Source organism: Pleurodeles waltl, chromosome 11, assembly GCF_031143425.1.
Source record: "Pleurodeles waltl isolate 20211129_DDA chromosome 11, aPleWal1.hap1.20221129, whole genome shotgun sequence".
In the NCBI taxonomy this organism is placed as follows: Eukaryota; Metazoa; Chordata; class Amphibia; order Caudata; family Salamandridae; genus Pleurodeles; species Pleurodeles waltl.
Genome location: NC_090450.1, coordinates 77,935,968 through 78,143,424, shown reverse-complemented (window position 1 = coordinate 78,143,424; position 207,457 = coordinate 77,935,968). Strand labels below are relative to the sequence as shown.

At 44.7% G+C, this 207,457-nt stretch overlaps 1 protein-coding gene and 1 long non-coding RNA gene across 3 annotated transcripts; one reads left to right on the top strand and one right to left on the bottom strand.

Annotated features, from left to right (window-relative positions):
• Window positions 1–53,452: 53,452 nt before the first annotated feature.
• Window positions 53,453–58,197, bottom strand: LOC138265409 (uncharacterized). 2 transcript variants are annotated; one of them, XR_011199358.1, is made up of 4 exons: window positions 58,074–58,197; window positions 57,651–57,760; window positions 56,628–56,698; window positions 53,453–56,169 (listed from the first exon to the last, which is right to left on the bottom strand). It is a non-coding gene; the product is annotated as an uncharacterized lncRNA (long non-coding RNA). The 2 variants fall into 2 exon arrangements; XR_011199359.1 differs by lacking the exon at window positions 58,074–58,197 and adding an exon at window positions 57,946–58,041 and having other exon boundaries at window positions 57,651–57,764.
• A 152-nt stretch (window positions 58,198–58,349) lies between these two features.
• On the top strand, window positions 58,350–199,343 carry DCUN1D1 (defective in cullin neddylation 1 domain containing 1). Its single transcript, XM_069213102.1, has 7 exons — window positions 58,350–58,506; window positions 79,979–80,195; window positions 117,586–117,754; window positions 119,338–119,468; window positions 135,450–135,532; window positions 182,505–182,601; window positions 194,708–199,343. Exons 1-7 carry the CDS (start codon window positions 58,504–58,506, stop codon window positions 194,785–194,787), a joined length of 780 nt encoding a protein of 259 aa, XP_069069203.1. The 5' UTR covers window positions 58,350–58,503; the 3' UTR covers window positions 194,788–199,343.
• The last annotated feature ends 8,114 nt before the right edge of the window (window positions 199,344–207,457 follow it).

The following is a 207,457-nucleotide window of genomic DNA, read 5'->3' as shown; positions in this document are numbered from 1 at the left end:
TTGAATAGTTTGTATGTTTGCTGGCCCCACACAGAGTATAATTTAACCAAGAGGCATCCTGATACAGTTATTGTAAAGTTTGTGGTCCCATAGTAGCATTCTGTACATTTCAGCTCGTACCTCGCATGTATGGAATACTTACATAAACTAAACCTACGTAAACTATCTGATGATGATAAGAAGACACTAGTCAAACCATTCTCTACAAAGGAAATCACTGAAGCAAGTAGCACACTAAAGGACAATAAGGCTCTGGGACCAGATGGCTTCAATGCCAAATTCTATAAAACATTCACAAAATCCCTCCACCCCTCTCTCTTAAAACTATTCAACACATACGCCTCCTCTGGGAAAATTTCCGGCACTTCTGCTGATGCAAATATTCTCGTCATTCCCAAGGAAAGTAAAGACTCCTTACTACCAAAGAATTATAGACCAATCTCCCTAATAAATCTTGACTGTAAAATTTATGCAAAAATTCTAGACAAAAGACTTAATCCCTTTCTACCTCAGCTAATTAGCAACTCACAAGTAGGGTTCTTGAAAAACAGTATGGCCATCGACAATACACGCCTTCTCTGCCATGCCATAGAGAGAGCCAAGACCCTATCCTCACCATCAATGGCCATAGCCTTGGACGCAGAGAAAGCTTTTGACAAAGTCTCTTGGACATTCCTAGAACAAACTCTCAAATAGTTTAACCTTGGAGATGTTTTTATAAAAATGATCATGGCACTATATAGTAACCCTAGGGCTGCTATCTCTATAAACGGAATGGTTTCTATGCCCTTTAATCTCGAAAAAGGTACGAGATAAGGGTGCCCACTCTCACCCTCCCTCTTCCTGCTAGCCCTCGAACCGCTAATCTCAGATATTAATAATAACCCAAAGATATCAGGTATAGACTTCCATAATAAAAAAAATCAAACTGTTAGCCTACTCTGACGACATATTAATCTTATCTGATGACCCTCCATTCAGGCTCTAATAGACACAATCGAACAATACTCCCATGTATCTGGTTATAAATTAAACAGAGATAAATGAGAAGTGAAATCACTAAACCCATTAGGCCCCCAAGCTCTGTTAGGGGATTCAGGACTAATCTGGCAACCAAATTATATAAAGTACTTAGGTTTAGAGTTTGGCTCGGATCTAATTGACAAGCTACTTCATAATGAACACCTAACTCTTCAAAAAGTCAAACAGCTGTTAGAGGGTTGGTCTCCAAAATTCCTCACCTGGTGGGATTGAGTCGAAACAATTAAAAAATATGATATCCCCCATAGTGAGTTACTTAGTAAGTATGCTCCCCTTGTATCTCACTGATCACTTCCACCACAAAATAGATAAAATAATCAACAACTTTTTATGGCAAGGTGAGAAACCCAGAATAGCCTTACACAAACTAAAACTCCCCAAAGTTCTGTGAGGACTTAACTAACTTTAGATCCTACCAGTCAGTATTTCTTGCCAAACAAGGACCGTACTGGCTCTCACCACTCTCAAACTATACTCCTCTATTACTTGAGTACAAAAAGCAATGCTGGGAAACTTAGACCCAGCAACTCTCCTTTCTTCAACTGACAAACATATACCATACTCCAAATATATATTCAGAAACACTAAACGTGCACTACTCTCCATTAATAATAAACTACAAGTTAAATTGAAATCCTGTAATATCTCTTCCCTTTGGCACAATCCAAATATCAAGTACAAAGGCCAGACTCTCCATTGGCAATCGTGGATAAACAAGGGCATTTATTACCCTAAACAACTAGGTACACCCTCCAACCCTCTCACCGGTCACCCTTATTCTTTTGCAAACCAAATTCTGGACACAACATAATATTTTTTGGACACCTTCTTGCCTACACACAGTACACATAGCGGATACTCCTACTTGTTGGAATTGCCAGAAAGAGATTGGAGACCTTCCTCATCTGCTCTTTTTTTGTACACAGGTCCAAACAGTTTGGTCTGAAGTCTTCCTTTTTTATCTCCAAACTGTTCCATATTAATCCAAAAAACAATTTTAAATACTTAATTATTGGCTTCCTAGATACCGATATCAAGTCAGAATCAGATTACCTCCTTTTTGACCTTATGCTCACTGCAGCAATCAAGTCTGTTACCATAAACTGGAAAGCCACACACAAAACCAATTTTAAATCTTGGCGGAACTGGTTAGCTCAAATACGCAGCGCTGACAACACTGCTCTCCAACACTCCCCATGGAAATCTCACTCACATAATATATGGGACACCTTGGATAACTTTTTTGCTTCCAGTAAAGCTCCATGAATATCTTTTTCTTGATGCTTTATTCCTAATACCAATAGTTCAAACCTCAACCCTTCCAACACACCAAATTATCTACTCCCCACAGCGACAAGGCCTACATCTTACTCTATTTCTCATTTTCTCCCTTATTTCTTTTATTCTTTTCTACACTAATTTTTCCTTGCACTTAATTATCCAACCTATAAGTATTGTCTATGTATGTTTATAGTGCCTTGTTCTCACCTATTCATTATTCTATTGTGGGTTAAGAGAAGCAAATTATGGGGGTCATTCTGACCCCGGCGGGCGGCGGTCGCCGCCCGCCTGGCGGGAACCGCCAATTGCCCGCTCTGCGGTCAAAAGACCGCTGCAGCCATTCCGACCTTCCCGCTGGGCCGGCGGGCGCTAACAATGTTAGCGCCCGCCGGCCCAGCGGGAAGGGGGCCTGCAACACTGAAGCCGGCTCCGAATGGAGCCGGCGGTGTTTCAGGTGTGCGATGGGTGCAGTTGCACCCGTCGCGCTTTTCACTGTCTGCTAGGCAGACAGTGAAAAGCAGGCTGGGGCCCTGTTAGGGGGCCCCTAGTCACCCGTTACCGCCAGCCTCTTCCTGGCGGTGTAAACCGCCAGAAACAGGCTGGCGGTAAGGGGGTCAGAATCCCCATGGTGGCGCTGCTTGCAGCGCCGCCATGGCGGATTTGCCCAGCCGGGGGAAATCCGGCGGGAAACCGCCGGACCCGGTTTTCTGACCGCGGCTTTACTGCCGCGGTCAGAATGGGCAGGGAAGCACCGCCAGCATGTTGCCGGTACTTCCGTCATCCGCGGCCCTGGCGGCCTTTGACCGCCAGGGTCGGAATGACCCCCTATGTATGTAATTCTGTATTATTACCTATCAATTCTCTTCTTTGTTTGTTTTCCTTTCCGGTAATATAAAATAATAAAATATATTTTCTGAAATGAAAAGAGATTTTTAGTTTGGGTGGTGAGAGAAACCTAGAAAGGCTTTAATCATAATAGTTTGGGAATTATCTACATAGGTTTAGAATGATATGAGGTTTTTCATGGAAGGTGATATATATTCTTTAAAATATTTCTTGATTTAGTTTAAATATTGAAAGACAGATAATTCTTTTTACTGATATTCTGTAGTGTATTGCCTAATGTACCTTGTAGGCTCCAATACAGGATAAAATATATTAATATAGAAGTAACACCTGTGTTAAATAATTGCGTTTGCAGGATTATTCCTTTGTGTCTTATATTTTTTGATATAACATCTCAACATATGCTAACAAAAAAAAAACTAAAGAGCACTGACATTTCCAAGTTATCATTCATAACCAGTAACACAGCAATTTAAAACATAACTCTCACACCAGGTTGAATGCTTATGACCACTCATATATACACCAATAAATAACACCTAAAATCATCAAAATGTAATTAACACATATACCAACTAATAAATAATAGTACATTCATTCTAGTCTCTTCCATAGTGTCACAGGTAATGGAATATGTAATCTCATCTGTAACTTGATTTATAATTCAGTCTGTCACATGAAGATTGAGGTCATGAGCATTGCATTTGGTGTGTGTTTTGAATTGTACTTCTAACAACTTGCAGTTTCAATGGTTTTTCAGTTTTAATTGGTAAATATAATTACACTTTTAGTGTATTTTTCCTCAGTGAAGGTTTGTGTTTTTTAAAACCTAAATTTATGTGTTAAAAGCAAAACTAACTATAGCTTCAATTTGACATTTGTTTTTTACTGATTATATGTATGCTAAATTGCTTCTGATGTTGCATCATCTCCAGCTGGCCCAATGCTTGGCAGTAGTTGTGAGCAAGTGACTTGCATAAATTCATATAAAATGTCTTCCTGCTCCAACTGAGCAATAAAGTGCCAGCACTTGGAATAGGTTTCAGCAAAACAACTAATTTTAATCCATCAGAAAATCACCCAAAAGCACATTGCTATTGTCTCTCTCTCTCTCTCTCTCTCTCTCTCTCTCTCTCTCTCTCTCTCTCTCTCTCTCTCTCTCTCTCTCTCTCTCTCTCTCTCTATATATATATATATATATATATATATATATATATATATATATATCTATATGTTCGATGGCATGTGTAGCTGCAGATACACATGCTGTGCATTATCCTGCCATCTAGTGTTGGGCTCGGAGTGTTACAAGTTGTTTTTCTTCGAAGAAGTCTTTTCGAGTCACAAGACAGAGGGACTCCTCCCTTTCGGCTCCATTGCGCATGGGCGTCAACTCCATCTTAGATTGTTTTCTTTCCGCCATCGGGTTCGGACATGTTCCTCTTCGCTCTGTATTTCGAATCGGAAAAGTTAGCTATTTATCGGAAAACTCAACGGTATTGTTCGCGCTCGGTACCGGTCTAGTGTTAGTACATCGACACCGAAAGAAGAAGCGCTCCGGCGGCCCTTCGGGGCTTCCACTCTTCAGCGGGGCCTGGTCGGCCCGACTGCGTCCATCGTCGAAACTCATGGACCGGACCCCCTTCCGCTTCTGCCCGAATTGCCACGCAAAGTATCCTTATACAGACCAACACTTGGTCTGTAATCTGTGTCTATCACCAGAACACAGGGAGCATACTTGCGAGGCCTGTCGGGCATTTCGATCAAAGAAGACCCTACGCGATCGAAGAGCCAGAAGACTTCAGATGGCATCGACACCGGCCGAACAGATCGACGTCGAGGAAGAGGAGAGATTCTCATTCACAAATCGGACCCGGACGACTCTGAAACTGAGCAGCCGAAGGCGTAGCCAAAAACTGTGAGCCAATCTGCCCCGGCCAAGACTCACTCCCAAATTATAAAGGCCAAGGGGATGCCACTGCCAACAGGCCATGGCTTAACCTGAAAACACGGTGACCAAACATCGGCACCGAAAAAGGCCTCACAAGAGCCGAAGACATCCGACTCCGGTCGAGATACCGGCTCCGAACCATCTCGGCAACGAGAAAGCGACACACCCAAGATAAAAAAAGGTTTCCTCAGAGCCGAAAAAGACTGGTCCAAAACCTTCGGTGCCGAAAAAGGCAGCCTTGGAGCCGAAAATAGGTTCCTACACAGAAGAGCACGGACTTTCCAGCCAAATGCAAGGGCACAGATTTGAGCAGGAATTAGGTATGGGAGAGCCAGACCATACTCAAAGGAGGCTGCACATCCAGAAAGAGACTGGTAAAATTCAAACTCTTCCTCCAATAAAAATTAAAAGAAAGCTAGCATTCCAGGAGGCCGAAATGCAGCCAAAAGCAAAAGTGGCAAGAGACAAAACACCACCAAGGTTTTCGCCACAGACTTCACCACTGCACTCACCACATCTGTCCCCGGTAGCAACACCCCCAATGCAGTCGCCAACACACACGGGGATGACACAAGATGACCCGGATGTATGGGACTTATATGATGCACCGGTCTCAGACAACAGTCCTGATTGCTACCCGGCAAGGCTGTCACCACCAGAGGACAGCACTGCATATATGCAGGCGTTATCAAGGGCAGCTACTTTCCATAATGTAGCTATACATGCGGAGCCGATAGAAGACGACTTCTTATTTAATACCTTGGCATCCACTCACAGCTCTTACCAAAGTTTGCCTATGCTCCCAGGCATGCTAAAGCACGCCAAACGGGTGTTCCAGGACCCAGTGAAAGGCAGAGCCATCACGCCTAGGGTGGAGAAGAAATATAAACCTCCACCAACGGACCCTGTGTTTATAACACAGCAACTGACACCAGATTCGGTGGTCGTAGGAGCAGCCAGAAAAAGGGCAATCTCCCAATCGTCAGGAGACGCACCACCGCCCGACAAGGAAAGTCGGAAGTTCGATGCTGCATGCAAGCGGGTGGCAGCACAGGCAGCCAATCAATGGGCAATTGCCAATTCGCAGGCTCTACTGGCTCGCTACGACAGGGCACACTGGGATGAGATGCAACATATAATACAGCACTTGCCCAAGGAACACCAAAAGCGTGCCCAACAGGTTGTTGAGGAAGGACAAGCGATTTCCAACAACCAAATAAGGTCTGCAATGGACTCAGCAGACACAGCAGCACGGACAGTGAACACTGCAGTAACCATTCGCAGGCACGCATGGTTACGGCGCTCAGGTTTTAAACTAGAAATACAGCAAGCTGTGCTAAATATGCCGTTTAACCAAGAACAATTGTTTGGGCCGGAGGTGGATACGGCAATCGAAAAGCTCAAAAAGGACACGGACACGGCCAAAGCCATGGGCGCGCTCTATTCCCCACTAAACAGAGGCACTTTTAGAAGGCCACAATTTAGAGGGGGGTTTCGTTCCCAAACCACAGAGCCTTCCACCTCACAAGCCAGACCCACATATCGGGGCCAGTACCAAAGAGGTGGTTATCGAGGATCATACAGGGGTGGACAATTCCCAAAGGCAAGGGGGAAATTCCAAAGCCCAAAAACCTCTCAAGCCAAACAGTGACTTCAATGTCACAAACCCCCACCACTCAACACCAGTGGGGGGGAGACTTACCGCATACTACCACAACTGGGCAAACATAACTACGGACGCATGGGTCCTAGCCATTATCCAACATGGTTATTGCATAGAATTCATAAATTTCCCACCAGATGTGCCCCCAAGAGCACACAATATGTCCAAACAACACTTAGACTTGTTACAGCTAGAAGTTCAAGCATTGTTACAAAAACAAGCAATAGAACTAGTGCCCAAACATCAAAAAGGTACAGGTGTCTACTCCCTGTACGTCCTAATTCCAAAGAAAGACAAAACGTTGAGACCCATATTAGACCTCAGAACTCTGAATGTCTACATCAAATCAGATCACTTCCACATGGTAACACCTCAAGACGTGATTCCCTTGCTCAAAACGTTAGATCTCAAGGATGCATATTTCCACATGCCCATACATCCTTCTCACAGAAAATACTTAAGGTTTGTAATACAGGGCGTGCATTACCAATTCAAGGTGTTACCATTCGGGATAACAACAGCCCCAAGGGTATTCACAAAATGCCTTGCAGTAGTAGCCGCTCATATAAGGAGACAGCACATGCACGTATTCCCATACTTAGACGATTGGTTAATAAAAACCAGCACTCAACAACAGTGTCTTCTTCACACACAATACGTTATAGAAACTCTACACAAACTAGGATTTTCTATAAATTACCAAAAATCACATCTACAACCATCCCAAATACAACAATAATTGTGAGCAACACTCGACACACAAAAGGCGATTGCCACTCCAAGTCCGCAAAGGATACAAACTTTCCAAAATATAGCATTAAACATGCAGCCAAACCAACACTACCAGGTGAAGTTTGTAATGAAACTTCTAGGCATGATATCTTCATGCATAGCCATTGTCCCAAACGCAAGACTACACATGCGGCCCTTACAACAGTGCCTAGCAACACAATGGACACAAGCACAGGGTCAACTCCAAGATCTAGTGTTGATAGACCGCCAGAGACACTTCTCGCTTCATTGGTGGAACCCTATAAATTTAAACCAAGGGCGGCCATTCCAAGACCCAGTGCTCAATACGTGATCACAACAGATGCTTCGATGATGGGGTGGGGAGCACACCTCAACCAGCACAGTTTACAGGGACAATGGGACGTTCAACAAAAACAACTGCATATAAATCATTTAGAACTGTTGGCAGTGTTTCTAGCATTGAAAGCATTTCAACCGCTGATAGCCCACAAACACATTCTTGTCAAAACAGACAACATGACGACAATGTATTACCTAAAGAAGCAAGGAGGGACACACTCGTCACAACTCTGTCTCTTAGCACAAAAGATTTGGCATTGGGCAATTCACAATCACATTCGCCTAATAGCACAGTACATCCCAGGGATTTAAAACCAGTTAGCCGACAATCTCAGTCGAGATCATCAACAGACGCACGAATGGGAGATTCATCCCCAGATCCTGCAAGATTACTATCTACGTTGGGGAACACCAAAAATCGACCTATTCGCAACAAAAGAAAACGCAAAATGCCAAAACTTTGCGTCCAGGTACCCACACCCTCTGTCCAAGGGCAATGCGTTATGGATGAGTTGGTCAGGGATATTTGCTTATGCTTTTTCCCCTCTCCCACTCATTCCTTATCTGGTAAACAAACTGAGTCAAAACAGACTCAAACTAATACTCATAGCACCAACTTGGGCTCGCCAACCATGGTACACAACACTGCTGGACCTATCAGTAGTACCTCATGTCAAATTACCAAACAGGCCAGATCTGTTAACTCAACACAAACAACAGATCAGACACCCGAATCCATCATCGCTCAGTCTAGCAATCTGGCTCCTGAAGTCTTAGAATTTGGACACTTAGACCTTACACAAGAATGTATGGAGGTCATTAAACAAGCTAGGAAACCTACTATAAGACATTGTTATGCAAACCAATGGAAAAGATTTGTTTACTACTGCCACAATAATAAAATTCAACCACTACATGCTTCTGCAAAAAACATTGTAAGTTACTTATTACACTTACAAAAATCTAACCTAACATTCTCTTCTATTAAAATACATCTCACAGCAATATCTGCCTATCTGCAGATTAAACATTCAACATCGCTCTTTCGAATCCGTCATCAAAGCATTTATGGAAGGATTAAAAAGAATCATACCCCCGAGAACACCACCAATCCCTTCATGGAACCTCAATATTGTATTAACACGACTCATGGGACCACCATTTGAACCCATGCACTCTTGTGAAATGCAATACTTAACTTGGAAGGTAGCCTTCCTGATAGCTATCACATCTCTTAGAAGAGTAATCGAAATACAAGCATTTACTATACAAGAACCCTTTATACAAATACATAAACATAAAGTGGTTCTCCGTACAAATCCAAAATTTTTACCATAAGTTATATCACCATTCCACCTTAATCAAACAGTGGAACTCCCAGTCTTTTTTCCACAACCAGACTCAGTAGCAGAAAGAGCCTTACATACGTTAGACATCAAAAGAGCACTAATGTATTACATTGACAGAACAAAACAGTTTCGCAAAACAAAACAATTATTTGTAGCCTTCCAAAAGCCTCATGCAGGGAATCCTATATCCAAGCAAGGCATTGCCAGATGGATAGTGAAATGTATTCAAACCTGCTATATTAAAGCAAAAGGGGATCTACCTATTACACCAAAGGCGCATTCCACTAGGAAAAAAGGTGCCACAATGGACTTTTTAGGGAATATACCTATGACAGAAATTTGTACGGCAGCCACATGGTCTACGCCTCATACATTCACAAAACATTACTGTGTAGATTTGTTAACAACACAACAAGCCACAGTAGGACAGGCTGTATTACAAACATTATTTCAGACAACTTCAACTCCTACAGGCTAAGCCACTGCTTTTGGGGAGATTACTGCTTACTAGTCTATGCACAGAATGTGTATCTGCAGCTACACATGCCATCGAACGGAAAATGTCACTTACCCACCCAGTGTACATCTGTTCGTGGCATGAGACGCTGCAGATTCACATACGCCCTCCCACCTCCCTGGGAGCCTGTAGCCGTTATAAGTTGGATGAAACTTGTAAATTTGTAAATAAATACTATTCTTATACACATTATGTACATACATACTTACTCCATTGCATGGGCACATTTACTATATTCACAACTCCTACCTCACCCTCTGTGGGGAAAACAATCTTAGATGGAGTCGACGCCCATGCGCAATGGAGCCGAAAGGGAGGAGTCCCTCGGTCTCGTGACTCAAAAAGACTTCTTCGAAGAAAAACAACTTGTAACACTCCGAGCCCAACACTAGATGGCAGGATAATGCACAGCATGTGAATCTGCAGCGTCTCATGCCACGAACAGATGTACACTGGGTAAGTGACATTTTCCATATATATATATATATATATATATATAATATAAATAAATCAAAGGTTACAGAGACGTTATAGTTGGTTTCAGAGAAAACCATAGAAGTTCAGCAGTTACATTTATCTCAAGAAACTATAACTCGTGCCCTAAGGTAACGATAACTTGCGCGCCCGCCATGCACAGTTTTCTCATCAATAATTTAAGTCTATGAGTGGCTGTATTGGTGTGTGAATGGTTGTGTGGGTGGGGGTATGGGTTGTGTGAGAGGATGGGGGTCTGGCAGGATGTGATAGTGGTTTTGTGGGTCTGAGAGTCTGTGTGTGTGTGATGGGTCTGTGAGTGGGTGCATTACTTTTTTTTAAATTGGGGTCTCGATCCGCGGATCTCTCGTTTACTCACATGGGAGTACCTTAAGGACCTCTCTACCATATCCCGATTCACAAAATGGTGGCCCCACTTTTCTCTCTGGTTGTGGCCAGCCAATCACGGCAGTGAATCCATGTCTCTAGAAATACATAAATGTTTATTTTTTAAATACCTCCAAAACTTCTTAATAGATTTACACCAAATTACAAAAATATCTTTCTGGACCAGATCTAGCTTTCTGCTGCATTTGGTGTAATTCTGGCAAGTGGTTTGGGCTTTTTTTTTTTTTGAAATGTAGCCCGTTTTCCCTAAGGGAAAACGAGCTGCATTTAAAAAAATCCGAAACCTTTTGTTTCGGTTTTTTCAGGGCAGGGAGTGGTCCCTTGGACCACTCCCTGCCCTGAAAAAATATTTTGGGGTCCATTCACAAAGGGGAAGGGGTCCCATGGGGACCCCTTCCTGTTTGCGAATGGGTTACCATCCACTTCAAGTGGATGGTAACTGCGACTCCATTTGCGACCGCATAAGCGGTCACAAATGGAATTCCATACCATTGCGAATCGCAAATAGGAAGGGAACACCCCTTCCTATTTGCGATTCGGAAATGCATTTTGCGAGTTGGTAACGACTCGCAAAATGCATTTCTGCATAGGAAACACGCATTTGCGAGTCGCAAACGGCAAATTTTGCCGTTTGAGACTCGCAAAGTGCTTCCTACATCTGGCCCTAAGCATCTGGTGCCTGAATCATATCATTCATTCTAGAAAAACCTAGCTTATCTGGCCAATGTACATGTATAACAGTAGAAAGGCTGAGCAGTAATGTGTATGTGTGTACGTATAACCTCTTAAGCAATCACAAAAAAGAGCTTGTTTTGTTTAATCTGTTGTGTACTTATATGTAGTATATCGCTGAAAGACAATTGGATATTCTGAAATCCAATAGCTCTGACCAACCCATAAAAATTTGTGAGAACTAAATAAATGCACAAGTTTATCACTAAACCAAGCAATGCAAACAGTTTTAGGGTGTTTCGTCAAGCAGGTCAAAAAACTGCTTTATTGAAAAGCAGGTCGCTAACATGGAGGCCTGCTGACTACAGCAGGCCTCCATGTTAGCGAGTGCCTATACTCGCTATGGGGCCGCAATTTGCGACCCACCTCATGAATATTCATGAGGTGGGTCATTGCGACCCCATAGCGAGTTGCAGTCGGTGTCTGAGACACCGTACTGCATAGCAATTTGCGAGTTGCAAATTGCGAGTCGGAAGGACTCGCAATTTGCAACTCGCAAATTGCTTCCTTTCCTACATCTGGCCCTTAGTGAAGTGTTTTGGGTTGCTGGTGCCAGCTGTTAATTTGGAATCCAGTATTAAACCATTGAAATGCAATACTTTTGGAATGTGTGAGTGACTCGTCACCCTCATGTTAACATTCTTCTGTCAAGAAAACCAAAGTATTTCTACAAACCTACTGAAGATGTCAGGTATCCGCCATCCCACAGGAATCCCCCCTCTAGTGTAGGTCCTGTCAGTACTCCATTTCCTGGCCAGTGGGTCCTTTCAAACAACAGTGGCCATGGCATCAGGGATGTCACAGCCAATGTTCTCTAATATGTTGTCCAGAGTGTTGTCTGCGCTGCTGAAACACATGCGCAGCTACATCGTTTTCCCTCAGGTAGAGGATTTGCCCATAGTGAAAGGTGACTTCTATGCCCTGGGACATATCCCCAACATCATTGGTGCCATTGATGGTACACATGTGACATTTGCCCCCTCCCCCCCCCCCCCACCCACTCCGCAGGAATGAACAGGTGTACAGAAACAGTAAAAGCTACCATTCTATGAATGTGCAGATGGTGTGTTTGGCAGACCAGTCCATCTCCCATGTGAATGCCAAGTATCCTGGCTCAGTGCATAACGCTTACATTTTGAGGAATAGCAGCATCCCTTATGTGATGGGCCAACTCCAGAGGCACCGTGTGTGGCTAATAGGTAAACCCAAGGTCTCAACACAGTTGACATAGGTGTCTGGGTATGGGTGAGTCCCTAAGGGTTGGAGTATGTCTAACAGTTGTCCCTCGATATTTGCAGGTGACTCTGGTTACCCCAACCTGTCATGGCTACTGCCCTCAGTGAGGAATCCCAGGACAAGGGCAGAGGAATGCTACAATAAGGCGTATGGGCGAACTAGGAGGGTAATTGAGCAGACTGTCGGCCTCCTGAAGGCCAGATTCCGGTGCCTCCATCTGACAGGTGGCTCCCTATACTACACACCAAAGGTGTGCCAGATCATCGTGTCATGCTGTATGTTGAACAACCTGGCTTTGCGACGCCAGGTGCCTTTTCTGCAGGAGGATGGGCCTGATGTTGGTCTTGTGGCAGCTGTGGAGCCTGTGGACAGTGAAGAAGAGGAGGCAGAAGAAGAAGATATAGACAACCGAAACAACATCATCATGCAATACTTCCAGTGAGACACAGGTAAGAGACTGGCACTGCTTCTCTCATACCATACTACTGTAGGACATTGCATGAATCTGCCTTTTTACCTCTGTGTATGGACCCTGACTTGTCACTTTGGCTTTCCATTTCACAGATCTGGGTCCCACTTTCTGCCTTCTGCTATGTTTACTGATGCCCAACAACTGTCGTACATTGGTATGTGAACAGGAACATTGACATTGCTATTTTTCTGAGAGGTTGCAATTACACATTTGTGAAAGTACAGACTGACTTCAGATTGATTTGTGATTCAAAGTTGTTTATTTATGTGCTAATAAGTGGAGGGGGCTGTGCAATGGGCTGGGGTGATGATGGAGGAATGTCCATGGTAGAGTCCAGTCTCTTAGTATCACAGGTGCATTGTCCAAGGGGGCATAGGAAGAGGAGTAATGGCAGTTCAAAGTTGTCAGGGTTACATAGTGGGACAAATGGGTGACAATCAAGAGAGTCTTATTTCCTGGCGGGGTCTTGGCAATGTTCTCTGTCTTGTTCCTGGATCTCAGGGACCGTTTGCGGGCTGGTTCTCCTTCTGCAGGTGCTGGGGTGCTGGTGGCCTGTTGGTCATGTGGCGGGACCACCTGCCCACTAGCGCCGGCGGAGGTGGAGGGCTGTTCATCGTTCAGGCTAGTATCAGGGGCCCGTTTGTGTGCCACTGTGTCCCTCATGGCATTGGCCATGTCTGCCAGCACCCCTGCAATGGTGACCAGGGTGGTGTTGATGGACTTCAAGTCCTCCCTGATCCCCAGGTAGTGTTCCTCCTGCGGCCGCTGGGTCTCCTGAAACTTGGCCAGTACCGTGCCCATGGTCTCGTGGGAATGATGGTATTTTCCCATGATGTTCGAAAGTGCCTCGTGGAGAGTGGGTTCCCTGGGCCTGTCCTCCCCCTGTCGCACAGCAGTCCTCCCAGCTTCCCTGTTATCCTGTGCCTCTGTCCCCTGAACCATGTGCCCACTGCCACTGACCCCAGGTCGCTGATTGTCTTGGGTTGGTGGGATTGCCTGGGGTCCCTGTAGTGGTGGACACACTGCTGATTGACGTGTCCTGGGGACAGAGAGATTCACCCGCTGGGTGGGTGCTGTGGTGGTGTTTCTTGAGGGGGGAGGTTCAGTGGTGGTTTGTGACTGTGGCAGGGGAATGGACTGTCCAGAGGTTCCTGATGGGCTGGGCTGGTCATCTTGATCCAAGCGTGTAGAGCTGCTGTCATCACTGTGGGCCTCTTCTGTGGGGGGACTGGATATGTCTGGCACCTCCTGTCCGGTGACGTTGGGTATGGGTCCTGTTGGGGTATAAATGCATGGTTATTGTATCTGTGTGTGCCATCTTGTGCAATGGGTGAGTTACCCTCTACTCCTGTGCTTGCATTATTGTGTTTGCCCTTGTGTGATTAGTGATTTTGGGGCCTGGATGGGTATCTGTACTGGACATGCTTTGGTGATGGGGGTCCATGCATAGGTGTTGCATGCAGGGCTTGGTATTGGGATGGATGGGTTGTGATGGTGGGGCATATGTGAGGTGTTGGAGTGATGGGGGTGAGGGTGGGGGTATGTGATGGCATGCAGGTAGGGGGGTGAAAGTAATAGAGTTGACTTACCAGAGTCCAGTCCTCCTGCTACTCCTGCGAGGCCCTCAGGATGCAGTATTGCCAAGACTTGCCCCTCCCATGTTGTTAGTTGTTGGGGAGGAGGTGGGGTCCACCACCAGTCCTCTGTATTGCTACCTGGTGTCTGGATACCACGGAACGCACCTTCCCCCATAGGTCTTTCCACCTCTTCCTGATGTCATCCCATGTTCTGGGGTGTTGCCCCACTGCGTTGACCCTGTCAACAATTCTCCGCCATAGCTCCATCTTTCTAGCAATGGAGGTCTGCTGCACCTGTGATCCGAAAAGCTGTGGCTCTACCCGGATGATTTCCTCCACCATGACCCTGAGCTCCTCCTCAGAAAACCTGGGGTGTCTCTGAGGTGCCATAATGTGGTGTGGATGATGTGTGAGGTGGTGTTTGTTGTGCTGTGTGATGTGTTGTGTTGGTGTGTGTTCTTTGAGGTGCGTGGATGTTGTATGAGTGATGGTGTTGTGTGCCTGTGGATGCTGGTGTTGTGTTTGCTATTCTCTCTCTCCCTGCTTCTTACAGAAAAGTCATTGAAAGGGGTTGTGGGTAATGTGGGTGGGTGTTTTATAGTGGTGTGAGTGTGTGGGTGTGGTGTGTGTATGTGTATCAGGTGTGTGTATTTGGAATTGTCCAATGTGGTTGTGTTTTGTATGTGTATTTTGAGTATGGCGGTGTGTACCGCCAATGGATTACCGCGGTCGAAAGACCGCTGCATTGATTCGTGGGTCGTGATACTGTGGGCGTAGTTCTGTTGGCGTGACGGTGTAGGTTTTGCTATCGCCAGTTTATCACTGACCTTTGGTGTGGCGGACTTGTGTGGGTGTCTGTATTGTGGAGGATTACGAGATGTGAGTCATAATACCTGTAGCGGATTTCCGCCATAGTATCTTGATGGCTGTCAGCAAGGCGGTAAGCGGGATTTACTGCCAGGGTTGTAATGAGGGCCCTAGAGTGTTGTGCTGAACCTTTCGGTGATGGTCCCATTTTCCTAGGACCACTACAGGCTGATTTATGAGCAAAAATATTTTGGGAAAGTAGTGCCTCTCCTGCTGTGCCAGGAGAGCTACTTTTGCTTTGAGGATTTCTATTTTACATGAAGCATTTACCAATTTTAAGTGTTTTAAGGGGAGAGCCACAAGAAATGACACTGATTAGGTAACTGTGAACAATGTGACCATTGCTCCAATACTGCCGATCGAGTTCATGCTGTTGTGCCTTCTCGCGCTATGAGTGCCATGGCCCCCATACCGCATGAAGGGGAGAGACTAAAGAAAAAAAAAGAGTTCGTCCAAGCTGAAGTATTTTGGCAATTGTGCAATAATTCATGTAACAGCGGCAGTCTGCAAGGCGTGGCGAAAACAGCCTCAAGGTGGGACAAACATAAAGCATTTACCAATGACATCAAGTTATTTTTGAAAGGCCAGCACAAGAATGAATGAAGGTGATGGTTGTGGTTAAAATCCCACAATACTTACAACAGTTCAAAGTGCTTGTGTGCTCGACTTAAAAATGGGGCATAGTTTAAGAACGTTGGTGTTTTTTGTAGAAATCATAGCATGGCCTGGTTTTTACCGGCCCTTTCTGTAGGAAGCTGGCATGGTGTGTGGTGGGTAACTATGGTACTTACACCTTATAGCAGGTCCAGGGTTCCTCTATTAGTGAAGTGTAGGCAGTGTCTAGAAGCCAGGCTCTCTAGAGGTAGCTGTGGATGAGCAGCCAAGGCTTATCTAGGAGACATGCAAAGCTCATGCAGTACCACTGTAGTCACACAGCATTTACACACATGATAGAACCACACAGTGTTACAAAAATAAAGCTACTTTATTTTAGTGAAACACTTACAAAAAAGTACTAGATAGGCAACTCTCAAATAGGAGGTAAGTAAACACACTAAATATGTACACTAGTAATCAGAAATAGGCATAAAAAGTAGTAGAAACCAGTGCAATAGACAATAGTGACCCAGGGGGGAGCCACATTTTTTTTTTTTTTTTAATGGAATGCTAATGCAGGTCACCCAACCAGGTAAGTGGAATCTGTAGAGGGGAGCTGGAGGAACTAGGAACCCCAAAAGGTAAGTACCACAGTGCCCCCTAGCGACCAGGAAGAAAGGAGTAAGTTAAAGGTTTTTCCCCAAACCACCAAAAGGACTGAAAAGAAGGATAATGCACCACGCAGACAAGACTGCAAGAAATCAGCGGCGGATTCTGGAGAAGGAAGACCTGAAAAAGAAGGGGACCACATACAGGACTCTAGGAGAAGAGTCCGGTGGTGGCAGGAGCCACTTCCCACTCGTCTGTGGTTGCAGGAGTTGGTCTACGGTAGGACGAAGAGGGTCATCAAGCAGCCCTGGAGTCGGTGAAGTGTTCTGGAAGATTGCAGTCTGCTGTGGCATGGAAAAGATACCAACAAGCTTTGGCAAAGGCAAGAGTTGCGGCAGGTGAAAAGTGGAGCTGCCGGGGACCAGCAAGGTCCAGGGGGACTCAACCCATGGAAGGGAGTCCCAGGGGACCCTCTCCAATGCAGAGAGTCCACAGAAGAAGTGGCAGCCCCCACAGGAGACCAACTGGAAGAGGACCCAGGAATCGAAGAGGAGCTCACACAGCACAACTGAAGAAGGGTCCCATGCCAAACGGAGAAGCATGCAGAGGGTTGTGTGTCACAGAGAAGAGTGCTGGGGGCTGGGGCTACAAGAAGCCTGAAGATCCCCTGGAGGAGATGCCAACGAGCCTTGGTAGCTGCAAGAGACGCAGTGCACGGATGTACTGTCCTGCGTGGGAAGGCAAGGGCTTACCTTCACCAAAGTTGGAAAGCTGGCAGAGCGGACGAAGGTGACCACTCCAGACCACCACTTGTGATGCAGGATCCAAGCAGCTCAGGATGAGAGGAGATACATGCAGTTGGTCGTCGTTGCTGTTGGTGCCTGCGGATGCAGGGGAGTGACTCCTTCACTCCAAGGGAGATTCCTTCTTGCTTCTTATGCAGGCTGAAGACTGCCACCCACAGAGGATGCACAGCTGGGGAAATGTTGCAGAAGCTGGAAGGAGGTGTAGAAACAATGTTGCAAGCAGAGTTTTCATCACGGATGCAAATTGTCGGCTCATGCGTGGTCAAGTTGCAGTTCCAGTGGCCAGAAGTCGAAGTAAATGATGCAGAGGAATCCTGCTGGAGTCTTGCTCGTCAAATCTGAGAACCCACCCAAGAGGGAGACCCTAAATAGCCCTTAAAGAGGGATTGGTTGCCTAGCCATGTGACCGCCTACTTGGAGGGGGCTCTGACGCCACCTGCCTGACCTGGCCACTCAGATGCTCCCAGAGGCCTCTGCCCACCTTGGATTCAAGATAGCAGAATCAAGGGACCCTCTGGAGGAGCTCTGGACACCATCCCTGGGGTAGTATGGACAGGGGAGTGGTAACTCCCCTTTCCATTGTCTAGTTTCATGTCAGAGCAGGGACTGGAGGTCCCTTAACCGGTGCACACTGTTTTATGCACGGAGGGCACCAAATGTGCTCTTCGAAGCATACCAGTGGTTTGTGGAGGTTACCCCCCTCTCCCAAATGAAATCATTTGTTCTGCCTTCCTGGGCTTGAGCTGGTCAAGCACCAGGAGGGCGGAAACTTGTCTGAGGGGTGGCAGCAGCTTGGGCTGCCCGAAAAAACCCAGAAAGCTGGTAGGAGAAAGCTAATAAGTCTCCAGAGTGCAAGGAATCATACTTCCAAAACTGGCAACAGTATTGGGATATGATTCCAACATGTTTGATACCAAACATGCCTAGGTTCGGAGTTACCATTATGTAGCTGGACATAGGTAGTGACCTATATCCAGTGCACATGTAAAATGGCATCCCCGCACCCACAAAGTCCACGAAAATGGAGCTGGAGTTTCTGGGGACACCTCTGCTCATGCAGGGGTACTCTCACAGACAGGTACCTGCACCCTGCTCTCTAGGAGGGCCTACCATAGGGGAGACTTATAGTGACCTGGTGCAGTGACCTGTAGTGAAAAAGGATGCATGCACACTTTCACGCAGGCTGCAATAGCAGGCCTGAAGATACACTTTGTATGGGCTCCCCGTGGGACATCAGGACACCTTCATCACCACCTGCATATTTTCTGCTTTCGTTAGGACAGGGGTCTTCACACTAGGTGGGGGCCTCAAGTAAGCCCGTTCTTGGTGGGAGGGGGGGTTGCCAGAGCCTGGAAAAAAGAAGCATTCTGCTGGTAGGAGTGCTTTTTCTAAGGGGAAAAAATTAATGACCCTAAACTGCTCTGTAATGAGCCATCACGATTATCTGTTGTCATGTATAACTTGGCTGGGAGTATGTGACAAAAGGGAGGGCCTCCAAATATTCTTCAAAACCCCTACCCCCACTTCTAATAATGACACTACGGAGTTTTTTACATGTTAGTAAGGCCTGCCCGATCAGAATAATATGTTTGGCAATCATGTATTTGATTGCATTTTTAAAAAGGTAACATAACTTAACTGCAATGTTTAAATATTTCTAGAAATATTTCAACATTGCTTATAGAATAATTGTGAAAAATTCTAAGGGGGGGGGGCGTGATTATTTTTTTTCCTGTGGGTGGAGCAGCAACGTTCAGGCTGGGAGGGGGCTCATCAGAGTCCAGGAAGGCCCACAAGAAAAGCAGAAGTTAAGGGGCCCATCAGGCCTCCTTTTGTTAAAGTATCCTGGCTAGGAGCCTCAAGCCTAAATGCAAAGGAGAGGAAACAAAGGCACAGTTTATCACTTCACTGATAAAGAGAGGCACCTTTTGAGTTTGTTGAGCCCCTGTATATGAGACACATGCATGCACTCTAAGAATGTTAGATGTGTTGGTCTGTCCCTGTATGTACATAAATAACATCTTAAAAACCACTATTTGTTTTTTTTCTTTACTCATCCAAATGCCTTGAGTCAGAGCACTTTATATCACATATACACATTGTACATTGACAATAAATCATGTTTGTAAATGAATGTACAAGATGTATTACAGAAGACAGGGTTGTAAGGTGTAGGAGCTACATGCCCCTCTTAGCTCACTGTGCTATATTAGGACTACAATTTATGAACTGCAAGTAACAAAAAGGTCTCTGTTTTAAAAGCAGTAACCCACTTGCATAAAATAAATATCTGTCATCTGCCTGTTCATAATGTGCTTTGCAAGAGACATATTTACCCTCTATGATGGGACTTAACAAAAACAGTTCTCTCCAGGAATTATGATAACTTCCAGAGTTATCTTACTGTTATTATTTGCTGAGGTTTATCGGGCATACAATGATCTCTGCAGCAGGAGTCCTAACCCATAAGCTATTTTAAAAATACTGATTCTGCAAACAATTTTGCAGAACAGATTTACGGCCACCTGTCTCCATAAACCCTGTGTGGCACGGTTTTAAAAAATAAATGTGTAAGTTGAGGCTCAGATTTTGCTTCACTTTTTTGCCCAAATCTCATTTGTTAAATAGTGTAATCCACCCGTGTAACCAATATAGACCTGTTAAACATATGTGCAAGGTCTTAAGATCTGATGTCACTTCCTGTGATGTCACGCACCATGATGTCACTTGCACACTGCCTTAGTTGAATAGTCCCCCAATTCTTTTTGTTAGGACTTGTGCACTGCCAGTATTGATTGATCCCTACCTCGTTGTCTATCAGATGGCATTGTTTTTTATATTTACATTTTAAAAATTACCCAACGATGACGCTCTAACCGAGTCCTATCGGCTTTTCAAGCCCTGGCTGGCGAGCCAATGGCGTGTTATTAGAATGTTTGAGCCAAGTAGGGTTGTGCACATCAATAAAACATTGTACCATCGTAAATTCAGACAGTGGCAGTAAAGGTAAATGGCATGCAGTCAAATTAAGTCAAACATAGACGAATGAAATGGAAAAACACGCTCCACAGGTAAATGGGTGAAAAGAAATGTGAAAGAGGAGAATGGATAACAAACACACTGAGCTGCCCCAGTGTGCCTCGTAGTCATGACGACTGTCTGAATGCGAACAAAGACTCTTGTAGAGCTCCTGCAAGGACACAGAGCATCGCAACTTGGTACGAAAGTACTCAGTCACAACGGCCACTGAAAAAGTAAGCATTGGCAAAGCCAGTATGTCTGGATATTTTATAAGTAAAAGTGCGTCTTCATTGATTCGCAAGTTTGTGTGTGTCATTGAGTTGACCTGATAAAAGAATGAGTTAACGACTGGATGATTGAGTGAGTGCATGGTTAACTTAATCGTTGAGACAGCACATGGATGCAGACAGATTAGCTCAATCTTGCAGGCTGAGACCTCAGACAGTAAGACTGATGATGTTACATAAATGACTCGAATTGACAATAGTAAGTGAGTGCGATCATTAAACCCTATTTGGGGACCATTGTGCCAAGAATGCCCTAAATGTTTCAATAATTCCTACCATTACAAGCATTACACCAAGGGTGACCAGCATCATGCCACATATTCCTATAACTGACCTCCCAAGACTCTTGCATGTTTTCCCCTCTAGGCCAGGTTTCAGAGGAAGGTGTATTATTTGTCATGGTAATGTGCAGGGTGGCAGGGGGGTCCCTGAAATCCAGCGTACAGCCATCGAAGTCAAGACAAATGTCTTGACAGAGGTGCTTCATCCAGAGGTGGGCTCAACTGAACCCATGTATCCCGTTAATAAAGCCCTCACCGACATGCTCCTGGGGGCCAGGGCGATACATTGCACAGGGACTATTGTGCAGCGAATGATTGCCTCCCCCCAGGACACACAGCCTTTCTCTTACAACACCCCTTCCCAGACCCCCTTCGCTGGTGATCCAGGTATCCACTGCAAGGTCAACCCCAGCGCATTCCCTACCATTCCACCAGACAGGGAATCCAAGAGGCTGGGCACCTTTGGGAAGCACATTTTCACATCAACCAGCCTTGCCTTGCAGTTGGCGAACACCCCATGACACTTGAGACGATATTCCCATGCACTGTGGGATTCAATTTGCAGCTGCATCACATGCTGCAAGAGGAAGGCTACGGCACCATCAATCAGGTTTTTGTGGATGGCAGGGATGCAAAGTTCGCTATCCAGTGTTGACTGGACTCCACCGAATCCTGGGTAGAGCCTTGGCTTCTATAGTTGTGCCGCGTCACCATGTCTGATTACAGCCCACTGAGATCTCAGGGGATGTCCAGTCTTCACTGATTGACATGCCCTTCAATTGCACCGGCCTATTTGGGAAGTAGGCTGATGCTGCACTCTAGTGCTTTTGCAAGAGGAGGGTCAATGCCAGATTCTTTGCCCTTTCCCTCTGGATCCAGCCACAACAGTAGTCCTTTTGCCCCTCCGCAGATGGGGCAACTTTTGTATCTGCAGTGTCAGCCCTACCCAGTCCAACAGCCTGCCCAGTCTTTTCGAGAATGGGCTAAGGAGCCCAAAATGAAAGCAGGTGCCGGTACCAGCGTGCTGTCTAGTCCATTGCTCCTCCGGCGGTCGCATCCTCCAAGTCACTTTAGCCTGCCCTCCATCCAGCACAGCTATCATGTTGCCAGCAGGATCATACACCACTGCACCAATAGTGAACTGCTACATCAGACAAACGTGTGCTTCAGATTGTGTGGGAGGGGTGAGCCCTACCAGTTGTGGAAATGCCTCAGCCTCTCTAACCAACCCTTGAAGAGCTGATGGAGGACCACCTTTCCTTGCTTTGTCAGGATGTGCAGGTTATTTTGGACAAATGAGCCATTGAGAGAGTGCCTGTACCAGAAGAAGGGTGTAGTTGCTATTCCCACTTCCTTTAGTTGCTGAAGGACAGAGGCCTCCTCCCTACACTAGTTCTGTGCCCTTCCAATGCCTTCCTGAAAAAAGAGAAATTGAAAATACTCACATTGGCCCAGGTTCTGTCTGGCCTGGACACTGGATGGGTAGTGCTGAGCCAGCAGTATCCATATTTTTACATTCCTGTCCTGCAGGCCCTTGGGTGTTACCTGCAATTCAGAGTGAGCCAGGAGCATTTCAGGTTCGCAGTGCTCCCATTTGGCCTTATCTGTGCCCCTTGGGTGTTCACGAAGGTGATGGCGATGATAATTTACTACCAATATGCTGAGGTTACACCTGACTCCCTCTCAGACACTAGCTTTCATCAGAGCCATTCTAGACAGACTGCAGTTCCACACTTATCCTCTGGAGCGGGAAGAACCTTGGCTCGATCTATTTGCCACCACTAAGAAAATGTGCAAGGTCAGCACATATGTGAGCTGGAGTTTCCAAAGCGGCTCTTGCTCTGAGATGTGTTCCATCTCAAGTGAAACATGGGACTCCTGTATGTGCTGATACCTCACCTATCCAGAATTCTGAAGACTATTAGGACGAACGGGGCCTAAGTGATCCTCGTGGCTCCAGTCTGGGCTCGGAGAGTGTGGTATCCAGAACTCCTAAGTATGAGCATCTATCCTCCGGTCAGGCTGTCCATTCAGGAGTATGTCCTGGCAACAACAGGGGAGGGTCCTCCACTCAAACATGTGCAGGCTGCATCATCATGCATAGAGTTTAAGTGGAGCCAGTAGAAAGTTTTTGATCTCCCGTTTAAAGTCCTTTTGTGATGCTTCAATGGAACCTTAGCTTAGTCCTTACTTTTCTCATGTGTTTTCCCTTTGAGCCCTTGCACAGCTGCCCTCTGCTGCTCTTGACTCTCAAAACAGTGTTCCTGGTGGCCAATACATTGGCCAGGAGGGTCAGTGAGCTTAAGGCTCTAGCACTCCAGCCTCCATAAATCAACTTCTTACCTGAGATTTGCGCCTCTTATCTTCTGAAGATGGTCACACCTTTTCACATGGGCCAGGGCATCACTCTTCTTGTGATCTTAGTTCCACCTCAACTATCCAAGGAGGAAGAAACACTCCATTGTTTGGACCCTAAAAGCGTTCAGTCATTCTATATTGATTGCACCAAAGAACATTGGGTGGAAGATCAGGCCTTCATTGGGTTCACTATAGCAAAGAAGGGCATGGCTGTGCAAAAATGTCCAACTCCAGGTGGGTCATACTCCACATAAAAATCGACTATGCAATGGCGCAAAAGGACACCCCACCCTCCCTGAGGGCTCATGTCACTAGGGCTACCAGGACCAAAGCTCTACTTCTGAGTTAGTGCATGGGGGTACCTATCTTAGGCAAGCTGCCACATAGACATCCCTCCATACATTCACCAAGCACTACTGCTTGGACAGTTGGGTACGTCATGACACGCACCTCAGCCTGAACCAGTTTCTAGACCTGCCTCCAGGGAGGAATTGATTGGGTATCTATTCCATGGTAAGAAATCTGGTGTGAGAAGTCTCGATCAAAAGAAAAAGTTAGTTACCTTCAGTAATACTTTTTCTGATAAGAACTCTATCTTACCGCAGATTCCTCACCGACCCTTACATCCTCCTCACTCTGCAGACTGGGATATATGCCCAAAAAAGCCCTTTAGATACTGCATTTAGGTTTGAAAAGTAGCATTGTTTTTTACATTGCTCTGCATATTTGGCATGAAACTAGTCACAAAAGAAACTGAGGTCAGTGTGCCGGTGTGGCACCTATTTATGCACTGCAGTGTCACTGCTGAAGCAGACGATGCGGAGCCGAACCACTCCACCTACCGGAGTACATAGGTACTGCTCAAGATTTCTGGATCCAGTCTGATGCATGAGGAATATTCTAAGGTGAAGAATTTGCTGTCAAATAGAATCTTTACCAGAACAAAGCATTACAGAAGGTAAGTAACTTGTTTGTCTCTGACCAAGTGGCTGCTACACCTCTGGTAGACCTTACCTGCATATTGCCAGGAGTAGAGAACACCATAGAAGTATAGACTTGAGCTATTGCATATCGAACCCACCTACTTGGGGTTGAACATAAGGGATTTTTTCTATTTATTAGCAGGACTGTAAGATATAAACACGGATTCTGACGCTCTAAATGTTCTTGTCCTTTCAAAATTAGTTAGAAGGGTTCTTCTGATATACAAAACCAAAGGTAAGTCAGATACTCTGTTCAACTGAAGAACACCAAATATTCAGCATCTATGCCATCAAAGTACACACAAACATAAACACATTAAAAACAAATAAAAGACATGTTTTCAAACAAGCCATCAATAAAATGTCATACATACTTAAAATGTACATTCCACAGTATCACATAATACAAGTATAAGTTAAGACCTTTCCATCCAAAAGCTAAAAGAATAAAATAGGGGTGTTACTCAGTTGCAAATAAAACCTTGTTTTACTTTACAAAGGGGCTTAAACTCGTCATAAAGCCATCAACCAATTTCTAATCAGTAGATCATATGGAAATGGGCAGCGTCAACTAGGGCTACTCATTTCCTTTAAGTGGTACTGGCTGAGTGTCTTAACACATCAGATCTAATAACCCAGCACCTATGAAGGAATTTGGCAACTGCAAAACTATATGCTCTTTGGTCTTAGCTCTCCAAATCCTCAGGGCCACCACACATTGCCTATCCCCCAAATAGTCTACAAATTGGCAAGATCCATTCTGACTTCGGTTGGGTGTATTCCAGGCAAAAGAGGAAAAAGTGCAATAAATTCTCCTTACTGTGCTGGCATACCGGACAATCCATATTCTGATCAGATTTCCAGTTCGCACAGAAGGAGTTGAGCTGAAGTGTGCTATGCCTACATTTTACATAAAATGCCCTAGTTAATAGAACCATTATGTAATCAAAAAAGGAATCAGAACTGCATTGAAGTTTTAAATCAAAGAAGGCCGTGGTCAAAGAGCCACATCTACTACTTCTCACCTCCAGGGCCCATTTATACACCCAAAAGGCTTCTTTGATCATGTTCTTAGTAAGATTCAAAGGGTGGCCTGGATCATACTAATAGTTTCCAAGGCCAATTTCAAATAAGGTGTCCCTAATAAAATGTAACCAGCAATCTTTACATTCTTGTCCAGCTCTACCACTTCATTAAGGACATCTTTGACATCTTTGTAAGAGGCCGTGGTCTTAATTGGGCCTTTTCGATAACAGATTTTACCACCAGGTCCCAACCCAGGGATAGCAGCGGCGTACTTTTTGAAAAGCCTACCAAGGAGCTCAAAAATATTTTTTCAGCTTTCCCCAGGAACAACAATTCTGCAGAACCCCAAAGTTCCACTCCATTTAGGGTGCCACCTTCAGCCTTGATACTATGAACTTTAAGTGCAATAGATAACTGGTTGGTTTTTGAAGTTTGCAACATCCTCTGTATCCCTGATACATAGTGGGATAAGTTCAGACTGCTCTTCTTTATCTTCGATGACCACTGCATACTACTTGTCAACCTAATGCCTAAGTAATCAAATTCGGACACTCTTTCGAGTGACTTCCCCTCCAATTTTACTGTTCCTTTAAAAGACTTATGCGGATTAAGGACCAAAAAATTGTTTTTAGAATGCTTTATCAATCCTCTCTCCCTGCAAAAGGGCTCAAACCGGCTAACTAGTTTCTGCAGACCTATGGGGATTTTGGACACCAATAAGGTGTCATCCGCAAACAGATTCAGGAGAATTATTTCACATGGAATTTTCGGAGTACCACTGACGCAATTTCGAAAGGTGGTCACCACATCATTTAGGTATAGGGAGAACAAGCTGGGGTGAGGACACAAACCTGTTGCACCCCTTTGGGTGTTGCTATGCGTCCTAATAATTCTCTTGCGGCACCCCAGTTCACCTGCGCATAGGTAACCAGGTGCAGCCTCATCAGGATACTTAATATATCCCCAGGTACCCAATTATTCTTTAGGACAGCCCACAAGTTGGAACGCAGAACTAGGTCAAATGCAGCCTCTAGGTCAACAAAGACCAACCATAAGTGTGATTTTCGCCAGATTACGATCTTCCAATAGATGGTCAGAAATCTCCAGACCTGGTCAATAGTACTGATGTCTGTCTGACAACCAGCTTGCAAAGTAGATAGGGCACCAGCTGCATCAATCCAACCCTCCAGCCTGTCCAAGATCTACCTACAAAAACTTTCCGAATTACATCAATCAGGCTAATGGGTTTGTAGTTTAGAGGTCTGTCCCTATAACCGTTTTTGTGAATTAGGACAATCTCAGCTGCCTTCCAGCTATCCGGGATCTCAGCCACCCAAAGATTGCATTAGATAGCAAGTTTATATAAGTGGCCCACTTCTCGGATCCTGGCGAGAAAGATCCCCTGGGGCCTCATCCGCCCCAAGGCAACACAGCTAATAGCAGATACCATTTTCTCTCTCTCAAATAATAGTGATGAAGAATATACCTGAAGGCCCAAATCCTCGAGTGCACAGCCTTTGGCGGGAGAGCCTGAAGCCAGCTGGAACAAGTGTGAGAAATGCTTAAACCAAGTTTCTGGCTGGATGGAACTAGAAAGAGAATGTCTGGCACACTTGCCCTTATTGGCTACGAGGTTCCAAAATCATTAAGAGACTCTAGATAAGCCACCTTCATAAAGTTCCTCCCAAATCTGTCTTTCCCAATGGATGCAGGCTTTTGCCTGAATCAGCCTGTAAGCATATCCTCTGCAGCCTAATCCACAGAGGATCCCCAGTCCTCACCGCTAGTCTTAAATTCCGTTTGGCAATCTGGCAATCCCTGGTGAACCACCTAGCAGTAACTGAGGCATTCTCCTATGGCTTGTGTTGGGGGAGTCTCTATACGAAACACTTGCCTAAGAAACAGAAAAGATTCTCATGAATAGCCACAACTCCATGGGATTTGGCTTGCCCAGAGGAATACGTTTCCCAGGTTTCGATGGCGTTTCTAACAGCCCTGTCAATCGCCTCCCCAACTTCTGGCCTGGATGTGATATTATCCCATGTAAGCCTACACCTGTGATTTGATGAATTCATGTTAAAAAAGATAAAGAAACGTGATCTTGGTGCTCCAACAAGTTTATCAGTTTACATACAAAAGCATTCTGATCACTATTGGTCCTGTTTATATTCATACTGTCATCCACATATTTCCAGAGGGCAGAGTGACCAAAATATAATCAATTCTGCTGGAACAATTTGGACGGTTATACGTGTGAGATGCAAGCAAATCAGACCTAGTGCACCCATTACAGCCCTCAACCCATGCACTAATGTAAACAAGAGCATTTGATACGTAGCCTCTGTCCTTTTTGTTTACCAATGGAAGGTCAAGAAAGGGAAGCCTCCTATTCCTCAACCTCCTCCTCGGTCAGTACATGACCATCAGTTTCCATGGGTTTGAAGGTAGTATTAAAATCCCATGCAACAATCACCTTATCATAACAGGCATGTTGCTCTCTGCACCCTCAGTTGCTCGAGGATAATGGTCTTTCTACCACCTCTGAACCCCCTATTAAAAACATTGTACAGTAAGACTCCTGTGTTGTATGCCCCAGTTATTTTGATGCACTGAATATCCGGAGAAGGAAAATGTATAGAACTCGCTACTGCATTAAGGGAAGTACGAGTCCATACCACCAAACCACATGAGGGGCACCCCTTCCCTGCAGTAGTTGCCGGCTCAAAAAAAGCTAGCATGACCAGGTCTGTGGATGGAGTCCATTCTCCATGTCTCTAGCAACAAACAGAAGTCAGATTGGTCCACAAAAGATTCCCACTCTTTGTCACCCATTTTAGAGCTCATCCCTGCTTCGTTCCAGGATAACATACAAGTATCACCTAGGGTCCATGTCTGGGGATCCATTACCACCCTACCCGTCCCTCTTTGTGCACATGGATGGGGGTGTCACATAGGTCGGTGCCACTACCACGGATACATTGCCTGGTGCCTCCATCTAGACGGAGGGTCTTATAGTTTTTAAGTAGGAAACGGGCCTGGCCCTAAGTCAATCAACCTGCAACAGCCCAGAATCTCTTCTAAGCTGCTTTACACCAGTGCCAACACAATAATCACATAGCGGATGGGGTACTTGTGCTGGGTTGACTTTAAACTTAAACTGAATAAATGTACTTTCTGTCTGAACTTTCCACAACTCCAATTCCACAAGCCCTTCCATTAACTTGGGACTTTCCAAGCCTACCTAAATACAATCGGTTTGGCCCTCTGAGTGGGATAGGTCATGATTTTATTTTGCATAAATAATGTCTGCCCTTATAACAGAATAGGAATTCCTAATATGCCTTATGTAGTGGATGCACTTTTGGTTAAGGACGCCTCATCCTCCTTTGTCCCTTGTGCAAGCTTTGGGACATTTAGCAGAACGATGCTGTTCAAACCCTCTTCTGTCCTTGTCCCCCTACCCCTACCCCTGTTGGCCTCCATGTGAAGTTAAATGCCCATCACTAGACCGCTCCCTTTTGTTTTTACCATAATTCTTGCTACCCTCAGATTGAACATGAGCCCTATTAGGACGAGTTGAGGGTTGGCTAGAGAAGAATCGCAGGAAGCATGGATTGGGGTTGGTTTGCATCACCTGGGGTGCATCAGGGTAGATGGGAGATTAGTTGCTGCAGGATAGTCCCTCCTTTTGTTTTGGTCAGCTATCAATTTTGAATATGTGCTATTCACCGGGGGATGGGGAGGGGATCTGCTGTCCACTCCCAACCACTTCAGCTCGTTTCAAGATCTGAACCTCTTAACTCCATTACCTCATCCTGTTGCCACTTAACCAGGGGTATAACTTGATACTGATCCACCCCCTTGTTAGGGCCTGCTTCTGCACCTGGCACTACAGAGTTGCCACAGACCTCATCAGCTGTGCACCCCTCTCCATTGTACCCCTTCATCTGCAGAACTCTGTTGCACGTCAGTCAGAGACGCAAATCTGTTAGAGCAGACAATAATCGTCTCTAAAGGAACGTGGCCGTGATTGGAAGTGCCATTTGTGAAGCCTCCCGGAGTCACCTCCGATAGGGTTGAATGTTTGTTGTTAGGTCTGTTTCATTTTGAGGAAGAGGGCTGGTGATGAATCGCCCGCTCAGGCACAACAATTGGGGCTAATTTCCCATCCACCTCACAATGATTGCCACCTTCCCCACTTTTATCTCGATCTATTCAATTAGAGTGTCAATGTCTTCGAACATTAGACAAAATGTAGGCTTCAAAGCACCTCCAGAAGGAGCAGTATTTGAGATTTTCTATGCCGAGATAACCTCTGTGGAAAAGTAGGCCACCAACTTCAAGCTGCCTATGCACAGGTAATGGTAGTAATCCAGCAATGCCAAAGTTTCAGAGGGTTCCAAGAGGTCAGAGCCAAAGGGGGTGCCCCTGCCCTTCCTCTTCCTGCCCTTTGCCCGCACGCATCCTGCACCACGGGAGGGAAGAATGCGCTTAATAGCGTCAGGTGCTGCTGATGATGAGGGGCCGCCTCCTGGGACCCCACAGTGCAGGTTGGGACTTGCAAGCTGTCCTCATGGTGATACCCAGAATCACAATAATTTTCTGCCCTAAAATCTTCTGTTGCACCCTGAGCAGGAATAGAGAGAAATTGGAGGGAATGCATGCAGAAGTCCTGATGGCCAGGGAATTGACATAGCACCTATCTCCCGTCATTGTTCATTCCATCTCATCAAGAAATATTGAGGAAGGAGAGCACTGGTGGGTGACGCAATTAGATCCAGCCCTGGTTGACCAAAGAATGTTGTGATCTGTCGGAACACCTCTTCCTCAATTGAAGGCTTGCAGAAGATCGAATGTCCCTGGTTAACTGACCACATGGAAGTTGTCCACCTGAAGGATTTACATTGCTTTCAGGAGATGAGGTAGGATTTGGCCCAGGCAACAATTATCTATGCTAGAGTTACCAGAAACAAACCCTTGGTACCCTGACAGTTGATGAACCTCATGGCTACTAAATTGTCTGTCTGACAATCACTGCCATGCCATTCACTTAGAGAGAAAACCCATTCAGCACATTGGCTAGCTCTCTCCACTTCAATGGCTGAAGTGACCAAGGGGCATATTCACATGCCCTTATTGCCACCAGAGCTTCATTTTTAGGAGCGCTTCGGTGGTGTTGTGCACTTCGCCGTATTTACAAGGCAGCACTAAGCTACTTTTTGTGGCTTAACAACGGCCTTGTAAATATGGGCCCCTCCGACACAGTTTTCTGGGTATGTAATGGGTGTTGCTGTGGGCGTTCCACCGCAACACCCGTTACTTTTGATGCTGCCCCAGATTCACAAGGAATCATAAATTTGAGGCATCGCCAAAAATGAATGCCACGCCATGGGTGGCGTTAGCATGGCGCAACGAGGAGAAATACTTTTATTTCTCCTCATTTTTGCTTTTTCTATGTGTGGTGCATTCTGCAACATTCATAGAAAAATCAAAAAGCCATTAATGATTGTTATATGCCGGAAGGTGTTCCTTCCTGCACATAAACAATCATTCAATAATGTCGATTTGCTACTTATATGTGTTCTGCATTCTGCAGCACACATAGAAGTGCCAAATCACCAAAGTCGGTTGCTGTATGTGCAGGAAGGGAAACCTTCCTGCACCTAAACAATCATTTCCTTCAATGCAGACACCCTTGCACTATGGTGCAAGGATGCCTGCGCTGGCACCTAAATTTAGTGCCAGCGCTAGGGGAAGCAGAGGAGTGTGCTGTATTTTTGTAAATATGGCGCATCCCTGCATTTTAGAACTGACTCAGCACGACGCTACCAAATTTGGCGCAGGTCCATGTTGCACCAGTTCCATGTAAATATGCCCCCAATTCTCCTTCAATTCCACCCTTTCTAATGTGGCTTCTTAAATGATAGACTTGTGACTGTTAAGACTGCAGAAATTGGGGTAGTAAGAGACACACTTTAGGGGATCATGTGAAATCAGTCACCAGGAGAGCCCCTGGACCACTGAATGAGACATAGGAATGTGTGATATTTCCAAGATTCTGAAGGCCAGTGGGCTAGGAGGTGGTGAAGGAGTGGCTTCAGGGGCGAGGGAACCCATGGAGCCACTGCTGTTGTTTATGGCATTAATCCCTGGGCTCTGAGCTAAAGGCTCTCTCTGGAGCTTCAGGGGGCGAAAAAGGATGGTGTACATTGTCCTGTAAAGTAACTGCCTTCATTTCTTCAGTCTGGCAAGAACACTCAACCCTTGAGCATGTTGGAGTGGGAACCAGTAAATAGCCTTTGTTTGGATGGATGAAGATTTTATTTTTGAAGATTCAGTACTAATCCCAGTTCTTGGATATTTGCAGACTTTCTTCACATCAATGTATGCATTAGAAAAAGAAGGTGCATATATTAGCCAGTCGTCTAAGTATGGAAACGCACAAATACACTCCAAGTGAAGAAGAGCTATGGCTGGAGTCATAACCTTTGTAAACACCTTCGGTGCGGAAGGGAGACTAAACGGCAGTGCCTGGATCTGGAAGTATTGGTCTTGTACCACAAACCTTTGACCTGTCTGACTTTTGTGGGGAGTGGGGACGTGAAATTACAAGTCTTAGAGGTTTAGCGTTGCCAAGTAATCCTCTTCTTAGATCAATGGTATTACTGTCTGAACGGCGGCCATTTTTCATGATTTCAACCATAACAACCTTCTGGCTGCTATAGAAGTACATAGTGAGGTTACCGAGGACCACAAGAAATAAAAAATCTTATCTGATAAGAACTTCGGTAACAGGTCCGTGTTGCCCAGGATCTGTGCGGGGTTTTCACCCTCTTGCAGGCAATCATATATTAAAAATCTTTTAATTGCATCAGAGCTGCATCTGATCTGGTCTTAATTGCAAAGCTCCCAGCCGCATTTGTCCTTTTCAGAGCACATTCAACATGTTTGTCACACGGGTCCGACAGCAATAACTCTTCCGATGCCAAAAAGGAGGTAGAGGCATGCTGGAAATAACTGAGTCAACATTTTTATACTCAGGAAAACTTTCAAAGTCCTGCAGAGGTTATCTTTATTTAGAAAATAAGGAAACCCAGATTTAGCTCACTCTCGCCATTCTTTCAATAAATATTTTTTTAAATATCCTTGAAGGAAAGGTGTTCAGTATCTCGCAACTCATAGTGGGCACAAAAGCCCCTTTCCAAAGGCTGAGAGACCGTTTCAACTCCGTGGAACTCTAATGTTGGTTAGCATCTCTTGGAATTGTGCACCCTGTACATATTTACCTTTTGCTAATGCTAGTTGGCACAATGTAAATGCATTAAGCTATACTGAAAGAGCAAGCAAATTATCAAGCGTTAGGCTTAGCTAAGAACACCTCAGTGGTGAGTGAGGTGATATTTAATGATTATATGCATGAAGCAAGTATAAACAGGAGGGCTTCGGATAAAAGAACATGAATGAATGGCTACATAACATAAAAGTAGAAGCCCCCAAAGTACTCAAGACTGAGAATTGAGTGTGCTGACTGTACAAAGTATTATCAAATGCATGTGCAATACACGTCCTGAAGAAAACTGGGAGATCCGTGAGTTCACTGAACCACTGTCTCAACAGCCTTCCATTCTCATCACATATAATTCAACAGAATCATTTTTAATATAGTCATAATGAATTTCACGTGAGATGGGAATAAGTGTGTCTTGATGGTTATTCTCTCTCTCTTTTTTTTTTTTTTAAAGTGATTTATGAAATGTGAATTCAGATATTTTTTTTACCAGAAACTTGGAATTTAGTTATTGAACAGAAATAAATGTTATTTTATTTTAAATACAAAATTATAAAAGTGTTGTTCGTAATACACAGCGTATAAAGTTAAAGGAAATCATTCTCTTTCAGATGGATCATTAGTCATACAACATTTTAGGTCGGACAGGAACTATTAGTTGTTGAGTGGCCCTGATGAGCTGGTGGGAGGTTGGGGTTCAGGCATGCCACTGACCTCCTGGATGCAGATTAGTGTATCAGATGAGGACCTTGATAGGCATAGTTTGCTTCCAAGTCCTCCCCCATGTCCCTCCCGAAAGTTGTCTAAGGAGAACATCGACCCCTAGAGAAGAGGATAACTTTCTGCGTATGGAGTGAAAGATGAGTCCCATGTGAGGCCAACCCAGAGGGGATACTAGCAGGCAACATCCTGTGAGGTACAGCTCCTGACAAGTGACTAGCCTCTAGGCAAGGGTCCCTGCGGCATGTAAGTACCAATGCTCAGGTGTAGAGCTGGAGAAGGAGAGATTCAGATAGACTCACCAAGAGACGTCCCAGCTCGAAATGATGACTGGGTACAATCACTGGACACCCCAAAGAGAGAAGGAAGAGGAGGACTTCTAGGAATCTGCTCATTTATCATCAAAGTGGCAAACGATTAGCTCAATCAAAAGCTGCATCAACCCAAATTTGATAAATGCATAAAACCCATAACCATGAGCAGTCACCCACCCAGTAGCTAAGAAGTGGGAATCTAAGGAGCTTACAGCAGTGCTAACATATCGTGGACACTGCAGTGATACTCCAAGCCATTAAAACAGCTGCCATGCTCTAGAATCAGTGAAGTAGGTTTCTCACTCCCGACCAATCAGTGAGAAAAGACTGAATTGTTAGAACAGGAATTCTATCTTTCGGGTAGCAGGAAAGGAAGTATCACTTACTATTCAGCCTGAACACTTGTTTTCCCAGACTTGACTTGTGCAGCAACAGAGTTAGACATATGAGCTGCATTCTAGCTGCATCGCGCCCACAAATGTTGGGGGCGATGCAGCTAGAATGCAGCCCCTAAACCTGGTGAGACATAAAGTCCATCTACAATCGAGAGGAGAGTTTTTAAACATTCAGAAGGCAGCCTGGGAGTGGACAAGAAGCCTGGAAGCCTGGCATAGTCCTGCAAATCAATCTCATCTGGGAAAAACAGAGTCAGAAGAGAAAAGGAGACATGGAGGTTGGCAATGAGACTAAAGTCTGGGTGAGGTGTGAATCAGACGCGGACTCAGCTCATAAAGGCTCCAATAAAGAAAATCCCTCCCCCTCAAATAAGGAAAAGTCATGAACAATATCACGAGGTACAACCGGTGGCAGCCTGAGGTGGTGTCACAGATGGAGGCTCTCCTCCTAAATCTGTAGTCCCTGTACTTCAATTCCTCGGACCCAACACACCAGAACATTGAACACAATAAAACAGTTCTGAAACAAACCCTATTTGGGGTAGAGAGGGCAACTTGGATTACCTCACAGAACTGGAAACAAGCAGGTAAACTATTACAATGGTCATGCAGGCAGGAAGATACAAGCAGCCAGGTCAATCATATACTCGACTCCATGGACGGATGGTACAGGGTAAACAAGCCATTGCTCAGGTTTTATTGAGCTATTACAAAGCGCCATATGATTCTTGCGTCCCACTGGCCTAGTGGGAGATATCAAGGTTTTTTTATGAAACCGCTGAAGCAGCACCTCTTGAGGGAAGATGAAACCGCTGAAGCAGCACCTCTTGAGGGAAGATGAAACCGCTGAAGCAGCACCTCTTGAGGGAAGAGTGGGAGTCAACAGATGTGGAGAGCTCTCAGCAGCTCTGAATCAGCTCCAGAGCAATACTCGGTTGGGCTCAAATTGGTTCCTCAGTGAATTCTTTAAACACGTCCAAAGAAATCCTCTGACCCCGCCGATGGCCATGCTAGGGGAATCACTAATCAGGTTGGAGTTACCGCCGGACTTAAGTAATACATAAACCTGGCAGACCACCAGAGTCGTGTTCCTCTTAGCATAAGATTTCCCTTATTAATATTGAAGCAAAAAGTATAGCAATCTTTTTGGCTAATTAATTGATCTTGTTAACTGGATCAATGTCTCCATGCCCTATCATTCCAACAGTCACAATATCTGGCGTCTTCACAATGCCTTTACAATGACAGCATAGTGCCCCCCTGCCCCTGCTGAAAGATGACTTTTAAACGGCAGGTGAGACTATCTGGCTGCATTTCTATAGAAAATTAATATTGGCCCTAAATTTCTTAAGTGCCTCCTATCTACATATTTGATGGCCAAGGTCTCAATAAACAGCACACTGTTGGATGATTTTTCCAGCGCACGGCGGCACCAGGCAGGAGCTTCTATTATCCTCTCTTGCCATCAAACCACTAGTGGAGATTCCCAGTTAAAGGGTTTGAGAGGCGAGTTGGGCCTGGCGGATGAGGTTTTATAATATTGCAACACAACTGATTGTTGTAAACAAATAGCTTAGTGGCGCACACATAAACCCCCCCTTGCTAGTAAGAGTGGGTGGGACACACCACATAATCATCTTAGGTAAGGATTCTCCCTGACCTCCATCTACCCCCACAACAGTCACACACTGCAGCTGACAGAGGAGACTCTGCGGGTGGTGGGTTGACAAAGCAAGGGTATGAGGGAAACCCCATCCTCGAAGGAAACAATGCTATGCCCGGTGAACGATCTAAATGGCTTTTGAGGTTGGGACACCATCGGAGTTTCTAAGCTGGGCGACTTAAAGTCTGGCAAAGTAATAAGTTAATTTGCAGAACTCCAGTCCATTAATATCAATTATTCCATTGCTTACAACTTAAACACACCATATCCCACAATATTAAAGACTTGACAGGCTTCCTAGACCTCAACCCACTCAACGCAAAACTACTATAGGTGGACCCACTCTCAAGAATGTCTGCGGTTCAGAGGTTACTGGAATAATTTCGGAGCACTGTTATCACACGGTGTCTATAGCCATAAGACTAGAGCCTTCTGAAAAGGAGTAGTTCAAACCTAGGGAATGGTTTAGAGGCGGCAGCTAGAAGATGTTCCAAGTCTAGCCCGCTTAATATCTTTTCTGAGATGGAGACAATATTTAGAGGCTGGTCCTCCATAGCATAGGCCTCATTATTGTTGGAGACTTTTCAAATTTATAGGTGTGACGCAGGGGTTGGATTACTGTATGACCTTAGAGATTATTACATATAAGGCCAGAAGATGTCCCCAGAAACATCACAAAATATGGGGGACTGCATGAAACGCAGGGTATTGAAGGTGTTATGAAAACAATGCAGTAATAGAAGTGCAATGTAAAAAGCCTGACTACCTTTCTGATAATGATGAAGAGGTTTAGATCATATGTTACCATGACTCAACTAACATATGGCATAACTCCGAAGTACTTCATGTTCTTTCATATTGTGAAATGTAATATGTGTACCTATTGTAGTCACTAAATGCCCAACAACTGATTATTTAATAAGCAATGATCACAGGGGACAAAGTGATCTGTGGAGGGCTCAAAATACAGCCATAAAAGAAGACAACATGTATTCCACTTTGCACCATATCCATGTGAGATTTCACAAGATAGTTTGGTCTGCAGACCTACGGTAACTAATGTGAAATACCTGTGCAGAGCACTCTCTAATCATAATCCCATATTACTATGTTGTGAAGATGACTACAGACTGTTATCCCTACGTGGAGTTGCAAGCTCATGCATTTGTGGATGCTGCCTTTACGTGGGTGATTAGAGATGAAATCCTTCATTTCTTCAAAGAAAATAGTAGCACTACATCTAAGTTATGACTGAATGTGGAATAGTAAATGTGGTGATCCAGGGATATTTTTAAAAACGATTTCAGATGTGATCGCTGCACTGACGTAGGAGGAAAAGGCCTTAGAAGATTGGTAAGTGTTAGAAATGGGGTCTCTAGTTGGCAGTCGGTTTGCACCCTGTCCAAGTACGGATCCTCACTCTAGTCAGGATAAGGGAGATACCCGCTCAGATAACCCCTGCTCACCCCCTTGGTAGCTTGGCACAAGCAGTCAGGCTTATCTCAGAAGCGATGTGTAAAGCATTTGCACATAACACACAGTAATAAGTGAAAACACTACAAAAGGACACCACACCAGTTTTAGAAAAATAGCCAATATTTATCTATATAAAACAAGACCAAATACGATAAAAAATCCAACATACAGTAATAAAAATATGAATGCTGCCAGATGTACTTAACAATACAGGTCCTTGATGTCGATAACTCCACCTGGGGCTATCACGGCGTCGTGAACAACAAAACCAACAGTTCAGGCTGGCCTCGGCGTCGCGGGCCAGCTGCGGTGTCGGGAAGACCCACAAACAGTACCTTGGATTCGCAGGGCTTCCTGATCCTCGCGGTGAGCTCTGGAGAGCGGCGGTGCTGGCGTTGGTTCTGGAGTCGGTGCAGGAGTCGTCGGGCCCTTGAAGTCACACACCTCGGGGATCGAACTCTGGGCTGATGAAATCAGGTGCGCTGGCGGGGATGTCGTCGGGGCTGCGGTGGGTGTGAAGCGGGACGATGCGACGTGCAGTGCCCACAGGTCACGGTGCAGGCAACGGCTCGGAGACGGCGTCCAGCAGCGTCAGTGAGACCAGGGCTGAGGTGTGAAGCGGGCGGTGCAATGTGCGGTGTCCACAAGTCACGGTGGAGGCAGCGGCGGCGGCGTTGCGGAAGTGCTGTTGTCTGTAGGCCCAAGCCAGTGGTGCGGGACGGTGCTTCGTGACCATGCGGTGTCCACAGGCCATGGTGCAGGCAAGGATGCCTGGTGACGACACTGGAGCCAATGGTGCTGGCGTCGGAGGATCGGGGCTGCGGGACGGGATGGTGCTTCATGCTCCTCACGAGCGGTGTCCACAGGCTACGGTGTGAGCAGGTGACGCCGGAGTGCAGGGCCCACAGGTCGTGATGCGAGCAGCGGCTCGGTGAAGTCGTCCGATGACGGTGTCGGTGAGACCAGGGTCGCGGTGCGAAGCGAGGCAATGCGACTCCTGTCAGCGTCGGCAGGTCACGGTGCAGGCCAGCAGCATTGTTGGCGGTGTCGCAGTGATTTCTCCTCTTGGACAGCACAAAACACACAGTTCCCAGTGCTGCTGGTCGAGGAAACTGAAGTCTTTGGTGTCCCTGAGACTTCCAACAGGAGGCAAGCTCTACTCCAAGCCCTTGGAGAATTTTCTCAAGCAGGACACACAGCAAAGTTCACCCTTTGCACTCTTTTCAGGCAGAAGCAGCAACTGCAAGTCCAGCAAAGCAACACAGCAAAGGGACAGTACTCCTCCTTCAGCTCTTCTCCTGGGCAGAGGTTCCTCTCGATTCCCGAAAGATTCTAAAAATCTGGGGTTTTGGGTCTTCTTCTTATACCCACTTCTGCCTTTGAAGTTGGCAAAGTGTTTGCAAGATCCTTCCTTGTCCAGGCCTGGCCCCAGACACTCACCAGGGGGCCGGAGACGGCATTGTGTGAGGGCAGGCACAGTCCTTTCAGGTGTGAGTGACCACTCCTCCCCTCCAGCACAGATGGCTAATCAAGATATGTAGGCTACACCCCAGCAACCTTTGTGTCACTGTCTAGAGGAGAGGTGTGAACAGCCCAGCTGTCAAACTGACCCAGACAGGGAATCCACAAACAGGCAGAGTCACAGAATGGATTAAGCAAGAAAATGCCTACTTTCTAAAAGAGGCATTTTCAAACGCACAATCTTAAAATCAACTTTACTAAAAGATGTATTTTTAAATTGTGAGCTCAGAGACCCAAAACTCCACATGTCCATCTGCTCCCAAAGGGAATCTACACTTTAATCAGATTTAAAGATAGCCCCCATGTTAGCCTATGAGAGGGACAGGCCTTGCAACAGTGAAAAACGAATTTAGCAATATTTCACTGTCAGGACATATAAAACACATTACTATATGCCCTACCTTAACCATACACTGCACCCTGCCCTTGGGGCTACCGAAGGCCTACCTTAGGGGTGCCTTACATGTAAGAAAAGGGAGGGTCTAGGCCTGGCAAGTGGGTACACTTGCCAAGACAAAGTTACGGTCAAAACTGCACACACAGACACTGCAGTGGCAGGTCTGAGACATGATTACAGAGCTACTTATGTGGGTGGCACAGCCAGTGCTGCAGGCCCGCTAGTAGCATTTGATTTACAGGCCCTGGGCACCTCTAGTGCACTTTACTAGGGACTTACCAGTAAGTCAAATATGGCAATCATGGATAAATCAATCAACAGTACAATTTCTATAGGGAGCACTTGCACTTTAGCACTGATTAGCAGTGGCAACGTGCGCAGAGACAATAAACCAGGAAAAACCGACCAGAACAAATAGGAGGAAGAAAGCAAAAAGTTTGGGGATAGCCCTGAAAAAAAGGCCATTTCCAACAGTAAGGGAGTTGGAACAGGTTACAGTTGAAGACCTGATTAACCCGAAATATTTACTAGAAGAGAGAGAAGGTTGCTTGTCTCACAAGAGGACTGATTCCTAGATTTTAAGGCATATTTAAGCAATGTATATATTGAAAGGGATTTGTGAGGTGGACTACTAGTATAGAGGAAAATCTCTTACAAGGATACATGCAATAGGGGTGGGGATGTAGTACATTCACAGGAAGAGATTAACCAGGTATTTACTGAGTATTATGTTGACCTATGCAAGTATCACATTGCCAGTGATATAGAAACAGAAGGTTAACCTCATTCTGGCAAATTCACAATTGTTACCCGACCACACGTCTGATAATTAAAAGACCAATCTAACAGCTGAGTATGTTAAAGCAGCTGTTAAAGTCATGGCTGAAGAATGTATCCCAGGCAGGCAGCCTCCAGGTCAATTTCTAATATATTTATTTGGGCATCTTCAAGAGACAGTGGAGATGTACACCAGAGGCCCTTAACAAATGGATGTTATCTACCCCGGCACGAGAAGCATTCAATGTGTGCCTTCATAAGCATATGTGGAATATATTTTAGATATTCTACCACTCATTATCAATGTTGAACATTGACTACAAAATTTTAAGCAAAATCCTATCTGCTGAATTTTAGCAGTACTTCCTTAATTAATAGACTCAGAACAAAATGGCTTCATCCCCAGATGCAATGCCGCACTGAATTTAAACATGTTGGTTCGTGTAATGGATTGAACTTGTACACACTCACAAATCTTGGTGCTACTTACAACAGATTTTAACAAGTCATTCATACTATGTATTGGAAATGGGTACTTACCAATCTAAAACACATCACACTGGGGCCTGGGTTTTTCAAGTGGACATCACTATTTGACTCTGAACCTTCTGCAAGAATCTGCAACCATCATGCTATAACAGTACAAGATTAAAAACGGGGCAAGCCTGTTATAACAGTACAAGATTAAAAATGGGGCATGCCTCTTATCTCCAGGGATCTTTGTCAAGGAACAATTTGCAAGTGTTAATGTCAGATTAGAGGGTAGAGATTGGGGCAGGCGAATCAAGCAAGAAGCACATTTTGTTTTGCTCTGGTCAACACATTGTTATACCTAAATGATATTAGTATCAGGGCAGATCTAGCTGTTGGATGACTACAAGAATTTGGGAAACTGTTGGGCCTATGAAAAAACAGAACTAAATCTTATGCATTGCCCCCAAGGGCTGACTACTCTATAGTTCTCAAGTCAGGTCGAGTTCTCAAGTGGTAACAATTACATTCTGATATATTGGGGCAAGAACCTATAATAGGGATGCAGAAGTAATTTATGGTAACATCAAATCCACACGTGGAGCTCTAAGAAGCAGTGTAATATTTTGCAGGACCTTGCCACTGTCAGTGATCAGGAGAATAGCAGTAACAAAAATGATTACACTTTCAGGTCTACTGTACTATTTTGTTAACTTACTAGTGGAATTATGCATTGCCCCCAAGGGCCGACTAGTCTATTGTTCTCAAGTCAGGTCGAGTTCTCAAGTGGTAACAATTACATTCTGATATGTTGGGGCAAGAACCTATCATAGGGATGCAGAAGTAAATGATGGTAACATCAAATCCACACGTGCAGCTCTAAGAAGCAGTGTAATATTTTGCAGGACCTTGCCACTGTCAGTGATCAGGAGAATAGCAGTAACAAAAATGATTACACTTTCAGGTCTACTGTACTATTTTGTTAACTTACGAGTGGAATTACCAAAGGGATACTTTAAAAAATTGGATTCTATTTAACTAGGCCTAGTACCTAACTCTAAGAGGGACAAGGTGTGGTGGTGTAAAAAGAGATTCCAGGCTGCTGAGGGACCTCCGAGTGTTCTAGACTCTGAGTTACAGTATTTGGCTGCACATCTTAAATAAATATAACTAGAGCGTTGGTGAAACTTAGAGAACAGAAACATAAACTCTCTTAGGGGGCTTTCACAAGGCCAGCAATCCAATTAAGTTATCAGACCCAAGGACTGGTAATTTCAGCTCCCTCATGTAGTGAGGTTTAAATATATTGAAAACAGAATATGTACCGCCTTGGGGATTTATCGCAGTTCAAGAAGGGCGAGACACTTAGAGGTTTGGTGTTCCAAATGAATTAGGATGTGATGAGACTCTTATAAAGATAAAACCATCACAACATTTTAAGCCTTTGTCCACTAATATGAAATCCTAGTAGGTCCGTTCCTAACATGCAGGTCGATAACCAGTATCCCCAAGCTAGTGTTGGTGGAAAGGGACACAGAACTCATAACACATGGAGTTCATTTCTCCAATAATTGTGTACATTGGATCGGGATGGAAAGTGATATCAGGGATGAGGACCTCGTAACACATGGAGCTCTCCAATCGATATTCCCTAATAGAATAGGACAGGGTAGGAAAATAATGCCCTATAACCCGACTCCCTTATAGGCCGTTTTCCTTTCTGGGAAATCTCCGACCCCAGTCTCTAGTGGGAAATCACAAACATTTGAAGAATAAATTGGGAAAACAAACCAATGACTGCCCTTCTTGTCATTAGAGAAAAGTAGAATTACCCCCGTGTTTGTCAAGATTCATTAATCAATGACACTCATTTGTTTGACCAAGTAGCTTTGAATCCTCCAAATTTACACAGCAGTGATCGGGATCACATGATGAGCTTGGTGAGCCTATGGCTCTAGAAGGTCTATTAGTTATTACAAGCCATGCAGAGCATTGTGGAATTGTATTAGTTTTCAAGAAAAACAATATTAAGTATGGAACAATATTATCCATAGTTTATAGCGCAATACCCGTTATACTAGACGCTTCTTTCTGTAGGAGTATTCACAGTTACGCATAACATAAGATGTAATAATCATTCTGTGTACTGGCATCATCCCTTCAGCTTAAACATCTTGATCACAGCTCATTCCCTTCATACTCTACACAATGTTTTGGAACATATTAAGAATCCTTCCCTGGGACTCGTATCTTCTCCCTTTTCTTAGGGCAACTACACACCTTATAGACTTTTTAACACTCACACAACAGTTTGCCTCCTTCTCCAAGTCTCCCTATCCGTAATTACCATATGTTTCCACTCACTCACAACGCCCCCCAGTCCAATACCAGTCCCAGGGTAGATAGATCCTTTCTATACTTCAACAAATCAGTATCACCACACATCTTCAGAATGGCAAGGTATGGGTATTAACTCTATCCCCAGAGCTGCCACCAGCTCCTGGGTTGGACTGTATAGATACTTCTCTGGGATGGACAAGCATCACATCACGTTAGTATCCTTGATGGGCACTGTTAGAAATGGGGTCTTTGGTTGGCAGTCTGGTTACACCCCGTCCAAGCAAGGACCCTCACTCTAGTCAGGGTAAAAGACAATCACCCTCAGCTAACCCCTGCTTACCGCCTTGGTAGCTTGGCACGAGCAGTAGGCTTACCTTCAGAGTGCTAGGTGTAAAGTATTTGTACCAACACACACAGTAACTTAATGGAAACACTACAAAGGTTTAGAAAAATAGAGAATATTTATCTTAACAAAACAAGACCAAAACGGCAAGTTATCACCAAAGATGCAAAAAGAATCTTCATGTAATTTTAAACACAACGCTAACGCTGTTAGCTTGAAAATGTACCTTGGGTGCATCAAAAATAACCCAGCACGGGCGAGTGTGCATTAAAAAGGGCTTGCGATGCGTCGATTTCACTCACGAGTGAGACCTTGTGTTGTTCATCCTTTAGTCGGGTCTGCGTGCGTCATTTCTTCTCTCCGCAGGAGAGCAATGCGTCGATCTGATCAGCACTCGCTGGGCAGGCCTTGCATCGGTTTTGCATGCCCAGCGGTGTTTGCTTCAGAAATTCAGCTGTATGATGGTCCGAAAACCACGCAGCACGGGTTGCGAGCTCACCGGTCTCCATCAGCGATGCTGCGCGTTGTTTCTGCATTGTGTGAGGGCAGGCACAGCCCTTTCAGGTGGAAGTGACCACTCTTCCCCTCCCTCCTGCAGTGGCAGGTCTGAGACATGATTACAGAGCTACTTAGGTGGGTGGCACGACCAGTGCTGCAGGTCCACTAGTAGCATTTGGTTTACAGGCCCTGGGCACCTCTAGAACACTTTACTAGGGACTTACTAGTAAATCAAATATGCCAATCATGGATAAACCAATTACATACACATTTTGTATAGGAGCACTAGCACTTTAGCACTGGTTAGCAGTGGTAAAGTGCCCAGAGAAACAAAAACAGCAAAAACAGAGTCCAGCACACATCAACAACCTGGGAAACAGAGGCAAAAAGTTAAGGGAGACCACGCCAAGGATGAAAAGTCTAACAGGCACCAGGTCAAACTTCCATCGCTCTTTCTTAAACGACTCAGTGGTTCAGCCATGTTACAGACAATAGTAACATTAATTCAAGATGTCCCCCCTTCCACCTGATCTTCCCTGAGAAGTCTAGACCTTGACAAGTCAAAGCATGTCCAGTATGAAGGTATGAATATTGTTCAGTAGGCAGCAGCTGAAAGTCATTTTACAATTCGGTAAAACTCTTTAAATGCAGTTTCCTTCATAAAGTTGCCCACTTTGGATATACATTGCTCCTTATCCCTCCAGCCTAGTGACCTCATTAAGTACCTCTCCAGACCAAAGCGGAGTTTCTTTAGTAATTTTGCTGAGCCACCCCACAAATTTTGTAGCTGCCTACCGAGCTTCAAATGCCATAGCAGTTGCAGTCGGGAGGTGATGTTGCTGTCACAGAAGAAAGAGTGTATGTATAAAGTTCCATGACCAACTTATCCAGCCAAATTGAGGGCTTTACAATGGAGGTTGCGGAAACACTTTTACAACCGCTGTTTGAAAAACCCTATGATAGCTGCACCAATAGGGCAAAGGCATACCACCTTCATGAACTGAGTAAAACTATTTAAGCAGAGAAGGTCCAAGGGCCTTTGGACCCCAGAGTAAAATGCACATCACAGCTTCCACATTCCATACGTATGCCTCAAAGACCCAATAAGAAGGATTCCGTAGGGTGTAGAAGAATATCTGGCGAGAGATCATTATAAATGGAGCTAAATTGCTCAGTAGAGAATGGGGAAGCAACCCTCCAACTCCCAGAAATGCATATATTCCCTGAACCTGTCTAGAAGCATCATGCGTTTGAACTCTAGCACATTGGGAATGTGACCTTGTTAGGAATTGCACAAAAGACTTATGGTCAAATTACTATTTATTTGTTGAATTTTGTACTGCAGGGATCTCTGACCTATTTATTTGTTGAATTTTGTACTGCAGGGATCTCTGACCTATTTATTTGTTGAATTTTGTACTGGAGGGATATCTGACCTGCCAAGAGAAAATGTAAGGTCCTTCATTTCTAAAGATGAAAGCCACGAACTGATAAATTCAGAAGAAATCTGGACTTTCATGCATCTGACCTCAGTGCTATTCCTCAATTATAGAAGGCAGAGAAAGCTCAGGGGCTTTCTAGTCTTGTACAGGAATAAAAGCACCCATAGCTTGACAGTTATGTTTCACTCACTTTCTGTTTTCTAATTGGCTTAGGGTCTTAATTAGAGTTTGACGGATGGGTCACAATAATGCAACCAATGTCCTGTATGCCATATTACACGTGCATTAACGCCTATGGCAATTGAATATGGCAGACAGGATAACTGCCACATTTTGACGAAGTATCCAGTTCACCAAACTCTAAGGGTCACATGTACAAAGCATTTTTCCAGTTGCAAATGGGCAGATTCTGTGAATCAGCCTGTTTCTGATTAGAAAAATGCTTTTTGTTATGTACAAAGCCCAAATTGCGAATCGGTAACGTGTTACCGAATTGCAATTTGGGTTTTACGATTCGGTATTAGGAAGGGGCGTGTTCAGGGCGTCCTTCCTAAAACTGAATCTGAATGGTATGTATGATTGTTTTGTGACTGTGAATGCGGTCGCAAAACAATTGCAGTTAACACCAGTTTCAAAGTGGTGTTCACCTATTCGTAAATGGGAAGGTTTTCCCAAGGGACCCCTTCCCCTTTGTGAATGTAGCGAAATATGTTTTCAGAGCAGGCAATGGTCCCACGGACTACTGCCTACTCTGAAAAAAATGAAAGAAAACTTTTAATTTTTCTTTTTGAAATGCATCCCATTTTCCTTTAAGGAAAACGGACCGCATAAAAAAAAAATGGTTTTACTGAAAAGCAGTCACAGACATGGTGGTCTGCTGAGCCCAGCAGGCCACCATCTCTGTGGGTGCTGGCCATTACCAAAGGGCTTGCAAATTGCGACCTACCTCATGAAAATTAGGGCCATATGTACAAAAGCTTTTTCCCATAGACACAGAATCGGTAAAATCCTTTCCTACATCTGACCCTTAATGAGGTAGGTCATTTGCAACTCCATTGGAAATTGCTAAATGTGTCTGAGACACATTTGTACGTTTTGTTTTGCGAGTCTCTAAGCACGGTTCTCAATGAATCGCAATTAGAGACTCGCAAAATTAAATGGTCATATATTTGGCCCCAAACTTGTCCCATAGCTCTTTCACTTTTACTTTTGGATTTATTTATAAGCATTGATTTAGGTATAGCAATAAGTTATTTTCTACACATAACTCAGAGCAATCACTGACAATATGCTGTACTGTCAAGTTTCCATATCCCCCGCTGGACTGATGCTAATTGTTATTTCAGTAGAATAATTATTTCGTAGCCTCTTAATAGTATTGGTACGATTTCCATACTCCATTAATGACTTTACTACTACCAGTAAAACATATTTCGTAGATAGAACCTCTTGCCTGTAGTATTATAAACTAATTACCCTGTATTATTTAATGGCTTTCAGCTATACAGAAGGAGGGATGGACATTTGCTATTAGGCCAACACTCTGCCTCTGGCACTGAAAGTCAATTTGCTGTTTTAGAATACTCTCTGAATTCTCAATGTCAATCCATCAGAAAAACATTCAAAGCTATTTTCAAAACAAAATTATTGCCTGAGAATAAATGAGCAATCAAAATGTAATATTTCCTGAGGTTTAAAACACATTTGAGGAGTCCATCTCCAGTGCTGCCGCACTTCGGAGTTGTACTCTAGGTTCCACTTCATGACTCTTCAGTCCACCTGCCTACACTTTCCCACTCGTTATCTCACTTTTTGCAACTCATTTTCGTCCCTGCTTTCTCCCTATGTGACTCCCTTTTCTATCTGTCTCCCGCTTCTTCCGGCTTAATGTCTGATGATGAAAAATAGGCCTTACTCACTTACTTAATTTCCCATGCTAAAATAACCTGGAGTAAACAAACTCTTAGCATGTTTTAGAAATATTCAGATAATTTTCCCTAATGAAAAATTACAAGGTTAATTTTTTGAATATAACATTATGTTTATCAACGGATTCTACAAAGATCCATATGTCATTCTGAAAAGCACCGCTCCTTCTATATTCCCGAAAAACGGGTGCATCAGGTTCCTGAAATATGGAGGCATCAGAGGCCGAGCTGAAAAGCACTTTCCAGAGTTTTAAAGGGGGTGATGTGCCTTTATTTAGGGGTAAACTGAATCTGAAGATATGCAGATTTCAAGTCAAGGGTAATGAAATATTAAAAAAATTCTAACATAGACAATAGCTCATGAGTGTGCGGAGCAGATGAATGACAGATTACATCTACTTGCTTGTTGACAGAGCAAGGACAGCACTAATCCCTGGTTCTTTGACTTCTGTAACATGGGCAATCAGTGAACCCCATTCGGCCCATCAGCTGGCTTGATAACTTTACTAAGCCACAAATCATTTAGCATACTACAAATCTCTTTTCTTGCACAAATGGAGCTTTCCGAACTTGTGTCTAATGAAAGTAACCTGTGTCTAATGATCGTAACATCCTTCTTTGATTGGATGTTATGTGAAAACCCCTTTGCTTTGCCAAGTACCTTGCACAATACACCCTTAACTTTAGTAAAATGTTATCTAGCACACCCTCAGTCATAGCCACCCAAATGCAGGAGCTCCTATTCAGACACAAAATAGACAGGATTTTTGGCACTGGGATTCACGGTTATCCCTGTGTTTCTTTGGTAAAGCCTTCCCAGACCATGTTGATTCTTAATGGCTACATGAACATCAATTACAATTCTATCTTGAAAGTCCACAGTCATAACAAAATACTCAATCATGTTGATTTTCTTTCCTCCATCTGCATAAGAAGTATTGATGTTGGATGGAGTTGTTCTTCCATTGCTTCAAAAAGTATTCGTCTGATAGGATGGTGAAAGGAGAGCCTGAGTCTGCCATAACTTCCACAGTTCTTCATCAATGATTCTGCCCCAATTGCGAGATGAATACAGTTCCTAATACCAAGAAACGTGCCTTTACAATCAGTCAGAAACGTACTGTCCTGCTCGTTATTCAATATCCCTTATTTATTTCCAAACTCAAAGACATCTCTTCAAGGCTGACTCAATTAAATGTGTTACTTTCCTCTTTTAGACAAATTTGGTTACCCTGAACAACAGTCGGAATTAAATACATTTTGGAGTTACCAGAATCTAATCTTTCAGGCATCATATCCACTCTAACATTACCTTTTTAAAGCACACACCTGACATATTCAAATTTTTTCCATAATTGAAACATTCTTTATTCAAAGCTGGACATAAATTACTAGCTGTCTTAAGTTTTGATAACCCCCCCCCCCCAAAAAAAACACCAGCACCTATTTTCTATGGCGTTCTCTTTACATTTTTCACTTTTGTATTTGTCATTTTAACACTTGCCACAGATAATTATGTGTTTCATTTTAGCAACACTATCTGTCATGAAATGCTTTAAATGAAGGGACAGACTGTTCACTTTTTGTGATATCAGTTGCTTCTGCTAAAGAGAGATTCCTATGTCTGAGCAATTGCTTTATTAGAGCATTTTATGATAACCTGATCACAAAATCTTAAAACCACAATAATTCCAAAGACAAATTTAGCAGCCAATACTCCCAGATCCACATGTTCATCTGCCATCTGGTGTAGTATATAAAAATTAAATTGTTCCATAACAATATTTAGAACTTATGTGAAATCCAGCTTCAATCTACCTAGTGCCTCAATAAATGAATCACAGTCTCTACCAATAACACAAGCGAGAAGTAGAAGGGGTATAAAATGCTGAAAGGCTTCTTGACCCTCTGCTCCAAGTATATTTAAGTAAAGATCTATTTTCTGTTTAAATCAAAATAGCCCTCATCAATTGCCAACATATAGTTTTTGAATAGTCTACATAACTCTCCACATGCATGCAAGGTTGAACTTGTTCATTTAAAAATGGAAATGGCTGATGCAAATACTGCATCTTGCAATGTGTTTTCTGAAATAGGTCCAGACATTTAACAGGGGAGAGCTTCTCTTATTATAAAATTAGTTTGCAATATGGAACCTCAATAAAATATTAAACATATAATAGCTTCAGGGAGTGTGGCTAGGTGCCAATGGAGTATGTCGAGAGCTGTGTCACACCAGGCCGAACTCCACCATCCGGGGTCACCCATGGTTGCCATAGCCCTAATTTGTTTGAAGTTGTCCTGCATCTCAGGAGGGCACGATTGGATGCACATTATTTGGTAAGTTCCGTGGAGCTTGGGCACAGAGAATGAACAGAGAAGAGGAAAGAAGCTGTGGGCCTAATATGCAAAATGGCGGCGTGACGCTCAGTGCTGTGATCTAGCCGGGCCGCCATAGACGTGGCAATACATGGGCTACTGCAGGAGAATGCAGCGACTGGACTGCAGTAGGGGGATGCCACAATGGACATCGACCGCTGCCTGTGGGGGACCCATCCCCACCGCTGAGCACAGTAGAGTGAGCAGGCGGTCCGAGCCAGATAGCGGAGGGAGGAGGGAGCCAGGAATCTGAAGGCGGAGTGGAGCTTGGGAGCTCCATAAGCACTGCCCGGCACCTGTGGACTTCAGCTGCTGAGCGCTCTGTGACCTGAGGAACAGGGCCCTCCCGGGAATATCACAGCACACCTGGGGAGACTTGTGACACCATTTCACGCCGTGAACGACTGGTGCAATGCTATACGCTAGGACGAGACAAGGTTTTCAGGTACTTCCGCACCTCCATGGCACAGTCCGCAGACCCTTTGGCTTCTATGAGGTAAGCAGGGTCGCTCTTTAAGCCCGCACTGGTACTCCTGCAGTGGGGACCATCCTACTTCTCCTAATAACTAGCTCACCCGGGGATAGAGCAAGACACGAAATCTAAGGCCTCTGGGCAACCCCTATTCCCTTGCCCACCTTCTCACTGCACTGGAAGGAGTGGCAGCCCATATAACCCAGATGGATGGGGGCTGAAGGTGGGGCTGGAAGATCCAGATACTTATCATCACGGACTGTTACCTGACTAGTGTCCATGCTCTTGGGAGTGTAGTGGGAGACACCCTTATGTGGTTGAACAGTGGCGCCTAGTGAACACTAGGAGTGATATGCCCTGAATATTGCTGAGAAGGGGCCATCACAGACTATCACCAGACTGAGCCTGGGTGGGAGACGCCACTGAACATAGAATGACCGGAGAACCCACAACTGACCGGGATGGGCCTGTGAATGTCACCCTGGTCATAACTGGACACAGAGAGATCTGGAGGACACAGGAGGAGCAGGCATTGGGACGAATACAAGTGAAAGCTGGAGGTTTCTTGTTCTTTTTGGCACTATTGGCACTGCAGCTTCGTGGGGGGTTCGTATTTACAGGCATCTCGCCTAGCGGAGGGCCCTTTTTCAATTATACCTCTCCGGCTGGCTTGAGGCCACGTGCGGACCCTTGTGGACAGGGGGGACTTTGTTGGGCTCTACAACTAGTGTTGAGGGCCCAGGGCATTGCCCAGGAGTGTGTCTGGCTCTTCGCTGATGGTGCCACCTTATGGACGGGGGCACTGCTATTTCTAGAAAATTGCGAACTATCTCTCTCTTGCCTATTCCACCTCGGTCGGGGCTGGAGAACCAGAATGGGGAAATACTCAAGGAAAAAAGACATATCCGACCCAGGCCATTCACAAGAATTGACTCAGTCTACCATGGCAGAAACCAGCTCATGAGGAGAACCCCTGGCTGGAGGACTACAGATAGTCATGGCAGACACTATCGTACAGGCCATTACTGCATCCCGGGAGGCACTTGAGCTCAAGATTTACTTAGTGGCTACCAACATTGGGCTCTTGCGTGAGGACCATTGCTGCTTGGCCGAAAGCGCCGCGGCTTCTGAACGCACCTTGAAGAGGCCTCTACTGAATTGACGTCCATGAGAGAAAACTTAATGCAAGTGGAGCACCAAGTTAAAGTACTGGAGGTTAGAGCTGACCTTTGGATAACAGGCTTAGCTGAATGTATTGATGGCTCACCAGGAAATACGATTAGCTTCCTGGAACAGTGACTCTGGTGGCCCTGGAGGGACTACCGCCATTCTTTGCTTTGGAACATGCCCACCCTGTCCCTTTGTGGTCACTGCCCCCGGGGGCAGCCCTCAGGCCAGTTGTGGCCAAGTTACTATATTATAGGGATTGTGGCCATATTCTTGGACAAGCAATACAGTGGGGAGACAGAATGGTGGAAAACCATAAGGTTATGCTCTTCCCGGAATTTACTAGAGCAGACCAAAACAGGAAGCATTGTTTCTCGATGCCAAGAAGCACCTTCGGGAGCTGGGCACAGCATATGCAATGTTGTTCCCTGCATGATTACGTGTAACTCATGAGAATGCAGTACACTTTTTCACCTCTGCTTTGTTGCTCTATAACTTGATTGACCAAATCTCTAACATGGCAAGAGACCCTCCAACCGGCCAACAAAGTTCATCACAGAGACATCTTAGAAAGAAGAAGAGGAGGGTTGGAACTGCTTCATCCAGATCTCAGGCGCTGCATGAAAAGCAGAAGTGGTGGCAATCTTGAGTTGAGCAGCCCCCCCTTCCCTCTCAGAGATGATGCTCAGGGGAACACCGACTCTGACCACGCATCGGCCTCGATCTGTGGCCCTAACCTTTCACTGCCACTAATTACTCCTGGCATCTCAGATGAGAATAGTTAACATTTTCTGTGTGGTTACTGTGCTTCCTGTTTGGATAACTGATATATGTAACATATGCCCCTACTAGATTTATCTTTGCTCACCTACTGGGCGCAGGACGTAGCAGGATCACCTCTATGCAACCTCCTATTTCACCTCTACCTGAAGGGTTCTGAATATGGACTCGCCCTGGTGTGCAATTTCAATTGTCGACTGAATTGATTGACCCCCGAAGGGAAGTATGTGGTAGTAGTGGGCGGCTTAGCGGGCTGAGACTTGACACTAGTAGAAGTCTATGACCTCAATTCTGACCAGGGGAGACTCCTGGCTTCGCTATGTGGAATTATGGTGCTGCATGCACTACACAAGACATTAGTGGGGGGAGACTTTAATTGTGTTGCAATCCAGATTCTGGGCAGATCTCACCCACCACTGAAGGATTCCCCAGTCCACCGCCTGATGCAGAATTTCTCGACTTGGCAACGTAGTTGGGGTTTGCTGGACACCTGGAGTGTCCTTCACGCTGTGACCAAGGACTATTCATTTTATTCTGGTATTCATGGATTACACATGCACCTAGATACTTTCCTGTGCTCCCCTGGGGTTCATAGGGCGGTCCAGAACAGGGAATATCTGTGTTGCATGATATTAGATCATAACCCAGTGCTGCTATCTTTGGATTGGCATAGCGAGCGACCCAAGATACCTGACTGGCGGATGTAAGTGGAGACCCTGTGCATACTACTACATCACCCCTAGTGGAATGGGATGCATTCAAAGCAGTCATCAGGGGATGCTGTACAAAAGAGGTAGTGGGGGTCCGGCTCACATGGTGAGTGAACCTGACACTCAAGAAAGAACATTACCGGCCCTAGAGTTAGCAAGACCCAAAACATAGCATTAAAACATCAGCTTCTGGATGCTAAGGAGCAGTTGACAGTACTCACGGAAAAACTCTGCTGCTTTGATCACAGTTAATACACGGCTCGGGCTCATGCGGAACGCAATAGGACGGGCACCCTACTAGCTTGACTAGCGAATCCAACAACTAAAAGCTCCCTTATCCTAGAAACCAAATAAGAAATGGGGGATCGGCTTTAGGGGGAACAGCTTTATACACAAGAGGGGATTAACAGTATATTTGCCAGATACTGCATCACATTATATACCCCCCAACCACTGTCCCGCTCCTCACAGGTGGATGACTTTCTGGATTCTACGATGCTTCCGATATAAACTAGGGAGGAAGCGGAGACTACAGGAGGAGATGTGACTCTCCAAGAGGTGCGTGGAGCCAATAAAGCTACAGCCTGTGGCAAGGTTCCAAGGACCTATGGCCTGCCGGTGGAATTCTATGCTGCCTACATTGATAAACTGGCACCACAGTTAGCCACCCTTTATGCATCAGCCCAGGAGATGGGACACCTCCCCACGTCCACTTACAAGGCCTTGGTTGTCCCGCTGCCGGAAGCCACCTCCAGGCATGACATGAGGGTGTATTGCCCCTTATCCATGTTGAACATGGATTATAAAATACTCAGTTGCATTTAGGCAACCCATCTCCTCCATCTTCCATCTTATGCCCAAACTAATACATGCGTACCAATCGGGATTTACCCCATGAATATTTGCAGACTTTTTATCAGTACCGGATGTGGAGCTTCCCGATAAACACAGAGCCTTGATCATAGAGATTGACACTGAAAAGGCCTCCAGTGGGACTTTCTGTACCAGACAATGATGAAGTTGGACCTTGGGCAAGATTTTGTTCAATGTACCTAGCTGCTATATTCAGCAACCACTGCCCGAGTCTGGACCGGGAAATATATCTCCGATGCATATGAAATAGAGAGGGGCACTAGACAGGGGTGCCCGCTCTCCCCTTCATTATTTGCCATCACTGTGGAGCCACTTATAAGTAGGGCGAGATCTGGCACCTCATTTTGTGGATTCGAAGTTGAGGGTGAGCTACACTAATCGGCCCTCTATGTGGACAATATAATATTGTTTCTGTGGAGGGCAGAGGAAGACCTTCCGAAGGCAGAGGAACTTCTGGAACATCTTAGAAACATCTTGGGCCTTAGTATAAACTGGCAAAAGTTCCACCTGTTCCCGTTTAGTAGGGACATGCCCTATCCCCTGGATTTCCATGGTGATACATGGGAGGGTTCCTGTCTGAAATACCTGGGAGTTAAAATATATCATGATTTCCCCTCTTGAACTCCTGGGGGGCAATATAGGGGCGTCCCTCAGAGGGTTCCGTACCTCGGTGGATTGTTGGAAAACCCTACCATTGTTGTGGCGGGGAGGATAGCAGTAGCAAAGATACTGGCACTTCCCGGACTTTTTTTGTTACCCTGCCCCTTGTTATACCCCTCCGAATCTTTCAAGATCTGAACTCACTGTTAATAGAATTAGTACGGGAGTCAGGCAGATGCAGGGTGGCACTGGCCAAGCTGCAGCGCCTGACGACAGAAGGAGGCTTAGCAGCTCCGGACCTTGAAGTATATTATTTTGCAGTGCAACTCCAGTGGTTTAACCAGTGGCTCGCCACCAGACTGCGGTCAGAAGGGCAGTGTTATTGGAAACATCCCAAGTTTGCCTGCATTGCTGCAGATCCTGCTGCACCTGAGACGAGTACCGCATGGTGGAAACAGGGCCTTACGGGTCATTCACCGTTGCTGGAGGCATTTTCTCCAGAGCACTCAAACTAATAAGCCCTACCTGATGCAGCTGGCCTCAGGCGCAGCACTGTGGGGTCTTGAAGATTCGTCCCAATACCAGGTCACTTCAGTGGGGGAGCTCCACCGGGATGGCAAACATATGCTCTTTGCAGATTTTCCTTCCACATTTGAAATGCCGGGGGGGGGTCAATTTCTCCTACATAGAGCTGCAACCCTGTGGGCTCACTGGCATTCTGGAACGGCAGAGCCCCCGCTCCACAGGGGTTGCCGGGTACTGTGTACCGTGGGAGACCATATTAAAAAGGTAACTTGTCTCGACCAGGCTTTGCAGCACAGTATGATGCCCCCCCTTGGTAGATGGGAGGAGGACTTAGCACTGCCAATATCAGACACAGACTGGTCCAAGGTAAGGGTTAGCACTTATACAGTTGTTTTGCTTCAATAATGACCGACCTGAAACACTCATGCACTGACAAAAATCTCTGGAATGCGCTTCTTAGTCTAAAGAAGACATTTGTTAATTCACCCTGCAAGGTTCGTAGAGGAGATCAGCATGCTCAAAGTACACGTTCAAAAATGGTCACAGCAATGAAATGAAAACATGTTCAAATGATTCTCCACAGCAATATACACAGCAAATATATGTATCTATATTACAATACCAAGTAAATAAGGAATTAAAAAATGCATCACCATTAGGCAAGCGCAAATCTGCTTCATCTCTCACCTAATCAGCATCAGACCGCCAGATCCCAGAATCGATCATAAAGAGAGAGATCAATTATCCTCACGGGAAGGATGACACACCTCAGCGTCCTGAGTATGTCCGAGATCTGAGTCACTACTGGTCCATCTGGTCTCGGCCTCTTATATATTTTCAGTAAACAAGAGAGGAGAATTCTAGAAACTCCCTCCCACTGCATAAGTTTATTATTTAAAAAATGCTGGTTACTTTAGATCAGCTTTGAAAAGGACATGTCAGGAATTGGCCAAAATCCCAACGTGCCCTCTATCAAAACAAAACCGTTCCCTGCCATTCTAGTACATTCTTATCAGCCTAAGCCCTTGGTGAGAAAGAAAACACAAACACTCAGAGTAAAAACATGAGCAAGGAGCACATTATCATGGAAAAATACTCGCAGCTTTTAACGATGCAGTGGCTAATGCTAAAATAAAGTCAATAGGAAAAATGAAGTTGGTGGTCACTAATGTGACAGTGTGCTGCTAGGCTAAGTGAAACGTGGAGTCAGTGGTCAAAACACAAATATCATTACACTCCACCCTTTTGACCAATGACTAATATACCCTATAGTCCTAAAATCAACTTCTCTTTACATGTTTACTGTGACTGGCAGCAGTCACCAGGTGATAACAAGCCATGGTGTTGGTTCCATTAGATTTGCAATCAAACGGGTTGATAGGACATCCATGTTACTCTGCATTATTCCCATGCAGAACTTTGATCTGTGAAGCACAACTTGCGCCAAATGCATCCATGGGTATTGCCCTTCAAAAGCAGCAGGGGTGTTGCGCAACATGATCAATCAATCAGGTTCAGGTTCAGGTTGGGGGTGCTGTCCCTCCAGACCCAACACGCACAAGCCCGAAGGAAGACCACACAGCACACGCATGGTCAGAGGCAAGTCGTAGAATGATCTGTAAAAGAAACAAGTATGATCTTTCTTGCAAATAACATTTGTCAACATTTGTCAGCTGAAATGTGCTCCCATTTTCCTTTCCTAGTTTTATGATCAGCAGGACTCTGTATCATGCATACTGACGTGGTCAACAAACAAGAATATAATGCTCTTATGATTGAATGATACTATACCAATCTGACTTGGTATGAGGTGTATTGTTTGGTTTAAAAAACCTAATAAAATTTAATTTAAAAAACACATATAATAGCTTCTATTATAACACTGATTAGAAGTTTTGAAAGCAGAAATGAGTACCCAGTGAATTCTCCTGAAAGTGTCTGATTGATAAGCTTCAAACTCAAACTCCTTGAAACTTATCTGGTAGCAAATATGAAATATATTCCAAGGTAGCAACCAGGCATTGCACACAAACCAAGTGGCTCAAGGTAGTACAATGTGCCAAAAGATGCTTACCTGACATAGCAATCATACTTGTGCAAGGCTAATGTGGTGTTCGCTGGAGAAATTTGAGGTGACTGCTGAGCCTGTAACATTGAAATGATACAGGTGATGATTAATGCCACATGTAGTTAGGAACACTTAGCCAGTCAGAGCACAGCAACACATAGTGATCACGTGCCCCTCAGGCCGGACATCTGGACACATTACCGGTTGACCCACATTGTGTCCATGCCAAGTCGAGGCCCACTTGCTTATATTATCACTACCTTATTTGTGACTCCATGACAACTCAGTTTCTGTAAAGGCTCTCCCGGCAGTAATGTTTAATTAAACAAACCGTTCGTCTTTTGCCAAACGCCTCTTGTCTTCTGTTTTATTAAGGTAGATTCACATCTGAGCAACCAGCACTTATTATTAATGTTGCTTTCACCTTATCTGCTGCCTCTATAGATGCTTTAGCTACTTTCACCCACAACTGTTCCACTCTATGCCACTCCAGCCTAACCCCACACCACTCTACACCACAGCACTCTATGCTAAGCTACTCCACTCCACACAATGCCACTCCATTCTATGCCATTACATCCAACTCTATACCACTCTACTGTACAGTACTCTACTCTTCACTATGCCACTCCTCTCAATGCCGTCTACTCTAAGCCACTCTGCGTCACTCCACTCAATGCCACTCTGCCCCATGCCACCATGTTTTAGCCAAGCTAAACAGCAACCACGCTGCTGTATAACATTGCTAAAAGACGTTGACAAAGCCAATAGCTCTCACACAGGCAAGACCAATTGGCTTTGCCAAAGCTTTTTAATTACTGCCAGTGCTCAGAACCAACAGGACCTGGTCTACTTAAAGCCCTGGACACATCCCGTTCCAATAATGAAAATGATTCTTCCACAAATGTGCAACAAAATAACAGCATCCACATCCTGCACAGTGCTGCTTTCTACAGTCTTACAACACCAGCCCATGCACAGCCACAAAAATGACAAACCACATCATAAAAAAACGGCCAATACACTCACCTGTTGGACTGGCCTACCTGGCAGTGTCAGATTGTCCTTTAGGCCAGTCCGACAATGACGCAGAATACAAACCATAGAAAATAAGTCGTTTCGACGTGTACTTATACCACCTAGCTGACAAATAAGAGAGTAAGCTTTATTGCACCAATTATTACAATAATTAAAAATAAACATAAAATCTAACGCCCTTTCAAAATACAATGAGTTCAGGTCAGTAGTTAAAATGCAAGATAAAATCGGTCAACATTAAATAAACCAAATAAATTGAAACTATTACAAACAGCTGTCAATTTACTTTTATGTTATCACTTGACCTCCTCAGGTGCGTCCATGTTAACCTTTTGTCCTGCACTTTTTTTAAGCGTGGCCTGAACTCGTACAGTCACTCCCCACAATTTCCCCCGATTTTTTTTTTTGCTTGACCTGAATTGTTTCAGTCACTCCGGGACAGAATTTGTCTCAGTGCCTAGAGGCTACCGCAGTAGAACATTGAACACTGACTCTCCCGTAGTTCCTCCGGTGGGCTTTTTGTGTGAACGCACAGAATAATTCGGATGTTTTGCAGTCGCAGGGTGCGGGGGCCGCCTGGAAGCCCCGCTGCCCCCGCTGAGGAGGCCCGGGCCCCCGGCGCCGGCTCTGCCTCATATAACGTCCCCCCTCCGGCCGGCGGCTGTGCCGCGCTCTATCCCTTCCCCCGGTCGGGCACGGGTTGCCGGCACACAGTGCGCATGAGCGAGAACCGGAAGAGGCACCGCCAGGAGCCGCCGCCGAGAGAGAGGGAACACTGCCCGTCTCAGCAGCCGCCCGAGCCGGGGAGGAGGTGGAGGTGGAGGAGAGGAGGCCGCGCGGCAACATGGTGAGTGGCCGCCCGCCGCCGGGCCCCCGCGGGCCGCGCGGGAGAGGCCCAGAGGTGGCGGGGTGCATGGGAGCGAGCAGCAGGGGGAAGAGATTCACTGCGACACACCGGCGGCTTGGGCTAGGCCCTCAGCGCTGGGTGCAGGCACCGGGCAGGGAGGGAGGTGGGGGGCCCGGGTCACTGGGTGGGTCCACCTGCTCGGAAGCACACTGTTCGCTGCAGGGGGGCCTGGGGGTGCAGGGGCGTCGTGTCCCCCACCCGAGGGGGGAGATGCCCCAGTCATGCTGCACTGCAGAGGCGGGTTGTTTATTATCAGACCGTATAGGTGGTGGTTCATTCTCTCAGCTTTAACGCAAAAGGGTTACTTGCCCACCTGCCCTAGAAAATACTGCCAGTGCTGGTCCCCATCTCCTCTGCAGCAGGCCACCATTCATCTTAAGACTACCCATGCTGCCATGTTGGACAACCTGTCTACTGTATAATTTACCAGATAGCTCCACATGGCTCCCCAGACATGGTGTTCTACTCCCGGTGTTTAGTTTAACGCATTGCTTTCTGGGAGTTGTAGTCCCGGTTCACTTCACTTGATCCAAGTGTACTAACGTGTCTGAAAAGAACGATCTGTAAAAGACGAGCACAGGACTCGAACATTGCTTTTTGGTGACATGGAAATATCTGGTAATCTTACAGCAGCATATTATAACAGCTATAAACCCAATAGGCAGGGGGGCTGCACCATGCACCTATTGTGGCAGACACTGACCCCATGTTATGAGCACCATGTCTTTTGGTGAGGATTTTTCAGCCAATAACGCTTTCAGTGCTGGGGGGTTGTATTGCTATTTCCATTATAAGTATGGAGATAAAAGTCTCCGCATGCAAAATGTTGTTTGATAAAAAGCAGGGACTGGTTCAAGGTGGCCCTAGTGACAAAGTATAAGTGTGCAGCTGTTAGTAATTGGGTCTCTGATTGGCAGAGGTATGCACCTTGTCTATGTAGGGTTCGGAGTCCTGGTCAGGACAAATCAGTAACGCAACATAAATTAGCCTGTGCTCGCCCTCTGGTAGCTTGGCACAGAGCAGGCAGGCCTAACTTGGAAGGCAATGTGTAAAGTACTTGTGCAACACACACACAATAACCATAGGAGGTACACCACAAAAAGACTACACACAGAAGTACAAAGCTAAAGCCCTTTTATCCGGTTAATTTAACATCAGCATGAGACAGATCCAGTTCGTAAATGGTTAAATATTCGCTTTGCTGACCAAAAATAAAACAACGTTGATATCCAATAATGCAGTCACAGAGCTGATGCCGGTGGCTCCCCGGCACAAGTGCGTGATGATTTTATAGACTACAGTACTGTCCTAGTTGCGCTCCTCTCGGGGAGCATATTAGTGATTTCTGGGCACGGTCACCAGGGAAGCAGGTGGGAAACACAGGAGAATGGTGCGAATGCTGGGTTGAGCTGGGCTGCTCCAGGTGCTAGGAGAAAACTGGCGACGATTGCTACTGGGGTGGCTTCAGCTGAGCAAAGCTTCATGTGGCCAAGTTGGGCAAGGCCGCCCGGTTTGATAGAAGTGACGAGTGGCAAAGTGTCAGCAGGTCCGCTCCAGGTGATCGAATGTGCAAGCAGCAGACTTTGGCAAAGCCACTCGGGGGTGATAGAAGCAGCGAGCGGCAAAGTTTCAGCAGGGATTCTCTGGGTGGTCAAAGTTGCTAGCTGCAGAGTTTTGCAAAGCTGCCTGGGGTTTGATTGAAGTAACAATTGGCAAAGGAAACCAAAAACCCACTAGGAGGTACTGTGGGTTTGGTGAATGAGTCTTGGGCTACTGGGAAGAGATCAGCAGGGCGCCATAGCAAAGCAGTCTTGCAGTTCATTGGAGCAGTCAATCCTGACAGAGTGGCAATCTTTACTCCAGTAGCATTTTCTTGAGGCCAGAAGTGTACTGATTTTAGTGAGTCAGGAACCTGGTACTTATACTAGAAAGTGCTTTTGATGTGGGAGCAAGATTACAAGGAGTTCTTGTGAAGTGCACATGTCCCCCTTTCAGGTCAGCCTTGGCTCTATACTATCAGTGGTAGGCAATCAGGCCCTTTGTGTGGACTATGGTCACTCCCCTAGAGGTGTAAGTGTGAGCACTTTCCAACCTTCTCCCCAGGAAGACCCATCAGTATACAGATGCAGCTGAGTATCTTGTGTTGTGGGTGTTGGAAGGGAATACAGAAGTGTAGCTATCGCGTAGTTCAAGCCAAATGTGTGTTAGAAATAGGCTGTAGGCACACAGGGCAGTGAGTGCAGAGAAATGCACTCTTCCTAAAAGTGGCATTTCTAAAATTGTAATAATCATTTTTATTGGTAAAGTCAGATTTATTATTACCAATCCAATGGTACTAAACACGATGCAGCTACTCCTCTCAGATCAGGCATTACAGCTTAAAGGCAATATAAGGAATTCCTAATGCTGGCCTATCAGGGGGGCAGCCCTCACAGTAATGAAAAACAACTTTGAGAGTCAAAAGTATATGGACTACCTTGAGCCTTCTTTAGGGGTGGCTTACATGTAAGAAAAGGGGAGCTTAAGACTTGGCAAGAGGTTTTAAATGCCAATTCAGGGTAGCAGTGAGACGGCACACACGCCTCTGCCATGTTTACAGGGCTATTCAAGTGGGTGGCACAATCAGCGCTGCAGGCCCATGAGTAGAATTTATTTGAACAGGCCCTGGGTATATGGTATACCACTTTACAAGGGACATACAGATAAATTAAATATGGCAATTGTGGCTATACCAATGTTACTGTGTTTTGGGAGAGAAGCTCATGCACTTTAGCACTGTTCAGCAGTGGTAAAGTGCTCAGGCCAGAAAAAAGATGGTCAGAACAACAGGAGGAGAAAGGCAAAACGTCTGGGGATAACCTTGGAGAGAGGGCAATTTCTAACAGCAGCTATACCTCCATTTCATAAGGGTGCAATTTGCTCCATGCTAACAATCACAATGTAGCGCGGCCCAATAGCCACCACAAAAAAGGCAATAATTCATTCTGCCGAAAAGAGGAGGTAAGGGAGTTTTTCCATGTCCCACATCACATAAAGGAGACTGCCAAGTGCCTCCCTCTGCAGAAAGGCAAAGAGGCTGTTTCATGTGCCTCACCACTGAAGAGGTGGGACTCGCCTGTCTCCCACCGTAGATAAGGGTGGAGAGGTATAACCTTTTTCTCAGCCAATGTGATGTTAAAGGCATAGCCTTGAGTCTCTAAGGGCATAGAGAACAGGGATCCCCCTTGGGGTCTACTACACACCCCCAGGTAGGCAAGTCGGGGTAACTTCCGCACTTTTCGACCTCAGATTCCGTTGGGGCCTCTGCATTCTTCTATGTGAAAGGGATGACTGCCTCATGCAAATGTGGCTGGGCCCAGCATTCCTGCATAGGAGGTTTCTGCCAATCGCTCATGGCAGAGGGTACACTCCTCAAGGCCTGAATCACACCTAAACAGAAAGGGGTTGCAACACTCATTACAACTGGAATATTTGTACTCTGTCCTCTTGCAGAGGGAGCAGTGCTTCTTCCAAACCACTACCAAAGTGACATTGGTTATGCACATACCCTCCACGACAGAAGTGGAAGGGCCCTGTCTTCATACCCATGTGTAAAGGAGAGCTGTCACGTCCTTTTGCTGGCTCCACCATGACAGAGAAGGGCTTACCTGTCCCTGTCACCAGAGAAGGGCATAGTACTGCAGCAGTCTCTTTCATAAATGCTTGTTCCTTTCATTTCTACTTGTCATGTGGGTGCAGAATCGTTCAGCGACCTGCCCTTCCTTGGCTCTAGGTCTTTCAGTCCACACTTTCTTGTGACTTGTGCGCCATGCGAGCTACAACTCATCAGGTGAGCCTTGGAGCAATTTTAACACTTCCCTTTAAACTGACATCCCCTCTCAGTGCTCTTTCCCACCCTGGTGACCCTACTTGGATCTGCCCTCTACCAAAACTATAGTAAAAGCATGAATAAGGCTCAGGTGTACAGGGGTGTGGAATTTATTAAAATATCTACTTGTCCAGGGGACAGGTTGCTTCTCAAATCTACTTGTCCTGTAAAAAGATCTACTTGTCCCTTTGGTGCCATGTAGTGTGGCGACAAATTATGGCAGCAATCTCATTATGTAAGAGCTCTGATAATAGCCTCTCTGATTATGCCAGGGCTACTACCATAGTAGGGCTTGAATACTTGCGTTTCAATCCCTACTGTAGCAATTTCCTTATTTTGCCACCTTTCTGCAGATCTGCATACTGGGGCTGGAGGAAGCAGTAAGCAATAGTTCCAGGGCTGGAATGCCTTTGAGTCTGCAAACCTACTAACCTGCATGTTTTAAAGATTTTCACCAGCTTCTCTCTAATATTTTCCCATAATAAGAAAGGTTGGACATTTACTCCTGACAATGGCAGAATTAGAACTTCTTCCAGGGTTGGGAAGAAAGTGGCTGGAGGGAAAATGAACTGGCAAATGCTCAATAGATTTTCACATGAGCAAATCTACACATGCGTATTTACCCATGCTAAAATACAGTTCACCAATATTTGATAGGGGTACGACATATACCATGGGTGCACTTTTGTGACTTTAAGAATTTGGGGCCACATGTAGGTAGGTTCAGATTTGCGACCCACAAATTGCGAGTCAGAGCGACTCGCAATTTGAGATTTGCAAATCCGAATGTAGGATGGTGTCCCTGACACCATCTGTGATTCGCAAGGGCTTCGCAAATGCCCACCTAATGAATAATCATGAGGTTGGGTCGCATTTTTCGACCCCCTTGTGAATGGCGGCCCTCAAAGGGATAGTGGCCTGCTGGAGACAGCAGACCACCATGTCTGTGACTGCTTTTCAATAAAGCAGTTTTTTGTTGTTGTTTTTTTTGTAATGCAGCCCGTTTTCCTTAAAGGAAAACGAGATGCATTACGAAAACGAAAAATGAAACGTTTTCGTTTCATTTGCCTACTCCGAAAAAATGTTTACAGTGACATTCACAATGGGGAAGGGGTCCCATTGGGACTCCTTCCCTTTTGCGAAAGTGTTAGCACCCATTTGAAATGGGTGCAAACTGCGATTGGTTTGCGCCCGCGTTCGCGGTCACAAAACAATCCTACATTGCACTGCGAGTCGCAATTAGGAAGGGAACACCCCTTCCAAATTGCGAGTCGCAAGCCCGTTTTGCGATTCGGTAACCAGGTTACCGAACCACAAAACTGGGTTTGTGCATCGCAATGTGCTTTTTGCACATCGCAAACAGCGAAAGTCGCTGTTAGCGACATGCAAAAAGCTACCTACATGTGGGTCTTGGTCCCTAATTAGGGCTGGTGTTAACTAAGACATTTTGTTTTTATTAAACTTCTATTTCTCTCTCTTTCGGCTGGCTTTACTATGAGTGATCGCATTCTGCTCTTCCACAAGGAGCATATTGGCACACAAAGTAGTTTTGTTCAGTGTCAGGAACTACAGTGGCAATCAGCGACGTAACGAAACTGGAGGGTGCCCCTTTGCAAAGAACATGGAGGAGCCCCCTCTCCAGACTCACTCAGGGCAGGTGCTGTGCTGAAGGGGCCCCCTGGAGGGCGGCTGCGGGCCGTTGTTATGCCACTGGTGGCAAATTGTGCTTTCAGATTTCAAAAACTTTTTTTTTTTTTTTTTGCCAGTGTTTGTTACAATGTTGAGGGCCTGGTCGCTCCCACAACAATAAAGTGTTACAAAAGCCATGTCAAAACAAGACACGCATTGATGAAACTAAAAGACTTATAAAAATATGTGAGATCAGTTGGCTTTGTCAGTGTTTGTTTATTTTCATGCTTCCCATAATCATGTTGAAAATGGTTACACTGATTTTCCATTAGAAATATTTTTGGGAAATACTAGCATGCATCATTTTACTAAATGACATTTCATTTGCATATAATCAGAGAGCATTCTGGGAGCATTATACTTAGCCTCATAGCCTAAACTTTTCAAACATGTGTATACACGTTTTTTTTTTTTAGTACTGGAACCAACGTCAGTAGTGAAGTGTGACCTTAAAACATTTACTTACAGCACTCACCCTAATAATGAAGGTTTTCAAATAATGAACCATAAATACAAGTTCGAACAGCATTATCTTTTGGTAACACATTACCTCAACTGCAGAGAGTTCCACTCTCTGTAAACAGGCAGCCAAAGGGTTTGTGCTGCAGAGGGTTGGGCCTACTTGTCCCAAGGACAAAGTACACATAAAAACTTGTTGCCCTTGACCCCAAACAAGATGTCCCGGAGGAATTCCACATCCCTGGGTGTATATTATGTTTTCCCCACAACTACACATATACATAGAAGGGTCTCACCAGGAGAGACTGAGTACCATTGGTCACTCTTGATTTTGTTTTTTGGTTGTGTGCTTTTTCTGGGTGTTCGTCAGTCCAGGAACATTCTGGGCTTCTCCCTTTCGGCAGTCCCTCCTGCAGGGACAGGTAGACTCCTCCATTTCTCAGAGGCAGACTTCTAGGCAGTAGACATACCCTCTTCTCTTCCAGCAACAATGGCAGATTTCAGCTGATGGTCCCTCACCTCTAGGAGACTGGCTTTCGGGCAGACATGAGTCCTAGTTATGCAGCAAGCAGTCCATTGAGTACTCTGCAGTGCACTCCTTTCCTTGATCATGAAGAACTCAGAACTGGCACACACCTATTCTATACAGGATGTGATTTCACCCTTTCAGACTTTAGAACTACTTTGGAGCAGTTCTCTTTCCAATGTCCTTGGGCTGTTCTTTAGGCACAGGCTTTGCATAAAGTGGTGCTTCTTACAGCACATTGCACTGGGGCTGCAACACTAACAGAATATACTGAATTAACATAGAGGTTTGTGCACCTTACCTGTCACCAACCTCTATTAGGTAATTGTTGTGGGTAGACAGAAGGGCAGCCTTGACCCAGAAAATTCCCCACCTAGCACATTAGCAACTGCAGTCCCACGTTTGCCAGTATTCTTATTTTTGACGTTTCCTTCCCTGTATTTCTGTGCTCCTGGAAGTGTTTGTATTTCTGTGCTCCTGAGAAAGTCTGAAGGGACGCATTTAAACATCTCCTATATAGGAAGATGGGGAGAGATGATTTTCTAGAGGGTTAACTCCTGTCCTGAAACAACTGGGGAACTCGCAGCTGCCGTGCCTGCTTTGCCGTACTTCCAGCAAACAGGGACCGTGAAATGCTACCATTGGTGCTTGTGCCTGAAAAGGTAGCGCATGTGAATCGGAGACTGGGAGAAAGTTTTTCAGGTTGGGGTATGCCTTTTGAGATTGAACACCAGTACAGCTCTAGACTGTTGCTTGTAATGTGCCTCGTCCAGTCCAGCATTGAGCCCTTTTTCTCCACGCACAGTATTCTGGCATTTGTGGATGGGCTGGAGTGTGGTAGGCAGAGGAAGACAGGGATGTTGTAGCGCAATGATGTCGCACTTTTTTGGCACACCACAGAAAACACCTCTCTTTAGTGAGAGAGCGCACCTCCCATCACTGAGCTGCGGAGGGCAAGCGGGGACAATGAAAATGGTACCGTCGATGCGCACACCTGAAATGGTATCACATGCGCATCAGATACTGGGAGAAACATTTTCAGGTTGGGGTATGCCGGTCCTGATAAATTTGAGCACCAATACTAGACTGTTGCTTTTAATGCGCCTCATCGAGTCCAGCATTGGACACTTTTTCTCCATGCACAGTGGTCTGGTGTTTGCTAGATGGCTGTAATGTGGTAGGCAGAGGAAGACGAGGATGTTGTAGTGCAGTGATGTTGAACTTTTACGGCACAGCACCGAAAACACTTCTCTTCCACGAGAGCACGCCTGCTGTCTCCCATCGGAGCACGACAGCTGGTCTTTTACGGCTTGCGAGGAGGTGGAAGGGATGAATGTTGCAATACAATTCATGCAGCTAGGGGCTAAAGCACCCACAGTGTAACACAAGCATAATAAAAATATTAAAATAGTCCCCCCACAAACAGATAAACTAAACAAATCGTAATGATACTATACTTAGTCCCTGCTTCTTGGGAGGAACGAAAGAGGAAAAAGGCAGGACAAAGGCAGGGCTGGGCATTAGCAAGCAAGGATTTTTAAAGGACACTGAAACAAACAAATGAAAAGCAGGGGTTGGCTCTAAGCCCACAAGAGAAGTATATAAGAGGTTGTGAGCTCCACCCCAAAAGGTCTGATAAACTCCCAAAATACAATAAACCGCCACCATAGCCTTATGAATTCACCCCAAGACAGGGACCACATTTCTTTCTGCTCCAAGGGTGCATTCACTTGGTGCACTCATACAGGTTGCAGAACAGGTCCTAGACCTCACCTTTTCAGAAGAAGACTTGGGCCCCTCTGCGCACACACTATTTTAGGGAGAAGCCAGAGCCAAAAATAAGCCAGGATCCCAGATACGCAGGCAGTTGGGTTCTCGTGGCTGGCTACATGTCCATATACCATGCAGGAACATTTCCGTCCCAGCACTAGCATATGAGGACTACTCAGATGTAGTGTTGAGGTGTTTAATATTCTAGGATTAATACATTTTAATGGCCACTGAATCTAGCTGAAAAAGGGTAGAGGCAGCATTCTGGGGTTCGGGAGTCAGCCATATATCAGATAAATATCCTGTGCAGTTTTTTTTTATAGCGCAAACCTAGCCCAATGGCATTTGAGAACTGTAAAACAGAACCAGACTATGTTATACGTTTGCCTTTTTTTTTTTTTTTTTTTTTTTGGCACATGAGAATAAATGACTTGCCCAAAATCGAAGGATGTTGAGCTGACGGTGGGATTTAAACTTGGGTTCCCCATATTCCAAAGGTGCAGCCACGAAGCCACATATCTTCCCAACATTCTAAGACTTTGATTACGAGGTTCCTTGTTAAAATGGGGGGATAACACACAGTGTTGAGTTTTCCACAACACACTTCATGTCTTTGTAATTACTGAGCTTTTTTCACTTAGTGAATTTCAGCAGATTGAACCTGCTGAAAGTTCTACGGGGAAAAACCCGACTGTTGGATTTTAACGACAGGACTCATAATTCCGAAACCTGTTCAAACAAAAGTTCACAGGCATAGGAATTAAATGAGCCTCTTAAAATCGAGGCCTCACTAATGCAGAGGAGATTTTGACTATCACTAGGAGACATTCAGTCCCTTCATCATAGTGCCGATTTGTTTTGTCTGCTTTCCTGATAAGGGTTCTTTCGGTTCTGTGAGCTAGACCAGCTATCATATTTACACATCACAGGTAGCTGGAATAGCCCCATCATTAGTGACATGCCCCACACTCCTATCACATGGACAAATCCACATCAGCCTTAAAAGTCAGTAAGGTGCACTGCCCTGAAACCTTTGAGCTGTCTTGGCTAAGAACACAAATGGTCAGTAGGCTCGATCTGGCTGTATTTGTCCCCTCTCAAACCTATTAAGTTCTTTCATCACCAGTGTCTTTTTTGTTTTGTTTATAAACATACAAGGAGTCATCATGGCTGGAACTGTATTGAGAGGTGATCTTATAAAACCAATATTCAGTGAACAATTTTCCCACATTTTTTGTGAAACGTTTTAAACCTGTTCTTTGTCTAGTCCACCTGAGATTTTTCACTTTCTGGCCGAAGGTATAATGCCCCTTCTCTTTCTGTATTCCTCGGTTTAGTTCTTCAGGCAATCTGCCATGCTGATGGATTGCCTGCATTTTAATTTGTCAACTTCAAACTAACAATTCAAGGCAGAAGTTAACTTTTTAGAACACCAACGTTCAACCTTGAGGTTCAAAAAAGGATTGTGAATGAGGCCCTGTATGTTTACCTTGTTTGCTACCTTGAACATGTTTCTTACCCACAGTGAATGGTGCTTGCCTAGGGTGTTCATCAATGACAAGGAAGATGAATGCATGAAACAAATGCACGCTTGCTTCCGTAAGTTAGGGGCATAGTGGTCTCTCCGTGTCAGGGAGAGGTGTGTTGTGATGCTTTTTGCGTTCCAATCCTATTTTTTTTTGAGGAGGTGGATATTTTTACAGTCACTGGAAGAAGAAATTCAGCACTGATTCTGTTTGAAATATTTGGTGGGTCAAATGAGGATGTAATTGTCTGTCCGAGCAAGGGACCGTTCGGGCTCGATATGTGACCCGACACAATTAACATTTTGAAATCTGTTTGGGCGCACTTCATTTCCAAAGGCTTTAAAAGGCGCATTCTTAGCACAAGAGGATGCTGTCCCCCTTAACTGGGACATTTGGCAGATGTGTGGAACAGCTATGTGGGTCTTGCTCGCGGGCATACCCGTTCCGACAAAATTGTTAATGTGTCACTACAGCCCTAGACTGCAAGCGATAGAGCAAATATCGAGCAGTGAACCCTGTGTTTGAAACACTGCAGTTCAAATGAGGATACAGCTGTTGCAAGAAAACATTTTAGTCCAAGACACGGGTCGTTCTAAGTCTAAATGTAACATTACTGTCCTCAAACCCTCACTCCTAGAGCATTAGTGAGAGGGCTTCTGAGGTATTACATGAACCGGGTATCAAAATACAGACTAGATGTGCTGAAGGTAAACGTGTCTTGTGGATGTCAGTCAGCAGTCAGTGAGCTGTAGCCGTCCGCTTATTGCAAATATTATTTCCGTGACAAGTGAAAGGAAAAATCTATTTCACTCCATACATGGCATTGTGGCGCACTTACCATTAGAAAAACGTCAGTGTGTTCTTAATGTTATACTTTATATACAGAAACAAAGAGGCTCAAGTTCCTGAAAGTAAGTATAATAATATTTATTATTTCATCTACTGGGAGTGTCTGTATCCTTTCCTCACGTTTATCCCAGTTCTTTTTAACTGTACAAGGCAAATACAGTGAGTAATGCTAGAACATATCTTTGGCATTGCATAGAGGCAAAATAACCCAGTTGTAGCTTCTAGTAAAGTTAGTCTCTGCTAGAACTCGCTTTTATGCAGAAGGTTGAGAGAGAAGACTCTGATCCATTTGTAGAATCTTCAGTTAGACCATGACAGATAAAAATGCCAGGGTTTATAGAAAGGTCCAGTGAGCAGAAGTATGAAAGAGTTACTAACTTGTGAGTTTGAAACTGGTAAGTGGAATGATTCCCAGAGTAGAGAGAACACCAGCATCTAATGGTGTGCCATGCCATGTGAAAATGTTCTTGCTAAGAGAGAGACATCTGGTCGGTGTGAGCAAAGACCTGTGTTTTAGAGACAGAGCCCTTGCATTACCACAAATGTGTTAACGGGCTTCAAAGACCACTCATGCACTTTCTCAAGGATTTCGTTATGGAATTACTTTTTATTGTCTTAAGACCAATACAGTTCCCTTTTATGGAAAGCAGAACAAGGATTTTTATTTTTTATTTTTTTATTATTCTTGGTGTGCCTCCTGAAATGTGGTGCTCCTGGCACCATGTTGTAGTCTGTATATACCAGAAAAACCCTAAACGAGCAGTCGTTGGTTCTTGGGACTGTAGATGGTGCAGAGAAATAACAGGAAAAAAGGGGTGCAGAAGTTTAGAATCCTAAAAGTGCACTTTGATCTCAAAATATGAGCTTTTAATAATGAGATTAGCTACCTGCCTTTGGTTAAAAATATAACGTAGTCCAGATAGTCTTGAATTCATGGTTGACATGCCTCACATTTTTAAAGTTGAGTGATTTAAAAAACGTAAATTTGTGATGTGCAGTTGTTTCTTTGCTCCAAACCATAGTACCACTCGATCCAACAAGAAGGGAGTTGTATGTTCCTCAGAGGTTCCGAGAGACAACGAAGAATTGATAAAAAAAAATGAGCAATAGGACTTGTGTCCTAAGAGGTAAAGGTGATGCTAGTGGTATGTATTCTGCGAGAATACCTGATAATGTCTTCTTCAACTGCAGCCACAATTGCTCATACCTCAATCAGACCTACCTATGTCAGCATTCACCTCTTTTTCTAGATTTTAAGCATGGCCTCCCTGCTCTTGTTTTTGTATTTCCGTAGTATAACAAATGTAATTAGTATTTGTTTAGCGCACACTTTGCCCTTGGTATGAATTGGCACCACTTTTGATAGCCTGGGTCTGACTTTCCAAATAGGTCAAAGCTTTGCATTGGAAGTAAAGTCTGATTCAGCTTCTGAAGGTGTGGTATCAGTAGAGTGTCGAGTGTCCTCTTCATTGAGTTATTGGTGAATATTCTAGCTGTTTGGCTGAAAATAGCTCCACTAAATTGTTTCTGCATCGTCTAATATTGAAGGCATACACACTGTCTGATATAAATGTGCATAAGCCAGCTGGCGCATGTGCAGTCTTTAACAAGTCTAGGTGTAGGCCTAAATAAATACCCTTCCGTTAGACCTTTGGCCTCTTTGACCATCTCTTAAACTTTGTTCCCTAAAGGGGACCATGTTTTGGAGAAGGACAATATGTATCTGTTGGCGCAAGAAGTGGTGCTCCCTAAGTTCCTACTAGTTTGCCTTTGTACTTTAAATATGTAAGCTAAGCATAGCCTCGACTTCAGGTAGTACAATCGTGAGACTTAAAATTGTCTCATCTGTGGTCTGAAACAATACATTTTATATATATCAGCTTTTTTTTTTTTTTTTTGCATCCTGCTAAATAAAAAAAAGTCGGTGTGGTGGTTGTGATGGAAGTGCATCAACAGCAGAATCTATTGGGTTCTTTTACTGCGACCTGATCATCTAGTACTAACTTATTGCCACTTCCCCACCAACAGCACTCTGTCAAAGGCTGGCCGTTTGCCTTCCTATTGGTTTAGGGGAAACTACATGGTCAGACAGGCCCAATGCTGATAAATGTATAAAAAAGACTGACTGAAGGTTACCATTGCAACATGGGGCCAATTTACAACTAGGTGATCCCATTGTTACCTTCGCTCTTGATCTCCAAGAGTCGTTCACAGGGCGACCCTTAAAACTTATCTCTGCTATGCAAGGCAGTATGTTCTATGGAGCATAGTTTCCCCATCTCCCCCATCTACGTAATGCGGCCTATCTTTATCAGGCTTGGACAGCTCAACTTAAACGACCCGTGCAGAGTATGAATATGCCTTACCACAAAAGTACCAAGAACTAGTGTGCTTGAGTTCTTTGTAGAAAACATAGGCTTCTCACTGGTGCCTAAGTAGTCACAGCATTGCCTATGGGGCGTACAGGAAATGACCAAATAATTTTTTAGGTGCACTTTTCTTAATGCATATTTGAAACCTTAACATTTCAAGCACACATTATTAGAAGAAAAATGTTTGAGAACCTAGTTATGGAGTTTTATAACTGTCAGAAGTTGAACCGAATCAACGAGATTTCACCATGTATGTCTGTTATCCCATCTCCAGAGGTTTGTTCTCAGGCTGTACACTTTCATTGTCAAATCGTGCTTTCTAGATTTTAAACAGCATTTTGGAAAAATGGCATTTCAGCCTTTTCATTTTAATGCCTTGGATTTTTTAAGTATGCCTTTATGGATATTACAAAGCAGCATTCACATTCCAAACAATGAACTGTATGCTACCTTAGTTCTTGATGCGTTCTATGCACAGTACGGCCAGTGACTGTGGCAACTGGAGCCCAGAATTATGGGAAAGCAGTCTAGTAGGTTTGCAAAGCCTCATTCCCACCATTAATGACACAGTGCAGTATCTGGGATGTCCACTTACTGCTCCTGATACAGCCAATCTGATATGTCAAGAAGATAGGAAAGAAGAGGGATGTGTGAAGCCAGAGCTACATAAATACCATTATATGCAGACAGTATGTTTTTATGACATTTTATTGGTATTTTATTACAAAAGACATGGCAGCAGTTAAAAACAGTACATAAACAGTCTTGCTACCGATTGGACTATTCACGGTAGTGTCAGAGGGTCTAGCTGATGTAAAACAGTGCACCTACCAATAGTGATTTGGAAAACATGCACCAAGCATCTAAAAACATGTAACATCTGTTAATTGATGGGGATGCTTGAGGGGAGAGGGTGCACAATCTTAACAGAAATGAGGAAATAAGCTGTGGACAGCTGAGGTAGTCACATTAGAAGCAGGAGTTCAGATAGTGCGAAGTGTAGTGTAATATGGGAGGACCCGTTGGCAGGTGCAGTCTCTTGCAGGTGCGCTGATGGGAACATGAGTGAGGGCAGAAGTAGGCACTACAGAGGGGTGTCCCCCACTGGCTTGCTCAGAAGGAACCACTACATTACATCCCCTTCTCGGTGGGGATGGGGGGAGCTAGATTACATCCCCTTCTCAGTGGGGGGACTGGGTGGTTGAGGTTTGCATATCATCCCTGCAAAGGTTTTGAAAGGTGACAAGATATGCGTTCCAACCGTGTGCAAGAGAATGCATTCGCTTTCCTCTGGCCGCCTTCCACATCAGTGCAGTGTTCAGCTCAAGCCCAAATTGACTTATTGTTGCCAAGCAACTACCTGAGGTGGAGCTTGGTCACCAGGGGCCATATGTACGAACACTTTTTCCCATAGACACAGAATGGGTAAAAACCTTTGCTACATCTGGCCCTAAATGCTTAACAAATATAAAGAAAAGGTCTAACATGCAGACTTCCGGTTTCTTTTTCTAAGAGCCACATAAAAAACCTGATGTGCAGACCTCCCACTTGCGGAGAGCATTGTTGCCTGTAAGGCAGCCAATATAAGAGGTGACTGCTTGCTAGTAATATGAAAGGGAGAGAGTGGTCCAGAGCATGTGGAATAAATCAGTATATACAATTGACAGAGTGGACACCAGGCCCATATATCTGGGAGATACTCATTCAGTTTAGCTGGGGTAAGGTAGGCTCTGTGGAGGAGGGAACCTAGCTTTTCTGTTCACCTAAGCAGGGTAAGCCAGAACAAGAATCTACTCCTTCTCTGAGAGAGACAATTTCTGCTTACTCCATAGCCTTCAGGAAATCCCAGGTGTTTTTTTGAGGCCTCTAGCTAGCCAGTGTTTAGGCGTCTACCCTGTCGTGGAGCATGTATGTATTGGAGAGATGCATGTTGTGGCGGCTCCTCCATGTCTATGCCCTATTCCATGTGGAGCTCATGCCTCACACAGGGGTGTGGAATTTATTAAAATATCTACTTGTCCAGGGGACAGGTTGCTTCTCAAATCTACTTGTCCTGTAAAAAGATCTACTTGTCCCTTTGGTGCCATGTAGTGTGGCGACAAATTATGGCAGCAATTAATAGCCTCTCTGATTATGCCAGGGCTACTACCATAGTAGGGCTTGAATACTTGGAGTTTCAATCCCTACTGTAGCAATTTCCTTATTTTGCCACCTTTCTGCAGATCTGCATACTGGGGCTGGAGGAAGCAGTAAGCAATAGTTCCAGGGCTGGAATGCCTTTGAGTCTGCAAACCTACTAACCTGCATGTTTTTAAAGATTTTTACCAGCTTCTCTCTAATATTTTCCCATAATAAGAAAGGTTGGACATTTACTCCTGACAATGGCAGAATTAGAACTTCTTCCAGGGTTGGGAAGAAAGTGGCTGGAGGGAAAATGAACTTGCAGATGCTCAATAGATTTTCACATGAGCAAATCTACACATCGTATTTACCCACGCTAAAATACAGTTCACAAATATTTTATAGGGGTACGACATATACCATGGGTGCACTTTTGTGACTTTCTTTAAGAATTTGGGGCCACAAGTAGGTAGGTTCAGATTTGTGACCTGCAAATTGCGAGTCGCAAATCCGAATGTAGGATGGTGTCCTTGACACCATCTGTGATTCGCAAGGGCTTCGCAAATGCCCACATCATGAATAATCATGAGGTGGGTCGCAATTTGCGACCCCCTCACGAATGGTGGCCTGCTGGAGACCGCAGACCACCATGTCTGTGACTGCTTTTCAATAAAGCAGGTTTTTTTGATTTTTTTTGTAATGCAGCCCGTTTTCCTTAAAGGAAAACGAGATGCATAACAAAAACGAAAAATGAAACGTTTTCGTTTCATTTTTTAGGAGCAGGACCACTGCCTGCTCTGAAAAAATGTTTACAGTGACATTCACAATGGGGAAGGGGTCCCATGGGGATCCCTTCCCTTTTGCGAAAGTGTTAGCACCCATTTGAAATGGGTGCAAACTGCGTTTGGTTTGCGCCCGCGTTCGCGGTCACAAAACAATCCTACATTGCACTGCGAGTTGCAATTAGGAAGGGAACACCCTTACTAATTGCGAGTCGCAAACCTGTTTTGTGATTCGGTAACCAGGTTACTGAATCGCAAAACTGGGTTTTGCATCGCAATGTGCTTTTTGCATGTCGCAAACAGCGAAAGTCGCTGTTTGCGACATGCAAAAAGCTACCTACATGTGGGTCTTGGTCCCTAATTAGGTCTGGTGTTAACAAAGACATTTTGTTTTTATTAAACTTCTATTTCTCTCTCTTTCGGCTGGCTTTACTGTGAGTGATCGCATTCTGCTCTTCCACAAGGAGCATATTGCCACACAAAGTAGTTTTGTTCAGTGTCAGGAACTACAGTGGCAATCAGTGACGTAACGAAACTGGAGGGTGCCCCTTTGCAAAGAACATGGAGGAGCCCCCTCTCCAGACTCACTCAGGGCAGGTGCTGTGCTGACGGGGCCCCCTGGAGGGCGGCTGCGGGGCCTTTGTTATGCCACTGGTGGCAACGTGTGCTTTAAGAGTTCAAAAACTTTTTGGGGAGGTTTTGCCAATGTTTGTTACAATGTTGAGGGCCTGGTAGCTCCCACAACAATAAAGTGTTACAAAAGCCATGTCAAAACAAGACACGCATTGATGAAACTAAAAGACTTATAAAAATATGTCAGATCAGTTGGCTTTGTCAGTGTTTGTTTATTTTCATGCTTCCCATAATCATGTTGAAAATGGTTACACTGATTTTCCATTAGAAATATTTTTGGGAAATGCTAGCATGCATCAACACATTTTACTAAATGACACTTCATTTGCATATAATCAGAGAGCATTCTGGGAGCATTATACTTAGCCTCTTAGCCTAAACTTTTCAAACATGTGTGTACACGTTTTTTTTTTTTGTACTGGAACCAACGTCAGTAGTGAAGTGTGACCTTAAAACATTTATTTACAGCACGCACCCTAATAATGAAGGCTTTCAAATAATGAACCATAAATACAAGTTCGAACAGCATTATCTTTTGGAAACACATTACCTCAACTGCAGAGAGTTCAGCTCTCTGTAAACAGGCAGCCAAAGGGTTTGTGCTGCAGGGGGTTGGGCCTACTTGTCCCAAGGACAAAGTAAACATAAAAACTTGTTGCCCTTGACCCCAAACAAGATGTCCCGGGCGATAGGAATTCCACATCCCTGCTCACAGCAGTGTACATGAGGAAATGACCCAAAGGAATGGCAAATTAGTAAACTATCTCTGCTAAGGGAAGGAGAGCCCCATTGTGAAAGATCTCCAAGAGACGTTACCCCTGTTGCCATCCAGTGGCATAGGTACAGAGCAGCCAGTGTGCTTTGCATACAAGTCATGCTGAAAAGGGTAACGGCTGACGCATAGGGGACGGACCAGGGCATGAGCCGCAGTCCTCTCCGAAAGCACAGGTATGCCACACAAAGCAAACAAGAGTGGGGCAGATAAGCCACGCCATGAGGTGAGAAGAGTACCTGTACTATTTCAAGGGACAGCAGAGACCGCAGTGTAGTCATATCTGCGAGATGGTGTTCGGCAAGCTAGCGTCAAATCCATTGCAGCTAGGGTGCTAGGTAATAATGCTCTAAGTTCAGGGCTCTATGTCCCACCTGATCATTTGGGCACCACCCAGTGGCTACCATTACCTCCGAACTAGTTCACCTAGCAGTGCGTGCAATGTGCGGAAGAAAGACCATGGGAGGAGTAGAGGTAAGTTAGCTAAATAGTATAAGAGCTGGGGTATCATGACCATTTTCGAAAGAGCAACCCTGCTATATACAGAAAATACATTTGCATACACATCTGATGGCGCGGAGATCTCTGTACAAGTTTCATGGCATTATTTGACACAGCCCTGGTAAGATGCTACCATCTGATCAGCTTGTGTAGGTGTCATTTTGTGGCTAGAACACTACAGACTGCACACTGGTCTAGAAAATGTGAATTTTATGCCAGATAAGAACTATATGGCCCCTTATGGTATACCAGTTTCTGCCTACTCTTGAGATGCAGGCACTATATGGTCTCTAGTTTAACTCCACTCATTCAGTACTGCTGGTCTTGTGTGTTTGTCTTGTGCCTGAATGTGTGGAATTTGCAAAAGCAGATGTTTCTGTCATACATTCGCTACTCTGCTTATAGAGCTGAGCCTCTTCCACTAGTTGGGACCTGCATGTTTGCTGAAAAAACTGTTGTACCTCAAGCAATTTTGCTTCCTGTGTTTGAGATCCTAAGTAATGCACTTCTACTCGACCACATACATGGCTGATATAGACCATGCTGTTGACCTGAGCCTGAGTTTCACTCATCAGACAGGCCAGGTTTTGGGTCTGGCATTAGCCAAAACCTTTTGATTTTACTAAAACCATATGTTATATACTAATATAAGCTTTCAGCTAATCCTCTTCATCCAGTAATCTGTTATTGTGTAATTTACATTTTTTCTCTGCCCACTACAGCATACAGCTTGGGCATGGTGCCAGCCCACTTCAGCCATTGGCTAACTTTACTGTGAGTAACAGCATTCTACTATTTCACAAGGAGCACATCCCCACTCAAAGTAGTTTCTTTAAGTACCAGGAACCACTAACACTAAAAAAAATTGTTGCTTTCAGATTAAGGGTCCAACATCGTCCTCAATAGTAAAGTTTTGCAAAAACCAAGACTGTGCAAAAGCAGTTGCATTGTGTTAGTTCATAAATTTCCACCATGTGTATTCTTAAATGAAACATCAGTCAACCATTGTGCACAGCTTCAACAAAAGCATTGACCAATACAAAAGGCAAGTAGACTCTGCAAGACCTATTGGCCTTGCCAGTGTTTGTGAGGCTTTGCTTTATGAATACTGCAAAGCAACATTGATATATGCCAAAACCATGCCAGTGTTACCTAACCTGGGCTTTCTGCCTTTGCAGTTTGTTAATCTTTCGGCATAATTCTTTCGGAACCGATATGTGCTTCTGGCTCTGTTCTTTGACTGTCATTTTCCCTTTTCATAGGTTTGGTGATGCTGGAAAATAAATTTGGTCTTCTCTGAATCTTTCAAATCGGGATGTACATTGTCTCAGTGCAGCAAGAGTCATTCAGCAATCCTCCACCATCATTCACATGTCTAATTGCAATATTTTAATGCAGCATGCTATTTGTGCCTGTAGTGTGGTAACTGAAACTAATTTAGAATATTACCTTAAAACACCTTCTATGCTCAGAACACAGGACACCCACAATATTGGGTATTATACCCATAATAATAGATTTTGCCCCTGTTAGAGATTTCCTCCCCTATTGTGCGCCACCAGTGCACTTATCTGTGTATGACTATTGACCTGTGAAAATTGATGCCTGTATGTTTGTTAGTTAGTGAGAATGGATGTCTGTATCTTTGTTGTTTTTGTGAAAATGGATTTGTAGGTGTAAAATGATTAGGATTTCCTACGAGACATGGATCCATAGTCATCAGTTGATTGAAGGTTGGAAGCTTGGCGAAGAATTTGATGAGATGTTTCTCCGGTGAATGACAGATTTTTCAGTATTCTACTTCTGCATTTTTTTTGTCCACGAATCTCACTTATCATTCCTTTTGCATGTTTAGAGCATACAGGGGTCCGCATGAGCATGCTTATAGAGCAAGGTTTTCTATCTATATGCTCATGCATCTCCCAAAAGCAATCTGACCACATTTTAGACATGCGTCTCTGCGATATCCTCTCACAGTCAAGTTAGAAATGCTGAGAAATTGGGGTCAGATTAAAAAAACAAGATGAGGTTCCAAGTTAGAGAGATTTAAGGCGTCTGCATGAGCCTTGACCATGTTGGAGGCAAATCTACACACAGGGTATGGTTTGTCAGGTAGGCAGGGCAAAGAGTAAAAATACAGCCTGCATTGTTGCCAGCTGCATCAAAGGCCTAAATAGAAATTGGAATCACTGAACAATGTCTTAGCTGCATCTTCAGCAGGCATTTTGTCCATATCCTCACCTCTGAGGAGGAATTCACCAACTAGAAGGGGGTTGCTCAATCAGGCGGCATTGGCATTGCATTTGTAGGGAATATCCTCCACAGATCGTAGCCCTTATGAATGATCTTTGGAACACCATGAATTCAGCTGTAAAAAAGTTCAAAGAGAGCTGTCTTCTTACTGTGTAAATGCTGCAAGGCACTAGGCTGCACCTATTTTTAAACTAATTCACACCTGTTCACAGAAAATGGGACCCATTATTTTCCACATGATATGCTTGTGAAATATAAAAAAGGTTCAGTAATTCATAAATGATTGTGGGACTGCTCCTCCATACCAAACACAATATCCAGACATCCTCCGAATTGGGCACAGTTAGTCTAACGGGCAGGTGTTGCCACGGATCCTCCTGTTCCTTTGTAAAAGAATGATGGTCTGAGACTAAGAACAGTTTTGGGCAGTAGTTACTTCACTACAGAACACAAAGTCGCTAAAATCATCACCTAAAACTACAAAATATACTGCCTATTTTGCATGGCAACAGTGTGCAATAGGAGGAAGATAATTGAGTAGGTCAAGAGGGAGCCTGTACCTGTTCATTTTCTCATAGACATGCCCCAATATTCTACTTCTTTTTCTGGTACTCTTGGCTGTTCTAGGGTTAGTGCTCAGCTGGCACTTCATGCCTGACCTATACTATATAAAACCACCACATAAATTGTTGTATTATTGCACCTGGGACTTATGATTTAAAGACTGTAGTTATGTGTGGGCTCCGGAGAGGTTTGAGACTGCAAGAAGTTCAAAATAATCATCACGTCAAGATACTGCTAAGGTAATCAAAATTTATCCACCATCTCTGCTTTCCGTGGTTGTGCGGTCCTACATATGAGGTTGGTTTGGGATATTTTGATTGACGCAAAACCACTTGCTGTTGATAAGTGGCTGTAACCATTGCTTCAGATTTCTGTTGTTGTTTTTCATGGCTGCACATCCCATGCTCAAGATTTTACACACAAATCTCACTGGGGCTTCCTTTGTACAGTATTTTACACTCAACAGTTGACATGGAGAATTTTATTTGCTATTCTATACCGGTCTTGCTTAATAACTGATGCTGAGTATGAAATTAATATACTATGTCTATAAAGGTGTGCGTGTATAGTTTTCCCTAGAAGGCCCCCTGGAACAAAAGTATTAGTCTAGAATTTTGAAGTATTTGTATTTGCTGGACCAAAGTTCATAAAATTATTTTATTTGGACGACAAGGTAAAAAAAAATTCGACCTTTTTGTAACTTTATCTTTTATTCTAATTCTACTAGAACAAGTTGAAGTCGTCACAGAAGGATAAAGTACGGCAATTTATGGTTTTCACACAATCCAGCGAGAAAACTGCAGTATGTTGTTTGTCACAGAACGACTGGAAGTTGGATGTTGCCACAGACAATTTTTTTCAGAATCCAGAACTTTATTTACGTGACAGCGGTAAAGGAACACTAGACAGAAAAAAGTTAGAACAGCTATACCACCGATATAAAGGTGAGCGCAGTGAATTTCTCCATTTGTTGTTTATTTGTTCCTTCAAATTTGTGGGGGCCTTGTTTAATGGAAGCAGGTACAATAACATGGCCCTTTAAAACATGCCCCCAATTCATAAAATGCAACTGAGTAAGAGAAATAGGTTTGAAGAGATTCTAGTTCGTAGAATTGCTGAATATCAAACAAGTATATCTCTTGGAAGTACATCTGAGAACTGAAAATTAAAAAAGCAAATCTTTTTATTACCAATGTGTTGGGATGCTCTTTGGCTGAAGATGTTACATTTTGTTTTCAGAAATGTGCAATGTGGTTCAAACACATTTGCTTATTTTACTATCTATTGTATTTTAGTTGCATTTACCTAATGCTTCGTACCCTTAACTGACAAGTAGCATGCTACTCAGTTGGACTGCTTTTGATGGAAGTGTGTGTGCCCATCTTGTAGCCTTTATGGGTAATCTTTTGATGCTGTGTTTGAGAAGTGAGGGATAGGAGGATTAATGCATTACATGAAGAGGGTGTGGCCACACTGGCGATGAAGATGGCCGCACGGTGATGAAGGTCTGTGCCTGACCACCCTAATTTGCTGCTGTGTAGGGGGCAAAATGCGTCGCTGCACCAACCAAGGGGGAGTGATGTGGTGAAACCACCCCCCACGGTTGCCGCTGAGCTGCCATTGCGTTGCGGAGGCATTGCAGCTGCCGCCTATGCGCCTGCCGTGAGGTTGGGCAACCCATCTGGCTGAGGTGAGCCTGTTGACGGCCGCACAACCTACCTGGTGTGGGCCTTAACTCGCGGTCCGCTGCACCTGGATTGCCTGGAGTTGGCTGGTGTGTGGCCCTGAGGACGGCAGGGTCAACCACCTAATCATCCAAGGCCCTACCTTGCTCTCTCTCTGCTGGTGGTTCCTGGCCGCGGGGCTCCTACATGTGTGAGCCACCCTCCTTCGCCTATCCGGACCGGGTTGGGCCCCCCTCGTGCTGACCGGGGAGGTGGCCTCTTTTGCCTGGGTCGTCCAGACACCATCCTGATTAAGGGACCCCCTGGAATGACGTCGATCTGCTGTGGTCTCCAGCTTCGTGACTTGCTTTGAGTGGGCTGCCTGGATGGTTGGCCCCTGTGGAGCACGCTGCACCTCATCTATTTGCCTCACCGATAGTGGACATCAGTATGGGCTGCGGGGACCCGAAGCAGCACATGCTGCTGTTTGAGCACACCAGAGACTCTAACCACAGGGACTTTATGGAGAGTGCAGAGGGTGGGGTTTGCGGATGTCCTGGGCAGTACCCCCCCACCGGATAGGACTACCATCATCACTGAGCTGCGGGCAGGATTCCGGACCATTGATACCCGCATTGTCACCCTGACAGCGCGCCTTGACCACACAGGCGAACGGCTTGACCTCTAAAACTGGGTGGAGCTGAGGAATGCATTTCATCCCGCGAGGACAACTTAGGAAACATCTGCAAGTACCTGAACAAGCTGGAGAAAGTCCTCCAGACAGTGGCTATCAAAAACGAAAACCTCGATGCAACAATCTCTGCATCCTGGGCATTGCAGAGACTACAGACACCGGTCGCATGGACCTCTTCATTGAGGCCCTCCTCGCTAACCTCTTTGGCTGCGTCAGTTTTTCCTCGACATGCACTGTGGAGCGTGCACACAGGTCCTTGGGCTCTTGGCTGCCTCCAGGTACCCTGCCTTGGCCAATAATAGCGAGGCTGCTGAACTTTCGAGTCTGTGATACAGTCCTGAGGCTGGCACGTGAGGCATGTAATGTTACTCACCAGGGTACACTGCTTTCCCTTTTCCCTGACTTTACACTTGCTGTTCAAAGTGCTTGTCGCAAATTCAGTGATGCCAAGGGGGCGGTTCGAAAGCTGGGTCTCTCATTTGCCGTGTTGTACCCGACTAGATTATGGGTCCAGGTGGACCTTAAGGCCCGTGTTTTTTTTTTTTTTTTTTAAATACATACTTGACAATGTGCTGGCCTTATGTAAGCTGCATAGGAATCTGGGAGCGGTGGGAGGACCTCTGCCAACCGTGATGCAGCGATTGTCACAAAAGTCTGACCTGGTAAAAAATGACTGCCCATATAGCTGACACTAAGATCCTCTGGTCTACACTGCACTTACTGCACCTTTGACTGTTGAACTACCTGGTTGATATGTTTTTCCCTTCTACAGCTATTATACAATGCCATTTATTACTACATTAGGGCGCGGTTGCACAGCGTTGCCCTCCCCCAGGCGTGTATCACCTCCTGTTAGCAAATTTGTGTTGTGAGGATCAGTTTTGCTCTGTTGTTGCCTTTCGTGTACTATGTGATTCGCTGGGCCTTTAGGGGTCTGGTGTGGGTGGGGATGGGTATGCTTATTTTCAATGTTGGGTCATTTTTGTATTATCACTGCTTTTCCATCTGCTTGAACTTGCCTGATTTTGCTACATTTCAGGTACACCAACCACATACTAGTCTTGACTTTCTTAACCGCAGACATGCAGGGGGCATGACCCCATGATAGAACTCAGGTTAATATCGTGGAACATCAGAGGCATTAATAACCCACGTGAGGGCAAACTGTTACTTCAATATCTTGTCCGGCAGGGGTGAATATTGCTTTTCTACAGGAGACCCATCTGCCCCCTACTGGGTCCTCACACTTCGCTGCACACTGGGGCCCACATAGGTACTTCTCAAACTATAGTACATATTCCCGTAGGGTATGCATACTGATTCATAAATCCCTTCCTTTTCACCCAGTCGCACAGCATATAGATGCTAATGGCCATTATGTGGCTGTCTTGGGAATGCTTGCGGGCCAGACCCTCCTCCTCCTGAATGTATATGTTTGTAACAGGGATAACTCTGACTTCTTCCACCCTATTGGGTCCCTGCTGGACTGGGTAGATGCCACACACAACTATGCAAGGGGATTTCAATCTGCTGTTAGACTCCCAGTTGGACTCCACTTCCCGGGTCCCTCACACCAAGCCCCACTCCCTGCAAGCTCTCCGCTCTCTCGGTGACACTTATGCCTTGCAGGACTCCTGGCGTCTCCTGCATGGCAATACCCCGCCTACACATTTTACTCTGCTCCACATGACACATGGTCTAGAGTTGACTATTGCCACCACTCTTTGGTTGGGGGCTATCAACCACCTCCCGCGCAAACCTTCGGACCATTCCCCTATAAGTTTGGCGATTCGGATCTTAAAGAGTGGAGGACAGTAAAGATATTTGCGCTTTCCGTGCTCAGCCTTGTTGGACACAGCCTTTTGCGCTGAACACAGTACTTCTATCAATGATTATTGTGAGCTGAATAAGAGGTCTGATTCGACACAAGCAGTACGCTGGGAGGCTTTTACAGTCTAGATTAGGAGTATGGTCATTTCCAAGCAGTCTGGTATGCTTTGTGATATCAGGAACTTGCTTACCTATCTAGAAAAATCTTTGCAGACTGGATGGTCCGGATTCAGTCTCGCTCAATGGTCACAAGTAGCACGACGTCTCTCACTTCTAGAAGTTAAGGGAGACAGCAGAGCACAGGGTTCTGTTCCTTGGCAAATACGCTAAAGGTTGGCAGTACGGAGAAGGTGAGAGACTGGGGCGTACCCTTGACGGACTGCTGAGATCCCTGCAGCACCCCACCCCACCACTGGTAGTTCCCATTTCCCGGAGATTCTGGATAGTACCAGTGTTCAACTCACAGACAATAAGGAGATTCTGCCTGAATTGCTCTGTTACTATACTACATTATACAGCACGCAAAAGTCTCTGAAGGGGGAAGTGCGGTTGTGGACTACCTTTGTAAGATCGCCATGGTTCGGCTCTCATACTCGCAACAACAATTTTTGAGTGCCCCCATTTCCTGTGATGAGATTGTGAAGGCGATAGGTGACCTTGGGGGCTCGCAGGCCCCTGGCCTGGACGGCCTCACAGGCTCTTTTTATAAAATGTACAAACAGTTACTTGCCGCACAACTACTTGAGATGTATGCAGAATCTCTGGAGAAGGGTAGTCTCCCTCCCTCCCTGAGGGAAGCAGTCATTATACTTCTCCTCAAGCCTGGCAAAGATCCTCTCCAATGTACGTCCTATCAACCATTGTCATTGATAAATTTTGACACCAAAATCTTGGCAAAGGTATTGGCCTTGCCACACTGAACAAGTTGGGCTTTCCCAATGGTTTTGTATTCCTTATTTAACTTGTATACACAACCGCAGGTGCTCATTTGAGCCAATGGCTCCCTTACCGACTCCTTGCAAGGGGGACCAGGCAGGGCTGCCCTCTCTCACCTCTGCTATTCATCGTGGCCATAGACCCACTGGTCCGACATCTTCAAGAGAAACTCTTCCACTGTGGTTTGCAATTTCGCACAGGACCGCTCCTCCTCTCATTATACGCAGATGATATTCTTCTCTTTGTTCGAAATCCCGTTGACAACATGTGCCCCCTTTTACAAGAATTCATATGATTCGGCCAGGTCTCAGGGCTCTGTATTAACTGGGGTAAGAGGGAAATGATCCCTCTTACTGACTCCACTAAACAATTCATGTGCCCCTACCATCTACTTTGGAACCCGGGCCCCGTTCGCTATCTAGATATTTGGCTCCACATAGACAAGGAGCAGATTATTTGGTTAAATTACAGCCCTGCTAAGGACACCCTGGCCTCACAGATTGAGAGGTGGTACTGACTCCGGCGGGCTGCATAGCCATCATTAAGATAGCGGTCCTCCCATGTTTCTAGTACCGCTTCCAAAATCTGCTGATACCCTCTCACTAATGCCCTTTTTGCTATCCTTCAAACCTTACTTATCCAGTTGATCTCGGTGAACCGCAGGCCCAGGGTGAGCTGGAGCACATTGGTGCTACTTTATGACAGGGGCATATTTGGTGTCTCACATTTTTAGCTGTACGTTTTGGCCGCTCAATGTAATACTCGTACCACTTGTTCCACCCTGATGCCTGGCTCCCATACGATATACCAGAGTGTGATCAAGCAGGCCCCCTGTTCCTCTAGCTTCTATACTTCCACACTGTATCCCTTTGGATCACACTGACATACAACCCCTCTCCACTACTTGCTGGGCATGGCGGCGGCGGCTTCTTCGAGTGCCCTGGGGCGTCATCCTCTACTCTTCAGCCATGCCACTGTACAATAACCAATGATTGCCACCCCCACAGGTCACTTGTACAGCATACACTCATGTCATGAACTTAACACATTTGGGGATCTTTTCCCTGAGGGACATGGTGATGATAACGGATTCGCTAATGCTACAGTTCTAGATCACTTGTCCTTGAGACGTATACACAGTGCTCTGCGAGCCCAGATTCCCTCCCGACCCTTCTGATGATTGTAATAGCTGGCCCCGAAAGTCACCATCTGTTGTCAAAACTATACCACACCTTGATCGCATTGCTTCCGTCCTGCGATACAGGCTTAGGGAGCACTGGGAACTTGTTTTGGGCCGACCACTAACTGTTAAAATATGGCATTTTTGTTGCACACAAACCAAATTGATATCCCTTAACCATGAACACAAACGGTTTCCCTACAAATTCCTCAGACTAACTTGCCTTGCCCTGGCCAGGATAGATGCTATTCGATCCTCCCATTTCCCAAAGTGTAGGGCGCTGGACGCAGACTTCGCACACATGACCTGGAACTGCAGTCACATTGGAGGGTACTGGTGCAAAATATTTACACAGCTATCTGCAATGATGGATACTACTGTTGCGCCTGACCCACTAATTGTCCTACTGGGCTATGTGGCTGTGCTACACCCTGGGATCCATAGATTTACCGCTATAGTGCTACTGTTGGCCAGACTGGAGATAGCGTTGCACTGAAACACCAAGGTGCCCCTCTTCATCCGACTGGATTCGCAGCATGATGCACTGAGATATACTACCTGCGAGGTCTATGTATCACTTCAACCCATAGCCTTCAGGCCCTGTAATATATGGCAACTCCTTTGGAACTATTTGGCATTGTTGGATCCTTCCGATGCAGACTAACACTACTGGACTGGGTTGCCTGTTACCTGGGAATACCCATACCTACCACCCTCCTCTGGTACTGACGTGTAGCATTATACACACATTTTATGTCTCCTGTCGACTCAGATGATCCCACTTAACACCAACTACCTCCCTGCTGTTTTTGGAATGGAATTACTAATGTACCTGATTCAGCATTGCCTTTTGCACATTGTACTATTGTTGATATGTATCTATCAGCTTGCATGCAAGAATTTTAAGTTAAGTAATTGTGTTGTTCTCTCTCTATATATATTTTTTTAATTTTTTTTTATGCAAGACATGATAGAGTATGGGTGGCTAGAAAGAAAAAGAGTACAGTTTGGCCTCTGTGAAATGTGTTTGTATTTACAGGGAGTGCAGAATTATTAGGCAAGTTGTATTTTTGAGGATTAATTTTATTATTGAACAACAACCATGTTCTCAATGAACCCAAAAAACTCATTAATATCAAAGCTGAATATTTTTGGAAGTAGTTTTTAGTTTGTTTTTAGTTTTAGCTATGTTAGGGGGATATCTGTGTGTGCAGGTGACTATTACTGTGCATAATTATTAGGCAACTTAACAAAAAACAAATATATACCCATTTCAATTATTTATTATTACCAGTGAAACCAATATAACATCTCATCATTCACAAATATACATGTCTGACATTCAAAAACAAAACAAAAACAAATCAGTGACCAATATAGCCACCTTTCTTTGCAAGGACACTCAAAAGCCTGCCATCCATGGATTCTGTCAGTGTTTTGATCTGTTCACCATCAACATTGCGTGCAGCAGCAACCACAGCCTCCCAGACACTGTTCAGAGAGGTGTACTGTTTTCCCTCCTTGTAAATCTCACATTTGATGATGGACCACAGGTTCTCAATGGGGTTCAGATCAGGTGAACAAGGAGGCCATGTCATTAGATTTCCTTCTTTTATACCCTTTCTTGCCAGCCACGCTGTGGAGTACTTGGACGCGTGTGATGGAGCATTGTCCTGCATGAAAATCATGTTTTTCTTGAAGGATGCAGACTTCTTCCTGTACCACTGCTTTAAGAAGGTGTCTACCAGGAACTGGCAGTAGGACTGGGAGTTGAGCTTGACTCCATCCTCAACCCGAAAAGGCCCCACAAGCTCATCTTTGATGATACCAGCCCAAACCAGTACTCCACCTCCACCTTGCTGGCGTCTGAGTCGGACTGGAGCTCTCTGCCCTTTACCAATCCAGCCACGGGCCCATCCATCTGGCCCATCAAGACTCACTCTCATTTCATCAGTCCATAAAACCTTAGAAAATCAGTCTTGAGATATTTCTTGGCCCAGTCTTGACGTTTCAGCTTGTGTGTCTTGTTCAGTGGTGGTCGTCTTTCAGCCTTTCTTACCTTGGCCATGTCTCTGAGTATTGCACACCTTGTGCTTTTGGGCACTCCAGTGATGTTGCAGCTCTGAAATATGGCCAAACTGGTGGCAAGTGGCATCGTGGCAGCTGCACGCTTGACTTTTCTCAGTTCATGGGCAGTTATTTTGCGCCTTGGTTTTTCCACACGCTTCTTGCGACCCTGTTGACTATTTTGAATGAAACGCTTGATTGTTCGATGATCACGCTTCAGAAGCTTTGCAATTTTAAGAGTGCTGCATCCCTCTGCAAGATATCTCACTATTTTTGACTTTTCTGAGCCTGTCAAGTCCTTCTTTTGACCCATTTTGCCAAAGGAAAGGAAGTTGCCTAATAATTATGCACACCTGATATAGGGTGGTGATGTCATTAGACCACACCCCTTCTCATTACAGAGATGCACATCACCTAATATGCTTAATTGGTAGTAGGCTTTCGAGCCTATACAGCTTGGAGTAAGACAACATGCATAAAGAGGATGATGTGGTCAAAATACTCATTTGCCTAATAATTCTGCACTCCCTGTATGGCAGAGGTTGCTTGAAACTATGTAGCTGGGCATATGTGTAAAAGAAAGTACGAGAATTGATTTGATCCTATAGGCAGATATCTACAATCTTGAGAGTGAAATGTGTATTGTATGATTCAAAATATGAAGCATAAAATATGCCAGAGGTGAAGGATGCTACATGTGGAGGTATGGTCTTAAATTAATTTTAGAAAATACTCTGGAGTCCACAGAGCAGAGATAGAAGAGGAACCAGAAGAATTAGGCTACATGCCTTGGTATATACTGTGCTAGGTCCACAGTAGAGCAATAAAGGATCACCCATTATACAACCAGTCATGGTACTTGCTCTAAGTTCAATCAGGAACACAATGAACAACCCATAGACGAGCTACTATATTACCACTTATAGTATGTCCTTTGAGGATTTCTCACATGAGTGGCATAGAATAAAATCATTGAATTAACATTATACAGAACTGATAGAGACTTCGAGCTGCAGATTTCTTACCTTAGAATTATCCCAGGTGTCAGACTGAGTCCAGAAGATTTTTCATGAGCAGTACTCCTGCGTGCCGGTAGGTGGCATTGATCGGCTCTGCATGAGTCGTCCATGTCATAAGTGATGTCCGCAGCACCTATATAGGCGCCACCCAGGTGTTCTGACATCATTTCTTTTATTTCCTTGCTAGGCATTGTAGATCTGGGAAGGCTTTCCTCCTGATGTGGCAGGATGTCCTCAAAGAAGGCCTGCGTTAGCCCTAAAGCCCCTGACACTGACCAATATCTTCCTGTGGTACCTTAAACGCGACCATGACCCGAAGTCCTGCTCTGAGTGCCACACAATAAATCCGAAGCTGATAGTGGCCCGTTATGCAACTCCTTGCCGGTCAAGGTCTCAGTAAAGAGAAAGATCCCGGGATCGGTCACGGACCTTGAGGTCGTCATCCCACTTGAAATATTTGGGACACTCTGATAACTTGAGGCACTAGAAGAAAAAGAAGTTTAAGCGGCTTAGACTTCTCCATGTCCATTGGCCGATGAGGTCCCAGAGAATCCGCATTTTAGACATCACCTGGTGGTTGAACCTAGGCCGACTCCATGTTTCCCTAAGTTTCCAGGAGCTGGAGCGACAGATTTTCTTTTGGGTACCTGATCCAAACTCAACACAAGGACTCCTGTGAATAGGACAATCACCGGTAACCACTGCCCTGCCCCAGGGGATCCATATTTCCTCATCCAGCACCCCACCCTTGATAGTTTGGTGGTCCAGGCTTTCTCCTTCAATATCAACCCTGGCGTGTTCCCTACTGCTCACCCAGATAGGAAGTACAAGAGGTTGGAGACACTTGGGAAGAAACAGTTTTCTTCTGCCAACCTGGCATTGCGGTCCATGAACATCGTATTCTTTTTGGGCGGCTACTCTTCCCTCTATGGGATACGGTTGTTGTGCAAGTGCTGCCTATGGTCCAAGAGGAGGCCTGAGCCGTGCTCTTTCAAGCTGTAGCAGATGGAAGAGACGCAGCAAAGTTCACAATTTGCTGTAGACACGACAGACTCGCTGGGCAGAGTGGTTTTGTCGATGGTGGCCCTTGGGCACCATGCCTGGCTTTGTACTACTGGATTTTTGGGGGATGTCATGTCTTCTTTGATGGGCATGCTCTTTGATGGCTCCCGTCTCTTCAGAGACAGAGCAGACTCCATGCTAGAAAGTTTTAAAGACAGTCAGGCAATGGCCCGATCCTGGGCTTATCTTCTGCTTTTCGTGACTATGGACGGTGCTACCAGCCACACCAGTACCCACCCAGCCACCTTGCCATGCATGCTTCACAGCCTCTGTGTGGCTGAGGATGTGGTATACACAGACCTTGTGGATCAGGCAACCAGAGGTCGGGCCCTATCTATCTAATCATCCAGACAAAGTGGTGCTTTGCACACGGGCTTCCTTTCTTCCAAAGGTGGTTGTACCCTTTCATGTAGGACAATCCATCACCTAGCCTACTTTCTATGCTCTATCTCACCCTTTGAAGGATGAGGATCGTCTCTATTGTATGGACACCCAAACTAGTGTTGTTGTTCTACCTTGATCGCACACAGGAATTCCAGGTGGACGATCAACTCTTTGTGGGGTATGTCAAAGCTAAAAAGGGTTGTGCTATTTAGAAAAGGACAATCTCCAGATGGGTCGTGCACTGCATTAAAATCTGCTACGCATTGGCCAAGAAGCACCCACCTGAGGGCTTGCGTGCCTATCCCACTGGATATCGGTCAGGCAGCAACTTGGACGTCCCTGTGCACGTTTATCAAGCATTACTGCCCAGACATTCATGTCTGTTGTGATGGACATTTTGCCCATTCGGTCCGGCAGGACTTCCTCGTCAGAAATTGGTATCTATTCTAAGATACGGAATCTGCAGCTAGAAGTTTATACCAGATGAATAAGTTACCTACCTTCGATTACGCCTTATCTGGTAGGGACTATATCTAGATGCAGATTCCTTACTGGTCCATCCCATCCTCACTCGTCTGCAAACATATTTCTAGGGACAGGGCTGTATGCCTTTCAGGGTCCTAGTTTCCCACACCAGTAGTCCGTGTTGTTCATTGCTCCGTGCTTCTGGCGTGGAAAGTCATGAAAAGAAACTGATGTCAGTGTGCCTGGATGGTGCCTGTATAGGTGCCGCGGACATCACTTCCAGCACAGTCGATGACACACCTAGTGCTGATCGATACCACCTACGGGTGCAGAAGTACTGCTCACAAAAAACATGCAGATCCAGTCTGACGCCTGGGATTATTCTAAGCTAAGGAAATTGCAGCTAAATATAATCTCTACCAGATAAGGCGTTACCAAGGTAAGTAACTTTTTCTTCGTGTATATGCTGTCATGGTCCATGCAGGAGTCCAAAAGGAGCAACCCATGGAAATGGCTGCAATACAACCTATCAAGCTACACACTCATAGTTCAGCCAATATTGCCACAGGAGCACCTATTGTATAACCAGTCATGCATTATCCTCTGAGTATTCAACTAAGGTGGAGATTTGTACAACCCACAAGACTGCTAGCTACTATGGTTAGAGTGAGGATAGGATTGTGGTTAATCCTGTAGATAGATTACTGACATGAAAAGAGATAGTTAAGAGAATGGCATTGAGGTAGTCAATACGTGGACACAAGTGCTAGGATTCTAGTCCAAGCCCTCTCCAGGCCCTGAAATGGCACCATATAAAGTTGCCACACAAACTCACCCCTAAACTTTCTGCCCTTTGTCTGGATTCCCTGGAAGAAGAGTTTAAAGTTGACTGCAGGGAGGGGGAAGACACCAGGTGGGTGTTGAGCTGCAAACAGAAGTTAAACTACAAAAGACCAAGAAATCTCAATAGTTTCAGTAGTCAAGGGAGTGCAGTTAAAACGACTTGAGACGTAAAGCATAGTGAGCACACAAAAGCAGTAAGGTCATTGCAGTTGAAGCACATTTAACAGTGAACATATGGCACTGACATACAGTCATGACCTTTTTGGCACCAGTTGCACTAAACAATTTTTGGGAGATGGTACAGGCCAAGTGAGTAAAATGACAGCAGTGTCTCATGACATACTATGTAGTTCATTCTTTCAGCACAACCAGAAACCTTTGTTTGACCAGAATAATCGATGATAAGTTTGCAGGTGGAATATGCCAGCATTCTTGAAGCCAGTAGGTCTTGCTTTAATGAACTATTGTTTGCAAACACAGGTGTACCAAATGCCTTTTGCATGCTTTGGTAGAAACCTACATTATGACTGCCTGTTACTATGTGTTGCAGTAAACTGCTGTGGTGCTCTAGAGTACCTGTAGTATAATTCTGATATTTCATAAATTAGGCAGTATTTTTACTAGGAAGAACTGGATTCATTGTTTCTATAAATGCACTAAATTTACAGAAGAATGAAAAAGGCAACATGTTATCCGGGCTTCTCCAGTGAGTAGCTCGTGGGGTACTGTTAACTCTCCAGCTACTTGTAAGTAACTCTCCCGTACAGCCAAGCCTACTGAATTACAAGCTTTTATTAGGTTAAATAAATGTGCATAGCAACATTGAAAAATGGGTTTTCTCAGAACTCGTGAGCTGATGTTTGGAGAAAAATGGCTGAATTTCCAGAATATACTGTAAGCTGATATTTGAGTGATAAATCATACTGCACTGAGGAGTCTTAAACCTAATATTATTTTCAGGGGATTTGCAGCTATGGCTGCTATATATTACTTAGTAGATGCATTCCAAAATGACAACCCCTTTAAAAAAAAGAAATGAATGTAATTACTGCTGGAACCCTGCCTTATGCACTGAGGTGAACTCTGCTGAAAATCTTGCATATGGTGGCCACTAATGTAATCTTGTCTGATACAGTCACGACTACAACACTAGTATTATTTGTTGCTCAGGGTGATCTGCACAGGACAGAATACACTCTTAGTACGCTAAAGGTTGGAGACTCTTGATATAATCTGTGATATAGGAGGCCTACCGTGACTCATAAAATCACCACTTTGACGAAGAACCACAATGGCACAAAGAGTGACATTGAAGGAGCATAACAAACAAGCCAACCTTGGGCATAATCAGGGCCTAACTAAAGTAATGATGAAGATTATTAAGACAATTATGTATGTATTATTATTATTAATCATATATTTGTATTTCTCTAAGGATATTATTATACTTGAAATCTCTTCAATGTCTCTTCCAACTCCCTTTCACTGAAATAAATCTGTTGTGAAGGCAGTCTCGCCTCATTCCTCTGTCTCCTGAATGTAGGAGTGACATATGCGTGGCTTTTCATTAAATTTAGCAGTTTCATCAACAGGGGTAATCAGTTCCACAAAGATGTCTTGCTGAAATAAAGCCTTTAACACCATAACTCATCACACCCTGAGCAGAGGACTGCATCACATTAGTGTCCAAGGAAGCAACCTCAAGTGGATCGTCTCCTTCCTCACAGGAAGAACTCAGAAGGTCCACCTACCTCCATTCACCTCGGAACCCAAGAACATCTACGGTCCCTTCAAGGATCCTCCCTCAGCCCTACCCTCTTCAACCCCTACATGGCCCCCTTGGCCAACATCATCAGATCTCACGGACTAAACATCATATCCTACGCAGATGACTGCTACCTCATCCTCTTGCTCTCAGAAGATCCCGCCAATGTTAGAACCAACTTCACCAAGTGCATGACAAGCGTAACCAACTGAATGAAGGAAAAGTGCTTGAAGGAGAACACGGTCAAAGTGCTGATTTTCAGCAACACTCTTCCCCCCCCCCATTTTTGGAACGACTCCTGGTGGCCCTTGAAACTAGGACCATCACCAAAACTGACCACAACAGAAATCTCAGCAAACTCCTGGACAGCAAACCGACCATGAAGTCCAAGATCAACTCAGTCACCTCTGCCTGCTTTTGCACACTTCACATGATATGAAAAGTCTTGAAATGGCCCCCCCTGAACACCAGACGTACCATCACTTGGGCCCTAATCACCAGCCGATTAGTCTACGGGAACTCTATGTACGCTGGGATCAACGCACACCTTCTGCTGAGACTCTAGAGACTCCACTTCCAGACTCATCCCAGATCTCCTTGGACGGACCCACAACACCCCCCACTTCAGAAAACTCCACTTTCTCCCCATACAGAAGAGATTCTAATTCAAGCTGATGATCCACGCTTACAAAGCACTGCACAACCGAGAAGCAGCCTACATCAACCATTGCCTGATCTTCCACCACCTTACTATACTCGTTGCTCTGCCTCCCTCTCACTCGCCTGCATCCACCGAAGCAGCATCGGAGGGCGCTTCTTCTCCCTCTCGGCGAAATCCTGGAACAACCTCCCTCTGCAACTACAGACCTCCACCTCTTTACTGCAATTCCGTAGTGCACTCAGACCTGGCTGTTCGACTTAGTCACCTGAACCATCATGACTCTCCAGCTCCTCTGTACATCATCTCGCACTATATAAAACCACCTGATTGATTGAAATCCTAATTAAGGGTAGACCTTCTTGGGTGAAAAATGTTTAATCGAATAGGTCATAAGTCTAGCAAAAAATATATTCTCTGACTGGTTCCCTGGATGGTTGCCATATCTGCTCTTCAGTGGTGTCTGAAGTGGTTGATGGGTGATGGTAATAATTGTTGTAGTTGTCTGTCTGCTGAGGACAGGGTGTTGTTAAGGGTATTAACTAATCAGGAGAATTCACTGCAAATGACCTTCTTTGAGGTGTTCATGAAGGTACCTGAAATATGAAATTGCGGTCACCCTGGAGCTTGTCAGTGGATGAGGAGGTCCTGGATATGTATTTCTTTGGGGTGTAGAAGACAAAAACAGTGGCAGTGCACATCAGCAATTTAAGGACTGATTTTCCACGACCCATTTTAGGGCTTAAGGGCTTCTCTTCTTTCTTAAACCATATTTTGCTAAATCATGTTCTCCCTTAGAAATCCAGGAATATTTGTGACTGTTATGTTATTGTTTCTGACTGGCTAAGCTATGCTAATAATTTTTTGTTTTTGTTTTTTTTAATCACAGAATTTTCACACTGCTGGTTTTACTGAAACTAATGGTCCAAGAAATTTAGTCCGCCTTACATTCTTTCGAGTTTCATGAAATGCTTACTTTTTGACTTGGGTAGCAATAAGCACCCATTACGTATCTGTAGTGCTAAGTGATTCACTGCACCAACCTTATTGTGGCCATAGTATTATGTTTGTGTAGTGAGATGCATAGGTATTCAGAAAGTAAAACGTCCTAGCATTCGTAAAGAAATGTTTCAGTTCTATTAACTGAGACGAGGATTAAGCTGATCTTTCCATTTTATTTTACTCCAGCAGACTTCAACAAATCAGAAACCAAAAACTACTTTTCCCATGATTCCCAGGGAAAACAACCTCAATTTTTAGCCAGTCCAGTCCTTCATATCGGGCCATTTCTCCTGACTCCTCTTTCAATCCTGCAATAGATGACTATCCTCGAAGAACTTTTAATACACTTTATTAGCATCGGAACCTAAAGAAAACTGACACCAACCATGCAAACTGAGGTGGCATGGTCGGTGAAAAACAATGGATTGGGATGCAACCAAAACGATTGCCAGTCACGGAGATTAAATTAAGCATTCCAACCAACTCCTCCTTGTTGAGGTTGACTACTCCTTCTACCAAAGCATGTGCTTAGACTCTGGGAGTAAGAGCTGACTGTGTACTATCCATGAGGTTATGATCAGTTTGTTCTGCTGCCCCCCGCAGCAACATTTTGTGGGTTCAATAAGGGTGCCAGGAATCCTTGAGGGTCATCTACCAGGTGATAAATATCATTGTGCGCTGAAGGCCAAGGAGCACGTATGCAGACACTATCGGTGAAACTGGGACCATTATGTCTGTAACTGCTCATTATCATGCACCTACCTTTTGAGGGGGGGTCACTCATGGTTTACATATGGGGTGGTTGAAATCTGAGATCCTTAAGGGTTTGGGATGCCATCTGTGCAGTGATAGTCACTGCTAACTTCACCTCCCATCCATGACCTCTGTGCCTTTTCCTACACATGCAATTGACTCCTGCACAAGAGCCTGGACAATTTTCTGATAAAGGGGTGAATGGTTCTTTTGTATGTAGGCCCCACTTTTTGAGTGTGCACATAGGCCTGTACCCCACTTTCAGTGATATCGGCCCAATACTTTTTTTGTCTTTGCTACTTCTACATCTTGAGTTTTCCTAGTAAAAATCATTCTCTTTTTCCAAGCAACACAGAACCTGGCTGTTCATACATTGATAAAATTCCAGATCATTCCACTGAACATTCATAGTGCTTCTTTTCCACAGGCTGTCGAGAGACATGTAAAGCAGAATATATGAACGCCATTGACAAGTCCTCCGAATAGTTACTTTGTAATACCCTAGCCAGGGCTAATACACAATTTGACTGTGCTCTACCTTGCTTTGTATTCCCTCATATCCTACTTTGAGTCTGCTATATTCCAACCTCCTACCATTTAAAAAAATATATATATATTTTATTAACCAATTTTATTGCTTTTGAACAGTGTGCACGGCCATAAAATAAATACTGGTAACAAGCACTAATTAGACCATCTCCACATGTTACGGCCCTTCTATTTTGGCAACCTGTAATAGTTCCACCATTTCCCCCACAATTTGTCATGTTTCTGTGGACAGCCGCAAGATGCATACATAAGCTTTTCTTGTTGTGCACACCAATCAACGTCCACCACACTACTAACGATGGGGGTGTGGGTTGCTTCCACAGGCAGGCTATATCTCTCTTGGCTATTAGGCAGGCCACTCCTATGAAATTGTGGTCCGCTTGTGGGCCTCCCAACTACTACATTAGCCCCAGCAATGCTAATGTAGGGGTCAATACAATCGGGCATCCCAGGACCTCAAATCTCTTCCCACTGCCTCCCAGAAGGGCCTTAGCTACAGGCATTCCCAGGCCACATGAAAGAAATCCCCAGTGGGAAGACTACACCTCGCACAGGTCAGATGGGCCTCTGGGAATATTCGCTGTATGCAGGTGGGGGACAGGAAGGTTTTGTGAAAGTAGTTGAATTGTACCATACGTAATCGTGCAGATATGGCTAGTTCTCTTGGGGCCAAGGATGCTTCCCTCCATTCGTCGTCACCTAATTCACTGACCTAGTTAACCCATTGCTGTCTCAGTTAGTCTAGGCTGCCTGAGACATGAATGAGCAAGGATCAGTAGATTTGGGTTATTGCTTTCTTCCTCAGTTGTCCCATTAGTACTTTTGTCTCTAATGGGCTGTATTTTGGGAGTTGAGCTCCTGGTGGATGTGTGTTCTGAAGTGGAAGAATTGTGTATTTGCTAGAGCATATTGGGCTTTTAAATCCTGAAAGGCCATCAAGTTGTCCCCTTTGTAGATGTCTCCCAGGTATGTAATTCCTATCTGGTCCCACTGGTGGAAGCCTTTTGGTTTTGAGAGTTGCTGTAGCCAACTATGCAGATCTCGATCCAGGGTCGTAGTCAGATTCCGGAAGTTAAGTGGCCATACTGGTTCCGGTAAGTGTGTTATGTGAATCCCCAGATATTTCAATTTCGGGCATCCGCAGTGGCCCTCTGTGTCTCCGGCCACCTCCACCAGGATAGACTTGTTTGCATTAATGCGAAGGCCTGAGGCCTCTCCATAGGATCCAGTAGTTCCAAACATCTAGGAGCTGAGGTTGGAGGATCCCTAGGAATACTAGGACATCGTCCACGTATAGTGCCGCTCTGTCTTCCAGTCCATACCCCTATCTCCATCCCCGCATCAGTCCTACCTCCTAATTTGACTTCATTTGGTAGTCCGGTCCAGGTGATGAGATTAGGGCATAAAAGTAAGCAAATGTTACTTGCATTAACTCCAATACTATTGGTGCATTACCTCTGGCAACATCTTTCTCCATTGCTCAGTCTGTGGCGTATGATGCTGCATATTATGGTTGGCATCAACTTATGTTGTGTGCGTCGTGTGCTTTGTTATGTGACAAGTTGTACAGGCCTTCTCTGAAGCCTCAACCATTTGCTAATGTGAGTAATCCTGTCGATTTACTATTAATTTTCCTCGCTCCTGTTAAATTTCATTCAGTTTGGTATTTGTAAAGTGCAGCACTATAGGTATACTCTCCCATAATGCCTCAGTTTATCTTCAAATGTAGAGGCAGCGCAGCAAACTTTTATTTTTGCGTTTGAGAGCTATTGTAGTTCGTTAACGGGTGGATGTTTGTTCAGCATGTTAAGTAAACTATAAATACCTACCTTTTTGGCTCCCAGAGAGCTAGCAATATCCATGCAATTTCGTATGATACAAATGAATTACTTCCACGCTACCTGCCTGTCCCCAGCACGCTTACAGCGAATGTTCACGGGAACCTGTTCTAGCTGGTGACTTTTTGCACGTTGTATGTGATGGCCTGATGCTACAATCGTTTTGGGAGGGTGAGGGGGAATATCAGAAGTCCTGGGATGCTCAATCGACCTAACTCCCAAGCTAGCGCTGTTGGGGCTGCTGGAGGAATTAGGAGGCCCACAAGCAGATCGTATTTTAATAGGGGTGGTCTGCTTGATAGCCAAAAGATATAGCCCGCACCTGGAAACAGTCTACACCTCTTCGATATGAACGTGGTGGGCGGGAGTTGATTGGTGTGCTCAAGTTAAAGACAATTTATGTATACCGTGGGTGTCCTCAGAAACATGACAAAGTGTGGGTGAAACCGTGGTCATATCATGATTTGCCAATGTAGCATATTTACGTAATGTAGAGACTCACGCTTGCGGAGTCAAATATCTGATTATTGCTTGTTCCCTGAGGATCCGCACTGTTGTAAAAATAAATAAAGTTGGTAATGAGGAGAAAAAAAAACTACCTTGCTAGCTATTCATCCTGTACAGAAACCATTGTACATCTTTTACCTTATTTTGAGAATCTGTGTTAAATAAAAAAAATGTTTATATCTTGGATCAAGCACTTTGATGCTTTTATATTAGATCCTGTCTAAAGACCTGAAATTAATGAGGATCTTGTGTGGAAACGTCTAGAGGAAAGAAGAAAAGCTGCTTAGTAGGAGCTAGCATGGTTTTGTGAAAGAAACAAAGCCAATCAAATATGGTTTATATTAAACGGAAAGTATTTTGAACAGTAAGGAACAGTTAACTTGACCTACCTAACTTTAATGAAGTATTTGCATCTGTGTAACATGACAACCTTACCAGTCAGCATATCCATATGTGTATTGTGGTTTGGTGCAATCTTCTAAAAATGTTCTAAAATTTTTTAAAACAGGAGTGTATCATGGTTATGTGCAATGGGTGATATGTCCTTTTTGTATTTAAAAAAATAATAAACTCCACACAGGTTTGAGAAGTTAACATCTGCCGATTTCAAAACCTTTGTCTAAACCATAGCATAAAACACGATATTTATCAAGGAAAATCACATTTTGTAGTACTGTATGCATTAGTAAGTATAATTGAGCATTCACAGGTGCTGCTGCACCAGAAACCACACACTCAGGCTTCCACAGAGGAGAAACCGCTTCTCTTAATTAATCAATTTTTTTTAACTAAGGTGCTTCACCTTGCTCCGTCATAGTACCATCATTAAGTTCAGAAACAATCAATCGCTAAGCCTGTTTATGATTCCCCCTCCACGATTATTTTTTTTGTTTTATGTTTAAATTGGACAGTTGTGTTTTTTTTTTTTTTTTTTTTTTTTAATATAAAAGATTTTTGCTAGATTTAGACTCATGAACATCTTTTTAAATATAAGGCCAAGCAACAAGGCTCATGCTGTGCCACAGTAAAGTTTGGTGACATTTGAAAATCGGTTTATTTTATTGCTTCGCAGGAGATTCTGTACACTTTACTCCTCCCTTTTGACTTTTTCTAAATATACATTCTTAGGAAATCCATTTTAAAGGCACAACTCTAAGCGTTTGGGTCACTCTTTGAAGACTAGGATGGTTGTGAAATACTAATAAAGTATTCTCTTGGTCTGTGTATTTTGTCTCTTGGTGACTACTTCCAGACTACAAAGCCCTATTTTCCAGAGACTGTGCTGTAGAACATTACCCTGTAGGTGTGTTTCATGCAGTCTGGCCAAAAGCCAGGGGAGCCTTATTCCCCACCACTGTGTTTCTGTGACCCTCTCTGACAGCCCTCAGAGCATTTTAACAAAACAAAAAGCATCATTGCAGCAAATCAAGTTTTTTTAAGAGGATTCTATTCAAAACAGTTTTTACATCAAACATTGTCAACATTAAGTGATATAAATGTTATGCGTGACCTAAAAAGCCCTTCTCAGTAAAACTATCCTGGAGTGCCACTCCTACATCTTCCCCTTTGGTAAAAAGATTCTCCAAAGACAATTACGTGAGTTGGCAGGCATATGTCGAAGAGAGATACTACCCCCCTCCCCAAGATGAAAATGTACTATATCAATAGCCATAATCCTTAGCTCAGAAAAAGAAACTAATATTAACTCTTTGCTGCTACGCCTTTTCCACCTAGAGTGCGGCCCCCTTTTTTGTATATGTGGGGTAGTTGACGCTTTGGCCTCTGGAACAATTTTCCCCAAATTTGCATCCAACATCCTGGGGATACTAGAAGTACCCAGGATTTGTGGAGCCCCTGGAAAGAACCGAGAAAACAGCCAAAATAAAGCTAAATTGTGTCTGTCCTGCCCCCAAAAATGTCTCCCCACCCCCACCAAAAATGGCATTACGAAAGGTTTGCTTTGCTAAAGTCACCATCTTTCCAGCGTTCAGTCACATGCAGAGCTGGATCAAAAAAATGTTACTACAGTTTTGGTATGTTTTAAAGAGAGCCCATTTTTCCTAATTTTTGTGCTTTCTACCTACTTCCAGTTTGTGGTAGGAACAGGTGTGAATCCGATGGAAACCTGTTGAAACCAGGAAATCTTGGATTTCTGAAAGGTACACAAAATTAAATATTTAGCAAGGGGTCATTGGTAGAGAGCCCTCGAGGTTTTGCCAAACAAACTAACTGTTAATATAAACAAATTTTAAATGAGGAGGCAAAAACAGCAGTTTGCGTCGGTTTTGTTTTGTCCTGATGTGCAGTTTACAAAAGCAATATGCTGTTGAGTCACCAAGACCCTTCTAGTCCTGGGGGTATATAAGGTTTGTAGATTTTCCAGTATCCCATGGTACCCAAAGACAATAACTGAGCTACACCCTACCATAGTCTTTCATTGTGCACAGAGTATACAGAAATTCATATGGGAAATTCTAAAGAGTGAAAAATAGGTATAAAGGAAACTAATGCATTTCTGAACTGTACACCAGATACTCAGTTTAGGAGCAATGGTTATTTGTACATCTCGGAATTTTGGGTACCAATACTAGCATGCAATTCTGAGGGTATTGTAAGGAAATGCCTCCTTGGCATGGTTGCCCCCTGACTTTTTGCCTTTGCTGATGCTATGTTTACAATTGAAAGTGTGCTGAGGCCTGCTAACCAGGCCCCAGCACCAGTGTTCTTTCCCTAACCTGTACTTTTGTATCCACAATTGGCAGACCCTGGCATCCAGATAAGTCCCTTGTAACTGGTACTTCTAGTACCAAGGGCCCTGATGCCAAGGAAGGTCTCTAAGGGCTGCAGCATGTCTTATGCCACCCTGGAGACCTCTCACTCAGCACAGACACCCTGCTTGCCAGCTTGTGTGTGCTAGTGAGGACAAAACGAGTAAGTCGACATGGCACTCCCCTCAGGGTGCCATGCCAGCCTCTCACTGCCTATGCAGTATAGGTAAGACACCCCTCTAGCAGGCCTTACAGCCCTAAGGCAGGGTGCACTATACCATAGGTGAGGGTACCAGTGCATGAACATGGTACCCCTACAGTGTCTAAACAAAACCTTAGACATTGTAAGTGCAGGGTAGCCATAAGAGTATATGGTCTGGGAGTTTGTCAAACACGAACTCCACAGCACCATAATGGCTACACTGAAAACTGGGAAGTTTGGTATCAAACTTCTCAGCACAATAAATGCACACTGATGCCAGTGTACATTTTATTGTAAAATACACCCCAGAGGGCACCTTAGAGGTGCCCCCTGAAACTTAACCGACTATCTGTGTAGGCTGACTAGTTTTAGCAGCCTGCCACAAACCGAGACATGTTGCTGGCCCCATGGGGAGAGTGCCTTTGTCACTCTGAGGCCAGTAACAAAGCCTGCACTGGGTGGAGATGCTAACACCTCCCCCAGGCAGGAATTGTCACACCTGGCGGTGAGCCTCAAAGGCTCACCTCCTTTGTGCCAACCCAGCAGGACACTCCAGCTAGTGGAGTTGCCCGCCCCCTCCGGCCAGGCCCCACTTTTGGCGGCAAGGCCGGAGAAAATAATGAGAAAAACAAGGAGGAGTCACTGGCCAGTCAGGACAGCCCCTAAGGTGTCCTGAGCTGAAGTGACTCTAACTTTTAGAAATCCTCCATCTTGCAGATGGAGGATTCCCCCAATAGGGTTAGGATTGTGACCCCCTCCCCTTGGGAGGAGGCACAAAGAGGGTGTACCCACCCTCAGGGCTAGTAGCCATTGGCTACTAACCCCCCAGACCTAAACACGCCCTTAAATTTAGTATTTAAGGGCTACCCTGAACCCTAGAAAATTAGATTCCTGCAACTACAAGAAGAAGGACTGCCCAGCTGAAAACCCCTGCAGCGGAAGACCAGAAGACGACAACTGCCTTGGCTCCACAAACTCACCGGCCTGTCTCCTGCCTTCCAAAGATCCTGCTCCAGCGACGCCTTCCAAAGGGACCAGCGACCTCGACATCCTCTGAGGACTGCCCCTGCTTCGAAAAGACAAGAAACTCCCGAGGACAGCGGACCTGCTCCAAGAAAAGCTGCAACTTTGTTTCCAGCAGCTTTAAAGAACCCTGCAAGCTCCCCGCAAGAAGCGTGAGACTTGCAACACTGCACCCGGCGACCCCGACTCGGCTGGTGGCGATCCAACACCTCAGGAGGGACCCCAGGACTACTCTAAGACTGTGAGTACAAAAACCTGTCCCCCCTGAGCCCCCACAGCGCCGCCTGCAGAGGGAATCCCGAGGCTTCCCCTGACCGCGACTCTTTGAATCCTAAGTCCCGACACCTGGGAGAGACCCTGCACCCGCAGCCCCCAGGACCTGAAGGACCGGACTTTCACTGGAGGAGTGACCCCCAGGAGTCCCTCTCCCTTGATCAAGTGGAGGTTTCCCCGAGGAACCCCCCCCTTGCCTGCCTGCAGCGCTGAAGAGATCCAGAGATCTCTCATAGACTAACATTGCAAACCCGACGCTTGTTTCTACACTGCACCCGGCCGCCCCCGCGCCGCTGAGGGTGAAATTTCTGTGTGGACTTGTGTCCCCCCCGGTGCCCTACAAAACCCCCCTGGTCTGCCCTCCGAAGACGCGGGTACTTACCTGCAAGCAGACCGGAACCGGGGCACCCCCTTCTCTCCATTCTAGCCTATGTGTTTTGGGCACCACTTTGAACTCTGCACCTGACCGGCCCTGAGCTGCTGGTGTGGTGACTTTGGGGTTGCTCTGAACCCCCAACGGTGGGCTACCTTGGACCAAGAACTGAACCCTGTAAGTGTCGTACTTACCTGGTAAAACTAACCAAAACTTACCTCCCCTAGGAACTGTGAAAATTGCACTGTGTCCACTTTTAAAACAGCTATTTGTGAATAACTTGAAAAGTATACATGCAATTTTGATGATTTGAAGTTCCTAAAGTACTTACCTGCAATACCTTTCGAATGAGATATTACATGTAGAATTTGAACCTGTGGTTCTTAAAATAAACTAAGAAAAGATATCTTTCTATACAAAAACCTATTGGCTGGATTTGTCTCTGAGTGTGTGTACCTCATTTATTGTCTATGTGTATGTACAACAAATGCTTAACACTACTCCTTGGATAAGCCTACTGCTCGACCACACTACCACAAAATAGAGCATTAGTATTATCTATTTTTACCACTATTTTACCTCTAAGGGGAACCCTTGGACTCTGTGCATGCTATTCCTTACTTTGAAATAGCACATACAGAGCCAACTTCCTACATTGGTGGATCAGCGGTGGGGTACAAGACTTTGCATTTGCTGGACTACTCAGCCAATACCTGATCACACGACAAATTCCAAAATTGTCATTAGAAATTCATTTTTGCAATTTAAAATTTTTCTAAATTCTTAAAAGTCCTGCTAGGGCCTTGTGTGTTAAGTCCCTGTTTAGCATTGTCTTTTAGAGTTTAAAAGTTTGTTAAAGGTTTGAAATTAGATTCTAGAAACAGTTTTAGATTCTTTAAAAAGTCTTCCAACTTTTAGCAAAATAATGTCTGATACAGAGATGAATGTGGTGGAACTCGACACCACACCTTACCTCCATCTTAAGATGAGGGAGCTAAGGTCTCTCTGTAATATCAAAAAAATAACCATTGGCTCCAGACCTACCAAAATTCAGCTCCAGGAGCTGTTGGCAGAGTTTGAAAAAGCCAACCCCTCTGATGATGACATCACAGAGGAAGAAATTAGTGACTTGGAGGCCAATGTCCCTCCTCCAGTCCTAAATAGGGAGAACAGGACCCCTCAAGTCCTGTCTCCAACTGTGTTAGTCAGAAATAGTGAGTCCCTCACAGGAGGGTCCCACATTTCTGAAATCACTGAGGATGCTCTCAGTAAAGATGACCTCCTGTTAGCCAGGATGGCCAAAAGATTGGCTTTAGAGAGACAGCTCCTAGCCATAGAAAGGGAAAGACAAGAGATGGGCCTAGGACCCATCAATGGTGGCAGCAATATAAATAGGGTCAGAGATTCTCCTGACATGTTAAAAATCCCCAAAGGGATTGTGACAAAATTTGAAGATGGTGATGACATCACCAAGTGGTTCACAGCTTTTGAGAGGGCTTGTGTAACCAGAAAAGTGAACAGATCTCACTGGGGTGCTCTCCTTTGGGAAATGTTCACTGGAAAGTGTAGGGATAGACTCCTCACACTCTCTGGAAAAGATGCAGAATCTTATGACCTCATGAAGGGTACCCTGATTGAGGGCTTTGGATTCTCCACTGAGGAGTACAGGATTAGATTCAGGGGGGCTCAAAAATCCTCGAGCCAGACCTGGGTTGACTTTGTTGACTACTCAGTGAAAACACTAGATGGTTGGATTCAAGGCAGTGGTGTAAGTAATTATGATGGGCTGTACAATTTATTTGTGAAAGAACACCTGTTAAGTAATTGTTTCAATGATAAACTGCATCAGCATCTGGTAGACCTAGGACCAATTTCTCCCCAAGAATTGGGAAAGAAGGCGGACCATTGGGTCAAGACAAGGGTGTCCAAGACTTCAACAGGGGGTGACCAAAAGAAAGGGGTCACAAAGACTCCCCAGGGGAAGGGTGATGAGACAGCCAAAACTAAAAATAGTAAAGAGTCTTCTACAGGCCCCCAAAAACCTGCACAGGAGGGTGGGCCCAGAGCCTCTTCACAAAACAATGGGTACAAGGGTAAAAACTTTGATCCCAAAAAGGCCTGGTGTCATAGCTGTAAACAGCATGGACACCAAACTGGAGACAAGGCCTGTCCCAAGAAAGGTTCCACTCCAAACTCCCATCCAGGTAACACTGGTATGGCTAGTCTCCAAGTGGGATCAACAGTGTGCCCAGAGCAAATCAGGGTCCACACTGAAGCTATTCTAGTTTCTGAGGGTGGGGTGGATTTAGCCACACTAGCTGTCTGGCCGCCTAACATGCAAAAATACAGACAGCAACTCTTAATTAATGGGACTAGAATAGAGGGCCTGAGGGATACAGGTGCCAGTGTCACCATGGTGACAGAGAAACTGGTTTCCCCTGGCCAATACCTGACTGGAAAAACTTACACAGTCACCAACGCTGACAATCAGAGAAAAGTACATCCCATGGCAATGGTTACTTTAGAATGGGGAGGGGTCAATGGCCTGAAACAGGTGGTGGTCTCCTCAAATATCCCAGTGGACTGTCTGCTTGGAAATGACCTGGAGTCCTCAGCATGGGCTGAGGTAGAACTAAAAACCCATGCAGCAATGCTGGGTATCCCTGAACTGGTGTGTGTGAAAACAAGAGCACAATGCAAGGCACAGGGTGAACAAGTAGAGCTGGAGTCTGGAAGAATGGCCCAGCCTACCAAGAGAACAGGAAAGTCAGTTGGGAAACCAACTACAACACAGCAAAAGAAAGGGAACCTCTCTTCTCAGGAAGAAGTTCTGCCCTCTGAGGGAACTGAGCCTTTGGAGCTTGAACCTTATCAGGTTGAGCTCTTAGGCCCAGGGGGACCCTCAAGGGAGGAGCTGTGTAAGGGACAAGAAACCTGTCCCTCTCTTGAAGGCCTTAGGCAGCAAGCTGCTGAAGAGTCCAAAGGCAAGAAAAATGGAACGCATAGGGTCTATTGGGAAGATGGACTCCTGTACACTGAGGCCAGAGACCCCAAACCTGGTGCCACTAGGAGAGTGGTAGTGCCTCAGCTGTTCAGGAAGTTCATCCTAACATTGGCCCATGACATTCCCCTTGCTGGACATTTGGGACAAACCAAGACGTGGGAGAGGTTAGTCAACCACTTCTACTGGCCCAATATGTCCAACATGGTTAAGGAGTTTTGCCTCTCCTGCCCCACCTGTCAAGCCAGTGGTAAGACAGGTGGACATCCAAAGGCCCCCCTCATTCCACTTCCAGTGGTGGGGGTTCCCTTTGAAAGAGTGGGTGTGGACATAGTTGGTCCACTGGAACCTCCCACAGCCTCAGGAAATATGTATATCCTGGTAGTAGTGGATCATGCTACCAGGTATCCTGAAGCTATTCCCCTTAGGTCGACTACTGCCCCTGCAGTAGCCAAGGCCCTCATTGGTATCTTTACCAGAGTGGGTTTCCCTAAGGAGGTGGTGTCTGACAGAGGTACCAACTTCATGTCAGCATACCTAAAGCACATGTGGAATGAGTGTGGGGTGACTTATAAATTCACTACACCATACCATCCACAAACTAATGGCTTAGTTGAGAGATTCAACAAGACATTAAAGGGCATGATCATGGGGCTCCCAGAAAAACTCAAAAGGAGATGGGATGTCCTCTTGCCATGCCTGCTTTTCGCTTACAGAGAGGTGCCACAGAAGGGAGTAGGATTCTCACCCTTTGAACTTCTGTTTGGTCATCCTGTAAGGGGACCACTTGCCCTTGTTAAAGAAGGCTGGGAGAGACCTCTCCATGAGCCTAAACAGGACATAGTGGACTATGTACTTGGCCTTCGCTCTAGAATGGCAGAGTACATGGAAAAGGCAACCAAAAACCTTGAGGCCAGCCAACAGCTCCAGAAGTTTTGGTATGACCAAAAGGCTGCACTGGTTGAGTTCCAACCAGGGCAGAAAGTCTGGGTTCTGGAGCCTGTGGCTCCCAGGGCACTCCAGGACAAATGGAGTGGCCCTTACCCAGTACTAGAAAGGAAGAGTCAGGTCACCTACCTGGTGGACCTGGGCACAAGCAGGAGCCCCAAGAGGGTGATCCATGTGAACCGCCTTAAGCTCTTCCATGACCGGGCTGATGTCAATCTGTTGATGGTAACAGATGAGGATCAGGAGGCAGAGAGTGAACCTCTCCCTGATCTTCTGTCATCAGACCCAAAAGATGGCACAGTAGATGGAGTGATCTACTCAGACACCCTCTCTGGCCAACAGCAAGCTGATTGTAGGAGAGTCCTACAACAGTTTCCTGAACTCTTCTCCTTAACCCCTGGTCAGACACACCTGTGTACCCATGATGTGGACACAGGAGACAGCATGCCTGTCAAGAACAAAATCTTTAGACAATCTGACCATGTTAAAGAAAGCATCAAGGTGGAAGTCCACAAGATGCTGGAATTGGGAGTAATTGAGCGCTCTGACAGCCCCTGGGCTAGCCCAGTGGTCTTAGTCCCCAAACCTCACACCAAAGATGGAAAGAAAGAGATGAGGTTTTGTGTGGACTACAGAGGGCTCAATTCTGTCACCAAGACAGATGCTCATCCAATTCCAAGAGCTGATGAGCTCATAGACAAATTAGGTGCTGCCAAATTCTTAAGTACCTTTGACTTGACAGCAGGGTACTGGCAAATAAAAATGGCACCTGGAGCAAAAGAGAAAACAGCATTCTCCACACCTGATGGGCATTATCAGTTTACTGTTATGCCCTTTGGTTTAAAGAATGCCCCTGCCACCTTCCAAAGGTTGGTGAATCAAGTCCTTGCTGGCTTGGAGTCCTTTAGCACAGCTTATCTTGATGATATTGCTGTCTTTAGCTCCACCTGGCAGGATCACCTGGTCCACCTGAAGAAGGTTTTGAAGGCTCTGCAATCTGCAGGCCTCTCTATCAAGGCATCCAAATGCCAGATAGGGCAGGGAACTGTGGTTTACTTGGGACACCTTGTAGGTGGAGGCCAAGTTCAGCCACTCCAACCCAAGATCCAGACTATTCTGGACTGGGTAGCTCCAAAAACCCAGACTCAAGTCAGGGCATTCCTTGGCTTGACTGGGTATTACAGGAGGTTTGTGAAGGGATATGGATCCATTGTGACAGCCCTCACTGAACACACCTCCAAGAAAATGCCCAAGAAAGTGAACTGGACTGTGGAATGCCAACAGGCCTTTGACACCCTGAAACAAGCAATGTGCTCAGCACCAGTTCTAAAAGCTCCAGATTATTCTAAGCAGTTCATTGTGCAGACTGATGCCTCTGAACATGGGATAGGGGCAGTTTTGTCCCAAACAAATGATGATGGCCTTGACCAGCCTGTTGCTTTCATTAGCAGGAGGTTACTCCCCAGGGAGCAGCGTTGGAGTGCCATTGAGAGGGAGGCCTTTGCTGTGGTTTGGTCCCTGAAGAAGCTGAGACCATACCTCTTTGGGACTCACTTCCTAGTTCAAACTGACCACAGACCTCTCAAATGGCTGATGCAAATGAAAGGTGAAAATCCTAAACTGTTGAGGTGGTCCATCTCCCTACAGGGAATGGACTTTATAGTGGAACACAGACCTGGGACTGCCCATGCCAATGCAGATGGCCTTTCCAGGTTCTTCCACTTAGAAAATGAAGACTCTCTTGGGAAAGGTTAGTCTCATCCTCTTTCGTTTGGGGGGGGGGTTGTGTAAGGAAATGCCTCCTTGGCATGGTTGCCCCCTGACTTTTTGCCTTTGCTGATGCTATGTTTACAATTGAAAGTGTGCTGAGGCCTGCTAACCAGGCCCCAGCACCAGTGTTCTTTCCCTAACCTGTACTTTTGTATCCACAATTGGCAGACCCTGGCATCCAGATAAGTCCCTTGTAACTGGTACTTCTAGTACCAAGGGCCCTGATGCCAAGGAAGGTCTCTAAGGGCTGCAGCATGTCTTATGCCACCCTGGAGACCTCTCACTCAGCACAGACACCCTGCTTGCCAGCTTGTGTGTGCTAGTGAGGACAAAACGAGTAAGTCGACATGGCACTCCCCTCAGGGTGCCATGCCAGCCTCTCACTGCCTATGCAGTATAGGTAAGACACCCCTCTAGCAGGCCTTACAGCCCTAAGGCAGGGTGCACTATACCATAGGTGAGGGTACCAGTGCATGAACATGGTACCCCTACAGTGTCTAAACAAAACCTTAGACATTGTAAGTGCAGGGTAGCCATAAGAGTATATGGTCTGGGAGTTTGTCAAACACGAACTCCACAGCACCATAATGGCTACACTGAAAACTGGGAAGTTTGGTATCAAACTTCTCAGCACAATAAATGCACACTGATGCCAGTGTACATTTTATTGTAAAATACACCCCAGAGGGCACCTTAGAGGTGCCCCCTGAAACTTAACCGACTATCTGTGTAGGCTGACTAGTTTTAGCAGCCTGCCACAAACCGAGACATGTTGCTGGCCCCATGGGGAGAGTGCCTTTGTCACTCTGAGGCCAGTAACAAAGCCTGCGCTGGGTGGAGATGCTAACACCTCCCCCAGGCAGGAATTGTCACACCTGGCGGTGAGCCTCAAAGGCTCACCTCCTTTGTGCCAACCCAGCAGGACACTCCAGCTAGTGGAGTTGCCCGCCCCCTCCGGCCAGATGGAGGATTCCCCCAATAGGGTAAGGATTGTGACCCCCTCCCCTTGGGAGGAGGCACAAAGAGGGTGTACCCACCCTCAGGGCTAGTAGCCATTGGCTACTAACCCCCCAGACCTAAACACGCCCTTAAATTTAGTATTTAAGGGCTACCCTGAACCCTAGAAAATTAGATTCCTGCAACTACAAGAAGAAGGACTGCCCAGCTGAAAACCCCTGCAGCGGAAGACCAGAAGACGACAACTGCCTTGGCTCCAGAAACTCACCGGCCTGTCTCCTGCCTTCCAAAGATCCTGCTCCAGCGACGCCTTCCAAAGGGACCAGCGACCTCGACATCCTCTGAGGACTGCCCCTGCTTCGAAAAGACAAGAAACTCCAGAGGACAGCGGACCTGCTCCAAGAAAAGCTGCAACTTTGTTTCCAGCAGCTTTAAAGAACCCTGCAAGCTCCCCGCAAGAAGCGTGAGACTTGCAACACTGCACCCGGCGACCCCGACTCGGCTGGTGGCGATCCAACACCTCAGGAGGGACCCCAGGACTACTCTAAGACTGTGAGTACAAAAACCTGTCCCCCCTGAGCCCCCACAGCGCCGCCTGCAGAGGGAATCCCGAGGCTTCCCCTGACCGCGACTCTTTGAATCCTAAGTCCCGACACCTGGGAGAGACCCTGCACCCGCAGCCCCCAGGACCTGAAGGACCGGACTTTCACTGGAGGAGTGACCCCCAGGAGTCCCTCTCCCTTGATCAAGTGGAGGTTTCCCCGAGGAACCCCCCCCTTGCCTGCCTGCAGCGCTGAAGAGATCCCGAGATCTCTCATAGACTAACATTGCAAACCCGACGCTTGTTTCTACACTGCACCCGGCCGCCCCCGCGCCGCTGAGGGTGAAATTTCTGTGTGGGCTTGTGTCCCCCCCCGGTGCCCTACAAAACCCCCCTGGTCTGCCCTCCGAAGACGCGGGTACTTACCTGCAAGCAGACCGGAACCGGGGCACCCCCTTCTCTCCATTCTAGCCTATGTGTTTTGGGCACCACTTTGAACTCTGCACCTGACCGGCCCTGAGCTGCTGGTGTGGTGACTTTGGGGTTGCTCTGAACCCCCAACGGTGGGCTACCTTGGACCAAGAACTGAACCCTGTAAGTGTCGTACTTACCTGGTAAAACTAACCAAAACTTACCTCCCCTAGGAACTGTGAAAATTGCACTAAGTGTCCACTTTTAAAACAGCTATTTGTGAATAACTTGAAAAGTATACATGCAATTTTGATGATTTGAAGTTCCTAAAGTACTTACCTGCAATACCTTTCGAATGAGATATTACATGTAGAATTTGAACCTGTGGTTCTTAAAATAAACTAAGAAAAGATATCTTTCTATACAAAAACCTATTGGCTGGATTTGTCTCTGAGTGTGTGTACCTCATGTATTGTCTATGTGTATGTACAACAAATGCTTAACACTACTCCTTGGATAAGCCTACTGCTCGACCACACTACCACAAAATAGAGCATTAGTATTATCTATTTTTACCACTATTTTACCTCTAAGGGGAGCCCTTGGACTCTGTGCATGCTATTCCTTACTTTGAAATAGCACATACAGAGCCAACTTCCCACAGGTATTCTTTAAAAGGTCTTCTTTCTTACATATTGGCTTACATTTGGAAGGCATGAAGGGTAGTAACAAATGTTCTACTGTTCTGTCTCCCGATACAAATGGTTCCTCACTTGTTGGGGTAGGCCTTATGCCAGCAACAGGAAGGGGCTCAAAACGCAACATGAACATGTAATATTTTTCAACTGAAAACTTACTTTTTTTTCTCAGTTTGGGTATCTGCAGATTTTGGACCATAGCTCAGCCAGCGTCTAGAAAAACCTATAAAACCTGCACATTTTTGAAAACTAGACATCCATGTGAGTCCAGGATGGGGTGACTTGCATAGCTCTCGCCATGTTTGCTTACTCTGAAGCCCTTGCAAATCTCACACCTTGGCTAAAAACCCACAGTGTCCTCAAATTTCCTTGAGGAAAACGTCTAAGTTTCCAAATAAAAATAGTCTTGCATTTTTGTTGGTAGGCCTAGTGTTCACAATAGAAAAGGGACCAAGACACAGTGTGGAGACATCACCACTTCTTGTCTCTAAAACAACCTAATTTGTCCATGGAGTAGCTGTGTGTTTTGTGCCCTGGTTTGGCAGCCACCCTTGAAAATCTACTAAACCCAGGCATTTCTGAAAGCTAGACACCAAGTGGAGCACAGGGAGGTGCACCTCTTGTGGATCCCACAAAGGTTTCTTACCCACGATGTAAACCTCCAAAATTTGCATAAAATCGCACATTTTTCTTGTATTTCTAGGACGTAAATGTCCATAATATGCAGGGATTCACAAAACTCCAACCACCCAGTGTTTCCCCTACTTGTCCCAATACAAATACTTCCCCTGTAGCACCAGGCGCGCATTGATGTCACCAGATCACCGGGGAGGGGTCATAGGTGGCAGCAAAAGCTGCCATCCCCAGAAATCCTAAGGCTGGGAGCTTGGACATGCTGGACACATCCTTGGCACCCGACCACGGTGCTTTGGATGCCTTCAGCAATTCCATAGCTCCCAAGGGGTTAAAGTATTATGATTAAGCAGAAAAAGATGGTGTACTAGTAGTAGTACAAGGACTTTATTCGACTTTCAACAAGTCATAAAAGTAACAATAATTTACATTTTGATAAACAATAAATAAAATACAATAAGATAAGCTAAAATCTTAGAGATTAAAAAATAATAAATAATCTAAAATAGTTCAAGTTATGTTGGTAGCCCCCATGCACTTTCTTGTGCTTAATACAGAGCATAAAAAATTGGCCAAGGTTCTGCACATCTCGATAGATGATAATACCTGAAGGCAAGTGTACGCGGTGCGGCACTGAGGGAGATTGATTAGCCTTAGGAGAGGGGCTACTAGACGCTTTCTTTGCTTAGCGTAGAATTTGCAAAATAAAACCACATGGAATGTGGTTTGTTGTGCCTTTGCGTCGCATGGGCAGGCCTTCAGGGTGGTGCTCCAATCATTCATGGTTGGGAAGGTCACCAAACGATGGAATATATCCAGCCTCATTCTAGTGAGCACAAAACGATGGCGAGGATTTATCACGTTCATCAGATAAGGCTGAATAGCCTCCGTTGACAAGATTATTTGATTGTGACTGACGGTGGACTTTTTTGATTCAACCTCCCATCGTAGATCTTCTAGATATTTTAGTGCCATAGCACTCAGGTCTTTCCTAGAGATTGTTTCCAGGAGAGCTGGATTTGTGTAATAAGCTTTGTTGCCCATGTTTTCAAAGAAAGTCATGATGAATTTTAGCCATGGCACCCTTGTTGCGTATGTAGACTCCATGCAGTCGGTCAAAATGGCCTTATTTAGTTCAGTGTGTTCCGAGGTCCAAATTTTGTGCCATAGCAGTAAGGGTTGGATCTTTATCAGGTCGGTGATAAAGGGGGATCCTAGTTCTGAATGAATTATGTATGATGATGTGCCTTTTGGTACCATCAATATATATCTTAAAAAGTCGTTTTCAGCCGTCTGTAGCAGATTACAGATGGTGTACTAAGCAAAAGACCCACTCCTGTAAGAGAGGATGTGCCAAAGAGAAGGTACATTTTCCAGAGGACATACTCTAAGAGGGTCTCATTTATCGTCATGAATCAGATTATACCTTGAGAACGCTTCATACTGAAGGAGTGTTGTTCTTTATCTTCTACCCTCCTCATCCTATTTTGTATTTTTTTCCTTCCCATCTCCTTTCTGCACCACTTCTTCATACCCATCCTTTACCTTCTGTAAGTGATTGTTTGGTGATTACACTTTTTGAAAAATCACTCGATGGGTAATTATGGTTTTGTGTATTTATTGCGAACCTCTGAAATTGGGTGGCACATCAGTTACATCTCCTTAGGCCCAAAGGTATAATGCATGTCACGCCCCCTTGGGAGAAAAGGTGAACAGACCGGTTTCTCTCACTCTTTTCCACGATGAGTTAGGCTGATTTAGGTTAAAAAAAAAAAAAAAGAAACAGACCACCCTGCCAGGAAAAGTAACTACAGGGATATCTATCTGTCTGTATGTCTCTTTTGTGTGTCTATCTATTCATCCCGGGCCCTTGAAACAGTAGACCCACACAGCTGTTGGTATTTCACAATAGTGGTTAACATGATCCTTTTGTATCAGAATGATGGTAAACATTATGGTAATATCAGCAAGTCGTTATATAAAAAGAAATGAACATTAGAATAACCCAAAACATTTTACATCACGCACCTCGCCTTAATTAGTATAATCCCTGCCCAGCACTTGTAGGTCATCAGTCTCCTGCTTATTGCACTGGCTGGACAACTAGTAATCTCTTCAGAATGTCCCTTTTAGCAATCAGTCGTGTTGTCTGCTCTGCCCAAATTCCCGGGCCTCTTTATAGCTTTCTCACCAGTGATTCTCTGTGCCCAGGGTGAGGGGGCTGCTGTGCAGCCTTTCTTATCTGCACCCTATAACCAACTGTAAACAATTCTGCCTCCTCCTTCCTTACAAACGTGATCCGTGCAATCTTGGATGGCTTCGCAGTGTTAAACTTCACATAGTTCTCAGGGCACCTGAATTGAAGAGTCCTCTCTATTGTGCTTTTGTTATTTTTGTTACCTTGACTGATGTTAACTTGCTGCTAAATTGGATAAAGATCTCACACCATCTCTTAGCTAGCACCATCCATTCCAAATATTAGTTATCTAGGCTCTAAGCCTTAGGAGTACGTACTAGAGAAAGTGTCCTTCATGTTAATCTATAATTAGGCACGGTTTGTATGTAACATATGTATTACTTGAAAAACATGGATGTGTTTAATTTACCTGGTATGCACAGACACACTATCTCCGAGGTTCATAGTGAGCATTTGCTTCCAGTAATAACTACTTAAAAAAATTCTTGAAATGCGAAGCAAATGTGGCTGCATACCTCGGCAGGAGGCAAATTGTTGTATATCCGTTCTTGGATACCTGGATATTAAAGGCCATTCGCTACTGAAAAGTCAGGCAAGATTTCCAAGTACCAACCACCATTCTCAGAATCTAGGGCTCCACATTATTTACTTCCATTTTAGTACAGAGAGTCCAGTATTCTGGTGTCTGTAATGGACGCAGGTGAAGCATTTAAATGAAATTATTTTTCTTGAAGCCCTTCATGCAACTACTTTGCCTCTGTCCTCTATTGTTTGTTTGTGTGACTTCTTGTATTTTTTTTGCACCCTGTGCATGTTTACACATGAGAACTTGGATTCTTGACACTAGTGATTCCATGAGTACTTTGTCAGAAAACAGCTAGGATAATACATAGAGCATCTTATTCATCCTTTTCACTCTGGTGTCAGGAGAACATGATGGCATGCCATCCCAACAGCCCTTACAAGATTTTTCTTATCACATAAATATCTTAGTGCAGATCGCAGTTCTTCAAAGCCTGAAATCCTTTTTTTAATATATTTTTTATTATTAACATCCAGTTAGTCTCTGCATCAGATTTTTTGCAGACATACAGAGTACAAATCGAAATGGAATGCCATTTTAATTAATATGGTGAGAGGTCATTCTCTCCCATTCTTTTGCACTTATACCCCAGACAGTCTTCATGCACATAATGGCCTGTCGGCAAGTCTCGTGTTAGACTGTTTTTTACCCCCAGTCTCTATTACTTGAACTCATTGGATTAACGAATTACAGGTCATATGCTCTCCTAAGATTAAAGTTCCTTAAAGAATACACTTTTAAATCTGATATAAAATTTCCAAGTAGATCAATCTGTCTCCTGGTCAATTTTCCTTCCAAATTTATCTTCTCCAGCGGAATGGTATGTTCATATGATGTATATAAAAAGAGCCCTTTGTTTGTTGCTTAACAGAACTAAAGAGAGTTTTTAAGTAACTGTTTAACTATATTATCTTCAGAGGCTTAGCATCTTCAGACAGCCTGTTGTATGAGGAATTCTAGCTCGTATAAATATGCACATGTATCTATTTGTTTCGGAGGACTTTGTAAGGCACAAATTAACATGTGAACCTCAAGGCACTTCAGGGAAACTACCATGGTAACAGTGGCAACATATTATACAATTTTAAGGTTTTAACATTTTCAGGATACAGTGATCTTTTTTTAGCATTGAAAACCTGTTGAGTAGCCATGTTTGTATCTATTCTCTTGAATTAAGCCTCTTCGAGGCAGGCCCGGGACACCTTACTCTTAAGAAAAGACTGATATCTCAGCTGTTCTTGGGAACAATCCTACTGTAAACTTTTTATAGACTGTTCATGGTGATCAGTCCATACAATTGACAGACACTGCTGTTTGGGCTCTGGCACTAGAGAAGCTAGCCAAGGGCAGCAAGCTTTTCTACGAAAACTGTTATGTTAATTTTGATGTATCTTATCCTTAGTCTCTGTCATAATATTCCTTTGATGTTTCTCACCTCCAAGTCTAAAGAGGTGCTCGATCAGTTATATTTATGAATCTCAATGAATATCCCATGATTGAGAAATACAATTTACTATGAGTAGTCCCTTTTCTCCATCTTCATAGAATTTGTACATAAGCATTCTGCTTTTCCTTTAAAGTAAACATAATTGACTTTTGAGTCTACATTGAATATCCCACTGCATGCAAAATGAACTGCCTTTCACAATTTTCTCAGCACTGTCCTCCTCAGTTGTTTAGTTTGTTAAAAATGTTTTAAAATGTTCATAAGGCTAATGCCTTTAATGTCCTATATAGGATTTTAAGCGCCACTATTTTCTTTGTAAAGTGTTTTGAAAACTGGTACTTAAAGAAAGACATTGAGTGCTTATGAATTCTAAAGGGATCCTCTAATTTAGGAAAAGGATTTAGTACATGTTTTCCCCCTCCCATCTATCAGTTGTGTGCCCGATTTGCTTTTTTTTCCCCAAAACCTAATGATGTTGACTGAATAAGTAGTGCATACCCTAGATGTTAATATTGCAGTACTACCTAATTTGCCTAAGGCAAAGGGTTTTGGAGAAATATCAGAGGTTCCTTTACTTTGGATCTGTGAACAAACTGCCATTGATCTGTGAAATGGTTATTTTCTGATGGCCTGTGGCATTCATGTTTTTGTGGCCTTCTACCCACTGTTGTGCATGATTCACATGTGTAACGGAACTCCCTTATTGAAACTAGAAAGGGAGCTTAGTTACATAATAAGTGTAGCGCTATGTCACTGCCTGCCCACTCCTATTTCTTCACAATTTTGTGGGAAGGTGACAGTTTGATATTTTAAAGAGTCACGGTCAGATGGGTAGATTGTTGAGGGCAGGGATTAATGTGTGGTCCTCCTGCCCCTCTGAGTAAATACCAAACTGTTCTCCTCACAGGCCCTGCTTGGAACATGGGTGCACTGCCCATGAGACGTCGGCACCCTTGGCTGGAGTCCATAATGTGTTGGAGAGCACTTAACGGCCTAATGGCAGAAGCCAGTACTTCATGCTCAACAAACCTTTACCAAACTACATTTTAAAATCCTTTTGGAACGGACAAACTCTTCTTTGTGTTACCAGATAAGGCATGTTTTTAAAATGTCTTCATGGGTATCTTTGTGTCAGGTTTCTGCATTTTGGACTGGTTGTCTAGTAATATGGTACCTCAGACTTAACTTACATATATTCTTTCTCTCTTCTCATTTGTGTTCAGCAAATCTGCCCAACATGCAAACAGCTGTAGAAAAAAGAATTTTATTGTGCTGTTTGTTTGTTTTTCGTAGATCCTCATGATGAGAATAAAATAGGAATAGATGGAATTCAGCAGTTTTGTGACGACTTGACACTTGATCCGGCTAGCGTCAGTGTTCTTATTATTGCTTGGAAGTTCAAGGCAGCAACACAATGTGAGTTCTCAAAGCAAGAATTCCTCGACGGAATGACAGAGCTTGGGTAAGTATTCAACCAAAATAGATAGATGGCATAGTAGGAATTAAAACATACTATGCAGCACTAGTTGTTGACTTGTAAACATCTCAATCAATGCCCAGTTTTAACATTTTACACATATTCCTCACAGCATGTTCACGTATACACATATATAATTGTATTTACTTTAGTAAACTTCGAAAATTTCAGATGGTTCTTTTCAGTAATTACTTTGACATTGTAGTCGAGTAATAATTTGAAACCTGAAGGTGCTTTGTATTTTCTTTACTACTTTTACTGTTGCTTTGATTTTGTTTTCATGATCATTGAATTGGGTAATCAAGTTTGAAGATATATTGTTTCAAGAGTGCCTAGTGTGAGACACAGCATAATCTCTCTTCACTTACATTTGAAAAATACATTAAAAGGTTTGAGTGTATCAAATTTTCCAATAAGAGTATTAACATTTTGGCTGGCATCAAAATAACATTCCTTGTTACATTTCACAAATATATTGTTTTTAAAAGCACGCCCTAGCCTTTTAATGCATGCTGTGTGAATGTAGCTAAGTCTTTTGAGGCTGTCTTTGTGGTCTGTTGGATAGTTCTGTGCTTGAGGAGTTGTTCATTCTTTGTTTTGCAACCAAAAGGGTTTTCCTAAAGAACCTTTTTTGCTCTCTTGCATTCAGGGGAAACACAAGTCTGATTTTGCAAACATCTACATAAGTGTCAGCTAGGAGCTTAAGGGCCTGAAGACCTGTGACACGCTAGAAGCTATCACATAAGTGTCCAATCTGGCGAGCGGTTAAATAAGAGAGAAAAAAGTACTGTAATCCAATTGTACAATGTGTTTGACCAGCTATCTCTTATTCGGAATGTTAAAGTTTGTATGAAAAAGAAGAAGCTTTGATTACTTACAATTTCAGTAGTCCTTTTTTGGATGACTGCAAGCTACGTGACATTTGCTTCTTCCTTTCATCTGAAACTGCAAATAGTTTTTTGTGCTTGGTGACCGTCCCTGTGATCTTCCTTAGGATGTCTGCAGCTTTGGAAAAACTGGGTCTTTTCGTATTGCATGCTGACTCAGGTACTCAACCTCTTTCTGGCCTGATCCCTCACAGAGGTGACTGATGAGGTTTACATTACTACCTCTCGTGGGCCTGGTCTCCTGGTCTTATTCAAGATGGCACAGACATTGCATTTTCCTGCCTGAGCTCTGCCATCAATTCTTCATGGTTATGTTGGTCTGCAGAGGTTGGCTTGCATGGCCTTTACCCCTAATGAGGTCTGTTCTGTTGAACTCTCCATCGATGACATGCAATTGTCCTAGCAGTAGTCGTAACTAGCTCAGCAACATACTCCTAGCTCTATTGTCTTGGAATAACTAGTGGCCATGGACTTTGTTCCTTCAGGTCTTTCTTTGTTTCGTGATATTTTTCGTAGGTACACTCGGTTATGCCACGAGGTTGAAGTGCCTTTAATAGTAAAACATTTCCTCTCACGATGCCACTAGTTGGCGTATTTCTATTTCACGCAAAGATTGTACAGGGAGTACACTTGTAGTGGTCAGTGGTTGATAACAAATTAAATGTCCTTTTTTTAATACAGATGTGACAGCATAGAGAAATTAAAGGCACAGCTTCCAAAAATGGAACAGGAATTAAAAGAGCAGGGGAGGTTCAAGGATTTTTACCAGTTTACATTCAACTTTGCAAAGAATCCAGGTCAAAAAGGTTTAGGTATGTATTTTTGGCAATAGTACTATGGTACAAAAGGTTTTCAAAAGTATACACTTATTTTTACTTTCCTTACACTACATATGAAGTAAATCTAGCGCAATAAAATGCAATAAAACTTTTGTTGCCTGTTGAATATCAGATTGTTTACAGGAAAGCTATTTTGTACTACTTGAAAGCCATTTTTAATTTTATGTTAATAAAGATCGTTCTTGTGATAAAATGTCTTCTCAAGGAATGTACAATAAAGAACAAGTATACCTTTTTAGCAAATGCCATATTCAGGTCTCAATAAATTCACTCTGTAGTGTATTATTTTTCCGTTCTTGCAAACGTATTGAGAGGAAAACAGAGGAATTTAAATGTACATGTAACATTTTCACAAAATGTTATGATTTTGTTTAATGACGCCCTAAACCAGTTGCTGTCCTCGTCCCCTTAGATTGATTGAAGTCTGTATTATCCCAGTTATCATCAGTTACTCGCTTTGTCGCACTCCGTATGTTTACAACAGTCAACACTTTTGTCTTGAACAGCAGGGATTCTTAACCTGTGGTCCGAGGAACCCATGAGGATCTGCGAGCCATACTGGGAGGTGGAGGTGTTATAAAACAAAATGAAATCAAAATTAGTATGTTAAAAGTAATAAAGTATATACAATTGAAGAAGCAAAATTGAAAATGTGAAATATTTGATTGTGAATGAAACAAAAGACTGAAATATTTAAGTATTTGTTTAGTGTTTTCTTGTTTCTGTGTTTTTGTGTATTGATCTGAGGTTAAAATCATAGAAATTGCTTAGGCCAGGGGTCTCTGGCTTCCAGTAATGACTCCATGGGTGTCCCCGGATTTCAGTAATGGTTCAGTGGGGGTCCACAGAAGTCAAACTGTTAAGAGTCACTGTCGGGACAAACCTACATTGACACTCATCTCTAGTGCAAAAGGTCATTTATTTAGGACAGGATTTAACATAAACAACAACAACTTTGAACTGTATGAAATCCCTCTCGCCCAACTTTCAACTTAAAAGCTTCCTCATGCCCTTCCTTCTCTTCTAATAGCTTTCTTCCAATCCCCTCTGCTAGACACTCCCCTCTTCCTTCCATGCCCTCCTTGTTTGTAAACAATCCTCCCCCCCCATTCTGATCCTTCACCTCATTTTTCCCCTTGGAAGGGGGGAACAAGCCCGCATCTGGCTCTCCCCCCTCCCCCATTTCCTGCCACCCAGGAAAACCCATGTGGCGTTTTTCTGCCCCACCCGGCAAATCTTCGTTTGCCCCTGATTCTTACTCATTTCTTAATCCACAGGTTCTCCCCCCATAGCTTCTCTAGCATCAGCCTCAAACCCATCAAATAATACGCATTTCCCAATTGCGATAAATGTACTCCGTCATCTCTGAACAATGGCCCCTCATGCTCCTTAATGTCCTCGTGCCTCAGCACCTTAATCCCTTGGGCCCAGCAAAATACCCTCATTGCCCTATTCAACTTTTTCCGAGCCCGTTCAATGGCTTCATGATTTATTGCCCCTCTCCATACCCGCCTGGGTATAAATTCTGTCCATACCAGACATGTCCCGCACAGGTTCCGCTTCAATAGCTCCAAATCTTTTTGCATAAATTGTATCAGTGTGAGCCCTGATTGCCTCACCAAGTCATTTTCTCCCAAGTGTATCAGCAACAAATCCGGGCATCCCCACTGCGGCAAATTCCCTGTGATAAATGGGAGTAAACTCCCCCACCTCATTCCGCTCTTTCCCCACCAACGCACTTCGTGGTGTCTGCTGGGCAGTCCCATTGATCTGCCGTAGATCTGTTTTTCCGCGAATTTCGCCGCCCAATGTACGAATGAATGGCCGACTAGCCAAGTCACAGTCTTATCGTTCCTCGGTCCGGCCACACATCCTGTAAAGAAACAACACTATAAAAACTGTAATGTACTGCTAAACCCCCTCCCCCCCCAACCTTGGCTTCATTATGGCCTAACATAGCGCTCGCAGCATCTGGATTTCCATCTACCTATTGCTTTAATCTTAGCCCAATCCCATCCCAAATGAGCTGCTGCTGTTGCTGCCCCGATCCTAAAGGAGTGCGTTCCAAAATCCCCTGCTTGCCGACCAGTCCTACCCAAAGCCATCCTCAAAACCTGCAGCAACTGGTAGCTAGTGATTTTCTTTCCTGAAGCATGCACAAACACTCCTGTTTCCCCTGCCCGTCCCCACTTTTGCTTGAAAACCATCCACTCTTTCACTGGGCATGCAAGATCGTCACCTCCTTTCTCCAACCATACCCACTTCCCTTTTCCTAACTGGTCCGTCTTGGACTTCCTGAGCCATATGCCTAATCTCCCTTGATGCATGCAGATCTCCTTCTCCTTCACGCCGCAGTCCTTGCCTACGCCTAACAATTCAGATACCCTAAAAGCCCCGAAAAACATCCAGACCATACACAACCTGAAAAGTCCTACTTCGTGCTCATCCGTGCAACATACTGGCAAGACATGCAAAAGTTCTTTCAGTATCCCAAAAGTAATGGCCTCTCTACCCTTACTTCCCTCCCCGGCCCTAACCCTGCCCCATCCTTTCAGCATTTTCCCCAGTAAATCATTCCGTGCTGGGTCCGTACCGAAGAAAAGCTTCCCATAAAAGGAGACACCTGCTAATTTCCCGCCTATCGTGGCTGGGGATAGCCCCTCCTGTATCAGATACAGCACAAAGCCTAAGGCCCGTGCTTCCAAACGCTCAGACCCCTGAGCCCAAAAATTGCCCTCAAACTTCTCAAAAGATTAAAAATCCAACCATGCCAGCCTGTAACTTCGCCGCGTAGAGACTGCCAAAGACATCTCCACCAGCCCCGAGATCATCATGCCCCCCACTCCCAAATGTCTGCCGGGACCGTAGTCTTGGACTGCTCTGCTCCTGGCGCCAGGTCGCGAAAACGCCGCCACTGTGAACGAGATAGGGAGTCTGCAATCTCGTTGTATACCCCTGGTATATGTGCAGCTTTAAAGATAACATTGAGAGATAAACATTGCAGCATAAATTGACGCAACAAACGCAAAACTCTTAAATCTCTGGCTCTCTGTCTGTTTACCAATTCCACTACTGTCATATTGTCCACCTGGAAAACTACTGTCCTGTTGGCCAGTTCCCGTCCCCAGACTGCCAGTGCCACCAACAAAGGGAAAAACTTCAGGAACGCAATACTCCTCCCTTGTTGTAACCACTGCTGTGGCCATGTCTCCGCGCACCACCTCCCGTCCCAGTAAATGCCAAAACCCGACGCGCCTGCTGCATCTGAAAATATTTTAACTTGCCATACTGTGTCTGCCTCACCAAAAGACATTGGTACCCCATTAAATTTTTTCAGGAAAATCTCCCATACCTTTGTGTCCTCCCTCAGGGCCAAGGAAACTCTTATCCTATGGTGAGGTAACACTGCCCCTGACATGGACAATCCGAGTCTTCTACAAAAAGTACGTCCTCCCCTCACTACTCTACACGCAAAATTGAGATAGCCTAGTAGCATTTGTGCAGTCCGTAACTCCATTTTGTGCAAAGTTCGCACAGCTGCTAGGCATTCTAGGATTTCCGTCACTTTTGATGCTGGCAGTCTTGCCACCATTAGCTCCGCATCTAACTCTATGCCCAAAAAGGTCATGATTGACAGCGGGCCCTCCGTCTTTTCCGGTGCCAATGGCACTCCTGTCTGCTGCATAAGACTCTGAAAGGCTGCCAAAGCCCTTCCACATGCCCCAGATGCTGCTTCCCCTACAAACAAAAAATCATCCAGATAGTGTGTCACTGCTTTGTGGCCGCTTGTTTTCACAAAAACCCACTGCAGGAAAGTACTGAAAGTTTCAAATAGCGCGCATGATATCGCGCAACCCATAGGTAGAACCCTGTCCACGTATATGGCCCCATCTAGCTGCATGCCTAGCAGGTCGAAATCTGCTGGATGAATTGGTAACAGACGGAAAGCAGACTGTATATCACATTTCGCCATTTCCGCTTTTAAACCGCACCTCAATACTAATTTTACTGCATCATCTACTGACGCGTACATTACCTTGGTATCTTCCTGTGCTATAAAATCATTTACTGACGCCCCCTCAGGCCATGACAGATGATGTATAAGCCGGAATTCGCCCGGCACTTTCTTGGGTACTACCCCTAGTGGGGATATCATCAAATGATCCGTTGGCCAGTCGAGGAATGGACCTGCTATTCTCCCAAGTGCCACTTCTTTGTCTATTTTGTCGCGTATTACTTGCGGCTGTTCTTTAGCTGACCGTAAATTGTCTGCCCAACGCCTCTGCCGAGGACCTTGATAACCTACCCTAAAACCTTCTCGAAAACCCCATTCCAATTGTCTAGCCCTATTCTTGTCCGGATACCTGTGTAGCCATGGCAACAAAACTTCTAATTTAACTGGTGTAGGCCCCTTTTGGCGCAGGAGCACCCTGTGAGCCTCTTCCTCTTGCCGCCCTCCATTGTTCTGCTGGGCTGTTGAGGGAGAAACATTGTATGACTGGGTGACGACCCCCGCACTTGGAGCAGTCATGTTTGAACCTACACTGAGCCCTTGAACAGAAACCCTTGTTGAAGTTCCAACAAGCCCCTGTGTTCCCCGCCTGCGTTTTTGTAGTATTTCCCGCCCCTCCCAAGGCGGGGCGCGCCTGAAAGGGCTTATATGTTACCGGCAAACTGCTCGCCGTATGCGTGGATGCCGCTGCCTGTGCAGACGCCATCCATAGCTCCGGATCTACGTCCCCCCATGGTTTCTCAGGGTTGATGCTCACCCGTGCCCTAAACTCCTCGTCATAACTTAGCCACGCAAAGCCCCCAAAATGCATCTGGGCCTTTCTAATGATATCCATGTACTTGAAAAGCGCGATGGCCCGGTCTGGGTATTTTTCGCAGTATATGCTAGCGAAAATCAAGAAGGCGGACGTCCAGTTGTCCATGGTAATGGGAACCCTAGGCCTGCGTGCTAATTCCCACTCTTCCTCCTTGGAGCCTTCCTTGGCCTGTATGTCCCTATGTAATAGTTTGAAAACATCCACATATTCATGTTTCCATATCCTCGTCTTAGTTTTCTCCGCAACATGTGACCCTAAAGGCATGGCCAAACCCATGTACGGAAGGCGCTTCTTGTGAGCTCCCCCTTCCTTATCCTCATCTTTCTTGCCCTCACCCGTGGGCGGGCTAACCGCTGTTGCGGTGCTGGTGGATGCCGTCTCTTTGTCCTTGGTCATGTCGCCCTTCTGTGCTACGACCTCCCCCGGGTTATCTAATACTGACCCATCTCCCACACCTATTGATTTGGTCGTGCGTGTCACCTTGCTGGCTACGCCCCCGTCACCCCAGACTGACCACCATCTTGCCTTACCTCCAATTGGTTCGTCCACATAACGCGGTGTTCGTCTTGTCATTCCGCCCGAGGCCTTGTTGACCTCCCACTTGACGGCCCTTCGGCCATGGCGTCGTCCTGAAAAAGAAAAGCAGAGGCAGGGGTTGCGCCGCTCCTGCGCCCCGCCCCCCCCCATTTCTTAACCCCGCTCACTTCCTCATCACGCCATTCTCCTTCTTCCCAATCTCCTTCCTCTTCGTCATAATCCAATTCCAATTCATCTTCTTCTTCCCCACCTCCTTTGTTTTCCCTATACCCTTGAGATCTGTTTGCCGATAGTTCAGTTGTATTCTGCCCCACATGGCGTCCGCCAACCTGCTGCTGTCCCCGTTCCCGCGGTGTAGAGAAGGCCGCCATAGACCCCTCTATTGCTTCGTTCCAACGCGCTTGGGCCGTATTGCGCCCAGTTGGTGCCCCCTTTTTCTTGCCAACCTCTGACGTTGGCTTTGTGGTGCCTTTCCCCACATGGCCGCCTAAACCACTGGGGCTTCCCAAGCCAACCTGCCCTTCGGCCGCACCAGCCTCCTGGACCCTACCTTCTCCTGCCTGCGGTATCCAGACCCAGCTTCCCCTTCCGGCCCCTGCTGCCTGCCCCCTTTCCCTGTCCGCGACTTCTCTGGCCTGTTTGTTATCCTCTTGTCGCCTCCACACCTCCTCCCTGTCCCTGCATAATTGTGTCCACCTGGCCTCCGTTTCAGCCACGGCCCTACGCTGCTCGCGGATTCTGGCTTCTAGGTCCCATGCATCTGCCTGGCCCCATGTTGCCTGAGTGGCGGGTCCGGGCATACCCCCCGCAAAAGCCTCGTCCCTGACTTGATGCTTAGGTAACTTCGCCTGGCGTGGGGCCGGTTTGGCCCGGCTCGCCCCTCCTCTGGGTCTCCCCATGTATTTTCCTCTTTTTTTGGCTGGTGGCCCGTGCCCCTTGAGTAAGGTATTTCCGCTCTTGGGACATGATACATCCAAAGGTGTCTGAATCTCGCTGGGTCCCGGCACTGGCTTCTCGGTCCCTTCCCCTTGCTGCCCAAGGGCTGGCCCTGTCCTGTCATCCCCCGCTCTGCCTGCGGGCCCCCAACTTGACGGGCCTGCGCAGCCCGTTCCTGTGTCACCTGTGCCCGGGTCCTGCGTGTCCTGTGCCTCCCCTCCAAACATTAGTGGGCTAAAAGCGTTGGGGGTCTCTGGTCGTACTTCGGAGGCCTGTTTTTGCCTCACTGGGACTTCCTCCTTGTCCCCCTCCGAATCCTGTGAGTCACATGCTGCTATTGCCGCCGCTACGCCGCTAGATGCGGCCCGTGGGTGACGTGTCATGCCCACCCAGGCCTGATCTAACACCCCTGGCCTAAGCAGGTCCGCCCGTCCAGCCTCGCCCAGCACCCGCAGCGCGGCCCTGACAGCCTCTGCATCGTGTATATTGGCCATATCCCAACTGCACTGTCCTTTTGCCCTGCCCTATTTGGGGAAACCTAAGTAGTAAACTTGCTGTGGGCCGCCGCGTCTCAGGCTTCTAGAATTTTTTTAAATTTTTTTTTTTTTTAATGGGGCCCGCCCAGGCGCCGTATTCTGTGAGGGCCCTAGTGGCCTGGCTCTATTGGCGAATATTTCGCCGTGCTCTGCAACCCGCGTGAGCCCCCGGCTCCTAAAACCAATAAGTGTGCTTAAACTGGTGGGGGGGGGGGGGTGCCTTCCGACCCCCAGCGCTGCCCGAGGCCGTCTCGAGGCCTCGTGCGTGACAGCTCGCGCACCGCGCTGCTGTCTGCGGTCCGCTAGCAAGAAACAGGCTTCCGCGCCTGTATCTTGCCAAATTATCTATCTTCCTGCCGGGCAGGGAAACGCCCCCGCGTCCGCAGAGGGCGCACCCCGGGGCGCGGCTGCGGCCCGTGCCGACAGCAGAATCCTCTGCCCTCCGCCTCCGTGCCTTCACTAGCACGGCCGGGGAAGCCCCTGGCACGCGCGCACTCCCGGTTCCCACCGCGGCCCCCCAAGGGACAGATGAAATGGCCCAAAATGCCCACCCCAAACCTAACTGACCTCGCCTAGGCCCTGCCGCGAAATCCTCCCTTCCAACGCTCCAAAACTTCCTCCCTCGAATGGTCGGCCTGGAAAGAGGCCGACCCCATCCTTCTACCCCCTTTTAAACCCATCCTAACTCCCACCCCCACTTACCTGTCCGCCAATCCTGGCGCACCCGCGCCACTTCCTGTCGTCCCGAAAAGACCCGCGGAGAGACTAGAACGAGTCTCTCTCTCCGCGGGCCCCCCCATTGTACAGTATGGTCAGACGATGTTCTAGTGCTGAATCGAGTGCTGCAGGTGTCACATCGGAGTCAGTTTTACTTTTTGAAGAGCTCTGCCGGTCACAAACGGGGACAGTGTGCAAATTACAGCTAATGTGCTACCCCAGGGCTGACACAAACTCTCACCTTTCCTGGGGCAAATCATTAACGAAAGGCTAAGCAGCTGTTTGAACTCGGATCAGTCTCTCACAATGCAGACCTATCGAAGGCAGGACGAGATTTCCCCCCCCCCCCCCCTCTTTGTAGGCACATTCAGTGACTGACTGCACCTGCTTGGAGGGGGCCTGAGAGGTCTTGGAGACCACTTATTTCCCATTCAAAGGGCTTCCAGGCGGTGCACCTTCTGACTGCCTCTATGCCCATGCCCATATGGCGTGGGCATAGAGGCAGAGGGTTTCCCTTGTAAGTATAGAGCTAGACTCCCATGCTAATGAGGTAACGCCCGCTTACGGGGGCATCTGAATTTTGTTTGCTGGTGCTCTCTGTATCACAGAAGGGGCCACCCAAGTGTCCGTGGCCCCTTGAATGCTGCAGTTTCCCAGGGCCACAAAAAAAATACAGTATACACCTGTTCCATTCCTGAGGCACTGTATGTAAACTGCCCCAGATCGTCTCATACTTATTCTTCCAGGAATGTATTGTGCTGAATTCCTACAGCACCCGCATTTTGATCTCCCCGCCCATTGAGGGAGAGTGCATTTATTGTACTATATCTGAGGGTATATTGTACTGTATCTAGTTCTGAAATCTGAGATGCTTGACTGATAAAAGAATTTGATTTGTAGCACCCGAGTGATACTGACCTGAAATTGCAACAGCGAAATCCCCTCTGAAACCTTCCTGTTCAGGTTTTGTCACTGGCCGGTTCTCTGTATTCGATCTGTGTTCACAGATAAGGTTGATCATTTTCCATGGCGACCAGTTGGAATCAATGAGAGCTTACGTTCAATCGTTTAATAATATGCACACTGAATCTGAAGGACTGTTCAGCAAACATTTCCTACACACCATCAAATATTGGCAGTGTTTTAATCAAAAATATCCCCGATTACTGTCTCCACCAACTTTCTTTTAATATTCGTATTTATGAGACTGCACGTTTGTTCCCTTTCACTTCTGTGTAATATTTCTAAATTACTTGCACATACTCAAAGCTTCCAGTGCAGAAACTTGTCGATTTACTTCGACTTCCGAGAGGTCAGTTGTAGCAGTTGGTGAAAACCCCTTTACTGTGAGCATCGCGAGGCAGGCGGTACACCGGAGGAATTTTAGTGCTGGGTTGAAAGCTAAGGTACATGTGCTTTTGTTGGCATACTGTATTTGTGGTACCTTTACCTAGCTCACCTGCTTGGAGCCTCAGCAAAGATACATATCTGGGCTGCAGGTGGTGTTTCAGGCAGACATAGCACACCACATGAGCCCTCCAGAGCCGTTGTGCCTTCTAGTAAAGAACACAATATGTGCTCTAGGTGGCCATGAGAATTAAATACAACACTTGAGATGTGGTTTCTTGAACCGGTAACATTGCTTCTGATATGGTCTCCAATACCAAAACCCTTGCTTTAAGTCAGTGGTTCCCAACCTTTTGACTCCTGAGGTCCCCCAATGAATCATTACTGGAAGCCGGCGACCCCCAGCAATTTGTACGATTTAATTTTCAAACATTAAAACGGTAATTTGCAAAAAATATAACAAGTACACAACAAACAAATACTCAGATTACTCCAGATAAAATTATTTTATGTTGAAAAAATATCCTAAATCAAAACATTTTATTGGGGAGGTTGGCGTTGCATCTCGGCAACTAACTTTTCAATGTTTGGTTTTATTTAAGAAAGGTGAATCCTCAGGTCAGATTCTACATTTCCGGAGCAATTACTGTTTTTATTTTTTAGGTATGCAAGATCTGAGGAAGCTTTTTCACATAAATAAGTGAAGGGGAAAGGAAGTAGCCCATAAGGGTCTCTCATCTCTCCCTAGCCTCGCTGTCACATGTACTTCATTTGTTTTATAGCACCTCTCATACCACTTTAGGGTTTCAGGGCACTTTACAAGGTGTAGGATTCACATGTCATCCACACTGGTAGACATTTTCTAAGAGCGCTTGGTCTGGAGAAGCATAAACTTAGGATTCAGAACACAGCACAGTGATTAGCGATGACGTTACCACAGTGCTTAATTTGTAAATAAAAACGTGCCGCTGCCCAAAGCCCTCCTCTTAAACACGCGGCTGCTGAAATTAAATGTGGGAACACGGAATACTGAGGCAGCGTAATCCTGAAGCCATCTCTGGCCTCTTCAGTCCATATAAAGTCACTTACCATCCTTAGTTGGAATATTGCAGGGTTGGAGAACAAAATGAACAACCCTGAATGGGGCAAATTTATAGACGAACACAAAATATGTCTTTTCCAAGAAACATGGGCACTGGAGCCCAAATATAGAATTGGTTACAAAAGTTACTGGGTCCCAGCAATTAAGGCGAATTCAGGGAGGCCCTCAGGTGGCCTGCTAATATGGCTCAGTTGCTCTTTTAAATGTCGGATTGAAATAATTGACTTGGGCTGCCCTGATTTAATGGGTTTATCAATACCATCTCTTAGAGAGAAATCACTTTTAATAATTAATATCTACAATAGGAGCCTGGGCAGCAAACATGAGTCCGACGCATTGACTATTTTGGACAGTTTTCTTACCTATAAATCACCTTCTCATTTTATTCTTATTGCTGGAGATTTTAATGCCACTTTTGAACCCTACTCGCTGGCCCAGGAACTATATAAAGATGAAGACGCTTATTGGGGCATCCCCCAGCTGGTGTCAAGAAAAAGACCAAAAATCAATAGATTATCACACCAGGTTATGGACATTACACTGGCACATGGCTTGCGGGCTTGCAATGGTCGTTCCCGTTCGGACCCTAATCTCCACCCTACATTTAGGCGCGGGTTACAGAAGAGCCAGATAGACTATATCTTGCTCGATATCCGCTTGTGGGGCCATATGGTCGACATGAATATTGTAGAACATGAGGAAAGTGACCACGAACCATTGATTTTATCTCTTAGGAATTTACTACCCCTTCCTGAAGTCTCCTGTCCCAAGACCTACGGACAACAGCTCGCACTGACCAACAATAGACGAAATGTTAGATGGGAATCCTTGAACACTGACACAACCACTTTGACAACGGCGTATAGGCAGCTGGCTGATCACATGGTTCATATATCTCAATCTCCAGAAGATAGTGGTGGGCTTATAGCAGCCCACACACATTTTTTTAACTCTTTAAAAAATCTATTTACCAAAGAGCCGGCGAAAGAACCTAAAAAGAAATGTAATGCAAGATGGTTCAACGCCGCATGCAGAGAAGCACAGCACAAATTGCTGAGAGCTTTAAGAGGAGGTCAGATAGATTGTATAAGGGAAGCTAGGAAAGTTTATAAACAGGAACAAGGTAGAGCCCGTAGGAAATGGGACGAATCAAGATGGGTCTCCCTCCTGGAATCTGCTAAAATAAATGACACCTCGAAATTTTGGAAATTGGTGGCTGATGCCAGCGACGAACCTAACTGTTTGCCTGGCACCTCAATACTCCCTGTAGAGTGGACCGATCATTTTTCCCGATTATATCTTGGGACTACCGGTGTTACCGCCAGGGAACTGACCCACATCATGACTACCGAGACCCCCAAAATTTAATTTACCCTGGCAGAAACTAAGGCTGCGATTGCCTCATTGAAATGGGGAAAGGCCCCCGGCCTTGATAAAATACCAGGTGATCTCTACAAGACTAACCCAGATGTTTGGGCCCCATATTTAAACCTCATCTCTAATGCAATAGCTGCAGGAGCACCTGTCCCGAGCTCTTGGTTGGGAGCAGAGATAGTTCCCATCTTTAAGAAAGGCAACCCCTCTAACCCTGTTAACTACCGCCCAATCTCCTTACTCGACAACTTCCAAAAAATCTTTGCAAAGCAAATTTTGTCCTGTCTAGAGGAATGGATTTTGGAAACCAATGCCATTTCTGATCTACAAGCAGGGTTCAGACCAGCAGTCAGTACCATAGACCAGGCACTAAGATTTCTAACAATAAAATGGAAAACTGTAGAAGTAGGAGGGGGTAACCTTTATGTAGTCTTTATCGATCTTAGAGCCGCGTTTGATCTGGTCCCTAGAAATCAGTTATGGCTGACACTAGCCAATATGGGTGTCCCACATGGCCTTTTGAAACTTATCGCCCGACTACATGAGAATACCTATGCCCAAATTAGGAATGGCAAGAATGGTGATCTTACTGAACCAGTGGCTATTGAGAGAGGAGTCAGACAGGGGTGTGTTTTGGCCCCAACCCTTTTTCTTTTATACATAAATAACTGTATCAAGTATTTAGTAAATTGCACAAATGATTCCCCCAAGCAGGCCGGAACCAAAGTCCCTTGCTTACTCTATGCAGATGACACTATTCTCCTGTCTAAATCATCCATGGGAATACAAAATCTGGTTAACCAGTTCGGTGTATACTGCAGAGACCATGGGCTAGACATAAATCTTAAGAAAACCAAACTCATGATATACAGTGCCAGGAAAAAGAAGCTCAGCGTAAATACAAAGATGGATTCAATTCTCTTGGAGAGAGTAACGGAATATGACTATCTGGGCATCAGACTATCTGACAAGGGCGGTTGGGATCCAGCTATAAGGAAAGGGGCACTAACAATCAGCCAAAGATGTGGAGTAATAGGACGTAAAGCTAGCACCGCAATAAGCCCCCCTCTGATCCTCATCTCTGAAATATACAAAGCACAAATCCGTGCCGCTGCCCTGTATGGAGCAGAACTTTGGGGATCTCACAGACAAATGGATACTCTTCAAACCAAAGAAAATAACTTTCTCAGACACATATCCAGACTGGGGAAGGGCACACCAATGCTCCCCCTTAGACTGGACTTGGGTCTAAACAGTATCAAAGACATAGCATATCTAAGACCACTCCTGTACTGGATCAGACTATGGAAAACGGATGAACTCGAACCCTACAGGGCAGCAGTTAAAGAACTATTGCCACCCCGTTATGGATGGGAAAAAGTACGGTGGCTTAGGGAGATGAAAGCAGCATGGACTAAACTGAGTCTATCCCATTACTGGGAGAATCCCGAGATGATTCCTGGCAACGCTAAACGCCTGATCAAAGACCATTATTGGGAAAAGATCCATGAGGAATCTCTCGGCTCAAATGGTTCAGGTCGGCTGACAGCAGAGTTCCTGCTGGTCAAGCATGTACCTCTGTCTGAAAGCTTCCTGGACCTCCCTATACCAGCCCGTGCTCGCTCCTTATTACTTCAATTCAGGTACGGAACATTGGCAGTCAATAGCTTCACGGCCGGCTGGTCGACTAATAGCTCTCCATCGGACAAATGTATAAACTGTCACCTATGTAAGGAAACTTCTGAACACGTCCTATTTTTTTGTCCTCTGTACAAATGTCCCCGAGGGAAGTGGATTACCCCTCTGTGCAGAACACTGCTTTCGCCATCTCGCAATAGTGTACTTAGAATATGCAAATATGATACTTCCATACTGATAGTGAGCACTGTTTCTAAATATTTGGCAGCAGCATGGAAAATTCGCAGCAGGATTATTTTAGACCCTAATCCACCAGTCGAAGAGCGGTCTAGCAGCCAGTAAACCAGTATTCTGTCATATTAGCCTGGGACTCTAACTAAAACTGAGACCTATCGAGGATAAAAGATTGTATCCCCGAGTATGTTGTTTAGGGGGTTACCACAACTAAAGTGTTTTACAGCTTACTAACACATATAATTCTACAAATGTTAAGTTGCAACCTATTTGATTAACCTATCCAATAGAACTGACTAATCTAGGGCATCATTTCTCACTGCCCGACTTCTTAACTTTTTTTTAATCTGTGCTATTTTCTGGAGTGTAAATGTCTGATTTTATACAGTGACTCGTTTTACAACAGTTTTTATGTTTTTTAATAATTGATTAGTATTATTTTAGTGTTCAGTATTATGTATAGGGCAAGATTCAGAGACCACCCTGAGTATTTTCCTTTCTTCAATTATTTATGAATTTTTTTTAGGTAGCTGTACGATCCTTTTTTATTCTTCCTTTTACTATGCACTGGTTTATGGTTTTTATTTCTATGTATGTATGTTTACTTCTAAAAATGGCCTAAATTTGGACCGAATAAACTATTGATTGAAGTCACTCCCTGCCACTTCAGCTCTTCCTAGCAGCTTTCTACTTTCTCCCTTTGTGACGCTTTTTCGTTTTTCCCTTCCTCCGTCTTTCCCATATGTGTCTTTTGCTCGCAGCAAATGCTTGAGGCAGAAGAATAAGTCCCAGCCCTAAAAAATAAGTGCTGTGATCAGCACCGGAAACAACCAGCACAAATTAAGCACTGCGTTTGCAATAAGAATGTATTTCTATATGCAAATCGGTCTTGTCCAGTGAGAACAGTCCAGCCCGAACTGTCAGGCCAAGTCCTCCCTTAGCTGGACAACAAGCAACCTAGGAGCGGTTTTTCCTTACAGCCAGGTTTAGCTTTGTTCCAGTGACAGTGTGCATGGGACCCAAGTCTGGGCATACCTGTCCCACTTATGGTGACACCCTGACTGAAATGCCCCTTTTAGGGTGACACCAGTCTTGGTTTCTTGTATTCTGGTTCAGGTAGAACCTGGCCTCGCAGGTCAGGCTGGACTGTCCCCATTGGAGCAGGGCCAAGATTGATTTGCATATGGCTGGGTCCAAACTGAGGTGGCATGGAGGGGAAAAAAAGCCAATTGATTTGGATGCGCCATAGTGACCAGTGGTTCAGATTAAATCAAGCATTCCATCCATCACCTTGTTGGTTTTGTGTTTGCCACACTAAATGCGCTGGGTGTGCCGAGATGTGCGTCCATGGCTCACTGTGCCACTGTAAGTAAGCTATACATGGCTGAAGAACCCTAACCTTGGCAAAACTGCCCTTAGGTTGCTTGTAGTTCAGTTCAGGGAGATGGCCTAGCAGTTTGACCTGGACTGTTCCCAGGGTCATGACTTATTTGCATATGGCTTGGTCCAAACTGAGGAGGCATGGTAGGCAAAAGGATGGGTTGGAATGCTACCCTGAGCGATTGCCAGTGGTTAGACTTAATGCAAGCATCTTTCCATCAACCTTTGGAGGTGTTTTTGTCCAAACTGTTCATTAGGTGGAACAAACTGGATTTAGAACCTGCAGACTCTGATTACTTGAATACATATACAATGTACTTCCCTAGAAATCTTGGTAATAGACTTCATCTCATACAAAACCATGCTGCAAAATTCTGTCTCAAAAAGTCATGGCACATTAAGTCAGCCTAAAAACCTTTCACTGACTCATTGGAGGCCAGAATTAAAATCAAAGTCCTGCTTGCCGTGTACAGGTCCTGCTGTAGCACAGACATAAGACTACCTCTTAAAATTAATGCTATTCTACAGACCAGCCATAGTTCTGATATCAGCAACATCTACCTTAATTCACCCTGAATCTTTCAAGCAGCGTTCAGATGACAAATAAAGAAGCAGAGCCTTAAATAATGGACATTTTACTTGTAATAATGGTATTACGCACAGACGCTTAATTTTAAACCATGCTGTGTCATTTTCTTCATCACACAGGTGAATGGCGAAACCTAACAAATAAGATGAATCTCTGCAGGCAATAATAGTTAAAAAAGAAAAAAAAAAAAACTCACAGACCTTCTTGTATTCTGCACTCAGGCTATGGATAGTGCTCCCAGTGCTTCAAAAAAGATATCACGATTCACCTTACTACAATCTTCCTTTCACCCACACACCCTGTACTCTCAGAACCCTTGCATTTCTCTTCCTTAACTTAATATACATTTGATTGTTTTTCGAACACCCAATACTTTTATGTAAGGTTGCACACAGAGCACTTTTTCCTTGTTGTGTATGCACAATGACCCTTATCCAGTATGAGCTATAATTCATTTTTTAATGTTTTCTGCGCCGTAATTCATTGGTTCTTGGCATTGTATATTTGCTTTTCTATAGTGTGCGAGATCTTAAAGGATTGTTTTGAAGTAAACCATTCCTGCTGTGCAATATTCACTTGCTTGGATTTGGGTTTGTTTTTGCTGCTCCATTAAAGGAGTAGTATGGAAAGCTAACATCACAAGTTAAGGTGCTAGGTTTTAAAACAATTAACGGTACTATCTTCTTATTTCCCTTTTTACATATTTTATGTGTGTGATACATTTATGTTTTACAGATTTAGAAATGGCCATTGCCTACTGGAATTTAGTTCTTAATGGGAGGTTCAAATTCCTCGATCTATGGAACAAGTTTTTACAGGTAAGTTTAATTCATATTATCTGTTTTACTTTTATTTGGTTGGCTAACTCTTACTTTCTGTAGCTTTTGTAGACATTTAGTTGTTGGTGTTGTGACATTTTGTCTTCCTACAATAGTTTATGGCAATTATAAAGCAAATTTGACATAAACACTGGGTACAACCATCTATTACTTATTTCGAACAACCCAAAAGGGCATATTGAATCTTACTTTATGGAGGTGAACACTTTTACAGGAAAGACAAGTATGACTTGAGAAATTGGGTTTTACTAGCCCAAAAAACACTACAGTGCTTGAACTCTGGCTATCCTTGTCTTGGGCTGGTTTTGAAGTAACCCACACAGTGACTGCAAAGCTGATCACTGCACCAAGTCAAGCTACTGCTATAACATCCCCCCACAAAAAGCATCCAACCCATATGTTAATGATTGTATCAGTTTGAGTTGGACTACAGAAAGTATCAGTGCAACAGTGGGGCCAATCAATTAAGTTTTCAGTCTCATAAGACTAAGATCCAGGCAGAGTGTGTTTTTGTGTGTAAATAATTATGATGATGTTGACACCCCACTCATCAGACTAGATCTTGAGATAGTTCTCTGAGAGGGAGTTATTGATCTACATGCTGTTTGTGACCCAAGCAACAACTTTGTCCCTAGTTATAATATTACAGGATCCTCTGCAAACTGTAACATGGAGAGATGTTTGGTACCCAGATGCGGAAGATATGCTTTCAAGTTTGTCCATCTAGTTCTGGATTATATGAGCGAAAAAGCATTGTTGCCAAACCCATAACCTGCTCCATACCTTAATTGATAAGATGTTTTTACCACCTCTCTTTCCACTGACCCATCTCTTTGTACAAGGACTGTGAAAGAGAATAATCGAACCAAATGTGACGGATATACCACCAGCCGTATTACGGGTTCCATAGGATATAATGGACTCGTAATACGGCTGGTGGTATATCCGTCACATTTGGGACGGATTAACACCTTCCTCCAAAGTTGTAATCAGGCCCATTATGTTAGAAACCGTTGTATGATCATTCACTCTCTATTGAAATCTTGAGGATCATAATGCATTACATACCATCACACTCCCTTTAGCTTCCGATATGGCAGCCTTTTATCTAGTTTTTGCTGCTTGGGTCTTTGATCTTTATTATTTCTACCTTTTTTTTTGTTCCTGAAAAATAAGATGTTTGAAGGACATAGCGATTATCATAGGCGCTGTCACACTCCTAGGGTGTCTTCAGCATTGTCATGGACCCTAAACATTTTTGTTCCAGAGATATTCTTCCATACAGCAAGCTAGGATGAATAATACCTTCACTTCACTCACTTCATTTGGCAGCCATACTGGGAGTTTGGTTAAGCTTGATCATGTGGGCAAAATTATCACTTTTGACTCTTGTCTTTCATGGAATATCGGATGAGAAACAGATCTGTAATTTAGAACAGCCTGGCAAATCTGGGATACCTTAGTTACCAGTCTGTAGAGAAATGGTTAAAGCTCAAAAGTTTAAAGCGTGCAAATAATTAAGGAATTGTTCCCTAAGAACATTTTTCCATGATCTACAGTAAGCTTATTAAGATAGTCTCAAAACCCATGCAGGCATTCTAATGAATTCTTTAGTGAAAGATTTTAAACTTAAATTACTATCTAAACGGTCAGTTCTGTTTCACTGTTGCTACACTTTCTTAAAAACAAACTTAAAATATCTATAAGCTGCCCAGTGATATTTTTTAATTTGCATAGCTTGAGCAGGTATAGACCATCACAAAAGGAATGACTCAATCGATATAATTTTATTCTTGGCACATTAGTACGGTGTCTAACACGTTTACTTTCAAGATCATCCTTGCAAAACTCCACAGACAGCCAGTTACCCCAGTCACTCAGTTTTCTTACCATGTGTTTTGGGGAGAAGGTAACAAAAAAGATCTGCTAGCAATTTTAAGATCTCATGTTTTAACCTGGATATCTGAACACAAACAATATTGGTGTATAAAAAGTTCTTCTCAGCAATCCTTGTAATTCAGCTACCTTCCACGAAAGCAGTTTCATTCTGACTTCAAAGAGCAAAAAATATGGGGCCATTGTTCTTACTCATGCTAGGGAGTTTACTTACATGTGGCCTCTAGTTCTGACGCCCTGCAACTTCCAGTTGCCTCCTACCTATAGTCATTGAAGGATTGGCAACCTTAATGAGCAATACAAAGTCTACAAAAAAAGAGATGAATGTAAAGCTTGAATCAATCTCCCCTCCTCCTAATCTCTCAGGCCGCATACCATTCCATTATTATTTTGTCAGTCAAAGAACTTTATTCGGCAATTGCCATAAAAGTACATACAAAGACACGTATTCGGATAAATAGTATAAAACGCAAATAAAACTGTGGAAACAATTTCTAAAAACACCATGTAAACATCTGATCTAAAAACCCTTGACATGTAGCAAATAAGTATACAAAAACATAATTAAGAAGCGCAAAAACACAAAATTTGCAGATATTATCTCAAAATAGAAATCTCTCACAAACATATAGAGATTAAAATGGAATGGACCTTTTCCTAATACTTAGAGAAGCTGTAACAAAATTTAGAACGTGATGGCAAGTTTGAATATCTGGCAGTCTCTGAAAATATAATAAGGCTTCCTCATAATGGATAGGTCTGAGATGACATAAAATGGGTAAAATAAAAGCCTTTCTAGGGGCAGCATATAGAGAGCAAAAGAGAAAAAAGTGTGAGGTACTCTGCTTTGATTTGGAATCACAGGGGCAGGGTGGTAAATCCTTTTTCCAAAAACATGGATTAGGAAAGGCTGCCTTAAAATGAATCAAATTAAATCTAAAAAATGTTAAGAGGTTATTTTAGAACTTGAAAACCAGATCAAATAAGGTTCAAGACATGGGACAGTTACAATCCGGATATAGGGATCGAAAGATTTCAGTTTCAGGGAGCTGTAAAATCTCAACTCTGATATGTGCTCTAAATAAGTTGACTTCAAGACAGACCTAGAGTTTGTGGTTAACAATTGGGGTTCTTCAAACGTACCTAAGCCCTAGCTTCTCAAAGGAGTTTAGCTGGAACACAAGCCAGGGAATCCTATTTGAGTTGTCCAATTGTAATCAATCAGAAATGCAGTCTTAAACAAGTTTTGCCGCAGGGTTCAACCAGCATCTGATCCAGAGCAGTAAAGGAGCGATAGAGACCCTGTCCTCCAGAAAACGTTGACCAGTTTCCTCGTGACTGATTTATTTTCAGCACTTTGAAGAGAGGGTATTTTGTTATAACCCCAAACTCCTGCCCCGTATAGGACTGCTGCAGCACACTTGGAGTTAAGTGTTTTCATCTGTGCAAGGGGTCTGTGACCTAATTTACTAGTAAAGCGAAAAATCGCTTCATTATTCCTTGTCAACTGTTGGAACCTGAAATTGATGTGAGTCTTCCAGGACAATGAGGAACTTGTATACACACCTAAGAAGTAGCAAAAGTGTTTTACCTTATTTAAAATATGACCTACCATAATAAATTGTTTAGACTTTGTATTACGTGGGCCACATGTCATAACAAAAGTCTTAGGGTAGTTTACTTTCAAATCAAGGTCCAACATAAAATTTGTAAAATAGGTCCAAAAGTCCCTGTAAACCATTTGCGGTACGGGCAATTAAAACTGCATCATCCGCATATAATAAAACTGGAAGCGGTCTCTGGCCCATCTTTGGTACATCCTTTCCATATTTTACCAGCGAATCATAAAGCCCATTTATATATATCAAGAAGAGAAAAGGCGCTAGGATACATCCCTGTCTTACGCCCAATGTTGACGGAATAGGAGAAGTTCTCTGACCATGTAAACCAGTCTGTACTGAAACCGTTAAATCTGTATGTAGTCGTTTAATAAGCTCCAAGAGGGATGTATCACAGCCTAAGGCTCCCAGAATTTGCCATAGCTTCGACCTATTCACCATATCAAAAGCACTAGTTAAATCAATAAATGCCATATGAATAGACTTTTTTTGGCTGTCACGTATTTACTAAGTATCAGATGCAGATTTAAAACTTGCTCAACTGTGCCTACACCGGGTCTAAAACCAAATTGAATAGGCGATCAAATCTGGGCTTCAGTCACCCAATCTTCTAAACGGGATAGGATCACGCTTTCTAAAATCTTTGCCGTTGAATCAATAAGAGAAATTGGTCTATAGCAGGAGGGATCTTGTCTGTTTCCTTTTTTGAAGATGGGAACAATAATAGCCGATTTCCATGAAATAAGTACGTTACTATTTACCGCACTATTCAACACATTTGTAACTAAAGGACCCCAAAGATCAATTTCAGATTTAAAAAGATCAGAGGGGACCCCCATCAGGGCCAGGAGCCTTTCCCAGCCTTAGTCGATTAATGGCGCTTAGGACCTCATAGAGATCAAAGGTAATATCTAGGGCCTTGATATTGGAGTCTGAAGTGGAATATGCAGTAAGGTTATCTTCTATATACAGGTTCTCATTATCATCGTTTCCTGGGCAAAATACTTTCCTAAAATGGGTCACCCCAACATCCTCTAAAATGAGACAATCATCGGCCTTAGTGTTATTATCTGAAAAGTAAGGATGATTTATCTCCTTCCAGAATTTAGAAGTGTCCTTCAGATCAGAGGCAGCCAGAAGTTCATCCCAAGCCTTAGACCTAATTTCTGCTTTCCTTTTTTCAAGAGCAGCCTTATAATCGGCTCTAGCTAGTTTAACTAGTTGGCGGGAGGGGGGGGCTGCTTTAAGGGCGTCTAAGTTTTTTTATGAGCAGAAGAGCACACAGAATCAAACCATCTATGGACCACTGGCCTGTCCACCACCAAGGCTTGTGAGATATCAGTACTTAAAGATTAAAATTCATGGACTATACATCCAGGATCTAACTGCTGAGACAGACACATGTTAATAGAGTCAGACCTAGTTCTTACAATTTCCTGATTAAATAATTTAGGATTTATTTTGTCCCAATTTAAGCGTAAACCGCAATTTGGATTATAAACAGTACTAGCTCTCAAACTTTTGTTCTTAGGGACCTGGTTAATGTTTAAATCCAGATTAATGCTGAGGGGATTATGGCCACTGGAGCAGTCAGGTGTGATCTTAAATTCTTGAATTAGATGATAATCAGAGGATCCAATAAGTATATAATCTATGATGCGCCCCTTCGGCTTCCCTGTGAAGGTTGGTATATTACAGATATGAGCAGCCAGTTTCACCGTAACGTGTACCAAATCAAACTTACATATAAAATAGTTTAGGGCATCTCCTTCAGCAGTGTGAGTGAAATGGATTGATGACTCTCTCCCCTCATCAGGGAAGGCACACAGTTCCGTGAGTTCCTTGCTACACAAAGGAGTGTTTAAAATCGCCCACCCATAGTATAATTAGATCGCTGTCCTGTAAAACATTTGATGAATCAATGAAGTCTGCTACCTCCTCCAGGCATCCCATAAGGAGACCCCGGGGGATATTATTATAAAAATTTAAAGTCAGAATATCTTTTTGTCCGCTAATAGATACTAAAACAACCATAAAATTAGGGGAAGACCAGATTAAGGACGCGTTTAATAGAGGGAGATGTAAGGATACAAGAACTAAAAGGCCGCCGCGTGCTCTCCCCATGGGGGAGGTTATAGCCGGCTGACACAAGGAAGTAAAACCATTCAGAAGGAACGTATCCTTAGACCAAGTCTCCTGTAGACAAATTATGTTATAGGAAGAAATACAGCTCCTCCAATCAGAGTTGTCAGTTTTAGACTGCAACCCCGCTATATTCCAACTAAGCAGAGTTAGTGGTCTGAACCCAGGAAATGGTGTTAAACTCTAGTAATTATAGAGGTTGACAAATCCAATGCAGATTTTCCTGTGACCCGAGCACATTCATGGTAAACATTCCCAACTATTGGTCTCGCCATATTAATAGGGCAGGGGTAAACCAAGGCCGTCAGTCAATGATTCTCGTCAAGATGATTGAGAGCCAAAAACCGATTGCTAGTGTGTACGTTTACCTGCGATTGGGAACTGACTGGGTCAGGTGTGTAGGTTCTAAGGTTAGTAGCGGAGTGGTGTGGTAGGAGCGCAGGGTCATAAAATTGGCACATGGGATGAATTTGGATCCTATTACATGACCTATTGCACTGTTCGGAGTTGGTCAAAAAAATAGTCCACTGAACAAGAATTTGCCAAATTTAAAACATAATCTCCCTCCTCCATTTTCTTTGAATATCCAACCCTCCTCACTCTGCGGGCCATAAGAATCTTATCATTATGATGAAAATTAGGTTTAATATTAGATTTCAACCAGTGACCAGCTTTCCTGATTAGGGATTGGGTATCTTTGTTTTAGAACTCACCAAAGGGGGAACATTTGATAGAACCAATACATACGGATTGCAATCTGGAGGTAGATGTAAAGAATCTGCATGGTTTGTAGTTTTAGTTTGACCTGTAACATGCAACCTAGAGGAACAAACGTCCCTGGTCAACCCCTGTGTGGAATCATCAGCTATCTTTCCTTGGCCAGAAATGGCCTGTAGATTGGGCGAGGGATTACTTGCTCCTTGAGGTAACAAAGTAGATAGGGGGTTGATTTGATGAACCGAGTCTGGACTGTGAGATTTTCCCGTGCTTGCTAGTCTTAAATGAGATAAAGTACTAGTCACATCATTACAAAAGCAATCCAGCTTCCTAGTAATCATTGTGATAAGTTTCGCCTCTAAGGTTGCACAAAAAGATTTGAATATAGAATCTATAACACTTGTAAAATCTTCAGGGGCATCCTTTCTCAGAAAACATTCAGGAGTGGACCCCAGGGAAACTGGATCTTTAGCACTTAAAACCAGAAGGGTAGATGTTCTCTTCTTAGGGCCCAAGGCATTTTTTGTATTTTTAGACTTTTTCCTGGCTCTCCTCTTCTTCAGAGGAGGAGAATCAACCTGAGAACAAGAGCTTTCCAGAGATGGATTAACAAATGGGGTAGGAGAATTGTTTAAAACTATGGGAGGAAGTGTGTTGTGGCCCAACTGTATAATACTCGAAGACAGGGCCGGTAATAAGGGCCTGGTTCTTGAATTAGTGTTTATATGAACAATAGGTTCCAAAGGGGGCTGCTGGACAGTAATCTGAACAGCCCCAATCCTTTCTTCTACTTGCTCTATTTCAGATTCGATTGCCCCCATCACAGAGGATAGATAGCTAGTAATGGAGGACTGGAGAGAGCTGGGTCCGCCTTCCCCCTTTTGCAAGGTAATCTTTCTCTTCCCCATTATAGATGACGATCTCCCACAGCACCTTTAGCAGCTTCCAGAAGAAATTACCACAAAACGGGAGGAAGAAACGTTAGAGGGGGGGCCCAGCTCGGCCTCTTCCGGTCGAAGGACGGGCCCGCCCGCGTCCCACAAGGCGGGAGCGCTGTGATGAAATTTAAAGGGCTCCTGCCCTTCCTGTTGCAGCCGCCTCCTCCCAAAGCGCGTCCCGCGAGGTGGGAGCGCTGTGATGAAATTTAAAGGGCTCCTGCCCTTCCTGTTGCAGCCGCCTCCTCCCAAAGCGCGAATTTGAGTACTCGCCGATCTTCTACTGCAAGCACTCCCAGTCCTGAGGTTAATCCTCCCGACTCACAATTTGTTTCCAATGCTAGTCGGGAAAAATAAGCCCAAGCTTCCCAGCTGTAAGGAAATGCCTCCTTGGCATGGTTACCCCCTGACATTTTGCCTTTACTGATGCTATGTTTTGATTTGAAAGTGTGCCGAGGCCTGCTAACCAGGCCCCAGCACCAGTGTTCTTTCCCTAACCTGTACTTTTGTTTTACACAATTGGCACACCCTGGCATCCAGGTAAGCCCCTTGTAACTGGTACCCCTGGTACCAAGGGCCCTGATGCCAGGGAAGGTCTCTAAGGGCTGCAGCATATCTTATGCCACCCTGGGGACCCCTCACTCAGCACAGACACACTGCTTGCCAGCTTGTGTGTGCTAGTGAGGACAAAACGAGTAAGTCGACATGGCACTCCCCTCAGGGTGCCATGCCAACCTCACACTGCCTATGCAGTATAGATAAGTCACCCCTCTAGCAGGCCTTACAGCCCTAAGGCAGGGTGCACTATACCATAGGTGAGGGCACCAGTGCATGAGCACTGTGCCCCTACAGTGTCTAAGCAAAACCTTAGACATTGTAAGTGCAGGGTAGCCATAAGAGTATATGGTCTGGGAGTCTGTCAAACACGAACTCCACAGCACTATAATGGCTACACTGAAAACTGGGAAGTTTGGTATCAAACTTCTCAGCACAATAAATGCACACTGATGCCAGTGTACATTTTATTGTGAAATACACCCCAGAGGGCACCTTAGAGGTGCCCCCTGAAACCTTAACCAACTACCCGTGTAGGCTGACTGGTTTTAGCAGCCTGCCACACTCGAGACATGTTGCTGGCCACATGGGGAGAGTGCCTTTGTCACTCTGTGGCCAGTAACAAAGCCTGCACTGGGTGGAGATGCTAACACCTCCCCCAGGCAGGAGCTGTAACACCTGGCGGTGAGCCTCAAAGGCTCACCCCCTTTGTTCCAGCACCACAGGGCACTCCAGCTAGTGGAGTTGCCCGCCCCCTCCGGCCACAGCCCCACTTTTGGCGGCAAGGCCAGAGGAATTAATGAGAAAAACGAGGAGTCACTGGCCAGTCAGGACAGCCCCTAAGGTGTCCTGAGCTGAAGTGACTCTAACTTTTAGAAATCCTCCATCTTGCAGATGGAGGATTCCCCCAATAGGGATAGGAATGTGACCCCCTCCCCTTGGGAGGAGGCACAAAGAGGGTGTACCCACCCTCAGGGCTGGTAGCCATTGGCTACTAACCCCCCAGACCTAAACACGCCCTTAAATTTAGTATTTAAGGGCTTCCCTGAACCCAAGAATTTAGATTCCTGCAACTTAAAGAAGAAGAGGACTGCTGAGCTGAAAAACCCTGCAGAGAAGAAGACACCAACTGCTTTGGCCCCAGCCCTACCGGCCTGTCTCCCTCCTTCAGAAGAAAACTGCTCCAGTGACGCTTTCCCCGGGACCAGCGACCTCTGAATCCTCAGAGGACTGCCCTGCTTCCAAAAGACCAAGAAACTCCTGAGAACAGCGCCCCTGTTCAACAAAGACTGCAACTTTGTTTCCAGAGGAGCAGATTTAAAGACCCCTGCAATCCCCGCAAGAAGCGTGAGACTTGCAACACTGCACCCGGCGACCCCGACTCGACTGGCGGAGAAACAACACCTCGGGGAGGACCCTCTGGCGACTCCGAGACTGTGAGTAACCAAAGTTGTCCCCCCTGAGCCCCCACAGCGACGCCTGCAGAGGGAATCCCGAGGCTCCCCCTGACCGTGACTGCCTGACTCTGCAATCCCGACGCCTGGAAAAGACCCTGCACCCGCAGCCCCCAGGACCTGAAGGATCGGAACTCCAGTGCAGGAGCGACCCCCAGGAGGCCCTCTCCCTTGCCCAGGTGGTGGCTACCCCGAGGAGCCCCCCCCTTGCCTGCCTGCACCGCTGAAGAGACCCCTTGGTCTCTCATTGAAACCTATTCAAAACCCGACGCGTGTTGGCACACTGCACCCGGCCGCCCCAGTGCCGCTGAGGGTGTACTTTTTGTGCTGACTTGTGTCCCCCCCCGTTCCCCTTCAAAACCCCCCTGTCTGCCCTCCGAAGACGCTGGTACTTACCTGCTGGCAGACCGGAACCGGGGCACCCCCTTCTCCATTGAAGCCTATGTGTTTTGGGCACCACTTTGAACTCTGCACCTGACCGGCCCTGAGCTGCTGGTGTGGTGACTTTGGGGTTGCTCTGAACCCCCAACAGTGGGCTACCTTGGACCCCAATTTGAACCCCGTAGGTGGTTTACTTACCTGCAAGAACTAACATTACTTTACCTCCCCCAGGAACTGTGTAAATTGCACTGTGCCCACTTTTAAAACAGCTAAATGTGTTTTATGTAAAAAGTATATATGCTATTGTGATTATTCAAAGTTCCTAGAGTACTTACCTGCAATACCTTTCAAAGGAGATATTACATGTAGAATTTGAACCTGTGGTTCTTAAAATAAACTAAGAAAAGATATTTTTCTATAACAAAAACCTATTGTCCATACTATTCCTTACTTTGAAATAGTGCATACAGAGCCAACTTCCTACACCAGCACATTATTATTTGCTCACTATGCCACTTCAGTGTGAACCCAGCTATGTAATTTGGTCCTGACCCGACTGAAGAGCCCCAATCGGGGCGAAACTAGTTTTGGGTTGAGTGAGTTCTGGCTCATGCAGTCCGACTGGATTGCTCTGATTGGAGTATATTCAAGACTGATTTGCATATGGCTGCTTCCTAACTAAAGTGGAATGGTGGCCAAACTTTGTAGTGCTACCCTGAGGGGTTGCCAATGGTTAGGGTTATTGCAATTATTCCTGCCATCAGCTTCTATGTGTTTTAATTAGCATAAAGTCATGTCTTCAGCATTTCCCTAATTAATGTGCCCAAGACAAATAAACTTTCCACCTGATTTAAGAACTTAAAACCACTGTTGAATTAAGTTAATTGAGGGGGTTATCCAACCTCAGCCTGTAGTATATCAGAATAGGTGTCTGGAAATGGTCTCTAGTAGATATGGGATTAGCACACACTTATGAAGGAACATTAAACAAACTAAAATGAACAAGCATTCACAAAAGCCAATGGATCTCACTAGCCATGTGATTGGTTATGCCTGTGCAATACCTCTCATCTTAAAAACATAGAAAGGAATACAATCATTGCTTTATGAACTTCTAAGATAGATGCAACATTGGGTGCCACAACATGGGTTGCATTAAAATAGGGTTGCTGTGATGAGATAAAACAATTTATTTTGTGTCCCAGAGAAGCCATCTTGAAACTATAGAAAACAATGTGTTCGATGGCATCTGTCGCTGTAGATACGCATGTTCTGCAATAGCTCGCCATCTGGTGTTGGGCCGGAGTGTTACAAGTTGTTTTTCTTCGAAGAAGTCTTTCGAGTCACAGGACCGAGTGACTCCTCCTTTTGTCTCCATTGCGCATGGGCGTGGACTCCATCTTCGATTGTTTTTTTTCCGCCATCGGGTTCGGACGTGTTCCTGTCGCTCCGAGTTTCGGAACGGAAAATTAGCTAATTTCGGAAGATTTTCGTCGGTATTGTTGCGTTCGGGATCGGCGTACTTAGATTCCACACCGCATCGAAGATCGAAGAGCTCCGGTGCCCTTCGGGGTAGTTTTTCGATCCTCCGTCGGGGCCTGGTCGGCCCGACCGCGTGCTGAAGAACGCCGATGGAACGGACCCCGTTCCGTTTCTGCCCCAAATGCCACAATAAATACCCCTACACAGACCAACACTTGGTCTGCAACCTGTGCCTGTCACCTGAGCACAGCGAAGACACCTGCGAGGCCTGTCGTGCGTTCCGGTCCCGAAAAACACTCCGAGACCGTCGAGCCAGAAGACTTCAAATGGCGTCCGCACCGACAGCCCAACGGGAGTTCGAGGAACAGGAAGAGGAAGGTACCTTCTCGATCCAAGACTCAGACTCCGAAGGATTCGACGATACACAAACCGTGAGTAAGACGTCGAAATCCACTCAGAGGAACATTTACAAGGCCCAGGGGACGCCACTGCCACCAGGCCATGGCTCGACCCATAAATTCGGTGACCGACCGTCGGCACCGAAAAAGGCCCAAACAGTGCCGAGATCGTCCGACTCCGGTCGAGACACCGGCACGCAGCCTTCTCGGGACCGAGAAAGTGCTGGAGACAAGCCTCGACACCGAGATGCCGGTGTGGACACGGCTCGACGCCGAGACAGCGGCACCGAAACAGATCGACGCCGAGAGGTTTCGGCCCCGAAAAGGAAAAAAGTCACCTCGGAGCCGAAAAAACACGCAGACAAAGTTTCGATGCCGAAACAAACTGCAAGCGACCCAGCTTCAGGCTCTTATACAGAAGAGCACTCGCTAACCTCCCAAATGCAGAAGCATAGGTTTGAGGAAGAGCTACAAGCAACTGATGTGGACCATACGCAAAAGCGTATCTTCATTCAGCAGGGGACAGGAAAAATAAGCACCCTTCCCCCCATTAGGAGAAAGAGAAGGTTGGAGTTCCAGACGGAACAAACACCACAACCAAAAGTGGTGAAAAGAGTTACCCCACCACCCTCTCCTCCGCCCGTGATTAACGTTTCACCAGCACAAACTCCATCACACTCCCCAGCTCACACCACCATGAGCCAGGGTGACCAAGATCAGGACGCATGGGACCTATACGACGCCCCAGTGTCAGATAACAGTCCGGAGGCATACCCTACAAAGCCATCTCCACCAGAAGACAGCACCGCGTACTCTCAAGTGGTGGCTAGAGCAGCACAATTTCACAACGTAAGCCTCCACTCAGAACAGGTCGAGGATGATTTCTTATTCAACACACTCTCCTCCACCCACAGCTCATACCAAAGCCTGCCTATGCTCCCTGGTATGCTCCGGCACGCAAAAGACATCTTTAAGGAGCCGGTCAAAAGTAGGGCAATCACACCAAGGGTGGAAAAAAAGTATAAGGCGCCTCCTACGGACCCGGTTTTCATCACTACACAGCTGCCACCAGACTCTGTCGTTGTAGGAGCAGCTAGGAAAAGGGCCAACTCTCACACATCTGGAGATGCACCACCCCCAGATAAAGAAAGCCGCAAGTTCGATGCAGCTGGTAAAAGAGTCGCAGCACAAGCTGCAAACCAGTGGCGCATCGCGAACTCCCAGGCACTACTTGCGCGCTATGACAGAGCCCACTGGGACGAGATGCAACATCTCATTGAACATCTGCCCAAGGACTTACAAAATAGGGCAAAACAAGTGGTTGAGGAGGGACAGACCATCTCCAACAACCAGATACGCTCCTCCATGGACGCTGCAGATACAGCTGCACGGACAATTAATACATCTGTAACTATCAGAAGGCATGCATGGCTCCGAACGTCTGGATTTAAACCAGAGATTCAACAAGCAGTTCTCAATATGCCTTTTAATGAAAAAGAACTGTTCGGTCCAGAAGTGGACACAGCGATTGAGAAACTCAAAAAAGATACGGACACTGCCAAAGCCATGGGCGCACTCTACTCCCCGCAGAGCAGAGGGAATTACAGCACATTCCGTAAAACGCCCTTTCGAGGGGGGTTTCGGGGTCAAAGCACACAAGCCAGCACCTCACAAGCCACACCGTCCGGTTACCAGGGACAGTATAGAGGAGGTTTTCGGGGACAATATAGAGGAGGGCAATTCCCTAGAAATAGAGGAAGATTTCAAAGCCCCAAAACCCCTACTACTAAACAGTGACTCACATGTCACTCACCCCCTCCACACAACACCAGTGGGGGGAAGAATAGGTCATTATTACAAAGCATGGGAGAAAATCCCTACAGACACTTGGGTTCTAGCAATTATCCAACATGGTTATTGCATAGAATTTCTACAATTCCCTCCAAACATACCACCAAAAGCACAAAATTTAACAACACACCATTCCAATCTCCTGGAGATAGAAGTGCAGGCACTATTGCAAAAGAATGCAATCGAATTAGTGCCAAACACACAAATAAACACAGGAGTTTACTCACTGTACTTTCTGATACCAAAGAAGGACAAAACACTGAGACCAATCCTAGACCTCAGAGTAGTGAACACTTTCATCAAATCAGACCACTTCCACATGGTCACACTACAAGAAGTATTGCCATTGCTAAAACTACACGACTACATGGCAACTTTAGACCTCAAGGATGCTTATTTCCATATACCAATACACCCATCGCACAGGAAATACCTAAGGTTTGTATTCAAAGGAATACATTACCAATTCAAGGTACTGCCTTTCGGATTAACAACCGCACCAAGAGTCTTTACCAAATGTCTAGCGGTAGTCGCTGCACACATAAGAAGGCAGCAAATACATGTGTTCCCATATTTGGACGACTGGCTAATCAAGGCCCATTCGTTCATACAGTGCTCAAATCACACAAATCAGATCATACAAACCCTCTTCAAACTCGGGTTCACCGTCAACTTTACAAAATCCAACATTCTGCCGCGCAAGGTACAACAATACCTAGGAGCCATAATAGACACATCAAAGGGAGTAGCCACTCCAAGTCCACAAAGAATTCTAAATTTCAACACCATCATACAACGCATGTATCCAACACAAAAGATACAGGCAAAGATGGTATTACAACTCCTAGGCATGATGTCTTCATGCATAGCCATTGTCCCAAACGCAAGACTGCACATGAGGCCCTTACAACAATGCCTAGCATCACAGTGGTCTCAAGCACAGGGTCACCTTCTAGATCTGGTGTTAATAGACCGCCAAACTTACCTCTCGCTTCTGTGGTGGAACAACATAAATTTAAACAAGGGGCGGCCTTTCCAAGACCCAGTGCCACAATACGTAATAACAACAGATGCTTCCATGACAGGGTGGGGAGCACACCTCGATCAACACAGCATACAAGGACAATGGAACGTACATCAAACAAAACTGCATATCAATCACCTAGAACTTCTAGCAGTTTTTCAAGCACTAAAAGCTTTCCAACCAATAATAGTTCACAAATACATTCTCGTCAAAACAGACAACATGACAACAATGTATTATCTAAACAAGCAGGGGGGGACGCACTCCACGCAGTTAAGCCTGCTAGCACAAAAAATTTGGCATTGGGCAATTCACAACCAAATTCGCCTAATAGCACAGTTTATACCAGGGATCCAAAATCAACTCGCAGACAATCTCTCTCGAGATCATCAACAGGTCCACGAATGGGAAATTCACCCCCAAATTCTGAACACTTATTTCAAACTCTGGGGAACACCTCAGATAGACTTGTTTGCGACAAGGGAGAACGCAAAATGCCAAAACTTCGCATCCAGATACCCACACAAACAATCCCAAGGCAATGCCCTATGGATGAACTGGTCAGGGATATTTGCTTACGCTTTTCCTCCTCTCCCTCTCCTTCCTTACCTGGTAAACAAACTCAGTCAAAGAAAACTCAAACTCATATTGATAGCACCAACTTGGGCAAGGCAACCCTGGTACACAACGCTGCTAGACCTATCAGTGGTACCCTGCATCAAATTGCCCAACAGGCCAGATCTGTTGACACAGCACAACCAAAAGATCAGACACCCAGATCCAGCATCGCTGAATCTAGCAATCTGGCTCCTGAAATCCTAGAATTCGGGCACTTACAACTTACCCAAGAATGTATGGAAGTCATAAAACAAGCCAGAAGGCCATCCACCAGGCACTGCTATGCAAGTAAATGGAAGAGGTTTGTTTGCTACTGCCATATTAATCAAATACAACCATTACACACAACTCCAGAACATGTAGTGGGTTACTTGCTTCACTTACAAAAATCTAACCTAGCTTTCTCTTCCATTAAAATACACCTTGCAGCAATATCTGCATACCTGCAGACTACCTATTCAACTTCCCTATATAAGATACCAGTCATTAAAGCATTCATGGAGGGCCTTAGGAGAATTATACCACCAAGAACACTACCTGTTCCTTCATGGAACCTAAATGTTGTCCTAACTAGACTTATGGGTCCACCTTTTGAACCCATGCACTCCTGCGACATACAGTTCCTAACCTGGAAGGTGGCATTTCTCATCGCCATTACTTCCCTAAGAAGAGTAAGCGAGATTCAGGCGTTTACAATACAGGAACCTTTTATACAACTACACAAAAATAAAGTCGTCCTAAGGACCAATCCTAAATTTTTGCCAAAGGTTATTTCACCGTTCCATCTAAATCAAACAGTGGAACTTCCAGTGTTCTTTCCACAGCCAGATACCGTAGCTGAAAGGGCACTACATACATTAGATGTCAAAAGAGCATTGATGTATTACATTGACAGAACAAAAAACATCAGAAAGACTAAACAACTCTTTATTGCATTTCAAAAACCTCATGCAGGAAACCCAATTTCAAAACAAGGTATAGCCAGATGGATAGTTAAATGCATCCAAATCTGCTACCTTAAAGCTAAACGACAGCTGCCCATTACACCAAGGGCACACTCAACCAGAAAGAAAGGTGCTACCATGGCCTTTCTAGGAAACATCCCAATGCAAGAAATATGTAAGGCAGCCACATGGTCTACGCCTCACACATTCACCAAGCACTACTGTGTAGACTTGTTATCCGCACAACAAGCCACAGTAGGTCAAGCTGTATTAAGAACATTATTTCAGACTACTTCCACTCCTACAGGCTGATCCACCGCTTTTGGGGAAATAACTGCTTACTAGTCTATGCAGAACATGCGTATCTACAGCGACAGATGCCATCGAACTGAAAATGTCACTTACCCAGTGTACATCTGTTCGTGGCATCAGTCGCAGTAGATTCGCATGTGCCCACCCGCCTCCCCGGGAGCCTGTAGCAGTTTGGAAGTTACCTTCAATTATTTATATATGTGTCATCTCAACCTTAAATAGGTGCATACTTAGTCACTCCATTGCATGGGCACTATTACTACAATTCAACTCCTACCTCACCCTCTGCGGGGAAAAACAATCGAAGATGGAGTCCACGCCCATGCGCAATGGAGACAAAAGGAGGAGTCACTCTGTCCCGTGACTCGAAAGACTTCTTCGAAGAAAAACAACTTGTAACACTCCGGCCCAACACCAGATGGCGAGCTATTGCAGAACATGCGAATCTACTGCGACTGATGCCACGAACAGATGTACACTGGGTAAGTGACATTTTCATTTCATTGTTTTTTAACTTTTAACACAGCCGTCTGTGCTATTGGCTTTGCAGTTGGTGATTGTGTTTAAAGCTGCTGGCACGGGCAAAGCTAATATAGGCTATTATCGTGGAAAGGGGCAGTACTGGGCATTACAATGAAACAACATACAGAGCATCACCAACGCTCCAGTCTGGTATTTGGCATTCCATGGACGAGCACCGAGGGGGGGGAGACAGGGTAAGGAAAATTTCCATGGCATCATCAAGGTTGCCATCCGACTCCTGGCTTGCCGCTGAGGAGCATTGGGTGTAAGGGTGGGAGGGGAGAAATGAGGTGAGCAGGGGTGTGGAATTTAATAAAATATCTGCTTGTCCATGTAACAAGTTGCTTCAGAAATCTCCTTGTCCTGTAAAAAAGATAATTTATTTGTCCCTTTGGTGCCATGTAGAGCGTGAGCAATATGGCAGCAATCTCGTTATATAAGAGATATGATAATAGCCTCTATGAATATGCCGGGGCTAATACTACTGTACAACGTGAATACTATCAATTTCCTTATTTTGCCACCTTTCTGCAGATCTACACACTGGGGATGGAGGTAGTGTTAAGCATTAGTTCTAGGGTTCAAATGCCCTTTTTAGTCTGTGCAAACCAACTAACTTGCATGTTTTACAGGTTTTTACCAGCTCTTCTCTAATATTTCCCATACTGAGAAACTTGTAAACGCTATACCTATATAGGAAGCTGGCCCTGTATATACTATATCAAACTGAGATTTACTGTGCACAGAGTCCAGGGGTTCCCCAGAGGCTTAACAGAGGCCAAAGTAGATAATACTAATGCTGTATTTTGTGGTAGCATGGTGGAGCAGGTAGGCTTATCAGAAGGGTAGTGCAAAGCATTTGTTGTACACATGCAAGCAATAAATGAGTAACACACTAAGACTTAAATCCAGGTCAATTGGTTTGTATTGTATTGTAATAGTATGTTCGATGGCATCTGTCGCTGTAGATACGCATGTTTTGCAATAGCTCGCCATCTGGTGTTGGGCCGGAGTGTTACAAGTTGTTTTTCTTCGAAGAAGTCTTTCGAGTCACGGGACCGAGTGACTCCTCCTTTTGTGTCCATTGCGCATGGGCGTCGACTCTATCCTCGATTGTTTTTTTTCCGCCATCGGGTTCGGACGTGTTCCTGTCGCTCCGAGTTTTGGAACGGAAAGATAGCTAAATTCGGAAGATTTTCGTCGGTATTGTTGCGTTCGGGATCGGCGTAGTTAGATTCAACACCGCATCGAAGATCGAAGAGCTCCGGTGCCCTTCGGGGTAGTTTTTCGATCCCCCGTCGGGGCCTGGTCGGCCCGACCGCGTGCTGAAGAACGCCGATGGAACGGACCCGTTCCGTTTCTGTCCCAGATGCCACAACAAGTACCCCTATACAGACCAACACTTGGTCTGTAACCTGTGCCTGTCACCTGAGCACAGTGAAGACACCTGCGAGGCCTGTCGTGCGTTCCGGTCCCGAAAAACACTCCGAGACGTCGAGCCAGAAGACTTCAAATGGCGTCCGCGCCGACAGCCCACCGAGAGTTCGAGGAACAAGAAGAGGAAGGTACCTTCTCGATCCACGAATCGGACTCCGAGGAATTCGATGACCCACAAACCGTGAGTAAGACGTCGAAAACAACACATAAGAAGATTGACAAGGCCCAGGGGACGCCACTGCCACCAGGCCATGGCTCGACCCATAAATTCGGTGACCGACCGTCGGCACCGAAAAAGGCCCAAACAGTGCCGAGACAGTCCGACTCCGGTCGAGACACCGGTACGCAGCCTTCTCGGGACCGAGAAAGTGCTGGAGACAAGCATCGACACCGAGATAGCGGTGTAGACACGGCTCGACGCCGAGACAGCGGCACCGACGAAGATCGACGCCGAGAGGTTTCGGCCCCGAAAAAAAGAAAAGTCAGCTCGGAGCCGAAAAAAGAAGCAGACAGGGTTTCGGTGCCAAAACAACCTGCAACCGACCCAGTTTCAGGCTCTTATACAGAGGAGCATTCACTAACCTCCCAAATGCGAAAGCATAGGTTCGAGGAAGAGCTGCAATCTACCGATGTAGACCATACGCAAAAGCGTATCTCCATACAGGAGGGAACAGGGAAAATAAGCACCCTTCCCCCTATTAGAAGAAAGAGAAGACTGGAGTTCCAAACTGAACAAACACCACAAACAAAGGTGGTGAAAAAGGTTACTCCACCACCCTCTCCTCCACCTGTAATTCACGTCTCACCAGCGCAAACTCCATCACATTCCCCAGCTCACACCACCATGAGCCAGGGTGACCAGGATCAGGACGCATGGGACTTATACGACGCCCCAGTGTCAGATAACAGCCCGGAGGCATACCCTACGAAGCCATCTCCACCAGAAGACAGCACTGCGTATTCTCAAGTGGTGGCTAGAGCAGCACAATTTCACAATGTAAGCCTCCACTCAGAACAGGTCGAGGATGACTTTTTATTCAACGCCCTCTCCTCCACCCACAGCTCCTACCAAAGCCTGCCTATGCTCCCTGGTATGCTCCAGCACGCAAAATAAATTTTTAAGGAGCCGGTCAAAAGTAGGGCAATCACACCAAGAGTGGAAAAAAAGTATAAGGTGCCCCCTACAGACCCTGTTTTCATCACTGCACAGCTGCCACCAGATTCCGTCGTTGTAGGAGCAGCTAGGAAAAGGGCCAACTCCCACACATCTGGGGATGCACCACCCCCGGATAAGGAAAGCCGCAAGTTCGATGCAGCTGGAAAGAGTCGCAGCACAGGCTGCAAACCAGTGGCGCATCGCCAACTCTCAAGCACTACTTGCGCGCTATGACAGAGCCCATTGGGATGAGATGCAACACCTCATTGAACATCTACCCAAAGACCTACAAAAAAGGGCAAAGCAAGTGGTTGAGGAAGGTCAAAACATTTCAAACAACCAGATACGCTCCTCCATGGACGCAGCAGACACAGCTGCAAGGACAATTAATACATCCGTGACCATCAGAAGGCATGCATGGCTACGAACGTCTGGGTTTAAACCAGAGATACAGCAGGCAGTTCTCAATATGCCTTTCAATGAAAAAGAACTGTTCGGTCCAGAAGTGGACACAGCGATAGAAAAACTTAAAAAGGACACGGACACTGCTAAAGCAATGGGCGCACTCTACTCCCCGCAGAGGAAACTACGGCACCTTCCGCAAGACACCCTTTAGAGGGGGGTTTCGGGGTCAGGCCACACAAGCCAGCACCTCACAGGCAACACCGTCCAGTTACCAGGGACAGTACAGGGGAGGCTTTCGGGGCCAATACAGAGGAGGGCAATTCCCTAGGAATAGGGGAAAATTTCAAAGCCCCAAAACCCCTGCAACTAAGCAGTGACTCACATGTCACTCATCCCCTCCACACAACACCAGTGGGGGGAAGAATAGGTCATTATTACAAAGCATGGCAGGAAATCACTACAGACACTTGGGTTCTAGCAATTATCCAACATGGTTATTGCATAGAATTTATACAATTCCCTCCAAACATACCACCAAGAGCACAAAATTTATCACAACATCATTCCGAGCTCCTGGAGACAGAAGTTCAAGCACTATTGCAAAAGAATGCAATCGAATTAGTACCAAACACACAAATAAACACAGGAGTTTATTCACTGTACTTCTTAATACCAAAGAAGGACAAGACGCTAAGACCAATCCTAGACCTCAGGATAGTAAACACATACATCAAATCAGACCACTTTCACATGGTCACACTACAAGAAGTGCTACCATTGCTCAAACTACACGACTACATGACAACCTTAGACCTCAGAGACGAGTATTTCCATATACCAATACATCCATCGCACAGGAAATACCTAAGGTTTGTATTCAAAGGAATACATTACCAATTCAAAGTATTGCCTTTCGGTTTAACAACAGCACCAAGAGTCTTTACAAAATGTCTAGCAGTAGTCGCTGCACACATCAGAAGGCAGCAAATACATGTATTCCCGTATCTAGACGACTGGCTAATCAAGACCCATTCGTTATCAAAGTGCTCACACCACACAAATCAAATCATACAAACCCTCTACAAACTGGGGTTCACCGTCAACTTCGCAAAATCAAACATCCTGCCGTGCAAAGTACAACAGTACCTAGGAGCCATAATAAACACAACAAAAGGAGTAGCCACTCCAAGTCCACAAAGAATTCAAAACTTCAACAACATCATACAACGCATGTATCCAACACAAAAGATACAGGCAAAGATGATATTACAACTCCTAGGCATGATGTCTTCATGCATAGCCATTGTCCCGAACGCAAGACTGCACATGAGGCCCTTACAACAGTGCCTAGCATCACAATGGTCACAAGCACAGGGTCACCTTCTAGATCTGGTGTTAATAGACCGCCAAACTTACCTCTCGCTTCTATGGTGGGACAATATAAATTTAAACAAAGGGCGGCCTTTCCAAGACCCAGTGCCACAATACGTAATAACAACAGATGCTTCCATGACAGGGTGGGGAGCACACCTCGATCAACACAGCATACAAGGACAATGGAACGTACATCAAACAAAACTGCATATAAATCACCTAGAACTGCTAGCAGTTTTTCAAGCACTAAAGGCTTTCCAACCAATAATAGTTCACAAATACATTCTCGTCAAAACAGACAACATGACAACAATGTATTATCTAAACAAGCAAGGGGGGACACACTCAACGCAGTTGAGCAGGTTGGCACAAAATATATGGCATTGGGCAATTCACAACCAAATTCGCCTAATAGCACAGTTTATCCCAGGGATTCAGAATCAACTCGCAGACAATCTCTCTCGAGATCACCAACAGGTCCACGAATGGGAAATTCACCCCCAAACTCTGAACACTTACTTCAAGATCTGGGGAACACCTCAGATAGACTTGTTTGCGACAAAAGAGAACGCAAAATGCCAAAACTTCGCATCCAGATACCCACACAGGCAGTCCCAGGGCAATGCCCTATGGATGAACTGGTCAGGGATATTTGCCTACGCTTTTCCTCCTCTCCCTCTCCTTCCTTATCTGGTAAACAAACTCAGTCAAAACAAACTCAAACTCATATTAATAGCACCAACTTGGGCAAGGCAACCCTGGTACACAACGCTGCTAGACCTATCAGTAGTACCACACATCAAACTGCCCAACAGACCGGATCTGTTAACTCAACACAACCAACAGATCAGGCACCCAGATCCAGCATCGCTGAATCTAGCAATCTGGCTCCTGAAATCCTAGAATTCGGACACTTACAACTTACACAAGAGTGTATGGAAGTCATAAAGCAAGCCAGAAGGCCATCCACCAGGCACTGCTATGCAAGTAAATGGAAGAGGTTTGTTTGCTACTGCCATATTAATCAAATCCAACCATTACACGCAACTCCAAAAGATGTAGTGGGTTACTTGCTTCACTTACAAAAATCTAACCTAGCTTTCTCTTTCATTAAAATACACCTTGCAGCAATATCTGCATACCTGCAGACTACCTATTCAACTTCCCTTTATAGGATACCAGTCATTAAAGCATTCATGGAGGGCCTTAAAAGAATTCTTCCACCAAGAACACCACCTGTTCCTTCATGGAACCTAAATGTTGTCCTAACTAGACTTATGGGTCCACCTTTTGAACCCATGCACTCCTGCGAAATACAGTTCCTAACCTGGAAGGTTGCATTCCTCATCGCCATTACTTCCCTAAGAAGAGTAAGCGAGATTCAGGCGTTTACAATACAAGAACCTTTTATACAACTACACAAGAATAAGGTCGTCCTAAGGACTAATCCTAAATGTTTACCAAAGGTTATTTCACCGTTCCATCTAAATCAAACAGTGGAACTTCCAGTGTTCTTCCCACAGCCAGATTCCGTAGCTGAGAGGGCACTACATACATTAGATGTCAAAAGAGCATTAATGTATTACATTGACAGAACTAAAAACATCAGAAAGACTAAACAACTATTTATTGCATTCCAAAAACCTCATGCAGGAAACCCAATATCAAAACAAGGTATAGCCAGATGGATAGTTAAATGCATCCAAATCTGCTACCTTAAAGCTAAACGACAGCTGCCCATTACACCAAGGGCACACTCAACCAGAAAGAAAGGTGCTACCATGGCCTTTCTAGGAAACATCCTAATGCAAGAAATATGTAAGGCAGCCACATGGTCTACGCCTCACACATTCACCAAGCACTACTGTGTAGACGTGTTATCCGCACAACAAGCCACAGTAGGGCAAGCCGTATTAAGAACATTGTTTCAGACTACTTCCACTCCTACAGGCTGAGCCACCGCTTTTGGGGAGATAACTGCTTACTAGTCTATGCAAAACATGTGTATCTACAGCGACAGATGCCATCGAACTGAAAATGTCACTTACCCAGTGTACATCTGTTCGTGGCATCAGTCGCTGTAGATTCGCATGTGCCCACCCGCCTCCCCGGGAGCCTGTAGCAGTTCGGAAGTTACCTTCAACTATTTGTATATATATCATTTCAACCTTATATAGGTACATACTTAGTCACTCCATTGCATGGGCACTATTACTACAATACAACTCCTACCTCACCCTCTGCGGGAAAAACAATAGAGGATAGAGTCGACGCCCATGCGCAATGGACACAAAAGGAGGAGTCACTCGGTCCCGTGACTCGAAAGACTTCTTCGTAGAAAAACAACTTGTAACACTCCGGCCCAACACCAGATGGCTAGCTATTGCAAAACATGCGAATCTACAGCGACTGATGCCACGAACAGATGTACACTGGGTAAGTGACATTTTCATTATATGGCGCTTACTACCCCTGACGAGGCGTCAAAGCGCTTTTATGGAAAAAATTGGTTTTGTTATTTTATTTCTAGAACAACAAGATTTAGTTCAAAAGTGAATACTGTTGCAGGTAAGTATTCAACATAGATATCAATGTAACTTTGTTCTCACTTTAGCAAGTTAAACGGGTTTTAAGAAAACCGAGAATATATATATTTCAAAAGTGGACACAGTGCAATTTTCAGAAGCAGTTCCAGGGGAAAGACAAGAAAATACAGTTTTTAGAGGTAAGTGCCATCCTTGCAGTTCCAGTCTCCAGGGGTTAGGATGTCCTTCGGTTGGGGTTCAAGTTAACACCAACCACCGGCAACACAGGGCCGGTCGGGTGCAGAGGTCAAAATGCTGTCGGATTTAAAGTGGGCTCCTATGGAGCTTGGGGGCACTCGGAATCAGGCCTGTGTGCAGGTAAGTACCTGCATCTTCGGAGGGCAAACCTGGGGGGGTTTAGAGGAGCACAGGGGTGGGTCACAGGTCAGCACCAAACACACACCCTCAGCAGCACAAGGGCGGCCAGGTGCAGGGTGCAAAAAACAGCATCAGGGCTCCCAATGCTTTTCTATGAGGGGACTCCGGGGGCTACAGAGATGCTGCAGGTGAAGTTCAGGTGGTCGGTTCCGTGAAACCAGTGGCTGGACAAGGAAGAGGGCCGCCGGCTGGACGATGCTGCAGAAGGGTGCATTCACCAAGGCTATTGGGCTGCGGGTGCAGGGGTACCTTTTAGGCATCGGGAATCGTCGTCCGTGCTGTCGCAGGAGGGGGGGGGGGGGGGGAATCCTCTGGATTCAGGCTGCATGTGTCCTCATGGTGGACTTGAGGGGTCAACCCAGGGTGGGCTATTGCTCAGGATTGCCTGGGGACCAATTTCAGTCGGTTTGGGCACCTGGACACGGTTCGTGGGCGACTGGTGCAGAGTGGTCAGTACTCGCGGATCCGGGGTGGCTATGGAGTCCTTTGCTGTGCCTTCTTTCTGAACAGGGAGATCTGGGTCCTCTGGGGTGCAGGCAGTCCTCTGAAGACTCTTCAGAGGTCGCTGGACCTGCAGAATGCGTCGCCTTCTTTTTTGCAGGACTTTTGAAGCTGGAGACCGGCCGGTACGGTTGGGGCAAAGTCAGTTTGTGTCCTCAGTCTTCTCTTCTGGGAGTCACCTTAGCAGTCCTTCTCTTTTCTTCTGTCTTCTTGTGAGGTCACCAGGAATCTGATGAGCTAGGTTCGGGGGAGCCCTTTAATCCTGGATTTAGGGGTGCTACAAGGATCAGAGTGCAGCAGCCAGAGGCTGCTGTCCCTGAGGGTGGCTACACCCTTCCGGTGTAAACTCCTTTTGGGGAGGGGGACATTGACCTAACCCTATTGGTCCCTGTCCTCCAATCCAAGATGGACAATTTTCCAAGGTGGGGGGTGGGTCACTTCAGCTCTGGGCACCTTGGGGGTGGCCACTCCTCCTTGTTTTCCCTAACTTTCCTGCCAAACTTGCTGCCAGAAGTGGGGCTTTGGCCGGGGTGCGGGCATCTCCACTAATTGTAGTGCCCTGGGGCACTGTACCAAGAATCCTGAGCCTTTGAGGCTCTCCTCCAGGTGTTACAGTTCCAGAAGGGGGAAGGATGTGAAGCACCTCCATCCAGGACAGGCTTTGTTTCTGACCTCCGAGATCACAAAGGCTCTCACCCCTGGGGGGCAGAAACTTGTCTTTTAGTGGCAGGCTGGCACAGACCAATCAGTACTGTATTAAAGGATTGGGTAAAGTACAGGAGGCACCTCTAAGATGCCCTCTTGCATTTTTCAATATATCCAACACACGCATCAATGTGGGCTTATTGTGCTCAGAAGATTGTTACCAAACTGCCCAGGCTTCGGTGAAGCCATTACGGAGCTGTGAAGTTCGGAATGACAAACTCCCAGCCCATATACTCAAAAGGGCTACACTGCTCTTATAATGTCTAAGAATGGGCTTAGACAAGGTAGGGGGCCTATTGCTCATGCAGTTAAGCTCTCGCCTGTTGTATAGTACATCCTTCCTTACAGCTGTAAGGCCTGCTAGGGGGTGACTTACCTATGCCCCAGGCAGTGGTTTGGGGGCATGGTACCCTGAGAAGGATGCCATATCGACTTTGCCTTTTTCACCCCACCAGCATACACAAGCTGCAGGGGCAGTGCACACGTGCTAAGTGAGGGGTCCCCCCAGGGTGGCATAACACATGCTGCAGCCCTTGGGGACCTTCGCTGGTCACAGGGCCCTTAGTACCAGGGGTAACTTTTACAATGGACTTTACTGTGTGCCAAGGGTGTTCCAAGTGTGGAAAACAATGGTACAGTTTTCGGAAAGAACACTGGTGCTAGGGCCTGGTTAGCAGTATCCCACCACACTCTGTTAAGTTATCACCAGTATCAGTCAAAAAGTGGGGGGCAACCATGCAAGCAAGGGCACTTTTCATTCAATATGGTTTTGCATGAGCAAATCTACACATGCATATTTGTTTGTGCTAAAATACAGTTCACAAATATTTTCCCGGAGTATAATTTTCTGGTCTACTTCTGTAAAATCTTGTGAATTCATTATATATGTATATCTGCACTACTGCAGACATATACCATGGGTGCACTTTTGTGATTTTCTTTTAACAATTGGGCCTCTAATTAGGTCTGGTGTTAACCAAGGCCTTTACTTTTTACTAAAATTCTATCTCGCTCTCTATCCATCTGTCGGCTGGCTTCACTGTAAGTGAAAGCAATCTGCTCTTTCACAGGGAGCATTTCAGCACATAACATAGTTTTGTTTAGCGCCAGAAACTACTTTGGCAGTGTGTGCTTTTTGAGATCAAAAATGTTTTTGCTTTTTGCCAATGTTTGTTACAATGGGCCCGGCAGCTCTCACAACAATAAGGTTTTACGAATGCCATGTCAAAATAAGAGTCGCATTTACAAAACCAAAAGACTGACCACTAATGTTAGACCTAGTGGCTTTTACCAATGCTTTTTTATTTTTATGTTTCCCATAATCTTGTTAAAACCAGTTTCACTGACTTTCCATTATGAATATATTTTTGGAAATACTTGCATGCTTCAAAACATTTTACTGAATGATGCTTTAAGGAAATAGTGCCTAAAATTTCACAGTAATTTAGTGAGACTTCCAGACTTCCCAAACACCCCCCCCCCGCCCAGTTGCATGTTTTTTGTGAACATTTTATTTCTAAAGCTTCTGCAAATATTCGTATCTAATTAGAGGGAATTACAGGAGCCTTACATGTAGCCTCATATTGTTAAACTTTGCAAATGGGTGTACACATGTTTTTTACTGGAACCGTCAGTAGTGTAGTCTAACCTTACAACATGGATTTAGAGTGCTCCCCCTAATAATAAAGGCTTTGCATTAATGAACCATAAATATAAGCTTGAAAGCCATTAGCATATGGACACACAAAATTACAGCAACTGCAAACAGTTCCTTTCCCCATAATATGGTAATGCGACGTGGCAGTCAAAGGGTTTGTGCTGCAGAGGGTTGAGCCTACTTGTCCCAAGAACAAAATAAACATGAAAACTTGTTGTCCTAGATCCCAAACAATATGTCCTGGGCATCAAGCTATAGGGATTCCACACTCCTAGGTGAGTCTGGTGTGAATAACACTAAAGAGCCCATGCACACTCTGCAATCCAAGACATGCACTCCCATTGAGTGCTAAACATGTAATGAAATAAAGAAACTGAAAAAGTAGTGCTGTGCCGTCAACTGGGGAAGTTTACTCTCACCCAGTCAAAAGCAAGAGCAAAACACTGTCCTAAGGGAGAAACAAACAGAATTGTGAGGAAACCCCGCATTTAATAGTAGATAACTGAGATTGACAAGAATGCCATCTATTTATAAGTAAAGCAGATACTGTCTGTAGATCTGTATACAATGCCGTCTGTGATGGACAGCTGGAACTGATCTGTAGCTAGACTTAAAAAATGGTAAAGATAACTTTTTTTTTCTTGAGTGCTGTTATCGGGATGTCCTTAAGATACAATTGAGGAATTCCCAGGGAACAAACTGTGTTCTAAATGTAGTTTTGCCAGCTTGATGTGTGCTCCCTTTGATCGAGCACGAAAATGCTAATGAGGCAACATTCTAGTGGGTTTTTTAATTATTGATCACTGCAGTTCAGCTAGTCAGTGCATTACAGGCTCTCACAATTAAGCGGAAGCGTTATTTAACTGCAGGAGACGTTTTTTGGCCACTCTCAATTATAGATTTAAATCATCGTACTCAACAACCCTGCAAGGTGAAAGGGTAGCCAATACACCGTTTTTGATGAACTGTGTATCATGCACCACTGTCACCTTTTTAAGTTTTAGAAATAACATTGCGTTTAGCTAAATACAATTTTACTGCAATTAAATGAAATAATTGAGCAGGTTTTGATGAAACATGATCAAGTAATGGTTGACAGTAGGTGCATTGTTACATTATATAGCCTTAGAACCCTCCTTAGCTGGTTCTACCGGCCATTAAAGGCCCGCTCCTGCGTTAACGACCCGAGCCGAAGACGAGGACCTTCAACAAGGGAGAGGGCCTTTAAAGGCCAGTAGAGCCCGCTATGGAGAGTTCTAAGGCTATTAGAACATTCTGGCACTAAAGGGCAGACTGTTCTATTAAATAAAACCAATTCCTCACGAAGCCCGAGGGGTTAACCCCCTCGGGCTCTGTAAGGCTTTGTTCACAGCTGTTGCTGTGAACAAAGAGAACATTGGAATGTTGGTTCCGGGCTTTTTCCAGCCAGTAAAAGCCCGGAGCACTCCATTGTCTGCAATGGACATCCGAACATTCCAATGTTCCAATAACAATTAGAGCAATGGATTGTATAGGAACAAGCACTGCCACTTTATTAACAATTAAGACACTAGGTCCCTCATTATGATCCTAGCGGTCTGTAGACCGCCAACGTCACGGTCAGACCGCCGCCAAAGCTTTACTGCCGCAGTCGGACCTCCAGCACTGCCATTTTTCAGCCGCCCGACAGCCTGGCGGTGCCGGCAGTCCCAATCTGCAAGGACATCGCTGCAAGGAGCGCTGCCATGGGTTTTACGACCCCCCTCTCTGCCAGGGTTTACATAGTGGTTTCACCTGCACTTGGCATGGGCAGTGCGGTGGCACACCTGGCAAGCCCTGTCACACAAATCACTGTCTGCGTGACGGGTGCTAGTGTAACCGAAGCACAACAGCATTGCTGCCGGCTCTATTATGAGCCGGCGTCAATGTTGTTGTTGTGCATTTCGTGCTTGGTGGAATTTGTGTTTCTGTCCGCTGACCCAGCGGGAAACTCATAATAGCGTCGGCAGGAAGGAGACCACACTGGTGGTCTCCTGACTGCAGGAGTTTGGAGGGCAGCCTTTTCTACCCACCAAACCTATAATTGGGGCCTAGGTGTTTAGGAATGATTGATAAAAAGTAGATAAGCTTGTTAACCCCTTCGCTGCCGGGCCTTTTCCCACTCAGGTGCCAAGCCTTTTTTTGCCTATTTGGGGCAGTTCGCGCTTAGGCCCTCATAACTTTTTATCCACATAAGCTGCCCACACCTAAATTGCATCCTTTTTTTTCCCCCCAACATCCTAGGGATTCTAGAGGTACCCAGACCTTGTGGGTTCCCCTGAAGGAGACCAAGAAATTAGCCAAAATACAGTGAAAATGTCGTTTTTTTTTCTTCAAAAAAATGAGAAAAAAGGCCTGCAGACAAAGACTTGTGGTTGTTTTCCCTGAAAATGGCATCAACAAAGGGTTTGTGGTAAAATCACCAGCATCACAGCTTTCAGGAACAGGCAGACTTGAATCAGAAAACCCAATTTTTCAACACAATTTCGACATTTTACTGGGACATACCCCATTTTTACTATTTTTTGTGCTTTCAGCCTCCTTCCAGTTAGTGATAGAAATGGGTGAGAAACCAATGCTGGGTCCCAGAAAGCTAAACATTTCTGAAAAGTAGACAAAATTCTGAATTTAGCAAGGGGTCATTCGTGTAGATCCTACAAGTGTTTCCTACAGAAAATAACAGCTGAAATAAAAGAATATTGAAATTGACGTAAAAAAAACAGCCATTTTTCTCCATGTTTTACTCTCTTAATTTTTCCAGCGATGCCAGATTTTTTAAAAGCAATATACTGTTACGTCTGCTGGACTCTTCTGGTTGCGGGGATATATAGGGCTTGTAAGTTCATCAAGAACCCTAGGTACCCAGAGCCAATAAATGAGCTGCACCTTGCAATGGGTTTTCATTCTATACCAGGTATGCAGCAATTAATTTGCTGAAATATAAAAAGTGAAAAATAGGTATCAAGAAAATCTTTGTATTTCCAAAATGGGCACAAGATAAGGTGTTGAAAAGCAGTGGTTATTTGCACATTTCTGAATTCTGGGGTGCCCATACTAGCATGTGAATTACATGGCATTTATCAAATAGACTTATTTTTTTACACATTGTCTTACATTTGGAAGGAAAAAATGTAGTGAAAGACAAGGGGCAATAACACTTGTTTTGCTATTCTGTGGTTCCCCAAGTCTTCTGATAAAAATGGTACCTCACTTGCATGGTTAGGCCTACTGCTCGCGACAGGAAACACAAAATGGACACATCACATTTTTACATTTAAATCTGACATGTTTTTTGGAAAGTGCCTAGCTGTAGATTTTGGCCTCTAGCTCAGCCGGCACCTAGGGAAACCTACCAAACCTGCACCTTTTTTAAAACTAGACGCCTAGGGGCATCCAAGATGGGGTTACTTGTGGGGCTCTGACCATGTTCTGTTACCCAGAATCCTTTGCAAACCTCAATTTGGCCAAAAAAACACCTTTTCCTCTCATTTCGGTGACGGAAAGTTCTGGAATCTGAGAGGAGCCACGAATTTCCTTCCACCCAGCGTTCCCCCCCCAAGTCTCCTGATAAAAATGGTACCTCACTTGTTTGGGTAGGCCTAGCGCCCGTGAAAGGAAATGCCCCAAAACACAACGTGGACACATCACATTTTCACATAGAAAACAGAGCTGTTTTTTTTTTTTTTTTACAAAGTGCCTAGCTAAATTTGATGTGTCCACCTACTTATGTGTTGTTCCAAACACTAAAATTGTGAAAAGAAACGCACTTTGGTTATGTTAAAAAGACCCCTCACCCACCAATCAAGTTGGTGGCATGCTTCATCATCGGGATCCCACCCGAGACACCTAGCGTGTCACAGGTGTGCTGCGACGCCTGATTACAGCGGCGCAGGTTTTGTTTTACCACACATACTGGTTGGATTTGGCACAAGGGTGAGTGATGATTCAGAGGATAAAATTTTATTAACAAGAGATTTCACAAAAATGAAATGCACTGTTAATAACTGAAAGGCCATAAAACTGAACCAATGACTCACAGCTAGTGATCTGTAAAGCCACAAGGCACCAACCTCTTTACAGTCCACTCACACACCTTCCATACATGACATGCACAAGACCATTCACGCCACCAGCCACGGGGCCCAGCACATTACAACACTTGCATCGACAGACAGCGCCACTCATACGCCCACATGCCTGATACAGCAGTCACAGCAGCTGATGAGTGTGTGGACTGGCACCGACCAGCCACGCCCCACCCCACGTGCGCCAACCCCACGCACACCGCCAGCCAAGCGTCACCACATTCACACCGCCAGCCAAGCACCACTCCACACACACACACACCACCAGCATTTTTTTTTTTTTTTAAACAACAAAGAAACCACTAATCATAAATAAGTACAGAACTACAAACACAAAAGCTCTAACTGAATACATGACTAATGCCAACCATGAAACTGAACACATAAAAATATAAAACAGCAGTTTACACTCACGGAATTTCCCAATAATTCTTCTGTGTGGTAGCTCCTGAAAAAGCCACCCACGCACAACCCAGACTTTGAAGGACAATCAGGGCATTGCATACTAGTCTCCTTCCTGATACCTCTTCGAGCACAGACTCTACATCTCTTAGCAGGAAAGTTTTTTTGGGCCGTGGGAGGAAAGTGCTCAGCAAAGTGACGATCTTTCAGTCTAGCCACATCCTCCACCACTGCTTCTCTAGGAACTCTTGCCTGTTCCAGCACAACAAGGCTAACTATAATAGACTCCTGAAATTTCACAAATGTTATCCTTGACTCTGGAAAACTATCCTTGAACACGACAAAACATTAAAAGTTGCCAAGTGGAAAAAGTGAACCGCTAATTTCTTATACCAAACATAAGACTTACGAGCAGCAGTGTAAGGTTCCAACCTCTGATCTGCTCTATCAACACCACCCATGTGCTTATTATAGTCTAAAATGCACACAGGTCTGTGCACTTCGGCAACCTGACCCCAAAACAGCCACAGGTGAAGTACTATCATCATGGATGGTACTTAGCATGTACATATCCCTCTTGCTACAAATTTAAGAGTTAGAAGCTCATTCCGCAAGGCACTGCACTGTCCCTTCTCAATGTTTTTTTTTTTTTTTTTTTTACAGACAAGCTCTCTTGGAAAGCCTTTCCGATTAGAGCAGATTGTGCCACAAGCAAAAGTTTCCACTCTGAACAACTCCTTCAACAACTGAACTCCAGTGTAGAAGTCATCTACATATAAATGGTGACCTTTGTTAAACAGTCGTCTACCAAGTTCCCACACAATTTTCTCACTAACTCCAAAAGTGGGTGGACAACCTGGGGGGTGAATATTGGAATCCCTACCAGTGTAGACACGGAAATTATAAACCTATCCTGTACTACTTTCAGACAGCATGTACATCTTAATTCTACACCATGCCCTCTTGCTATGAATGTACTGCCTAAAAACCAAACGACCCTTGAACAGGACCAAAGACTCATCTACAGATATTTCCTTGCCTAGAACATAGATCTCTGAAAACCGATCTACCTAATAATGAAGGACAGGTCTAATCTTAAAAAGACGGTCAGAATCAGGGTGATCTCGTGGCCAGGCTAAAGCATTATCTACAAAATGCAACATCTGAAGAAGAAGCTCATACCGGTTACCACTCATGATGGCAGGAAATATAGCAGTTGCCATCAAGGGACTAGTAGACCAATATGAAGACCGTGATGGCTTCAGCCCCATCAAAAAAGTCAAACCCAAGAACTTTTTCAACTCTTCCAGATTTGTGGGAATCCACCGGCTAGCTCTAGAGTGTGGCCTAAGTCTGGCAGCGTTGTCCCTCAAAAACTGCTCTGCATACAAATTAGTCTGCTCAACAATCTCTTCCAAAAATATATTGTCCATAAACATCTAAAAAATAGTTGACTGGCAAAAAGTTTTCTGTATTAACTCGACACCCTGGGAAACCAGTAAACACAGGCAACTGTGGCTGCTCCATGTTTGGTGCAACCCACATGTCAGGTCTTCCAATGGGAAGCCTTTCAGCCACTGGCTCCTGCACCATCGACACATCAGTGTCCTCCTCTAAAACAGGCCCTTCATCAGCACTGAGAGTGGCTTCATAATCGGATGATTCCTCTCTGACAGAGAATTCACTTCCAGAATCTTGCACTTCCTCCTCTGCCTCAGATGCAGAGTCAGTCTCATAATTGTGGTCAGAAGATGACTCAAAAAGCACACCAACAACCTACAGAGCAGTCATCCTACGGCTAGCCATGATCCTTCCTACAAAAATTAACTGTACAAATGCACCACCAACAAACAGCACTGTGTAAGATAAGTAACAAACAAAGTGTAACTTTATCACTAAGAGTTATCAACTCAAAAACTATACCGCTCACGTGGCTGAAAAAAGCTTGGCTCACCAGCATACTCTGCACAGCCACAGCAATCACCAATGATATCCCACTGAAAAGAGAAAAAAAACAAATTAGACATAAGACAACACAATAATCATTGTGCATAAATCTAAAGACAATTTCACACACAATCCTGCATTCAGTACACCACCTATAAACATGTAATTCCTGCATGGCAACAATACTCCTTTGGAGTAAATTTATTTACTTAACTAAAACCTGCAATTACGGATACCGCAGGATAACCACTGCCACAACTGCAACAAGCTACAGCAAAGGAAACAAAAGCTTTTGAACTAGAACATAAAGAAGAAATAAACTGATATCATAAATACTTCGCCAATTGACAAACACCCCGCCACCAACCATTTTTAAATGTTCCCTTGTGTCTAGACTCTGATTGGGGGGCAGAAATGCCATAGAATATATTGCCCCCTTTGGAGGGCGACTCTTGCCCAAGGGGCCACCCCCCCCACACAAAACCCACACATGATCCCTGGCGCAAAGTGGATTCCGGCCCCCTTGAGATCAGATGGGCCTGGAAAAAATAAAAGGCCGAAATGCCCAATAGTGCTTTTCGCCCCTTGGGGGCGACCCTTCCCCCAACACACAAAAAAATTCAATTCCCTGGCGTCTTCATGGTTTCTGCCCCTCCCCCTGTGGGGCAGAAGGGCCTACAAAAACTAGGCCAACATTACATTGCCTCTTTGGGGGGCGACCTTTGCCCAAGGGGCCACCCCCCACACAAAGTGTGCACAATCCCTGGGGCTATGGGGATTCTGCCCAATAGTGCCCAATAGTACTTGGGGGGCGACCCTTGCCCAAGGAGGCGCCCCCAACACAAAAAAAGAAAACAAAAGAAAAATAAAATCCCTGGCGTCTTCATGGAGGGCCTACAAAACCTAGGCCAATCATGGCCTACATCACATTGCCCCCTTTGGGGGGGTGACCCTTGCCCAAAGGGCCGCACACACACACACACACACTCTCACTCCCTCACTCTCACTGGCGCTATGAGATTCTGCCCCCCTTGAGGGCAGAAAGGCCTAAAAAAAAATAGGCCTATCTGCCCCTAAGGGGGACAGAACTGCCCAACAGTGCATTTGGGCCCATGGGGGCAACCTTTGCCCAAGGGGCCGCCCCCCAACACAAAAAAACAAATAACAAAAAAACATCCCTGGTGTCTAGTGGCTTTCTACCCACCTTGGGGGGCAGATGGGCCTAAAAATAAGGACAATCTGCCCCCAAGGGGGGCAGAAATGGCAAAAAAGGTATTGCCCCCCGTGGAGAGCAACCCTTGCCCTAGGGGTCGCTCTCCAAAACAAAGAAACACACACACGCACACACACACTAATTCCCTGGTGTCTAGTGGGTATTCCTGCTGCACAATACTATCACGATCGGGCAGCAGGAATGCTCATAGAAACATCAAAGGAAAGGAAAAACCCTTTCCTTTCCCTCGATGCCTCTCTTACAGGCATTTAACCCCCGAGGTAAAAACCTACCTCCTTGCTGGAAGCAAATGGCTTCCCCAGCAATCGCGCGCTGACGTCAAGGGGGGCGGGGGGTGGCAGGGGAAGGGATTCCCCTTCCAGCTCTGGCCTGGGGTGTGGCCCTCAGGAGGAGCGCTAGCGCTTCTCCTGAGGGCTGTGCAGTGGACGTAATGGTTACGTCCATGGCGCCTCACAGGCGCAGCCATGGACTTAACCATTACGTCCATGGCAATCAAGGGGTTAACTAGAAATAAATAGCTTGATCAACTATGTAATGTATGGGTTTACATAGCACCACTTTAATAAAACTGAAGATCTGCTCATAATCCAGATAAGTGTATATAATAGAAATAAGTATAGTCCTTTAGGAAGACGCATTAGATAGGAATGGGGGAAATGTGCTGGACTCAAAAGAGAATGTTTTGTCGGGTATGCCAGCAGCTGCATCTAATCATGTTATACAAAATTAATTGTGATAAGTGAAGATACCTTTCTAATTAAAAAAAAAAGATACTGTTTAGCCAAAGATAGAGCTGAGTAGTGCTTTATATAAAAGGCTAACTTGAAGAAAAAAAAACAACATTGGTAGAGACATTAGGTCTCACCATTACAAGAGCCATGTTTTATATCCGCGTAGCTGCTGTTCAGCATGGCTAAAAGTTAATGGCATAGAGGAAAGTGTGTCGAGTGGAGCAGAATGTTGTAGAGTGTCATAGTTTGGAGTATCATAAAGTGGAATAGAGTTGTGGAGTTGCGTAAAGTGGTTTTGAGTGGTGGGCCATTGAGTGTTGGGGTGTAGAGTAGAGGGGAGGGGAGGGGATTGATGTGTTGTGGCGTAGAATGCCATAGAGTTCTGTAAAGTGTTAGAGTGAAGTGTCATACAGTGGAGTAGTATAGAGTGGAGAAAAGTGGCATAAAGTGCTATGGAGTGGAGTGTTGTCGAGAGTTGTGGAGTATAGTATCATAGAGTGGAATATCATGTCATAGAGTGGAGAGGCCTAGAGTGAAATAGTGTTGTAGAGTGTATGTCGTGTAGTGGCGTAGAGGGGAGTAGCATAGAGAGGGCAGAATGTTGTGGAGTATCTATGGTGTAGTAGCACGCTGCCCTTACAGATAACACATTTTCATTTAAAATGACTATTACATTTGTACAGACTTACAGTTTTACAGATAAAACTACACAGCGCATAAATGATAATGTGTGGAAATGGCATCAAGTAATGTATTGATTTGTTTTGATCGTCTAAATTTGTTTACACCACACTTCAGAATCACAGAAAATATGGTGTATAGTGCTTTCCTAATTATGATATATTCTGAAATATTTGCATAGTTCATTTACATTTTTGTGTGTGCCAGAATAAAATAACATTGTACAACCTTCTTCCAGGGCCCCCCACTAACCCAGCATGATTGTCACAAACATCCTCCCTCTTTGAAGTCCGAGAAAGAAAAGTAAACACCAGGCCCCCCCCAAAAGACAAAGATCGGCATTTGACCTCTGTCTTTAATTACACAGCAAATGTTTCATGATAAAAACAAAACATAAAAGTCTGTTTATAGAAAGCGGGAGATCGTGGAAGAATTCAGTAAAAAGGCTGTGCTCCACAGGAGGGACAGAGACATACTGGGCAGCCTCAAAGAAAGCCAGCAAATCGCAAGCAACTGTGAGTTATAAAACACCAAACCAATGGTAAGCTGTTGGACAGGACACATTTCCAGGGATGCATTTGGAATGCCCATAAGAAGTATTTGCAAACAACAGAGCTTCACTGTTTGGTAGGCTTGAACCCAAAAAAAATGGCTGTCAAGTGTCTTTTGGAAAACATTTGTTGCTCATAGGCTAGAAAACTCCAGCCTAAAAAGAAAGATGGTTCAGACCATTAAAAAATAAACCATTCTACTAGGTTGGAATATATTACTTTGACCCAATGATGTGCGTTCAACAACAGGAAGAATTGGTAGACCCAACCTACTAAATGACTGAAAGCAATTAAACCATACAAAACAATCTTGGATCCTATAGATGCCATATTAATAATGACCCTGGCTACCATGTGATTTTTGGAATACGAACAGGGTTAAAGTCAAGGCAGTAATAGAAGAAATGATGTGGTGATCAAAAAGACGATAGAAATGGTCTTGCTTTGCTGCAGTAATGTAGTGACAGATAGAGTAGAGTAATTGGAATGGAGGAAGGGCTTCAGTCATATTAATCAAGGAGGGTTAACAACTAGCAAAAGAAGAGGGAAAAAGCAGGGAAAGTATTAAAGTGGCTAGTGGTGAAGCTGAACCACAAAGTAAGGATAAGTCTAAAAGTGCTAGTTAAAAAAGGCATGTAGTGATCAAAAGACACAGTAAAATAGGATGGAGAAAATCCAAAATAATCCAGGTGTAAAACAAGCTAATGAAAATTTAGAAATTAACCATTCGGGAAAACTTGTTGCAAGATTGAGCTGCTCTTCATGAGATTTTTGCCGGGACTAAATCTGTAACGGTTGGATGCTTCCTACTCATGCACAAAAGCTAATACATTTAAACTGTAATTTCACTCCCTCGAAAAGCTCAGTGAGGTATACTGGTATGGCCTCTGTTGATCACCTCACCTAATAATAGTGACAATTTACTATGCAAATGCCAAGTTTGCATGAAGGTGTATTAGCTAACAAGGAGATGCAGTTACGGCAAGTAATATTGTGCACTACCCTAGTTCTGCTGTGATTCTTACTATTCTTTGAGAGTCCTACTAATGACCAAAAAACTGTCTAGTCTTGCAAGATCAAGCAGTTGACTATAGAGAAGCTTCTCCTCATGTTGCTGTTGAGGAATGTAGGAAGCTGTCTCTCTATATTGTTTAAGAAAATTAGGTATCCTATGCTGAAAGTCCAGATATCCCTTCTCATTGATGGGGGACTTGCTTTAACAATCCCAGGGTGCTCCTTTTGTGGTAATGAGGTTGGGCAGCCTTAGGCTTCTCAGAGGGGAGTGTTGGGCATATGTTGCACTCACAAAGTCAGTAAATGAGACACACAGTCAAATAAGGAAATCAGACATCAATTTAGGAAAAATAACACATTTTTATATTATTTTAGACACCATAATCTACAAGATTAGGTAAGTACATTTTGAGTTAGCTTTTTTCCCTATGGTATAGAAAATACAGCTGTCAAAGTTATCCTAGGGAGAAAACATATACTGTATAGGTTGACTTACAGGCTGTTCTTCTGGACTTAAGGTAAGTAGGGTCCAAGGTCCTAGGAAGCACCAACAGCTCAGGTTTACCTGCCCTGGTGTGTCCTGGTGCAGGAGTGCTTCCAGTGGTGGTAGCCTCGGACTCTACACGCAAACGTCAATGGGGAAAAAGTACCTATGGAAAAGAGGATGCAAGTGAGTCCAGAAGAACCCAAAATGGGGCTCGGCTCGTGGGGATCTCAGTACCATAGAGACACCGTCTACTCTTGTGAGCCCGGGCTGGAGAGCTCAGATGCAGAGGTGTTTTGTCCGGTGGGGTCAGTGAGTTAGGTGGTTCTGGTGAACCTGCAAGAGAGGGGAAGGAAACACAGCAAGACGACTTCTGGCGTGGAGCTGGCCTCTCTCCAAGTTCCTCAATGTGCTGGTACGTTTTTGGCAGAGGTGGTGTTCCAGCTGAACACACAGAACCTTGGTGCTTGCAACTGGCGTGGGACTCCAGGATTGGTGCAGGGAGGCTCCAGGAAGGCTCGGCGTCTTGAAGACTGGATAGGTTGATGGGGCTGCACTCCTGGACATTCTGGATCCTGTTCTTGTCAAGGTGCTCCCTCGGAGGACCCGATGTTCACCAAAACAAAAAGCAACTGGCCATCGCGGCTGGTGCCTGCTGGTGCAGCGAAATGGCTCCTCCACTCCAAGGGAGATGCTGACTGGTGAAGTGCTGGCAGGCCTCCAAGGCTTTTGGAGGATGCACAGCTGCAGGACTAGTCAGGTCTTTGCAATTGTCGGGACAGGAGCAGGTTGGTAGGGTTTGAGGCAAAAATCCACAACTCTTTTGTGGGTCGGCTCTTCTTTGTCCTTCTTCTTTTTTTCATAGTCTGACTAATCTAAGTTCCTGGTGTCAGGGGGCAACCTAAATACTGATTTAGACACGCACAACGTGGGCGGAAGGAGGCGACAGGAGCCGGCAACCATTCCCTTAGGGCAGGGGCCCTTTAAAACTTTAGCAGCGCTCCCGCCTCGTGGGACGCGCACAACGTGGGCGGAAGGAGGCGGCAGGAGCCGGCAACCATTCCCTTAGGGCAGGAGCCCTTTAAAACTTTAGCAGCGCTCCCGCCTCGCGGGACGCGCCCGGGCAAAGCCCGTGCCAAGGGCGGGCCCGTCATCGCTGGGCCACCCCTCTTTCGTTTACAGTAAGGAGTGATTGCTCAAATCTATTTTTAATTCCTGGTACATAATTGGAGTCTCTTTGTTTTTTAGTGGACTTTTAAAAGCCTATTTAGTACTATCTTGTTTGTTGCCACGCTGCTGCATTGTTCTCAGTATTGCTAATATGGGAAGGAAAAAAGGAGCCCTATCTGGGCCTCGGGGGGGGGTGGTGGCAGTAGCAGACAGGGTTATGGCGCCACCACATTAGACTCCTTTCTTGCAAGAGCCGTTGGGGTTGTTACAAAAGAAATTGATTTGGCAGAGAGGAGGTTGTCCATGGAATTGGAAGATTGGCACCAGGCCCCAACAGAAAATGGCCCTTGTGAGGTTGCGTATGTGGAGGTGGATTATCTGGGGATTGGGCAAGGTGCTGGTATGGATGATGCTGACCCTGTCCAGACTGAGCCAATAGGGTCAACAGAGGATCCTGGGGGCCATGGCACCTCTAGAAGAAGTAAAAGACTTTTATTGTCTTCTCCCCCGGCCTGTCCTGCTGAAAATTGTAGCCCTCCCCCGAGGAAAAAAAAAGTCTTAAAAAAACTGATACCAAAGACTAAAACACCTCTCCTGGAGCTCCCTAAGGGTGCGAGCAGTGATATTTCACCTTGTCAGCTCTTGGGGCACGATACAACTAATATACTGCTTAAATTTCGGGAGATTATTCAGGAGCTTCTGTCTCCCATGGTGGCGAAACTATCTGCCATAGAAAAAACAGTATCCCTGATTTGTGCGCAAGGAGGTCATGGAAGCCAGGGTGTAGGTAGAAGTGTGGCATCGACGAGGCATCCCTGCGCCAGTAAGGAGTTGTCCTTCCCAGAGGTAGCCGCAGGACCCTCGGGGCCTGTGGTAAAATCATCGTACCTTTTGGTGAATCCTATAAATACTGAGGGTCAGGCTGCCTGTGCTGAAACTGCTCCGACTGCACCAACCTCTTCATTGAGGACAGAGAGGTCAGCCAATATGTTTAGCTGCAGTAGGCAGCCTGATACAAATTCTGTGGCAGCTGGGGGGGGTGGCCAACTGCTGTCTGGAAATGACAATCTGAACCAGCCAATGGCCAGGCCTTCCCCGGCTTGTTTGGATCTCCCCCCTGCGTGTGCCCCTTATGTGGTAGCGCTGACGAATGTGCCTGCTCTTGTTTATGGGGCAACTGAGTCTACAAATCAACTCATAAATAAGGTTGGACATTGGCTGAGCAAAAATTGTGATTTTTCATGTAAGGACCTCAAGGATATCCTGTTTGCCAGAAGAATTGGGTGGGTCGGTCGTAAAAATAAGATGGGGAAGGACGACTGTATTATTATAAATGTCAGATATCCCGCCCTGACTAAAAGGCTTCTCTCTAGCCATCGCTCTCCTGTCCCTAGTGCAGGTTCTATGGCTATGGGTATGGTTCCCTTGGGCTATTTTTATGATCACATGCGAGTGTGTACTGAGGACTCTTCTGGATCTGGTAGTAATCTCCCCATGGGACAATTCAGCCTGCAGGCATATAGTAGAAGAACCAATAGCAAACTATCCCTGGAAGGGGTGGATTGACAAGAGGTGCCCCCACAGTGTAATCTTATCTCGTGGAATATTGCGGGCTATGACGCTAAGCTATCTGATCAAGAATGGGTTGGGTGTGTGGCTAACTATGATGTTATCATGCTTCAGGAAACTTGGTCGGCGGGACTGGCTGTGTGGGATGGGTATGACAGATATGCAATTCCAGCTGTACAGTCTCTTGGGGGTCGCTCGAAAGGTGGCCTGGTTACTCTAATTCGCCTCTCTAAGATAGTGGGTGCTTTCCAAATTAACTGTAACCATCAAGGTATATTGCTGGTATGGGTACTCTTCTCCAATCATTTTAATGTATTATTGGTCAACTTTTATAATGCTGTGTGGGGTATGGGGTGCCAAATTGGGGCCCTGTTCTCCATTCTTAAGATTATGAAAGATAGATTGGAGAAGGTGGGATTGGAATTTCGTGGCATCATCGCCGGGGACTTTAATGCCAAGTTGGGCCGGTCCAGTACTGTGGTTAATCCCTTCATCCGGGACTGCGAGGTCTTTTCAGCGCAGGGTCCGCAGGACTCCAGAGGTAGAGATCTACTAAAGGAACTCGGGGAGATGGGCCTCCTGAATTTCTATGATATTGAAGCAGTAGGCACTCCCCATCTTCCAACCTATGTTGGAAGAGGGTCTGGATCCACCATTGACTATATTTTTGTGTCCCCTCCTATGAGAAACTTGGTGATTGGGGGTAAAGTGTTAGGCGAGTGCTTTAGCGATCATAATCCCCTTATATTGTCCTTTAAACTCCCTGGGGCCATACGCTTACTAGGACGAGGCAGGCCTGTAATGGTGGTGACAAAGGATCAGGGTAGGCGGCTTGGGTGGAAGCAAGTAGACCCCCAAAAAGTTGTGGGAAGGGTTGTGGGGGATAACCTACATCTATTTATGGAAATACTCCTGACAGAAGCACCAAATCCCACGACTGTTATAGATGCGATAACAGTAGTATATGCAGCAGTCGGAGACTGTCTCTTTGTAGTAGGCAACCACCCTAATAAACGTAAATGTGGTTGGTACGACAAAGCCTGCTATGATGCAAGGGCAAATTTAAAGATGGCTACAAAGACTCACCCTAGAGATTGGGTTCTTGTAAAAGAAGCCAGAATAAGGTATAAAAGGACCCTGAGGGATAGTAAGCTAAAATATAAAGATAAAGCCTGGGAAGAGTTAGAGCGTGCTACAGCTTTGAAAGACCCCGGCCTGTTTGGGAAGGTGGTGAATAGAGGTTCCTTTGAAACAGAAACCTCTGAGGGCCTTGGATGTAATATAGCCCCGGAGGCCTGGGTAACTCATTTCTGTAGTATATTTGAGGGTACCCCCCTAAGAAATATGCGGGAGAGTGTGTATGATGAGGCTCCTAACCTAGCAATCAGATTCTCACTACAGGAGGTAATTGATGCGATACAGAGTTGTGCGCATAATAAAGCTCCGGGCCCGGACTCAATCCCGATGGATCTGTAAAAAGCTAACCCTCAGTTATGGGCACCCATTCTCCTAAATGTTCTCAATGCAGCCGTTACTGTGGGCATTCCTGCCTCTTGGAGATTGGCATGTATAGTCCCAGTGTTTAAAAAGGGTGATCGAAATGATCCTAAGTCTTATCGCCCTATTTCACTGCTGGATTCCTCTGTGAAGATTCTGGGACGGATTATCCTAGGTCGTCTGGAGGCCTGGATGATAGGAAATTATATTTTAAGTTGGGAACAGTATGGCTTCAGGGAAGGCCTCGGCACGCAAGAACAGTGTCTTAATTTACTGATGATAATCAACAAATACACGCAGGCCAGGAAAGGTACCCTTTATCTTGCTTTTATGGACCTTAGCTGTGCTTTTGATAAAGTAAACCGGTCTTTATTATGGGAGAGGCTAATTCAGTCAGGGTTGGACCCTAATATTGTAGAGCTTCTCCGATATCTCCATTCAGGGACAGTTGCAAATGTGAGGGTGGGCCCAAATGGGGAATGCTCGGAGGCTTTCAAGTTTTCAAGGGGTGTGCGCCAGGGGTGTGTCTTGGCCCCTACCTTGTTCCTTCTATACACAAATGGACTGTCAGATTTTCTGATGGAACACTGCAGGGATGTCTCGAAGGTGAAGGGTATTAATATCCCTGTGCTGACGTATGCGGATGACGCGGTCCTTATGGCCCGCATGATGAATGGTCTCCGAGAATTAGTTAGAGCTTATGTTGTCTTTATGTCAGCTTTGGGACTGGAGGTCAATTTTAAGAAGTCGCACTTTATGGTTTGTGGTAAACCTATGAGTAGGGTGGGGGAGCTAAGGGTGGAGGATCAAGTTATTAGCAGAGTCCATGAGTTCCCATACTTAGGGGTCATTTTTGATGAGAAAGGATCTTGGAAACCCTGTATTGCTAGAAGGATTGTGCTTTTTCATGCAACAGTTGGTGCAACCTTTGACATTGCGGCTAGGGTATGTAGCAAACCTATCAAACCCCTGCTTGAAATCTTTAGGCGGAAATGCCTACCTGTCCATCTGTATGGTTCAGCACTGTGGGGTTTTAGGGATACCCGAGCCCTTATGATGGAAGAAAATCGTTTCTGTACCTGGAACTGGACCTTGAGTATGTACAGGACACTACCCAGCTGGCTCCCCTTTTGTTATGGATTTCAGTTTGGAGTAACGAACATGCCTCTCTTAACAGGGATATCCTAAGGGATTGTTTGGCCTGCGACAATGTAAAGCATATTCCCTGGCTGTCGCACATAAGGAAGTTGGCACATGACCTGGGGCGGCCTGAATTGTTTGATTATCCCGAGGACCTGACTAGCTATGATAAGAAATGGGTTAAGGATAACTTTCAGAGAATCCAGGAGAACAAGAGGGAGGGGGAGGCTCTAAGGAAAAAATTGATCAGGGAATTTACTATGCTAAAGATGTGGGTGGGTCCTGAGCGATATCTCTCAGAAATCAAGGATGTGAGGGAAAGGTCTCTCATAACTCGATTTCGCTTGGGGATCATTAGAAGTAATTTGTGCTTCCCCCTAGATCAGTATGGGGAGAAAGGTATTAGACCCTGCCCCTGTGATGGGGTATCCCATCAGACCTTAATCCATTTTACACAGTTTTGTGTCTTTTATGCACCATTTAGAACCAGATTTCTACTACCGCTCCTTAGGCCCAAGGGTTTTGTGCAATACCGTCCTGCTTTCATGTGGCTGCAAATGGCCTCAGATGTACTGGTATGGAAGGGCCTGGGATCATTCCTGAAGGGAGCTACTACTTGGCGCAAAAATGTAGAATTTTTAGAATGATTTTATTTGTTTTCAGTTTTTATGAATGAGGTTTTTATCTTTGTCTGTTTTTTTTTTTTTTTTATATATATATATAAATATATATATATATTTATATGTTTTTATGATGGGTGCTTTTATTATACATGGTTTTTATTGGTATTTTTATAATGTTTTGGTGATTGTGTTGTAATGGATGAATTTTTTCATACCGAATAAAGCTTCTTCTACTGATTTAGAGGTGTAAGAGGAGCGTAGGATGGTAGCCCATGGGCTATGTACCCCTGGGGACTACACCCCTGAATGACCACTTCCTGTCCCAGAGTTCCTAGTTCCACCAAAGACAAGATAGTGAAACCCTTCTTTCGTGAGCACATCAGGCAGTCCACTTTAGGGGTGAGACTAGCCTGGAGGTGCAACACGCCTCCTGCATAGCTAATTTCTCTTCTATCCTTGTGCCAAATGGGCCTTAAGGCAGGGGTGGCATTCCTTAAGTGTGGTGGAAGCCAGGGTCGCATTTCAAAGGGTGGCAGAGGCTTTGAAGCCTCCAGCCCAGATATGCTGATTTACAGCCATCCTGCTGGAGGAGGTGAAAACACCTTCTTCTGGTGAAGGGATTGTTTCTGGCCTATGAGAGCACAGTCTCTCACCTCCATGGGGTCAGAAACTTGTCTGTGTTGGCAGGCTGTTCGATACCTGTCAGACAGCATTCTAGAGTACTAGTAGGTTTCAGGAGAACTGCCATCAGTAGGGATTTATTCAGCTGAGGTGTTTGATACCAAACACCAATATTTTCCAGCCAGTCATCATGTAGCTGAGTATCATGTAGCTGAGTAACTTGTGATGACCAGTGCCCAGTACATTTCCTTAAGATGGCTGCCTGGTTACTTGAAATATCTAGTAATGGAACTAGACATCACAGAGACATATCTGTCATCACACAAAATATAATGCACCCTGCCTAAGGGCTTCACGGCCTGCTGTAGGGGTGACCTACATATATTTTATGTAGTGACTGTGGAATGGCTCACACAGTGATTATGTCATGTCGTGTTTTCACTCATGGTTTTCACCATAACACGCAGCCTGCAATGGCAGGCCTTGTGCAATTTGTATTTGGGTCCGTTAAGGGTGGCATAATGCAGGCTGCAGCTCTTAGGGGACTGTCTTTGGTACACATGCCCTAAGTACCAGGGTACCACCTACTAGGGACTTATAGGGGGTGGCAAAGTGTATTCCAGTTGTGTGACACGGGCCTGGTTAGCAGGGACCCAATGCACATCAGTTGAAAAACATCCGCATCAGTGGCAAAAAGTGGGGGTGACAATACCTACAAGGAACATACCTTTGAAAGTAGTAGTATGTCCTCTACTGCTCTACACTTGCAGGCTCCTGAGTATTGGCAAAGCTAACTCTCATTTCTGGATGAACTCCTAAGCCCGACATGTTAAAGCTGTCTGTTGTCTTTGTGATTATGCAGACACTTATCTGTGACACAAGACCTCCAGTTACTCCGACCTTTCAGTTTTGCACCCTATATAGAAAGATAGCAGACTAACCACTGCTCTTAGGCTTGATATTATTTCTCTTGTCTACACCTCCAAGGAGCTCACACTTCTCTTCAGACACCATCTCACATTTTGATGTGGATCTTTGCTCCTACCCCTCCCCACTCGCTGTGCTTCTCTAATATTATCATTACTTTTGCCCTTTTATAGAACAGATAATTGCTTTGTAGCTAGGTTTGTGGTTGGAATACCTTTTATATACACCCAACTGTCCCCAAAGAAATTACGTTTTTCTGACTAATTGTGGGTGAGGATTAAAGAACAATGGGGTTCTTCGAGCTGGCCTCTAAATCTGTACATAGATATAAGTCTGTTTTAAGTTTGAGTGAACAGGATTTCTGTAAATTTTTAGTTCTGTTTGGGGCATAACAAAAAAATCTACCTTAAGGAAGAAAGAAAGGTGCAATTCATGGGTGAAAAGCATGGAGCACAGAAAAAACCTTCTTCCTATTAAAAACCAAAGGAGGCAGTTCCTGCACGTCTGGGTGATGTTCTAAAGCAACAGTTCCTAGGGGGTGGATAAAGTTTGAAAGGGAAACATTTGCCTGCAAGGTGTCATAGGAACATGGGTTAGGAGTGCAAGCGAGTGCTGTATCAGCTGTTGGCCACTCTGGAACGGGTAGTCAAGGGACAGAAGAAAGAGATTAAACCATGTGGGATAAGTCTTGTTTTCCATGCCATCAGTGTAGATATAAATAACTCCCTGCTGAAAAGTATTGTTTTTAATTGCAAAAAAGCTATACTATGAAGTAGTTCATCTAAAAAGCAAACGCAATCCATCTTCCGGGACGGGTATTATAGTAATAGGGGTTTTGTAATATTGTTATATTTCTTAAAACACAAGCTAGTCTTGGGTTTAACAGGAGTAGTGTTTTAATTTGTAACTCTCTTCACATAGCCTGCCCAATCCAACGTTATTGTTAGAGATGTATTATTTTGTTAGTATAAGTTCTAATATTCCAGAATTTCCTAGTATAGTGTATGGAGTAGGGTGCTGGCAATATGAAGATCTTAGCCTGTAGTAAGTGAATTGTTTCACAATTATATCTTTTGTAAATGTGATCTTTGAAAACCTGTTTAAATTATTGTTTTGCTGTGCCTTTCAGTGCTGGTCAGACTGCAATCTAGACTTAAAAGTTAATCTTCTTCCTTTTTATTTTTTTGGCTAAAAATATTTTATTTTTAGGAACATCATAAAAGATCAATACCCAAAGATACGTGGAATCTTCTTTTAGACTTCAGTACGATGATTGCAGATGATATGTCTAACTATGATGAAGAAGGTACGATTATTCCACCATCAGTCTTTTATGTTTTTCATTCTGGGTTTTGACAAGTGATGAAAGGAGTCCAACTTAAAAAGGGAGTTTTCATGTTGACTATTTTACATTCATAGAGCCTTGTTGCAAAGTTATTTTCAGCAGTAATACAGTTTTGAGGTCTGCAATAACGTATGATCAAAGAAGGTGGATGTTTTTTGATGGTATATACTGCATCCTGTGGCATTAGTTTGATTTTGCGTGGCTCCAAACAAGTTAAACCTTAGGCATGTCAGCAGCTGATTAATTTGTGTAAAGATTTAATTGTAGCCACATTTGAATATACCTTGTGGAATATAAATATTCCAATATAAAGACACTTGTTATTTTGTAAATTGTTGTTGATCTCCTTATTGAGTTGTGTGTGTGTCATGTATTGTCTGTGTATATATTTTAGGATAACACACTCCTCTCTGATAAGCCTAAGGCTGCTCGACCACAGTACCCCCTAAAAAGAGCACCTTGGGATTGCTAAATCAAGCCCCTGTCCCCTAATAATGGAACCTCTGGCTGTTAGGTACAGATAACATATCTCAGAAAGGAGTACTTTCCATTATTTCTCAGGAGTTTTCTTTAAAATGTCCATAAAATGGTCTAGTTAGTATTCCATGCTCCCAGGTGGAATCCCATTAACAAATAGGATGTGACTTTGTAAAGGCCAGGGTACTGCTGTACCTATTTCTTTTATGCAATCTGATTAGTAAACAAGTGTTTACCTCTCCCAATCTACACCATAACAGTTTACCAAACCTGTCTCACCATCCCCAAGCGTTGAGCGCAAGGCCATTAGCAGATATTGATCAGCAGAGGGCCTGCAACTTTCAATCACAGATGAACTGAGGGCTGTGTCAGGAGTTCAGCCCATGGACCTTCATGTCAGTGCCACAATCATAACTGGCACGCCCCAGCAAGTTCTTCAGTGCAGAAGTACACAGCCATTCAGTCTGGCACCATGCATTACATAGTTGCCATCTCTTGTAGCATACAGGTAGCACACCAACCCTGTTCCGGACCATACCCACTGATCTGCTGAGTAGTGCAGCCCCACAAGGCCCTAAGCAAGTTCCACATGTGATGGGAAAGGAACGTGAGCCCATGGACAGATGGATGGTGTTCTCACTGCAGCTTCCAAAGTCAAATTGGTACCAAACCCTGCAAGGCAGTACTGGGAACTAGCAAGTTCTCCGCACAGAAAGTTATGGCAGGTTTTAATAAGAATGTTGCTACATAGATATTTGCCTGCTACTTGGTCGACCAGCTCATCCATACTTGTAGCAGTTAAAGATCATGTAGTTTGAAACAAACGGGCTTTGAATGTTTCCATCTTGCTGTGCAGTGACGCATCTAACAAACATCCAATTACTTTTCTTATTGCAGAGAACACACCTTGCTCAAAAAGAGCTGCATTCCTTTTGGGCGAAAGGCTGTAAAACCCAGGTGTAAACCTTTATAGAAATAATTATTAAAATAGTTGATTTGCATATCAGACAGTGGCAGTAGCCTGTGATAATACTGATAACTATTAAGGGGCTGGGGTGATAGTCCCAGTTTACACATCTGCCCCGTCAGACCATCAACTGTCAGAAAATTGTACTTTTGCCATGCTTCTTTCGCATATCCCTGTCATTTTCTGTTATCGGACATCTCAACGCGCCTGTTCTCCATGGATTCTTCGCAAGAGACATTGACCTACAGGTGAGAATTTTCTCGCTAGCTGACAGCTTTGGCCATCTCTTTCTTTAAATAAAGAAAAACAAAGCAAAAGAACCTTGGTGTCTTCAGAGAAGTAAGGTACTCCACTGTGAGAGAAACCACAGAGCCTCGGAAGTGAAGAGCTAAACGGACAAACCAGTCGTGGAGCTGCTCTCATGCTGTTTTCAGCATGAGAACAGAGCCACGATAGGTCTGAGTCTGTGTAGAAAGCTGGCTCCTTTATATGATAAATCAAAAAGAGAGATATCCTGCAAAGAGTCCAGGGGTTCCATTACTAGTGAACAAGGGCTTGATTTAGCAATCCCAAGGTGCTCTTTTTAGAGGGTAGTGTGGTCGAGCAGCCTTGGGCTTATCAAAGAGGAGTGTTAGTCATCCTAAAATATATACACAGACAATAAACGACACACACAACTCAATAAGGAGATCCACACCAATTTACAAAAACAACAAGTATCTTTATACATAATTCGTCACCAGAATCAATACGATCAGGGAAGTACATTTTGCAAGAAAAATACTTTGAGGTTTCAAAAGTCGACAGTGCATTTTCCAGAAGCAGAAATGTTATCATGTGGAGAAAAAACACGTACTGCATTCAGGTATAGTAGTGACTTATGAGACCAGTCACCTGGATTTAAGATGAGTATCGGGCAAGGGTCAATGCCACACCAACTGGTCACACCACGCGGCCCTGGAGTGAGCAGATGTAGAGGTGTAATACGGCATTGTGGGCCCAGTGTTAGTCAATGGGGATTGGTCTGTGTTGAAAAGAGTCTGCAGGTTTGGACAGAGTCCAGTCAAGGAGAATCAACAGGTGGGTTCAAGTCTTGAGATACTCTGGGATGTGGGGACACCTTTGGTCTTCTTCTCCGGGGGCTCCGGGTGCTGAGGTGTCCTGAGACGTCCGTTTTTCTCCACTGGGGGCCCTTGTGGTTGAGGGGGCCTGCCGGCAGGGACTGCAGGTGGCATCGGGGAATCCACAGCAGGCAAGCCCAAGGTGGGCTGTGTCTCTGAAGGGCTGGGGTCGGGGCACGTTGGCAGCATCTGCCCACTTCGGCTAGATGGCATAGGTGCAGTGGTGCTTTCTGGTATCAGGGTTTTGTAGTCCAGAGTCCTGTCAGGTCTCTTGGAGTGACTGCAAGGAAGCAGCTCCACTGCGCCACCAGATTCCTGGGTTTTTATTGAAGGCAGGCAGCTCTCCCAGACTTTTGGAGGCGCAGCTGCTTGCAGGACAAGTCAACTTTAGCACAAATTAGTGGGAACAGCAGACAGACCGGCAGGGCTGGTGCCAAGTCAGGTGCTTCTTCCTCAGTCTTTGCTTTTGTGGCTCTTTAGTATCCTTCTTCTTTGTAGGTCAGCAGGAGTCTGATTTCCTGTAGCCAGGGGCTCCCCTAAATACTGAATTTATGGGTGTTAGGGGAAGGTAGTAGCCAATGGGCTGCTTAACCCTGGGGTCATTATGCCCCCTATATGACCACTTCCTACGGGAAGTGGGCATAACCCTGTCTCAGAGTTCCTAATTCTGCCAACACTAAGATGGCAGATTTCTAAATGTTGTGTCCACATCAGGCAGCTCACCTTGGGGTAGGACTGACCTGAGGTGTGAATACACCTTTCTGAATACTAACCTTCCCACCTGTCTAGGTGCCAAATGGGCCCTGAGGCAGTAGGGTTGGCATCTCACCTTCGAGTGAAGCCATCTGTGTTCAAAGGGCAGTGGGCTTTTTTGGAGCCCCTTGCCTTGGAATGGAGATTCACAGGTCATCCTGTTGGGAAGGGTGTGCTAACACCCCTGCCAGAGTAGGCTTTTGTTCCTGCCTGCCCAAGAGCAAAGGCCCTTGTGGTGGCAGGTTAGTTATACTAGTCAGCCAGCTAACAGGTAAAATGGTAGATTTTTCAAGGGGCACCTCTAAGTTGTCCTCTGGGTGCATGTATTAATAAATCCATCAATGGCATCAGTGAGGGTTTATTAAAACAAAATGTTTGATACCAAACATCCCTGTTTTCTATGAAGCCATCATGTAGTTTGGGAACTCGTACTGACCAGTGTCCTGGAAACAATTGCACAGCTTTAGGGAAAGAGATCTGGCACTGGGATCCTGGTTAGCAGAAACTTAGTGCACTTTCAGTCAAAATTGCATTGAATACCGGCAAAAAGTGGGGGTGACATGTAAAAAGAGGCACAGCGCTGCCTTTCAGACTAGGAGCTTGTGCCTGCAGTCTGCCCGGCTGTCACACTGCTGAGTGAAGTGCACATATCTGGCCAGCAGTTGCAAGACAGCCGGCCAATCCTACATGCACACTTCAGGCAAGTCATTCCTGCTGCCAATCAGCAGCATGAAAGGTCCCACCCGCAACTTGAGAGAGACACAATGCACCTCAAATGGTCATGTCATTGACCATGTCACTAAATTCACGCTTGCTGCTACAATTGCAGCAGGCGGGGTGACTCTTCTCTGCCCTAAACGATGAGCAGCCACTGATGCAGAGGCCTCCGATGACACAACCCATCCATCTGGACCTGGCCAATTGATGATATTTGACTGTACTGTCTACCTATGCCTTGGAGAGTTAGCATGGACAAACGTCCTGGGATATCGATCATCTCATGTAATTCACCACACCATAAACTGCAGAAAAACCTCAAGAACCATGTGATAGGATTCCCTCAGGGATCTTTGAGGAGATCCTGAAAAAGGGGTGAATGGAGTGGAGAATCCCAAGAAAGTTCCTTCAGATTTGAGATCTCCTAGTGAGGGTTACTACCAATACATCTGCTTGATGTCTCCAGACAGGCCTGAGAGCTCACTCTCATGGAGAATGGACGAAAGGCATATCCCGTCCCATCAGTTGTGGCGGTATTGGGACCCAGCCTCCAGGTGAAGTACCTGTCCGGTTGCTGATCTGGTCTGAATGTAAAAAGATCCACAGAGTACAGGCCCCATCTGGATTCCTGCTCCCAGAACACAGAGTGATCCATTTTCCACAGACAGGTCCTGAATATACCTCGACTGCCAATCTGCCACCTGGTTGGCAGACCCTGGCAGGTGCACCGCTGAGTTCGGATTCGCAAGGAATTACTCCCATAAAATCTTGGCCAGATCCGAAAGAGGTGTGGAACGCGTTCCCCATAAATGGTTGATGTACCAGACTGCCACCACATTGTCCATTCTGAGGAGACAACTGCACTGAAACATTTCCTTGGTCTAACATTTCACTGTGAGGTAGCCTGCGACTAGCTCCAGGCAGTTTATAGGAAGAGCGCATTCTTGATCGGACCATTTTCCTCCTGTGGAGAGTTCCCATACCGTGAATCACCCGTCCCCCCCCCCCCCCCCCCCCACCAAACTGTTCTGCTGGCGATAGGCTCTATCACCAAGTCCACTGAGACCCAAAGATGGTGCAGCCAGTCCAAGCCTCTGTGTGGCCCAGCCACCAGTCAATTTCTGATTTTGCATCGTCTGACAGATGCTTTCTGAGAGTATGCGAGGCCTCTCATGAGATGAGAAATCTTCAGCCATTGCAGGGCTCGATAGTGAAAAATAGCCTGAATGGACGAGGAGAGGCCCACCACTCTGACCAGTTTGTCCACCTCCAGCCAAATCTCTAGTGTTCCTCTGTTTGTGGCTGATCTTGGCTGTTTTCTGAGATAGGAGACTCCGAGTGGCCCGAGCTGAGTCAACTACAAAGGATTAGGGACTGAGCCGGGATAGGATTGTTTTTTTTTTTTTTGTTTTTGTTTTTTTAAATCTTTTCCTACTAAATCCCAGCACACACACCACACACCCCTTTTAGAGATTGGAACAGGTTGACCGGAGGTGTTCAGTCAAGACCTGCAAGCTTTTGTCCATCAGAAGGAGATCATCCAGGTATACAATGAGACGTATCCCATGGGATCTGAGGTGCTCCACCACTGGTTATAGGGCCTTGGAGAAATGCCAAAGACGTTTCGAAGGGGAGTGCTGTGAATTCGAATGTCTGTTGGCACCAGCTAGCCTGCAGGAACTGCCACTGTGGTGGGAAGTTCGGAATAGTTAAGTACTTGTCCTTGAGGTCCGGTGTTCCCACCAATCGTTGGGCCGAAGGAAATCGTGCAGGAGATGAAATCCCTCCATCTTAAAGTGGCGGAAGCCCAGACACTTTTTGAATTCTTTGAGGTTTATGAATGGGCATTGGCCACCATCTCGTCTCTCTCCCCCCCCCCCCCCCCCCCCCCCCAAAAAAGTTGCTGATAAAACCACTGGGTTGGGGTGGTGCATAGGGGCTATGGCTCTCTTGGAGAGGTGGTCATGCACCTCCAAATTGACCAGGGTGGCCTCCTCGTGGAGAACCTTATTGGGAGTGGTGGATAAGATTGTACATGGGATCCATGAAATTCGATTTTGAAGTACTGAATAGTCTTAAGAACCCAGGCATCAGACTTCTTTGTCCTCCAGTTGTGGGCAAAATCTGCCATCTTATGTGGTGGTAAAAAGGGAGCACACTCACAGTGAAAAGAGCCTTGGGAATGGCCTCCTGTGGGTCTGCCCCTGTGGCGGGGACTGCTCTGGTTCTGCCCAGTCCTCGTTTAGAGGTTTAGCCCCAGGATGGGGCTTGGTGCTGGAAACTGCCGGCCGAGAGCCCCTTGCCACGGGCAGCCAAGGCGATAACCAGAGGATTTAATATCTTTTTATTAGAGTTTTGGGCTTTATCTAGTGTGTTGAACATGGCCACAAACTTTCTCAGTTCCTTTATAAAGGGATCCTCAAAAGCCCCCACATGCGTCACCTGTCCAGCTTAAGAAGTTGCTAGATCCCCAAGGTTGGGGCTCGATTTTGATAGAGACTGATACTTTTCTGTAGAGAGAGCGCATTTGGCATTCCCCAGGAATATGATGGCCTGTTGTGCCCAGATGGAAAGGATGTCCGGAGAGATAAGGGATCCCGAAGCTTTAGCATCCTTGACCATATCAAGGATTTTTGCGAGGGATACAGTGATGTCATGGTGTTTGTCTTGGTAAGACCTCCATGACTGGACGACCCCTTTCTTGGGGTCACGGATGTATTTGCCAAGGAATGTAGCCATCCGGGATTCTGTGTCAGGAGTGGGGGCCACTTTACCCTCCTGGGATAGACAGGGGCGTTCCGCTGTGAGGGGGGGTTGCGAACCTCTTCATCCAGGGGCTTGTGTAGCCTCCCTGCTATGTATGTGGCCACCTTCTCTACTGGCTCCCAGTCTGGCAACCACGGGTGTAAGAGGTGCACATTGCTGCCATCTTAAGTAGGTTCTGCTTAAGGATGCAAAGGCATTGGAGTTCGCTAGGGCTGGCGCAGTCTGTCGTATTGCTCTGTTTGTCAGACAGAGCGGATCAGAGCAAGCACACTGTTCGTGCAGCAAAAAGAGAGACTCCCCACATGTGGGGCGTCAGAGTGCCCGCTAACGGTCGAAATAGGCACCGGCCCCTGGAGTGTGCAAGCATTTCAGCAGTCACGCTGTGAACCAGAAAGATTTAACAACACTGAATAAACACCATACACGTATAAATGTGGCCTATGGGCCACCAGCACTTATCTGTATGCTGCTGCAGCAGCGAAGAAAGAGTGGGGAAGTAGAGTCAAGAGGACTGTGGCGGGACCTCTACACACTGATTGGATGGGCTGATAGTTTATTGCTTCCTGTGGTTCATAGGATTGGAAAGTTTCTTCTATAACGTAGTTCATATGGCCATTGTTAAAATAAAACATAATCCTTTCTTCCCGTCATGACATTGAACTGATCTCCATATAACAATTATTATTAATACTGTTTGAGTCATGGAGAGGTTGTATAGCTCTGCATTTGTGCTCAAAGTTAATGCTTTCACTCAAAGGGTCAGTTGAACATGATATTGCTTGCTAGGTGTCTGCATGTGCGCTAATGAGGCTGGTCATGATAATACCAAATTACATTTGGCAGTGTGATTACCTCGGTAGCATGGGCTGGCTTGTGTCCTGGGCTAAGCTGACAAACACTGAAGTGCCTGTATGATCACAGTGGGTTTGCTGCCCCCGACCTGGAGTATTGTCTGGCCTCGCATTTATAATATCTGTCTGTTTAGAGTGAAATTGGACAAGGTGCAGCTGAGTCTTTGTTAGGTATATGAGATGGGGCTGATGTGAAAGTCTGTTTTGTTAAGTGGAAACCTAACCCTTGAATCTCATTTGTGCATAGTGATGTCTTATCTGTGCCACTGGTTTAGGAGTAGCATATCGGGAGGGATAACATTGCTCATAGCTGGCTCTGTGGGCTTGCCACGTTTTCAGTCATTTGACAGAAGCTGTGTTTACTTGCTGAATACAAGGAGGGTGGACATAACCCATCCATATGGGGATTGTTCCTTTCTTGACCTTGAAGCGACACAAGTGAACGTTTGTGTGTTTACAGGTCAATTCATGATTTATGAAAAAGTAGTGTAGGTAGTTCTGGTGATATGGCCTGGATGCCCAATGCCATATGCTGCGTCAGGGGTACTCTGTTTTGGTCGGTGGTGTGCAGTTCTCTTTGGGGTGGCGCAAGATGATTGGCCATTAAGTGCTGTCTTCATGAGAAAGAAGTGGATGGATGGCTGAGTGGGATTTGTAGGATGCATGCTGATGTAGACTTTGTGGCAGGGTCAAGGAGCTTTCTACCAACATTAGATTTAATTGTAATCAATTTATATATCTAGGTTGGACAAATTTGGCCCAGTAGTACTCATAGGATTTTTCCTGACCTCATGTACATCAGATCCAGGTGTTGAGAAGCAATGTATGAGTATGAAGAACAGTGATTGAAAATCATCGGATGAAAGTGCTGAATATGCAAAGAGAAAGGTCGGCAGTATTGTTAAAAAAAAAAAAAAAAACGTGAAACACTGCCTGTTGGGGCTGCATTGCAAGCCCTATGAAAGAAGCATGCTCAAGTCTGCGATATCTATGCACGTGTACCATGTTTATGTAGCAGATTCAAATTCTTTACCTCTGCATCTTGGGCGATCAAGAAAACTTGGTCCATGTTTTCTTAGGTTCCTTACCGCTTAAACCTTTGTTCTCAGTTGTTTGCTTAAAGGGGAAGAATAGATGAATTAGAGAGAAATGCATGGATGTCACACAATAAAAGACAGGGTAAACTTCCTGCTTGGGAAAAACAATGATTTGTAGATTTCTGATGTTGGAATTGAGGTGCAAATGTCAAGGTCCTAGAAATGTTAGATTTAAATTGTATTTATATCCACGGCACCTTATTCCACATAGGCTGGGAAAATGTCATGGTGGAATTAGATCTGAGATGCCACAGGTGTATAGGTAAGCAACCTTTGTGCACCTCATGCCCCTGTTCACAAGTAACATAATTTTGGAGCGGAACTTTAGATCGTCTAAGTAGAACATAAGAAGAAAAGATTGTTGGATCTAAGGTTGTGTGTATTGGACATTTTCTTAAAATGAAAAATAAAGGGAAAGTAAGGTTTATAATGCTACTATTGCTACTGACAAAAAGATTGCCTGTGAACTAGACTGAATCTCCTAATTTAAAGATGTGGGAAGTAACTAATAAAATGGAATGAGAGGGGAGGCGTGGAAGAACCTTAACAGTATTTTTGTACACATTCTGAATACATTTAATTGTGACATTCAAGATCCTTCCATGAATGAATAGCATATTTCTTTCCTTTAGCAAAGTTTTATTTAATTGGTTTATAATAATTCTAAAAGCACAATCGAGAATGAAGTACGTTTCATTTTTTTTTTTTTTTTTAAATTACATCTGTATAACAAGTTTTAAAAGTTCTCGAATTATAAAAAATGAATGGCATTTTTCAAAACCCTCTGCCCCCACTTTGCAGAACCTACCAAAGGACTAGATAACATACCTAAAAATAAAGTGCAGGTTTGTGCTGATCAAACCGGCAGTAAAAATGTGCACTTAAAAGACCTAATATTTACAAAATAAAATGTGTCAGTGAAAACATCATCACGGGGGCAAATTAGGATGGACGCTGAGTTATATTCACCGAGAGGAAAACATAAGTAACTCCTGATGGTACCTAACCGAAACATGGCAAAAGGTGATCTTTCCCAAGTGTTTTTCACAAGATCTCAATAAGGATCCACTCCATCACAAGTTTGAACCATAACACAGTTCCTGTATTCTTCGTCTTCTCTTTTTGCTCTACAGAAAGATATAGGTATTTGACTCTATTGGCGTCTCCCTTAACAATCAAATGTGGGAAAGTAAACAATTCAGGGCTTCCATTATATTTTTGATATAACTTAACCATTCTGTTTTGTGGCCCCGGTGATGACCATAATGTAAAATTTAGACTGTTCATTTACCCAAATTGAAATCCAAGGAAGTAGTGTAACAAGGTTGATGGAGTCCTCAACACAGGGAAATCCTAATTCCTTATTAGCAGAGACGTATGTACTAGAAGATGAGTCCTATCAATCGCCTACAAAAGGGATTTGGCTCCTGTTTTATTTTTTTGTTCTTCACATTTTCAGTATCCCCCAAATACAAGCCCTCTAGGTCGTGCCTGGGACACGCTTGTGTTTGTAAATTTCTAAGATAGGCACCACAGGTTTCTTTCCCACATTGCTGCCTAGCTCAAAAAGAGCCCCTGCAGACTGGTAAAAACAAACACACCTATGTAAAATGCCAGGAGTTCCGCACATCAAAGATCACCCCTAAATATGACAAATCCTTCACTCTCGTGGTAGGCTGTCCTTTGATAGTGATTCATCTAACTGTATGATTTTGATTGCCACATACCATATAATGAGTTTTAGAGATATTGGTTTCAAGGGCCAGGTTGTCCGTAAAGTTAACAAAAATACCCTGAAGGCCTTTCAAACCCTTGGGGGTATGGGCATTTGACGGCAGCGTCTGCATAAAGCAATGCCAGAACAAACAAGGATCCTACCTTTGGCTGGCCCCTGCCTTTATCAGTCAGAAAGTCACTCAACCTATTAATGTACAAAACACTTAGCATGGGGGGAAAGGGTACAGCCTTGACAAACCCCTCTGGCTGAGCTAAAGGGTTTAGTAGGCTTCCCCTCCAAGGCATATGTCACAGAAGCAGTCACCCCACTTTGAAGAGTACGTAACACATTGGTAGGCCCATGTACAACAAAATATCCAATATTTTTGATCAGTTGACACGGTTAAAAGCGCTGCTGAAATCCATTAGAGAGCCATAGGATTCCTTTTTTTTGCTATAGTATATTTATTATTAATTTGGTGTAAGTTCAGGCATTGCTATTGGGATCCCAACCCTGCTCTAAATCCAAATTCCACCATATTAATCTTTTTAGCCCAGACTTTGATTCTGTGACAAATGATACACCCTTGCTATCTTACACTCTGGATCAATTAAACAGAGTAACCTATATCTCTAAATGTTTTGTTTATTACCTTTCTTATAAATAGGGACGATTATAGCTGTCTGCCATGAAGTTGGAAAATTGGTATTTACATAAGCGTTCAAAACACTAGCTATGATGGGCCCCCAAAATTCCATGTTCAATTCACATAGCTCCATGGGGCCCCATCAGGTCCCGGGCCCTAAAAGATGCACTAGCATTGATGGCATCCACAATCTCCTCAGTTAAAAAATTAATTTTTAACAGAGATCCTAGGGACAGCCCGCTTAGCAGTGTCACCTTCCATACTAAAAGAGTAAATGTGGCTAAAGTGCTCCACCCAGCTACCGTAGCTAATATTGGTGCCATGGCTTTTTGATGTATCACATCCACTTTTGTTGGCATTCACAATTTTTCCAGAAAATGCCATGATTTCTGGCTTTACAGGCCTAGTCAAGTTTGCCAGATTTCTTCCTTAGTTTCTGCTTTCTGTTCCCTGATAGCTGACTTACAAGTGGTTCTACAATGCAGCATATTATCAGCTATTCTACTTTTTTTTTTTTCTTTTTTTTTTTTTGCACCAGCTTGGGGAAAGACTTTCTGTGACTGAGCTGGAACTTAGAAGAGCTTTCTTAATAAAAGTATTAAATGATTTACATAAATTGTTCATTATAACAGTGACTTGCTAAACCAACTGGGTAATAGTGGTATTCTATAATATACTATGATTGCTCTAAGTAGACCATTAAATGTTAATTGATATTGCAGGGTTCATTGTGTTATCCAAATGATAATCTTTGAGGCAACCATAAAGGATGTATATCGATATACATGTAAATCTGCTGGCATTCTTAGTTTGATGAATTGTACTCTTTTAATCTTTTAAAAAATAAAGATTTACCATTGCACTTTAAAACATTTACTTTACAATAATCTATCAAATCATTTAGATAGCAACTGTTTTATTTTGTACATTTATTCTTATTTTTTGTTTCTTCCAGGAGCATGGCCGGTTCTTATTGATGACTTTGTGGAATTTGCACGCCCTCAGATAGCAGGGACAAAAAGTACAACAGTGTAGCACTAAAGAACCTTGTAGAATGTACATAGCCTGTACAAAAATAAATACAACAGATAATTGCACAGTCAATTTATGCTGGCTGGATTGAACTGAAGAGAGCTGAATCCTCTTAGTGAGGGTCGAGGCAAACCTTGCGGATGCATCTTAGATCATATCATATTTAATTCAACCAACATTGGTTTGGACTCTGACTCTTCCTTTAGGGCTGGTCCTCCGACAGTTATTTCCCAACATGGTGGATCTCATCTTGTGTCTGTGGATCATCTTTGCTAAGTTTCTTATAAGTTGTGGATGCTTCACCCTGATTTATTTTAAAGTTTTTCATTTTTTGGAATGAAGCACAAGGTGTCCTCATCAAAGACATATGTTGATCAAGACAAATTCAGATCAAGGCAACCAACATGTTTTAAAAAAAACTTCAGAAATATTTGATTTGGGTTGGTTACTTAGACTATACTGATGACTCGTCCAGAAATATTGGCATTTGTTCTTGTTTAGATTAAAAGTCATGGGTACATTTTAGTTTATATCCAAATGTGGGTCACATATCTGATTAATTTCATTGCCGTAACCTGTTGCAAACAAGGATGCAGTTGTTACTACAGCTCAATGCCTATCTGAATAATGACACACCGTTCTGATTACGTTGTCTGCTCATAATTAACTGTGAAAATGTGTTTGCGTAAATTTTAATGTGCAGTGAAATCCAAGTTGTTAGTTACTAGTAAAGAGCAGTCAATTGAAAATACTAAAATTATTTCTTTATTGATATTCCAGTGCCTGTGACATGAAGAGGAACTGGAATTGTGTTTCATATTGCCATACAAGAAGGTTTTTGAAATCCATGTTTTCAAATAATAAATAATCCAGATTTATAAGTAGATGGGAATTCTAATTGTAATTCAGTTTTGAAGTGGTGACATGGCTTCTGCAAGTATTTCTACTATCTCTGAGATATTAATTTGATTATGTTGTTTTTGCGCAGTATTTTCTATTCCTGCAATACGAAGCACTGGAATTTGCAATTTTATGACCTTAGGAGTGATATTTTTGTGCAGCAGGCTGGGGACTAAAGGAGGAAAATCTTTTCCCTCACAAATTATGCAGTGAATACACTTTTTCCATTGAATGTATGTTAACATGGGAACATTTTACCTGTATTCGAGCTTTCTTGCTTGTGCATTTTTACAGTTTAGGTTCCTTTTACCAGATATGACACCAATCTAGCTGGAATTATAAATACTGATTTTAGTTAATGAATTACAATTAACAAAGAACATTGCAGTCCATGGCCAGGAATGTTCACATGTTGATCTCCAGAATGACTGATGACCGTAGTGAAATAAGTCACTCCTCTTTGAAAACAGTGAAAAAGTTATATTTTATTCAACCCCTTTGGTTTTATTTTGAACAAGTTTATGAATGGGTTGCAAAGGTTTCCTATTCTATTTTTTCAGCTTGCAAGAGTCTGGTCCTGACATTTATAACAGTGGCTCTCTGCCTTACTAAGTTTAGTGGAGCAGGTTAAAATTGCTGACCTTAGAATCCAGCTAATACTTATTATTCAAATATGTTCCACAGCCCCTCATGTTACTAAGCACTTTAGTTTCCTCTGAATCATTTTGTTTTAAAGGCAGTCTTTTTGAGTGGGTTGTGCGCCCGTGTGTGCGGGTGTGTTTTGGCTAGAAAAAATTATAATAATAATATACTTAACTATCACACAACCGACTTCTTTGTGTGTAACAAAAGTGGAAAAGGTTTAGGAAATAATTTTCTACAAAGAAATGTCTAGTGTCTGTAATGCCTGTTGATATGTAGGGAAACTTTCCTCTGTGAAAGGGAATGGATTGTTACATTGCACTCAGCTGGAACAGTGCTACCATTCACACTGAAGATGGATTCTAGTGTGCACCAGTGTATGTGTAGAATCAAGGTAGGAAATACAAAGGACCACGTAGGTGGCTCAGAAGGTATTGGTAGGGCTTAGGATGACCTGGTCATTTGCTCCTCACTTTCAACACACAAATGTGTGCCCTAGTTATCTGCCCTTGAGATCTCAGTTTACTATGAAATGCATTGATACCTAACAGGAGATAAGTAGATTGTCCTGGAATATGTATTTGTTGCTGCTTCGTAGAGTAAGGTTTGTCACATTCTCTTACATTGATATTGCACAAACATTTGCTCTATGGCAAACAGCTGTACACGTTTTCATACTTAGTGTAAATAAGTCTTATTGACCTGGGGGTGCGTGTTTAAGATAATATGGTCAATGCAGGTGTAAGTGTTTAATATAGACAGCTTTCTCTCCCTACCTCCAGTTCCCTCAGTGTGATATGTGCATATTCAAACAGAAACATCAGTTTGTCCCCATTACAAAACTGCCATTGATTTATTTGTTTCCTGTACTGTACTTGCTGATCAGTTGCAGATGAAAATAGGCTAGCAGAAGCCAATTTTGTGGCACAAGTCTTAAAATGATTTACAAAGCATTTTATTGTCTCATAGATCAAAGAGGGTTGTATTCCAAAATCCACTCTTTTCTTTGACTTTTTTTATTATAAACTGGAAGGATACATTAGCATTTCAAGGTCGCTTGACTTCAGCTGGTGGAAAAGGCCCTCATCGGTACAAGACATATAGTACACCACACCTTGTTGAGACTTCTGTAGATTTAATTTTCTGCGGATCCAGGAATTTTTTTTTTTTTACCTGAAGGGGGATGCCCATGATAAGAAGAGATTCATATTTCAACCTTCCACCTTTAGCTGCAAACAGTTTAATTTGTTATGTCATGAAGAGTCCTATACTCTTTATTAGTTCAAAGTATAAATCTTTACTCAATAACTGAAAATGGATCATTCTCTGTGCACAAAATTGAAGGTTCCGCTCCCAGGAATAGGAATGCTAATGACTTGCATGAGGCAGAAACAAGATTATAACTTGATATTTTAACTTTTTCACTTTACCATTGAAAACATTAGAACATTTAGTCACACAACCCAAAAATGTCCTCTTAAATGTTTTTATTCATCAAAGCATTTGAGATATGGTACATAATTTGGATAGTTTAGATAGGCAAAGCATTTAAGTCACTTAAAGATGTGTTGCTGTTAGCCCACCAAGTTAACTTTTTATGAAGTTCTTTACAAGTTCTAATTTCACAGGTTGTTCTAAAAACCTAGATGTAACTTGAAGTGAATCATGCATACGGATGCATGTTTCTAAGAATCTGCATCCTACGTTCATCCGATTTATTTTCTGAGTGTGCAACCAAGGGCCTTTCTTCAAATAAAAGAATGGTTGCACGTGAATAAGATATTATTTTTTCCATTGTCTGTTTGCGATTTACTACACATTACAAGCACTATTTTTTAAAGTCCTTGGCACAGTGTTTATTTGTGAAAATCTTTTCTGTAAATATGTCTTCAAGAAATATCGAACTGTTGTTTAAGCTTTCGTAAACTTTGTGGTTTACCAACATAAATTTCATCAGTATCAACTCACATTTTGTATTTCACAATCTGATTAGAAAGATTATATTTGTCTAAACAGATTTAAAAATCCTCAGTACACGCCCATGCTACTGGAAATGGCTATGCCAAAAAAAACAATTTTGCTGCTTTTACCTTCTTTTATCTTCTTTCTGGGGTTTATTGTAAATATGAATGGTGACTTGAATTAAACCTCTGTTCGATGTTTTCCTCTATTCTAAAGGTTTTACGTTGTTATACATTCTTATTATTTGAGGTGAACTAGTGTAAGTTTGCCAGTTTGATTGGATATGAAGTCTAACTTCGATTTTTACTATAATACAACTTTTTTCCTTTGCAAGTCTAGTACTGGTCAGTGACCTATTGCCTTGATTATTTGAAAGAATTCTGTAAACTGAGAAATTTCCAACAAAAATAGTGTCACTATCAGTTCGGTACTACATGTTATAATTACTGTGTAATTATAAAAATGTTATATGAAGACCATACGTGAAGGGTAAGAGGTATTCTGACATGCTTGTAGCTTAAAGTTTTAACATAAAAGTAAAAGCAATTGACCAGTAGAAGATGAAATATTAATTTAACGTGGTGTGGTTTATTCTGCGGATAACAGCCTGGTTACAGGGAATATTTTGTGTTTATAAAGTGCTCAAATGTTTGGTTGTGTGTTATTCATTTATTTATCTTTACTTTGGGATTTCAAGCAAAATACACAATCCACCTGGATTCATGAAAGTCCTTAGCATCCGTGGCCCTCTAAGGGTTTTTATTTTTAAACTGTACACAAAGGTGCAGGACATGTTTGCCAAATATCAAGAACGATGGTTGAATATATATATATATAAATATATAAATAAAAAGTGGTTTGTATTCTGTGTGTTTTTTTAAATATTAAAAAGTGTACAAAATTAGGAGTGTCCAGAAAAAATGCGTATGATAAAGAAAATAATTTGGTTCAAATCAATGATCACTAGCATATCTCCGTAAATTCAACTGTAAGATCCATCAGATCCCTGTCATACTACCAAAAGAGGCAATAAAGTTTCAGTTTAATTGCCACAACTAAGCCTTTTCATGCGGTGTTTTAATGTATATGCATATTTTATTTGGAGTCTTTTTAATAAAATGTATCTAAAACATAGGAACTAAGCATATTTTTTTACTACAGCATCTCACTTGACACATAAAGAAGAACTTTATTTGGATAACCTGTCTTGTATCAATTGATGTGTAATCCACAGTTGTCCAATAGTACTCAGTTTAATTGGTCTTGAGGGTTTATAAAAAAAAAGACAAGCATATGCAATGCAACGGGTCTCGCGTTTGCTCGTGTTAGAGCTGATAGCATTGTAAACTCCTTACCTGACTTTTCACTGGTAATGAAACCTATCGGCAAAAGTGCATTTATGTATGTAACTCGAAAAAGTGCAATTAACTGTGTAACAGGGCCGATATTATGTAAAGCGCTCGACTTCTGCCAAGCGAGATCGTGCTGGGAAAATAGAGAAAAAGTAGTCCACGAGCCGGACAGAAAACAGTGAGCCTCGCATGTTTTCTGTACTTGGTCGATGCGCTCGAGGAGGGCTATCCACCGGAAAAGGCATGACGTGCATGCCTTCCACTAATGAAATCAAGCACATTCTAACAGGCAAGCCCACAAGCCAATGACAGACACTGACGTAACGTGGAGAGGGCTCCGAGCCCTTTTTAATTACTAAAGCGTCTTGCTTAGCGAAACGCATGCGCAAGCGCATGCAACGCAGGCTCGACCCTAAAAATGTGTGTGATGGCATGTGTGGCTATAGATACACATGCTTTGCATAAGTTCTCCATCTAGTGTTGGGTCCCGAGTGTTACAAGTTGTTTTTGTTCGAAGAATCTTTTCGGGTCACAAGATCGAGTGACTCCTTCTCTTGGTGAAATTGTGCATTAGCATAGAGTCCTTTGTTAAATTGTTTTCTCTCCTCTATCGGGTTCGGACGTGTGTTCCTCACGCTTCGGTATGCCTTAGCTTTGTCAATTCCGAACTGCTATTTTCTGTCTTTTCTTCAGCGACAGTATTGTTGTTTGATCGCGTTTTCCGTGCCTAACGTAATTGATCCAAATTTCTACACCAGGAGTAGACTCATCCTCCTTCAGGGCACCAACGCCCACCTTGGGCATACTCCTCCACGTGGTGCTGGGACATACAGGACTGATGGAATGGACACCATTTCAGCTTTGCCATCAATGCCATTCGAAATTTTCACTCACCGATCAACACCTGGTGTGTAACTTGTGTAACTTGTGTCTCTCCCTGTACCATAAAGAGGAAAGCTGCAACACCTGCCAGTCCTTTCAATTCAAGAAGACACTCCGGGACCGAAGGGCACATCGTTTGTTGATGGCGTTGAATACATCAGATGACACTCTTGATATTTTTGGGGAAGAGAACACAAAGGAAGAAACAGAACCGAAGGAGGCCTTCTCCGTATAAGATTGTGAGTCAGGTGTCCAATCAGACATTGAAAGCGAGCCTCTTACCTGTGAGTACATTTGCCCTGACTCTCATTCAAAGACTTTAAAGAGGCCCCAAAAGCAGGTCGCTGGACCGCCACTGCCTTTGGGCCATGGCCTGATCCGAAAGATACCCTCGGATTCCCCGCCTTCCAGCTCAGCACTGAAAATAGCCAAGACATAAACATCTTCGGCATCGACCTCTAGCTCTGGAACATCCCACACGGTGTCCAGATCGAACAGACCCATTGATCGAACATTTTGGGACCAAGCAAAAATCCCACCACATTGGCTTTGGCTCAACACAGTTTCGACACTGAAAACTCTGCAACCTTAGACTCTCTTCCAAAGACTCCAGTCACTCCTTGGAAGAAGCCTCACCAGTGGAGCCCATCAAAGAGATAATGGGCGCTCGTCAGCGCCAGCTCCATACTCAAAAAGGAACAGGAAGAATAAATGATCCCCAGCCCCCCCCTCCCGTTCCAGTTGTGAGGAAGCTGATATTTTAGAGGCTTTAGACACTGTTCTTCCTCTTCAGAAGGTCTCCAAAGTCAGGGACAAGGCTCCACTTCAATCTCAGCCTTCACTACCACACTCCCCTGTGTTTCTTTCTACCCCTCCACCACCTTCACAATCACCTACACCTATTACTGAGCCACAATTCCCTCCACAAGGTTCACCAACACCTCGTGAAGATGATTAAGGGGACATGCCACAGGACATTGACCAATGGGAGCCAAATGATCCAGATCCCATTTTACCAAATGGCCCTGATGTGTATAATCAGCGCGTGCCCATCACATCCTGAAGACTCAACATCATATCAGCAGGTCATAGCACGGACAGCTGCATACAACAATGTCTAAATGCACAGTGACCCTATTGAAGAGGACTTCCTCTTTGATACACTAACACCCATAAAGAAAGTCAGTTTTTACCCATGATACCTGGCATGCTTGGACATGCCACTGATATTTTTGAGGAACATGTTAGGTCTAGAGTGATCACCCCAATCGATGATAAAAAAGAAATATAAGGTGGCACCTACAGACCCTATATTTCTATGCTCACAAATCCTGACTACATAGTAGTCCGCACACCATGTAAACATGCTAACAGCCAATCAACAGGAGATACGCCTCCCCCTGATAAGGAAAGCAAAAAAACTAGATGCAGCAGAGAAAATGGTGGCTGCGCAAGCTGCCAATCATTGGCGTAGGCCCAACTTGCAGGCACTCTTAGCACAGTACAACAGGGCCCACTGGGACGAAATGGAGGACTTTCTCCAGTACCTCCCAGAGGAACATCAAAAAAGGGCACAGTAGATAGTTTGTGAGGGTCAGACCATCTCAAACAACTCCATTAGGTGTGCAATCGATGCCGCAGACACCACAGCACGTGTTATTAATAGCATTATCATCAGGAGACATGCTTGGCTTAGATGTTTAGGGTTCAACACAGAAATTCAGCAGGCAGTTCTCAACATGCTCTTGGATAGGGAACACTTGTTTGGTCAAGAGGTTGACAACACCATAGAGAAGCTCAAAAAAGATTCTGACACGACAAAGGCTATGGGGACATTACCACAACAGGGTAATTTTTGTTGCCCACAACTCAAGGGAGGCTTCAAACCATCCTCTACTGAGCCTTCCTCCTCTCAAAGCAAGCAAGGCACCCATTTCTAAACTTCTGGTTCCTTCAGAGGTGCAAACAAAGGCACAGGAAAGGCAACCACCTCTAGAAGATCTGACTCCACTGCATGCCAGTAACTACCTACACTTTCCCCTGGCTAGGCACAGACTAAACTATTTCTACCCACAATGGTCCAATATCACCACAGATCAGTGGGTTTTCTCAGTTGTCCAATATGGTTACTGTCTGGAGCTCATTTTCACTCCACCAAACATTCTCCCTCACAGTCACAAACTCTCACAAGACCATCTTTCTCTTCTGAAAGAAGAGGTACAACCCCTTCTTCTCAAAGAGGCTATAGAACCAGTTCTCCTTTCACAGCAAGCATTAGGCGGATACTCCCTATACTTTATCATACCAAAGAAGGATGGGTCACTCAGACCTCTTCTAGATCTCAGACCACTTAACCTCTAGAATTTCTGTATAGTCACTCTCCAAGATGTTATTCCATTGTTACAACAAGGTGACTTCATGACAGCTTTAAGTCTGAAGGATGCATACATTCATATTTCCGCATTGTGGGAATATTTTATCAGTTCAAGGTTCTCACAGTCGGGGTAACAACCGCCCCTATGGTATTCACAAAATGTGTACCAGTAGTTGCATCATACCTCGGACGACATCACATCTGTCTTCCCCTACTTGGATGGCTGGCTCATCAAACCCAGTACAAACCAACAATGTCAGCGGCACACTCAAATCACAATACACCTCCTTCATACTCTAGGATTCACAGTCAACTTTCTCAAATCCCATCTCCAACCTTTACAAATACAGCCTTACCTAAGGGCAATGATCAGTCAGGCCTAGCATATCCAACCCCAGCTCAAATTCAAACGTTTCAAACCCTAATTTCGCAACTACACCAAAACACTTACACAGTAAGAACAGTGATGTAACTACTAGGGATGATGGCCTTCTGCATTGCCATTGTTCCCCATGACAGATTACACATATGTCCCTTAAAGGAGTGTGTATCTCATCAGTGGTCTCAGTCACAGGGTCCTCTCTAAAATCTAGTGTTGTTGGACCGTCAGACTCACTGCTCTCTGCAATGGTGAAATCCCACTAACCTCTCCAAAGTGCAGCTCTTTCAGGACTCTTTGTCACTCTCACTACAGATGAATCACAAACAGGTTGGGGAGCTCACCTCAATGACCTCCCAATACAAGGTATATGGAATCCCATTCAATAAGCTTCCCACATCAATTACTTGGAGTTGCATGCAGTTGTCCTAGCAATTAAAGCCTTTCCACCACAACTCTCCCACAAAGTGGTTCTAGTTTGTACAGACAACATGACAGCTGTGTATTATCTGCAGAAATCCTTGGGGGGGGAGGGGGGGTGTGCCGCGGCGGCACATGTTCTTCTCCAGTGGCCCTTCTCACTCAGACAATATGAAAATGGGCAGTTCACCAGCACATTCACTTAGTGGCGGAATATCTACCAGAAATGGTCAACCAGTTTGCAAACCTCCACAACAGCATGCAGCAACAAGTCCACGAATGGGAACTCCACACACAAGTCCTTTATCAGTACTTTCAAAGGTGGGTAACACCACAAATAGATCTCTTCGCCATTGCAGGAAATTCAAATTGTCAAAACTTTGCATCCGGATACCCACACCCTCAGTCCAAGGGCAATGCTGTATGGATGAATTGGGCAGGGATGTTTGCGTACGCTTTTCTGCCTCTCCCACTTATTCAGTCTCTAGTGAGACAAACTTCACACGTAATGACCCATGTAGCTCCCACATGGGCATGTCAACCTTGGTTCACAACACGTCTAGATCTGTCCGTAGTTCTTCACGAGAAATTCCCCAAAAGACCGGACCTTCTTGCTGAAAGTCAAGGTCAGATCAGACATCCAGACGTCAAAACTCTCAACCTGAAGTCATAGAGTTTGGTTATTTAACTCTTCCACCAGAATGCATGGACATTCTTAAAGAGGCACGCAAACCTACAACTAGGCAGTGTTAGCACACAAAATGTTTCCATTTTGCAGCATACTGTCGACCTGCGCACATTGACTCAATCAAAGACTCAGTCCAAGATATTGCTTGCTATCTGCTGCATTTGCAAAAGACAAACTTGGCATACTCATCTATATGTCTTTTATTTAGCAGCTATAGCTGCTTACCTCCGAAACAGACGGCAGGTCTATTCATCAAAAATTCCATTTATCAATGCTCCCATGGAAGGTCTCGAGTCATTCCATCCAGGGTTCCCCCAGCACTAACCTGAAATCTTAATGTTGTACTTACTAGGCTCATGTGTCCACCTTGTGAGCCTATGCATTCATGACCTTGCCAATTTCTTTCATGGAAGGTGACCTTTTTAGTAGCTGTCCCTTTCCTAAGATGTGTAAGTGAACTCCAGGCTCTAACTTTAGAAGAACCATTTTTCCAGTTACACAGAGACAAAGTAGATCTACGAACAAACCCTAAATTCCTTCCAAAAGTTGTTTCACAATTCCACATCAACCAGTCAATTGAGTTACCAGTTTTTTTTTTTCCCCCACAACCAGACTCTGTTGCAGAGAGAGCTCTTAACACACTAGATGGTAAAAGGGCTCTTATGTGTTATATGGACAGGACCAAACAGTTTAGAAAATCCAAACAACTTTTTGTAGCATTTTCAATGCCTCATAAAGGTAACCTAATATAAACAAAATGGTATATCCAGATGAATAGTCAAGTGTGTTCAAACTTATGCCAAAGCCAAACGGCTTTGCCCCAAAGCACATGGCACCAGAAAGAAGGGTGCTTCTATGGCCTTTTTTGGGTAACATTCCAATAGCAGATACATGAAAAGCTGCTACTTGGTCTTCACCACATGCCTTTGCTAAACACTATTGTGTAGATGTTTTAGCACCTCAACGTTGGTCAGGCAGTGTGTGGAACACATTTTCAAGCAACTCACAACTACTACAGGCTAGCCACTGCTTATTTGGAGGGACTACTTTACAGTCTATGCAAAGCAAGTGTACCTTAAGCCACACATGCCATTGAAAGGAAAATGTTACTTACCCAGTAGACATCTGTTTGTGGCATGTAGTGCCGTATATTCACATGCGCCCTCCCTCCTTTCTGGATGCCTGTGGCCGTTGTAGTTGCATTCCTATATAAATATTGTATATATGTAAATCCATTGCATGGACATCTTTCTTCTTACTCTGTATACACTCCTTACCTCACCTGCCTGCAGGAAAACAATCTTACAAAAGGACTTGATGTCCATGCGAAGTATCACCAAGTGGAGGAGTCACTCGATCTCGTGACTCAAAGATTCATCGAACAAAAACAATTTGTAACACTCCGGTCCCAACACTAGATGACGGACTTGTCTACTGGGTAAGTAACATTTTGTTTTTGTGTGTGTGTGTATATATATGTTCGATGGCATGTGTAGCTGCAGATACACATGCTGTGCATTATCCTGCCATCTAGTGTTGGGCTCGGAGTGTTACAAGTTGTTTTTTTTCGAAGAAGTCTTTTCGAGTCACGAGACCGAGGGACTCATCCCTTTCGGCTCCATTGCGCATGGGCGTCAACTCCATCTTAGATTGTTTTTTTCCACCATCGGGTTCGGACGTGTTTCTCTTCGCTCCATGTTTCGGTTCGGAAAAGTCAGTTAACAATTGGAAAATTTGACGGTATTGTTTGCGTTCGGGATCGGGTTAGTGATGCACATCGATACCGAAGAAAAGAAAAGCTCCGGCAGCCCTTCGGGGCTTCCACTCCTCGGCGGGGCCTGATCGGCCCGACCGCATGCGTCTTCAAGGCTCATGGAATGGAACCCATTCCGCTTCTGCCCCAAATGCCACGCTAAGTATCCTTATACAGACCAACATTTGGTCTGTAATCTGTGTTTGTCCCTTGAACACAAAGAGGATACGTGCGAGGCCTGTCGGGCATTTCGGTCGAAGAAGACGCTGCGGGACTGGAGAGCTCGAAGACTTCAAATGGCGTCGACACGGGCCGGACAACCCGACGTCGAAGAGGAGACATTCTCCATTCCAGATTCGGACTCTAACAAGCCTGAGAGTGAGCAGCCGACGAGGCATCAAACCGTGAGTAAACCAGCCCCGGCAAAAACTCACTTGAAAATCATGAAAGCCAAGGGGACGCCACCGCCGACAGGCCATGGCTTTACCCGAAAGCACGGTGACCAAGCATTGGCACCGAAAAAGGCTCCACAGCAGCCAAAGACATCCGACTCCGGTCGAGATACTGCCTCCAAATATACTCTGCACCGAGATACCGGCTCCGACCAGATCCGGCACCGAGAAACCGGTACCCCAAAAGCCAAAAAGGTTTCTTCGGAGCCGAAAAAGACTACAGAAAAAGTTTTGGTGCCGAAACACCCAGCGTCGGAGCCGAAACAAAGCTCCTATACGGACGAACAGGGCCTTTCCTCACAATTACAAGGCCACAGGTTTGAACAAGGACTGGGGATGGGAGAGCCAGACCATACACAGAGGAGGCTCCATATACAGAAGGACACGGGGAAAATAAGTACATTTCCACCGATTAAGATGAAGCAGAAGCTCGCATTCCATGAGGCGGAAATGCAGCCAAAAGCAAAAGTGGCTAAAGAAAAAAACAACACCACAGTTTTCTCCACAGCCAGCGCCACCGGCTTCACCGCATCTGTCCCCAATAGCAACACCACCAATGGTGCAGTCACCAACGCACACAGGGATGAGCCAAGATGACCCAGATGCATGGGATCTGTACGATGCACCAGTCTCTGATAATAGTCCGGATTGCTACCCGGCAAGGCCATCACCACCAGAAGACAGTACTGCTTACATGCAGGTGGTTTCCAGGGCGGCTACTTTCCATAACGTAGCATTGCATTCAGAACCTAGAGAAGATGACTTCTTGTTCAATACCCTGTCATCAACACATAACCAATACCAAAGTTTGCCAATGTTACGAGGCATGTTAAAACATGCCAAACAGGTGTTGCAAGACCCAGTCAAGA

Bases quoted from the DNA above. Each gene is read 5' to 3' on its own strand.
- DCUN1D1 (XM_069213102.1), top strand. The intron at 117,755-119,337 runs GTAAGTATTCAA...TTTTTAATACAG, and splicing joins GACGGAATGACAGAGCTTGG to ATGTGACAGCATAGAGAAAT. The intron at 182,602-194,707 runs GTACGATTATTC...TGTTTCTTCCAG, and splicing joins GTCTAACTATGATGAAGAAG to GAGCATGGCCGGTTCTTATT.